The 288,358-nt window shown below is 45.8% G+C and overlaps 1 protein-coding gene and 1 long non-coding RNA gene across 3 annotated transcripts; one reads left to right on the top strand and one right to left on the bottom strand.

Moving 5' to 3' along the window:
* The first annotated feature begins 118,141 nt into the window (after positions 1-118,141).
* Positions 118,142-241,718, top strand: LOC138249267 (uncharacterized). Its single transcript, XR_011194816.1, has 3 exons — positions 118,142-118,313; positions 119,466-119,573; positions 239,338-241,718. It is a non-coding gene; the product is annotated as an uncharacterized lncRNA (long non-coding RNA).
* A 33,411-nt stretch (positions 241,719-275,129) lies between these two features.
* Positions 275,130-281,189, bottom strand: LOC138248810 (cystatin-A1-like). Of its 2 annotated transcripts, XM_069202725.1 has the most exons (4): positions 281,024-281,188; positions 279,939-280,021; positions 277,530-277,631; positions 275,130-275,410 (listed from the first exon to the last, which is right to left on the bottom strand). In XM_069202725.1, exons 2-4 carry the CDS (start codon positions 280,014-280,016, stop codon positions 275,282-275,284), a joined length of 309 nt encoding a protein of 102 aa, XP_069058826.1. In that variant the 5' UTR covers positions 280,017-280,021; positions 281,024-281,188; the 3' UTR covers positions 275,130-275,281. The 2 variants fall into 2 exon arrangements, with proteins under 2 accessions (XP_069058826.1, XP_069058827.1); XM_069202726.1 differs by lacking the exon at positions 279,939-280,021 and having other exon boundaries at positions 281,024-281,189.
* Positions 281,190-288,358: the final 7,169 nt, after the last annotated feature.

The following is a 288,358-nucleotide window of genomic DNA, read 5'->3' as shown; positions in this document are numbered from 1 at the left end:
CCAACATCAGCAGTACACACTACCAATGCTGACATCTGTATCGTGCCATAACAATGCTATACATAGTATATGCTAGGTCTCAGCAACATATAGGTGGATGTGAAAGATCAGAGACCGGGGCAGTTCCAGAATGTTAAGTGTGGTGCTAGTGCCATCAGAACACCCCAGCCAGTGAAAGGCCTCACAATGAGAATGGAAGTAGACGGAGGGTTGAGTAGGACAAGAAAGTGGCAATTCACAATTTGGCCTGAACCAGCACCTTGAGGAGATGATGCCGACAAGTCTAATAACTTACCACAATACATGTGACATGCAGGTGGGGCATAGGCCTGGGAGAATGCCAATATGAAAGACAGGAACAATGAACAGGAACCAAGATCCCAATGTGAAAATAATCAGAAGGCAGGCATGTCACGTTACAAATGCCACAACACAGACACACTAATTGTACCATATCTCATTGCAGAGGACGATGGCTCTCCTGCGGATATGCCTGTCCTGGACTTCCCTGATGACATGGATGACGAGCTGACAGACATCAACCAGCAGACCCTCCAAGATGTCCTTGGAAAACTCCAGACCCCACCTTCAGTCGCAAGGAGGAGCACAGAACTAACAGCCATCACAGAGAACCCACCCACCACCCCAATTGTACGATCTGCCAGCTCCAACACAGCTGAGGACTCTGATGACACTGGCACCAGCTTTGAGAGAACTGTAGTTGGAGTACAGCGGGAGCTGGCCAAGGAGGTGCGAGTGGGGATGCAAAATATGGCAGCCAGCCTAGAGGGTGTGCGTTCGTGCATAATGTCAATTGCAAAACAGGCAGCAGCCATGCAACGGCGAACATCTATCTTGCAGGAACACGAAAAAAGGTTGAAGGAAATCAGCACAGCTGTAAGAGAGTTGACACAACACCTACAACAACAAGCCTGTCAACGCATGCACGAATGCAACATTGAACCCCTCAGGGCCGACCTGGCTGCCTACCACAGTGATGTGGCTGCTATACTTAAGAACCAGAAGCTCCTCCTTGCTGCAGTACTGCCCTTCATAGCCCCACAGTTGGCAACTACTGGGATGTCTGACTCTACGTCTTCAAACACTGAGGTGTGTGTTGCCCCTTTACAACCACCACCACCAAGGGCAGAGGAGACTCCACACACATCAGAAGATGAAGACGTGGAACAGATCACCTTCACCCGTAAGAGTACCCGGTAGCACTAGTTCCTGCCACATGGCCACCTATTGCCAAGGTCCTGTGCTTTGTAACATGCCGGTCTTGCAACAACTGTACTCAAGCATTGTTCTTCAGCCCACTGTTTATCTTGTCACTCTGCCCTGTGATTGTCTCTCACTAACTCATAGGCAAATACTGTCCCTCTGCACTGTCTGGCATTTCACCCAGCATGTCCAATGACGTTCTTCTGCACATGGGTATGATCACAATGGAAGATGTCACACTAATGGACTCACAATCATGGACTATGTACAGATATAGCACTAAAGCACTTTCAAATAAATAGCACTTACACAACAACTTTGTCTCTGTGTAATGTGACACATCAACCGTGAGGGAGATCAGTGATGTTTACCTCTGGTCAGTGATTATTGATTGTCAATACACCTGACCTGAATGAATGTTGGCTGATAACTATGCACTGTGGTCTGGATTGTACCATCATCTGCCCTTCCTGAGGGTTATTTCTGAGGAAAATAGAAACTATACACCAAAATGCTGTGTTGGACAGAATAACGCTTCCTCAAGGGATGTCTAAGCCAGAAAATAGTGCCTTCAATTTTTGCTTCAAGCCAAAACTTACGTATGTGACATTTGCCCCAGTTTTTCCCATACACACACCATACAGCATGAAGGGATGTGTATGAGTTTCCATACAAATAAGTCACCGGGCTAAACATTGTAACAATTGATAGGTGTGAGTTATGTATACCATACTACATGAGAGAATACTACCACTCACCTTATAAGGCTTCACTTGGACATCAGGCTGCAGGCAGACTTAACACAGTGTCCTCAATAATAAATCTGGTAGCAAAGTATGTGAGAATGCAAACATACTTCACAAATCAACAACACTTTGAGATCTATAGTAACCTTGAGTGGTGGGTGCAATGGATGGCAGAATCTTAGCAAAGTAGCTTTGGTGTAGCTGCCAATGTAACAGCTCAGTGGGGATTAGGTTGCAGGATGGGACACAAAAGCTATTACTACAGAGACACTGTTCACTCATGCCAAGGCCCTGATCTACAAGCATTTGACACATAGGCCCTCATTCTGACCTTGGCGGGCGGCGGAGGCCGCCCGCCAAAGTCCCGCCGTCAGGTTACCGTTCCGCGGTCGAAAGACCGCAGCGGTAATTCTGACTTTCCCGCTGGGCTGGCGGGCGGTCGCCTTCAGACCGCCAGCCAGCCCAGCGGGAAAGAGGCTTCCACGATGAAGCCGGCTCGGAATCGAGCCGGCGGAGTGGAAGCTGTGCGACGGGTGCAGTTGCACCCGTCGCGTATTTCACTGTCTGCGCAGCAGACAGTGAAATACATGTAGGGGCCCTCTTACGGGGGCCCCTGCAATGCCCATGCCAGTGGCATGGGCACTGCAGGGGCCCCCAGGGGCCCCGCGATCCCCCCTACCGCCATCCGGATCTCGGCGGTCCGACCGCCGGGATCTGGATGGCGGTAGGGGGGGTCGGAATCCCCGCGGCGGTGCAGCAAGCTGCGCCGCCGCGGAGGATTCAATGGGGCGGCGGTACACTGGCGGGACCCCGCCAGTGGTGCCGGTCCGACCGCGGCTTTACCGCCGCGGTCGGAATCCCCATTGGAGCACCGCCGGCCTGTCGGCGGTGCTCCCGCGGTCCTCCGCCCTGGCGGTCAAAGACCGCCAGGGTCAGAATGACCACCATACTGTAAAGGGCGACTTAATTATTTATTAAACGGTAAAAACAGAAGCTAAAACCAGGGGAAACACCTTACCTAACCTAACCTATCCTAACTACACATTACCAACAACTGGCCCTAACTAACCTAAGCTAAACTTACTTATCACATTTAACGAAACAATCTAAACCTCAACCCCCCACCCCTCTTATAAGACGGGACACATGGAGGACAACATATACTAACCTAAACACATACTATCTTATACTAAACAAATATATATTTTTTTGTATATATATATTTTTTTTTTAAACACCCAAACCCCAACATCGTCCCACCCACCCACACACATAATAAAAAAGCGTAGTAAAAATATGATACCCCCAACCCTCACCCACTACTACTAAGTAAACTAACAACCTATACTAACCTAACACTAAGCCCCCTAAACCCACTAAATTAAAGAACCAGGAAAGAGGAGGGAGGGGAGGGAGGGAATCATGGCTGAGTATTAGCCTACAAGTTGGCCCTTCGCAAGGTCCTTTTGATAGCACGCACCCTCCGATTCACTTGTGCCACCTCCTGCTGCAGCCTAGTCACTCTACGCAACACACGGTCCAAGTTGCGTTGCATCTGGTTAAAAGCTGCAGGGTCTGTGACTGCATCAGGGGTGGTCTGTGTGCCAGTGGAGGAAGTATGGGCCCTTGTCGGTGCCATGTCTGTAGGAGGGGGTGCAGGTGGTGCTGTCACAGGTCCTGGAGCTGTGGATGATGATGGCCCAGCAAAGGTCCCTGCTAATGTCGGTGCCAATTGGGTGCTAGTGGTGGTGCTGGTGGTGGTGGCTGTGGTGGACGCCGAAGGGCCCACTTGGACAAATGCCCTACACACTCCGGAGCTCTTTCATGGCGATAACGCCTTGCCATGTTGAGGAACCCCGACTCCACATCCAGAATGTGGTGATAACGCATTGCCCTGCCCTGAATCTCTCGAAGCTGGATGGGAGTCATATTGGCAGCTGTTAAGACAAATAGAAAACCAAACATAAGGTACTTCATTGTGTGAAATGGCTCAAGTAGTAAATCAGACAATACATCTAATGTACCTGAAACAGCCCATATCATCATACAGATCACTGATTGTCCCTGAGGCAGTACATGCCAAGGCAGCCTACACATGTCCTATCATCAAACAGCACATCAAAACTCTAAAAGATGGGTAACAACTGGAATGACTTTGGCATCATTGTTCAGCCATTTGTCAGGTAAAAATCATGCTGCAAATCCTCCACCACTGACAGGCCAACTAATTACTATGTTCTTGATTACAATCTAGGGCCACTAGATCTGGGAGTTGTAAATGGAATTGCCAGTATAGAATGCAGTTGCTAATCATGAGTGGGTATCCTATGTTTGGACAAGTGATTTACAGATTTACATGTCTGTGTACTAAACTTGGATCATCAGTCCTAGGTACACTATTCACAACCCTACACCTGTGCCTGGGGTGGGGGGGAGGGTGGTGTACAACCAACAAATACTTTCAAACAACAAGGACACCCAGGAATCTTTGGAAAGCTGTACATGGCTTTGGCCAGCACACCACAGGTAAGGAGGAAGTCCAACTAGGATACACCCAAACCTTGGATAATCCCGTCAACACTTATCTTTGGAAATGCAGACCATTGTCAACATCATTTCCTACCATGACTTACAACAAACAGATTGATGCAAGCACACCTCTGGCCATGAGCTGCAAGCACACCTAGGCCATTGTACTCAAGTGCCTCATACTCGTAACACAACACGTGGAGCTACATGCTGATAGGAAGTCAAACATACAGTCAAACATATTCATTACTGAATAGGGAAGCTGAAGTCTGCGGGTAAGACTTTGACATCCCTATTCTGGGAGAATCAGGGTCTGACTTGCTGACTAAATCACTAATTTGGTCCTCTGCTACATTTTCTGAGTTTAAGTTTTATCCACATGACTCACCCCTATTCACATGGCCGTGCCTACAGGACTGACCTACAATCCCAAATTATGACAATACGCTAATGATTGGCCAACTCAAAGAGGTGAAAAAAACAATACTCTACTCAAGGAACATATCCGATCATTGACCAGCGCATCACACCTTACTATGTATCCAACACACAGGAGTCAATCACACATCAACAGCAAATACAACACAGAACTGAAATATCAACACTTACTGAAGATGTTGGGGTCCCCAAATCGAGACACCTCTCCGATAGTGTGGGGTGCAGGTCCACCTGTAAGACATGGAAGGGAGAAATGTGCTCAATGTCTGTGCACTGTACAACACTTCCAAATACAAATACTGTGTGTAAGATTAACTCAGAAAGACAAGCCTCTCAGACATGATGATACTGCATCCTACATACCACTGCAAACATGTACAGAGCCGGGGTCTCCAATGAGTGAGACACATATATCTGCACACATGCAGTGGCCCTGACTGTCATGTGGTGGCAAACATGCTCCTTCATCAGTTAGCAGAAAAATTAATGGTATGTATTCCTCTCATCATGTGGATCCATGTGAGACATGCACAGCCACTTTCCGTGAGGACTGCAATACCAGTCACCCAGACATTGTGACTAAGACCAATTTAAGACACACAGGTACAATGTACAGAGGGCCAGGGACAGTTGTTAGCCCTCAATTTGTATTATTTTCTTCATTTGATGTGGCACATCTATGGTAAGTTGCACCAACCATGGAGATATGAACCCGTGTGCATACCTTTTGCCATCCATCCCTAATTTAAATGTGGCACTACAAACTCAAAATGTCATTCTAAGATGTTACCTGAGGTAAGCTATAACTTGTTACGTATGTGTCAGAATCCAGTTCAGACATATATCCGAAAACAATTGAGGGACACATTATTTATTGAAAGAATCTAGATTTCAAACATATGTTTCCTCATGCATACATGAAACCCAGACAAGGGATAGGCCATAGTGTGGCTATTTGGAGACAAGTTCCCCCCCATGGTACGATAAATAAACAGATTATGCTATACAATGTATTTGAGTATGTATTGTAGACCCACCTGACACAATACCCCAGGAGGAATGTGAGGGTTGGGAAAGCAACTATGATACAAATGTAGCCACAAGGAACCTTTAGGGTGACGCAAAGACAGGAGCCAGTCAGGCTAACAGGATTCAGGGGCAATCAGGATCCCAACATTTGACAAGGTAAATACACAGTGGTCAGACTGAGACTGGTCAAAGGTGGAACAACACTGTGGAAACTGACAACTGTGTTTCTCCTGTGTGTTGGAACGTAACACATTAACCCAAGGGCTGTGTTACACAGCTGATTTTTACGGCAATGCCTAACAGTGTTATAGATAAAATGGCAGCTTCTATGCTGTTCCAGGCAGCTGCAAGGACAGTGCATGTTCAAATGGCTGGTCTCCATGGAGGTGCTCACAAGTGTGTGCAGCATCAGTCTCTCACAAGTCCTGTAGGTGAGATTCAAGTTCAAAGGGCCAACAGTACCTTTCAGATGGCAAGCAATGTGCAGGTGATTACAGGTCCTACAGACTACAAGCCAGTGCATTATTTAACTTGACGTCCATGCAGACAGAAGTACAATGACTATGGCATACCATACTAAAGAGGGAAGCACACTGGATTAACATTGTGAGTCTGGGTGTGTGTAGAGGAGGGATTATCTGGGGACACATATTCCCATTCCAGGGACCTCTGAAGAAAGGTGGGATGAGACAGGGAACATGGGTGTAGCTGGATTTAGGACATGGGCTGCCATGTGCAGGGGATGCCATGTGAGCAATGCTAGTCATACCTGGGGCACTTGTGCTATCTATTTGCTGCTTATATGGAAATCTTGTCACACATAGTCCTTGCAAAGATAGGTGATGTAAAACTTACTGCTGTCAAGGGTCTGGTCATACCTTCTTGTCACCAATGCAATAGCACATCCACTGCGTCATGTATGAGGCATTTTTTCCCTTATTGACTGATGGTGTCTTAGTTGTGTGCCATTTGCTGCGATGAACCATGTAGCCAACATGTATGTGTGAAATAGGTGTGTTCCTCTGGTATTGCATGTGTGAATGTAGCTGTACATTCATACGCATCAAAATAGTTTTGGAATTTTCTGTGTCCTAATCTGTATTTCAGCAATGCTCCATGAGGCTACACTGTGATTCTGATAGTTAGAGATAATGGTATGCAAAAATGATTACCCAGACCATGATATAGTGAATAGAATAGGTGTTTATTGACATATGGTAAGACAGTGGTGATGGTGAGTAGAGTCAAAAGAAATTTTGGACAATATGTTGGCACCAACGCAATCCTGCAGCTGTGTTTGGATGGTCCCCCTCATGTTGATAGACAGCACCCTCCTCTTCAAGCATTTGTGGGTCGGGTTCATATAGGGGAATGTTCCTTCTTACACATATGTTGTGCAGGATGGCACAGGTCAAAATTATTTTGCACACCATTTCTGGTGAGTATAGGAGGCTGCCTCCAGTGATGTTGAGGCACCTGAATCTTGACTTCAGGATGCCAAAGGTCCTCTCGACTATGGTGCGTGTTCTCCTATGTGCCTCATTATAGGCACGCTCTGCTGCAGGGCCTGGGTTTGCAAATGGGGTCATGATCGACGGCTGGATCCCATACCCCTGATCAGCTGAAAGAGAAAATGAGTGAGAACATGTTGATGTACCTTGCACCATGATTATCACTTTGCATGGCAGTTGTTCTCTTGTGTTGTCTGTGACTCATCTGTGTTTGTGTTATTGTGTGGAATCCTAGGCTTCTAGGATGTACCATCAGCATTGGGTTGTTTCCTTATCTGAACGGGTGTTTGGCTGTTGACCGGATGTCAGCAGTATTTTTGTAGAGTTGCAGTACATTGTGTACTCCCTTGCATTGCGCTATGTGAAATAGGTGTCCCTGTGTCCTACCTTGGGGTGAGATGTTACTTCCATACACTGAATCACTTCCACAGTGGTGGTAACACAGTTGCATCTATATAACCTGGACATCCCATCCAATTTCACATATGCAATAGAATTATTTGAACATCAGTGAGACCCTTAGAATTGGCAAAGTGACAACGTGCAACACATCTCCGTACGTTGTCAGCACTGACGTGTTGACAATTGATTATGCACTAATTTCACATGTGTGACAGGTTCACTGCAGACCTAATTCTCTGCCCTTGCCAAGTCGACTCAGGTTGTAACGTGTACCTATACTACTGCACATGTTCTAGTGCAGCTGGCTAACTTGGTTGTGAGGTTGTCGTTTTGAGTTTTAGAAAGTCCGTATGCCTGTACATCTGTTGTGTGTGCGTTAATTTGTCGCACTGTGTATGTGTAGGAATGTGCTCTTTCAATATTGTCCCATGAAGATGTGTTCTTCGCACAGTCCACTTGCTTATTGGTACTGGGCAATGTGAGAGCAGGAGTGATGTGAGATATTTGTACAGCCTCAATGATTGCATGTGACCTTCATTGTAGTCATCATCATGCTATGTGTGTCATGGTGTTTGACCTGCAGCAAAACACACCCCTTACACAGTAGGTATTGTTTGGAAGCGTGTTTGATTGAGTGTTATTGGTGTGATATTGAAAGATTCATCTTCCAAGTTGTACTGCCAGTTGGGGCCATGTCTTTGTCATTGTGTTGTTTTAAATTTTCCCCTTGTGTCTGTGCAGTGGCATCAGTGGTTATTTGGAACTGTCATTTGTCCCTAGGTGTGTATCCCATTGGGTGAGGATATCAAACATGACTAGCAGTGTCACAACCTAAGTGTCTTCCTGGCCACGTGTCAATGTAGTGGTGTATGTGTTGTTTGTCCTAAAGGGTTGTTGTGCAGTGTGTCAGCAAGTCAGACCCTGATTCTCCCAGAATAGTGATGTCAGAGTCTTACCCACAGACTTCAGCTTCCCTATTCAGTAATGAACATGTTTGACTGCATGTCTGACTTCCTAGCAGCATGTAGCTCCACATGTTGTGCTACGAGTATGAGGCACTTGAGTACAATGGCCTAGGTGTGCTTGCAGCTCATGGCCAGAGGTGTGCTTGCATCAATCTGTTTGTTGTAAGTCATGGGTTACTGGTAGGAAATGATGTTGACAATGGCCTGCATTTCCAAAGATAAACGTTGATGGGATTGTCCAAGGTTTGGGTGTATCCTAGTTGGACTTCCTCCTTACATGTGGTGTGCTGGCCAAAGCCATGTACAGCTTTCCAAAGCTTCCTGGGTGTCCTTGTTGTTTTAAAGTGTTTGTTGGTTGTCCCCCCCCCCTCCCCCCCCACCTCAGGCACAGGCGTAGGGTTGTGAATAGTGTACCTAGGACTGATGATCCAAGTTTAGTACACAGACATGTAAATCTGTAAATCACTTGTCCAAACCTAGGATACCCACTCATGATTAGCAACTGCATTCTATACTGGCAATTCCATTTACAACTCCCAGATCTAGTGGCCCTAGATTGTAATCAAGAACATAGTAATTTGTTGGCCTGTCAGTGGTGGAGGATTTGCAGCATGATTTTTACCTGACAAATGGCTGAACAATGATGCCAAAGTCATTCCAGTTGTTACCCATCTTTTAGAGTTTTGATGTGCTGTTTGATGATAGGACATGTGTAGGCTGGCTTGGCATGTACTGCCTCAGGGACAATCATGATGATATGGGCTGTTTCAGGTACATTAGATGTATTGTCTGATTTACTTCTTGAGCCATTTCACACAATGAAGTACCTTCTGTTTGGTTTTCTATTTGTCCTAACAGCTGCCAATATGACTCCCATCCAGCTTCGAGAGTTTCAGCACAGGGCAATGCGTTACCACCACATTCTGGATGTGGAGTCGGGGTTCCTAAACATGGCAAGGCGTTATCGCCATGAAAGAGCCTCTGGAGTGTGGAGGGCATTTGCCGAAGGGGGCCCTTCGGTGTCCACCACAGCCACCAGCACCACCACTACCACCCAGGTGGCACCGACATTAGCAGGGACCTTTGCTGGGTCATCATCATTTACAGCTCCAGGACCTGTCAAAGCACCACCTGCACCCCCTCCTACAGACATGGCACCGACAAGGGCCCATACTTCCTCCACTGGCACACAGACCACCCCTGCTGCTGTCACAGACCTTGCAGCTTTTAACCAGGTGCAACGCAACTTGGACCGTGTGTTACGTAGAGTGACTAGGCTTCAGCAGGAGGTGGCACAAGTGAATCGGAGGGTGCGTGCTATCAAAAGGACCTTGCGGAGGGCCAACTTGTAGGCTTATACTCAGCCATGATCCCCTCCCTCCTCTTTCCTGGTTCTTTAATTTAGTGAGTTTAGGGGGCTTAGTGTTAGGTTAGTGTAGGTTGTTAGTTTAGTTATAGTAGTGGATGGGGGTTGGTGGTATCATATTTATTACTACTGTTTTTTATTATGTGGGTGGGTGGGTGGGTGAGGGACGATGTTGGGGTTTTGTGTTTAAAAAAAAAAATAATAACAAAAAATAAAAAAACATATACAAAAAATATATATTTGTTTAGTATAAGATAGTATGTGTTTATGTTAGTATATGTTGTCCTCCATGTGTCCCGTCTTATAAGAGGGGTGGGGGGTTGAGGTTTAGATTGTTTTGTTAAATGTGATAAGTAAGTTTAGCTTAGGTTAGTTAGGGCCAGTTGTGGGTAATGTGTAGTTAGGATAGGTTAGGTTAGGTAAGGTGTTTCCCCTGGTTTTAGCTTCTGTTTTTACCGTTTAATAAATAATTAAGTCGCCCTTTACAGTATGTGTCAAATGCTTGTAGATCAGGGCCTTGGCATGAGTGAACAGTGTCTCTGTAGTAATAGCTTTTGTGTCCCATCCTGCAACCTAATCCCCACTGAGCTGTTACACTGGCAGCTACACCAAAGCTACTTTGCTAAGATTCTGCCATCCATTGCACCCACCACTCAAGGTTACTATAGATCCCAAAGTGTTGTTGATTTGTGAAGTATGTTTGCATTCTCACATACTTTGCTACCAGATTTGTTATTGAGGACATTGTGTTAAGTCTGCCTGCAGCCTGATGTCCAAGTGAAGCCTTATAAGGTGAGTGGTAGTATTCTCTCATGTAGTATGGTACACATAACTCACACCTATCAAAAATTGGGGCAAATGTCACATACGTAAGTTTTGGCTTGAAGCAAAAATTGAAGGCACTATTTTCTGGCTTAGACATCCCTTGAGGAAGCGTTATTCTGTCCAACACAGCATTATGGTGTATAGTTTCTATTTTCCTCAGAAATAACCCTCAGGAAGGGCAGATGATGGTACAATCCAGACCACAGTGCATAGTTATCAGCCAACATTCGTTCAGGTCAGGTATATTGACAATCAATAATCAATGACCGGAGGTAAACATCACTGATCTCCCTCACGGTTGATGTGTCACATTACACAGAGACAAAGTTGTTGTGTAAGTGCTATTTATTTGAAAGTGCTGTAGTGCTATATCTGTATATAGTCCGTGATTGTGAGTCCAATAGTGTGACATCTTCCACTGTGATCATACCCATGTGCAGAAGGACGTCATTGGACATGCAGGGTGAAGTGTCAGACAGTGCAGAGGGACAATATTTGCCTATGAGTTAGTGAGAGACAATTACAGGGCAGGGTTACAAGATAAACAGTGGGCTGAAGAACAGTGCTTGAGTCCAGTTGTTGCAAGACTGGCATGTTACAAAGCACAGGACCTTGGCAATAGGTGGCCATGTGGCAGGAACTAGTGCTACCGGGTACTCTTACGGGTGAAGGTGATCTGTTCCACGTCTTCATCTTCTGATGTGTGTGGAGTCTCCTCTGCCCTTGGTGGTGGTGGTTGTAAAGGGGCAACACACACCTCAGTGTTTGAAGACGTAGAGTCAGACATCCCAGTAGCTGCCAACTGTGGGGCTATGAAGGGCAGTACTGCAGCAAGGAGGAGCTTCTGGCTCTTAAGTATAGCAGACACATCACTGTGGTAGGCAGCCAGGTCGGCCCTGAGGGGTTCAATGTTGCATTCGTGCACGCGTTGACAGGCTTGTTGTTGTAGGTGTTGTGTCAACTCTCTTACAGCTGTGCTGATTTCCTTCAACCTTTTTTCGTGTTCCTGCAAGATAGATGTTTGCCCTTGCATGGCTGCTGTCTGTTTTGCAATTGACATTATGCACGAACGCACACCCTCTAGGCTGGCTGCCATATTTTGCATCCACTACCGCACCTCCTTGGCCAGCTCCCGCTGTACTCCAACTACAGTTCTCTCAAAGCTGGTGCCAGTGTCATCAGAGTCCTCAGCTGTGTTGGAGCTGGCAGGTCATACAATTGGGGTGGTGGGTGGGTTCTCTGTGATGGCTGTTAGTCCTGTGCTCCTCCTTCGGTTCCAAGGACATCTTGGAGGGTCTGCTGGCTGATGTTTGTCAGCTCGTCATCCATGTCATCAGGGAAGTCCAGGACAGGCATATCCGCAGGAGAGCCATCGTCCTCTGCAATGAGATATGGTACAATTAGTGTGTCTGTGTTGTGGCATTTGTAATGTGACATGCCTGCCTTCCTATTATTTTCACATTGGGATCTTAGTTCCTGTTCTTTGTTCCTGTCTTTCATATTGGCATTCTCCCAGGCCTATGCCCCACCTGCATGTCACATGTATTGTGGTAAGTTATTAGACTTGTCGGCATCATCTCCTCTAGGTGTTGGTTCAGGCCAAATTGTAAATTGCCACCTTCTTGTCCTACTCAACCCTCCATCTACTTCCATTCTCATTGTGAGGCCTTTCACTGGCTGTGGGTGTTCTGATGGCGCTAGCAACACGCTTAACATTCTGGAACTGCCACAGTCTCTGATCTTTCACATCCACCTATATGTTGCTGAGACCTAGCATATACTATGTATAGCATTGGTATGGCACGATACAGATGTCAGCATTGGTAGTGTGTACTGCTGATGTTGGGGAATGTGTGCTACATTGGATTGCACTGATCGTCCTAGCAGTGTTCCATTTCCTCCTCTGACTGTGCGGGTGTATTTCTGTGACCAGTTACATATGTCATCCCCCCTCAATGCTGTTGTCTGAGCAGTATGACATTTGGGATGTTGCATTGTGACCCAGGCACAGGGTGGACCCTGACATGTGCAGCATGGGTATGACATTAGTGCTGTGTACCTCCTAATGTTTATAACAATGGCTGATGTTTGTAGCAACTATGGACAATCACATTTGACAGGATTGGGACATTTGTATTGATTTCAGGGGATTGATAACGTTGTCATCCTGAACCCTCTAATTTGTGTGTGTTTGATCCATGGGGACGTTACTGACATTAGCTACTTGACCTGCACACACAGCAGAGGTGGTAGTGGCAACTGTTGTCAATGTTATATTCCACTTGCAGATATGGCCAGAGGTTGTTAATTGGGCCCTAGTTCATGTAGGGAGAATACTGGCTGATGTGTGACGAGATGCCAGTTTTACGTTGTACCCTACCCTCCTGGCCTGGCTTTACCTTTCCAACATCCTTGGCATGGCAGCATAACCCCATGCAAGGGTTGTTGGTGTAGTGTAGTACTGTGCCCAAGGTTTCCTCTGTACAGCCCATGCCCTCGTGCCGTGCCCCTTTACCCATGCCACACCCTGAATATCATGACTTACATGCATTGTGTAGTAGGTATGTCCCCCCACCTGGTTGCAGTTAACATTTGTGCATTTTAATTCCCCATGCAACTTACCCTGCATGTGTGTTGTCTCCTGGTAGTCTGCGCTGTCCTGTCCTTGAATCCCTGTGACGATCTCCTCAGGGATGACGGCTGTGACCATTTCCTCTATGTGGTCCAGGACCTCCTGCGGTGCTGGACTCCCACCTCCAGTCTGCAGTGCTGCCTTCCTGTTCCTGGCCATCTTTTCCTTGGTCCTGGGCTTGCAGTCATGCCAGCGTTTCTTGCACTGGATGACTGTTCTCCGTACTTCTGCCACACTGTTGATCTTGTCAACACAATTTGTTGCCATATTGCATCTCTCCTACTAATTGGCAACTCTGAGGTGACAAACAGTTGGTGCTGGTGTTCCGTCACCTCTTTCACCAGAATTTCGTGCTCCTCTGCACTGAAGCGACACTTTCTTTTCTTCTTTTCCCTGTCCTGGGTATTCAGTGGGTCCTCCTGGCTGGTTCATGTTCTGTTGTCATCTTCCTGGGGTCTGTGCAAGAATCTGGGATCCATTTTGGCTCTCTCTAGCACATTTTGCTGTGTTTGCGCCACTTTTTGACGCACTTGCGCCAAAAAACTTTGCATATCCGGTTTGCGACATCGTAAACCGGCTCACAGTCATTTTCGCCACGTTAACGTCATTTTTCTGTACGACGTGACGCATTGGTTTGCATAAAAAAAAATTCACACCAGTGGTTTGCGCCACCGTGCGTCAAAGTATAAATTTGACGCCTGCACGGCGCAAGGAAATGGCATTAGCCGGCGGTAAAACTTTTTGCGTCGGCACAGTTTTGCGTCAAAAAGTATAAATATGGCCCTTGATCCTCAAGGTAATGAGGCAACACAGTCTAAATGGGTTGTTTAGAGTTTGCGGAGTGGATGCATCACTGTTACTAGGTGATGCTCCAGTCCAACCAAACTTGCAGTTCCGCTGCTCTAGAGTTGGCAAAGCACTGGGATCACACCAGCAGAACTCTAGCCACTAGAGTAAAATCTTGACCAGTTCACCACTGGGCTGCAAGGTCATGGTTGCACTTGCCCCCACTGTATCCAAGGTGGGGCTATTGACACTTGTTTTTAGGTTGAGCGCGCAAGTGCTTTCACCTGTTGTAAGTCTTGTGGGCTTTTAACCACGGCCAACTCACGCCCATCACATTTGCGCGTTTGTGGGCTTGCCTTTCAAAATTCCTTTGTAATCATTGGTAAATGCTTTATGTTTGTCCCTCCTTGGTGAGGTTTTGTTACCGCCTTTCAGGCTGACCCTGTTAGATGGATAATTGCACGACTGCTGATAAGTTTGACTGAGCAAACTTCTTTTTCCTTTTGTGTGTCTCCTTTGCGCTCATGCTCATGGTGGCTGTGGCGCTTTGAATCGGCTTGCTTATGTCAACTGGTTTACTTTTCATTTTCAGTTTATGTGGCAAGAAAAGTCCAGTTAGGAATTTACAACGTAAATAGCTCTAACTCGAGCAAATACGAGACCCATTGCAATGCAAATGCTTGTCCTACTTGGGACTGCACTATGAGTCTTGCTGGTCCTTTGTAGGAAAAATGCAGAATAGTCTCCATGCGCAGGAAGAAAACTACCTCGGCACCAGGATCATTATTGTTTTGTAGTTAAGAAACAAGCTCCCACTTTGGGATTATGCCTCTTGAAAACAGAAAGGATTTGCCAAGCAGATGCAGCAAACATGGCACCCACTCAGCAAAGTTCCATGTCTTTAATGAAGCTGCCACTGTCAGAAAGGTAATATAGAGATACATGTTTGGAACTTTACAAAGCACACAATAACAATAAACTAATTTTGAATCAGTGTGTTGACTTTTAAAAAGAAGTACCTTAATTAATAACTAAATACTATATATAAATTTACAAATGTACACAATAAAAACCAGACCTTTCCAGCTCCTACTAAAGTAGGGATCTGTGAAATAATGTCTCTCAGTGATACACAAAATAAAGAAACTCCATATGTAGTTTGCCACAGAGTTCACAATGTTCACACTCCCTCAGTAATTTATGTGACAAAGTTCAAAATATAGAAGTCCCTCTCCTATCAAAAGGTTCACGCTTTGAAACCTTTCCTATTACATTTGTCCGCGAGTTCACATTGAAGTCTCTTCCTACTGTTTTTACCAGGGAGTTACACTATACAGTGCCCCTTACTACTGTATTTGACAATGTGTGTCCATCAACATCATCCCTAGCAGCTTTGAGCAATCAGACCAATTCATAGGTGGGATAACTCACTTGCTGCCCAATCAAATGCCTGTAAAGAAGATCAACAAACGGTCAGAGGCAAAGTCCCTCTTTGTAAACTGCTTTTTAATTATTTTTTGTAATTACATGAGATCTGGTAAACAGCTTATGCTACCTCTAGTTCATCCTAAAAAATAACCTGTTAAAATTTGAAGCAGCCTTGACATATGTGTGCATCTTCTTTAGTGTGTGTTTACAGGATTTGCATGGCGGATGTGTTGATGGCTCAGCTCATGTCTTAACTTAGATCCAAGACAGACTGCTGCCTGGCTCCACTCTGCCTGTGAAATTGATGGCTTCCCAACCTCTATTAAGGGAGAAAGTCATGCACTGCACATTGATTTCACCAGTAGCGCTGCTGATTGGTCGGTAAGTAGCAACACATGGGCATAAGTGATAAACTTGCTGCACTGAGATGAAATCTTAGTGTAGGAATGTGCCTTGCAGGTATGTTGCAATGGTGGATGTGTAATACTGGAACTACTGTCCTACTATCCGGAATAATGTACCGCCGGCTGAGGAGGATGAGACAACTACAAGTCACTGGAGAGGTCTATATGTATACAGAAACAGAAGACCACAGGCCAAATAACATTATAAGATCATGGAACTCTAGGATGATGTTCAATAGCCTAGTATTGAATATGATGTAATAAAATCTCAGATTGCCTGTCCCTAATCTGGCATCAGTAAATAATCCAATCCAGCTTTATTTATTTGTATTCTGGGACTTTTAGCATTGCATTTCTGTTTTAAAAAAAACAGTACTACAAGCCCCAGAATTCAGTGCACAACTAAGGCGTGGATGCATAGATCATGACAAATTAGAGACAATTTGCCTCAGGGTATCCTTCACTATCACTTCCAAGACATTTTCTTAGCATAAAGAAGGCTTAGACCCAGCCCATTGCTTAACATTGGTTGGCTTCATTGATACTTTTACTTGGTGGCTCCTTTTAGGTCAACGCATTGGCTTCACTTCCTCTTTATGGGTTGTCCCTCCCCTGAAGCATGGCCCAAGTACTGCTTTCTTGCCAGGTGGGTGTCCTTCCACTGCTTACGCCTTTGTGCCCATGCTACTTTTTTTCTTTTAGTTGCAGTACTCCAAAAGAGGGTATGCAGGTCTTCTCACTTCCATCATTCTACCTCCACTCCCTTTCCATATTGTTGCTTGCCCCTCCCACCCTCCCATCCCTTTCCATGTTGTTGCTTGCCCCTCCCACCCTCCTGTCCCTTTCCATGTTGTTGTTTGCATCCTCATATCCTCCCCCTTTGTTGCTTGCTCCTTCCTTTTTTCCTTGTCCCACCCTCCACTGTTGTTGCTTTCCCCTCCCTCCCAGCCCTTGTTCTGACAGAAAAAACAAGCATTGCCTACATGGAGGAATTGTCAATTTTACACATCCACAAAGTTTGTTTCCAGAAGGCACAGAATCTCATAAAATCTCAGAGAACGTGAACAGCAGCAATCCCTTGGTATCCACCGGCTTTGCTCTGTGAAGAGACCTTCCATGTATGTAAATGGCAGTCTTGGAGGAAGAAGATCTGAATCTTCCAGAGTTTGGTGAGCAGGAGCCAAGGCAATGCTAGAGTCAGGCATGCGCAGTGACAGCGCTTTGTGACATGGTTGACTCAGGCACGAGAGGGCTTTGTCTGTGTGCGTTGAAAAGCAACAACAGGGGTTTGGCAGCGTATCTGATCTCTTGTATTTTGTGTTCCTTTTTTTCTGTCTCTCTCTCTCTCTCTCTCTCTCCTCGTTAGCTGTGGGTGTCTGTATGTGCGCATTAGTGCATGCGTGGCTGTGTACTCATTAAGACCTCAATCACTCCATATATTGAATGTGTCTCTTCTAATGCACACCTTGTGTTTCATTTATCTAAAACAAGTATGGATGTCGATGCGGAGCACTGGGTACTTGTATCATACAATGAATACTGTCATGTCATCAGGGGCATCAGAGTGGGTGCCTCAGTTTAACTTGCCCTGTGTGCTTGGGATTGTTTGTTTGTGAGACAGCATGTGCACTTACAGGTAACAAAAATCATTAGCAATGCCAATAGGTCACTCCTACACAAGAGCTATTGGCATTATCAATTTTTGTTTTAGCCATGTTGTACATTAATGTCACTGCTGTGCGGCACGGGTGAAAGTAAAAAAAAAAAAAAAAGCAAAAAGTGCTTGCTCAGTACTGGTCATGTCATAGTGCTTTTTTTAGGCCTTGTCTGTTGATGGCGCATGCGCTATCAATCCGAAGGGGTATTGTTTACTCTAATCGGCTTGTAGCTTACTCTTTATTGCCATCATTGTCACTGTACTTTGCTGTCTTCTAATTGGCCAGCATGTGCTGGGTGTTACTTCCTTTTCTTTCTATGGAGCATAGATCTAGCACAGATTGATTCATCTTAATTAGTGTCCGTTCGCTGCTCGCAGTGTGATTCAGGTACTATTTCTTCTTTCCCCCCCCAAACCCTCCTTTTCCATGATGTTTCTTCACTCTCACAACAAGATGATTGTTACTCACTATCATTCTCTTATCATTATTTTTTAACACATTTTATTGATTTTGGTTGAAAGTTTCATCAGAAAGGTAAAACAAAACAATAACAGTGCTTTTATCCCCACTTTCTTCCAAAGTACCCACCCCAAGATTCCCCCCCAGCTGAATTCTCTATCATGATTGAGTTCTAAGCACGCCTGCTCAGTCACAGCTTGCAGGGCTTACAAGGGGTAGGGCGGTGCATGTGGGGGGGAGAAATATTAATATAAAAATAATAATAATACTTTTTAAAAAACTTACCTGATCACTGTGCTGCCGCCAGTCCTCTGTCCTCTTAGCAGGCTCAGGCTCCCAGCCTGCCCTGCAGCCAATCCCGATGCTGCTCAGAGCAGCGTTAGGATTGGCTGGAAGGCCCAGCCAGGGCACTCCCAGGCAGACTGGGAGCCTGTACCTTTCCAGCTCGGCAACACAGTGCCAGGCAGGAGACAGCGCAGTGCGCATGTGTGTACGGCTGGCCTGAGACAGCTGGCAAACACACATGCGCATGGAGGGCAGTGCACAGTGCACTCCCCTCATCCCCGTCATCCCCAATGGCCCTGCCCCTTTAACAATGAAAGGATAATAAACATAGGGCCAAATTTATGCTGGCTTTGTGCCATTCCAACACCACATTAGTGTCATTTTTTTACGCTAATGTGGCGTTGGAAGGGGAAATATGCCATGCTTGCATTGCTCCACATTGAAACCCCTTGAGCCACATTGTGCCTGCACCAGGCATAGCGTATGCAAGGGGGCGTTCTGGTGCTGGAGGGGGCGTACAAATTGTGCAAAGGAATCTATAGAATTCATTTGCATCATTTGTATCTGCATTTGTTAATGCCTGCTAAGTTCAGGCGTTAAAAAGAGGCTCCCATTGATTACAATGGGTCTCTGGGTGCTTTGCAGGATTAGCGTCATAATTTTTAATGGTAATCCTGCAAGGCGCTGGACTAGAGTAAAAAATCATGACGCTAGTCACCCTAACTACTGCCATGGTGTGCCGTATTTTAAATACGGCGCTACTATGGTGGTGTTAGGGGGGCGCTAAGGGGCGCAGGAAAGTGGCTCTGCACTAGGTGCAGGGACACTTTTCATAAATCTGCCCCATTGTTTATTATCCTTTTGTTGTTAAAGATTTGCAGCGGCTGCTGCTGGTTTGGGGGGGTGACGCTCCTACGCCACAGCGGAGGAGCCGCTGCTGCGTCTGCTACTCCTGTTTGGAATAATCTTTTAACATTTGTATCTCCGCAACGCTTCTCCCACCTGGCTCCATCACCTTTATCCCCAGTCGGTACGATAAATGTTGCTTTTTCACCCACTAGCCCCTCGTGGTCTAAAACAGTGTTCCCCAACCCCCGGTCTGCGGATCAATCGGCACCGGGCCGCCCGAGGTCTTCAAATCTTGAAGGCATGTTTAAATACAATTAAATTAAAATTATTAAATCAAAACAAGCGGGCCACGGAAAAATGATCAAACATTTACCGGTCCGCGGCGATAAAAAGGTTGGGATTCACTGGTCTAAAACACATTTATTTGTAAACAAACCAGTTCACACAGAAACTTTGTATAAACGAACAAGCTCTTGCATTGGATCAAAGGCACCAGATGTTTGTATAGATTGTAAATTGAGATAATTAGAAAGCTTTCGTATTATAATCGTATTCATATAACACAAGGCTTTTTAGCTCTTTACGGCAATTCAGTGGCAACTCCAGCAACTTTCAATACCACACAATGCCACTCCACACCCCACAACAAAATGCCACTCCAATATCACTCCAGTCCAAGTTACTCAACGCCAGTCCATGCCACACAATGCCACTCCACTCCAAGCCACAGAATGCCACTCCAAGCCACACAATGCCATTCCACGCTGCGCAATACCATCCCACGCAGCACAATACCGCTCCACGCAGCAGAATCCCACTCCACACCACACAATGACACTCCACACCACACAATGACACTCCACACCACATAATGCCACTCTACGCCACACAATACCACTCAACGCCGCATAATGCCATTCCATGCCACACAATGCCTCTCCATGCCTTGCCACTCCACTCCACCCAACGCCACTCCACTCCAGTCCAACAAAGTCAATAGGTCTCACACAGGCGAGAGCTGTTGGCTTTGGCAATGCTTGTTTTGCTGTCCGAGTTCACTGGAGAGCAGAAGACACATGTATCGCCAGCCTCGCTCCTTCCTTTCATTAGGGCTTGGTCGCGTCCAGGAGTTGTCAAGCAGGCAGGCGCTAGAGGAGCTGTCTGGCCGGCAGACAACAGTGTTTATTTACAAGGGGGAAGCGAGTCACAAACAAGCATCAACAAGAAGAGACAGAAGCAGGCGGTAAATGGGACCGGAAGGAATCCCTGGAATAGGACCGCGTTTGTTCACCATATTTGGGGCCGTATTTATACTCTGGTTGCGCCGAATTTGCGTCGTTTTTTTCGACGCAAATTCGACGCTAAACTAACGCCAACTAACGCCATATTTATACTATGGCGTTAGAGGCGAATAGCGCCAAAGTTCCCGGAATGTGCGTCATTTTTTAGCGTGAACCCCTTCCTTGCGTTAATGATATGCAAGGGAGGCGTTCCCGTCTAAAAAATGACTCCCAGGCCTTTACGTGGTATTTATACTCCCGGGCAAAAGAGACGCCCGGGAGTGGGCGTGGCTAAAAACGGCGCATTTGCGCCGCTTTTTAACGCCTGGGTCAGGCATGGCGTTAAGGGACAAGTGGGCTCAAAATGAGCCCACAGTGCCCTCCCCTGCCCCCAGGGACCCCCCCTGCCACCCTTGCCCACCCCAGGAGGACACCCAAGGCTGGAGGGACCCACCCCAGGGACATTCAGGTAAGTATTTTTTTATTTTTTTTTAATAATTTTTTTTGGCATAGGGGGGCCTGATTTGTGCCCCCCTACATGCCACTATGCCCAATGACCATGCCCAGGGGACAGAAGTCCCCTGGGCATGGCCATTGGGCAAGGGGGCATGACTCCTATCTTTACAATGATAGGAGTCATGTTGATGGGGGATGGGCGTCGAAAATAAATGGCGCAAGTCGGGTTACGACGATTTTTTCGACGTAACCTGACTTGCCCCATTTTAAGACGCCCATGCGCCATTTTCCCCCTACGCCGGCGCTGCCTGGTGTACGTGGTTTTTCTCGCGCACACCAGGCAGCGCCGGTCTGCTTGCGCCGGCTAACGCCATTCAATAAATACGGCGCCCGCATGGCGCTTCAGAATGGCGTTAGCCGGCGCAAAACTTTTTGACGCTAAACTGCGTTAGCGCAGTTTAGCGTCAAAAAGTATAAATATGGGCCTTGATGCGTCATAACCTGGTTCACGTGTTATTCCACATTCGGGGCCGAAAAACGTGCACGGTTCAGGAGTGCAATTACCATTCAAAATCAATAAATTCGGACCCTGTAATTTCTGCACCCTTTCATCATACAACTTCTAATCTGGCCTGAAGCGTGGGCTAAATATTTAACTTTCTTTAGTGGGTATATTTGTCAAAATGTGTGCTCTCATTTAAGTGGTTTCTTACATGGCAGATAGTTTCTCTATGAATAGATTATGTTTCTTTTCTTCAGACTCTTCCCTACCTGAAGGGCTCTAGCGCTCTCTCCTGGGGAGGAACAGGACTGCTCTGAGAAGGCTCTAATCCCAGGACACACTCTGGATATCTGTGCAGGGTTAGAGGAAGTGATATCACACACCATTTCATCTCTTCTTTCACTCATACACACACACACACATGCTTACACAACCCCACATTTACTCATACACACGCACCATCTTTTACATAAGCGCACACTCACCCGCAAGCATGCACACAACATATAATTAAAGGTGTTTTTTTACATTACCTCAGTTACCAAGACGGGTTATATTCCAGTTAACTGGACTCTATTTTTTATTACACTAATAGGTATATATTATTCACTATTGGTGTAATAAAAACTGATTAAAAACAAAGGAGTGGAGCCCCCAAACAACGTCCATAAGGACGAGTTGCCTTTGGGACCTTGGCACTGATTTTGCCACCTCTGAGGCCAAGGTTCGCAAAGGCAGTGCCAGGAGTCGCAAGGGGCAACCTGGGGGTCCCAACTGTGACCCTTAAATGACGACCATGCATCTGTGCCTAAGCTCTGTTACACAGTAAGCTATTTATGAAGTGAACTGAGTGCAGTGCTTAATTTGAGCCGGTGGTTTCCGCTGCTGGGCACAACACCTATTTTTGAGGGCCGGCACTTATTTTTCTGCCCCAAGCATTTCCTGTGAGCAAAAGACCCATATACGAAAGACTGTGGAAGAGAAAAACGAACAAGCATCACAAAAGGAAAAAGCAGAAAGCTGCATGAGTGAGCTGAAGGGGCAGGGAGTGGCTGTAAATTAATTAAAGAGGCCCAAGATGGCTTCAGGATTACACTGCTGCAGTATATCGTGTTCGCACAGTTAATTGCTGCAGCCGGGAGTTTTAGAGGAGGGCTTTGGGGACCGGCACGTTTTTATTTACAAATTAAGAACTGTCTGATTGCAGACAGTATCAGAGGTGGTGTGACAGTTAAAAAGAAAATTATTAATATGTTTGTATTCATTCATTCTTTCTTCTGTCATGGTCGGCTGTGGAGCCCTGCAGCACAACATATTCACAAGAAAACCACAGAAGCAGAGAAAAGGGGGAGCCCTGCACCTAATATGCCCTTACAGCCTGAGACGCTTTAAGGCATGGGCAAAGTGGGCTCTTGCCCAGGGCCCAAGCCTTTAAGGCCCCCCACCCTGGTAGAGCCAGTTCTGTTCTGCAGAGTGTCTTGTCCTGATGGCCAGTATAATTCTTAAAAGGATTGTTTTAAATACCATTTTCTTTTTAATTTGTGTGAGAGTCTATTACCGACATTTTGCACAGAAATGTGTTTATGTTTCATGCAACAGCATTAAAAAAAGTGTATTTTAGATCAAAACAGGACCTTACATAAGAGAAATGGGAGGCTATTATATTTGCAGTGATATTAGTGAGCTGCTTCTGGGTTACAGTATTGAAAACACAAGTCACTATCCCTGAACATTAGATATATACACATTTAGAATTTGGACCAGTGCTCTGTGCACTGTTAGTGAGCTGGGCAAAGAGGGCGTCAAACTAGATCATAGATTCAAAGCTGTTGCAAACAGGGGCCCCCAAAATCCTTAAGACATCCTTGCTTACAGCCCCTCATCCTTATCTCTCAAAGGAGACAAGAGGGCGGCGTGGCAGTGTCCGCCTGTGCCACATGCTGCTTGACAGGTTTAGATGCTCTTGAGCCAAGATGGGTTTCAGGTCTCATACACCAAACTTTAGGTTCAGATAGGTTTTTATTACGTTTTCAGGTAACAAGAAGTGCAAAAAAAAAAATCCAACTTCATGATACTTTTCTCTTCACCCCTCATTTTGCTCCTAGCCAGTGACCCTCCCCCCCCACACCACCAACACATATGGTGAAGGTCTTCTAATGCTCAACAAGTGTCCATCAGGTAGCTGTAGTCTCCCAACCCCCGGTTTTCCAGCACATAACCTTATAACCTTGAATGTCCATGTCTGTGTTGATCTTTAGCTCTCTAAATGTTACCTTCTATACAGGTTCGGGCTGAGACACCGGCACCCATCCTGGATGGAGCTGAGATGATACTGGATACCATGACCCTGTGATCAGAGGTTTCCACTGATTCCTTGATTGTAGAACCTGATGGTGGTGGGCATTTTCGCATGTTCTTTCGTAGCTGATCATCACTGAATGTACATTATAAGGCGTGCCAACCCCGAACAGCCACTGTATTGGAAGAAATGTCAATACAGATATATTTAAGGAAAAAAAAACGATGACCATATATTCAGAGTCCTCAACCTTTTGGGCAGTTCGAGTTCTCTAAATTCCATACAAAAACTCTCATTCCTTTCCTTGGGCTTTTATTCAACACATTTTCCATGGTTACGATCCAACATTTCCTCCCCATCCACGTAGGTATTGGTACAGTTCCCGTGCAAAAATGGTTTATATGTAGGGGGTATGTTTCTTCTGACGAAGTCTCCAGTGAAATGCCCTCTGGACACTCTGCTACCCGAGAACCCACCACAGCTTTAATGGTTTGTACACTGTCTGCCAGAAAACATAGTTTGTGGGTCATAGACCCAACATCTCAACAACCTCTCCAACCAGGTGCCCCCCCAGACTGACGCATGGTGCCCAGTCTAGTGCGGGTATAATACCACTGGTGTAACATGTTCAGTATTGTTTACCTCTGATGACGCAGAAATGAAGGTTTTACATTTATTAGCGCTTAAACGTAGTGTAGCAATAATCAAGTGTGACTTTAGCCGAACTAAATAAGATTGTACGGGGAAAAATGTGCCCTCAGAGTAGTTTGCCAACATTTATAAGCGTGCTTTATATAACGTGATGTATTAGAATTGTACTGATCTGACATAATCATAAACGTGTGCCATGATTTGCTTGTTAGAAATGTCTTAGCTTAGCATTACTTTAGTAGAGGCTTTGGCCTAGTTGCCGTGTCTCACGGTTTAGATGCTCGTACTTTTCCAATGTGCTAATAAACATGTATTCTTGCTTGAAGCTGTACTTTTCCAGTGAGATCGGTTCACATGCTTATCTTTAAGGTTTCGTGCCAGCCTGGCATCTTCTTCTTTGCTCCAAGGTCAATCTGCAGGTGCAGACAATGGACGCTCTGAAAGTGAGTTAATTGGTAAAATATGTTGCAACTTACGTTCCCGACTCCAAGGATAATGTATGCCTAGGTAGAAGCTTGTGAACTGTAGTTTTTGATTGGACAATTTAAAGCCAACCTATGAACCCTCCAATGGAAGACCCTACTGGATTTGAACTGTTGTCTATTTAAACCAGGTGCACGAGAGGAAATCGGACATTGCGGCCATTACGAACTTTACCAGCCATTTGTCAGCGATTACGAACATTATTGCCCATTGCAGCCATTATGGCCCATCTTGCTGCGACGCCATTTTGAAAGAGACTTTGATGCTTTCTCTAATCGAGAGAAAGAGACTTTAAGTAATTCTCGCCCTAGAGACTTTAACTTTGATTCGTCCCTTTACATGAAGTAATAGTTGTCCTTTTACCTTGCAGCTGTGAGGCAATTGCCCCGTCCACCCTGCCCCTTTGCCCCGTCCTATGCTGATCGGAACCGGTACCCATGCTGATCGAAACTGGTACCTGTGAGACGAAGACTTCCTTGAATGCTGATTGAAATTGGTAAATATGAAAGAAAATGTACAATTGCATTGTGTTTCTTTTAGGTAACCAACTGCTGATTTTTGATAAGAGCCCTAGTTAGGAGTTTTCCAAATTGATGTTGCTAAATTGTTTTTGCATGAAGTCCCACATGCAGATGCTAATTTGAGGTTAGATGAGGATTCATTTGTTGCACGATGCAATTTGAGACCTTGCTATGCTGACCAATGTATGCAATTAGCCCATTACAGATTATAGTTTTAGTGGTTTGCGTTGCTATCATCGAAGGTATTGTTATTCAAATGCTACATAGATTGCATCTTTTCCGTCGTTATGGACAGCTATTAATGTTCATTTACATATATCATTTGGTGTTGAGACACATCTACATTGTGCTAGCTTTGTTAATATAGGGAAATAAATTCACTAACTTTGCATAAACTGGTGTGGTTATTCATGACCGAAAGGTCATGGTCCGCCGAAATGTATTCTGGATTAATTGTGAAGTGTTATGTTGATCAGGGCATTGCTTATGTTCGTTATTGATTTGATTAAATTGATCACTCACGAATGAAGAGAGTCCCACTTGGTCAAAAGATTCATCGACCCAAGAGCGTCCCAATACAGGTAATTTATTAGGTCGGAACGCTCTATCAGTAGATGGTAGCAGAGGACGGTTACGCCCTTTGGGACCCCTTATTCTCAAAGTACATGGTGTTGAATTAACGGTTTCGCCCTTTGGGACCCCTTACTCTTAAAGTACATGGTGTTGGATTAACGATTTCGCCCTTTGGGACCCCGCTCGAGAAGTATATGGTGTTGAATTAGATTTTTCTTGGGTAAAACAGATTGAGAGAATGATGATGGGCTAAGTCCCCCGCGACTTTCCCGGGATCTCGGAGCTTGCGAATGGAGAGAATGGAGGTGTGAGATCGGCGTTGGCGGTACTAGTGATGGTATGAGTGAAGTTAGGATTTTGCGCTTGCACAGCTTATTGCCGCAGATTGTGTGAAAAGGTTGCGAGGATTTTAGAGAATAGCGGAGGTGCGACTCCAAGTGTAGGAGTAGAGAAGTCGTCGAACTTCATAGAAAATAGCGGAGGTGCGACTCCGAGTGTGAGAGTAGGGAAGTCGTCGAACTTCATGTGCATGTGGCGCTTTGTGCAGAAAAAGGTCCACGTGGTTGTTGTTGTTGAGACGGGCCCTGCGAGGTCAAGAGACTCCGGAGTATGTTGAAAAGTGTATGAGACACTTGTTTTATGTTGTGGTCTGGTCGGTTTAATAGGTTGACCGGGCGTGGTCAACGAGTCGGTACGTGTGTTAAGGGAGTGAAAGAAACTTCGACTTCGGGCTTTGACAAATTCTAAGTGCACTAGAATAGATCATTGACAAGTTGAGAGCAGAGTCTGCGGGTCAGATTTGCTTGCGAAAGTGGGGACCGAGAAAGATGGAATAACTGCCGAGGCTAGTGAAAAATCCCTAAGGTCCTGAAGCGATCGTGTTACCCTTCCTGTAGTAAACCGACAGATCTGTTTTATTATTATTTGGTTGCTCGCGATACATGCTAGAAGTTGTTTCGAGAGGAGCTGAGTGAAGGAGGACTAGCCGCGAGGCTTTGTCAGCCGCAGTGTGTGTGAGTGTGACGTCACTAGGAGCCGCGCTGGGATAGGTTGGTTGCAGAGAAGGGTCGCGCACGGATTGGACGCAGTCCATGGGGCTCGATTGGAAGGGGAAAGGCAAGCGAAGAGTATTCCGGGAATTGAAGTCACTTATTGATTACAAACTTTGTGAAATAAAAGGCGAGAAAATGAAATTTTTTAAAGCATTAAAGAGTGCGATGAAGGGGGAGTCTTACATTAAAGCGAGCGTAGGAGAGGAGACGCCACCCGAAGGTACACCAGCTTACATTGTAATGGAGGAAAAGGGGGTAGCTCCGTGCCTTTGGCTAAAGCAATGGCACAAGTTGACAGAGAAACATGGGAGGGTAGCGTTCCCGATCCATGGGACATTCAATATAAGGATCCTAGAGAATTTGAGATTTGCGATGTACGACATGAAGGTACCTCCAAGGCCAGCACAGTTTGAGGCTCTAGCGATTTGGGAACTAATGGCTAGACAGCAACAGCAAAAGAAGTTCGAGACCAGGATAAGGAAGGTAGAAAAGACACTAGCGGACGCTAGGTGGGATAATGCACAGAAGGTGTGGAGATCAGATGTATTGCAGGGGATAAAATTGTTTCCCGCAATTGCTAAGGAAGAAGAGGCGACAGGTAAGAAAGCTACCTGTAAGACAGACAGGAGGTGTTCCAGAGATAGAGAAGACGAGTCAGAGGATGAGGAGTTCATCACGCAATTGCTGAACGACCGTCCACCACCTTATGCAGAGAGTGGACAAGGTCCAAGTACCAGTTCTGCCCCTCCGGCACCGGTACAGAATAATGAAACTCCGAATTCAGAAACGCCATTGGGATCTAAGGACCCGAGTTTACTGTTCACCCCGCAGATACCGCAGGTTAGGAGAATATATCCAGATGTGCCTGTATTGAAAACAGCAGAAAATTATCAGCCGCAGGTCCCAAGGTACTACAGCAGTGACAACAGTACGGGAATGATTCTAGATCCAACCGTAATGGGAGTACAGAGTGGTCGCAACCCAACATTGGCACAAGCTGAATCAACCCAGTTTTTGATGCCTCAAAAGCAGATGCAGGGGGGAACCGTACATGCTCAGATGACGGGGAGTCAGACGGGCATGCCGGCAATGATGACCCATAGTGTGGGAATGAACATGCTTCAGAACATGGGAAATGGACAGAACCCAGATGCGATATCCCTACCCATTACTGTAGGTCCACCGGTACCTTTGTACAGTCAGCCTAACTCAGGTATGGGAGGTCAAGGATTAGCGGTGCAGAGTGGGATGGAAAGGAGGTGCATAGAAAACACTCCAGAGACAACTCCGATAGTGGCTCAGCCAACTGGATCTGGGTCCTTGATGGAGTTTAGTCCCATATGTGCTCAGTCAACAGTGGTGAGGTCGAGTCCCCCACTGAAGATACCGCTGTCATCAAACACTGAAAAGTTGCCGCAACCATCCATGGCAGTCGATGTGAATGCTACACTGATGGGGTTGAATGCGCAACAGCTGACACAATGGTTCAACAGTCTGAATTCCACACAAAGCTCAGCCAGTGGGAAGGGAGAAGACTATTTGAATAGGGTAAGGTTGAACATGGAAGCAGAAGAATTGGTGGAAGGGACTATGGGTGTGAATAGGTTAGAGTCCTACTCGGAAGAAGAGCTGAGGTATCTATGTCCCAGGATTACGAGAGAAGTGAACAAGGTACATAGAAGGTTGCAAGAAATAGCTGACAAAAACGGGGTTGAAATAGACAAGACAAAACACTTGAGCAGGAGCTATAGATTGGATTTCGGGACCACAGACTTTGAACACATGAGGTCAGCAGGCATGAAAACGCACCTTAGAGAATTGCTGCAGAGTGCACAAGTGTGGAGGTGCCTAGACAAATGGGAGAGCAGGTGGGCAAAGAAAAAGGAAAAGAAGAAAGACAGTGTCTCAGAGCACAACGAGAAAAGACCACAGAGTAGTGATGCAGTAACCATGTTACCAATGAGGGAGACAGCAGGGGGAAAGTTCATACATGTACCGTGGCACAGAAGCGACATTCAGTCTTTTACGGATGATTTTCCCAAACTGAGAGAGAAACCGATTGAATGGTATCAACAGACTGATAGGTTTGTGAAGCTTGCAAAATGTCTTTGGGAAGACCTGAACACTCTCTTTGAGATTGTGGTTCCGGCATATTTGTGGGAAGAATGCAAAAGGGCTGTAGGTTGGCCGACAAGTGAACCAGAGAGAGACAGGGATACGGGTGCACCATCACCTATGGTGATGAGCTTGTACTATAAGGTGATTGAGCATTTGAAGACGAAGGTTGCCGCGAAAAATGTGGATTGGCAGAAGATTGATCGAACTGCCCAAGAGGCTAAAGAGTCGATTCATGGTTACTATGAGAGGTTGTTGAAGGCGTTCAAGAACTACAGTGGCACGGAAACAATAGAGGCGAAGGACATGCCTCATTTTGTGTTTAGATTTGTGGAAGGGCTGAGATCAGAGATAAGTCAGATGATAAAGACGCATTTGATTTGTTGGCAGTCGAAACCGATTGATGAGGTGCTGAATTATGCGAAATACTGTAGTGACGAAATTGAAGTGAAACAGAAAAGGTTGAAAGAGAAAGTGATGATGATGCAACTTAAAGCAGCTCAGACAGGTTTGCAAGGGTTGCAAGGGTTTCAACAGCAGATACCGCAGCCGCAGCCGCAGGGAAATATGGTGTTTCAGCCGCAGGCGAGAGGCAGAGGGAGAGGAGGTTTCGGGAGTAATGGTCCGGATTTGAACACTGTTGTGATTCCGAATGGTGTGCAGGCAATGAAAAGGGTGATGCCGTGTCACGTGTGCGGAATCGTCGGTCATTGGAAACGCGAGTGCCCGATGATGGTGCAGGAAGGTGCAGGTGTTGGTCAGCAAAACAATGATGTCAATGCATTCCAGACAATGAGAGGACCGAAAATGAGAGGTCCAAACCCAAATTTTCAGACCATAAATCAGCTGCAGGGATTACAGCCAATGCAGCCGCAGCAGATGCAGATGCCCCGTATGCAGATGACGCAAATGCAGCCAATGCAACAGCAGTTACCAATGGTACCTAATCAGCAAATGCAAATACCTTTGGCACCAATGAGTCAGCAGCAAGTGATGGTTCCTCCACAGGTCGCGGGTCAGGTGATGAGTACAAATGGCACAGTACAACAGTTCCCATTACACAGTGAGAATAGAATAAACGATGGATGGGAGAGTGAAAGTTCAGATGAGGAGGGAAATTGTGTGCTTGCAGCATCCTTGGAAGTTGATCAAAAGGGTCCGTATGTGGAAGGAAGAGTTATGGGTCATCGTGTTTCATTCTTGGTTGACACAGGAGCCACACGTTCAACTGTTAGGAGCATTGAAGTACCAAATTTGCCCCTCTCAGGGAGAACAGTTCAAGTGGTGGGAGTAGCAAACAGGTACCTGACGAACCCAATCACAGATCCAGTACCAGTCAGAATTGGTAACTATCAATGGTTACATAATTTTGTGGTATGTGACTCAAGCCCGATAGCACTGTTAGGGAGAGACCTATTGTGCAAATTGGGATGTTCGATTATGTGTTCGTACGATGGAATCAGAATTCAGACGAGCAGTGATGGGGAAGAAGAGGACAGTGTAGAAGGGGACGAGATGGAAATTGTCGATTAAAAATATCCTCTGATTAACCTTCTTCCGATGTTAACTGAAGAAGATATTCCAGCTGAATTACGGGAAACAGTCGGAAAGGAAGTGTGGGATATGACAGGAAAAGAGGTGGGATTGGTGAAAGGAGTGGAACCAGTGAAAGTGACCGTAAAACCCAATGTAACCTTTCCCCAGACCCCGCAATACCACATGGCACAAGACACCCTCATGAAAGTCGCCCAACTCATTGACGAGTTTGTAAAACAGGGAGTACTGAAAGAAGTGTTAAGCAGTCCATGTAATTCACCAATCATGGGACTAATAAAGCCGAGTGGAAAGGTCCGAATTGTGCAGGACTTGAGGAAAATAAATGACATCGTAGTCAAATGCTGCCCTGTAGTACCGAATCCAGCTGTGATAATGTTTCAAGTCCCTTGCAATGCCGAGTGGTTCTCAGTCATCGACTTGTCACAAGCATTCTTTTCGGTGCCTCTTCATGAGGACAGCCAATTTCTCTTTTGTTTCAAATTCTTAGACAGAGTTTACAGTTGGTGTCGAATTCCCCAAGGGTTTTCTGAGTCACCGTCAATTTTCAATCAGATTCTAAAGAAAGACTTGGAAGCGTTAGAATTGCCATTCGAGTCAGTCCTAGTACAGTACATTGATGACTTACTGATTGCCTCTAAGACAGAAAGTGGCTGCACAGCCGACACCATTGCCATACTGAACCATTTGGGAAGGAATGGACACAAGGGCCCATATTTATACTTTTTGACGCTAAACTGCGCTAACGCAGTTTAGCGTCAAAAAATTTTGCGCCGTCTAACGCCATTCTGAAGCGCCATGCGGGCGCCGTATTTATGGAATGGCGTTAGACGGCGCAATCAGACCGGCGCTGCCTGGTGTGCGTGGAAAAAAACCACGTAGACCAGGCAGCTCCGGCGTTGGGAAAAAATGACGTTAGGGCGTCTTAAAATGGCGCAAGTCAGGTTGACGCTAAAAAATCGTCTTAACCCGATTTGCGCCATTTTTTCGACGCCCAGACGCCATTTCATGACTCCTGTCTTAGTAAAGACAGGAGTCATGCCCCCTTGCCCAATGGCCATGCCCAGGGGACTTGTGTCCCCTGGGCATGGTCATTGGGCATAGTGGCATGTAGGGGGGCACAAATAAGGCCCCCCTATGCCACCAAAAAAATAAAAATATAAAAAAAATTATACTTACCTGAACTTACCTGTACTTCACTGGGATGGGTCCCTCCATCCTTGGGTGTCCTCCTGGGGTGGGCAGGGGTGGCAGGGGGGGTCCCTGGGGGCAGGGGAGGGCACCTGTGGGCTCATTCTGAGCCCACAGGTCCCTTAACGCCTACCCTGACCCAGGCGTTAAATTCAGGCGCAAATGCGGGTTTTTTTGACCCGCCACCTCCCGGGCGTGATTTTTGCCCAGGAGTATAAATACGACGCATTTGCGTCGCCGTCATTTTTTTAGATGGGAACGCCTTCCTTGCATCTCATTAACGCAAGGAAGGCGTTCACGCTAAAAAATGACGCTCTTTCTTCATACTTTGGCGCTAGACGCGTCTAACGCCAAAGTATAAATATGGCGTTAGTTTTGCGCCGAATTTGCGTCGAAAAAAACGACGCTAATTCGGCGCAAACGGAGTATAAATACGGGCCAAGGTGTCTCCTTCAAAGCTGCAGTTCTGTCAGAAGAAAGTGAAATACTTGGGTCATCAAATAGAGAAAGGGTCACGGAGAATAATGAAGGAAAGGATAACAAGTGTACTTCAAATGAGTCCACCAAAGACGAGGAGGGAGGTGAGGAAGTTTTTGGGGATGGTGAGCTACTGTCGCCAGTGGATTCCCAACTTCTCAACTCTAGCAAAGCCTTTACTGAAACTGACCCAGAAGGATGCATTGGATGAAATTGAGCTGAAAGGAGATGAGATGGATGCTTTTATTGAATTGAAAGAATGCATGTGCAGGGCTCCAGCTTTAGGTATGCCTGATTACACAAAGCCTTTCACATTGTTTTGTCATGAACGTGATGCATGTTCTTTGTCTGTCTTGACCCAAGCCCATGGTGGCATAAACAGACCAGTAGCATATTTTTCAGCTACTTTGGATCCGGTCGCAGCAGCACTTCCAGGGTGTTTGCGCGCCATAGCAGCAGTTGGTATCAGCCTCACTCAGAGTGAAGGAATAGTGATGGGACACCCATTAACAGTCATGGTCCCTCACTCAGTTGAGATACTTTTGACCCGCTCCCGAACGCAACACATGACTGGAGCAAGACTCACAAGGTATGAAACAATAATTCTGGGCTCACCGAATGTGCAGCTGAAAAGGTGCACTACGTTGAATCCAGCAACCTTGCTTCCCGGTGAAAATGCTGAAATTGAGAACGCTGAAGACGTCGAGCATGACTGCCTTCAGGTGACTGAATTTTGCACAAAACCCCGACCTGACATTAAGGATACTAAGCTTGATGAAAATGACCAAATTGTTTTTGTTGATGGGTCATGTTTACGAGATGCATTGGGAATATTGAAAGCAGGATATGCTGTATGTACTGTAACAGGTGTCTTGGAAGCGTCCTGGCTTCAAGGAGTCTACTCCGCACAAGTAGCAGAGCTTGTAGCCCTTACAAGAGCATGCCAACTGTCTACATTGATGAAGGTTACCATTTACACTGATAGTCAGTACGGGTTTGGAATTGTGCACGACTTTGGGCAACTATGGTCACAGAGAGGTTTCCTGACCTCTTCAGGGTCGCCAGTGAAAAACGGGGAAAGAATAAGGGAATTGCTACACGCCATTCAAATGCCAGCCGAAATTGCAGTGGTAAAGTGTAGTGCTCATACAAAAGGACAGGACTATGTTTCCTTGGGAAATGCGTATGCGGATCAAGTCGCAAGATTTTGTGCCTTGAATTGTATATTGCTCAGGGATGAATGGAATTCGATAAATGAGCCAGAGCTCGAACCAGCTGAAGCATTTGCCTTGAAAGTCGTAGATACAATGGATGAACTAAAAGCATTACAGAATAGCGTCAGTGAGGATGAAAGAGCTTCCTGGATTAAATCACAATGTACAAAGAGACCAGATGAGTTATGGGTTTCAAATGAGGGAAAATTTGTCTTACCAAATTGACTCTTATCGCAGCTAGCGCGGTTCTATCATGGGCAGGCTCACCTAGGGAGAGATGCCATGATAAGATTGTTCAAAACAGATTGGTTTAACCCCAGATTCCGTCAAGTTGCAGAAGCAGTTTGTCATCGTTGTGTCATTTGTCAGCAGATGAACCCAGGAAAGGGAACAGTTGTGAACATGAGCCACATTGGTAGGGCAGGAGGCCCGTTCAGCCGAATGCAGATGGACTTTATTGAGATGCCTGTGCATGGAGGTCTGAAGTATGTGTTGGTGATTGTGTGCATTTTTAGTCACTGGATTGAAGCATACCCCACACGTAGAAATGACAGCCTTACAGTCGCAAAACTATTGTTGAGGGAGTTGATACCACGTTTCGGATTCCCGATCTCTTTAGAATCAGATAGGGGAAGTCACTTCAATAACGAGGTTATAAAGTTACTTTGCGAAGCGCTGAACATTGAGCAAAAACTGCATTGTAGCTATCGCCCTGAAGCCTCAGGACTGGTGGAACAAATGAATGGTACACTGAAATCAAGAATGCCGAAAATATGTGCATCGACAAATTTGAAATGGCCTGACGCATTGCCTTTGGTGTTAATGTCAATGAGAAACACCCCTGACAGAAAGACTGGACTGTCCCCGCACGAAATTCTCATGGGCAGGGCCATGAGACTTCCTGCAGTTCCCGCAAACGCGCTTTTGAATATTACAGATGATATGGTGTTAGACTACTGCAAAGGTCTGGCTGACGTGGTTCGCTCTTTCTCTCACCAGGTGGAAGCAACCACCTTGCCACTGATCCAAGGTCCAGGACACACACTGAAAGCAGGTGACTGGGTCGTGATAAAAAAGCACGTGAGGAAGTCGTGTCTGGAACCCCGTTGGAAAGGCCCTTTCCAAGTGATCCTGACGACCACTACCGCTGTGAAGTGTGCGGGAGTTCCCAACTGGATTCACGCCAGTCACACAAAGAAGGTGTTGTGTCCCACAGATGAGGAAGTTGAAGCGCTGAAACTGCCAGTACCTGATAACAAAGTGCCGAGCGCTGAGACAGAGCAAAACAGAACTAGAAGCGACCAGGCAGAAATAGAGGAGAGAGAAATATTTTCTGAGGACGAAGCAACCGATCCACTTGGGGAAGACCAAGGAGAAACCTCAGACAGCGACGAAGCAGCTGAGGGTGACAAAGAGCCTGAAGCAGCTGAGGGTGACAAAGAGCCTGAAGCAGCTGAGGGTGACAAAGAGCCTGAAGCAGCTGAAAGTGATAAAGAGCCTGAAGAAAGTAACGGCGACGAAGGGCTCGAAAGAGGTGAAGAAGCAGGAGAGCCTGATCAGAGGAGGGCTTTCCCAGAAGCAGACGGTACAGAAAAAGAAAAGGAAAACCTGATTGTCTCCCCAGAAGGAGGGGACAAGGCAGAACAGAACGAAACTGTTCAAACTTCTTCAGAAGAGATCGCAGGTCCATCAAGTGGACACAGTGCAAAGAAAAGACCAAGTATATCACCAGTAAAACTAAGAACTAGAGAAACGTTGAACGACAGTGAAGGGCCAAAAGTGAAAGAGAAAAGAAAGGAAGTGTCTGTCGTGGTACCGACATCAAGTGAAGAAAAAGACTTGACCAAAGAGGAAAGTACCAGTGAGGCAGAATCAAAGAGAGATGCAAAACTGAAAAGGAAAAGGATACCAAACAGGAGATACTCCGGTCCAGAATGGGCATATGTAGTCCATGACGATTGGACTGACGAATTTGTATCTCTTAGCCTCGAGAACGAAGAAGAAGAGATACCAATAGAAAAGAAAAGTTTTATGGACACTCTTGATTGAAAAGCTGGTAAATGACATTGCTTGCTATAATCTAACGTGATACAACCAGCTGAGACATTGCTAAACCGGATGAGACATTTGCTAACTTGATAAGACTTTGATAACCTGATTGACTCTTAAACACGATTTGAGACAACGTTGCCTACTGAAAAAAAAAGAGAGTGAGTTATTGAACTTTGAAAAAAAAATTAAAAAAAATAAAAGACTGAGTTATTGCCGAATTGAGACTGAGTTATTGCCGAATTGAGACTGAGTTATTGCCGAATTGAGACTGAGTTATTGCCGAATTGAGACAAATGCTGCTAACCGATAAGTGACTTGGCTCCTGAAGAAAACTGTGTGAACATTGCGCTCGTTCAGCTTTGTAACTAATTGCTAAATCGTTTCTTTTATAGGTGCTTCTAGCTCTCTGATTCTATACAGATCATGACACAAAACAGTAGAGTGAAATATTGTAAATATGTGTGTGTAGGCTTGATAGCTGCATGTGTACTAATAATAATGGCAATAGTGCTTGGAATGCGTGGGAAGGGTGAGAATGAGAAAATTGATGCTTCTACTACTGCTCCTATTGCTGTCACTGAACTAACTGCACTGAAAAGACTAGAATTAGATGAGAGACACTTGCATGATAAGAAGGAGCTTTCGTATAATGTTTTCTATCGCTTGCTAACAGAATATGTTGAGACTATGGATGCGAAAGATTGTTATGTGTGTACACAGATACCGACATCGGTAACGGAAGGGGTGACTTATCACCACATGCCTCTTACATATGGGATTACATGTAGTATAGTAACTTCTAGATTTTATGGTCAAACCAACATACAGTATTTTTACTCAAATTATGATGTTACCTTTGCATATGTTCCTATAATAACGCAGCTAAGCCAGATTGCTAAAGATTGGGATGCTAAAATAATGAGAGAATTTTTCGAGCCAATGCAACCTTTTGAAACGGCTCACGCTCATAGGGAAAACCTTACCTGCTCGCTCTCTGCAGTAGAAATTAGCTTTTTAGATCGCACAGATGATAGAAGGGCACAAATGAATGCGAAATTAGAAAAGGAGCTACATAAGAGGACTTCAGTAGATAATTATGCTTTTGCCGCAATAAAAACACAAGGGAGAATAGCTTTAGATGCCTGGCATGTAGGGAAATTTTGTATATATCGTGGTGAATCTTATTATGACAACATTTTTGTGGGAGCGAGTGAATGCAAACATACGTTTATCTTTAAGGCCAAATGGACATTCATGCTGAACGGACTTGACCCTGTCATACCAGGTGTATATTACATTTGCGGGCATAATGCCTATTATCGTCTTCCAAAGGGATGGTGGGGGAGATGCTATTTGGGTATAGTGTTCCCAAAGGTTTATCAACTGGATGACCTATCGGTGATTCCAAAGACGTCTGGATCTCATCGTATCCAGAAAAGAGAGACCACAGCTGCTGTGGTAGGAGATATATTTGGAGCCATGATTCCTTCATTGGGAGTTGTGTTGAATTCCATCAAAATAAGAAAGTTGTCTACTATAGTGGATAACATGTGCTATAATCCTGATAGATGCTGAACTTGCAGCGGAAAGAGCTATGACTCTTCAAAACAGGCTTGCCCTAGACATTCTTTTAGCAAAGGATGGCGGCGTTTGCAAAATGCTTGGTGCGCGCCACTGTTGCACGTATATTCCAGACAACAGTGTGAAAATTAAAACAATGCTTGCAAATTTAACGAAAGAGAGTGCAGACTTGAAGGAATTGAAAGAACCAGGAGTTTGGGAGAAGGTTGGAAAGGGAATTGCGTCAGTGGGAAATTGGCTTGGTGGCATTTGGAATGGAATATTATTAAAAATAATACAGGGAATATTAATAGTACTGATTTGCATCTTTGGAATTTGGGGAATAAAAAGGGGAATATTAATGATCATGGCAAGAATTAAAAGAAGGAAGGAAGAGAAAATGATGAAAAGAATGGCAGAAGAATACAAAGCAAGAACAAGGGGAACTAAAAGGCAGAGAGAACTGACAGAATTTTAATGGAATAAAATTTGTGGGAATGGTTTTGTGTGATGAAAAGTAGTCATCAGAGGAGGGATTGATGACGCAGAAATGAAGGTTTTACATTTATTAGCGCTTAAACGTAGTGTAGCAATAATCAAGTGTGACTTTAGCCGAACTAAATAAGATTGTACGGGGACAAATGTGCCCTCAGAGTAGTTTGCCAACATTTATAAGCGTGCTTTATATAACGTGATGTATTAGAATTGTACTGATCTGACATAATCATAAACGTGTGCCATGATTTGCTTGTTAGAAATGTCTTAGCTTAGCATTACTTTAGTAGAGGCTTTGGCCTAGTTGCCGTGTCTCACGGTTTAGATGCTCATACTTTTCCAATGTGCTAATAAACGTGTATTCTTGCTTGAAGCTGTACTTTTCCAGTGAGATCGGTTCACATGCTTATCTTTAAGGTTTCGTGCCAGCCTGGCATCTTCTTCTTTGCTCCAAGGTCAATCTGCAGGTGCAGACAATGGACGCTCTGAAAGTGAGTTAATTGGTAAAATATGTTGCAACTTACGTTCCCGACTCCAAGGATAATGTATGCCTAGGTAGAAGCTTGTGAACTGTAGTTTTTGATTGGACAATTTGAAGCCAACCTATGAACCCTCCAATGGAAGACCCTACTGGATTTGAACTGTTGTCTATTTAAACCAGGTGCACGAGAGGAAATCGGACATTGCGGCCATTACGAACTTTACCAGCCATTTGTCAGCGATTACGAACATTATTGCCCATTGCAGCCATTATGGCCCATCTTGCTGCGACGCCATTTTGAAAGAGACTTTGATGCTTTCTCTAATCGAGAGAAAGAGACTTTAAGTAATTCTCGCCCTAGAGACTTTAACTTTGATTCGTCCCTTTACATGAAGTAATAGTTGTCCTTTTACCTTGCAGCTGTGAGGCAATTGCCCCGTCCACCCTGCCCCTTTGCCCCGTCCTATGCTGATCGGAACCGGTACCCATGCTGATCGAAACTGGTACCTGTGAGACGAAGACTTCCTTGAATGCTGATTGAAATTGGTAAATATGAAAGAAAATGTACAATTGCATTGTGTTTCTTTTAGGTAACCAACTGCTGATTTTTGATAAGAGCCCTAGTTAGGAGTTTTCCAAATTGATGTTGCTAAATTGTTTTTGCATGAAGTCCCACATGCAGATGCTAATTTGAGGTTAGATGAGGATTCATTTGTTGCACGATGCAATTTGAGACCTTGCTATGCTGACCAATGTATGCAATTAGCCCATTACAGATTATAGTTTTAGTGGTTTGCGTTGCTATCATCGAAGGTATTGTTATTCAAATGCTACATAGATTGCATCTTTTCCGTCGTTATGGACAGCTATTAATGTTCATTTACATATATCATTTGGTGTTGAGACACATCTACATTGTGCTAGCTTTGTTAATATAGGGAAATAAATTCACTAACTTTGCATAAACTGGTGTGGTTATTCATGACCGAAAGGTCATGGTCCGCCGAAATGTATTCTGGATTAATTGTGAAGTGTTATGTTGATCAGGGCATTGCTTATGTTCGTTATTGATTTGATTAAATTGATCACTCACGAATGAAGAGAGTCCCACTTGGTCAAAAGATTCATCGACCCAAGAGCGTCCCAATACAGGTAATTTATTAGGTCGGAACGCTCTATCACCTCCCTCACTCGTGGCTTGCAGCTGTGTTGGCCATGGCCAAGATATTACAAGAACAACATAAATTGGAAAGCTGTGGTGAAAACATTTGACACAATTGTTTCATTGAGTTTTTTAATAATTATCACTGAGTATTTAATTTTTAATAACAGGAAATACTTGTATATATTACACAATGCCTGCTCCTCTGCAATCATCCCAAAACAAAATCCTGATTAAAGATCACCGACCAAGAAGGTGGAGAAGAAATTAAAAATAACACTGAAGAAAGTTTTTCTATGTTACATATTTAGCGCGTGTCACCAGGGGCAGAAAGAAACGTGAAATCAGTCTGTTCTTTGCTACTTCCTCTCAATTGTAAGAAAAATGAGGTGGTTGTCCAAGCTCTTCCAATAGTCAATCCACCTGACGGTAGTCCTGTCCAGAAGGAGCAATGGGCCAATGACCTTTAACCCCTTCGCTGCCAGGCCTTTTCCCCCTCCTGTGCCGAGCCTTTTTTTGGCTATTTGGAGCAGTTCGCGCTTAGGTCCTCATTGTTCCTTTTGTTCACGTAAGCTACCCACGCCAAATTTGCGTCCTTTTTTTTCCAACATCCTAGGGATTCTAGAGGTACCCAGACTTTGTGGGTTCCCCAGAAGGAGGCCAAGAAATTAGCCAAAAAACAGTGAAAATTTCGTTTTTTTAAAAAAAATTGGAAAAATGGGCTGCAGAAGAAGGCTTGTGGGTTTTTCCCTGAAAAGGGCATCAACAAAGGGTTTGCGGTGATAAAATCACCAGCTTCCCAGCTTTCAGGAACAGGCAGACTTGAATCAGAAAACCCAATTTTTCAAAACAATTTTGGCATTTTACTGGGACATACCCCATTTTTACGATTTTTTGTGCTTTCAGCCTCCTTCCAGTCAGTGACAAAAATGGGCATGAAACCAATGCTGGATCCCAGAAACCGCAACATTTCTGAAAAGTAGACAAAATTCTGAATTCAGCAAGGAGTAATTTGTGTAGATCCTACAAGGGTTTCCTACAGAAAATAACAACTGAAAAAGAAAAATATTGAAATTAAGGTGAAAAAAACATCAATTTTTCTCTAAGTTTTACTCTGTAATTTTTTCCTGCAATGTCAGATTTTCGAAAGCAATATACCGTTACGTCTGCTGGACTCTTCTGGTTGCGGGGATATATAGGGCTTGTAGGTTCATCAAGAACTCTAGGTACCCACAGCCAATAAATGACCTGCACCCTGCAGTGGGTTTTCATTCTAGGCCGGGTATACAGCAATTCATTTGCTGAAATATAAAGAGTAAAAAATAGCTATCAAGAAAACCTTTGTATTTCCAAAATGGGCACAAGATAAGGTGTTGAGAAGCAGTGGTTATTTGCACATCTCTGAATTCCAGGGTGCCCATACTAGCATGTGAATTACAGGGCATTTCTCAAATAGATGTCTTTTTTACACACTGTCTTACATTTGGAAGGGAAAAATGTAGAGAAAGACAAGGGGCAATAACACTTGTTTTGCTATTCTATGTTCCCCCAAGTCTCCCGATAAAAATGATACCTCACTTGTGTGGGTAGGCCTAGCGCCCGCGACAGGATACGCCCCAAAACACAACGTGGACACATCACAGAAAACAGACATGTTTTTAGCAAAGTGCCTACCTGTAGATTTTGGCCTGTAGCTCAGCCGCCACCTAGGGAAACCTACCAAACATGTGCATTTCTGAAAACTAGAGACCTAGGGGAATCCAAGATGGGGTGACTTGTGTGGCTGGGACCAGGTTCTGTTACCCAGATTCCTTTGCAAACCTCAAAATTTGGCTAAAAAAACACATGTTCCTCACATTTCTGTGGCAGAAAGTTCTGGAATCTGAGAGGAGCCACAAATTTCCTTCCACCCAGCGTTCCCCCACGTCTCCTGATAAAAATGATACCTCACTTGTGTGGGTAGGCCTAGCGCCCGCGACAGGAAACGCCCCAAAGCGCAACGTGGACACAGCCAAATTTTTGAAGGAAAACAGAGGTGGTTTTTGCAAAGTGCCTACCTGTAGATTTTGGCCTGTAGCTCAGCAGCCACCTAGGGAAACCTACCAAACCTGTGCATTTCTGAAAACTAGAGACCTAGGGGAATCCAAGATGGGGTGACTTGTGTGGCTGGGACCAGGTTCTGTTACCCAGAATCCTTTGCAAACCTCAAAATGTGGCTAAAAAAACACATGTTCCTCACATTTTTGTGGCAGAAAGTTCTGGAATCTGAGAGGAGCCACAAATTTCCTTCCACCCAGCGTTCCCCCACGTCTCCCGATAAAAATGATACCTCACTTGTGTGGGTAGGCCTAGCGCCCGCGACAGGAAACGCCCCAAAGCGCAACGTGGACACATCACAGAAAACAGACCTGTTTTTAGCAAAGTGCCTACCTGTGGATTTTGGCCTGTAGCTCAGCCGCCACCTAGGGAAACCTACCAAACCTGTGCATTTCTGAAAACTAGAGACCTGGGGGAATCCAAGATGGGGTGACTTGTGTGTCTGGGACCAGGTTCTGTTACCCAGAATCCTTTGCAAACCTCAAAATGTGGCTAAAAAAACACATGTTCCTCACATTTCTGTGGCAGAAAGTTCTGGAATCTGAGAGGAGCCACAAATTTCCTTCCACCCAGCGTTCCCCCACGTCTCCCGATAAAAATGATACCTCACTTGTGTGGGTAGGCCTAGCGCCCGCGACAGGAAATGCCCCCAAAGCGCAACGTGGACACATCACAGAAAATAGACCTGTTTTTAGCAAAGTGCCTACCTGTGGATTTTGGCCTGTAGCTCAGCCGCCACCTAGGGAAACTTACCAAACCTGTGCATTTCTGAAAACTAGAGACCTAGGGGAATCCAAGATGGGGTGACTTGTGTGGCTGGGACCAGGTTCTGTTACCCAGAATCCTTTGCAAACCTCAAAATTTGGCTAAAAAAACAAATGTTCCTCACATTTCTGTGGCAGAAAGTTCTGGAATCTGAGAGGAGCCACAAATTTCCTTCCACCCAGTGTTCCCCCACGTCTCCCGATAAAAATGATACCTCACTTGTGTGGGTAGGCCTAGCGCCCACGACAGGAAACGCCCCAAAGCGCAACGTGGACACAATCAAATTTTTGAAGGAAAACAGAGGTGTTTTTTGCAAAGTGCCTACCTGTAGATTTTGGCCTGTAGCACAGCCGCCACCTAGGGAAACCTATCAAACCTGTGCATTTCTGAAAACTAGAGACCTGGGGGAATCCAAGATGGGGTGACTTGTGTGTCTGGGACCAGGTTCTGTTACCCAGAATCCTTTGCAAACCTCAAAATGTGGCTAAAAAAACACATGTTCCTCACATTTCTGTGGCAGAAAGTTCTGGAATCTGAGAGGAGCCACAAATTTCCTTCCACCCAGCGTTCCCCCACGTCTCCCGATAAAAATGATACCTCACTTGTGTGGGTAGGCCTAGCGCCCGCGACAGGAAATGCCCCAAAGCGCAACGTGGACACATCACAGAAAATAGACCTGTTTTTAGCAAAGTGCCTACCTGTGGATTTTGGCCTGTAGCTCAGCCGCCACCTAGGGAAACTTACCAAACCTGTGCATTTCTGAAAACTAGAGACCTAGGGGAATCCAAGATGGGGTGACTTGTGTGGCTGGGACCAGGTTCTGTTACCCAGAATCCTTTGCAAACCTCAAAATTTGGCTAAAAAAACACATGTTCCTCACATTTCTGTGGCAGAAAGTTCTGGAATCTGAGAGGAGCCACAAATTTCCTTCCACCCAGCGTTCCCCCACGTCTCCCGATAAAAATTGATACCTCACTTGTGTGGGTAGGCCTAGCGCCCACGACAGGAAACGCCCCAAAGCGCAACGTGGACACAACCAAATTTTTGAAGGAAAACAGAGGTGTTTTTTGCAAAGTGCCTACCTGTAGATTTTGGCCTGTAGCTCAGCCGCCACCTAGGGAAACCTACCAAACCTGTGCATTTCTGAAAACTAGAGACCTAGGGGAATCCAAGATGGGGTGACTTGTGTGGCTGGGACCAGGTTCTGTTACCCAGAATCCTTTGCAAACCTCAAAATGTGGCTAAAAAAACACATGTTCCTCACATTTCTGTGGCAGAAAGTTTTGGAATCTGAGAGGAGCCACAAATTTCATTCCACCCAGCGTTCCCCCACGTCTCCCGATAAAAATGATACCTCACTTGTGTGGGTAGGCCTAGCGCCCGCGACAGGAAACGCCCCAAAGCGCAACGTGGACACATCACAGAAAACAGACCTGTTTTTAGCAAAGTGCCTACCTGTGGATTTTGGCCTGTAGCTCAGCCGCCACCTAGGGAAACCTACCAAACCTGTGCATTTCTGAAAACTAGAGACCTAGGGGAATCCAAGATGGGGTGACTTGTGTGGCTGGGACCAGGTTCTGTTACCCAGAATCCTTTGCAAACCTCAAAATTTGGCTAAAAAAACACATGTTCCTCACATTTCTGTGGCAGAAAGTTCTGGAATCTGAGAGGAGCCACAAATTTCCTTCCACCCAGCGTTCCCCCACGTCTCCCGATAAAAATGATACCTCACTTGTGTGGGTAGGCCTAGCGCCCACGACAGGAAACGCCCCAAAGCGCAACGTGGACACAACCAAATTTTTGAAGGAAAACAGAGGTGTTTTTTGCAAAGTTCCTACCTGTAGATTTTGGCCTGTAGCTCAGCCACCACCTAGGGAAACCTACCAAACCTGTGCATTTCTGAAAACTAGAGACCTAGGGGAATCCAGGATGGGGTGACTTGTGTGGCTGGGACCAGGTTCTGTTACCCAGAATCCTTTGCAAACCTCAAAATGTGGCTAAAAAAACACATGTTCCTCACATTTCTGTGGCAGAAAGTTCTGGAATCTAAGAGGAGCCACAAATTTCCTTCCACCCAGCGTTCCCCCACGTCTCCCGATAAAAATGATACCTCACTTGTGTGGGTAGGCCTAGCGCCCGCGACAGGAAACGCCCCAAAGCGCAACGTGGACACATCACAGAAAATAGACCTGTTTTTAGCAAAGTGCCTACCTGTGGATTTTGGCCTGTAGCTCAGCCGCCACCTAGGGAAACCTACCAAACCTGTGCATTTCTGAAAACTAGAGACCTAGGGGAATCCAAGATGGGGTGACTTGTGTGGCTGGGACCAGGTTCTGTTACCCAGAATCCTTTGCAAACCTCAAAATTTGGCTAAAAAAACACATGTTCCTCACATTTCTGTGGCAGAAAGTTCTGGAATCTGAGAGGAGCCACAAATTTCCTTCCACCCAGCGTTCCCCCACGTCTCCCGATAAAAATGATACCTCACTTGTGTGGGTAGGCCTAGCGCCCACGACAGGAAACGCCCCAAAGCGCAACGTGGACACAACCAAATTTTTGAAGGAAAACAGAGGTGTTTTTTGCAAAGTGCCTACCTGTAGATTTTGGCCTGTAGCTCAGCCGCCACCTAGGGAAACCTACCAAACCTGTGCATTTCTGAAAACTAGAGACCTAGGGGAATCCAAGATGGGGTGACTTGTGTGGCTGGGACCAGGTTCTGTTACCCAGAATCCTTTGCAAACCTCAAAATGTGGCTAAAAAAACACATGTTCCTCACATTTCTGTGGCAGAAAGTTCTGGAATCTGAGAGGAGCCACAAATTTCCTTCCACCCAGCGTTCCCCCACGTCTCCCGATAAAAATGATACCTCACTTGTGTGGGTAGGCCTAGCGCCCGCGACAGGAAACGCCCCAAAGCGCAACGTGGACACATCACAGAAAATAGACCTGTTTTTAGCAAAGTGCCTACCTGTGTATTTTGGCCTGTAGCTCAGCCGCCACAAAGGGAAACCTACCAAACCTGTGCATTTCTGAAAACTAGAGACCTATGGGAATCCAAGATGGGGTGACTTGTGTGGCTGGGACCAGGTTCTGTTACCCAGAATCCTTTGCAAACCTCAAAATTTGGCTAAAAAAACACATGTTCCTCACATTTCTGTGGCAGAAAGTTCTGGAATCTGAGAGGAGCCACAAATTTCCTTCCACCCAGCGTTCCCCCACGTCTCCCGATAAAAATGATACCTCACTTGTGTGGGTAGGCCTAGCGCCCACGACAGGAAACGCCCCAAAGCGCAACGTGGACACAACCAAATTTTTGAAGGAAAACAGAGGTGTTTTTTGCAAAGTGCCTACCTGTAGATTTTGGCCTGTAGCTCAGCCGCCACCTAGGGAAACCTACCAAACCTGTGCATTTCTGAAAACTAGAGACCTAGGGGAATCCAAGATGGGGTGACTTGTGTGGCTGGGACCAGGTTCTGTTACCCAGAATCCTTTGCAAACCTCAAAATGTTGCTAAAAAAACACATGTTCCTCACATTTCTGTTGCAGAAAGTTCTGGAATCTGAGAGGAGCCACAAATTTCCTTCCACCCAGCGTTCCGCCACGTCTCCCGATAAAAATGATACCTCACTTGTGTGGGTAGGCCTAGCGCCCGCGACAGGAAACGCCCCAAAGCGCAACGTGGACACATCACAGAAAACAGACCTGTTTTTAGCAAAGTGCCTACCTGTGGATTTTGGCCTGTAGCTCAGCCGCCACCTAGGGAAACCTACCAAACCTGTGCATTTCTGAAAACTAGAGACCTAGGGGAATCCAAGATGGGGTGACTTGTGTGGCTGGGACCAGGTTCTCTTACCCAGAATCCTTTGCAAACCTCAAAATTTGGCTAAAAAAACACATGTTCCTCACATTTCTGTGGCAGAAAGTTCTGGAATCTGAGAGGAGCCACAAATTTCCTTCCACCCAGCGTTCCCCCACGTCTCCCGATAAAAATGATACCTCACATGTGTGGGTAGGCCTAGCGCCCACGACAGGAAACGCCCCAAAGCGCAACGTGGACACAACCAAATTTTTGAAGGAAAACAGAGGTGTTTTTTGCAAAGTGCCTACCTGTAGATTTTGGCCTGTAGCTCAGCCACCACCTAGGGAAACCTACCAAACCTGTGCATTTCTGAAAACTAGAGACCTAGGGGAATCCAGGATGGGGTGACTTGTGTGGCTGGGACCAGGTTCTGTTACCCAGAATCCTTTGCAAACCTCAAAATGTGGCTAAAAAAGCACATGTTCCTCACATTTCTGTGGCAGAAAGTTCTGGAATCTGAGAGGAACCACAAATTTCCTTCCACCCAGCATTCCCCCACGTCTCCCGATAAAAATGATACCTCACTTGTGTGGGTAGGCCTAGCACCCGCGACAGGAAACGCCCCAAAGCGCAACGTGGACACATCACAGAAAACAGACCTGTTTTTAGCAAAGTGCCTACCTGTGGATTTTGGCCTGTAGCTCAGCCGCCACCTAGGGAAACCTACGAAACCTGTGCATTTCTGAAAACTAGAGACCTAGGGGAATCCAAGATGGGGTGACTTGTGTGGCTGGGACCAGGTTCTGTTACCCAGAATCCTTTGCAAACCTCAAAATTTGGCTAAAAAAACACATGTTCCTCACATTTCTGTGGCAGAAAGTTCTGGAATCTGAGAGGAGCCACGAATTTCCTTCCACCCAGCGTTCCCCTACGTCTCCCGATAAAAATGATACCTCACTTGTGTGGGTAGGCCTAGCGCCCGCGACAGGAAACGCCCCAAAGCGCAACGTGGACACATCACAGAAAATAGACCTGTTTTTAGCAAAGTGCCTACCTGTGTATTTTGGCCTGTAGCTCAGCCGCCACAAAGGGAAACCTACCAAACCTGTGCATTTCTGAAAACTAGAGACCTATGGGAATCCAAGATGGGGTGACTTGTGTGGCTGGGACCAGGTTCTGTTACCCAGAATCCTTTGCAAACCTCAAAATTTGGCTAAAAAAACACATGTTCCTCACATTTCTGTGGCAGAAAGTTCTGGAATCTGAGAGGAGCCACAAATTTCCTTCCACCCAGCGTTCCCCCACGTCTCCCGATAAAAATGATACCTCACTTGTGTGGGTAGGCCTAGCGCCCACGACAGGAAACGCCCCAAAGCGCAACGTGGACACAACCAAATTTTTGAAGGAAAACAGAGGTGTTTTTTGCAAAGTGCCTACCTGTAGATTTTGGCCTGTAGCTCAGCCGCCACCTAGGGAAACCTACCAAACCTGTGCATTTCTGAAAACTAGAGACCTAGGGGAATCCAAGATGGGGTGACTTGTGTGGCTGGGACCAGGTTCTGTTACCCAGAATCCTTTGCAAACCTCAAAATGTTGCTAAAAAAACACATGTTCCTCACATTTCTGTTGCAGAAAGTTCTGGAATCTGAGAGGAGCCACAAATTTCCTTCCACCCAGCGTTCCGCCACGTCTCCCGATAAAAATGATACCTCACTTGTGTGGGTAGGCCTAGCGCCCGCGACAGGAAACGCCCCAAAGCGCAACGTGGACACATCACAGAAAACAGACCTGTTTTTAGCAAAGTGCCTACCTGTGGATTTTGGCCTGTAGCTCAGCCGCCACCTAGGGAAACCTACCAAACCTGTGCATTTCTGAAAACTAGAGACCTAGGGGAATCCAAGATGGGGTGACTTGTGTGGCTGGGACCAGGTTCTCTTACCCAGAATCCTTTGCAAACCTCAAAATTTGGCTAAAAAAACACATGTTCCTCACATTTCTGTGGCAGAAAGTTCTGGAATCTGAGAGGAGCCACAAATTTCCTTCCACCCAGCGTTCCCCCACGTCTCCCGATAAAAATGATACCTCACATGTGTGGGTAGGCCTAGCGCCCACGACAGGAAACGCCCCAAAGCGCAACGTGGACACAACCAAATTTTTGAAGGAAAACAGAGGTGTTTTTTGCAAAGTGCCTACCTGTAGATTTTGGCCTGTAGCTCAGCCACCACCTAGGGAAACCTACCAAACCTGTGCATTTCTGAAAACTAGAGACCTAGGGGAATCCAGGATGGGGTGACTTGTGTGGCTGGGACCAGGTTCTGTTACCCAGAATCCTTTGCAAACCTCAAAATGTGGCTAAAAAAGCACATGTTCCTCACATTTCTGTGGCAGAAAGTTCTGGAATCTGAGAGGAACCACAAATTTCCTTCCACCCAGCATTCCCCCACGTCTCCCGATAAAAATGATACCTCACTTGTGTGGGTAGGCCTAGCACCCGCGACAGGAAACGCCCCAAAGCGCAACGTGGACACATCACAGAAAACAGACCTGTTTTTAGCAAAGTGCCTACCTGTGGATTTTGGCCTGTAGCTCAGCCGCCACCTAGGGAAACCTACCAAACCTGTGCATTTCTGAAAACTAGAGACCTAGGGGAATCCAAGATGGGGTGACTTGTGTGGCTGGGACCAGGTTCTGTTACCCAGAATCCTTTGCAAACCTCAAAATTTGGCTAAAAAAACACATGTTCCTCACATTTCTGTGGCAGAAAGTTCTGGAATCTGAGAGGAGCCACGAATTTCCTTCCACCCAGCGTTCCCCTACGTCTCCCGATAAAAATGATACCTCACTTGTGTGGGTAGGCCTAGCGCCCACGACAGGGAACGCCCCAAAGCGCAGCGTGGACACAACCACATTTTTGAAGGAAAACAGAGGTGTTTTTTGCAAAGTGCCTACCTGTAGATTTTGGCCTGTAGCTCAGCCGCCACCTAGGGAAACCTACCAAACCTGTACATTTCTGAAAACTAGAGACCTAGGGGAATCCAAGATGGGGTGACTTGTGTGGCTGGGACCAGGTTCTGTTACCCAGAATCCTTTGCAAACCTCAAAATTTGGCTAAAAAAATACATGTTCCTCACATTTCTGTGGCAGAAAGTTCTACAATCTGAGAGGAGCCACAAATTTCCTTCCACCCAGCGTTCCGCCATGTCTCCCGATAAAAATGATACCTCACTTGTGTGGGTAGGCCTAGCGCCCGCGACAGGAAACGCCCCAAAGCGCAACGTGGACACATCACAGAAAATAGACCTGTTTTTAGCAAAGTGCCTACCTGTAGATTTTGGCCTCTAGCTCAGCCGCCACCTAGGGAAACCTACCAAACCTGTGCATTTCTGAAAACTAGAGACCTGGGGAATCCAAGATGGGGTGATTTGTGTGGCTCGGACCAGGTTCTGTTACCCAGAATCCTTTGCAAACCTCAAAATTTGGCTAAAAAAATACATGTTCCTCACATTTCTGTGGCAGAAAGTTCTGGAATCTGAGAGGAGCCACAAATTTCCTTCCACCCAGCGTTCCCCCACGTCTCCTGATAAAAATGATACCTCACTTGTGTGGGTAGGCCTAGCGCTCGCGACAGGAAATGGCCCAAAACACAACGTGGACACATCACATTTTTTCATAGAAAACAGTGCCTACGTGTGGATTTTGGCCTCTAGCTCAGCCGGCACCTGGGGAAACCTAGCAAACCAGCACAATTTTGAAAACTAGAGACCTAGGGGAATCCAAGATGGGGTGATTTGCGGGGCTCTGACCAGGTTCTGTTACCCAGAATCCTTTGCAAACATCAAAATCTGGCCAAAAAACACTTTTTCCTCTCATTTCGGTGACAGAAAGTTCTGGAATCTGAGAGGAGCCACAAATTTCCTTCCACCCAGCGTTACCCTAAGTCTCTCCATAAAAATGGTACCTCACTTGTGTGGGTAGGCCTAGCGCCCACGAAAGGAAATGGCCCAAAACACAACGTGGACACATCACAGAAAACAGACCTGTTTTTAGCAAAGTGCCTACCTGTGGATTTTGGCCTGTAGCTCAGCCGCCACCTAGGGAAACCTACCAAACCTGTGCATTTCTGAAAACTAGAGACCTAGGGGAATCCAAGATGGGGTGACTTGTGTGGCTGGGACCAGGTTCTGTTACCCAGAATCCTTTGCAAACCTCAAAATTTGGCTAAAAAAACACATGTTCCTCACATTTCTGTGGCAGAAAGTTCTGGAATCTGAGAGGAGCCACACATTTCCTTCCACCCAGCGTTCCCCCACGTCTCCCGATAAAAATGATACCTCACTTGTGTGGGTAGGCCTAGCGCCCACGACAGGAAACGCCCCAAAGCGCAACGTGGACACAACCAAATTTTTGGAGGAAAACAGAGGTGTTTTTTGCAAAGTGCCTACCTGTAGATTTTGGCCTGTAGCTCAGCCACCACCTAGGGAAACCTACCAAACCTGTGCATTTCTGAAAACTAGAGACCTAGGGGAATCCAGGATGGGGTGACTTGTGTGGCTGGGACCAGGTTCTGTTACCCAGAATCCTTTGCAAACCTCAAAATGTGGCTAAAAAAACACATGTTCCTCACATTTCTGTGGCAGAAAGTTCTGGAATCTGAGAGGAGCCACAAATTTCCTTCCACCCAGCATTCCCCCACGTCTCCCGATAAAAATGATACCTCACTTGTGTGGGTAGGCCTAGCACCCCCGACAGGAAACGCCCCAAAGCGCAACGTGGACACATCACAGAAAACAGACCTGTTTTTAGCAAAGTGCCTACCTGTGGATTTTGGCCTGTAGCTCAGCCGCCACCTAGGGAAACCTACCAAACCTGTGCATTTCTGAAAACTAGAGACCTAGGGGAATCCAAGATGGGGTGACTTGTGTGGCTGGGACCAGGTTCTGTTACCCAGAATCCTTTGCAAACCTCAAAATTTGGCTAAAAAAACACATGTTCCTCACATTTCTGTGGCAGAAAGTTCTGGAATCTGAGAGGAGCCACAAATTTCCTTCCACCCAGCGTTCCCCCACGTCTCCCGACAAAAATGATACCTCACATGTGTGGGTAGGCCTAGCACCCCCGACAGGAAACGCCCCAAAGCGCAACGTGGACACATCACAGAAAACAGACCTGTTTTTAGCAAAGTGCCTACCTGTGGATTTTGGCCTGTAGCTCAGCCGTCACCTAGGGAAACCTACCAAACCTGTGCATTTCTGAAAACTAGAGACCTAGGGGAATCCAAGATGGGGTGACTTGTGTGGCTGGGACCAGGTTCTGTTACCCAGAATCCTTTGCAAACCTCAAAATTTGGCTAAAAAAACACATGTTCCTCACATTTCTGTGGCAGAAAGTTCTGGAATCTGAGAGGAGCCACAAATTTCCTTCCACCCAGCGTTCCCCCACGTCTCCCGACAAAAATGATACCTCACATGTGTGGGTAGGCCTAGCGCCCACGACAGGAAACGCCCCAAAGCGCAACATGGACACAACCAAATTTTTGAAGGAAAACAGAGGTGTTTTTTGCAAAGTGCCTACCTGTAGATTTTGGCCTGTAGCTCAGCCACCACCTAGGGAAACCTACCAAACCTGTGCATTTCTGAAAACTAGAGACCTAGGGGAATCCAGGATGGGGTGACTTGTGTGGCTGGGACCAGGTTCTGTTACCCAGAATCCTTTGCAAACCTCAAAATGTGGCTAAAAAAACACATGTTCCTCACATTTCTGTGGCAGAAAGTTCTGGAATCTGAGAGGAGCCACAAATTTCCTTCCACCCAGCATTCCCCCACGTCTCCCGATAAAAATGATACCTCACTTGTGTGGGTAGGCCTAGCACCCGCGACAGGAAACGCCCCAAAGCGCAACGTGGACACATCACAGAAAACAGACCTGTTTTTAGCAAAGTGCCTACCTGTGGATTTTGGCCTGTAGCTCAGCCGCCACCTAGGGAAACCTACGAAACCTGTGCATTTCTGAAAACTAGAGACCTAGGGGAATCCAAGATGGGGTGACTTGTGTGGCTGGGACCAGGTTCTGTTTCCCAGAATCCTTTGCAAACCTCAAAATTTGGCTAAAAAAACACATGTTCCTCACATTTCTGTGGCAGAAAGTTCTGGAATCTGAGAGGAGCCACGAATTTCCTTCCACCCAGCGTTCCCCTACGTCTCCCGATAAAAATGATACCTCACTTGTGTGGGTAGGCCTAGCGCCCACGACAGGGAACGCCCCAAAGCGCAGCGTGGACACAACCAAATTTTTGAAGGAAAACAGAGGCGTTTTTTGCAAAGTGCCTACCTGTAGATTTTGGCCTGTAGCTCAGCCGCCACCTAGGGAAACCTACCAAACCTGTGCATTTCTGAAAACTAGAGACCTAGGGGAATCCAAGATGGGGTGACTTGTGTGGCTCGGACCAGGTTCTGTTACCCAGAATCCTTTGCAAACCTCAAAATTTGGCTAAAAAAAACACATGTTCCTCACATTTCTGTGACAGAAAGTTCTACAATCTGAGAGGAGCCACAAATTTCCTTCCACCCAGCGTTCCCCCATGTCTCCCGATAAAAATGATACCTCACTTGTGTGGGTAGGCCTAGCGCCCGCGACAGGAAACGCCCCAAAGCGCAACGTGGACACATCACAGAAAATAGACCTGTTTTTAGCAAAGTGCCTACCTGTAGATTTTGGCCTCTAGCTCAGCCGCCACCTAGGGAAACCTACCAAACCTGTGCATTTCTGAAAACTCGAGACCTAGGGGAATCCAAGATGGGGTGATTTGTGTGGCTCGGACCAGGTTCTGTTACCCAGAATCCTTTGCAAACCTCAAAATTTGGCTAAAAAAATACATGTTCCTCACATTTCTGTGGCAGAAAGTTCTGGAATCTGAGAGGAGCCACAAATTTCCTTCCACCCAGCGTTCCCCCACGTCTCCTGATAAAAATGATACCTCACTTGTGTGGGTAGGCCTAGCGCTCGCGACAGGAAATGGCCCAAAACACAACGTGGACACATCACATTTTTTCATAGAAAACAGTGCCTATGTGTGGATTTTGGCCTCTAGCTCAGCCGGCACCTGGGGAAACCTAGCAAACCAGCACAATTTTGAAAACTAGAGACCTAGGGGAATCCAAGATGGGGTGATTTGCGGGGCTCTGACCAGGTTCTGTTACCCAGAATCCTTTGCAAACATCAAAATCTGGCCAAAAAACACTTTTTCCTCTCATTTCGGTGACAGAAAGTTCTGGAATCTGAGAGGAGCCACAAATTTCCTTCCACCCAGCGTTCCCCTAAGTCTCTCCATAAAAATGGTACCTCACTTGTGTGGGTAGGCCTAGCGCCCACGAAAGGAAATGGCCCAAAACACAACGTGGACACATCACAGAAAACAGACCTGTTTTTAGCAAAGTGCCTACCTGTGGATTTTGGCCTGTAGCTCAGCCGCCACCTAGGGAAACCTACCAAACCTGTGCATTTCTGAAAACTAGAGACCTAGGGGAATCCAAGATGGGGTGACTTGTGTGGCTGGGACCAGGTTCTGTTACCCAGAATCCTTTGCAAACCTCAAAGTTTGGCTAAAAAAACACATGTTCCTCACATTTCTGTGGCAGAAAGTTCTGGAATCTGAGAGGAGCCACAAATTTCCTTCCACCCAGCGTTCCCCCACGTCTCCCGATAAAAATGATACCTCACTTGTGTGGGTAGGCCTAGCGCCCACGACAGGAAACGCCCCAAAGCGCAACGTGGACACAACCAAATTTTTGGAGGAAAACAGAGGTGTTTTTTGCAAAGTGCCTACCTGTAGATTTTGGCCTGTAGCTCAGCCACCACCTAGGGAAACCTACCAAACCTGTGCATTTCTGAAAACTAGAGACCTAGGGGAATCCAGGATGGGGTGACTTGTGTGGCTGGGACCAGGTTCTGTTACCCAGAATCCTTTGCAAACCTCAAAATGTGGCTAAAAAAACACATGTTCCTCACATTTCTGTGGCAGAAAGTTCTGGAATCTGAGAGGAGCCACAAATTTCCTTCCACCCAGCATTCCCCCACGTCTCCCGATAAAAATGATACCTCACTTGTGTGGGTAGGCCTAGCACCCCCGACAGGAAACGCCCCAAAGCGCAATGTGGACACATCACAGAAAACAGACCTGTTTTTAGCAAAGTGCCTACCTGTGGATTTTGGCCTGTAGCTCAGCCGCCACCTAGGGAAACCTACCAAACCTGTGCATTTCTGAAAACTAGAGACCTAGGGGAATCCAAGATGGGGTGACTTGTGTGGCTGGGACCAGGTTCTGTTACCCAGAATCCTTTGCAAACCTCAAAATTTGGCTACAAAAACACATGTTCCTCACATTTCTGTGGCAGAAAGTTCTGGAATCTGAGAGGAGCCACGAATTTCCTTCCACCCAGCGTTCCCCTACGTCTCCCGATAAAAATGATACCTCACTTGTGTGGGTAGGCCTAGCGCCCACGACAGGAAACGCCCCAAAGCGCAGCGTGGACACAACCAAATTTTTGAAGGAAAACAGAGGTGTTTTTTGCAAAGTGCCTACCTGTAGATTTTGGCCTGTAGCTCAGCCGCCACCTAGGGAAACCTACCAAACTTGTGCATTTCTGAAAACTAGAGACCTAGGGGAATCCAAGATGGGGTGACTTGTGTGGCTCGGACCAGGTTCTGTTACCCAGAATCCTTTGCAAACCTCAAAATTTGGCTAAAAAAAACACATGTTCCTCACATTTCTGTGACAGAAAGTTCTACAATCTGAGAGGAGCCACAAATTTCCTTCCACCCAGCGTTCCCCCATGTCTCCCGATAAAAATGATACCTCACTTGTGTGGGTAGGCCTAGCGCCCGCGACAGGAAACGCCCCAAAGCGCAACGTGGACACATCACAGAAAATAGACCTGTTTTTAGCAAAGTGCCTACCTGTAGATTTTGGCCTCTAGCTCAGCCGCCACCTAGGGAAACCTACCAAACCTGTGCATTTCTGAAAACTAGAGACCTAGGGGAATCCAAGATGGGGTGATTTGTGTGGCTCGGACCAGGTTCTGTTACCCAGAATCATTTGCAAACCTCAAAATTTGGCTAAAAAAATACATGTTCCTCACATTTCTGTGGCAGAAAGTTCTGGAATCTGAGAGGAGCCACAAATTTCCTTCCACCCAGCGTTCCCCCACGTCTCCTGATAAAAATGATACCTCACTTGTGTGGGTAGGCCTAGCGCTCGCGACAGGAAATGGCCCAAAACACAACGTGGACACATCACATTTTTTCATAGAAAACAGTGCCTACGTGTGGATTTTGGCCTCTAGCTCAGGGGAAACCTGGGGAAACCTGGGGAAACCTAGCAAACCAGCGCAATTTTGAAAACTAGAGACCTAGGGGAATCCAAGATGGGGTGATTTGCGGGGCTCTGACCAGGTTCTGTTACCCAGAATCCTTTGCAAACATCAAAATCTGGCCAAAAAACACTTTTTCCTCTCATTTCGGTGACAGAAAGTTTTGGAATCTGAGAGGAGCCACAAATTTCCTTCCACCCAGCGTTCCCCTAAGTCTCTCCATAAAAATGGTACCTCACTTGTGTGGGTAGGCCTAGCGCCCACGAAAGGAAATGGCCCAAAACACAACGTGGACACAACATATTTTTTCACAGAAAACAGAGGTGTTTTTTGCAAAGTGCCTACATGTGGATTTTGGCCTCTAGCTCAGCCGGCCCCAGGGGGGGGGGGAAATGCCCTAAAATAAATTTGACCCCCCACCCCCCCAAACCCCCCCTGCCCAGGTGCGACCCTGGCCTACGGGGTCGCTACCCTGCGTGACATTGGCGCCAAAAAACAAATTCCCGCTGCCAAGTGGTTTCTGCCCCCTTGGGGGCAGATTGACCTAAAATCGACCGATCTGCCCCCAAAGGGGGCAGAAATGCTCTAAATACAGTTTGCCCCCCAGGGAAGCGACCCTTGTCTGATGGGTCGCTCCCCATCTCTAAAAAAACAAACAAACAAAAAACAAAAAAAAACAAAAAAACATTTGCCCTGGCGCCTAGAGGTTTCGGCCCCCCCTGGGGGCAGATCGGCCTAATAATAGGCCGATCTGCCCCCAGGGGGGGGGCAGAAATGGCCTAAAATAAATTTGCCCCCCCAAACCCCCCCACCCCCCCACCTCGGAGCGACCCTTGCCTACTGGGTCGCTCCCCCTGCGTGACATTGGCGCCAAAAAACGAATCCCCGGTGCCTAGTGGTTGCAGATTGACCTAAAATCGACCAATCTGCCCCCAAGGGGGGCAGAAATGGTCTAAACACAGTTTGCCCCCCAGGGGAGCGACCCTTGTCTGATGGGTCGCTCCCCATCTCTAAAAAAACAAACAAACTAAAAAAAAAACACTAAAAAAAAATTTGCCCTGGCAACAAGAGGTTTCTGCCCCCCCTGGGGGCAGATCGGCCTAATAATCGGCCTAATAATAGGCCGATCTGCCCCCAGGGGGGGCAGAAATGGCCTAAAATAAATTTGCCCCCCGAACACCCCCCCTGTCCACCTCCCCCCCCCGGAGCGACCCTTGCCTACGGGGTCGCTCCCCCTGCGTGACATTGGCGCCAAAAAACAAATCCCCGGTGCCTAGTGGTTTCTGCCCCCTTGGGGCAGATTGACCTAAAATCGACCAATCTGCCCCCAAGGGGGGCAGAAATGGTCTAAACACAATTTGCCCCCCAGGGGAGCGACCCTTGTCTGATGGGTCGCTCCCCATCTCTAAAAAAACAAACAAAAAAAAAATTGCCCTGGCGCCTACAGGTTTCTGCCCCCCCCTGGGGGCAGATCGGCCTAATAATAGGCCGATCTGCCCCCAGGGGGGGCAGAAATGGCCTAAAATAAATTTGCCCCCGAACACCCATCCCCCCACCCCCCGGAGCGACCCTTGCCTACGGGGTCGCTCCCCTTGCGTGACATTGGCGCCAAAAAACAAATCCCCGGTGCCTAGTGGTTTCTGCCCCCTTGGGGCAGATTGACCTAAAATCGACCAATCTGCCCCCAAGGGGGGCAGAAATGGTCTAAATACAATTTGCCCCCCAGGGGAGCGACCCTTGCCTGATGGGTCGCTGCCCATCTCTAAAAAAAAAACCAAACCAAAAAAAAAAAAAATTTGCCCTGGCGCCTAGAGGTTTCTGCCCCCCCTGGGGGTAGATCGACCTGATACCAATAGGGCGATCTGCCCCCAGGGGGGGCAGAGATGGCCTAAAATAATTTGCCCCCCCCACCCCCCACCCCCCCGGGGAGCGACCCTTGACTACAAGGTCGCTCCCCTTGTGTGACGGCGCAAAAAAAAGATTCCTGGTGCCTAGTGGTTTCTGCCCCCCTTGGGGGCAGATTGACCTAAAATCGGCCGATCTGCCCCCAAAGCGGGCAGAAATGGCCTAAATACATTTTGCCCCTCCAGGGGAGCGACCCTTGTCCAAGGGGGTCGCTCCCCATCTGTAAAACAGAAAAAGAAAAAAATCCCTGGTGCCTAGTGGTTTCTGCCCCCCTTGGGGGCAGATCAGCTGAATCAAAATAGGCTGATCTACCCCCCCCAGGGGGGCAAAAATGGCCTAAAATAATCCCCCCCCCCAGGGAGCGACCCTTGCCTAAGGGGTCGCTCCCCTTGCGTGAAATTCACGCAAAAAAAAAACTCCCTGGTGTCTAATGGTTTCTGCCCCCCTTGGGGGCAGATTGGCCTCATCAAAATAGGCCAATCTGCCCCCAAGGGGGGCAGAAATGGCCTAAATATAATTTGCCCCCTAGGGGAGCGACCCTTGCCTAAGGGGTCGCTCCCCACCTAAAAAAAAAAGAAAACATAACAAAAAGAAAAAAAAAAAAAAAGATCCCTGGTGCCTAGAGGTTTCTGCCCCCCCTGGGGGCAGATCGGCCTAATAATAGGCCGATCTGTCCCCAGGGGGGGCAGAAAAGGCCTTCCCAAAAAAATGCCCCCCCTGGGAGCGACCCTTGCCAAAGGGGTCGCTCCCGTTGCGTGAAATTCGCGCGCAAAAACAAACTCCCTGGTGTCTAATGGTTTCTGCCCCCCTTGGGGGCAGATTGGCCTCCTCAAAATAGGCCAATCTGCCCCCAAGGGGGGCAGAAATGGCCTAAATATATATTGCCCCATAGGGGAGCGACCCTTGCCTAAGGGATCGCTCCCCACCTAAAAAAAAAAGAAATCATCACAAAAAAAAAAAAAAAAAAAAAAAAAGGTCCCTGGTGCCTAGAGGTTTCTGCCCCCCCCGGGGGCAGATCGGCCTAATAATAGGCCAATCTGCCCCCAGTGGGGGCAGAAAAGGCCTTCCTAAAAAAATGCCCCCCCGGGAGCGACCCTTGCCCAAGGGGTCGCTCCCTTTTGCCAATTTCACTGAAAAAAAAAAAAATCCCTGGTGTCTAGTGGGGTTTCAAAAGCCGGATTGCAAGCAATCCGGCTTTTGAAACCTGTGAGAGACTTCAAAGGGAAGGAAATACATTTCCTTCCCTTTGAAGCCTCTCGGGGCCTCCCCCATGGGATTGAAAAAGAAATGCAAAAGCATTTATTTTTCAATCGCGCTGGAAGCTCTGCTTCCAGCGCGATGTGGGAGACCCTGTGACTAATCAGCGCGCGCTCGCGCGCTGACGTCACAGGGGGGGTTGGGGGGTTCGGGGGTGGGAGGGGAAGGGCTTCCCCTTCCATCCCTGACTTGGGGGGGTGGGGGGGAACCCCACAGAGGGAGCGAGAGCGCTCCCTCTGGGCTCTGTGCACAGGACGTAATGGTTACGTCCTGGGCACAGCAGCACTGTGTCTCAGGACGTAACCATTACGTCCTGGGCACAGAAGGGGTTAATTCCTCCTAATGCTAATCCAATCTAAAAGCATTCTCCTTCATTGGACTCCATCCACTAAGGTTCATGGTCAAGATATTGACCATTGGTCTGTATCCAGTGGTGTGTTGATTTCTCAAACTCTCAGCCTTTTTAGAATGGATATATTTCCCTTTGATCTCGTTTCTTGAAGAGCTGATGTAGCTTAGACATTATGGGTCAAAGAGTTCTCCAACCCCAGCGCCAGCGCCAACGCCGTCACGCCCTCACAGGATTTGTGCGAATCCCTCGCCACTTTCTTCCATCGCAAGATCAGCGACCTCCACGACAGCTTCGGACACCAGACCCAACCATACACCACTGAACCCGCTTCCCCGGACATCACCCTCAACAACTGGACCCACATCAACACGGAAGAAACCAAATCCATCATGAACTCTATCCACTCCGGCGCCCCTTCGGACCCCTGCCCGCACTTCATCTTTAACAAAGCCGACGACATCATCGCCCCGCACCTCCAGACCGTCATCAACTCTTCTTTTTCTTCTGCTACCTTCCCCGAATGCTGGAAGCACGCTGAAGTCAACGCCCTACTAAAGAAACCTACGGCTGACCCAAGCGACCTGAAAAACTTCCGCCCCATCTCTCTTCTACCTTTCCCAGCCAAGGTAATAGAAAAGACCGTCAACAAACAGCTGACCACCTTCCTGGAAGACAACAACCTGCTCGACCCTTCACAAACCGGATTCCGAACCAACCACAGCACGGAAACCGCCCTCATCTCAGTCACAGACGACATCAGAACCCTGATGGACAACGGTGAAACAGTCGCCCTCATTCTCCTCGACCTCTCGGCTGCCTTTGACACCGTCTGTCACCGCACCCTAATCACCCGCCTACGCTCCACCGGGATCCAAGGCCAGGCCCTGGACTGGATCGCCTCCTTCCTCGCTAACCGCTCCCAAAGAGTTTACCTCCCTCCGTTTCGCTCAGAACCCACCAAGATCATCTGCGGCGTACCTCAAGGCTCATCGCTCAGCCCGACACTCTTCAATGTCTACATGAGCCCCCTCGCCGACATCGTACGCAAGCACGACATCATCATCACCTCCTACGCCGACGACACCCAACTTGTACTCTCCCTCACCAAGGACCCCGCCAGCGCCAAGACCAACCTACAAGAGGGTATGAAGGACGTCGCAGATTGGATGAGGCTCAGCCGCCTAAAGCTGAACTCTGAAAAAACGGAAGTCCTCATCCTCGGCAACACCCCGTCCGCCTGGGACGACTCCTGGTGGCCCACGGCCCTCGGCACCGCACCGACCCCCGCAGACCACGCCCGCAACCTCGGCTTCATCTTGGACCCTCTTCTCACCATGACCAAGCAAGTCAACGCCGTGTCCTCCGCCTGCTTCCTCACTCTCCGCATGCTCCGTAAGATCTTCCGCTGGATCCCCGCCGACACCAGAAAAACCGTGACCCACGCCCTCGTCACGAGCCGCCTGGACTACGGCAACACCCTCTACGCCGGGACCACAGCCAAACTCCAAAACCGCCTGCAACGCATCCAAAACGCCTCGGCCCGCCTCATCCTTGACGTACCCCGCAACAGCCACATCTCCGCACACCTGAGACACCTGCATTGGCTCCCAGTCAGCAAAAGGATCACCTTCCGTCTTCTCACCCACGCACACAAAGCCCTCCACAACAAGGGACCGGAATACCTCAACAGACGCCTCAGCTTCTACGTCCCCACCCGCCCCCTCCGCTCCGCTGGCCTCGCACTTGCTGCCGTCCCTTGCACCCGCCGCTCCACGGCGGGTGGGAGATCTTTCTCCTTCCTGGCGGCCAAGACCTGGAACTCCCTCCCCACCAGCCTCAGGACCACCCAGGACCACTCCGCTTTCCGGAGACTCCTAAAGACTTGGCTGTTCGAGCAGCGATAACCCCCCTTTTCCCCCCTAGCGCCTTGAGACCCGCACGGGTGAGTAGCGCGCTTTATAAATGTTAATGATTTGATTTGATTTGATTTGATGTACAAAAATATTTCGCGTTCGCAAACGGCAAATTGGGCCATTTACGAGCGCTAAATGGCCTTTTGCCATGTAGCAACTTTATTTTGCGAGTTAGTAACCTATTACCGACACGCAAAATAGTGTTTACAATTTGGTATTAGAAGGGGCATGTAAAGGATTTACCTTCCTAATAGCGAGTCGCAGGTATGAATGTTTTGCAACCAGAATGCGGCTGCAAAACATTCATACTTTACAGACTCCATGAAAGAGGTGGTAACCCATTTGAAAACGGAAAGGGGTCCCCAAAGGATCACCTCCCCTTTGTGAATTTGGGCACCAACATTTTTTAAGAGTGCATCCCATCTTCTTTTAAGGTAAACGGTCTGCATTACAAACAAAATACTTTATTTAAAAAGCAGTCACAGATATGGTGGTTTGCTGACCCCAGCAGGCCACCATCCCTGTGAGTGTCGGCCATTCCAAATGGGTCGAAAATTGCAACCTGCTTCATGTATATTGATGAGGCAGGTCCCTTGCAGCCCATTTGGGAATGGCTAACAGTGTTAAACACACTCTTGTAGATCACATTTTGTGAGTTCCTAATTGCGAGCCACAAAGATCCCAATTAGGAACTCACAAATTGGTGCGTTCGAACATGTGGCCCATTATGCCCTTCCTTGTCATAGTTACAGACAAGCTTTTCCAATCAAGAGGATGCCTATTCTTATAGTAACCCATAGTCACACTTGACAGTACTGGAACCCTTCTCTCTCCTGTAACCCATATCCTTCTCTTACATGTTTAAAGGATTTAATCTCACTCGCCTCAAACAGGTCTCTGTACATCCCCGCCACCACTAAAGAAAAGTGTGCCTGTCTGTGCATAGTTTCTCCAAAGTAGGGACGTTGAGCGTTTCTGTAATTCTGTGCTGTCCCAGACTCGTTGAGTTGCACCCGTGACCAGGGACATATTAGGAAGTAGGGTATCTGTGTAAGTTAGGTGGAGTGGACAAGGAACGTCATAGAGGTAGCTGTCACTTGGTGTGTAAATCAATCTTCCACCAGTCTTGGTTAGTTTCCGTCCAAGTCCAATCCACTAGGAACCTGAAGGGGACCCTGTAATAGTAGCTATGGAGGAGAGGCATCCACAGGCCTCCCTGTTTGACTCCAAGTGTGCACTGTAGCCAGCGTTTTCCCAAGAGAACTCTATGCAGCAGAGCCTTAACTCCTCAATGAGCACCTTCTTTGTATGTAGGCTCAGTGTCTGAAGTATGTAGAGCAGTATTGTCATCTTAATGGCTGTTACTGGTTCTAACCAGAAGAGTGACTTTTGTTTTGCACCCATTTAGTTCTGTCTGCACCTTACAACTTCCGCTAGTTAGCTGCTTTAGTTATTACTAACTTTTCCCCCAGATCTAGTTCTCAATAATTGTGCTTTAGTCCGTCGCAGTGGGGCTATTGATTTTAACTCTGCGATTTTTTTGTGGGGGTAGAGATATCATACCTGTAGGAGGCTGGACTGGCTTGTAGTGAGTACCAAGGGGTACTTGCACCTTGCACCAGGCCCAGTTATCCCTTATTAGTGTATAGGGTGTCTAGCAGCTTAGGCTGATAGATAATGGTAGCTTAGCAGAGCAGCTTAGGCTGAACTAGGAGACGTGTGAAGCTACTACAGTACCACAAGTGTCACTTGCACAATATCATAAGAAAACACAATACACAGTTATACTAAAAATAAAGGTACTTTATTTTTATGACAATATGCCAAAGTATCTCAGAGTATACCCTCAGAGTGAGGATAGCAAATATACACAAGTTATATGTACACAATACCAAAAATATGCAGTATAGTCTTAGAAAACAGTGCAAACAATGTATAGTTACAATAGGATGCAATGGGAGCACATAGGGATAGGGGCAACACAAACCATATACTCCAAAAGTGGAATGCGAACCACGAATGGACCCCAAACCTATGTGACCTTGTAGAGGGTCGCTGGGACTATTAGAAAATAGTGAGAGTTAGAAAATTAGCCCTCCCCAAGACCCTGAAAAGTGAGTGCAAAGTGCACTGAAGTTCCCCTAAGGACAAAGAAGTCTTGTTAGAGGAATAATGCAGGAAAGACACAAACCAACAATGCAACAACGATGGATTTCCAATCTAGGGTACCTGTGGAACAAGGGGACCAAGTCCAAAAGTCACAAGCAAGTCGGAGATGGGCATATGCCCAGGAAATGCCAGCTGTGGGTGCAAAGAAGCTTCTACTGGACAGAAGAAGCAAAGGTTTCTGCAGGAACAAAAAGGGCTAGAGACTTCCCCTTTGGTGGACGGATCTCTCTCGCCGTGGAGAGTTGTGCAGAAGTATTTTCCCGCCGAAAGAACGCCAACAAGCCTTGCTAGCTGCAAATCGTGCGGTTAGCGTTTTTGGACACTGCTGTGGCCCAGGAGGAACCAGGAGGTCGCAAATTGGACCAGCAGAGAGAGGGGACGTCGAGCAAGACAAGGAGCCCTCTCTGAAGCAGGTAGCACCCGGAGAAGTGCCAGAAACAGGCACTACGAGGATGCGTGAAACAGTGCTCACCCGAAGTTACACAAAGGAGTCCCACGTCGCCGGAGACCAACTTAGAAAGTCGTGCAATGCAGGTTAGAGTGCCGTGGACCCAGGCTTGGCTGTGCACAAAGGATTTCTGCCGGAAGTGCACAGAGGCCGGAGTAGCTGCAAAAGTCGCGGTTCCCAGCAATGCAGCCCAGCGAGGTGAGGCAAGGACTTACCTCCACCAAACTTGGACTGAAGAGTCACTGGACTGTGGGGGTCACTTGGACAGAGTTGCTGGATTCGAGGGACCTCGCTCGTCGTGCTGAGAGGAGACCCAAGGGACCGGTAATGCAGCTTTTTGGTGCCTGCGGTTGCAGGGGGAAGATTCCGTCGACCCACAGGAGATTTCTTCGGAGCTTCTGGTGCAGAGAGGAGGCAGACTACCCCCACAGCATGCACAAGCAGGAAAACAGTCGAGAAGGCGGCAGGATCAGCGTTACAGAGTTGCAGTAGTCGTCTTTGCTACTATGTTGCAGGTTTGCAGGCTTCCAGTGCGGTCAGCAGTCGATTCCTTATCAGAAGGTGAAGAGAGAGATGCAGAGGAACTCGGATGAGCTCTTGCATTCGTTATCTAAAGTTTCCCCAGAGACAGAGACCCTAAATAGCCAGAAAAGAGGGTTTGGCTACCTAGGAGAGAGGATAGGCTACTAACACCTGAAGGAGCCTATCAGAAGGAGTCTCTGACGTCACCTGGTGGCACTGGCCACTCAGAGCAGTCCAGTGTGCCAGCAGCACCTCTGTTTCCAAGATGGCAGAGGTCTGGAGCACACTGGAGGAGCTCTGGACACCTCCCAGGGGAGGTGCAGGTCAGGGGAGTGGTCACTCCCCTTTCCTTTGTCCAGTTTCGCGCCAGAGCAGGGGCTAAGGGGTCCCTGAACCGGTGTAGACTGGCTTATGCAGAATTGGGCACATCTGTGCCCAAGAAAGCATTTCCAGAGGCTGGGGGAGGCTACTCCTCCCCTGCCTTCACACCATTTTCCAAAGGGAGAGGGTGTAACACCCTCTCTCAGAGGAAGTCCTTTGTTCTGCCATCCTGGGACAAGCCTGGCTTGACCCCAGGGGGGCAGAAATCTGTCTGAGGGGTTGGCAGCAGGAGCAGCTGCAGTGAAACCCCAGGAAAGGCAGTTTGGCAGTACCAGGGTCTGTGCTACAGACCACTGGGATCATCGAATTGTGCCAACAATGCCAGGATGGCATAGAGGGGGCAATTCCATGATCTTAGACATGTTACATGGCCATATTCGGAGTTACCATTGTGAAGCTACATATAGGTATTGACCTATATGTAGTGCACACGTGTAATGGTGTCCCCGCACTCACAAAGTTCAGGGAATTGGCTCTGAACAATGTGGGGGCACCTTGGCTAGTGCCAGGGTGCCCTCACACTAAGTAACTTTGGACCTAACCTTTACCAGGTAAAGGTTAGACATATAGGTGACTTATAAGTTACTTAAGTGCAGTGTAAAATGGCTGTGAAATAACGTGGTCGTTATTTCACTCAGGCTGCAGTGGCAGGCCTGTGTAAGAATTGTCAGAGCTCCCTATGGGTGGCAAAAGAAATGCTGCAGCCCATAGGGATCTCCTGGAACCCCAATACCCTGGGTACCTCAGTACCATATACTAGGGAATTATAAGGGTGTTCCAGTAAGCCAATGTAAATTGGTAAAATTGGTCACTAGCCTGTTAGTGACAATTTAGAAAGAAATGAGAGAGCATAACCACTGAGGTTCTGATTAGCAGAGCCTCAGTGAGACAGTTAGTCACTACACAGGTAACACAATCAGGCACACTTATGAGCACTGGGGCCCTGGTGAACAGGGTCCCAGTGACACATACAACTAAAACAACATATATACAGCGAAAAATGGGGGTAACATGCCAGGCAAGATGGTACTTTCCTACAATACCCTCTGACTTACTTCAACTTAATTTGAACCTGGACACCTTGTAGTTAAAATACAAGGTGTCCGGGCTCCTTCATGGGTGGTGGTGGGAAGTTGATGGAGATCATCAAGGATATCTAGATGTCTTTGGTGAACATAGTGAATTTAAACCCATCTCCTGCTAAATGCACCCCTTTGATTGATGTATTGGCCCTGATTCCTTGCCCCAGTGGTTCTTATGTAATTGAAAATAAAGTAGGGATAGGGAGTACCCCTGCCTGGGTCCCCCTTCTCATGCGCAGCCACTGTGACAACCTGGCGTTGACTCTGATCCTTACTTTGTGCTTGGAATCCTGCCATTATCCATCCCCGGATGTTTCCTCCCAGCCCTATTTCGCCTCGGGTGTCGTCCATGAATCCCAATCTATTCTGCAAAACACCTTTTTGGCGTCCAGGGAGGTTTGGGTTGCATCCTTGCCTCTATAAGGTGTAGGACGTTTTTGGTGTGGTCACTAGCCTCTCTTCAAAGTATGAAGCCTGACTGATTGGGGTGTATCGGAGACTTAATGTTCTGATGGTGAAACGTCATGATTTTGTCCAGGATTTTCACATCATTGTTGGATAAGGAAATTGGCAGGGGCTTAGTTTCAGAAGGGGTGTTTTACACCCCCCGAAAAGTGTGTTATGTTCTAAATATTTGGGTACAGGTGATTACTGACCAAGCTACAGCCCTGGAGATTGACTTGGAAGAGGTACAGCCATCTGGTGATTTGTTCAATTTCAGAATCGATTATATTGTGGACTCGGTCGTCACCTGATTCTCTGTGATAATATCTTGGTAAGTTTTTGTTAGTAGCATCGGTACATATATGTTCCAAATTTTTCATAGAATGAAGCTTGGTTTACCTCTTGAACTTCTGGTGGTAATCGCCTGTCCAGGAGGATGTAGTCAATCCGTGCATAACACTTGGCAGTCGCTGAGTTATGAGAGTTTTACTCCCCTAATGGGTCTCTGTATCTCCAACCTATCACCCAAGCTCAAGTCTTCTAGGTCGGCTCTCCCCTGGCACAGATCTTACTGCAGTCCCCCCTCCATGTTTATTTTTAGTTTTGTCCACCTCTTCGCTCATGACCATATTACTACCCCCACATCAGTATGCCACCCTCTGTCCCGTCTGTTAGGAGTATGTAGTGCCTGGAAAATCCCTGGTTGGGGTGGTGGAGCAACACAAGTGGGATGCCCCTCTGCTACCCATCTAACTTTTTAATGTTGCAAAGAAATGTTCACCTTCATGCCAAAGCTACGCTAATAAGGATACCTACTCATGCAGTTTTCTTTCTGGAGGAGGTAAAAAGTGGTGGGGCAAGGCTTTAGCTGTAAGGTGGGTTTATTTAGGTTGCAGGAGGTGGCTCTCCTGCAAAGACCTGTGCCTGTATTTAGCAATACAAGCTCACAGACAGACTTATTCCCTTTGCTGGACTATTTAAGCCTCTAACATTATAAATTGTAATCAGCAATGTGACATTTATATACTGATCAGCATGGTGGTATTGCTGCCAAGTGTAAGCATATACAATGGTTAACGGGAGGTCTTGTATATGGGTGTGTAGCCCCCCAGCAACCCTTCCCCTTTGTGGCTACCCTCAACATTAACAAAATTAATATTTTCCCTAACACAAACAACCAGTCATTAATGGAAAGTAAAAGCCCAGAATAGTGAGCCTTTTCATAACAATTACTAACTAGTGTTGTCTTCTGCATTGTGGTAGTGTCTGTACCTAGATTACCTGTTAGAAATGGTGTTAGTAGGGGAGGCATCTGTTGATGTCCTGCCCTCCACAGGATGACGTTTGTTACCGCTCAATGCTAAACCTAGTGGTGGTTACCCTCTTTTACCTCTGCCTATACCCCTAGCGCTCTTACCATGTCCATGTGGTCATGAAGGTGTGTTGAGTGGCTCTCAACTCTTCTGTTTAATGGAGTGCTTCTGTCAGTGATTAATTTGTAAAAAACATATATATGTAGGAGGCTGGCTCTGTATATACTATATCAAAATGATATATAGTGTGCAGAGAGTCCAGGGGTTCCCCAGAGGGTTTACCAAGGCTAAAGCAGACAGTACTAATGCTCTCTTTTGTGGTAGTGTGGTTGAGCAGTTAGGCTTATCAGAGGGCAGTGGAAAGCATTTGGTATACACACACAGGCAATAAATGGAGCAATGACTCAAACTCCAGGCCAATGGTTTTTATATAGCAAAAATATATTTTGTTACTTTATTTCAAGAACCACAAGATTCAAGTTGCATGTAAGTACATTTGCAAGTAAGTATCCAACATATGTATAAATACCACTTTGTTTCAATTTGGCAACTAAACGGTTTTCAGGAAAATAACAAATATCTGTTTTAAAAATTGATAGGACAATTTTCAGAAACAGTTCTGGGGGGAAGAAAAGTTAGCACAGATTCAAGCTAAGTACAAGGCTTACAGTTCCAGTCTCTGGGGGTTATGATGTCCACAGGTTGGGGTTCAAGTTAACCCCAAACACCCACCACCAGCAACATAGGGCAGGCCGAGTGCAGAGGTCAAAGTTAAAGTCGATTTAACATGGGCTCCTATGGAGACTGGGGGCACTCGGAATCAAGTCTGCTTCCAAGTAAGTACCCGCATCTTCAGAGGGCAGGGTTTAGAGGTAACGGGGGGGCCATAGGTCAGTGCCAAACACATACCCTCCGTGGCACAGGGGTGGCCGGGTGCAGGGTGCAAACACTGCATTGGGTGCAAGGGGTCACTAAAGATGCTGCAGGCAAGAAGGTTAGTTCCGGAAAACCAAAGGTTGGAGAAGGTGGAGGGCTGCCTTTTGGACTTCACTGGTGCAGTGGTTGGATTCCTCTGGGGTGCAGGCAGTCCTCTTGAGGCTTTTAAGAGGTCGCTGGTCCTGCAGGATGCGTCGCTTTCTTGTAGCAGGGCTTCAGAAGCTGGAGCCAGGCCTGTAGCGCTGGGGGCCATGCCAGTTGGTATCTCCAGTATTCTCTGCTGGGGGTCAGCTTAGCAGTCCTCCTTCTTTCTTCTTGTCTTCTTCTTGAGGTCTCCTGGAATCAGGTGTGCTGGGTTAAGGTAGGCCCTTAAATCCTGGATTTAGGGGCATTACAGGGTGACTACATCCTTCCAGGGGCCACTCTCTTTGAGGAGGGGGGCACAGACCCAACCCTATAGGCCTCTGTCCTCCAAAGCAAGATGGAGGATTCTGCACGGAGGGGATCACTTCAGCTCTGGAAACCTTAGGGGTGGTCCCAGCTGAAGTGGTCACTTCTTGTTTTTAAGTTTCTCGCCAAAATTGCTGCCAAAAGTAGGGCTTTGTCTGGAGGGCAGGCATCTCCACTAGCTGGAGTGCTCTGGGGCACTTTAACAAGAGGCCTGAACCTGTGAGGCTCACCGCCAGGTGTTACACTTCCTTTTTGGGGGCGGGGGTGAGGTGTGAAGCACCTCCACCAAGTGCAGGGTTTGTTTCTGGCCTCAGTGAGCACACAGGCTCTCACCCCATGGGGTCAGAGACTTGTCTCCTAATGGCAAAATGACACAGACTGGTCAGTTCTACACTAAAGGATTGGTTAAAATGCAGGGGGCCTCTCTAAGATGCCCCCTGTGTGCATTTTACAATAAATCCAACACTGGTATCAGTGTGGGTTTATTGTGCTGAGAAGTTTGATACCAAACTTCCCAGACTTCACTGTAGCCATTATGGAGCTGTGGAATTTGTGATGACAAACTCCCAGCCCATGTACTTAAAATGGCCACATGGCACTTACAATGTCTAAGAATGACCTTCAACACTATAGGGGAATCATGCAGCTGTGCCCTCACCTGTGGGATAATGCACCTTGCCTTAGGGGTGTAAGGCCTGCGAGACGGGTGACTTACCTATGCCACAGGCAGTGGTTTGTGGGCATGGCACCATGAGGGGGATGACATGTCGACTTTATCTTTTTCTCCCCACCAGCACACACAATCTGCATGTGTTTGGTGAGGGATCCCTTAGGGTGGCACAATATATGCTGTAGCCCTTAGGGACCCTCCCTGGTCACAGGGCCCTTGGTACTACTGGTACCTTTTACAAGGGACTTATCTGTGTGCCAGGGGTGGGCCAAGTGTGGAAACAATGGTAAATTTTTAGTGAAAGAACACTGGTGCTGGGGCCTGGTTAGAGCCATTTTCCTACAATATAAGTGCAAGAACCCAAGGTATTTTATTACATTGCAGAACACCCACAGCTCCTGCTACTGCAAGGCACTGCCAGCATTACCTACTAACCATCACACTTAAAGAAGTGCAACATTTTGAACTATTGCAGGTGTCTCCAAGCTGCAGGGATACACAGGCCTGGGAGTTTTATCATTTTTCTTAATACATTGAATTGCTAAAAGAATGTGATATGCTTAAAAATATTCTGAGAGTGTAAACTCACAAACAAGTGCCAGTGTTTAAATATAAGTGCTGGTGCAGAGCACCTGCAAAGTCCAGCATAAATTGAGCACTAGGGCTTCCTGTGGTACCTTTTCAGCTGTACTATTGGTGCCCTACGGCCTTCTGTGTTCCTGCCTCTTGTCGGGGTTCACAGGTAACATCTCAATGGCACTTCTGTCATTTAGGGCTCCTTGGCTGGGAGAATCTACAATATACAGAGCTCTGTAGCGCCCTATGTTGGTTTGCACACAAAAATACTGGTACATACAAGCCTAACTGGGCCCAGTATTCAACACTGGCACACCGATTACAAAACGAGGCATTAATCAGATCAAACATAGAGACAAGTGTTTACATTTCATACATCTGAAGAAGCATTGTTCAGAGGGCATTTTTAAGTAGAGCCTACACAGAGCTGGCACTGTCACTTAGCTACCTGTTGTATATGCTTTGTGAGGTTCAAGTCCACCCATTGCTTTTCATTAGTCTATGTGAGTGCCCTGAAAAATTCCTTTCTTGTTGATGGGCAATCCTTCGTCTTTGTCTCTCCTTTTTGCCTTTTGTTTCCTCCCACAGAGCACCGACCAAGTAGTGGATCATTATGCTCTACTTGGTTATCTGATGGTTTAGGGGACTATTTTTTCCCCCTTTCCTGTCAGGTGCCTAACTTGTATATACACGGGCACCGCACTTCATGTTTCCACACAGCGCCCACTTTGTCTAAGAGCGCGGGATGTGTTCAGTGACTCTGAGCAACAGATGCCATTTCATTAAACAGGGCCATAATTCAGGTTATCTCCTCATTTATTCTTTCCGACATTTTATTTGTGATCTTCTAACCTACAATAGCCGACAGACTTCCAGGTTGATGAAGGCTCTGACAGAGCTCATCCGATGTACTTTCTTATAGTTATATAGTGATATATAGTGCTGTACCTGTTCTGTGTGTGATGGCAGCAGTGGTTACAAAAGGTAAGTGGCAGAAGCGCACAGTGACCTAGTGCCTCCTCCCCTCCATCCCTCCCCCACACCCCTCAAGCTGACCAGTGGGGCCACACTTGAGATTTGCTAAGAGTGGGTTTAGCATTACATTCCAAACTCACTGGGTTTGTCCGTACGTTCTTTCTAAGAACTTCCAGTTTACCCATAGAATGTAGTTCTTTCCAGTACACAATGCCAGAAAGTGCAGTACCGTAATTACTGTAGCAGTGTCCCAATTGTGTAAATCGCTGCTCACGAATGCCCAGGATGGGTTAGACCATCTGCGCCAATGATGGACGCACTGGGTAGGGGAGCTGTACGAGGACGATTGGCAGGAGGCATTGTTGGCCCTGAGAGTTAGCTATATCAGCTAGGCTGCGAATGGTACAGTTCAACAAGCTAGCCTGACTGATAAAGGGTGATACCCTGAAACCAGTCCCAGGATGCTGGTTTCCGGTCCAGGGAGGACCTGGTTTGGCAGTTCAGGTGGCACTATTCTCATGGGGAACAGGGTCAAGACTGATTTGCATATGGCTGGGTCCAAACTGGGGTGGCGTGGTGAGCAAAAAAAAAAAAAAAAACAATGGATTAAACCCAGATCTTTGTGACTGGGGAGTGAATGTTTGCATTGTTCAGCATTCTGTCCATCATCTGTTCTTTTTGCAGTTCAACTATCTCCACACTTCTTATCTGTCCCCTGCAATAATGTCGAGGATGTCTAATGGGGCGGGGGCAGCTTGTGCTAAGTGTGGTCTCCCGGGGGGAGATTTTCTCCATGTAACTTGGAATTGTCCCCGAATACGACCCTTTTGGGAGGGGATTGGTAAGAAATTGGCAGAAGTCCTGGGGCGTCCTACTGACTTAAGTGCCAAGATTGCGCTGCTGGGGCTCTTGGAAGAATTAGGGTGCCCACGGGCTGACCAGACATTTATAACGGTTGCGTGACCGATTGCCAAGAGAGATATTGCTTGTGGGGGGAAGCTTCCCAGGGCTCCTTCGCTGGCAGGGTGGAGAATCTATGGGGCTTGAGGGTGACTGGGAAAACATGACAAATTATGGGGGAAATGGTAGGCCTATCATGGTGTTTTGTTGTGATGTACCGCCGAGCTGTGGGTGTCCAGTTATGAACTATGTCCTATGCCTTGTACTCATATTATTGTTGTGTCGGAGCTTACTGTATGTGCACTGTTTTCAACTTTTTGAAAATATAAAAAATTTGGTTCTCAAAAAAAAAAAAAAAAAGTTACTGTCCTGTGTAATCAGAGAGTTCCAGCAGTATCTGGATACCACCTGCTCAAGTTTTAGCCTGTTTTCCTATCCAGTGAACACATGGGCACTGAGTGGAGTTGACATGCACCTTGGTGATAACACAACTAGACTAGTCAACGTTGTCTATGCTGGAATCCCACATAAGATCAATAGACTGCAAAGGCTTCAAATCGAAGCTGTTAGGCAGTGGTGTATCAAGGGTGCCAAGGCCCCTGGTGCAAGCAAGGAAAATGGTCCCAATTACAGTGAGTGACTGCACCCACCTACATGGGGTTGTCGGGGGGGGGGAAGATCCGTAGGACCCTATTTACCCACTCCAAAGGACTGCCCGCAGGGTTGCACTGACTGTGCACCACCTTTTTTTTGTGGCCCACAGTCAGTTTGCCCCCTGATACCTCTTTGCCTCTACACCCTCCTCTACAGTATGGTGAGGGTGCAGGCCACACCACGATGCAAATGAGGGGAAGCCCTCTTAAGACAGCAGTGCACTCATGCGCCCGTGCAATCAGTTTTGCTACAGGGGTCGCACAAACATCTCTGCCCCTTCTGTAATACAACCATGGCTTGGGGAGCAGAAAACAGGCATACACGCAGCTGCACCACTGGAGCATGGTCCCCAAAAAGAAGTGCCAGAGCTCACCACCTGAAACTGCAGGCACCAACTAGGCACCAACACCACAGTGTTCGTTTCAGTGCCAGGATATCCTTTAAGAGATAACGGAGCATTTTATAAATATTTCAATAGTAATTTAACAGTGCAAAATATCTGTAAGATGCTTATGAGGATACCACAGTTGAGATATATATATATATATATATATATATATATATATATATATATATATATTTTTTTTTTTTTTACAATGAAATGAGGAATAATTGTGGCAATCACATTTAGCCTGTCTCAGTCTACACGCATCTTAACTCATTTCCTCTTTTACCTTCTCATTTTAGCCTAGTTTTCTGGATTTATGTATGAAGGAGTCACTACCAACCTTCAGTTGACGATAACTTGTTTAAGCAAAATGTCCGTGCGCGCAATGCGGCATTACCACATCTTGGTGCTGAGGTAATGCTGAATTATTCCATGTCATCCAAATGAAGTACAATGGTAACAGATGCATATGCTGTCTGTGGGAGCCAGATCTTCAGCACTGGGACACTTCATTTGAAGTAGCTATGTGCTCTATAAATCACATTATTATTAGTGATAGTGCAATTGCTACACATTTATTGCTCCAACCACTCGCATTTAAGGACAACTATGATTTCTTCTTTCGCTGGTGAGCAGCTGCGAGAAGAAAAAATAAATAAATAATAAAATAAAATTCTCCAAGCTGCTTTGTGCACTGCTAAAAAATGTAGAAATTATAATTAATAGGAAAGAAGAATGACCCAAAGACTTTCATAGATTATACAGCAGAGTAGCAAGGGTGGCAGGGGCCTGGGTGCAAAAAAATTATAAATAAATAAATAAATAAATAAATAAGGAAGGAAGGAAAATGAGTCCAACTTTCCCTGGAGTAAGGTAGGGAAAGACAGCCACAACCGAGAAGCAGAGCCCCGGCCCCCCTCCCAGATTACTGGGCCGCACTGCAAATGTACCAATCCTAGTTACACCTCCTGCCATAGAGCATGTATTTTTGTGTGTGTGTGTTTATATATATATATATATGTGTGTGTGTGTGTGTGTGTGTGTGTGTTTGTATATATATATATGTGTGTGTGTGTGTGTATATATATATGGAAAATGTCACTTATCCAGTGTACATCTGTTCGTGGCATGAGACGCTGCAGATTCACATGCTGTGCATATCCCGCCATCTAGTGTTGGGCTCAGAGTGTTACAAGTTGTTTTTCTTCGAAGAAGTCTTTTCGAGTCACGAGATCGAGGGACTCCTACCCTTTCGGCTCCATTGCGCATGGGCGTCGACTTCATCTTAGATTGTTTTCCCCGCAGAGGGTGAGGTAGGAGTTGTGTATATAGTAATAGTGCCCATGCAATTGAGTAAGTATGTATGTACATAATGTGATTAAAAGTGTTATATTTACAAGTTTACAAATGTACAAGTTTAGTTTTATCAACTTATAACGGCTACAGGCTCCCGGGGAGGTGGGAGGGTGCAGGTGAATCTGCAGCATCTCATGCCACGAACAGATATACACTGGGTAAGTGAAATTTTCCATTCAATGGCATGTGTAGCTGCAGATACACATGCTGTGCATAGACTAGTAAGCAGTTTTCTCCCCAAAAGTGGTGGTTTAGCCTGTAGGAGTTGAAGTTGTTTGAAATAATGTTCGTAATACTGCCTGTCCTACTGTGGCTTGTTGTGTTGTTAGCACATCCACACAGTAGTGTTTAGTGAATGTATGAGGCGTAGACAATGTGGCTGCCTTACAGATTTCTGTCATTGGTATATTTCCTAGAAAGGCCATGGTGGCACCTTTCTTCCTAGTGGAGTGTGCCTTTGGTGTATTAGGCAGTTCTCTTTGCTTTAACATAACAGGTTTGAATACACTTAACTATCCATCTGGCAATACCTTGTTTGGATATTGAATTTCCTGCATGAGGTTTTTGGAAAGCTACAAACAATTGTTTTGTTTTGCGAATTTGTTTGGTTCTATCAATGTAATACATTAGTGCTCTTTTTATGTCTAATGTATGTAATGCTCTTTCAGCTACAGAGTCTGGTTCTGGAAAGAACACTGGGAGTTCCACCGTTTGATTTAAGTGGAACGGTGATATAACCTTTGGTAAAAATTTGGGATTTGTGCGCAGAACCACTTAATGTTTGTGTATTTGTATAAAGGGTTCCTGTATGGTAAAGGCTTGCATTTCACTTACTCTTCTGAGAGATGTGATAGCTATTAGGAAGGCTACTTTCCAGGGTAAGTATTGCATCTCACAAGAGTGCATGGGTTCAAATGGTGGACCCATGAGTCGTGCTAATACAATATTGAGGTTCCACGAAGGGACTGGTGGTGTTCTTGGTGGAATGATCCTTTTTAGATCTTCCATAAATGCTTTTATGACTGGGATTCTAAATAGTGAAGTTGAATGTGTAATTTGCAGAGAGGCAGAAATTGCTGTGAGATGTATTTTAATGGATGAAAAAGCTAACTTAGACTTTTGTAAGTGTAGTAAGTAGCTTACAATGTTTTTTGCGGACGCGTGTAATGGTTGAATTTGATTATTATGACAGTAGTAAACAAATCGTTTCCATTTATTTGCGTAGCAATGTCTTGTAGTAGGTTTTCTAGCCTGTTTGATGACCTCCATACATTCTTGTGTAAGGTCTAGATGTCTGAAATCTAAGACCTCAGGAGCCAGATTGCTAGATTGAGCGATGCTGGATTTGGGTGTCTGATCTGTTGTTTGTGTTGAGTTAACAGATCTGGTCTGTTTGGCAGTTTGATATGAGGCACTACTGACAGGTCTAGTAGTGTTGTGTACCAAGGTTGTCGTGCCCAAGTTGGTGCTATTAGTATTAGTTTGAGTTTGTTTTGACTCAGTTTGTTTACTAGATACGGAAGGAGTGGGAGAGGGAGAAAAGCGTAAGCAAATATCCCTGACCAACTCATCCATAACGCATTGCCCTTGGAGTGAGGTTGTGGGTACCTGGATGCGAAGTTTTGGCATTTTGCGTTTTCTTTTGTTGCGAATAGGTCTATTTGCGGTGTTCCCCAGTTTTGGAAGTAGGTTTGTAGTATCTGGGGATGAATTTCCCATTATTGGATCTGTTGGTGATCTCGACTGAGATTGTCGGCTAACTGGTTTTGAATTCCTGGCATGTATTGCGCTATTAGGCAAATGTGACTGTGAATCCCCCAATGCCAAATCTTTTGAGCTAAGAGACACAACTGTGTTGAGTGTGTCCCTCCCTGTTTGTTTAGGTAATACATTGTTGTCATGTTGTCTGTTTTGACAAGAATGTGTTTGTGGGCTATAAGTGGTTGAAAAGCTTTTAATGCTAGAAACACTGCTAGTAGTTCTAGATGATTTATATGAAGTTGTTTTTGCTGAGTGTCCCAATGTCCCTGGATGCTGTGTTGGTTGAGGTGTGCTCCCCACCCTACTATGGAAGCATCTGTTGTGATCACGTATTGAGGCACTGGGTCTTGGAAGGGCCGCCCTTGGTTAAATTTATAGGATTCCACCATTGAAGCGAGGTGTGTGTTTGGCGGTCTATCAACACTACATCCTGAAGTTGACCCTGTGCTTGTGTCCATTGTGTTGCTAGGCACTGTTGTAAGGGCCGCATGTGTAATATTGCATTTGGGACAATGCCTATGCATGAAGACATCATGCCTAGAAGTTTAATCACTAATTTTACTTGATATTGTTGGTTTGGGTGCATGCTTTGTATTACATTTTGGAATGCTTGTACCCTTTGTGGACTTGGTGTGGCAATCCCTTTCTTTGTGTCGATTGTCGCTCCTAAGTATTGTTGTATTTGACACGGTTGTAAGTGTGATTTTAGGTAGTTTATTGCGAACCCTAATTTGTGAAGGGTTTCTATGACGTATTTTGTGTGTTGAAGACACTGTTTCTGAGTGTTGGTCTTTATTAACCAATCGTCTAGATACGTGAATAGGTGTATGTGTTGTCTTCTGATATTTGCCGCTACTACTGCAAGGCATTTTGTAAATACCCTTGGTGCAGTTGTTATCCCGAATGGTAACACTTTCAATTGGTAATGTACTCCTTGGATTACAAACCTCAAGGATTTTCTGTGTGATGGATGTATGGGTATATGGAAGTACGCATCCTTTAGATCTAATGTTGCCATGTAGTCTTGTTGTTTGAGCAAGGGGATCACGTCTTGAAGTGTTACCATGTGAAAGTGATCTGATTTGATTTAAAGATTTAGGGGGTCATTACAACCCTGGCGGACGGTGTTAAAGCTGCAGTAATACCGCCAACAGGCCGGCAGACAAAAAAAGGGAATTATGACCGTGGCAGAAACCGCCAACATAGACAGCCACTTTAACACTCCGACCGCCACGGCAGTACAGACAAGCAGCGCGGCGGTCACCGCCAACAGACAGGCGGGAAACAATGTACCGCCCACAGTATCACAACCCGCCAATCCGCCACCTTTTCCGGGGCGGATTCACCGTGGATAAAAACACGGCGGAAACAGCTTTTGCAATGGGAAAGCGCTCACCTTAACACACGCCACGAGGTAGGAGGGCACCATGGAGCCCGAACTCCAAATACTCCCTGCGCTTGTCTACCTGCTCTTCTACGAACATCAGCAACGTAGGCGCCGAAGACAATGGTGAGTACTGCACCTACGACATAGGGGATGGGGGAGGCAAAAGTCAGGGGGACACACACGCAACACCCCCACCCCCACCCCCAACCCGACCCACACCCACTACAACACACACACCAATGAATTTCCAAACATCACAGTAACAACCCACAACCCCCCCCGGAAGAATGCAAAGACAAAAGGAAATCAGTCCAAACATTGTAATGTATTAAAACAGAGTAACCAAATATATACAGATATATATAAACAATCGAAAATCATACATCACGAGTAGTACTGCTGGTATGCACATATCAATGTCCGTGGACCACTGGGCCCAAAATGCATGGGCAAGGCCCACACTGGACCTGTCCACAAACGGAGAGAACACTGCAGGGGCATCAGATAGAAATACAACAGGCACCTCAGGGGGAAGGGAAAAGGGGGGCACCTCAGCTGGATTACAGCACCACGCCAGATCCACGACGGGGCTCCATGCCCATTGATGTATCCTGGGGAGTGCAATACCACAGTCTCTCACGTCTCTACAGTGGGTGGGTTGCCCACTGTACCATCCTGGGGAGTGCAAAGCCACATACTCTCAAGTCTCTACAGTGGGTGGCTTGCCCACTGTACCATCCTGGGGAGTGCAAAGCCACAGTCTCTCAAGTCTCTACAGTGGGTGGGTTGCCCACTGTTCCATCCTGGGGAGTGCAAAGCCACAGTCTCTCAAGTCTCTCCAGTGGGTGGGTTGCCCACTGTACCATCCTGGGGAGTGCAAAGCCACAGTCTCTCAAGTCTCTACAGTGGGTGGTTTGCCCACTGTTCCATCCTGGGGAGTGCAAAGCCACAGTCTCTCAAGTCTCTCCAGTGGGTGGGTTGCCCACTGTACCATCCTGGGGAGTGCAAAGCCACAGTCTCTCAAGTCTCTCCAGTGGGTGGGTTGCTCACTGTTCCATCCTGGGGAGTGCAAAGCCACAGTCTCTCAAGTCTCTACAGTGGGTGGGTTCCCACTGTTCCATCCTGGGGAGTGCAAAGCCACAGTCTCTCAAGTGGATGCAGCTCACCACTGGTTCTGGAGGGGGACTTGTCTCCAGAGTGCTTCATCCTCTGAAGGACAGACACAGTGGATGCAGGTCTCCACTGGTTCTGGAGGGGGACTGGTGCCCAGAGTGCATCACGCTCCCCGTGACGGTCCCAGTTCCGTCACTGTCCCAGCTGCACATGGGCTAACGATACTTGATTTGGCGGTCTTTGCCCTGTTCAGCGGTCTTCACCATGGCGTGCTTTGCCCTGTTCAGCGGTGCTTTGCCATGGCGGTCTTTGGCCTGTTCAGTGGTGCTTTGCCCTGTTCAGCGGTCTTCACCATGGCGGTCTTTGTCCTGTTCAGCGGTGCTTGCCTCTGCTGTCTCTGACCTGTTCAGCAGTGCTTTGCCCTGTTCAGCGGTGCTTTGCCATGGCGGTCTTTGGCCTGTTCAGTGGTGCTTTGCCCTGTTCAGAGGTCTTCACCATGGCGGTCTTTGCCCTGTTCAGCGGTGCTTGCCTCTGCTGTCTCTGACCTGTTCAGCGGTGTGTGGCATTAAAGTTCCTCAGAGCCCAGCGGGGCTGTGGCTGCCGGGGCCCTCCAGGTCACTGACGCTGGCGGTGGTCTCCTGACCAGTGACGATACTGCTGCCCTCCAGGGCGCTGACTCTGGCGGTGGTCTCCTGACCAGTGACGATACTGCTGCCCTCCAGGGCGCTGACTCTGGCGGTGGTCTCCGGACCAGTGACGATACTGCTGCCCTCCAGGGCGCTGACTCTGGCGGTGGTCTCCGGACCAGTGACGATACTGGTGCCCTCCAGGGCACTGACTCTGGTGGTGGTCTCCGGACCAGTGACGATACTGCTGCCCTCCAGGGCACTAGCTCTGGCGGTGGTCTCCGGACCAGTGACGATACTGCTGCCCTCCAGGGCACTGACTCTGGCGGTGGTCTCCGGACGAGTGACAACAGTGCTGGCGTTGGCGTCCCGGCCGGCGGGGAGGATGGCGGCCTTCTCCGCCGTGCTGCTCTTCCCAGACTTTGGAGACTTCTTCTGCCCCTTCACCACCTTCTGAGGAGTCACAGCTGACTCTGCACTCCCCCCGGGACCCTTGTGAGCTGTTTTGCCGGCAGGAGTCTTCACCCTCTTCCGTCGGCCACTTTCCAACTTAAGGTGCTTTATAAGGGGTGGACTGGCAATGCTTTGGCTCCGTGTCACACTGGTTGCCCTGGTGGCCGGTGCACTCTGCACGCCTTTAACACGCACCACTGGTACCGGACTTTTTTTGGCTGAGGTGCTACTACGGGATGTATGAATTGGAGGGGGGGTGGTGAGAAAGAGGTCAACGTTGCTGAGGAAGAGTTTCTGACGAACACTGGGATGGGTAGCTGGAGGGGGTCTGGGAGTGGAGGAAGTGGAGGTGGTTGTAGGAGGTGTAACTTTAGGTGATTTGGGTGCAGGTGCAGGTACTGGAGGCTGTCGTGAGGTGGATGGATGTTGGGTGTGTGGGTGCCCGCGTTTGTGTACTTTGGGAGGGGGCGTCACAGACACACTGGGAGTGGACACAGGGGACGTGTAAATGGTAGTGGGGGTGATGAGTGCAGGTGAGCGGGGTGTGGTGCTGGGTGTTCTGGAGCGAGTCCTAGTGCCTGTAGATGTAGTGCATGCAGGTGAGAGTGTAGACGACACTGGGAGGGAGGAGGGAGACGACGAGGAGGGGGACACAGTGGAGGCAGTGGATGTTGCTGTGTCTGTATGTGGGTGATGCTTGTGTGAGTGCCTGTGAGTTGTGTGGTGCTTATATTTGCCTGAGCTACTTTTGGGTGTTGAGGTGTGTGCATGCTTGTCTGATGGTGTGCTTGGGATAGGCTGGGGTACAGGGGACTGGGTCTGGGTGGAGGAAGTTGGAGGGGGGAGGCTAGACACAGGGACAATGGCTGCCATCAGTGCTGAGGCCAGAGATTGCAGGGTTCGATGAAGGGCAGCCTGACCAGAATGAATGCCCTCCAGGAATGCATTACCGTGTCGCAACTCCCTTTCTACACCCTGGATGGCATTCACAATGGTAGACTGCCCAACAGTGAGTGACCTGAGGAGGTCAATGGCCTCCTCACTGAGGGCAGCAGGGGTGACTGGGGCAGGGACTAAGGTGCCTGGGGCGAAGGTGATGCCCACCCTCCTGGGTGAGCGGGCACGGAGCGAAGGCTGAGGGTCTGCTGGGAGGGCGGTGCTGGTAGGGGGGGTGGCGGCTGTACCTGTAGAAGTGGGAGGCACAGATGGTGCCGCCACCACCACAAGGGAGCTCCCATCGGCAGACGAGTCCGTGTCGCTGTTTGGTGATCCGGTGACCATTGTGAAGCTCCCCTCGCCCTCCGTCCCACTGGTGTATTCAGAGTCTGTGATGTGGCCCTCCATGGCCATGTGGGATGCAGCTCCCTCGTGTTCCGGTGCCACTGTACCTCCGCCTGATGATGCTGATGCACAAAAGAACAGGGAGAGCACAAAAAGGGGGGGGGGGGGCGACAGAAGAAAGACAGGTTGAGTGCATGGCTTACCGCTACCGTTGGCGGACAATACAGACACAACAGCCCCCTGCACTACTCCGTGCTCTTGGCCTCTACAGATGCAATTCCTGGGATCTGGCCTACATGGCTATGGTGGACATCTGCACACATAGATGACACAGGGGCATGTATACCTGTACTTGCCACTCTACAGAGGTGGGGTGGAGTGCCACATGGCCTGCATTACGGAGGGGCCTAGCCTACAGAACTCGCCCTGGTCTACGGAAACCCACAGCCCTCCTACCCCACCCAGACCCCTCCACTGCGCGCAAAGTCCGCTGAATGATGTTGTACTCCCCTTGTGTCTGCTGTGATGCCCTCAAGCGCCCATCCAACTACGGGTAGGCCACCGCCAGGATCCGGAACATCAGGGGGGTCATGGTGCGACGGGCACCCCTCCCACGTTGGGAGGCCATCCCCAGCTGAGCCTCCGCTGTCTTCTTGCTCCAGCGGTGAATGTCCTCCCATCTTTTCCGGCAGTGGGTGCCCCGTCACTGGTGGACCCCCAGGGTCCAGACGTCCTTGGCGATGGCACGCCAAATGTCCTTCTTCTGGTGGGCGCTGACCTACATGACATGTACAGGGGAAGAAGAGAAGTCATTACCAACTGCACCGTCGATGTGAGTGGCCCCCATCCCTACCCTTGCCATGTGGCACATGCATTCACAGTCCTTCATGGTCGCTGAACTCTGACCCCTTCCTAATGACATCCAGCCCTCTCCACCCAGCATAGCCCATACAACGTGCTCCCTGTGTACTTACCTGTTGGTCTGGAGGACGTAGAGTAGAGTGTACTGGGGAAGGACCCCGTCCACGAGCTTTTCCAACTCCTGAGCAGTGAAGGCAGGGGCCCTTTCCCCAGATGCAGCAGCCATTGTTTTCTTCCAGACCGAGGTCACAGCAGCACTTGCATTGTAGGTCTTCTCCTGACGAAGATCAGGTATCGAGTGATTGAACAGATAGAAAATGGCGGTCACGTTCGCGGCGGTGCGTATCATCACCGCTGGCGCACTTCATCATTGGCTCCTGGGACCCATAGGGTCCAGTGTTAACCAATGCAGCATTGCGCCGCGGTCTACGACCGCCTACCGCGACGGTGTACAACTCCAGCGCAGATACCTCACATCCCATTGTCCCACTTTAGAGGTCAGGCAGCCGCCATTTCAGGGGCCCACATGGCTTCATTTACTACTGCGTCACACATACCTAGGCCTACACTCCACACACATACAGGAAGAGTTTTGTATTTGGTGTCGTGTTCTGTGTAGCTGTGGGTACATACCTGGAAATTTGTTGACTCTGTGGTCGCTGTTGTCCTTCTTAGGCACCGTCAGCTGGGACATTTGAGGAGATGGCGGAATCCTCCGGTGTACAGACCACTGGTGGACCTGTTAACAATGGAGGAGCGACATTTGATCATCACCTACAGGTTTGACCGTGCCACAATCCAGGAACTGTGTACCCAGTTGGAGCCAGACCTGATCTCACCAATCCGCCATCCCACAGGAATACCCCCTGAAGTGTAGGTGCTATCAGTGCTCCATTTTCTTGCAAGTGGATCATTTCAAACAACAGTGGCCATGGCATCAGGGATGTCCCAGCCTATGTTTTCCAACGTGTTGTCCAGAGTGTTGTCTGCCCTGCAGAAACACATTAGGAGCTACATTGTTTTCCCTCAGGTGGAGGATTTGGCTTCTGTTAAAGGTGACTTCTATGCCCTGGGACATATCCCCAACATCACAGGTGCTATTGATGGCACCCATGTAGCTCTGTTCCCCCCCCCCTACAGGAGTGAACAGGTGTACAGGAACCAGAAGAGTTATCATTCCATGAATGTACGGATGGTATGTTTGGCAGACCAGTACATCTCCCAGGTAAATGCTATGTTCCCTGGCTCAGTGCATGACGCCTACATCCTGCGGAATAGCAGCATCCCGTATGTGATGGGTCAACTCCAGAGGCACCGTGTGTGGCTATTAGGGGACTCTGGTTACCCCAACCTGTCCTGGCTATTGACCACAGTGAGGAATCCCAGGACCAGGGCAGAGGAACGCTACAGTGAGGCCCATGGGCGGACTAGAAGGGTGATCGAACGCACCTTTGGCCTCCTGAAGGCCAGGTTCAGGTGCCTCCATATGACAGGTGGTTCCCTATTCTACTCGCCAAGGAAGGTGTGCCAGATCATCATCGCCTGCTCGATGCTACACAATCTTGCTTTGCGACGCCAGGTGCCTTTTCTGCAGGAGGATGGTCCAGATGACGGTGTTGTGGCAGCTGTGGAGCCTGTGGAGACTGTGGACAGTGATGAGGAGGAATCTGAGGAAGAAGACATAGACAACAGGGAGTCAGTCATACAGCAATATTTCCAGTGACACACAGGTGAGAAAAATGTTTTTAGTATTACGTTCACTTTCACACTTCTACCTCTATCCTGTCTGTCAATTAGTAGCAGTATTTGGTAACCGAGTTGTACATTTTCATTACGGTTTCACAGGTGTGGTTACCAACGTGTGTCATCTGCTTGCATCCTTCATGGACTTGTGATGTGTGACATAGGTATGTTGGCATTACATTAGAAAACGCATTTTGTCACTGTCATTGCTAACACACATTTTCAAAATCACAGACTGACTCCAGATTGTTTTGTGGTTCAAGGGTGTTTATTGAAGTGCTAATTATTGGAGGGGGTGGCAATATGGTGATGGGTGATGGTGGAGGAGTGTCCATGGCAGAGTCCATTCTATTAGTCTCACAGGTGCACTGCCCATATGGGCATAGGAAGTGGAGCTGGGGTAGTTCCAATCTGGACAGGATAACAAAGTGAGACAGTGGGAGGACAATCAGGGTGGTCTCATTTCCTGGCGGGGTCTTGCCATCTTGCTCTGTCCTGTTCCTGGATCTCAGGGACCGCTTGCGGGGTGGTTCTCCGTCTGCAGGGGGTGGGGTGCTGGTGTGGTGGTCCTGTGGCGGGGCGTCCTGTCCACTAGCGCCGGCGGTGGGCAGTTCATCGTCCATGCTAGTGTCAGGGGCCCCTTGGAGTGCCACGGTGTCCCTCATGGTCTTTTGTATGTCCTTCAGCACCCCTACGATGGTGCCTAGGGCGGAGCTGATGGTTCTGAGCTCCTCCCTGAACCCCAAATACTGTTTGTCCTGCAGGCGCTGGGTCTCCTGAAACTTGGCCAGGACCGTAGCCATCGTCTCCTGGGAGTGGTGGTATGCTCCCATGATGGAGGAGAGGGCCTCGTGGAGGGTGGGTTCCCTTGGCCTGTCCGCCCACTGTCGCACAACAGCCCTCCCAGTTCCCCTGTGTTCCTGTGCCTCCGTCCCCTGGACCGTGTGCCCACTACCACTGCCCCCAGGCCCCTGTTGTTGGGGTGGTGGGTTACCCTGGGTTCCCTGTAGTGGTGGACACACCGCTGATTGACGTGTCCTGGGTACGGAGGTATGGGCCCGCTGGGTGGGTGCGGTGCTGGTGTTACCAGAGGGTGGAAGGTCAGTGTTGGGCTGTGCCTGTGCAAGGGGAACCGACTGTCCCGAGGCCCACGATGGTCCGGGCTGGTCATCTTGATCCAGTTGGCCAGAGCTGCTGTTGTCACTGTGGATCTCTTCTGTGGGTGGAGTGGAGATGTCTGGACCCTCCTGTGTAGTGACGTTACGTAGTGGTCCTGCAGGGGTATAAGAGCATGATTATTGCATGTGTGTGTGTCATGGTGTGCAATGGGTGGGTGTGCGTGCACCCCAGTGCAAGCATTCCTGTGTGGGGGCTTGTGTGATGATGGTTGGGGGGTTGTTATGGGTATGTGCAGTGAGCATGCTTTAGTGCTGGGTGTCCATGCTTAGTTGTGTCATGCAGGGCTTGGTGTTGGGATGTGTGGTCTGTGTTATTAGTACATTAGTGAGGAGTTGGAGTGATAGGGGAGGGGGTGAGGGTGGGGGGGGTGATAGCATGCAGGTAGGGTGGGGGATATGATAGTTAAGATTTGACTTACCAGTGTCCATTCCTCCACCGACTCCTCCGAGGCCCTCTGGATGCATGATGATCAAGACCTGCTCCTCCCATGTTGTTAGGTGTGGGGGAGGAGGTGGGGGTCCGCCGCCAGTCCGCTGAATCGCGATGTGGTGCCTGGAGACCACTAAATGCACCTTCCCCCGTAGGTCGTTCCACCTTTTCCGGATGTCCTCCCGATTTCTTGGATGCTGTCCCACAGCGTTGACCCTGTTGACGATTCTTCACCATACCTCCATCTTCCTGGCTATGGAGGTGTGCTGCACCTGTGCTCCAAATAGCTGTGGCTCTACCCGTAGGATTTCCTCCACCATGACCCTGAGCCGCTCCTCGGAAAACCTGGGGTGTCTTGGGCGTGACATGGGGTGGTGTAGGTGATGAATGGGGTGGTGTATGTGTTGATGAGTGTGGTGATCTGTGGTGGTGTGGGGTGTTTTGAGCATGGATGTTGTATGGGTGATGGTGTTGTGGGCCTCTGTGTGGTGGGGTTGTCTATTGCTGTAGTCTCTCTCTGGCCTTTGTCTCTAATTTGTGGTCGTAGGGGTTTGTGGGTGATGTGGGTGTGTGTTTTATATTGTATTGGGTGTGTGGTAGTGGTGTTTGTATGTGTCTCAGGTGTGTGTATTTTGAATTGTCCAATGTGGCGGTGTTTTGGAGATTTGTGTGTATTTTGAGTGCGGCGGTGTGTACCGCCAATGGAATACCGCGGTTGAAAGACCGCTGCGTGGATTCGTGGGTCGTAATAGCATGGGCGTGTTTCTGTTGGCGTGACGGTGGAGGTTTTGTTTTCGCCAGTTTATCGCCCTTTGGTGTGGCGGACTTGTGTGGGTGTCTGAATTTCGGCGGATTCCGAGATGTGGGTCATAATAGCTGTGGTGGAATTCTGCAGCCGCGGCGGTGTATTGGCGGTCTTCTGCACGGCGGTAAGCGCCTTTTACCGCCAATGTTGTAATGATCCCCTTAGTGTTCTGAGATCTAAGATGGGTCTCAGAGTTTCGTCCTTTTTGGGTTTTAGAAAATACAGGGAATAAACCCCTGTTCCTTTTTGATGGTTGGGTACGAGTTCTATTGCCTCTTTTTGTAACAACGCTTGGACTTCTAGTTGTAATAGATCCAAGTGCTGTTTGGACATGTTGTGTGTTTTTGAAGGCCCCTTTGGTGGTAATTGTAGGAATTCTATGCAATAACCATGTTGGATAATGGCTAGGACCCACGAGTCTGTAGTTATTTCTTCCCAATTTTTGTAATAATCTGTGAGTCGCCCCGCACTGGTGTTATGTGTTGGGGATTTGTGACATTGAAGTCACTGTTTAGTTTGTGGGGTCTTTGGGCTTTGGAATTTCCCTCTGGTTTTAGGGAACTGTCCACCTCTATATTGTCCCCGAAAGCCTCCTCTTTGATACTGGCCCTGGTATGTGGGTCTGGCTTGTGAGGTTGAGGGTTCTGTGCTTTGGGCTCGAAACCCCCCTCTAAAGTGTGGCTTTCTAAAGGTGCCTCTGCTCTGTGGGGAGTAGAGCGCGCCCATGGCTTTGGCCGTGTCAGTGTCCTTTTTCAGCTTCTCTATAGCTGTATCTACTTCCGGCCCAAACAACTGTTGTCCATTAAAAGGCATATTAAGCACAGACTGTTGGATCTCTGGATTAAATCCGGAGGTGCGGAGCCATGCGTGTCTCCGAATAGTGACCGCTGTATTCACAGTTCTGGCGGCTGTGTCCGCTGCGTTCATTGCCGATCGTATCTGGTTGCTGGAGATACTTTGGCCCTCCTCCACTACTTGCTGTGCCCGCTTTTGAAACTCCTTGGGAAGATGTTCAATAGAATGCTGCATTTCATCCCAATGAGCCCTGTCATATCTTGCCAATAAAGCCTGTGAATTGGCAATGCGCCATTGATTGGCTGCCTGTGCTGCAACTCTTTTCCCTGCTGCATCAAACTTTCGACTTTCTTTGTCGGGTGGTGGTGCATCTCCAGAAGTCTGTGAGTTTGCCCTTTTGCGTGCTGTGCCTACTTCCACTGAGTCAGGTGTTAGTTGTTGCGTGATGTACACAGGGTCCGTAGGGGGAGGCTTGTACTTTTTTTCCACCCTAGATGTAATGGCTCTGCATTTGACAGGGTCTTGAAACACTTGTTTTGCGTGTTTTAACATCCCTGGTAACATCGGCAGACTCTGGTACTGGCTGTGTGTTGACGACAAAGTATTAAATAAAAAGTCATCCTCAATAGGTTCAGCATGCAGTGCTACATTGTGAAAAGTAGCTGCTCTGGACACCACCTGCATGTAAGCAGTACTGTCTTTAGGTGGTGACGGTCTTGCCGGGTAGCAGTCTGGACTATTGTCAGATACTGGTGTATCATATAGATCCCATGCATCTGGGTCATCCTGGGTCATCTGTGTGTGTGTTGGAGATTGCATCATAGGGGGTGTTGCAATTGGTGACAGTTGCGGTGAGTGCTGTGGCGACGGTTGTGGCGAAAAACGTGGTGGAGTTTTTTCTTTCGCCACCTTTGCTTTTGGCTGTTTCTCTGTGTCTTGGAAAGCAAGTTTCCTTTTCATTTTAATAGGGGGAAGAGTTCTTATTTTCCCTGTATCTTTTTGAATATGGAGCCTTCTTTGTGTATAGTCTGGCTCCCTCATCTCTAATTCTTGTCCAAATGTATGGCCTTGTAGTTGTGCTGAAAGGCCTTGTTCTTCAGAATAAGAACTTTGTTTTGGCTCCGATGCTGGGTGTTTCGGCACCAAAACTTTTTCCACAGTCTTTTTCGGCTCCGAAGCCACCTTTTTTGGTTTCGGGGGGTCGATCTCTCGGTGCCGACTTTGCTCGGAGCCGGTATCTCGTGTCGAGTTTGGTCGGAGCCAGTATCTCGGTGCCGAGTATACTCTGTGCCGGTATCTTGACCGGAGTCGGATGTCTTGACACGTGTGTTCCCTTTTTCGGTGCCGATGGTTGGTCACCGAGTTTACGGGTTAAGCCATGGCCTGCCGGCGGTGGCATCCCCTGGGCCTTCATGATTTTGGCGTGAGTTTTGGCTGGGGCAGGTTTACTCACGGTTTTCACCGGCTGCTCACTTTCGGCCTCGTCCGAGTCTGCAATGGAGAAAGTCTCCTCTTCCTCGACGTCGTGGTGTCCTGACGGCGCCGATGCCATTTGAAGTCTTTGAGCTCTCCGGTCCCGTAGCGTCTTCTTTGACCGAAATGCCCGACAGGCCTCGCAAGTATCCTCTTTGTGTTCGGGGGACAAACACAAATTACAGACCAAATGCTGATCTGTGGAAGGATACTTATTGTGGCATTCGGGGCAGAAGCGGAATGGGGTCCGTTCCATGAGCTTTGAAGACGCACGCGGTCGGGCCGACCAGGCCCCGCCGGGGGATAGAAGCCCCCAAAGGCTACCGGAGCTCTTCTTTTATTCGGTGTCGATCTGCTATAACTAACCCTATACTGAACGCAAACAATACCGTCAAATTTTCTGAGTTTTAACTAACTTTCCGAACCGAAACACGGAGCAAAGAGGAACACGTCTGAACCCGATGGCGGAAAGAAAACAATCTAAGATGGAGTCGACGCCCATGCGCCATGGAGCCGAAAGGGAGGAGTCCCTCGATCTCGTGACTCAAAAAGACTTCTTCGAAGAAAAACAACTTGTAACACTCCGAGCCCAACACTAGATGGCGGGATATGCACAGCATGTGTATCTGCAGCTACACATGCCATCGAACATATATATATATATATATATATACACACACACACATACACACACACACACACACACACACACACTTATATACATACATAGACATTACTTACTTTAAAGTTCAATCAAACTTAGCATCACCTTCACACACAGACCTGGCTCTTCCAGTCTCAACCATCAGGCTGTTCTTGCTTGATAATCAAGGCACTTTCCATCTCATGCTTCTTTCTTCCATACTCAGCAAACCCTGCTTTGGTTTGTCACTCACATTTCCCATCCGTCTCTGCCCTGAACTCCTCTTTACCTATTGCTCCATCGCATTCATACTTGAATCTGACAGACACTAGGCATGGGGCTGGTCTGGGTCAACGACAGCCCCGCCATCTTCCTCTCTCAATATAATAATGCTTCTCGTTGCAGCTCTTCGCCAAGTTTATTGATGGTACACTGCTCTCCTAGCCCCTCGTAGGACAGAAGATCACATCACTAGAGCCAGACCTGAGCAGAATACTGCATGTGCGCCTCCATGGCACTGCTGAGCTGCTTTGCGATTGGATGAATGGATGACTGAAGCTCCAGCCATCCAAAACAAAACTGTCCCTTCCATGTCATGGACTACAGCCTTTAAAGTGTAAGCGCTACTCCGCTTCCCTGCCTGCTTCACCCAAACAGAGTAAACATCAATCTAGGCCCCAAGCAGGAGGACACACAAAAAACAAGAATTGGCAAAGCCAACAGGTTTCACCTACGGGAGAGTTATTGACCATGCCAGTGCCTTTTGGCCATGTTGTACAGCAGCGTGGAGTAGAACAGAGAGGCATGGCATAGAGTGGTGAGAGTAGAGTGGCATGGAGTTGCGTAGAGTGGAGTAGGGTGGCATACCGTGGATTACCTTGTTGTGGAGTTGTATGGAGTACAGTGGCATGACAGAGTGGACTGGTGTAGAGTACTGGCATAGAGTTGAGTGGTATAGAGTACACTAATGTATGGTGGATTGGCATGCAATAGGATGGTATAAAGTGGAGTGGGGTAGACTAGAGTGGTGTGGAGTGGCATGACGTGGAGCAGCGTAGACTGGACTAAAGTGGCACAGGGTGGGGTAGAGTAAAGTGGTGTAAACTGGAGCTGTGTGGAATGGCAGTGAGTAGAGTGGTGTGGAGTGGTGTGGAGTGGCACAGAGTAGAGTGGTGTGAAGTGGCAGAGTGGAATAGAGTGGCATAGAGTAGACTAAAATGGTGTAGACAAGCGTAATGTGGCGTAGAGTTTAGTGGCATGGTGTAGAGTGGAGTGACGTAGAGTGGAATGGAATGGAATGGAATGGAGTAGACTAGAATAAGAGTGAAGAAGGGTAGAGAATCAGAAACCAAATTCTTTGCATTGGTATTGACACTTTATGGAGAATTTCCTTGTTTCGGAAGAGAATCCTCCAAAGTCAAGGGTATTGCCCATCAGCTCTTGGAGTGAAGTATAGTATAACTCACTTACCTGTCTATTCTCTAAAGAGATAAGAAAACCGGTTATTCTCCCAATTTTTAAGAACTATGGAGCTCTGTTAAAGATGGACGCACTTAGCAGTTTATTTGAAATGATGAGTTTCGATGTTGAGATTGCAGTAGCTATTCAGAAAAGCACAGCTCTACACAGAAAAAATATATACACTGTGGCATATGCTGTCTAAAGCTTCAGCTATCGTCCTCTGTACAGACTGATGAGAAGCATGAAGATTACTTTTACCTTCAAAGATTACTACATGCGTGTTTTTTTTTTTTTTTTTTCACCACAGGATCCTCTCTCAGATGTTAGGCAGAGTGAATGTAGGTGTCATTTTTGTTTTCTTAAACTAAATTTGATCTGCAAGAGCTTTATAGGGAAGCATGGATTGCTGAATTATTTAATAGTCTTATATGCTGTGTTCTAGCCCAGTATCGAGACACGTTGCACTCTCCCTTTCGTAATGACTAGGATCATGACGAGTAAAGTTTGGCACTTGCATTGGCTCTTTTAATTTTAATTTCATGCATAAAGATCTTCTACGCTTTTGTGTGGTTTTAAAAATGCTATTTTGTTTTGTATAATATACATTCTTGGAAATAAATCAACTTGACCAGCCAATATTGGTCTTACATCATTAATTGGAATATATCCCAGAGGAATAGGATGCTCTTCTTACCAAAAAGATGCTCTCAGTGTATGTCCCAAAATATTCTTGGTGCCAGCTATACTCAAGAACATTGGCAGAAGCCCCAGGGCTCCACAGCACCAATGACCTTGAATGGTAACCTGGGCATCAAGCAAACTCCTGAGGGCCAGAGGGAAGGGAGACAGAATGCTGCAGAGGAATGCCCCAAGCTTTAGTCCGAACACACAAGGAGCACTGATTTCTCAATCACCTCTCATTCAAATACTGTTAATATTTTATTCACACAACTTAATTGGTTAGTAAAACTATATCTTAAATAAAAAGCACTTTGCTTTAGCACAATGACCGCGCTAAAGAACAAGGTGTTAATGTATTTATAATAGCCTCAACATGCTATAATGCCAATAATGTCATCATGTTACCAGGAACTAAAGCAGAATATTCCTTCCCCCTATCAGTTAATCAGGCATGTCCATCCAAATACCCCTCTGCAAAGGGAATCTACCCTCCAGCACCCTGCACATCATTGCACTCAGCTGCCATCTTGGCCTCCTCCATCCATACCACCTTCTGTAAGCTGTTCCCCATGAGGGCGAACATGAGGAGACCTTCAAACTGGAGTTGGTTGAGATCTAGGAATGTAATGATGTGGCCTGTGTGAATGTAGATGCGGGTGCACAGTACCACCGCTGCCACTGTCTTCCACACCTCAGTTGGTGCACCATCATCAAGAAGGTCAGACAATGATTCAGGGCGAGCTGGGTCTTAGTCCATCAATGCAGTTGGAAGCTCTCACTGTCTTGTGAGGGATATTCTTAGTTCAGTGGTGACCACAGCCTCAGAATCCTGAAGATGATGGTCAAATTCCTTCTCCTTCTCGAGTCTGCAGAGACACCAAGAGGGATGGATGTTGAGAGGCAAGGGATCTGTAGGTACTCTGAAAAACATACATCCAGCCAGATGTAGGTGAATATTTAGGATATATATATTCATATATATATATATATATATATATATATATATATATACATATACACATACACCCCCCCAAAAAAAAACTCTCTTTGACAAGAAAGCTAGATGGTAAGATAGTTATCTTAGAACTATTCAAAACAAGGAAGGAAGAGAGAGTAATATATCTAAAAACCCGAAATCAAAACGGAAACTTGGAGAAGACTATAAGGGCGTAGGACCCACCAATGGCACATGTCATCATAAGTCCCTTTCCTCATTCAAGACAGTTACCATGCCTGAGTGGGCTCACTATGCAAGAAACATTTATAGAAAAGTTTATTTATAGAGATATCAATTGGTGGGAAAACAGGATCCAATATCAGCTAAAATTATCTGTCACCAGCAAAATTTTATTAAGAGTTCGACTCACAAGGTAAGTGGCTGGGGTGGCTGCTTAGTATGTGGAAGGGAGGGGTTGGTATACACGCAGATGTATATATGACTCCGAGCCAACACGAACATGAAGGAGGAAGAAGGATGATAAAAGTTAGAGCAAGTACAGGAAGAGAAAATAAATCACAAACTCCTACTTGTCCTAAGCTGTCCACCTGTCCATGAGAGAGAGGTAGCTAGGTAAGGCTTAGACTGGGCGCTGTCTTCATGGTGAACCAATGAAGGATCTGCTCAGCATCTGGATTTTTCATGGGACCCCAGTTAGGTCATGTCCTTCCCTGGATGCTGAGGAATGGAGGGTGTGGGAGTGCATGAACTACCAAGGTTTTGTGAGGGCACAGAAAGGCAGGCTAGAACACCCACCCACACTTAAAATACTCAGCTCCGCACTTCACAATTTATCTATGATATGAAGAGACAGATATAAAAGTACTGTACTTTATCAAACTATGTGAAAAGACCAAATGTAGCCTTGGGAAATGCAGCAATCAGGTCTTGAAGTTATACCTATATTCTAGTGACAGCTGGTAATTTGCCGGGGCAGGAAGGTGGGCCGCATATGTGACAAACACACCACCCCCCCCCAACATTTAAAAAAAAAGAAAGAGGAAAAAGTAAAAGGGAAAAGAAAGCGGGGAAAAAAAAACCACTCTACTGGGAGGTAACATTGGTGGCGGAAGGGAAGCATTGGTGGTTCTTGGAGGCATCAGGCAAGGGACTGCCAGAAAATTCTGCCACCACCTCACTGGCTGACTGCATCCCACAGTGAGATTTGCTGACCCGACCCCACTTTGCGACGAGAAGTCCCTGATAGACAGTCTGCTTCAGGGCTTAACTGAAGTGCCGAAGTCCATCAGTGACACACCTCCAAGCGATGAGGGGCACTGTGTCGGGCTGGGGAGGGCATGCCCCCCCCCCCCCCCCGGCTGTGAAATCTTCAGCCAGGCAAATTTCATCTTAGGCCGCCAGGCGCCTACACATTTAGAGCATGCACAGCACCCTGGTGTCTGATCCGAACAGGACCAGTGTCTGTCAGGCTGTGTTCTGCTCAGCCTGACCCTGACAGACACTCATCCTGCTTTAAAAAAAAAAAAAAAGCAGACAGGCTAGGCCCCTCTACTCTTTACGACGGCTGCTATATTCATATATCACCTATAAAGTACATTGAATGGCATCTCCCTTGCCCAAGTGTATAACTAAAGATGTTTACCATTCACAGACACCACCCCAAGCTTAACTGTTCCTTCGCAATTATTAAAAATGTACTGATTATTATTTGACATGGCACTGTAAAAGGATTCACATAACATAGCATAGCATTTATTTATTTGCTGTGGGGGGGGGGGTAGAGTGCAGAAAATGTTTTTTTTTTACTCAAGTAATGGCTTAGTATGACAGTAAGCAGCAGATAATCAAGCCTCAGTGGCAACCTTCCCTGCACCACTGGGATGCCTTTGTCTCTTCCCCAATACCGGGGGGGGGGGAGATGTGTTGTGACTGGGTGCGCCATATCTGACCAGTTCAAACCTCTCAGTATCTCTTACGGATCCACAGATCTCTTTCCTAGCCCTGGCTGGTTCAGCCCTTTGGATCCAGTTACCTGTGGTCCACAGGATTTCCACCTCCCCATCTGTAAATTACCAGGTTTGCAGATATGGGAGCCTACAAATAAGGTACTGCTAGGGAAACCACAGTGGTTGCTCACCTAATGCCTACTCTGCCTCTATCGCCATCCCTTAATGAAAACAGTGCACTTGGTTGTGATCTGGACTGAGTAAAGCAAGAACCTTACCCTGCTCATGCACTAGTAACTGATTCATGTCAGTTGTGACTTGGGTTTGCAGAGATTTAAAACCCCCGAACTGCATAACTGATTACATTCGGTGGACTCCTTGTCTGGATTTGTAGTTTTTGGAAGAAGGTATTTTTGTTCCACTTTTTAGTGGCTGGAGCTCAGCTACGGGATATTCGGACCACTGGTTTGTCCAGTCTTTCAACTAAAGCCACTGAATAAGAGCAGACATCCCAAAGTTGCTAGATTGCATAACTTGTCCAGTTTCTAAACATCACTGTACAAAACACCAGAAGTGCTCAAGCTTCAAGCAAAGCCGACAGCAGCTCTGTACAATAACCGTGGCCATCAGGCCAATGCTCTAGAACAGTGGTTCCCAACCTTTTGACTTGTGTGGACCCCCACTTTATGATTATTGTAATCCGGCCCCCTTTCCCCCTGAATCATTACTAAAAGCTGGGGACCTAATCTGTTGATGTTATTTACTTTTCTAAGCTGTCACGGATCCACTGAAGAGGCTTCACGGACCCCCCAGGGGTCCCTGGACCACAGGTTGGGAACCACTGTTGTAGACAATTTAGCACCTTGTGTTTGTGTGTGCCGCAAGCGCTATAAAAAGGTCTTGCCTTGTACCTCAGTCACAGAAGGAGCTAGCATTTTCAAGTTTTCTGTGTAAATCATATTTTTAACTTTAATCTTTTTATTTGCCTGCAAGCATAATTTCTATTCTGCTCGGTAGCTATAGCCCTGGCTGTACACAGTTTAATTAATGTTACTTTCCAGATCATTGATGTAGGAGTTCCCAACCGTTACAGTTGATCCTTAGCTGCTCAACTTTATTCCCCACCTTACCTAACTTGGTTATCTAGTTAACAGCAGTGGTATTGGTGGTTCAAGGGCACTAGAGGTAAATAGAACCCACATAAATGAAGGCACGGGGAACGTAAGGAAAGGACTCACAGGCGAGAATACATAGGGGGCCAGAGTGCAAGCTAATTCTGGACAGGAACCATATGTGTTCCAAGAGCACTGATTAAGCAGATTTAAAATCAGAATTACTGCCACTCTAAGCCAAGGGGAAATCATTACAAGCAGTGATGTTCTCCAATGTCAGTTTGGCATGGGCTTGGAGGACCATATAGTTTGGTACTTGCCTAGAAAAAGAATGTCTGGATTTTTTTCCACTAAATAGATTTGTACCAAGCTTCCCTGGATTAATTTCTTCCTGGGTTCTAGTCTTGGTGGATTCCATATTCATGAGCTAACATGTTCAGAGCGGGTTCTGGATGCTGGTATCGGCTTAGCTTGGAATACTGGCAATGAGTGTTTGGTACAGTTTTGAAGTCATTTTGTCCAACACGGTGACGGACAATGGATTTTTTTGAAGGATTAACAATAGCCGAAAAACACTCAAATTATCTTTGGCAGAAAAAGTGATACAGGTCTTGCTTACAAGGAACCCAGGCTGCCATTTCGAAGTAGTTCTATCCCATTCTTTAAATGTGCAGTGTCAAGGCCCAGTATATAAGTATAATAATTGGTTGCTTCTGTACCTTTTAAAACACTATGGACATAACTACTCCAGTTAATAGTCTCATTTAGGAGCATTGTTCTGAATACACAACACCTCGTTTACCAGTTCTTTAGAAGTCACATGCCGAGGTAGGGAAATTTGAAAAGAAACCATAAACACCACCACAGGGAAACTTCAACCGCTATTCTGTTAACCTTTAGATCCAACAGCCCGGAAGGAGCAGACATATATGGCCCGATTACGGTCTTGGCAGATGGGGTACGCCGTCACAAACGTGATGGATATCCCGTCCGCAATATTACAAGTTCCATTATATCCCATGGTCGTAATTTGTGCTCCGAGCCCTCTCCACCCCAGTTTAAGGGATTAGCTGGTTCACACTTTACATGGGATGTCCTTTTGGCTTGGCAGCAAATATCAGACTCAACATCTCCACTGAGTTTCGTGACTTCTACATTAATGAGCCGCTCCCTCACTACATTAGGGAGCTGTCTCGCCATCTACAGTGGGCTCACTCACTACATTAGGGCACTAGCCCGCCGTCTACATTAGATTCAGTGGCCTCTACATTAATGAGCTGGCCTTCAGTACATTAGAGCGCTGGATGACCGTCTACATTGGGGTTCTGTGGCTTCTACATTAATAAGCCACTCCCTGACTACATTAGGGAGCTGACTCGCTGTCTCGGGATTGGGCTTTGCTCCTCCTCTAGACTAACGGGTCAGCTAACATGGTCATGTGGTCACTGCAAGAATCTCCATTAATACCAATGTAACTCCGCGACCTACCATAAAAACCCACTGAAGTCCACTTACCCGGGCCTCGGAAAATCATAAAATTGTTACTAGATCTGCAGGTCTAGCAACATCAATAATTTACTCAACCTAAACGTAATGTACTTGACCCGTAAACTGGTCTCAAATTGTGTGATCCTAGGCAATGTTTTATGAAGCCGCCTTTTTCTTCATTAACACATACAAGAGCAACTTCAAATATGCGAGTTCCCCACTTCTGTTGTATAAAATACTTTTTTATTTACTAGACTAAACGCTTGCTCCATGTTTAATAAGATCAAACTCACTTATAGGGCACACATGACCCCTAGCTTGCCTCGTATTTCACCAATAACATTGTCATCAGGGCAGGAATATTTCCCAGTTCACATTTTAAAAACTCACTTTTAATACATGTATGACTAAAGCATGATGTGGTAGTGCACTGTCATTTACTGAAAGCACACTTTCTATTTAAATGGCCCCAAACGTTGCCACTAACATGCAGTTTTACGATACAGCACATAAACAATGTTTGGAAATTGGATTTCAGCAAAAATACTTAACCTTTGCACATCATTAAGTAAAGTGTTCCGATTTGTTTTCACCCAATAAAAATATTTTGTTCTTTTTCACCACACAGAATCACAAAAATGTGCCAGAACTACTGAAATATATTTTGAAATATTTGTACAGTTCATTTATCTATTTCAATGTTGTGTTTGAAAAACAACTGAAATCTTGCAGCCTTTCATTTTACAAGCTTTGCACAACACAATTGTCACACAGTTCACTTTGCTAAATCCTCTAACCTCAGAGAAAGAACAGTGAAGATAGAAAGACAAAGCCAAGCAGCTGTGACAAGATAAGATGTCTTTAAATGTTATCTCCAATTGCTCATTCAGCTTTGAGTGAACAGAACATCTAGTATTTGTCAGCTCAGCAGAAAGGTCAAGTAGGTCAAAATAGCTTGTTCTGAGTAAATATGACTGGCCAGAGAGAGTGGGCGAGTAGATTTTGAGGTCTGCACTTACCTTAATGAAATAATTTGTTCCAGCAACAACCTGAGTCTTGTACTCAAGGGCGACAAATTCATCGTAGTTCTCCCCAGAATGCTTTTCCGCATCTGCCTTTAGCTACAGGAGAGACAAAAAAAATCCTAATGAGACCGAAAGCTTAGAATGACACAAGGAAGGATGAAATAGAACGATGGTGGTTGAACTAAAGTGGGGGAGGAGGGACATTTGAAGGAGACATACGTAGTGAATATTAATGTGGTAGATACGAAAACTGCAATTCACAGTGATTAGCAGCCTGCTAAGGTCTGGAGACAAATAGGTCTACAATGGCTTTTTAATAAAGTTGATTAAAAAAAAAAGCCACTCTTCTTTAAAGGAAAAGGAGCTGTGTTTAAACAAAATGCTTTTTTTTCCAAACGTGAGAGTTGGTACTGGCCTCCTGGACAGCTGCCTACACCACTTTGTTGTTTTAAACATTCGGAAAGGGTAATGGGCTCCAAGGAGACTTACCACCCCCAACTCAAGACTTAGCAGTTTTTCAATGTTTTGCACCTGGATTCTGATCGCAAAATATTGATACCTGTTACATCTATTAGGTATTTGGAAGGGACACCTACAGCAGGGCCCTTTCAAATACTGAATCGCTTTGGGGAGGTTCACAATCCCATCATAGCAGTCTGTCTGTAAAACTCTGACTCCTATAATAGGACTGAAAAGAGCATTTTTACAGTCAAACTCCAAATGGGAGTGTTTGTGATCGCAAAAACGCTTTGCTTACATCTAGGCCTAGATGCCTATAAGGAGATTTAAGAAATAGAAGATGTAAGAAATGGATGGAGGGCGTGGATGAACAAATAGAGAATATTCAAGGGGCACATGTGACAGTTCATTGGGTAAATACATTGCCAAAAAGCCTTTTGACCAGCAGTAGTTGTTCAACAACATTTGATGGACTTGGGAGGTTAATAAGGCACCAGTAAACCATGACATGGTCAGGAAATGGGAATAAAAACAGCATTTTAATAAGGAGTACTCTCTGATCATAGGGCATACTACACATTAGACCATATAGTCGTCTCGGTAAAGCATTATCAAAAAACGTCCATTTCAGTTCCATGCATCACTTGTAACTAAGTCCACCACTTGCAAGTAAAGTCGGGTTACACAAGGTGCAGAGAAGGTCTTAACCACGTTTAATCTGCATGAACACTGTGCCAATTATGAAGCATCGACTACTTAGCAGGAGCAACATACAGCTGTATATTGATGGGGAACTGACAGTTCAAGATTGAGCAGATCAAGTGGGGTTTCAAAAAGCTTACATTAAACTTCATTTATTTCTGTCTGGCTGAAATCGTAAAATGTGACTTGCCTTATTCTCCCACTTGTTTCCCATTTGCTCTGTTACCTATGACATGGCCATTGACATTACCACATGATTGCAGATCTTGTTACAAGCTGTTCATCTGTATGGAGACGAGGGATGCCTTTAGTGCCAATGGCGTTACCATGGAGATGTGGAGTAGGTCGAAGTCTGTTTATCTGATTTTATTTCATTACCCAACACTGTGTGAAAATGCATGCTTGACCTGCTGCGCCTGCCTCAGTCCTGGTTCTCCAGTCATTGTGAGCTCTGATGCCACCTGACTCACTGTGTGCCCAGAAGAGGGACTTGGCACCAGCGAGGACCATCAGCACTGTCCCCAGGTAGCCGCCCAGAAGCTCTTGCATCCAGGCCTGGACCCGGAGTGCCCTGCACTCCCAGCCAGTGTGAGGTTCTCCAGAAGAATGAGGAGAGACCAGGTGTGCAGCAGATCCAACCGCTTCCGGAGGAATGCAAAATAAATGACTTGTATTGCTGATATGGATGTTGAGAATAGAAACTATATAACTGACTGAGTGCACAAACTCTAAAGGCAGGAGGGGGCAGATCTACGCCTGTGCCTGAAATCTGTCACACTGCCCCTGCACAGAGGACAAGTGAAAGTGGGGCGGTGAAGCGGGACCTTAAAGTCAGCGTCCAGAGGTTCTGCGCCATTGGATTTGTACCTATAGTCAGTGCTTGACATGGAAAAATAGAACCTGCTTGTTTCTGAGAAGTGCCAGTACTCTCCAATGAAAAGTATTACGTTTTTCTTGAGAAGTGCAGGTACTCTGCCTCGTAGAATAAAAAAATTCCAGGACTCAGTACCGGACAGTACCGGCCCATTTAAAGCACTACCTATAGTGTGTATCATCTCGGTTATGAGTACTTTCTTTACTAAAAAGACAAGCACTGGGTTGGATTATCGGTTATTGAGCTGCTGGGTGACGCGAGTTTTTAGCTTGGTGGATCCCACCCTACCTTCCTGAGAAGCCTGTGACTGCTCGACATCACTACCATGGAGAGTCAAGTTCTGAAGGGGTTGCACTTGGCCCAGTTTGCAGAATCACAGTAAGGTGGGTCTGCCTAATTCTCAGAAAGCATTTGGGAGTTAGGGTTGCAACCTGGTGTTCCAGGACCATGATTAGGCAACCTGCCTTTAATCAAGTTGGTGAACGAGCCACTTCTGAATTTACTCAGGTGATGTAGTGCCTTGAGACCCTCACGGGTGACTAGTACACTTTACAAATTCCTGATTGATTGATGTAGAACATAAGGAGATAAAGCACTCTAAAAATAGACTGCAAGAGTAACAGGGTTTGGAACACACATTCAACAGGGGGTTATGTTCTACTTGCCTCAGATAGGGTGCATGGAAGAGCGTGCAGGCACAGGAACGCAGATGCATGCGGTTCTGTAACGGGAAGCAGGAGGGTTGGCACAGAGAGTAAGTTGGTGCACTGGGGGGGGGGGGCGATGTTTATGAATTAAGAAGCCTCTGACACATGCACTTGAAGATGCCTTTGTCACACAACAACTAGGGTGGGTTACAGATGCCGCAGAGAAGATCTTAAACCCTATTATATATATATATATAAAAAAAAACACACTATATATATATACATATATGTATATATATATATAGACACATATATCTAGTGCAATCATCAAAGGTGCCTCTGTGAATTTAACAAATCTGTAAACTGGTCCTCCGCTGCATCAGGCAGACTTCAGTCAGTTGTACTTATTCACACAGTGGCACAAAGTGTGTTGGGACTACAAAATCCAAAACTTCAAACCTCACCATGTTCATGTCTGCTGGCTGGTGATGTCGGATATACTAGGCCAGAAGCAGTTTTTTTTTAAATATAATGACAAAAAAGGGAGGGGTGCCTAAAGTCTTTTCCTGCCTTGTCAGAAATCCAAAAGCAAGGGTGGTGTGGCAATAATGCCAAGTAAAACTTTGGTCACTGAACCAGGTTTACAACAGATCACAAACTTCTGAGAACTTCAGCATGAGGAAGAGGTTAAACAGCAACAAAGCATTTAACAAAGAACATACTAAGAAGAGGGTAGTGACTTGAAGCGTACTAATGAAGGTTTGAGACACCATCAGACTCTACGCCCTCAAAGTACACAGCCCACCCATAATACACTGTAACACTTTGCAAAAACGTAAATAAATATCTGCAGGATAGATTCACTTTCTGCACATCTTGGAGGATCGGGAATTAGACTTCAGCTGCACTCTGCCCTTCTAATCAAGGGTGCAGTCCTAGTGCAGACTGCAGCATTCCTGTAGTCCAAGGCCCAGCAGTTCTCAGGAACCAAGATGAGCGATTCCTCTGCGCTATTGGCAGCTGCAAAACAACTTTTGGTGTCCCTTTTTCTTTTCAGGCACAGAGCTTTAAAAACTTCTAGGAATGTCTTCAACAGGCAGCACTCAAGTATGTTCCAGTCAGTCTGGCCAGGGTAAGTATAGGCCATAACTGCACGTGGGCATCGCAGGTTTGCCCAATGTCTAGCCTACTTCAACCACTATGCTTTGTTTCAGGAATAATGTCTCCAAGTATGAAAGAATTGTAAGTATATGCCAAGATGGGAACAGTCATCTTTCCCGAATGAAGAGCTGCTAGAGCAATGCTCTGCTTGTCCAGGCGGACAAAGAAATAGGACATCCCTATCGTAACCCAGTCCAGAAAGTGGTGCTGCAACAGATGGAAGCATGTGAAAAAAATAAATGGCCATACAGACCAGATGTAAAACTCCCCATGCAAAAAATGTTGATGCACCATAATCCATCGAGCGCTTTTAACTCACTCACTAGTCTAACTCAAGTCCTGTATGTTTGTGGACAAGAGCAAGCTGGATTTTACCAATATACAAGCTAAAAGGACTTGAACCAGGCAAGGAGAAATTCAAAAAGGGACCTTAGGTTAAGAGCACAGGCAATGCGTTTGTAATTTGGATCTCTGTCCATCTGAAGTCCTGCTCCTCTTCGCATGTCTTGACCCCTGTGTTACCAGGAGACTAGAGTTAGGTGGGGAAGTGGAGATAAGAACCCAACTGAACAAAATCTCCTTTGCACAACTGAGGTGGTTTGGATCGGAGCTAAACATTGATATTAGGAGACAATAGAAAGACTTGCATTTACATTGGGTCACAGCTCCTTGAACAGGACTGTGGAGCAATAAATACAAACAATAGTTTCTCCTAAGAATAGAGGTGATTCAGGAAGCCACGTAGATTAAATGTGTCCCAAGTTTCATAAGCAACTAACGTTTAAAAAAGCAGCACTGTAAGATTGAATAAATGTGTAGTTGAGTACAATGTATGAACAGATGGATCAATAAATGTCTGCAAGCTGTAGAAATGGGAACAGCGTTGAATTAATGTCAGCTGAGGAAGCTTTTGCATATTAATCAATATTGGGCATTATTAATAGTTTGCTGAACAGATGACCTACACTGAAATTCACATTTGTACATTGATACAATGCTACTTCCTGTTATATGGATAGTTATTTCTTTAATGTGTGCTCGTGCTTCCATGGTTTCATCGGAGCGCGGGCCTGTAATTCTATGTCAGGACCGGAGGCTCAGATTATGCTTTTCTTTCCATGCTTTATTTTTAACAGCAGCCAATGAAAACCATGGAAAGTAAAAAACTACATTTCCCAACATTAGTAATATCACGTGATGAACCATAGAGGAGGAAGTCTATAAAGTGTTGCATCACACCCAGCCACTCAGTTAAGTGGTTTTCCATTATTTTTCATGTTTACATATCTTTAATTAAATTGTGGTAGGAGCGGTATATTCCCTCCTTATAAAGCGTCCTTTGGATCGCTTTTGCCTCGGTGGAGTGGGAGCAGAGGAGCGAGGACTCGCGCGTTCCGCGCAGTCCTCTGTTTATAGCCGGTGTGGTGCCAAATTTTATTGCCTTTATTTGATTTATGACTCGCTCTCTACGCGAGCGCGTGGTCCAGAGCTGTGCAGCACATGTGCACGCCTCCCGAAGTGTTATTCTGCCTCTGGGCTTGCCGCGTGTTGCACAGCTCTGCCCCGGGGGCCTAATTTCACTCGCGTCCCGAGCGCTTCCAGCTGGGCCGAGTTTGAAGTGTTTACTTTGCCCCATGGGGCCCCCCTTCAATATCGATCGCGCCGGAGCAGGTTTTCAGGCATAATTAAGCACTTTTTCAAGGCGTTTTTTCGCTCGCATGAGCGTTTGCCCTCCAGGAGTCCCTCCTTTCATTTTATTTAAGCACGGGAGCGCTATTTATTACTATATTCCTTATTTTCAGCGGCTCAGCTCCCCACCTACACCCCAGTGCCTGGACACTGGGGTTGAAATAAATTATTATTCAGGCTGGGCCTGCTTACAAGGGTATAATTAATTCTTTACAGGGCAGCTCCCTCCACGTCTTATTTGTTTTGTGTTTTTCTGCCCTGTTTTTTGCCTCACTAGTCTATACTGCTCCTTTGGAGCCCCTTCTGCTGTTCAACAGTATGGCTGGCTATGATGACCAAGCCAAGGAATTGTATTATCTTGAGGACAATTCTGGTCCTTTTAACCAAGATTTAGTGTATGCTCTTGACCCAGGAGTGCGCCATTCAGTCAATCAGGCTTTAGCTCAAGCCATTCAACCCATCAAGCACCATCTTTTGGGGTTGGTAGAGCAACAGGGCTGGGTTGCCCCACCGGGCCCCCAACGCATAGGGGAATCTTCCCTTCCAACTAACACCCAGGCTGCTAAGCAGGTTTCTAACCTGCATGCTGCGGACTTTGAATCCCTTCTAAGAAATATGGCAAGGGAGCATGACTATAATGCGGGATTGCATAAGAAAGCTGTTAGTGACCCAGTTTCCTCTTCTTCTGAGCATTCGTCCAAGCTGGGTGATGACCCCCCTTGTAGGCGCAAAAAGAAAGTTCATCACCAAGAGGCACCTGCTCCTAAGGTTCTGACATTCGAACCGGAGGATATTATCCACCCCAGATCTTCGCTTTGGCTACCACCCCCAGAGGTGGGGGATTATGTGGAAGCCCACATTAGACACAGCTTCGATAAGGATATTCGCTCTAGGCTAAGGTCTGAGTGCCCCAGGACAGATTTTCCCTCCAAGGTTACCGAAACCCCCGAATTAGATCCTACTCTGGTCACTTTCCTCAAGAAATCTGCAAAGGACCCAAAGAAGGGTATTGATCGTGCCTGGCGCGGATGCCAGGATAAACTGTTGGACATTTCCAGTCCCTTAACAAAAATTTTAGAGTTGGCCTTTTAGGCCAAGGAGTCGGGTGAACCGATCAACCCGGACATTTTAGTGGGTTGGGCTCAGAGAGCTCTTTGCTTCTTGGGCAATGCCAATTGCGCCATATCTTCAGAACGTCGCAAGTTTGTACTGATGAAGCTAGACCCCAAGTTGGCGGACCTCGCTGCATCTGAATCTGGTCCTGTGACTCAGGGTTTACTGTTTGGATCCCCCTTTATGAAGGAACTGTCCAAGTTCGTTTCCACCTACGCCAGTTTGGACAAGGCACAAGGATCCATCAGGAGAGTGCTATGTCCACTTTTTAGAGGGGCCAGACGCTACAGAGGGTGTGCCTTCGGCCGCTTCAACCAACAAGGCCCTCAACGTGGCTTCTACCAGCAAGGAAGAGGAGTACGATTCCTCCTCTTCTACCTTCTACCCGTTGAGACCAAGATCTGGTCGAGGCAGATTCTGCAGGGGGAGATCCAAAGGTCATCAATGTTTCTCCCAAGAGTCGGGAGGCACAGGTGAGCTTGATTGTAAGTTCAGAGGTAATGTTGGGGGGCAGAACTCAGTGTTTTTTGGAGGCTTGGCGTCTGATTTCTTCAGATGTTTGGGTCTTAGAGACCGTGCAGGGGTTCAAGTTAGAATTTTACGAGTCCCCACATCAACACGGCCTTCCCAGGCAAGTATATTTTTCCCTTCAAGAGCACAGTCACATTTCTGCAGAAATTTCAGCTCTAGTAAAGAAGGGCGCCGTTGTCAAAGTTCCACGTCACCCTTCAGGTTTTGTCAGCCCAGTATTCCTAGTGGACAAGAAAGGTGGCGGTTCTCGCCTGGTTCTAAACTTAAAAGACTTCAACGTTTTTTTGCTATATCGCCATTTCAAGATGGAGGGTATCCATTTGCTGAGGGACGTTCGCCAAGAGGGAGACTGGCTGGTCCGCTTAGATCTAAAGGACGCTTACCTGACCATTCCTATTTTTCCTCCACACCGGAGATTTCTCCAGTTCTATTGGGAAACCGAGTACTACGAGTACAAAGTTCTCCCCTTTGGTCTGTCTTCTGCCCCTTGGTGTTTCACAAAGGTAATGCGCCCAGTCGTGGAATTCCTTCGCTCTCAAAGGGTCCGGTTAATAATTTATCTAGACGACATTCTGATCATGGCTCAAGACCGAGACCTCCTGTTGTCCCATCTGGAATGTTCAGTGTCTCTACTTCAGAGTCTGGGTTTCATTATCAATGCCCAGAAATCCATTCTGGTTCCCTCTCAACGGATAGACTTTCTGGTTTTCCAGATAGACTCGATACAATCTCTATTGATTCTCCCCCCATGAAGATTCATTCAATCAAGAGAGAGTTGAGGCCTCTATTATCCAAACAGACTGTATCATTGAGGGCGATTGCCCGCATAGTGGGCCTTCTTTCTTCTTCGATTCAGGCGATTTTTCCGGGTCCCTTGCATTACCGAGCCCTTCAACGTTTGAAGATATCTCATCTTCAGAAAGGTCTCAGTTATGCGGATCAGGTTCCCCTATCCGACGAGTCTCGTGCAGGGATGAATTGGTGTTGGATCATATGAAAGCCTGGAACGGCAGGGCCATCTTCAGCTCTTATCCAGACGTAGTGATAGAGTCCGACGCCAGTCGTTGGGGCTTGGGAGCCCGGTGCGGATCAGTGTCCACGGGAGGCAGATGGTCCAGCACGGAGTTGGATCTACACATCAATTGTTTGGAACTCCTAGCCGGCTCATTTGCAATCAAGAGTCTTTCTCCCATCAGAGCGAACTGCTGTATTCTCCTTCGCATGGACAATATCTCAGCGGTGAGATATGTCAGCAAGTTGGGGGGAACTCGTTCCCGCATTTTAGCGGAGATAGCCAAGGAGTTTTGTCACTTTTGCCTTCAGCACAGGATTTCAGTTGTGGCAGAGTACCTTCCGGGGCCAACAATTTGGTGGCGGACTGGAACTCTCGTCACCTGAGAGACTTCAGCGATTGGAGGTTACATCCCAGAGTTTTCAGAGCTCTTTCTGCACGGTGGGGTCCTTTCTCAATAGACCGGTTTGCGTCTCGCCTCAACCGACAGATAAAATGCTTTTTCAGTTGGAGACCAGATCCAGAAGCATTAAAGACGGATGCCTTTCTTCAGGACTGGTCTCAGGAGCAGAGTTATGCTTTTCCTCCATTCTTAATGATTCCCAGGGTCTTGGCTCAAATCAGACGTCAGCAAGCCGAGTTGGTCCTGGTGACTCCTCTTTGGAGATCCCAAGCTTGGTTCCCGTTGGCAATTGAGTTGAGTTGCAATCATCCGATCCTTCTTCCCTTCCGGGAGAATCTTCTCCAGGACCCTCAGGGTCTGTGGCATCCATTAATCTTGTCGGGCCAGCTATCCCTCCTGGCTTGGCGTCTTTCAGGGAAAGATGGAGCATCCCAGGGCTTTCGCAAGAGTCTTCCGAGTTCATTGCAGGTTCCTGGTCCTCCAGTACTCACAAGAGATACGCTTCGGCTTGGAAGCGATGGAGCTCTTGGCGTAGTTCTCGGAGTGCGGATCCTTCTTCAGCAGGTTGCTGTCTGGTCTTAAATTTCCTTTCTTCTCTAGCGGCATCAGGTCTGGCTTATCGCTCTATCAATAACTATCGGTCTGCTATTTCAGCAGGCCACTCTCCTGTGGAGGGTAAACCCATTGGCGAGTCCCCAGTTGTGTGCAAATGAATGAGGGGTATCAGATTGCCCAACACCCCTCGCCCTCGTTATTCCTCCCTTTGGGATGTTAATGTTGTACTTCGTTTTTTAGATTCTTGGCCATCTAATAGATTTTTGTCTAGAAAACAGTTATCTGCTAAACTCACTATGTTATTATGTTTAATCTCCTGCAAGAGAATCTCAGATGTCAAGGCTCTGGATTTGGCTGGGAGAGTTTTTTCCCCAGATGGGGTCTCCTTTTCTATTTCGCGTAGAACTAAATGCAATCTGAAGACTGTTTCTTATCCCAGTTTTGTGGGCAACTCCAACCTTTGTGTGGTGCAGTGCCTCAAGGCTTACGAGGTGAGTACAGAAGAGTTTTGTTCTGATATGGGAGGGCAATTGCTTATTTCTTTAGTTAAACCTTATCATCCTGTTTCGTCAGCCACCCTCGCTAGGTGGGTACGTTGGGTGCTGAGTGAAGCAGGCATTAATATTTCTAGATTTGGTGCTCATTCTGCCAGAGGAGCTATGGCTTCGAAGTCTTTGGCTTTGGGTTCTCGTTTAGAGGACATTTTAAAGGCAGCAGACTGGTCTTCCCCTTCGACTTTTAAAACGTTTTATTATAAACCTATTGTTGACATTGCATCTGTGGTGGTGAATCAGCTTTGAACAAGCATAATCTGAGCCTCTGGTCCTGACATAGAACAAAAAAAATTCTAGCATTCACGCTAAGAATTTTTCAGTTCTATTAAGGACACGGAGGCGAGGATTATCCTGCCGCACTGTTATATATGTGTATTGTGGTACATATTATTTTTCATTAAGTTCATGTACAAGTTACTGTATTTCAGTGCTATCCCACCCTGTTTAGTAATTGTTATAAGTATCTAGTATGATATTCAGTTTTTATGGCCTGAATTGTTTCCTTTTTCCTAGGAAATGATGAGAAATAGTTTGACCATTCCAATATCGCTCTACTTCCAGTCAAGTGGGATTCCAGTTCTTCTGTTTTCAGGATTTTTGTTTTCAAATTCATGTTAAGACTTTGGTTTTTTCTGTTGCGACTTTTGGACAAAGAAAGAGGAGTGGCTGGGTGTGATGCAACACTTTATAGGCTTCCTCCTCTATGGTTCATCACGTGATATTACTAATGTTGGGAAATGTAGTTTTTTACTTTCCATAGTTTTCATTGGCTGCTGTTAAAAATAAAGCATGGAAAGAGAAGCATAATCCTCGCCTCCGTGTCCTTAATAGAATTGAAAAATTCTTAGCGCGAATGCTAGAAACTTTTTTATTTACGGTTGTTTGAATTTGAAGCCAGCGTTCCAAGCGGAATGCCATTCACCGATGGACACTGTTGGTGTTGGATGGCATTCCTGACCTGGCTGTGGGCTCCATATTTTCCTGTGAAAGAATAAACAATTTTAAGAAACTCAGATTTTCGTGTGCGGTGGAGATTTAATACCTACCACATATTGGCGACGAGCTGAAGTATTAGTTTGGACGTCGGAGCCCATGTTGCCGGTGTTGGAAAGCATCATGTCCAAAATGGATGTCATATTTACTGTTTCTGCTGCAGGAGCCAAGCAAGTCATGTTTGTTCATTTCTGAACGTGCTCTCGAAGATTCTCTAGCGTAGGCTCAGTGATGTAAGATTTCTTCAAGCAGCTTCTGCTTGCACGCGGGTATTACACTCATTCACAATGGTTCCCCGCTGTTTATGTAACTAGTTTGTTCTGACGTCACCAGAGGATGTTAGGTCGGAGGGGTCTGGGTCAGTATTCAAGTAGTGCATTCGTGCTTAGATGGTAGGGCTATAGGACTAAAAAGGTTTATTCTGATTTGTTGAACATGTACATCTCTGCTCAGACCAAGATGATTCTGCACTTTTCATATAATTCTATGGGGACATTTCCTGTAAAAACCCTCGAATTTGGGGGGGGGGGCTAGAACTCTTTCCTATGGAACTAGGGATGCAGTCAAATTTCTTACTGATGTTGCTGCAAATATGGGACAGTTTATTTTTGATTTTGCCCATTGTTCTGTATTGATCTGTATCGTCCTGGCAATGATTGTATGTCTTTGACCTGGGCTCGCTGCAGCAACACGGTCTTCTCTGTTTTGTACTTATTTCATTTTTCAATTAAATCTTCATAAATGTTCTAATTCCCCATAGAATACACATATTGATTCTGCCCTTTCTTATTTGTTTGTACTCTCGACGTACTGATGTTGTACTATCTTAGGGAGACACTGGCTGATGGAATTGAGGTTAACACCATCCACGATCCATCCAACACTTGGGAGTGCTTTTGAGATGTAGAGTTTAGGGGTACTGCACGCCTACATAGCTGAGCTCTGAAAAGCATCATGAGTTGCTGCTGCCCACACCTCTGAGCTCAAGCACGTAAATACCGTCTGCCCCAGCACCTTGCATCAGTGATGGGTCTGAAACTATTGTGCAAAGTGCAGCAGCCCGTTTTAAAGGCGAGCCATGTCTTGTTTTGTCTTTTTTAGGGTCGAGCCTGCGTTGCATGCGCTCGCACATGCATATCGCAGCGAGACGCTTTAGTGTTTAGAAAAGGGGTCGGAGCCCTGTCAACGTCACGTCAGTGTTTTGTATTGGTTCGTAGGCTTGCCTAATAAAATCTGCTTGCTTTTATTAGTCAAAGGCACGCATACGTCATGCCTTTTCCGGTGGCTAGCCCTCCTCGAGCGCAGCGACCAAGTACAGAATACATGCGATTTTCCATCGGGCTCGTGGACTTCTTTTTCTCTAATTTACTAGCGCGATCTCGCTTGGCAGAAGTCGAGCGCTTTACATAGTTGATTTCACTTTTTCGGGTTTTGTACATAAATGCACTTTTGCCCGATAGGTGAAAAGTCAGGTTAGGAGTTTACAACGCGATCAGCTCTAACATGAGCAAACACGAGACCCGTTGCATTGCAAATGCTTGTTTAAAGCATGATGTTAGCAATTTGATGTATGTTCAAGAAACATTAGGACCAATTGCCTAAAAATGACAAAAACAATCATTGACAAATCTAGTGGGTTTGATTTTTCAAGTGTTTTCATGGGGGGGGAGGTGGGGACACTACAGCAAGCAACAGATTACAGAGGCCTGAGGGGGGAAATACAAATGTATTTTAATTCCACATGCTGGTCAGACTTCTAGACCCAGAGTTGATAGATGTAGCTAGAGACTGGGTCTGGCTACAACTCAGACGTTATTTAGGTCCAGAATCCTGCCTGGCCGGAATTAAAGTATCTCCGTCCCTACATCTCGACATTACTGTTGGGGGGGGGTTCCCTTTTTAGTCGTCAGTAAGTGTGTCCTTCGTAACTGATCTAGAAATATTAAGAAGGCCAAGTAAAATGTTTGGAAGACACGTACAACTCAGCCTCACCGGTACCTTTTTCAGGTCTGGAGATGGCGAAGGAAAAAAAAAAAAATCAATGAGGCCAGCTCAAGAGGCTGGTGCCCACCTTAACTCAATGACCCCATTCACCACAGCCGCCTTCAAGGCGTAAGCATTTACCAAATGTGACATCACACAGACCAGCATCAGGGGCATCAGACCATCATAAACATAGGTGTAATGAAAGGGACAACATGCCCTTGGAGACGTCACAAGAAGTGACATCATATGCTCTCTGACCAACCCTTGTCTTTAAGCAATATTTATTAACAAACTTTAGTCTACCATATCCAACATTCTTGAAATGTTAACTGTCAGACACTTGGCGAGGAGAATGAAGATGCACTCACTTTTAAAACGAAACTAGTAAGGTGGCACTTAAAATCCCTGGTGTTACAAATAGAAAGGCAGTGAGTGACACTCCCAGATGATGTCTGCATCTCCCATCTTCTAGAGCTCCGCCCCCCGCATCCCAACCGTGAACGTCAATTCAACACAATGCCAGGGTAGCGGAAGTGACATCACACGCTCTCCGACCTTCAATTTCATTCACACACACATTCATACTTTCTCTCTAACGCAAACACACACCCTCAAGCACACATACAACATGCATTTAAAAGCACTTTTTACTTACCTCGGCTGCCAGCGAAGGACATAATCCAGCTAACTGTATTTGTATTACACTACTAGAGAACAATTAACCATTATTTACCATTAGTGTAACAAAAAAAATGAGAAAACAACGAAAAATTAGCCTGAACTTACGTCCGTAAACACGCGCTGCCACAGTGCTCCTGGCACTGATTTTGTTACCTGTGAAGCCAGGGGTCGCATGGGCAGTGTCCGGGGTCGCAGGGGGCAAGCCAGGGGTCGCACCTGCGACCCCTAAATGACGTCTATGAACCCCCAACCATGCCTTAAAACACTGCAGGTACTGCATTCACCGGCAGGTTATCTTATCTCGCAGGCAGAAGTCCCTCAGGAGAGAGCTGACAAGGCCCCCAGGTAACTGTGAAGTTTCAGAGTGTGCTCGACAAAGTTTATATTGTGTGTGGTTTTTTTTTCGGGGTGGGGGGCGGCGGGAGGTGTCAGCATGCCAACAGAGGTTCAGCGTCTCTTGGTAGGTGGTCATACCTTGAATTACGCAACGTTACTGTTTACCCATAACTCTATATTGCCTGCCTAACATTAGTCGGTATAAAGGTATTCAGCAAGCATTAGCAAAACCAATAGATCTGGTTCGCATTTTGTATCCCAGCTAGAATATAAAGGAAAGACCCACAGCAGTGGAAAAACGAAAAAAAAAGGCTGAGCGTGCATACATATTTATCCATGAGACACAATGTGTAACGATTCAGTGCTCTGTAAGGATGTAATATAGTCCCTCATGCATGACAATGCAAGTACTCTAGGAGGCAGAATGATACAACCACTGAACAGCATGGGGGGTGAGTGCTGTGCTTAATTTGTAAATGACAATGCTCTGTGCCCAAAGCTCTCTGACAGACGCGGCTGCTGCAATTAAATGTGCGAGCGCGTAATATTGAGGCAGCGAAATCCAGAAGCCATCTCGGGCCTTTTTAATACATTTACAGCTGCTCCCTGCCCCTTCAGCTCACTCTTGCAGCTTTCCGAGTTCTCCCTTTGTGACGCTTGTCCGTTTCTCTCTTCCTGCGTCTTTCTCATGCGTGTCTTTTGCTCGCTGTAAATGCTTGAGGCAGAAAAATAAGTGCCGGACCTCAAAAATAATTTCCGTGCCCCGCACCGGAAAACCACCTTCACAAATTAAGCACTGAGGGTAGCTCTTCCTTAGGTGGAGCCAACGTCTGCAATGTATATTTTCAAGAATTCATGTACAGGTAAACAAACAGCTGTGATGAGAAGCCAGACGTAAAAAAAGAGAATACAATAAAAAAAATAAAAAACACACAGGGCCATATTTATACTCCGTTTGCGCCGAAATTGCGTCGTTTTTTTTGACGCAATTTCGACGCAAAACTAACGCCAACTAACGCCATATTTATACTATGGCGTTAGAGGCGAATAGCGCCAAAGTTCCCGGAATGTGCGTCATTTTTTAGCGTGAACCCCTTCCTTGCGTTAATGATATGCAAGGGAGGCGTTCCCGTCTAAAAAATGACTCCCAGGCCTTTACGTGGTATTTATACTCCCGGGCAAAAGAGACGCCCGGGAGTTGGCGTGGCTAAAAACGGCGCATTTGCGCCACTTTTTAACGCCTGCTCAGGGCAGGCGTTAAGGGGCCTGTGGGCTCAAAATGAGCCCACAGGTGCCCTCCCATGCCCCCAGGGACCCCCCCTGCCACCCTTGCCCACCCCAGGAGGACCCCCAAGGATGGAGGGACCCACCCCAGGGACATTCAGGTAAGTTCAGGTAAGTTTTATTTTTTATTTTTTATATTTTATTTTGGTGGCATAGGGGGGCCTTATTTGTGCCCCCCTACATGCCACTATGCCCAATGACCATGCCCAGGGGACAGAAGTCCCCTGGGCATGGCCATTGGGCAAGGGGGCATGACTCCTATCTTTCCAATGATAGGAGTCATGTTGATGGGGGATGGGCGTCGAAAATAAATGGCGCAAGTCGGGTTAAGACGATTTTTTCGACGTAACCTGACTTGCCCCATTTTAAGACGCCCATGCGCCATTTTCCCCCTACGCCGGCGCTGTCTGGTCTACGTGGTTTTTTCCCACGCAAACCAGGCAGCGCCGGTCTGATTGCGCCGTCTAACGCCATTCCATAAATACGGCGCCCGCATGGCGCTTCAGAATGGCGTTAGACGGCGTAAAACTTTTTGACGCTAAACTGCGTTAGCGCAGTTTAGCGTCAAAAAGTATAAATATGGCCCACAGAGTCACCGATGATTGCGAAAGTCAAACCCTCAATAGGACCTCACCATTTACGTGAGCACACATTGTGTAATTTTAACAGCTCAGCAGGAAACAAACAGTTTCACATCCAAGTTGCCTGGCCATGCAGAAAAACAAAGCCAATTCCATAGTTTTAATATGTCAAGGAGGGTTCTATACAGCATAAAGTAAGCTACGGGTTTTAAAAACACAACTCCGTATTAGGGAAATATGTTCTAGCCGGTTTCTGCCTGTTACCGCCGTTTACAAATACAGGTTTGGATGCGATTATGGGCGCTACTTACCGAGGAACACACGTGGAAACGTAGTAAGTGAACTGGATCACATCTCCGACATGAAAAGCACTTTAGGTCAAAAGATAGCTTATCGAGTTTAAGTCTAAATTCCCAGCAAAGCTAATTCGGCCTTCAATCCTCAAGAGGTCAGTAAATGGACTATCATTAAATTCAGTAATAGTAACACTTGTGCTAAAGAGCGCTTAGATTTAACAGAAGTGTGGTACAAAGCGCTATATAAAACAATTTAATACTTTGGTTAAGAAAGGCTCTTCCTTACAGCACATTTGGAGCATGTCATACATAGACAGAGTCAGGCTGGGACCAAAGTTAGGCCTGGCACCCATAGAAAAAGTGGCCACACTTGTGGAGAAAGGCCTTTCATGAAACATTGCTTAGTCACTAAGCATGTATGGCCAGTAGCTCTGGCCAAGGCTAGAAACACCTTTATTCCACTGCAAGTCACTCAAAAGGTCTCCTCGACTTACCTTCAGGCTTCTACATTTCTCCAACTCGGGTCCCTAAATTTACAAGGCGACCTTTGGTCCCTCAGTCTGGGCTCCCTCTCAGAACCCTGAACTCCCTGTCTGCCATCAGGCAATCAGTAAGATGACCATGCACATCCTGGTGCCAGGAGGCTTCTGTTCAACCTCAAGGACCGAGGGGGTCCTGCACATCCTACGGCCTTGGGACACTTGCTCACCATTAGTTAGTGTTGCTGCCCCACACACACCAACAGGGATCTTAAACTCATTCCCATTCTCAGTCCCCTGATGCACCTGCTCACCTAGGTCTGGATGGGCTCCTTCTCACTTTCAAATGCCGGTGGAGTTCAGTTCACCTGATTTCCCTGTTCATCCTTGGGCCATGTAGCTCTTGTTGACTCTTACCCAGAGGCTCCAGCTCACTCTCAGGTTACTGAGAACCTTGTCCACCTGAGATGCTCCGATTCCTGTATTTAACCTCAGGTCAAATGAGCAGGTGCTGTGCTTACCCAAAGCACCCCAGGCTGCCTCCCAGTTCCCACAGAGGACGATGGGGCGAGCAGGAGCTTCAAGGGTACTGCTCAGTTTTGATCCCCAAGGCTCCATTTTACCTTAATTTCCTGAAACAATTGCTAACTTATGTCCATGTCCATGATGTCTCAGTCCTTTGCTCATCCTCTTTTGCCTCGGACTACTGGTCACACAAGGTTCCTCCTCACTTTCATTTATTTAAGGCTCTTGGCCACGCTCAGGGGCTCCTGCTCAGGACATACCTCCTTGAAGCACCTGTTGACATTAGGTGCTGGAGACACTTGATAATCCGGAGGTCCTTGAAGTTCTTCCTCACTTCACTTTCATGCCCCTAGAGGTCCTGCTAAACATTGTACCACATTCTTCTGGTCACCTTTGTATCCTGATTTGCTGCCACCCACCCTTAGATGGGTGCCAAACTCTCAGGGGAACTTGTAGCAGGGATCCACGTCTGTTGACATCGGAGATGAACAAGGCTTCCTCTCTTGGTTGTCATTCAGGAGCCTCTCTGCAAGTGACGTCTTTGGGGCCTGCACACAATTCGGTACTTGATGTCTTTGGTATTGTTGTGGAGACATGAATCAAATCAGGAAAAGCTTAAGGAATTCACTCAAAATGCAACCTTTTAATTTATCTCCTAGATATTATCTGCCTCATCACCTTCTCTCACAGAAACAAATGTACATCACTTCTCCCTCACCTCTTTACCTATTCCCTCATTTCACCTCCGCTATCACCAGTTGCAACTATTTGCCTGGTTTTCTAGCTCTCTGTATTTCTGTATATTCATCTAACACAAAAGGATGATGGGTGGAGTGCTGAAACTGTTCAAAGACTTCTCCTCCACCCCACCCCCCCAAGTCACAGATCTGGGTTGATCCATTATTCTTTTTCTCACCGTGCCACCAGAGTTTGGAACCAGCCACATGCAAATCAGTCTTGACCCTGTTCCCCATGGGAACAGTCTAGCCCAAACTGCCAGGCCAGTTCCTCCAATGACTGGAAACAACCATCCTGGGCTGGTTTCGGCCTCAGGCTTCTTGTGCACCGGCCTGTCCAGGCAGCAAAAGAAAACTGCTGTTTCAGGCCTCTTGTGCACCAGTGTACACTGGACAGACTGGGCCTGGCTGACCTGACCAGACCCGACCCTGCTTACCGCTTTTGAGATCGGGTGCATTCAGGACTCTACGAGTCAAGGAGCTCCACAGAGTTTCCCCCCCCCCCCAACTCCGCAGAATACCGTGGAGTTTGACTCTGTGAACTCATCCCAGGCGCAGTGCACACTTGCGTTGATATGCGATGCGCCAGGCAAACAAAGCCATTGAGAAAGAGATATCCTGGTCTCCATACAGCAGACATGATCATGCAACGGAGCCAAAGGGTTTTACCGTCTTGACTTGAACAAACTATACCATCAACTTGAACTAGAGGAGAACTGCAGGTCCATCACTGCCTTTTCAACTCATGTCGGTTTATTGCAGAATAAGAGACTGAGTTTTAGAGCATCTTTGGCTGTTGAAGTATTACCCAATGTTCTTCACTGAGTACTCCAACTGGTTATGCATGCTTGCAACTACTGCCACGACAAACTCTTTTTTGGGAAAACACAGAAAGAACATGATAATGCCCTTACCCAAGTGTGTCAGTTACTTGTGGAAGCAGGTCTCAAGCTGAAAAAGCAAAGTGTGAATTTCATAAAACCAAACTCTAGTTTTTTGGGCAAATATTCTCTGATGGAGGAATGACTCCGGACCTATGTTCCCTGTAGGGTGCGCACACCCTACTGTTTCCAGGCATCCAGGGCCTCTGCTGGAGTGGGCAGCAAGAGAAAGATTTCCCAAGCTTTTTAAATGATTAGTGCTAAAGAAAGACTTCTCCTGGTGCACATGGTTATAAGAGCAGTGCACCGGCTCTTCTTTATCTGTTCTAATGAGGGCCTCTGAAAGGGGAACGTATGACTTCCGGAGCAGGTGGTTATTATCAATGCTGTCTGCTCCCCTACTGGTGTTAAGTGCATTTTTATGAAGATGGACCTAAGTCCTTTACAAGCCCTTTCTAAGGATTCCTTGTGAGCAAGCGTTCACGTGGCTTCTGCAGCATTATGTCCAGAGCTGCTGACTTTGGAGCTGGTGAACCCAGTTGATTCTCAGCAGCTCAACATCCTGTGATTCTGGGCAAATCACTTAATTTCCCCAGCGCTTAAAAAAAAAAAAATAATAATGTGACTGTGTGATGTAACTGGTGCTTATGTAAAATGTTCCAATCCCCTGCACTAAATAAAAACAGCAGAAACATTTACAAGGGTGAAAACAGAGCATCAGCATAAAGTAAAGATAAACCGAGGCACATTCCAAAGTGAAACCATAAAACCTGGTAAAGTCACAGCTTCACTGCTTAACTTGTGTGATCTTATGCAAATATTTTATTTTACCAAAACTCCACTCCTTTTCCTTCATTATTACATATGAAAGCACTGTGCGAGTTCAAAATATCAGTTGTACAAAAACCTATTGAGTTTGACTGAATATACTATAATGTTCCTCTATACCAATCTGGGCCACCTACAGGGTTTATAGGACAACTGTAGTGCCTCTTAGTTCACTATTGGTTCATGTTTAAAAACAATCATTTTTAATAAGTACTCCTCAATGCATTTCTATATTGTGACATATTCATGTCAAAGCTTCCACAGGTTAAAGATGTTTATTGTATGATGTGCATAACAGACATTTTCAGGGCTTGGCTAATGAACTGGCTTTAAAAGCCAACTCAGCCAGACCCCTGGCTCAGCTCTGCTTTGACTCTCCCTGTTAATATGTTGGCTCAGCCAACTTTACCTTAAATAGTGTGAAAGACAGAGCGTCCTTGTAGCCTGAGATGAGAGTTTCTGGCATTAAAATCTACAAATACAAATTATCCTCTCATTTTTTTAATCTGATGTTAGACTAGACCCTCCTAAGAACATAAAAACCCACCATGTTTGTGTTGTGAGATGGAACTTTATTATCACTAGTCTACAACTTGATCTGAGTTTGTGCTTTACTAATATGCAGGGTGCTTTGACTTTGGCTAAGAAAACTGAAGGGTGATGAATTTCTTGGGACCCAATGACTTTGTAAAGCTGCTTCTCCATTCTATTATTAATAATTTTAAAAAAAGCAGATGCTGGTTGGAGTTTTTAAATTTGTAGGTATGTGTACCATGTTAAAAAATATGTCTGGCGGGTGTAATTTTTAAAATGATGTAATCTGGAAAGCTGCTGAAGTTTGTTTCTCCACATACAAGTGGTGTCGTGCAGCCCTGCCAATAATCACCTCATGCACAAGTGAAAACAGTATGTCCCAAAGAGCTCCGTTTAATGTGTCAGTTGTGTGAAAGTTGCTCAGGGTTGTTTTACAGCCTGATGAGCAGGAGTAACTTAAGGAAGTTCTTGGCAGGAGGGTTGGTAACAGAGTCGTTGCCTCTCCCCTCACAGTGCACAGGTTCATCTAAATGATTTCCCTCCCAGGAGTTGAAATGAAATCTTCCCACCAAATCGCATTCCTTGTCCTCTATATGCATGGCTTGTTTCCCTACACGAGTCACGTGCTAGACTGGGACTTCTAATATCTTACTCAGGCACTTGAGAAACATTCTTTGTACAAAGCAGTTTCTCTCACAACAGGATGCACTGGGTCTTTCCCAAAGCTGAAGCACCCAAGACATGGACACAAGGAAGTACGAGCTCTCAGCACCCAATTGTCATCCTTCCTGAAGAAGCAGTCTGGGACCGAAAGAGACAGATACTTGACCTAGAAACTTCCAAATTTCTTCTTCTTGCCATTCGCCAAACTGCAGTGCTCAGGTAGACTAATCTGCACTTCCTTGTTAAATGAAAAGTGTAATTGATTTTTTAACGTACAGCGCCCTCTTCCTCCCCACTTCAGTATCATGGTTTCTTTCCTCCAGCTACAGGAATGCAGGCAAAGCACTTCCACTATCTGGGAAGCTGTTCTCACCTCAAAGCATTGCTAAACCAGTAGCATCCAAATGTTTTCCTTTTTGTACTTAGGCAAAGCATCTGTTAGGCAAATTTTAAGGGTAAAAACCAAAAGACATGGCTCCCGCATTTACAGAATTTCCTTTCTATGTTTGCATTATTTACCCTGTATATTCTCTCATGTTTTGATCATGAAGGTAATGCATCATTCTAGTGTAAACTAAAGTGCTTGACAGATCCCTATATATCCTTCCAGCCATTACTTTATGCTTCCAACCCCTCAGCTGTCCATGCTGAAGCAGTGGTCTAACAATAGCCTAGAAGTGGTCTTACTGTTCACCTGACTCTAGGGCCCATCAAAGGTGCCAAACATAGAACTATCTCACATGCAAATAATGTTTCTTTTTACAGTTTAGCACCCTTGGAGTGTATGTTATGTTAGACATCTACTCTATATGACTAAAATCCTCTATGAAAATGTTGACCTTGACTTAAAACTTCCATATGTCACCTCTCCATTTTTTCTTTGAATGGCCCGGTTCTTCCTGTCCATCTTCTGCGTGCCTTCCCTCCGAGTCACATGCATGTGTGCCTTTAGCCCCATTATTGTATTTGTGCAAATTGACCACGCCTCGTTTCAAAGCTTGCAACCTGTTCTTCTTGTTAATTAGACCATGCAACCTAGCAATACCTAACCTGTTCCAGCTCATCCACTAATCCCACTGACCATCTGCATGAACTCGTATACCTGCCCTCGCTAATGATCATACTAACTGATACGAATTTTAATCCACCTCAAAGACACAAGAGTGAACATACAGGCATGGAATATCTCCTTGAGAAAACTAGACTGAACCCTTTACAAAAAACAGTCACTGAATTAACCAGTTACATTGGTTCCCTGGACAAAGTGCTGATTGGCATAAAGCACTTCACCACCTTGTTAGGGCTAATAGGCGCTTTATAAAATGTAACTGCAATACAATACTTAATAAACAATCTGTTAACTTTCTGTAGGGTCCACTCCTGGTCCTACCATCCCCTATCGATTCATGAACAAATGGCAGCTGAAGGTCAACGAGTCAGACAAGAGTTCAGCTCTGAGATGTCTTCTTGGGTTTAAAGGTGAGTGATCTCACTTCTGGCAAATACCACTAATTCTGGTAGTTCATTCGCTTGCTTAGTAAGTTGGCACATCCTTTCTGCACATGGCCTTGGTTGCAGTGCACTGACACCAGTCACTGCTGTACACAGGGAAAACAAATTAGAGGGAACATTGCTCCAAACCCTGACAACATGCAAGCACTGCCATCTATTTGCCACCCCACCCCAGGATGTCACAATGTTGCGATCTTTTCTAGGCATGGTCAGTTATTGCTCAAGATACTGTAGCAAAATTGCTACAGTGAGCACTACATTGAGAGACCTGACAAAGTGAATTCAATGGTCTCAAGAATGTGACCAGAGTTTCACAGACATTAAGCATGTGATTGAGAATGCAATAGATTTGGCCTAGTTTGACTCAACTTACATACCAAAATCACAGTCGATGCGAGCCGGTAGGGCTACAGGCTATTCTTGCTCCAAGACAATGGCCATCCGAATGCTCAGAGACGCATTGTGGCCTATGCCAGTCGAAGCATGTCTGTGTAATAATCACTTCCTTATAATTCCTTTTTCATCTTGTAAGTTTTATTTTCTTCAATAAAAGATTAGGAATCACGACACCTTCAGCTTAGTCACAATCCAACCTCCCTTCTCTCCGTACTACCCACTGTCTCCCACATTCCATCCTTGACCTCAACATTACCTCTTCACATTCCATATTCCAAAGGAAACATGTCCCAAGGAATAATGGAAGATGAGACCATTACACACCTCCCCCCTTTAATATAACAAAAATGTTGAACTTTGTTTTACATAACTAAACAATCCTACGCAATAACATTTAACGTTATAAGCATACTAACGATTAACTTTACAAATGCGTCCCATACTCCACGTAGAGCCATTTTCTAATATCACAACATTTTTTCTAACATCCTTCACAAGTTGCGGAGGAGAATATTTGCTTTCTCCTTTCACAATAATCCCACTCTTTCTTACTGCCACCCAATCTCCCTTCTGTATATGACAACGTTTAGTACACATTCTTTTGTTATATTGTAAGGCACTTTTCTCCTGGAATTTCTCAACCCTGGATTTTATAGATTCCCTGTCAACCATCACTTTTTGATTTCCTTTTAACCATATTGGACATTCCAATACTCCAGGCTCTCTACCCTTCAATGATACAAAAGGTGACACTCCTGTTGTAGAATGGGGAGTGGTGCGATACGTCCACATCATTTTGTTTAATTCTCTTTTCCAAGGAAGTTGGTTGGCCAAGGATAATTGGATGTTATCCATGATCAATCGATTTATTCTTTCCACTAAACCATTGGCTTGTGGATGGAAAAGAGCTACTTTCTCATGCCTGATTCCAACTCTTCGTAAGTAGTCAACCATTTCAGATGATGTAAACTGCACACCATTATCAGACACTATGGACTTAGGAACTCCTTCTTCCAAGAACACCTCTTCAAAGAACTCAATAACCTCCTTAGTTCTCACATGATCCACCAGTTTGGTGACAAACCACTTGGAGTGGTAATCAATTAGCACAAGTATGTACCTATACTTCACACCTAACTTAAACACTGGTCCAATGAAATCCACTGTCAATTTCTCCCAAGGTCCACTTGGAAACTTTACAGGTGCTAGAGGAGCCTGTCTTAGAACCTTGGTCTTATCACTATTGGCACATGCAAAACAATCCTTTACCACTTCTTCAACTTGTCTGTCCATCTCTGGCCACCAAAACGATTGTCTTACCTTTCTCTTCACCATTCCCCTTCCAAGATGTCCCTGGTGCGTGATTTCTATAATGTGTTTCCTTATACCAGCAGGAGGAACAAGCTGATTCCTCCTCTGCAACCTCCCATTAACTATACTTAACTGATCTTTGACTTTAAGATATTCAACCAAGTCACCACAATTGTTCACACGGTCATCCCTCCATCCATTTACAACCCTTTCCTTCACAATCTTTAGCACAGGATCAGTTGTCACAGCATCTTCCCATTCCTGAGCCGTTATAGCCAATTCACCCAAAACAGTTCCTATCATATCTCCCATTCCATCCTCTACAAGCTCCCCATCATTTTCGGGTATTCTGGAAAGATAATCTGCCACAACATTCTTACTCCCTTTCACAAATTCCATCACAAAATTATAACTCAACACAGATAATAACCATTTTGAAATTCGTGGCGTGACGCTACCTTCAAGTCCACGTCCTCCCTTAAAAATATACGTCAATGGTTTGTGATCTGTTCTCAATTTAAAGGGTAAGCCCCATAAGTAAAATTTGAAATGGTTAATTCCCCAACAACATGCCAGGGCCTCCCTTTCAATTACAGAATATGAGATCTCAGCACCTTGTAACCTTCTAGATGCAAAACCAATTATAAGTTCCTCACCCTCTTTAACCTGTGACAATACAGCTCCAATACCCACATTACTAGCATCAGTGGTTAAAAAAGTCTTGGCATTTACATCGAATATACCCAGAGTGGGAACCTTCAAGATACAATCTTTCAATTCTTGGAAGGAATTTTTACAACTCTCATCCCACTTGTATGTTACACCTTTTTTCATGAGCATTCTTAGTGGTTCAACAATCTCAGTAAAGTTTTTCACAAATTTTGAACAATATTCTGCGAGTCCCAGGAATGACCTCAACTCATCTCTTGAACTGGGTTCTGGTGCATGTTCAATTGCCGATACTATGCTCTTTTTGGGCCTGATACCATCCTTACTTATGATGTGTCCCAAATACGTCACCTCCTGTTTCCGAATTTGGCATTTTTCTTTCTTGATTGTCAATCCATTGTCTTTTAACCTGTGCATCACTTCCAGAAACAAAAGATCATGATGGGATTCACTTTCACCCACAATCAGTATGTCATCCTGAAAACATAATATTTGAGTCATGTTACCAAAGATTCGCTCCATCATCCTTTGAAATACTGCGGAAGCAGAGGCAAGCCCAAATGGCATCCTCTTATACCGAAAGGCCCCCAACGGAGTTACAAAGGATGTTAAATGTCGCGAATCTGCATGTAGGTTTATCTGGTGGTACGCAGAAGACATATCTAAAACAGTGAATACACTCCCATTTGCTCTTACTGACAACATTTCAGCAATGTTAGGCAATGGTTGCCGGTCGACCCATATGCATCTGTTGAGATCCCTAAGGTCTATACATAAGCGGATTTTTCCGCCCTCCATCGGTGCTACAACCACCGGAGCTAACCACTCAGAAGATTCTATGGGTTCGATGATATCTTCACTCAACAGTTTTTCCAATTCTTGCCTCAAAGGTTCCCTCATTAAATTCGGAATATTTCTCACTTTATGCACCACAGGTGTAACGTACTTCTTCAATATGATTTTATGAGAAAATCCTTTTAGAAAACCTAATTTTCCGGAAAAAACCTCTGGAAACTTATCAATCAAGCTATGTTGCAATGACTCCGATACCACTTCAATGTCCACATCGCTGGTAAGTAATACCGGTTCCTTTGCGTTGGGATTTAAAATTATGCCAAGGTCTTTTTGATGACGCCAACCCAGCAGATTTGTTCCATAGTCCGTGATATATACTTTTCCACTAACGGTCCTTCCTTTAAAAGAGATTGACATCCAGCGCATTCCAACAATATCTATTCTCTTTCCCGCATAACCCACAGCTTTTATGTCGGGAACTGATAGGTTTTTATCCGCTGATTCCATCCATTTAGAATCATATACTTCTTTGGATATGAGAGTAAACAAACTCCCGGAATCCACTAGAAGCTTGACCCATACATTGTCTAACAATATTTTTGCATGAGGCTTTTCTAGTACATCTGTACTCTCCTTTCTTACCACTTGAACAGATGTTCCATTACATTCGCCAGGCAACACTCTTTCATTTACAGTCAAAATGATATCTTCCAACGTCTCACACACATCTTGAACTTCCTGTATGGTTTTGTTTCCTGCATTGCTCTTTAACCTACAAACTTTGGCAAAATGTCCCCTCTTACCACATGTACGACAAATTGCATTCCTAGCCGCACATGTTCTACTTGACGCTATGTGCCCAGGTGCATCACAACGGTAACACTTTATTTCTCTCCATTCCTGTGCTTTACGTTTCTCCTCAGTATTTGCTTTTATCGTTTCAGAATTCTTAGTCGGCTTGTTCCACTCCACTTTAACCCGTGGATCATCTTTCTTTCTGATCTCTGTTATGATTCCTGGTTCTGTCTCTTTAGGAACCTCCTCCATTTCTTTTAACCACACAGCTGCATGTTCCATCCCTTTAGCAATTCGTATAGCTTCCTCCAAATTCGGATCTTTTACTAGTAATTTCTCCCTTATCCTTTTATCATATGCACACCTCACTATCTGGTCTCGTATCAGAGAATCTAATAATTGATGAAACTCACAAGACAATGCTAGACCTCTCAAACTTGCTACATACGATGCAATATCTTCATCCTTTCGTTGTACCCTTGAAAAGAATTTATGGCGTTGCAATACAAGATTCGTTTTTGGTGTGAATTGTTCATCGAGCATTTGTACAGACATGTCAAAGATATTAGTAGGTTGTCCATCTCCCATTCCCAGAGATACTTCTGGTAAATTTTCATATATTCTTCTGCCCTCAATCCCAAGATGATGTAACAAGATAGCCTGTCGCCTTGGGGGAGCATATCGGTCACTACCTATGGCTAACATATAAGTATTAAAAATCTTTTTCCACTGCTTCCAGGGAATAGGCGGGTCTCCAGGAGTTGCCAGAAACGGTGGTGGTGCAGATATCCCTTGGTCTCCCATTTCTCTACTATTATTATATATAATAAATATATATATATATATATATATATATATATATACATATATATATATATTTTTTTTAAACTTATATTTAATTTATGCTGTAGTATATATTACTGTAATTACTTATTTACACGTCTTTATGTTTACTTCTTTTCTTTTTCTTATGTTTCACCACAACTTAAAATTTTAACCTTCTTCATTATTCCTTATCATCCAGTCCTTTGTTAGTTTCTTATGTTGCAAAATATAGTCCTTCTTCAGTGTCTACAATCTGCTTGCATCCGGTTTTAGAAGGATTGCTTTAATTGCGTACCCATTGGGAGTTTCGGAAGGTTTCTTTATAAGGTACTTGTTTAAAATCGATTTATTCACTTGTTCATAACACGCGCTTAGTTAAACGCGCTGAATTCACTCGATTCGAGCGTAGACACGTGACACCTCACTATCTGTGTCTGGTTTTAAAAGGATCGCTTTAATTGCGTTCACATTTGGCAGCTTCGGAAAGTTTCTTTACAATTGATTTGTTTATTCGTTCATAACACAGACTTAGTTGAATGCGCTGAATGCACTGGACTCGAGCGTAGACACGCGATGCTTCACTCCCAGAAAACCTGGCACGAGAGGTGCACGCAATGAAATACTGTTGATGAGTTTAAAATGCTCAGGGTTCCACGCACTTTAAAACGTTCAGGTTTTCTCCGTAAATACTCCTTAACATTTTCAATTAATAGCTTTTAAAAAGTCATAAATCATTACTATTAGTTGAAGTTCAGTTTGTTACCGATTCCTACATAACTGTTACCTTTGGTTTTCCGTCTACCCAATAAATCCAGGAGTGAAGGTGTCTTCCTTGACCTGTCTCCTGCACAGGTTGCCTGCACACTGCAGTACCTCGTCGCCAATGTAATAATCACTTCCTTATAATTCCTTTTTCATCTTGTAAGTTTTATTTTCTTCAATAAAAGATTAGGAATCACGACACCTTCAGCTTAGTCACAATCCAACCTCCCTTCTCTCCGTACTACCCACTGTCTCCCACATTCCATCCTTGACCTCAAAATTACCTCATCACATTCCATATTCCAAAGGAAACATGTCCCAAGGAATAATGGAAGATGAGACCATTACAGTCTGATACCAAACATGCTTACTCTCAGCCAGAGAAAGAGTCTGGCTGTGGGCCTACAAACATTTCCATGTATTCCTCTATGGAAAACAATTTACCATCAACACAGATCACCAAGCATTGCTTCCAACTTTTGGAAACCTGAAAGCTAAGATGCCCCCTCGCATCAAGAGGTGGGAGTTAAGACTGCAAGAGTATGACAACGAGATTGTACACAAACCAGTGGAGGACCAAAACCTGGCAGATTACTTTTCAAGAGTGCTGTTATCTTGTCATAGTTCAATCTCAAAGATAGTTGAAGCATATCTCAACTTTACTGTGAGGTCCAGCACACCAGCGGCTCAGTCTGTGGAACAAATAATTGCTGCAACCAATGCAGATAAAGACAAGACCATATTCAAATAACTCATTACCACACACTCCTGGAGGAGAAATACATGGCCCCTTGCCAACAATGTTGAATTCTAAAAGTTCAAAAATGTATAGGACGAGTTAGCAGTCACACAAGAAGGCATAATACTGAGAGGCTCAGGAATTGGCATATCTGGAAGCCTAAAACAGCAAATCATTGAGCTGGCTCATAAATGACACCATGGTATCGTAGCCATCAATATTGCCTTAAGAGATTGCATTTGCTTCCCTCGAATCACAACTGGTGAGAGTCCAGCCACCTTGCCATTTGGGAGAGCCATCAGAACAAAGCGACTTCAATGGACCCCGGATCGATAAACTCTGACAAGATTCGAGACATTGATGCGACTCAGAAAAGGAAAATGAAAACTTATGCAGACCAACTATCCTACGCCCAGGACACTGTCTATGACAAGGAGACTGGGTACTGTTTAAGCAGAAACGATGACAAAAAGCAGACAATCCTTTTGCTGCTGATTCGTTACAGGTTGTGGTGTGCAAGGGACATATGTTGAGAGCACATAGTCCTGGATAATCTATCACTCGAGACTCATCACATTTTAAGCACCTACCATGACACTTGTTGAGTCCTGACACCATGTGTGAGGCAACCATGTGTCAGGCAGTCACAATCGTTGCCTCAATTCAGGAAGGACATTAGGGCCTGGCTCTTTGACTTAAGACCGACCCCCTCAGTGCCTTGAGACCCGTACGGGTGAGTAGTTGCGCTATATAAATATGATTGATTGATTGACTGAATACTGCTAGCAGATCGGGCACAAGCAGCTGAGCCTATATCGCCATTGCTTGATCAGGATAAACCTCAATCACTGCGGATCACCCGACCTGGCAGACAAGTGACAGCAACTCGTTGACTAATCAAGGAAATGTGCTCTCCAATGATGTCTGCCACTTTTCATCTAACAAAGGGGAAGATGTAGCATATTGATGTTATGTGCTCTAGGACCCTCGCGGTTCTGGGCTGACTCTGAAGAGGAAACAAGTAACATGCGGGGAAGTGTAAGGGTGTGATTTAACATGAAGTATGATGTAGCGCGCAGTGTGTGAGTGTATGCTGAGGAATAAAGACTATCTGACTGCAGCTCCAGTGTGGCGAATTTCATTTGCATTCTTCAGGGTTGGGGAAGACGCTACACTAAGGTTACCATGTGACTGTTTGTCACCTATGACACTATGTTCCAAATCTGGAGTTTCTTTTAACAAATAGGTACGGTTAGTTCAGTTTGATGGAGTTAAGTGAACAAGGACTACAACTCCCAAAATGCATTGAGCTGTTAAAAGAAACCCCAAGATTGAACCACTGCTTCACTAGAGAAATGGAGTAATCGGAGAACTTTATGCACCACCGTTTATGTAGTTTTTACTGCACAGAGGGCAGAGCTATCAGGTCTCGAGTGCTCCATTAACTCCAATGTAGTCTCACGCCCGGAAATATTAACTAATGCACGAAAACACGATCTGTGTCTGCCTCACCTGATTGCACAACTCCTGCACCTCAGGGGTGGCTGGCTTAACCTCTCCTATTCCTCCGCGGAGCATGGTTGAAATCTAATAGCTCCTAGTGCAGAGATGATTCTTCAAAGTGATCTGCAGGTAGCCAGAGAGCAATCAAGGTATTTTAAATTGTAGCTAACAACATAAAGAAAGGACGTGATTACCAGCTTCTGCAAATAAAGCGCACGCGGCGGCCATCTTAGAACAGAAAGAAGTTCTAGGACCCCATACGGTTCTTTTCGACACAACAGAAAAACATCTTCATTAACCAATCATAGTGCAAAAGCCTATTGTGCTGATACACAGAAAATACATTGTACATAACTTTTCAGACCAAACGTTAATTTTATTATAAAGAGAAAAGCAAGAGAAACATACAACATAAACTGTGACATTAATACTATGGTATATTTCTCCGTTAATATCATGAAGTCTCTTTTCCAAGTGTTAGAGGGAAATCTGTTAATAAAATAAAACAAATCATTTTGACACAATAATATAGGTTTAATCGATTTTCAGCTGGGAACAACAGGCAGTCTCACATAGAGGCCATGACTGAAGTTCAAAGTTCTGGTTCAAACACCAGTAGCATTTATACTGTAAAAACCACAAAAAACTGTGGTCAAGAGTTCAGCATTTACGTAAGCAACTACAAGCAGTACAGATAAGGTAATGAGGTGCCTCTGGAAAGAAGCACTTGCACTTGTTGGCCTCATGGGTGGGCAAGTTACAATGACGTCATTCACCATATCTATCTTTCTGCACAACAAGAGATTATGGGCCTGATTCTAACTTTGGAGGACGGTGTTAAACCGTCCCAAAAGTGGCGGATATACCACCTACCGTATTACGAGTCCATTATATCCTATGGAACTCGTAATACGGTAGGTGGTATATCCGCCACTTTTGGGACGGTTTAACACCGTCCTCCAAAGTTAGAATCAGGCCCTATATGTTGCGTGCTGCTCATGGTAGCCCTCCCTTGCAAATACTTATCTGACCCTTTACACAGTTCCCCTTAACACGATATGAATGACTTGTGGTTTTTAGGACCCCTGTGCTAAGGAAGGATACGCCCTTCTGTTTCACCCTGTTCATGCTAAGTGAACATTTTGAAAGCAACAGTTGGTGCAGCTTTAAAGAAAAACTCTCATTCTAATGTGGCTTGGGCCTCTTCTGTGTTTCAGCACAACTAACTTAACAATGCAGCATGTGTATAAGTTTCCTAAGTAATAAGTGTTTGTTTGTCCTAAATATGACCTGCCTATTCTATTGATCCCACAGTCTGTCTTTTTTAACATGTCATGTATTAAGCCTTTCACTACTTACATTGGTTTACAACTATCAAGCCTAAAATGTTTGTATTGGGATTTGGGAACTTATGTTTGTTTGTATGTGATGTATTCCTATTCTTCCTACATTATTCCTCCCTCTAGTTGATTATTCAACTACTTTTCCTACCTTCCCATCTACTAATGAAACTAGGGGAATCATCACATACCCACTACTCTGTCCCTCCCAATTTAGCTGTCAACCTTTTGCAACATGCTATTATTACCTGAAAAATAAGACACATCAAAAGCAACAACACAATCAAAGGCAACAAGGCCTTGAACAACCCCGACATCCAGGACGGCACCCATTCGATCCAGCCCTCGAACCCCCCATCAGGGGCACCCCCCTCATCGATCATTTTCTTTTGTAGATCATGCAATGTCTGAATGGCCTGAGTTAATGTCCCATTGTCCACATCAATGGCTGGCACATAAAGATCCAATCTTCTTACACACCCCTCCTTCCATGGCCATCATTAAATCAAATACATATCTGTGTTGCATTAACATCAGCCTAAGGGCTCGAAGTTCTTCCTTGATAGCATTGAACCCATCTTCAGTTGCATTTATGGTCTTCATCAATTCAAAGCGCGTGATCTGCAGCCAGCGTGCAGTTGCCTTCGCCTGAATGAATGGTAGGATGCTACCAAAAAATATTTGGGCATCATTAAATAGTCTATGTTCCTGTGGAACGTCTTTCCACACTTCAGTACCAAGAAACTCAGCAGCTCGTTTTGTCCGATAATGGTGAAGCAAGATTGTTGGATGGCTCATGGGATGGTCATGTAACTGAGAGATGTCCACACCTGGTATCACCAGGGAGGGGATGTGCAAAGTTACTAGGGAGCAGAGGCCATTCCAGTTTGGGGGTAGTTGCATGTGGAGCCGGGCCCCACACATCCAGTAGTGATCCATCAGGCTGGAGGTGCCGCCCTGCATATCAGCGTTGTAGGTGGTGATGTTGCAGTTGAGGTTACTCCCCACCTTCATTGTCTCATTCCCTCTGAAACAAAGAGAAAACTGTGTTAATTTCATTGCTATTCTAGGGTGTATGGTAGTCCCTGTCCATGTATATCTCTGTATGTTCGCATCCCATATTTCCTGACACTGGCCTATTATCTTATTAAAGCTTAGTGGACCTTTTGTCTTGGTACCATTTGTCATGGGCAAATACTGGTCCTGTGATAATAAGAACTGGCCTGCCTGCGCAATCAGGTGGCAGGGGTTTAGCACGTGCAGTAACAGGACTAACGTGAGTTGGCTGTAGCTGTGCTCTCATTCTGCATAAAAATAGGTGCAGGAGACAATGTGTAATGTTTGGGGATACCTCTTTAGGGAGATGCAAGTTATCTACTCCAGCAGCATGGGGGATGAGAGAGCATACATAACAACTAGTGTTGGATGTGGATGTGCCTATACTGTGCATGTGCTGATACCACACATTGTCAAACAAAGCAATATGGAGAGGGTGATGGTCAGTATCATTATCAACAGTTCTACGCATGCGTGTAGTAATTGATATAGGATCAAAAAAAAATATATATCCAAGGGCTAAAAGCAGCAATATCAGTGCAACGAGGAGGAAAAACAAACATAAAATACATAACTGAAAAGAAGAATTGTCTAAGATTGAAGCTTTAGAGGGAGGCTTTACTCCGGTTGCTTCTCCTGTTCTCCCCCCTCTTTTTCCTGCTCGTTGTCCAAAGGGATGGATGGCACTGGGAAGGGTCCATTAAATTTGCAGTTCTTCCACTGTCTTGCAAAATTGCTAAAGTTCCCAAAGGTAATGGTGTTTGTTGATCCTTTACAGGAGATGCGTTGGCGCGCTTCTTGGCTGCACGTGTAACCTGTTTAGAGAAGAACTTTGCAACTTTGGTTAGCTCAGACATGTATTCATTCATTTCAGTTTGTACAACTTCATGTGCACTCTCAGTCTCCAACTTATGTCTGGTTGGTGGCACAAATGTGCTCATTGTTCTACCTGTCACTATTTGATGAGGAGTCAAATAGTGCTCTGATCCTGGGGTATTTCTCAAAGCAAAGAGGGTTAACAGACTTGGCATTATGGTGAACACAAGGTCCTGCTTCAATCCACCTTGAGAATGGGCAGACTACAACTATAAGATAGCGATAATGATTGCATCTGTCAGTCATATCAATGTAGTCAATGTGCAGTTCCTTAAAGGGACCTTGTGGGCGAGGTATTGTGGAAGCTATTACCTTAGAGGTGGGATTTGGTGAATACTGCTGGCACACTGTGCAGGTGTGTGTGTACATTATAATCATCTCATGTAAGTAAGGGACAAACCAATCCTGACATATTTGGAGGGACATATTGTCTCTAGCAGTATGTGAAGGAAGATGTAGCTGGTTTAGAGCTATCACTAGCAATGCTTAGGACATGACAGGCTTCCCTGTTGATATTTTTCTGTATATTAAATCTGTTCCTGTCTGTGTGCATACTCTGGCTTCCCACAACTGTTTCTCATGCTCTGGTGCATTTTCTTGTATCTCTCTTATATGCAGATGAGCTGTCTCTGTGTAATGTCTGGATGCGTTCAAAGGGTCTGAAGATGTCAATGTTTCACTAGCTAACAAAACTGTGGTATGTGTATCACTAAGAGGGCGTGTTGCTGCATCTTTGGCTGCCCAATCAGCCAGGGCATTTCCACTGGACACAACATCTGAGCATTAGTGTGGGCTGCACATTTCACTACTGCAACTGCATGTGGCAGTGTTAAAGCTTGTATCAAGTCCTCTAAAAGGGGACGGTGCATGACAGGGCTTCCATCAGACTTATCCCCGTCTATTCCACCGCATAATGCTGGAATGCACTGTTATAGTGACATAAGCTGAATCAGAATATACTGTTATTGTTTCTCCTTCCCCTTGCTTGAGAGCTGCCCCTAAAGCTACTAATTCAGCAGCCTGGGCTGAATATTGAGATGGCAAAGTTATCTGTTCAGTTATCTGCAGTGTGTCTGAAGAGTTGTGCTGCATCGCTCTGACCACTGCAGCACTTGTATGTCTTACTCCTGTGTCCTGATCTATTGTGGAAGTTTCATCCACAAAATATACAACACTACCTGGAATGGGGTCTTCTGTTGCTTGGCTACACTCATCTGGAGAATATGTGGCACAATCATGGGCATCATCATCAGTGTCTGAAATGGGGTGTGCAAAGAAGGTAGCAGGATTGATTTGTGTGGCATTTAACCACCTTAAAGGATGTTAGTGATAATATTATCTCATAGCCTGATACTTTCCGTGTTGTTAGTGTTGTTTTAGCTTTCTGAATTATTGTAAACACAGCATGTTCAGCATACAGGGTCAAGGGTGCACCCATGACAATGGGAGCACTTTTCTCTACTACAAAGGCTGCTGTGGCTAGTGCTTGTTCACAAGGGTAATTACTTTTCATGACAGAATCAAGTAGGCCACTAAAATATGCAACTGGTTTGTGGCCTAAAGGATACTTTTGGGTGAGGACAGCCGTCATCACCTGGCCATTACAGTGGCAATTCTTTCCTCTGTTTTCTTGGCTAGTTTCTGCTGGACCAATTTAGCTGCTGCTTTCTCTATTTTATCTTTCTCTCTCTTTTCCTTTTCTTGTCTCTTCTTACAAAAATGTATTATGTGTGCTTGTATCTCTGTCCATGGTTTGGCCTCCAAGGCAACTATATTATCTAATTTATCCTGTACTTCAGCTGGCAGATGCTTTTTCACTACATTGAAAAATAGTATTGCATTCTGTCCAGTGACATCCCAACTCTCCCCCACTTCCTGTGTCCATTTGTCCTTCATTCTGCTAGGGAATTGGGCTGGGTCCTCATTTGGCTGCATTGCTTGTGCCATAAGGGACCCAATGTCTGGCCTGTCTGGATACATTTTCCTCAGTTGTTTCCAAACAATTCCCCTTACTCTATTAAAGGGTGCCCCATCACATTTTGGGTTGGTCAATGTCAAATCCTTTACTCCTGCCTTTGTGAACAGTGTGTCTGTGTCATCTCCTATAAGGGAACTTAGTAAACTCTTAATGTCCCCTATTGCAAGAGTAATCCCTGCAGTATGTTTCTCCAGAGCTGCTATCCATTTCCCAGCACCCTCAGAATGTTGTGCCAATTGTTTTAAAGATTTTCTTTGTCCATCTGGAGCCATGGTATATATTGAGGCACCCCTTGGCCCTTGAATATCAAGGGCAGTTGTGACAGGACTGAAGTCCTATTGCCAGTAGGGTGACGTGAGTCATACTTACAAGCATATCTCGAACACACTCTTAAACTTTTCTGCATATAGGGATAATCCCAGTAAGGATCCACTGTGGCCTAAAAAATGCACATTTCTGCATTAGCCATGTCTCAGGGTTCAAAGGAACCCTTTTGCGGCCATGGTGTCATCTGTGATGCCAATCCTTCTGTCCAACCTACTAGGTTGTCAATAAAAGGGACAACATTATACCAACTATTTTCATACTCAGCTACTATTTAAGTGGGCGTCAAATTATTGCCAGGGCATACAGGGAATGCATGTGCCATGTCTTTCCTCAGTGTCATTTTTGCTGCCTTATCAAATGTTCCCTTTCTCTCATATGGGCATGCATTCACCCCATCAAATACTAATCTCTGTAATTCTCTTGGCTTCTTTTATAAAGTCTGTCCTGTCTTATTGTTTTCTTCTCCCTCACAGGCATATTGTGACTGTTCCTTGTTATGGTCCTCAAAAAGGGACATTCTTTTAACATGTTCAGTGATGTCATCTAATGCCCCCTCTGATCCTTTGTAAGATTTTTCTAAATCCAGATCTTTTTCACCTAAGCTGCTGTGTGTGGAGACTGTGTCATCTAGTCCTTCTTGTTCAATCATTTGTGGCCTAGTGAGGGCCCTTGACTGCCTCAGGGGCCCTTCCTCCTTTTCCCAAGTCGCTCTTTTGTCTACCCGTCCATCTTCCTGCTCTGTGATCCACTTGCCTACACTATTCTCTTCTGCTCCTGGGTACATGAACCTCCAGTACTCTGTGGGAGAACTTTCTGGTGTGAAAGCTAACCTTCTTGTCTTATTTTTAATATTAGTACTCGTTTTTTTTTTTCAAAACACCTTCCTTTTTTCTAGCCCCATCCATTCTCTGTGCCTCTCTTGATCCCTCATTAGGTATACCTTCATTCTTTCTAGTGGGGGACATCTCATCCTCTAAATAAAGTGTAAATGTGGCATCTAGTGTCCCTATGTATTTAGTACTGTCCCCACCTAACATTTCCTGTGGTGTACTGGCCATTTGAGGACATGGAGATGGGTGAACATATTCTCTATGTTTAGAAAAAGATTCTAATGGTGGGCTATACTCTGGGTCTGCATATCCCACAGCAGGGGGATGTGAAGAGGTGGGTAATGAGTGTGGGGCACCAGGTTGCAACGTATACATGCCCTGTACCTTTGCACTGCCTAACCTTAATTGCACATCTTGATAGGGGGGTGGAGGAGCCGAAGGGAGGGTCTGAGGCTTTGTATTTGACTCATTCATATTTGTTTCACAAAAGATCCTCCATAGGTCTAGTGTGATCTTCCTTTTCTCTAGTTTATTTCCCTTTGATTTACTCTGTAGGAAGGTGGCCATGTGTTCTATTATTGTATTATCAAATGTGCCCACTTTGGGCCACACATGTGCACGTTTTAATGTTGCTTTGTGCCATTCCTTACAGTATTTTCCTATCCTTTCCCTGTCTCAGGAGAACACTTTAACCATGTATTCTAAAGGAGACTCCATGTCTGTTTAGTGAACTTAATCTTTTGTACTATATGGTTTACACTCTAAATGGACTTCTATTTGCTTCCTATGGTATTTCCAGACTTCACATACACTATTATTAGGCTGTGAAGGTGAACATCAGATATTGAGGAAATTCGATTTTTAATACGATCGTATCGACCCGCCATTTTGTGGCCCGCCGCCATTTTATGTTGCCTTCACTCAGGCAGCACAGCGAACGAAGTCCATTCTGCCTTTTCTGCTTATTCTGCAACATGGTGTTCAAAACAGCCTTCTGCCTCTATCTTTACAAGGCTGGTATTAAGGTCTGACCGAGTACACTAATCCCTGTCTGGTTTTCTAATCCTTGTTTCAACTATCTGTAGGCTCACACTATTCTCCGCCGATCTTATCTTATCGTCTGGCCTTCGCTGTCCTTTGCTAGTATTCTCTCATTTCACAACTGTCCTCCAAACGCACACAAACTTATCACACCACATGCAACTTCGTTGTGGATCGGTTAATGAATTAGTTCAAGGGAGGGGTGACAAACACAGCTGGAGGGGAGGCAACCTTAAGTCACTTGATACTTTGTTCTGTCTTGTTTTCCGACATTTCTATTGACTCTGTTCTATCTTTACATCATTCTTACTGGCTCCTTTCTATGTGTTCTGGGAGTGTATGTAGTTAATAAATGGTTTTTATACGGTATATAAGATTGTGCGCCACAAAGTAAAGTGGCAGTCTCCTGAGAACATACCTTGTGTACTTCTTGGACAACTGTACTAGCTGCAGCTAATAAAATCTGATCTTTTACGCCTGACAGAGTGTCCCGTGTCTCTGTTAGTTGAGGCAGGTGAATCCAAGGAGATTTCAGGCGTACCCTGCGCCGCCAGGCCCATAAGGTTCTGGTTCTTCAACTGGCGCCCAACGTGGGGCGGCTTCAGCGGTACCGGTTCTGCCTGAAGGTCGTGAGGAACCCCGCAAGAAAATTCTGGAGGAATCGCGAGCCACGTCAAGCGACCCCTGTATGTCGAAGTGGTCCGAAGGTCTTTTTCAGCGTGGTTACTCCTTCCTGACGGCTACTGACGACTGCTGCCCTGACTGCCGCCCTGCCTTGGCCCTTTCTTTGATGATGTATGGTAAAGCGAGACGATAGACGGGCCTCTGTTGGTGTAAGAAGACATCCTTAGTTAAGTATTTGGTGGGTCGCGCCCACAAATTTTGGTCTTTGTTTTGTCCTTAGGTCCTTAGATTTGGCCATTGCAGTGGCCAAAGCCGAGGGGTAAGTGCATTTGTGCTGTGTAAACTGAAAGTTTTACCCCCTTGATGTTTGTGAACAGCCAGTAAAAATCGTGAGATGTCTGGTCTGACTAAGTTTGGAAAACTTTGTTGCTTTGGTTGTAATAGGGACTCCCAGCTTGAGGACTCCTGTCCGATTCCTTCGGTTGGAACTCCCACATATGAGCTCTATTCTAAACATGGTGTTGGTCCTATTGCCTTTAATAAGACATGGACCCGATATACAAAGAAAGATGGTGTTTTAAAATGGCCAGAAAATGGTAGTTTCGAAACTGATGTGCTAGATAATTTAGAAGCAACGTTATTTAAAAGAAAAGCCCGGCCGGCAATGTTTGACTCTTTTCGCCTTTGGCGTAAGGAAGCCAAACAGAGAGAAATTAAACAAGCGAAACGAGATAGGAAAACACAGGGAATGACGATTATACAGGCTGCTCAGCAATTCAAAGATGATGAAATAGATAATGCAATGGAAATTTCAGACAGACAGCATCGAATGGCAATAGATAAATGCTATCCGACGTTGCCTATCTCTTCCCTTGATAAGAGAAAAGATTTTGAGGAAGATTCCTTAATGTCCCACTTATTGAAATTGCCTCCGCCCTATGTACAAGGTGCTAATGCACCCCCGATGTTACAGCCTGTTCAGCCGCCAGTTGTGCTTCCGCCTGCTCCAGCTTTTCCACATTTGCCTCCTCAAGTATTGCCTATGCCAGCTTTGCCTTTAACTCCTTTGCCTTCTGCTCCTTTGGCAATTCCTAATGCTCCTTTAGTTAATTCACCTAATACCTTGTCCCCTATCCTTATGTCAAATTCTCCATCTATGCGTAAGCGATTTACCGATACTGTCTCTGGTCTCTTATCACCTTTCTTTGAAGCCTTAAATGTGTCTCCAGCTTTTTCTCGAAGACAGTCTCGTAGTCAATTCCCAGACTCCGAAGAGCGAGAAAAATTGGACTCACTTGCTTGTAGATGGATCAAGAAGGGTCCCCAATATAGTACGTCTGATATTATGTCCACCTTTCTGCAATGGAATGCACCTACGCAGAGATATGTTTTTAAAGTTATGTGCGATACTCTCGCTAAAGAATGGGAGGATATGAATTTGGGTTCGGTCCCACAGGATCTGTTAGATGTTCAGGCTGACTTTGACAAAGGACTTATTGTGGGTCCTAAGGTTGAAAACGCTGTCAGAACACTTATTTCTTTCAGATCCCTATTGTTCTCACAGACTTTTCCTGATTCTGATCCTTCAGTTAGGACAGCACTGAAAAACTATCCCATGAGAGAGGTTTCTCCAATATGGAAGGAAGAAGTTGCAGCAGCAGGTGCTAATCCAGCTATTCCTGCGCATTTTCAGCGCATATGGATACATGTCCCCTGGAAAAGGTCTGAAGTTTTAGCACTTAAACAGTCACTACCAGATTCACGCAAAAATCCTGCTGGTTACTATAAAGAGTTGTCGCAAACAGTTGATGCATGTACTATGAATCTAGCAGATATTGACATGTTGATGGGAAATGTAGTTCCACAGACAATATGGGCTAAAATTCGTAGAGAGGATCACGCTCAAGAATTAGGCGGCGATTGGAACGCTATTATTGCCGCAGATAGAGGTCAAGTAGGTGGTGCAAAGCCTGATGCTTTGATCTCAGAACTCCCAGGTAGGATTATTACATTAATGAAAACAATGATGCCTGCTTTGAGAGTTAATTGGGATAAGCTAGCAGCATGTAAACAAAAGAAAGATGAAAGTGTTTCCGATTTCTTTACCCGATTCGAGGAGACATTCATTGATCACAGTGGTCAAGATATGGCTACAGAAGGGGGACAGCGATTATTTGTGGATAAGTTCGTATATAACTTGCTTCCTGAACTATCACACAAGCTAAAAGACTCCGAGAGTTCATGGGCAGTTTCTTCTTCCGCCCAGATATTGGCTACTGCACAATATTATGAAAATAGAGACAAAGAAGAAAGGGAAAAACAAGAGAAAAAGACGAAAGAATTAAAAACTAAAGTTCTCTTGCAACAGGCTTATCCTCCTCGTCATGTTCAGCCTCAGTTTCAACAGCCTCCGCAGTTTCAGAGGTTGTATCAAAAGCCTGAACCATTCATTCCAAGACCTTTGCTAGGTCCCAATCAATGTGCTTATTGTAGGGAGGAAGGTCATTTTAAGAACAGTTGTCCGGCATTGTTGCAACGTAATGGAGCAACATCTGCTTCACGAGGTCGTGGTGGTCTTCAGTCAGCAAATAGAGGTAGAGGTCGAGGTGTGTTAACCCGAGAGCAGCGTTCTTTTGTTCCTCCAAATTCCGGAAATTACTTTGACCAGCAAAATGTTAGGTCTACACAGTATTACAGTGAGGATCAGTATATTGAAGGAGGGAATGAAAGTCTTCATTTTGAATAGGACAGCCATGGACAAAGTAAGGGGGTTACGTCAATTCCAGTGGATCAGAATGGACCTTATGTTAATGTCACTACAATGGGTGTTTCAGAGCCATTTCTTTTAGATACTGGTGCCATGAGAAGCTCTATCATTCATTCTCAACTCCCTGGCGCACCTTTGTCTGGCTTAACGAATGTATCTGTAGGATTTTCTGGCGCCCCTGTTCGCAATCCAGTTTCTTGCCCTTTGCCTGTTTCAATAGGCCCTTATGATTTAGAAGCTTCGCTTCTTCTGACGAATGGTTGTGGTGAAAATCTGTTGGGTTTAGATCTATTAAAAAGAATGCATGCTACTATATATTGTTCACCTTCTGGTGTATACCTCACTCTAGGACAGAAAATGACTAGTCCAATGTACTTATCAAAAGATCAATTCCCACCTGAATTGCTTTCTCTTCCCAAAACGCTTTGGGCTACGGGTCCGAATGACGTTGGTTGTCTTGAGATCCCACCTTATGTTGTTACTCTTAAGCCCAATGCTGAAATGCCACGTATTCCGCAATACAGAATCTCTACTGAAGGTGAGAAAGCACTTCTGGAAATTGTCCATGATTTGATTCAGAAGGGTGTGGTTGAGGAAACGAGAGGAAATACATGTAACAGTCCTGTTCTTCCGGTTCTTAAACGCACTGATCCTTCTCAGCCTCCTGTTTATCGTTTTGTAATTGATCTTCGGGAGGTAAACAAGATTGTCGTACCGCAGTTTCCTGTAGTCCCAGATATCACTGCTCTGTTGACGATGATACCTTCTACAGCGACTTGGTTTTCAGTTGTTGATTTAAAGAATGCTTTCTTTAGTATTCCCATCGCCGAAGAGAGTAGAGATATTTTTGGTTTTTCCCTCGGAGGCCGAAGCTTCCGGTTTAAACGCGCACCTCAAGGTTATTGTGAAAGTCCCTCTATTTACAGTCAAGCTCTAAAATGTCATCTTGATGCCTTTTCCTTACCGTCCGGTGCCGCTCTCATTCAGTACATGGATGACTTATTAGTTGCCGCTGATTCAGAGGAGATTTGCAAAAACGTGACCGTTGCACTGTTGCGTCATTTGTTTGATCTGAATCACAAGGTTTCTCCTTCTAAATTACAATATGTCTGTCGCGAGGTGACTTATTTGGGTCATCTCTTGTCAAAGGAGGGACGACGATTGACCCCCGAACGAATTCAGGCAATTGCACAAATGTCAGTGCCATCCACACAAAGAGAGGTACGTGCCTTTTTGGGCATTACTTCTTATTGTAGACAGTGGATTCCGAGTTTCTCTTTATTGGCTAAACCGCTGTTGGCGCTAACTTTAAAAGATACGCCTCAGCCTCTTCCGTGGACTGACGAGTGTCAGAAGAGTTTTACTGATTTGCGTATTGCTTTGTGTTCTGCTCCTGTATTGGGTACTCCTGATTACAGTAAGCCCTTTACGCTCTATGTCCACGAAAGAGAGGGTTGTGCATTGTCAGTCTTAACGCAGCGTTTTGGAGATCAACAGCGACCATGCGCATATTTCTCAGCTACGTTAGATCCAGTAGCTAAAGCATTGCCTAGTTGTCTTAGGGCGACAGCGGCAGCAGCAATTTCTATTCGACAGTCTGCTGGAGTAGTGCTAGATAATACTCTCATTGTTATGGTGCCACATGCAGTGGATACTTTACTAAATAGGACAAAAACGCAGCATCTTACGAGTGCTCGGTTGTCCGGATATGAGCTGACGCTTTTGGCTAGTCACATACACATCAAACAATGTAATACCCTGAATCCAGCTACTTTGTTGCCTCTTCCAGAAGAGAGAGATGTCTCTGAACAGCATGATTGTTTTCTCCGTACTGAAGAAGAGACTAAGGGTAGAATTGACCTAAAAGACACGCCATTAGTGAATCCAGATGGAACACTATGGGTAGATGGTTCTTGTTTCAAGCTCCCGAATGGAGATACAGTTTCAGCCTACGCTATTACTACTTTGCATACGATTGTGGAGACAGCACGCATTAGACATAATTCAGCTCAGGCAGCTGAATTGATAGCCTTAACTAGAGCGTGTGTGTTATCCAAAGGAAAAAGAGTAAACGTGTACACTGATAGCCAATACGCTTTTGGTGTAGCGTTTAACTTTGGGCGCTTATGGAAGGAAAGAGGATTCTTTACTTCCCATGGTACTAAGATACAACATGGTCAATTAGTGACTGAACTTCTTGAGTCACTTACAATGCCTACTCAGATAGCGATCGTGAAGTGTAGTGCACACAAAAAGATTGTGGACGATGTTGGTCGAGGAAATGCATTTGCAGATGAGGTAGCGAAAAAGACAGCCAGAGACAACACAAGTCGAATGTATGTTGCAAGTCCCGCAAACTGCGTAAGAGAAAAGGGAATGTGTGAAGATACAGTAGAGAGTGTGAAATCAATTCAAGGAGAGGCTACGGAGAATGAGTTGAGAAAGTGGAAGGAAAGTACAGGAATGTTAGATGAGATGGGATGTTGGGTTGAATTATCAGAACATCAACGTTGGCTGTTACCAGATGCTTATGTACTACCTGTAGTTACTATGGCACATGGTCCAGCTCACCTAAGTGCAAAAGGAATATGTAAACTTCTGGCTCCAGTGTGGCAAAATGAGGGGATCCCAAAGTGTGCAAATAATGTAGTAAAACATTGTATTGTTTGCTTGATGTACAATCCGGGAAAGGGAACCCCAACTCCAGCAGGTCATTTTGCTCCTCCAACATATCCATTTGAGGTGTTGCAGATCGATTATATTCACATGGAACGATGCAACAACCTCAAATATGTTCTGGTGGTAGTATGTGCTTTTTCTAGATGGGTAGAAGCCTACCCTCTGAAGGACAATACTGCTTTATCAACTGCCAAAATACTTTTGAAAGAATTCTTCCCTAGGTTTGGTTTGCCGCGCATTGTCTGGAGTGACAATGGGAGCGAATTTGTGGGTCAAGTCATGCAAAAAGTTTGTGCAGGTCTTGGCATAAAACAGAAGTTCCACGCGGCGAATCACCCACAGTCGGCTGGTTTAGTAGAATGCTACAATGGAACCTTGAAGCTTAAAATTGCTAAGGTGCAAGCTAGCACAGGACTTAATTGGCCTGATGCTTTACCATTGGCTCTTCTGTCCACCAGAACAGCAGTACACTCTCGTTTGGGGCTTAGCCCTTACGAAGTGATATTTGGTCGCCCAGCTAATGTATGGGGAGTTCCTCGCCCTAAGAAATACTCAGACTTGCCATACCCGATGTTGATTGACTACTTGCATGACCTTACAACTAAATTGCGTGTTCTTCATCAACAGGTTCAGAGTGCTCTACCAGAGGCTTCCACAGACCCAGGTCATTCCATCCGACCAGGTGACTGGGTCTGCACGAAAAATTTCCAACGACAGAGAAATTTGGAGCCCAGATGGAGAGAGCCACGCCTGGTTCTTTTGACCACAAGAACAGCAGTTAAAGTCGAAGGAAAGAAAAACTGGGTGCATGCCGTGCACTGCAAGAAAGTGCCTTTCCCCTTGCCTTTCGATCAGTGGGTCCGTAGAGGCATCAGTGACTCTGAAAGTGAGAAAGTTCCGCAATTTGTACCATTCAGTGATGCGCGTCTAATTGGAACACTTTCTGAGAAAGAGGACGACGACATCCTTCAAGAAGCAATACCATCGCATCGTCGCTTGAACACGACAAATCCAGGAACATTGTTTCAAAACCAGACTGCCTCTGGACAGGAACGCTATAATTTTAGACCAAGACCAAAGAACTTGTAAATTTCTCTCCTATGTAGTACTCTATCCCGGTTGCAGGGTCACGGTAGGAGTCTTAGTTACGACCTGAGTAAGTGGCAATAGGCTTGCAGGACCTCACAGTGTCATAGGACGGTAGATAATCGTGACTACAGTGATTGAGGAAGATTGCCGTGAGCATCCACTTAGAAAGATGGAGGCTACATTAGATAAAAGAGAAAGTAAAAATGTAAAGAATAATTGTAAAGAAATATATAGTCGTTGTAGTATTGCTCTATGCGTCATTATATTGTCGTGTATTCTTTTGGCATCTGTAAACTGGATCATTATTACTCTGCAGCAAAAAGTTGTCTCTTCTCCTACCTCTACATCTTCTTCTACTATCTCTCCGCACCTATTTCACACTCTTCCCCAGCATGAACTCATCAGAAGAACTGAATACTTTAACAATTCCTTCGTCCAGTTGTTACATCAACATCAGTTAGTGATCAATACAACTGACTGTTGGGTGTGTGGACTCATACCACATACGGTAGAAAAAGGAATGCCATATTTAGTTCTTCCATTCTCCTATGAAGGTTCCGCTTGGGCTTATTTTGTCATTTTCAATAATGCATATCAAAGTAAAATTAAACAACCTGTCAGTTCACATAGTGTTGGTTCAGATTTCAGTCATAGTTTATTGATAAAGGGAATGGTAGCTATGGCTAAAATCATGGAAAAAAGTGAAGCTTCCATAGATGAAAGAAAAGCATATACCAATTGGAACATAACTAATTACATTTCCAGCCTCAATGATAAGGTTAAGCAAGGAAAATCTCCTCCGATACGGGTCATACCCCAACAAGGAAATTTCTGTCTGCAAATAAATGGTAGAACTCCAAACACCGGACAAAGAGAAAGTTTATGTTCCCATACATATGTTTATTCAGCCCTGAATTCACCGCCGTTAGTACCATCTCAAGGTACATACTTCGTTTGCCACGATAGGGCTTATACATGGTTGCCAGCTGATTTCTCTGGTACTTGTTATATAGCCTTTCTTCTTCCCCCTACATACACCGCTCCTGCGAACCATCATAAAAATAGATATGGCAGAGGGATTGTGGATTCGAAAGACACAGCAGGACAAGAGGGAGGAGATTTCCTCAAAGGATTTCTTCCCTTCTGGGGTCCAATGGCCAACAGCAGAAATATAAGGCAATTGGTTCGTGTCGTAGAAACCACCATAGACATCACTGTAGGAGCTTTAAGTAACATTACAGCTGAACTACAGGCTGATCGTCTTATGACCTTGCAGAACCGTGTTGCCTTAGACTTTGTTCTTGCGGACCGTGGTGGAGTATGCAAATTGATCGGATCAAGTTGCTGTATTTTCATACCTAATGACGCTCCGACAGTATACCAAGCTATCTCTAAGTTACACATAATCTCCGAGTCGATTCATCAGGACGAAGGAGATTGGTCCTTTTCAGAGTGGTTTTGGGGATTACTGTCCAAATGGGGTTGGAAGGTATTGACATTCTTTGGAGTAATTTTAGCTTTTATATTCTCTTGTTGTCTTTGTATGCACTGCGGTCCTGCCATCTGCAACCTATGTGCTACTGCATGTATTCCCAAACCCAAGTCACAAAGAGCAGAGAATATCAAAATGATGGTACAGCAACAGCTTGATGACCTCATGGCCATAGACATCGACTCAGATTAACATGAGTTTGTGTATCTTGCCTGAGTTCTGGCAAAAGGAGGGTCTGAGGAAATTCGATTTTTAATACGATCGTATCGACCCGCCATTTTGTGGCCCGCCGCCATTTTATGTTGCCTTCACTCAGGCAGCACAGCGAACGAAGTCCATTCTGCCTTTTCTGCTTATTCTGCAACATGGTGTTCAAAACAGCCTTCTGCCTCTATCTTTACAAGGCTGGTATTAAGGTCTGACCGAGTACACTAATCCCTGTCTGGTTTTCTAATCCTTGTTTCAACTATCTGTAGGCTCACACTATTCTCCGCCGATCTTATCTTATCGTCTGGCCTTCGCTGTCCTTTGCTAGTATTCTCTCATTTCACAACTGTCCTCCAAACGCACACAAACTTATCACACCACATGCAACTTCGTTGTGGATCGGTTAATGAATTAGTTCAAGGGAGGGGTGACAAACACAGCTGGAGGGGAGGCAACCTTAAGTCACTTGATACTTTGTTCTGTCTTGTTTTCCGACATTTCTATTGACTCTGTTCTATCTTTACATCATTCTTACTGGCTCCTTTCTATGTGTTCTGGGAGTGTATGTAGTTAATAAATGGTTTTTATACGGTATATAAGATTGTGCGCCACAAAGTAAAGTGGCAGTCTCCTGAGAACATACCTTGTGTACTTCTTGGACAACTGTACTAGCTGCAGCTAATAAAATCTGATCTTTTACGCCTGACAGAGTGTCCCGTGTCTCTGTTAGTTGAGGCAGGTGAATCCAAGGAGATTTCAGGCGTACCCTGCGCCGCCAGGCCCATAAGGTTCTGGTTCTTCAACATATATATCCCTAATCTCTGAAAGACTTTGTTCATTTATATATATATTGGGTAGGTGCTTTAATGTGTGGCCTAAGTGGTTTGTTTGCCTGACACAACAAACAATAATGTTATTGTGATCTATATACATGTTTATTAATTACTCATATCCTAAATTCCACCCTGGGAGGTCCCTAATAAATGCATACAGTAGGAGGTCTAATACTAAATATGAGTCTGTTGTTATTGCAGGGAATTCACGTGACTGTTGCCCATGGTTCCACTGAAAAATTGCAGTAACTTCAATATATTCACTTTCTGGCCACAATGTGGCTCCAGTGTCACACATGAAAAACTTAAAACAAAATGTATTTATTTTTAGAGGCCTTCAAATGAGTGCCTTTCTCTTGGAAAGACAACTGCAACAGGTTTTGTACATTTCAAAATAAACTCTTTTATTCTAATGATGTGAAGATCCTGTTCACATCTATATGAAAGGTAGTTAAATATATTTGTATGTACAGTATAGTAGCTGATTATTCTCCTTCTGTTTGTATACCTTCAATATATATGTGTATGTCCCAGTCTATACTATTTGATCATTCATCTAGCCTCCAATCTTAAGGCTCTATAGTTTCATAATGGGGATAATAGTAGTGTCAATATTTGTTATGGGGTTCATGAGGCTACTACACTACTTTTAACTTGGAGAATAATGTCCTTGTATTAGTTCTTTTAATAATTATTTATAATTGTCAAACAGGCATTTCTCTTATGTCAATGTAGGTTGTTTTAAGGCCTAGTGGTTATATACTATAAATACCTAGGCATTCATAAACTTCTGACTTAAAAAATGATTCTATGGTATTGATATTGCTAATCTACTAAGGTCAGTTCTGCTGCAGAGGGCGACAGCCTGACTGTTATAAACATTTATAATTAATTCAGGGATGTGGAATTAATTAGTTGACTTTTTGGGACCTGCCCAATCCAGTCAATTACTTTACTTTTGAGTATACTATTATAACTTAACCTTCATAAGAATAGGAGGTCTGATACTTATTCCTAAATTCTACACTAAATAACAAACTTATATATTGACAATATGTGGCCACATTTCTGTCTATACATGCATATACATACACAGTACATTTTAATATACATACACAGTAATTCTTAATTTCATACTAGGGCAAACAAAATACTACTGGTCACTTCCCTCTGGATTCATAGAGGGGACAACTTTTCACTATTTTCAACAAAAAAATGACTTCCAGATTTAATATCTGGGTTAGGTTGACATGGGTGTTCTTTAAAACATACACTGATTGCTCAGCCCCCAAGTCCAACACTACTCCTGACCACTTTTGACTTATTTAGTCAAGCTCCCTGTATCTTCCGGACTTACCACCGGGATCCCTTAATATTATCTCAATTCATACACAATCTTGCATGCAAACACAAAAATTACATACATTACAGTGTCAAAATTGTAAATGTCTTTATAAAATAAAAGGAACAGACCTCGTACTTTGTCCACCGCACTACCTTTCACTGAGACCCATCTGTCCCCACGAAATCAGAGATTTTTACATAAATGTAGGCATCTCCCTTACCTCTCTAAAATGTGCACAAATCACCTCGTGGAGACAGGCAGGCCCCCCAGTCCAGCAGTTGGTGAGATCAAAGTAGAGCTCCTGGCTGGCTCGCCAATATGTTAGAGGGAAATCTGTTAATAAAATAAAACAAATCATTTTGACACAATAATATAGGTTTAATCGATTTTCAGCTGGGAACAACAGGCAGTCTCACATAGAGGCCATGACTGAAGTTCAAAGTTTTGATTCAAACACCAGTAGCATTTATACTGTAAAAACCACAAAAAACTGTGGTCAAGAGTTCAGCATTTACGTAAGCAACTACAAGCAGTACAGATAAGGTAATGAGGGGCCTCTGGAAAGAAGCACTTGCACTTGTTGGCCTCATGGGTGGGCAAGTTACACTGACGTCATTCACCATATCTATCTTTCTGCACAACAAGAGATTATGGGGGTCATTCTGACCCTGGCGGCCGGTGGCCGCCAGGGCCACCGATCACGGGAGCACCGCCAACAGGCTGGCGGTGCTCCAACGAGCATTCTGACCGCGGCGGTTCAGCCGCGGTCAGAAGCGGAAAGTCAGCGTTCTCCCGCTGACTTTCCGCTGCTCGTTTGAATCCTCCATGGCTGCGGAGCGCGCTCTGCAGCCATGAGGATTCTGACCCCGCCTACCGCCATCCTGTTCATGGCGGGAAAGCCGCCATGAACAGGATGGCGGTAGGGGGGGTCGCGGGGCCCCTGGGGGCCCCTGCCGTGCCCATGCCAATGGCATGGGCACGGCAGGGGCCCCCGTAAGAGGGCCCCGCAAAGTATTTCAGTGTCTGCCTTGCAGACACTGAAATACGCGACGGGTGCCACTGCACCCGTCGCACCTTCCCACTCCGCCGGCTCGATTACGAGCCGGCATCCTCGTGGGAAGGGAGTTTTTCCCTGGGCTGGCGGGCGGTCTTTTGGAGACCGCCCGCCAGCCCAGGGAAAAACTCATAATACCCTCCGCGGTCTTCTGACCGCGGAGCGGTATAATGGGGGTGGAATTCTGGCGGGCGGCCTCCGCCGCCCGCCAGAATCAGAATCACCCCCTATATGTTGCGTGCTGCTCATGGTAGCCCTTCCTTGCAAATACTTATCTGACCTTTACACAGTTCCCCTTAACACAATATGAGTGACTTGTGGTTTTTAGGACCCCTGTGCTAAGGAAGGATACGCCCTTCTGTTTCACCCTGTTCATGCTAAGTGAACATTTTGAAAGCAACAGTTGGTGCAGCTTTAAAGAAAAACTCTCATTCTAATGTGGCTTGGGCCTCTTGTGTGTTTCAGCACAACTAACTTAACAATGCAGCATGTGTATAAGTTTCCTAAGTAATAAGTGTTTGTTTGTCCTAAATATGACCTGCCTTTTCTATTGATCCCACAGTCTGTCTTTTCTAACATGTCATGTATTAAGCCTTTCACTACTTACATTGGTTTACAACTATCTAGCCTAAAATGTTTGTATTGGGATTTGGGAACTTATGTTTGTTTGTATGTGATGTATTCCTATTCTTCCTACATTACAAGGTAGCCGCCGGTTTCAATCATTGATGAGATCTCCGCAGTAGACACGTATCTTTCGTACTTCGCAGTTTCCGATGTTCCAATCACTTTGAATATACCATTAGGGGATTTGAACTATGAATAGAGTCCACTGCGGCACTAGCGCGTCCACCGAGAAATAAGCAGTTTACAATCATAATACTTACTGGCTTGCTTAACCCCTTCGCTGCCAGGCCTTTTCCCCCTCCTGTGCCGAGCCTTTTTTTGGCTATTTGGAGCAGTTCGCGCTTAGGCCCTCATAACTTTTTGTTCACATAAGCTACCCTCGCCAAATTTGCGTCCTTTTTTTCCAACATCCTAGGGATTCTAGAGGTACCCAGACTTTGTGGGTTCCCCAGAAGGAGGCCAAGAAATTAGCCAAAAAACAGTGAAAATTTCGTTTTTTTAAAAAAAATGGGAAAAATGGGCTGCAGAAGAAGGCTTGTGGTTTTTTCCCTGAAAAGGGCATCAACAAAGGGTTTGCGGTGATAAAATCACCACCTTCCAAGCTTTCAGGAACAGGCAGACTTGAATCAGAAAACCCAATTTTTCAACACAATTTTGGCATTTTACTGGGACATACCCCATTTTTACGATTTTTTGTGCTTTCAGCCTCCTTCCAGTCAGTGACAGAAATGGGCATGAAACCAACGCTGGATCCCAGAAACCGCAACATTTTTGAAAAGTAGACAAAAATCTGAATTCAGCATGGGGTAATTTGTGTAGATCCTACAAGGGTTTCCTACAGAAAATAACAACTGAAAAAGAAAAATATTGAAATTGAGGTGAAAAATACATCAATTTTACTCTACGTTTTACTCTGTAACTTTTTCCAGCAATGTCAGAGTTTCGAAAGCAATATACCGTTACGTCTGCTGGACTCTTTTGGTTGCGGCGATATATAGGGCTTATAGGTTCATAAAGAACTCTAGGTACCCAGAGCCAATAAATGACCTGCACCCTGCAGTGGGTTTTCAATCTATGCCGGTTATACAGCAATTCATTTGCTGAAATATAAAGAGTAAAAAATAGCTATCAAGAAAACCTTTGTATTTCCAAAATGGGCACAAGATAAGGTGTTGAGAAGCAGTGGTTATTTGCACATCTCTGAATTCCGGGGGGGCCATACTAGCATGTGAATTACAGGGCATTTCTCAAATAGATGTCTTTTTTACACACTGTCTTACATTTGGAAGGAAAAAATGTAGAGAAAGACAAGGGGCAATAACACTTGTTTTGCTATTCTATGTTCCCCCAAGTCTCCCGATAAAAATTATACCTCACTTGTGTGGGTAGGCCTAGCGCCCGCGACAGGATATGCCCCAAAACACAACGTGGACACATCACAGAAAACAGAGCTGTTTTTAGCAAAGTGCCTACCTGTAGATTTTGGCCTCTAGCTCAGCCGCCACCTAGGGAAACCTACCAAACCTGTGCATTTCTGAAAACTAGAGACCTAGGGGAATCCAAGATGGGGTGACTTGTGTGGCTCAGACCAGGTTCTGTTACCCAGAATCTTTTGCAAACCTCAAAATTTGGCTAAAAAAACACATGTTCCTCACATTTCTGTGGCAGAAAGTTCTGGAATCTGAGAGGAGCCACGAATTTCCTTCCACCCAGCGTTCCCCCACGTCTCCCGATAAAAATGATACCTCACTTGTGTGGGTAGGCCTAGCGCCCGCGACAGAAAACGCCCCAAAGCGCAACGTGGACACATCCAAATTTGTGAAGGAAAACAGAGGTGTTTTTTGCAAAGTGCCTACCTGTAGATTTTGGCTTGTAGCTCAGCCGCCACCTAGGGAAACCTACCAAACCTGTGCATTTCTGAAAACTAGAGACCTAGGGGAATCCAAGATGGGGTGACTTGTGTGGCTCGGACCAGGTTCTGTTACCCAGAATCCTTTGCAAACCTCAAAATGTGGCTAAAAAAACACATGTTCCTCACATTTCTGTGGCAGAAAGTTCTGGAATCTGAGAGGAGCCACAAATTTCCTTCCACCCAGAATTCCCCCACGTCTCCCGATAAAAATGATACCTCACTTGTGTGGGTAGGCCTAGCGCCCGCGACAGGAAACGCCCCAAAGCGCAACGTGGACACATCCAAATTTGTGAAGGAAAACAGAGGTGTTTTTTGCAAAGTGCCTACCTGTAGATTTTGGCTTGTAGCTCAGCCGCCACCTAGGGAAACCTACCAAACCTGTGCATTTCTGAAAACTAGACACCTAGGGGAATCCAAGATGGGGTGAATTGTGTGGCTCGGACCAGGTTCTGTTACCCAGAATCCTTTGCAAACCTCAAAATTTGGCTAAAAAAACACATGTTCCTAATATTTCTGTGGCAGAAAGTTCTGGAATCTGAGAGGAGCCACAAATTTCCTTCCACCCAGCGTTCCCCCACGTCTCCCGATAAAAATGATACCTCACTTGTGTGGGTAGGCCTAGCGCCCGCGACAGGAAAAACCCCAAAGCGCAACGTGGACAAATCCAAATTTGTGAAGGAAAACAGAGGTGTTTTTTGCAAAGTGCATACCTGTAGATTTTTGCTTGTAGCTCAGCCGCCACCTAGGGAAACCTACCAAACCTGTGCATTTCTGAAAACTAGAGACCTAGGGGAATCCAAGATGGGGTGACTTTTGTGGCTCGGACCAGGTTCTGTTACCCAGAATCCTTTGCAAACCTCAAATTCTGTCTAAAAAAACACATTTTCCACACATTTCGGTGACAGAAAGTTATGGAATCTGAGTGGAGCCACAAATTTCCTTCCACCCAGCGTTCCCCCAAGTCTCCCGATAGAAATGATACCTCACTTGTGTGGGTAGGCCTAGCGCCCGCGACAGGAAACGCCCCAAAGCACAACGTGGACCCATCCAAATTTGTGAAGGAAAACAGAGGTGTTTTTTGCAAAGTGCCTACCTGTAGATTTTGGCCTGTAGCTCAGCCGCCACCTAGGGAAACCTACCAAACCTGTGCATTTCTGAAAACTAGAGACCTAGGGGAATCCAAGATGGGGTGACTTGTGTGGCTCGGACCAGGTTCTGTTACCCAGAATCCTTTGCAAACCTCAAAATTTGGCTAAAAAAACACATGTTCCTCACATTTCTGATGCAGAAAGTTCTGGAATCTGAGAGGAGCCACGTATTTCCTTCCACCCAGCGTTCCCCCACGTCTCCCGATAAAAATGATACCTCACTTGTGTGGGTAGGCCTAGCGCCCGTGACAGGAAATGCCCCAAAGCGCAACGTGGACACAGCCAAATTTTTGAAGGAAAACAGAGGTGTTTTTTGCAAAGTGCCTACCTGTAGATTTTGGCATGTAGCTCAGCCGCCACCTAGGGAAACCTACCAAACCTGTGCATTTCTAAAAACTAGAGACCTAGGGGAATCCAAGATGGGGTGACTTGTGTGGCTCGGACCAGGTTCTGTTACCCAGAATCCTTTGCAAACCTCAAAATTTGGCTAACAAAACACGTTCCTCACATTTCTGTGGCAGAAAGTTCTGGAATCTGAGAGGAGCCACGAATTTCCTTCCACCCAGCGTTCCCCCACGTCTCCCGATAAAAATGATACCTCACTTGTGTGGGTAGGCCTAGCGCCCGTGACAGGAAATGCCCCAAAGCGCAACGTGGACACAGCCAAATTTTTGAAGGAAAACAGAGGTGTTTTTTGCAAAGTGCCTACCTGTAGATTTTGGCCTGTAGCTCAGCCGCCACCTAGGGAAACCTACCAAACCTGTGCCTTTCTGAAAACTAGAGACCTAGGGGAATCCAAGATGGGGTGACTTGTGTGGCTCAGACCAGGTTCTGTTACCCAGAATCCTTTGCAAACCTCAAAATTTGGCTAAAAAAACACATGTTCCTAACATTTCTGTGGCAGAAAGTTCTGGAATCTGAGAGGAGCCACAAATTTCCTTCCACCCAGCGTTCCCCCACGTCTCCCGATAAAAATGATACCTCACTTGTGTGGGTAGGCCTAGCGCCCGCGACAGAAAACGCCCCAAACCGCAACGTGGACACATCCAAATTTGTGAAGGAAAACAGAGGTGTTTTTTGCAAAGTGCCTACCTGTAGATTTTGGCCTGTAGCTCAGCCGCCACCTAGGGAAACCTACCAAACCTGTGCATTTCTGAAAACTAGAGACCTAGGGGAATCCAAGATGGGGTGACTTGTGTGGCTCGGACCAGGTTCTGTTACCCAGAATCCTTTGCAAACCTCAAAATGTGGCTAAAAAAACACATATTCCTCACATTTCTGTGGCAGAAAGTTCTGGAATCTGAGAGGAGCCACGAATTTCCTTCCACCCAGCGTTCCCCCACGTCTCCCGATAAAAATGATACCTCACTTGTGTGGGTAGGCCTAGCGCCCGTGACAGGAAATGCCCCAAAGCGCAACGTGGACAAAGCCAAATTTTTGAAGGAAAACAGAGGTGTTTTTTGCAAAGTGCCTACCTGTAGATTTTGGCCTGTAGCTCAGCCGCCACCTAGGGAAACCTACCAAACCTGTGCATTTCTGAAAACTAGAGACCTAGGGGAATCCAAGATGGGGTGACTTGTGTGGCTCGGACCAGGTTCTGTTACCCAGAATCCTTTGCAAACCTCAAGATTTGGCTAAAAAAACACATGTTCCTCACATTTCTGTGGCAGAAAGTTCTGGAATCTGAGAGGAGCCACGAATTTCCTTCCACCCAGCGTTCCCCCACGTCTCCCGATAAAAATGATACCTCACTTGTGTGGGTAGGCCTAGCGCCCGTGACAGGAAATGCCCCAAAGCGCAACGTGGACACAGCCAAATTTTTGAAGGAAAACAGAGGTGTTTTTTGCAAAGTGCCTACCTGTAGATTTTGGCCTGTAGCTCAGCCGCCACCTAGGGAAACCTACCAAACCTGTGCATTTCTGAAAACTAAAGACCTAGGGGAATCCAAGATGGGGTGACTTGTGTGGCTCGGACCAGGTTCTGTTACCCAGAATCCTTTGCAAACCTCAAAATTTGGCTAAAAAAACACATGTTCCTAACATTTCTGTGGCAGAAAGTTCTGGAATCTGAGAGGAGCCACGAATTTCCTTCCACCCAGCGTTCCCCCACGTCTCCCGATAAAAATGATACCTCACTTGTGTGGGTAGGCCTAGCGCCCGTGACAGGAGACACCCCAAAACGCAACGTGGACACATCACATTTTTTCATTGAAAACAGTGCCTACCTGTAGATTCTGGCCTCTAGCTCAGCCGGCACCTAAGGAAACCTACCAAACCTGTGCATTTCTGAAAACTAGAGACCTAGGGGAATCCAAAATGGGGTGACTTGTGTGGCTCGGACCAGGTTCTGTTACCCAGAATCCTTTGCAAACCTCAAATTCTGTCTAAAAAAACACATTTTCCACACATTTCGGTGACAGAAAGTTCTGGAATCTGAGTGGAGACACAAATTTCCTTCCACCCAGCGTTCCCCCAAGTCTCCCGATAAAAATGATACCTCACTTGTGTGGGTGGGCCAGGTGCCTGCAACAGAATAAGGCCCAAAACTTGTAGAGATAGAGGGGATAGCACAGCAAGTTTATAAGGACATATTCTTTTATACATCTTTAGACTGACTCTGCTTTGGGGACCCACATAAGTGAGGTGTCATTTTACTTGGGAGGCTGAGGGGAACACTGGGGAGTAGGAATTTTGTGCTGGAGTGGTGATCCTATGAAGAAAAGTAAGGAAAATATGCTTTTTTCAGCACATTTTGAGGTTTACAGAGGAGTCTGGGTAAGAAAATGTTGGGGGATCCACGCAAGCCACACCTCCCTGGACTCCTTGGGGTGTCTAGTTTAAAAAAATGTCTGGGTTTGGTAGGTTTCCCTAGATGAAGGCCGCACACAGGACCAAAAACATAGGTGCCCTCTCCCCCCCAAACACAGGTAGTTTTGTAATATATCGTTTTGATGTGCCCACATACGTCCGTGATGTGCCAAACACTAAAATTTTGAAAAGAAACACAGTTAGGTTATGTGAAAAAGACCCCTCACCCACCAACCAAGTTGGTGGCATGCTTCATCATCGGGGTCCCACCTGAGGCACCTAGCGTGTCACAGGTGTGCTGCGACGCCTGATTACAGCGGAGCAGGTTTTGACATTTTTACCACACATACTGGTTGGATTTGGCACGAGGGTGAGTGATGGTTCAGTGGATCAAATTTTACTAACAAGAGCTTTCACAAAAATGAAATGCACTGTTAGTAACTGAAAGGCAAAAAACTGAACCAATGACTCACAGCTCGTGAGCTGTAAAGCTGCGACAAGGCACCAACCGCTTTACAGTCCATTCACACAACTTTCATACATGACACACACAAGGCCATTCACACCGCCAGCCACGGGCCCAGCACATTACAACACTCACATCGACAGACAGCGCCACTCAAGGGCCCATCACTTACATACACCCACATGCCTGATACAACAATCACACCAGCTGATGGGAGTTTGTGGACTGGTGTTTGGCTGGCAGTGTGTTGCAGTAGCCAACAGCAAGTCAATATGTACACTCTCAGCCAAGCCCCACTCCACCCACAATGGCATCATTTTTTTTTTTTTTTTAACAGAGGAACCCCTAACTAAGTAGAAAGAATTACAAAACTACAAACACAAAAGCTCTAACTAAGAACATGACAGAAATGCTAACCAAGAAACTAAACACATGAAAATACAAAACAGACATGAGTTTACATTCATGGTTGTTCCCAGAAATTCTTCTGGGTGTGGTAATTCTTAAAACAAGCACCGACACACAGCCCAGGCTTTGAAGGACAATCTGGGCAGTACATTCGAGTCTCCCTCCGGATACCTCTTCGAAAACACACTCTACATTTCTTAGCTGGAAAGTCTTTTTTGGGTGTGGGAGGAATGTGCTCAGCAAAGTGGCGATCTTTCAATCTAGCCACATCCTCCACCACTGCTTCTCTAGGAACTCTGGCCTGTTCCACCACAATAAGGCTCTCTATCACTGACTCCTGAAATTGCACAAATGTCATCTTTGACTCTGGAGACCTATCCCTAAACACAATAAAAGCATTGAAGGTTGCTAAGTGGAAGAGGTGAAGTGCTAACTTCTTATACCAAACGTAAGACTTACGAATAGCAGTATAAGGTTCCAACCTCTGGTCAACTTTATCTACACCTCCCATGTGCTTATTATAATCTAAAATGCACACAGGTTTGCGCACTTCAGCAACCTGGCCCCAAACAGTCACAGGGGAAGTACTCTCATCATGGATGGTACTTAGCATGTAGACATCCCTCTTGTCTGAAAATTTCAAAGCTGGCAGCTCCTCGTTCCGCAAGGCACAGCACTGTCCTCTCTCAAGTTTTTTACAGACAAGCTCCCTTGGATAGCCTTTCCGGTTAGAACGGATTGCGCCACAAGCCACTGTGTCCACTCTAAACAATTCCTTGAACAATTGCACACCAGTGTAGAAGTTATCTACATACAAATGGTGACCTTTGTTGAACAGTCGTCTACCAAGATCCCACACAATTTTCTCAGTAACTCCAAAAGTGGGAGGATAACCAGGGGGGTCAATATTGGAATCCCTACCAGTGTACACACGGAAACTATACACATATCCTGTCCTACTTTCCGACAGCATATACAATTTAATTCCATATCGTGCCCTTTTGCTAGGAATGTACTGCCTAAAAACCAACGACCCTTGAAGAGGACCAAAGACTCGTCCACACTTAACTCTTTGCCTGGAACATAGACCTCCGAAAACCGATCTACAAAATGATCAAGGACAGGCCTAATCTTAAAAAGACGGTCAGAATCTGGGTGATCTCGTGGCAAGGCTAATGCATTGTCAACAAAATGCAGCATCCTAAGAAGAAGCAAATACCGATTACGACTCATGGTCGCTGGAAATATAGCTGTTGCCAATAAGAAGCCAGTGACGGCTTCCTTATCAACCCCATCAAAAAAGTCAAACCCCAAAACTTTTTTAACTCCTCCAAATTTGTGGGAATCCACTGGGCAGCTCTAGAGTGTGGCCTAAGTCTAGCAGCGTTGTCCCTCAAATGCTGCTCCGCATACAAATTAGTCTGCTCAACAATCTCTTCCAAAAACACATCATCCATGAATAACTCAAAGAAATTGATAGGCATAAAGTTATCTGTATTGGCGTTACACCCCGGGAGACCAGTAAAGGCAGGCAACTCTGGCTGCTCCATGTTTGGGGCAACCCAGACATCAGGTCTTATAACGGGAAACCTTTCAGCCCCAGGTTGCTGCACTATTGGCACAACAATGTCCTCCTCTAAAACAGGCCCTTCATCTGCACTGAGTGTGGCTTCATCATCAGAAGATTCCCCTCCAACAGAAACATCACTGCCAGAATCTCTGACTTCCTCCTCTGCCTCAGATGCGGAGTCCGTCTCATAGTCATGATCAGACTGTGACTCAAAAAGCATACCAACCACCTGCTGAACGGTCATCCTGCGGCTAGCCATGATCTCTCCTGCTAAAATGAACTGGACAAATTCACCACCAACAACCAGCACTGTGTAAGACAAGTAACAAAGTGTAGCTTTGTTAGTAAGAGTTATAAACTCAAAAACTATACCGCTCACTTGCCTGAAAAAGCTTGATTCACCAGCAACTACACAGCAATCACCAATGATATCCCACTAAAAATAAAGAAAGAAAGGCAAATTAGAAATAAGACAAAACAAATATCATTGTGCACAAACGTAAGGACAATTTCACACACAATCCTGCATTTAGTACACCCCCTACAAACATGTCATTCATGCATGGCAACAATACTCCTTTGGAGTAAATTGTTTTTACTTACCTAAAACATGCAACTGTGCAAACTGCAGGTCAACCACCGCCAAAACCGCAAGGAGCCACAGCAAATAAAGCAAAAGCTTTGAACTAGAACAAAAAGGAGGAAAACATTTTTTTATCACAAATGCAAAGACTTCTTCAGTTGACAAACACCCCACCATCAAACATTTAGAAATTGGTGCCTAAGTGGATTCTGCCATAGGGGCAGATGGGCCTACTAATAAAATAGGCCTGTCTACCCCAAGGAAGCCAGAAAATACCTTTAGTAGTGTGTCCCCATGGAGAGCGACCCTTGCCAAAGGGGTCAGCCCTCAAACAAACAAAAAAAAAAAAAAACACACAACACTATCCCTGGTGCCTAAGTGGCTTCTACCCCCCTTGGGGGCAGGTGGGCCTAAGAAAATAGGCCCATCTGCCCCCAGGGGGTGTAGAAATGGGCAACAGGTCAATGCCCCCCTGGGGGGGGGGGGCGCCCCGTGACCAAGGGGACGCCCCCCCACAAAAAAAAACAAATAAAAAAAAAAACCTGGCGTTCTAGTGGTTTCTGCCCCCCTTGGGGGCAGACCAGCCTAAAAATAATAGGCTGATTTGTCTCCAAGGGGTGCAGAAATGGCCTGGGTACATGTGCCCCCAAAGTGGGGGGCGACCCTTGCCCAAGGCCCCCCCATCCACTAACACACACACTATCCCTGGTGTCTAAGTGGCTTCTGCCCCCCTTGGGGGCAGGTGGGCCTAACAAAATAGGCCCATCTGCCCCCAGGGGGTGTAGAAATGGCCAACAGGTCAATGCCCCCCTTGTGGGGCGCCCCGTGACCAAGGGGACGCCCCCCCACAAAAATAAACAAATACAAAAAAATCCCTGGCGTTCTAGTGGTTTCTGCCTCCCTTGGGGGCAGACCAGCCTAAAAATAATAGGCGGATCTGTCTCCAAGGGGTGCAGAAATGGCCTGGGTACATGTGCCCCCAAAGTGGGGGGCGACCCTTGCCCAAGGCCCCCCCCATCCACTAACACACACACACACTATCCCTGGTGTCTAAGTGGCTTCTGCCCCCCTTGGGGGCAGGTGGGCCTAACAAAATAGGCCCATCTGCCCCCAGGGGGTGTAGAAATGGCCAACAGGTCAATGCCTCCCTTGGGGGGGTGCCCTGTGACCAAGGGGACACCCCCCACAAAAATAAACAAATAAAAAAAAATCCCTGGCGTTTTAGTGGTTTCTGCCCCCCTTGGGGCCAGACCAGCCTAAAAATAATAGGCTGATCTGTCTCCAAGGGGTGCAGAAATGGCCTGGGTACATGTGCCCCCAAAGTGGGGGGCGACCCTTGCCCAAGGCCCCCCCCATCCACTAACACACACACACACACTATCTCTGGTGTCTAAGTGGCTTCTGCCCCCCTTGGGGGCAGGTGGGCCTAACAAAATAGGCCCATCTGCCCCCAGGGGGTGTAGAAATGGCCAACAGGTCAATGCCTCCCTTGGGGGGGCGCCCCGTGACCAAGGGGACGCCCCCCCCACAAAAATAAACAAATAAAAAAAAATCCCTGGCGTTCTAGTGGTTTCTGCCCCCCTTGGGGGCAGACCAGCCTAAAAATAATAGGCTGATCTGTCTCCAAGGGGTGCAGAAATGGCCTGGGTACATGTGCCCCCAAAGTGGGGGGCGACCCTTGCCCAAGGCCCCCCCCATCCACTAACGCACACACACACACACTATCCCTGGTGTCTAAGTGGCTTCTGCCCCCCTTGGGGGCAGGTGGGCCTAACAAACTAGGCCCATCTGCCCCCAGGGGGTGTAGAAATGGGCAACAGGTCAATGCCCCCCTTGGGGGGGCGCCCCGTGACCAAGGGGACGCCCCCCCACAAAAATAAACAAATAAAAAAAAAACCCTGGCGTTCTAGTGGTTTCTGCCCCCCTTGGGGGCAGACCAGCCTAAAAATAATAGGCTGATCTGTCTCCAAGGGGTGCAGAAATGGCCTGGGTACATGTGCCCCCAAAGTGGGGGGGCGACCCTTGCCCAAGGCCCCCCCCCCATCCACTAACACACACACACACACACTAACCCTGGTGTCTAAGTGGCTTCTGCCCCCCTTGGGGGCAGGTGGGCCTAACAAAATAGGCCCATCTGCCCCCAGGGGGTGTAGAAATGGGCAACAGGTCAATGTCCCCTTTGGGGGGGCGCCCCGTGACCAAGGGGACGCCCCCCACAAAAATAAACACATTAAAAAAAAATCCCTGGCGTTCTAGTGGTTTCTGCCCCCCTTGGGGCAGATCAGCCTAAAAATAATAGGCTGATCTGCCCTCAAGGGGGGCAGAAATGGCCCTAAAAGACATGCCCCCCAAAGGGGAGCGACCCTTGCCCAAGGGGGCGCCCCCCCATCCACTACACACACAATCCCTGGTGCCTAAGTGGCTTCTGCCCCCCTTGGGGGCAGATGGACCTAAAAGAAATAGGCCGATTTGCCCCCAAGGGGGGCAGAAAAGGTCAACAGTTCTCTGCCCCCTTGGGGGGGGGCGCCCCTTGCCCAAGGGGGCACCCCCCCACATAAATACACATAAAAATAAAAAACCCTGGTGATCTAGTGTTTTCTGCACCCTTGGGGGCAGATCTGGCTAAAAAGTAGCCAATCTGCCCTCAAGGGGGGCAGAAATGGCCGTAATAATTGCCCCCTAAAGGGGAGCGACCCTTGCCCAAGGGGGCGCTCCCCGCAAGCCAAAAACACGAAAGTACAACAAAAAAAACAAATCCCTGGTGTCTAGTGGCCATTCCTGCTGCAGGAATGCTCAAAGAGACACTGGGGAAAAGGAAAAGCCTTTCCTTTTCCCCGGTGCCTCTTTAGCCCCAACCCCCCACCCACCGGGAAGAGGAACTCACCTCTTCACTCGTCGCCGCACAGGAAGCAAATGGCTTCCTGTGCGGCGAGAATCCCATAATGAAGTCAGCGCGCGATTGCGCGCTGACGTCATTATGGGGGGGTGGGGGGGTCGGTGGTGGAAGGGGAAGGGCTTCCCCTTCCATCCCTGACTTTGGGGGGTGGGGGGGAAGCACACAGAGGGAGCGAGAGCGCTCCCTCTGGGCTGTGTGCCGAGGACGTAGTGGTTACGTCCTCGGCACAGCAGCACTGTGCCGCAGGACGTAACCACTACATCCGCGGCACAGAAGGGGTTAACAAGGGGCAGTATAACAACAGAAAACAAGCAACAACACTGACAACGTGCAGGGCAGGCAACAACATGGACGGAGGGTGGGCACAAGCAGCAATACTGACAGCCAGAGGAGGGCAGGCAAGCAACAACAGGGAGGGGGACAAAAGCCAACAGGTACGAAAGAGCGAAACGGAGGTCAGGGAGAGAAGCACTTCAAGGGAAGGACCTGGAAACACGTCATCCGATAGAGTGCTTCAACAAAAAACACATACCACAAAGTGTCATGGATTTTTTTCAGAAAAATAAAGCTTTGTGTATTAATAGGAAGAGGAATGGTGTGTACCTAAAGGGGCCCAAACCAAAAAGTGCAATGCAAAGGACAGGAGCGTGAAGGCAGTTGCTGTCATTGCACGAATTGGACTGTATGTGTAAGTAAAATAGCCATCTTTCAAGCATTCACAGTGAAAACTGAAGAAAAAGGGCAAACGTCGTCCCTTATCAGTAATTTAGTATGCAAACTGTAGTACCATCCTCTGCATTTTATGACAAGACCAGAGGCTCTATTATGCGTTCTTTCCTTACTTTAATTTCAATAGCAGCAGTCAAGAAACTACAACTCCCAAGAGGATTAGCTGTTGGCTAACCAATGGGAGTAAAACAGGAACTAGAAGTGAACCAATCGGAAGAGGACATAAACCATAGAGAGTACCCTTGACTGCAAGCAGCCCTCTCTTTTCTTGCTGCTCGCAGTCAAGATAAGTACTCTCCTTCGTCCTTCTACGCATTTACTGTTTCATTAGATGTTATATTACATGTTTTTTATCTATTGGCGTCGCTCTATCTGTTATTTAAATTACCGCTGTTAATATTACTGCTTTTGCCGCTCCGCGGCTTTTATTATTATTCTCACCCCCCCCCACTTTTGCTAAGCCGCCGTTTGCTGCTCGCGCTCTTCCGAGCGTTCTATTGCGCACTTCGTCTTTCCCCGTTCTTCAGCGCGCGCTGTATGGTATGCGCGTCTGATGGGGAATCGCTTACCGGCCTTTGGGACTGCCACATTTCTCTTTTTCTCTCAGCCTGACAGCTTTCCGCATCTACACAGAGGACAGCGCTTGCGTTGCTGCCTCCTCCTACGTCTCCTCGTCCCGAACTGTCTCCAGGACTCCGCCTCGGGGAGGAGCTCTTTTACTGTTCTGGGAGCGTGTTGCTCCAGTTAACCCTTCACTCTCCACATTTGAAATTTCTCCTTACAGCACATTCCCAGAGCTTATTTCTTGGTTTTTCGTCTCTCTTTAATATATATATATATTTTTTTATTACTATGAAATTGGGGAGTTCTCCCTCAAGGTCTGCCTCTGAAGAGGAGGACGAATCTTTCAGACAAGATTTAAATAAATGTATCCAGTCCTCAGTGAAACATGCTATGAAAGCATCAATGGACAAAATGTCGAAAAATATTGAAAATTCAGTTATGTCCATGGTGTCCAAGTCTATGGCCCATTCTGCGGGGGAAAGCAGAAAACGGAAATTACTTTCCTTTAAGACACGTAAAGGCGCTCAGGCAGAAAGTGAGCTTGCCTCACACCAGACTGAGGACTTGGTTCCTCCCAGGCCTCCTGCTAAGGAGGGGAATTTCACCAAAAATACGGCATCTCAATCAAAATGTAAATCAAAATCAAAACATATAAATGCGCCAAAAAAGATTGTAATTTCAAAAATATTGGACACGGATGACGAGGACATGGACGATTTATCTCAATCCGACACTCCTGACGATACGTTTGCCCCATCCTCTCCTTCTCCCAAACGTATCAAACTGGCGTCAGGTGGCCCCTCTACCAACGTGGTCGATTCTGAGGGTGTTCCCATGTTCGACCCATCCCTAATCCATCATCCTATTTCTACAGAGTGGCTTCCCCTGGAGCACGTAGGCGATTATATTGCTTCCCGCTTACGCCTTCCTTTAGACAAACAGACGAGATCCAAATTAAAATCGGAATGTCCCAGGCCGTTGTTGAACTCCAATATTACAGTAACGCCAACCATTGATGACTCACTAATCACTTTCTTTACCAAATTTGGTAAGGATCCCCGCAAGGGAGTTGACAAAGCCTGGACCACATGTCAGGATAAACTCCTGGATGTGGTAGGTCCTCTGGCAAGGATTTTTGATATAGCCGAATCAGCCAGACTAGATGAATCGCCGATTGACCCCTTAGATCTTTCACTTTGGACCCAGAGAGCCTTTTGTCTATTGGGCAACGCAAACTCTGCTATTATCCACGAGACACGCAAGGGCCTTCTGCTCAGAATGGACCCTAAGTTGGCTAACTTGGCCACTCGGGACCCCGGCATCCAGGCCGACGGCAAACTCTTTGGCGACAATTTTATCAAAGACCTTAGCCGATTTGTCTCAACATTTTCGTCTCTAGACAAGGCCCAGCAAAACCTGAAGAAAGTCTTCAACCAACGTGTTTTTTCCAGGGCCGGTAGAGGTAGGAGCCGCTTTACCGGCCGCGCATACAGAAATCAAGGCTCAAGAGATTATTCCAACTCCTTCAATGCCTATTCCCAAGAATTCAAACCCCACTTCTATCCACAAAGAGCAAGGGGTTTCTGCAACCGTGGCCAGCGTTTCTCCAGACCGCCCAATAATCAAGGTAAGCCAACTTTCTGGCCCTCCCGTGGGAGGTCGCCTTCGTTTCTTTCTACAAAAATGGAAGTCAATCTCAACAGACCCTTGGGTCCTCTCCACTGTTCAGGGATATCATATCGAACTTCTTTCTGCTCCCCACCAATACTGTCTTCCTCCTCTTCCAAAGTTTTCCCTCGAAATTTCCTCTCTAATTTCTTTAGAGGTTCAATCCCTCTTAGAAAAAAATGCCATCCATCTTTGCACTCCAGACCCTTCCGGATTCATCAGCTCTATCTTCCTCGTCCACAAAAAGAACAAAAAGCTCAGACCGGTAATCGACCTGAAATCTTTCAACCAATTTGTCATCTATCGCCACTTCAAGATGGAAACCATCATCCATCTCAGGGATATTTTGCTCCAATTCGATTGGCTAGTCAGACTAGACTTACAGGACGCATACCTGACCGTTCCCATTCATCAGGCTCACAGAAAGTTTTTACAATTTCATTGGGACTCAAAAACGTATCACTTTTCTTCCCTTCCCTTCGGCTTATCCTCCGCACCCTGGTGCTTCACAAAACTGTTGAGACCAGTCGTCACCTACCTTCGATCATTAGGCATCAGACTAATTATCTACCTCGACGATATTCTGATCATGCACCAGAACAAATCCTCCTTGCTGTCTCACCTACACATAACATCCTCTCTCCTCTCAGATCTCGGTTTCCTGATAAATCACGAAAAGTCTGCTCTTTCGCCCTCTCAACAAATAGAATTTCTAGGTTTCCAAATAGATTCCGTTTCGGCTACTTTATTTCTTCCCCGTTCCAAGGTTTCCGCAATCAAAAAGGAACTAATCCAATCCCTTCAAAAAGACACTATCTCCCTCAGAACGCTCGAAAGGGTGGTCGGCCTTCTCTCCTCCTCTATTCAGGCCATCTTCCCAGGACCCCTTCACTACCGCGCCCTCCAACGACTCAAGATCCTTCATCTTCGTCGGGGGTTAGCTTTTTCTGACCTCGTCTCCTTGGACCAGGAATCCCTAATGGAAATCCAATGGTGGATATCCCATTTAGAGGCTTGGAACGGCAGATCCATCTTCCCCTCTGTGCCCGATCTTGTGTTAGAATCAGATGCAAGTCTCACGGGCTGGGGCGCCCGCTGTGGTTCAATATCGACTGGCGTTACATGGTCCGCAGAGGAGTCCAGATTGCACATAAATTGTTTAGAGCTTCTTGCAGGCTCCTTTGCGATCAGAAGCTTCACAAAAAACAGAGCGCGATGCTCCATTCTGCTTCGTATGGACAATATTTCAGCAGTGCGTTACATCAACCATTTAGGAGGCACCAGATCCAGACCTCTAGCCCTGCTGGCCAAGAGTCTCTGGGACTTTTGCCTATCCCACAAATTCTCCCTCATAGCCGAATACCTACCAGGATCATTAAACTCCAATGCAGACTGGTATTCACGCCACCTCTCAGACTCCAGCGATTAGAAATTACACCAGTCAGTCTTTTGTCAGATAGAAAGGGAGTGGGGTCCGTTTCAAATAGACCTTTTTGCGTCCAGGCTCAACACTCAGCTTCCCAATTTCTTCAGCTGGCGTCCGGATCCGCTAGCCCTAGCTACAGACGCTTTCCTACACGATTGGTCCAAATCCCTCAATTATGCCTTCCCTCCCTTTATCCTAATCAACAGGGTTCTAAACCAAGTCAGACGTCAGAAGGCGTCTCTCGTCCTATTGACTCCCTTCTGGCAATCTCAAGTTTGGTTTCCACCCCTCCTCGAGCTAGCAGTGGATTTCCTTTTCTTACTCCCGATCTTTCCATCCCTCATTCTGGATACCCTGGGTCGCCCCCACAATCTGATTCTCGACCAATCTTTAACCCTCTCAGCCTGGCTCATTTCCGGTCTTCCCAACAGCCCTTCGCTATTTCGTCAGAAGCTTCAGAACTCATTAATAACGCTTGGGCACCCGGCACAAGGCGAGCCTACAAATCAGCTTGGGCTCTCTGGTCAAGCTGGTGTCTGGGAAAATGTTCCAATCCCTTTTCAGCAGATCTAAATTTAATTATTAATTTCCTAGCCGCCCAGGCGGGCTTAGGTAAGTCTTATCACACAATAAATCTTTACAGACCCGCTATATCCATGAATCACTCAAACGTTGATGGCAATCCTATTGGGTCTCATCCCTTGATTTGCCGTCTCCTGAAAGGCGTCAAGCTTTCCAGACCCCCCGCCGCCAAATATTCACATATCTGGGACGTTTCTCTTGCTCTGAATCTTTTCCTTTCCTGGCCAGATAATTCATGTCTTTCCTTCAAAATGCTTTCTGCCAAGCTCACTATGTTACTATGCTTAATTTCTATTAAAAGGACTTCGGACGTTAAGTCCTTAGATGTCTCTGCACGGCAGTTCTTACCTTCAGGTGTTTTATTCCACGTTTCCAAACGCACCAAAACTAACTTACATTCCGTCTTCTACCCTTTCTTTTCTGACAGGCCAAAGCTATGTGTGGGTCTTTGTTTAAAAGAATATGAAAAGAGAAGTGTTAACCTGAGAACGTCCTCTTTGTAGTGCTTTCCTCTTATCTAGTTTCTAAGCACTAACATAACACACCAGAAATGCACTTCTGAGGTCAAAGAAGACTTTTATTGTTGTTAATTCTTCCCCAACCCCAATTTTTATGTATGACGAATTAGTAGCTTTCAAGTCCGCGTTAATCAAACAAAATATATCAGTTTGCAATATACACAGCAGGTTATATTTATAAGATATTGAATGCAAAGCAAAACAAATACTTCACCGTGTGGGAACTATCTACAGCTTCATCTTTCTAAGGTCTGCAAGCTGATGACCCCTGTCAGCCGCGAGAAAGAGAGATTCATCTACCCACACGGGATTGCTGGCAGCCTGCGCCAAGCTCCAGCACGAGGTCCGGCAGATTCGAATCTGACCCTCTGCAGCCTGTTACATTCGTTACAAAGGTGTGCCCCCTCCTCTCAGACCTGGGAAACTGAGCAAGCCTTTTGGAGACTGGCCAGGTCTCCAAGACTACTCCTGTTCCCAAGCTCAAGCGAAGAAAAAACAACACCCATGTACTCTCTCTTATCATGTCTAGTCTACTGTGAGAAAAACATCTTGGTTCTCTGGTGCAAAAACACAGCTTGGAAAAATACAGCTTGGATTCTCAACTGCAATGTCTAACTCCACGTTAAAGGCAATAGGCAGCTAACCTAAATATCAAATGCAATGTCATGTTAAAGGCAATAGGCAGCTAACCTAAATATCCAATGCAATGTCTAGTGTCATGTCAAAGCCAATAGGCAGCTGAGCTGAATACAAAATGCAATGTATAAGATCATGTCAAAGCCAATAGGCAGTTAAGCTGAATATATGATATCATGTCAAAGCCAATAGGCAGCGGAGCTGAATATATGATATCATGTCAAAGCCAATAGGCAGAATATCTAATAGCATGTCAAAGTCAATAGGCAGCTAAACTGAATACATCATGTCAAAGTCAATAGGCATGCAATGTCAAAGCCAATAGGCGGCTAGACTGGATACAGCATGTCAAAGCCAATAGGCAGAATACAGAATGTAATGGCTAATGCAATGTCAAAGCCCATAGGCGGCTAAACTGAACAAAACATACCATGTGCTACTGGTGAACATTGAGCAACTAATATGCGCAGTGGTGAAACACAAAGTCATGGGTCAAAACAAACTTTATCAAATGGCAGTACATTCCGCCCTTTGACCAATGAATTTTTGTTTCACATATCTCTTGTTTCAAACAAAAACAAAAAACATCAGCACAAACAAAAAAAACATTATGATCAAAGCAATCCCTGTAAAGCAATAGAAGTGAATTAACACATTGATTTCATAACCTTTCACATCAGATACATCTACATAGAAAAGACTGGGCAATTTTTATACTCTGAATGAGTCTCTAATTCAACAGTGTTAGCAATTTGATGTGGCATGAGTTCTGCTCATGTAAAGGTGCACGGTCCACCTGAAAGGTTTGCTGGAAGATAAGCAAAAGTCAGAGTTCCATACGAGAGGGAAAGAAAAAAAAAAAAAAAAACACAGCTTAGTTCCAGTGGAAGAATGCAATCAAACAAGTTGAACTTGAACTGAAGGCGCAGTTTGCGCAAAATGGATCCATGGTGCTGGCACTTTACTCAGCCAGGTTCAGGTTGGGGGTTCGGTCCCTTCCCCGACCCCACATGCACACACTGGAAGGGGGACCACACAGCACACTCAGGGACAGTGGCGAAACGTGGTAGGATCTGCAAAAGAAACAAGTGTGACTTTTCTTGCAAATAACATTTTTCATTTAAACTGCACCCTTCCTCTTTCTTTCCCTGTATTATAATCAGCAGGACGTTTTTGAGGCCCTTTGTTATATTTTCTGCAGGTTCTGGAGGATCACTTGGGGCTTCAGCCCACACATCAGCACTGAGGTTTTTATCTGCTGCGCCACAGCTTCCCTTTTCTTGCACTGTCAGAAGGGCTGGGGCAGACTCCTTCTTTACCAAACCTCCATTCACTGCATTTTTGCCAAGTTGGGCCATTCTGTCTCCAATTTGTATGAATGAATCAGATTCTTTTCTAGGTATCAGCATAATTTCGATTTTTCCTTGGTAATTTGCAGCAATCACTTTCCCTAAAACCTGATCAATTTGCCATTTCTGTTCTGGTAACTTTCCTCTCCCCAACTGCTCTGTGACTGCTTGCATGACAGATTGCTTTTGTGCGTGCTGCACAGTTTTTATCAAATCTAGGGGAATGTGCATCTCTCTCATCTCTGCCCACCTGTAAGTGGCTTTTTCTCTCAGCTGTTCACATTTCTGGGGCACCCACTTAGCCATCCCCACTAAGGCAGAATTCTGGGTGTACACTTCTCTCTCTGAATTTTTCTCATTAACATCTGCAAGGTAATTGAACCAGTTAGGTGCTAAAACATTAGCAATGAACCAAAAATCAGCGTAAAAATGACACATCTCACGTAGCTCTTGCTTTAAAATCTGACACACATTATACAACTCCATTCCTTCTACTGTGCCAGAAAGCAACATTTCAGTCAATGAATCATTAGTAAAACAAACATGCTTTTTATCTTCAGTAGACACGAATTCAAATGGTGCACACAATTTCACCGGTAATTCTTTTACCTGTGGTACTCTAGCCCTGTCTTGCAAGTACCAGATCCATTGTATGATTCTAGCTAGGGGCACTATTTTCTTTCCTTGTTCTTGATTTAAATGTACATAAGTATTTCCTTCTTGCACTGCGCAAAAACCTAAAGTCTGCATTATTTCATTTGCCAAATCACAAGCGCGCAGCTGCATATAATTTTTCACAGTGACCATATACAAAAGTGTTAGGATTTCACTCAAATGAGGGCTATTCTTTTTCCAAAAATCAAACAAGCTAATGAAACTCGGTGTCTCTTGCTCTAAAATCCTTCGTTTTACTTGTGCATTTTGCAACGGTAACTCGTAAATCACATTCTGGTCTCTCTCGTCCGTGTTATCAGTTAAGGAATGCATTTTGTCTGCCAAAAACCCTGGCTCACACAAAAGCTCAGTGCAGCTCGGAGCTGTCTTAACCCCCTCATTACTGGAATGGGACAAGAAAGATTCTTCAAAAACAGCCTTTTTATAACTTTCAGTCGGGCTAATTTGCTCACGTAAATTCCTATTTTCATGTTCCAACTTCCTACATTTCTCCTGCATTTCTCTGTAAGCAGATAAAGGTATCCAGACCTTTCTATCATCATTACTTCCAAAACACACGTTTTCTACATATGTACAACAGAAATTATTTCTCAAAGCATTATCAGGCCTTTTAGCTACACATGCATTTTCTTCTGTAATTCCCCAAACAGAAAACAATTCACAGTTTTTCGTAGCACCATCAGGCAGTTTATCAACACATGTATTCTCAGACATGGTCTGCCGTGCTACTGTGATTCTCCAAAAAAAACAATTTCTGTAATTCTCCAAACAACAGAAACAATTACACTTTTAAAGTGTGCACTTAGAAATCTACCAACTCGTCAACACCCTCTTAATCACCTCTTAATGACCGAACCCCACGACTCCTGGTACCAATTGTAGTGCTTTCCTATTATCTAGTTTCTAAGCACTAACATAACACACCAGAAATGCACTTCTGAGGTCAAAGAAGACTTTTATTGTTGTTAATTCTTCTCCAACCCCAATTTTTATGTATGACGAATTAGTAGCTTTCAAGTCCGCGTTAATCAAACAAAATATATCAGTTTGCAATATACACAGCAGGTTATATTTATAAGATATTGAATGCAAAGCAAAACAAATACTTCACCGTGTGGGAACTATCTACAGCTTCATCTTTCTAAGGTCTGCAAGCTGATGACCCCTGTCAGCCGCGAGAAAGAGAGATTCATCTACCCACACGGGATTGCTGGCAGCCTGCGCCAAGCTCCAGCACGAGGTCCGGCAGATTCGAATCTGACCCTCTGCAGCCTGTTACATTCATTACAAAGGTGTGCCCCCTCCTCTCAGACCTGGGAAACTGAGCAAGCCTTTTGGAGACTGGCCAGGTCTCCAAGACTACTCCTGTTCCCAAGCTCAAGCGAAGAAAAAACAACACCCATGTACTCTCTCTTATCATGTCTAGTCTACTGTGAGAAAAACATCTTGGTTCTCTGGTGCAAAAACACAGCTTGGAAAAATACAGCTTGGATTCTCAACTGCAATGTCTAACTCCACGTTAAAGGCAATAGGCAGCTAACCTAAATATCAAATGCAATGTCATGTTAAAGGCAATAGGCAGCTAACCTAAATATCCAATGCAATGTCGAGTGTCATGTCAAAGCCAATAGGCAGCTGAGCTGAATACAAAATGCAATGTATAAGATCATGTCAAAGCCAATAGGCAGTTAAGCTGAATATATGATATCATGTCAAAGCCAATAGGCAGCGGAGCTGAATATATGATATCATGTCAAAGCCAATAGGCAGAATATCTAATAGCATGTCAAAGTCAATAGGCAGCTAAACTGAATACATCATGTCAAAGTCAATAGGCATGCAATGTCAAAGCCAATAGGCGGCTAGACTGGATACAGCATGTCAAAGCCAATAGGCAGAATACAGAATGTAATGGCTAATGCAATGTCAAAGCCCATAGGCGGCTAAACTGAACAAAACATACCATGTGCTACTGGTGAACATTGAGCAACTAATATGCGCAGTGGTGAAACACAAAGTCATTGGTCAAAACAAACTTTATCAAATGGCAGTACACTCTTCCAATCAATTGTTGATCTCGTTTCGCAAACCCCACAAGCCAGTGACTTCAGCAACTTTGGCCCGCTGGATTAAATGGATTATGTCCCTAGTGGGAATAGATACTTCTGTTTTTGGAGCACATTCTTCCAGGGGGGCCATGGCCTCTAAGGCTTTTGCCCTTTGGTCCAGTTTAGAGGACATTCTCAGGTCGGCAGATTGGTCAAACGACAATGTTTTTAAAACCTTTTATTGTAAACCTGTTAGAACTGCTTCTTCTTTAGTTATTGACAAGCTTTGAACGCGCATAATAGAGCCTCCGGTCTTGTCATAAAATGTAGATTTTCCTAGTAATTTATGACGGAAAGTCTTAATTTTATTAAAGACACGGAGGCGAATATTATCCCACCTCAGTACTTTTATTAATATGTACTTTCTCTTTCCCTCCCAGCGACTCCAGCACTGCCTCCAGCTTCCGGATAACGCCGTTGGCTCAATCAGTTCCTTCTTCAAGAAGAGTCCTTTGGAAGCGTCATCACAACCCGTTCCGGATCACCTTTCGCGGCCATCGCCATCTCGGCTCTTCGCTGTTGTTCAAGAATTGTGTGCCATTTCTTTGTCTTTGGCAATTGTTGGACTTATTTACCCTTTGTTTTATGATTCTATTTGACTGGCTCGTTCAAGAAAAGAGGGCTGCTTGCAGTCAAGGGTACTCTCTATGGTTTATGTCCTCTTCCGATTGGTTCACTTCTAGTTCCTGTTTTACTCCCATTGGTTAGCCAACAGCTAATCCTCTTGGGAGTTGTAGTTTCTTGACTGCTGCTATTGAAATTAAAGTAAGAAAAGAACACATAATATTCGCCTCCGTGTCTTTAATAAAATTAAGACTTTCCGTCATAAATTACTAGGGAAATCTACATTGTTGTGTGTTGATACGGGTGGAGCTGTCCACTTTGGAGCTGTGGAACCATGTTCAAGCCCCTGCGCCGGTTCAAAATCCTGTGATTCTGAGGGAGTCACTTGATCTGCCCGAGCCTAAAACATCAGTTTGACCCCTTGTACAACATTTACACGTGAGCATGTACCCCTTGTACATAGAGGAGACTAATGGTACAAAAATCAAGCGTAAAAAACACGAACATGAAGGCAATTGGCATTGTATGCACACATTTAAGTGCAGGCGGTGATACAAGCTTACATTTTCCCGAGCAATACCAAAGGTTCATACAAGCACTTAATGTATGTTGAAAAAATAAATGAAGTAATTCGTCACTGTGACGTAAAAGAGCAACATCCTTAATGAACCATAATCCAGAGTACGGTGCATTTTCGAGCTGGAGAACGGGTGCTATCTCAGTTCAGGGAATGCAAGAGACACCCAAGTTATCTTAATGGCAAAACTGTTATCTTGTAGCTGTTTAGTCAATATTCTGTCTAATTTTTTGGTCTTCGATTGGTGTGTATAGGTTTGGCCATGCAACGATGAGATCATCTCCGCTTTACAAGTTAAACCTCTGGTGCCACCCAGTGGTCAGAGCTGCGAATGTGGCATTCTCAAGTGTTTTTCCTCTTGAGAAAATATCAGTATTACTGTAATAGCTGTGGGGCAGAGCCGTGATGGCTTTGGGAAATAAGATAATAGACAATCTCATACAAGGCAATGAGACGTTTCTGTGACAAGCGCAAGAAAACCGTCTGCCTTCCCACTTACGGCTGTAATCAACACAAAATAACCACATTCCCCGGAATTAAAAAGAACCAATAACAGTAGGTCAAGGACGTAATAGGTATTTATTCGTGATTAAGCTCTGCTTTACTTTATCTTTTTCTACGCTTTGATCCTGCCAGCGTGTGCAGATGCAATTATCTGGTCGCAGAAGACAACCAATGCTTGAGAGACAACAGCCTACTTAAACATGCCCAATAAGCGGCCAAAATGCCTATCCCCAACCCTCTTGTAAAGCAACCTTTCAGAGGAAGTTAAAAACGGTTAAAGCTCCCCCCCCCCAACAAAAAATAAAAACACTTAAACATAGCAGTATGGGTTTTTTTTTTTAGCAGGAGAATCAGTAGAAAATATGGCAAGTGTGCTTTCCACCACTTACCATGCTCGCACGGCTTTCTCAACCAGAAAATGCAAAGTAAAACATTTGATTCAATTCAAAGTGCCATTGCCGCCATGAGCAAGAAAGAGAGGCACAATGCAACGGGTCTCGCGTTTGCTCATGTTAGAGCTGATCGCGTTGTAAACTCCTAACCCGACTTTTCACCTATCGGGCAAAAGTGCATTTATATAAATAACCCTAAAAAGTGAAATCAACTATGTAAAGCGCTCGACATCCGCCAAGTAAGATCGCGCTCGTAAATTAGAGAAAAAGAAGTCCACGAGCCCAATGGAAAACAGCGAGCCTCGCATGTTTTCTGTACTTGGTCGCTGCGCTCGAGGAGGGTTAGCCACCGGAAAAGGCATGATGTATGCCTGCCTTCGACCAATGAAAGCAAGCAGATTTTATTAGGGAAGCCCACGAACCAATAAAAAACACTGATGTGAAGTTGACAGGGCTTCGAGCCCTTTTCTAAATACAAAAGAGTCTTGCTGCGATACGCATGCGCGAGCGCATGCAACGCAGGCTCGACCCTAAAAATAGATTGTAAAAAAGTATCATTTGATCTTAACAGAACTATTAGTCCAATTTGTGGTAGGCTCATGCCTGAGGAATTGTAATGCTTTCTCCATGGACTTTTCTGAAAACATCATTAGTAAGCTGCAGCTAGGAACACACCAGGCTTGTAGCACCCTTACTGCACCCGCACCACCAGGGATTTAATTTGCTCATTTGTGAAGCCTGGTTAATCTTTAGGGTGAAGCTTACAGTGTGGGCAAGGGCAGAGTGGTTTAACATAATCCGGAAAGACTTGCCTCATAAATCGAAGAGTATTTGGGCAAAATATTGAGTCCAAAATATCAAGTCGACAAAATATTGTGTCAAGAATATAGAGGACAAGAATATTGCAAAGTTAAGTTTCTGTGGTCATGCAAAGGGACCGGAATACCTCAACAGACGCCTCAGCTTCTACGTCCCCACCCGCCCCCTCCGCTCCGCTGGCCTCGCACTTGCTGCCGTCCCTCGCACCCGCCGCTCCACGGCGGGTGGGAGATCTTTCTCCTTCCTGGCGGCCAAGACCTGGAACTCCCTCCCCACCAGCCTCAGGACCACCCAGGACCACTCCGCTTTCCGGAGACTCCTAAAGACTTGGCTGTTCGAGCAGCGATAACCCCCCCTTTCCCCCCTAGCGCCTTGAGACCCGCACGGGTGAGTAGCGCGCTTTACAAATGCTAATGATTTGATTTGATTATATTTAACTCCACACAGATGTACCTTGAAGATATATATATATATATATATATATATATATATATATATATATGAAGATATTACCAACCATCGTCCTGTTGCATGCAGAGAGTTCCCGGACACCAAGTGGAGGTCCAAAAAACTTTATTCACCAATGCTTCCTCCCAGAACAACGTGTTTCAGCCGTAGCCTTGATCACGTAACAATTGAGAGTGTCTCACAGACCAACTATATACCACACCCAACATGCACATAAGGACAAAAATAAAAGAAGGACTATCAGATCACCCAGCTATCACATAATGTGCAAATGTCAGCACCATCTTGGAATGTCTAGAATAGCCATAAGCTGTACCAAAATTGATCCTACAGTTACAAAATTATCCACATCATTTACTCAGGCAGTTGGTTCACATCCAGTCTGCTACTGTGGTAATGCAGTTGGTGAAGTTGGTTCTGGTGGTGGTTTTCTTGTCTACCAGGGAGAGGATGAGTTGGGTGTCATCAGCATAGAAAATGACAGTGATGTTTTCTTATTGGATGATGTTGGCTTATCTATTGCTCAATGAAACAGGATTCCAGCAATGCTGCACATATGCACTAGCGTTCTTCTTAAGGTGCCAGCTTGTCATTTTCCACTTGCCAGTATTGCATTGATCTGCTTGCAGGTGCATTTCCATATCTGTATTATAGCACCCCAGTTTGGTACATATTTTCCTGACATGTTTGAATTTGAGCAACCTAAGTATAGTATAATCTGTAGTGTCAGGTCCATATTTGCATCACTTTGGTACATATTCAAATATTTCAAAAATGCCAACTGGCTACTCCAAGCTTCAAAAAATCTGAGAACTCTAAAGCAATTCTTCTCTGGTGCTGCATACAAAATGTGCAATGCCATCCCACCTATCATCAGGAGAACCCTCTTTAATACCTCTTTCAAAAAAGAAATGAAAACCCTACACCAGCAACAGTATCTCTCTACCTGATTGCCTGTTTATGAATCTGCCTACTTACAATGCATGCCTCTCAATCAATTTAGACTTTAATCACATATTGTTTGCTAATAGTCCATTGTAAGTTTGTTAATGTACTATTCCTTTAACCTGTGTAAAGTGCTCTGGTACCTCTCAGGGTCTGGTTCATGCTATATAAGACTGCAAATAAATAAATAAATAAATAAATAAATAAATAAGCCACTATCACAGTGCGGCAGTCAGGGTCATCTTACTATGTCACCCAGTCTGTTGTCCTAATTAAGTGCATATTGTGTTGCCATGTTCACAAATGCCCACGTTTTTTACACCATTGCCATGGCAAGTTCATAGTAGCGCAGTCAGATTACAGTACTCATTCCATTTTCACATTTGCCTTATTTATGATTTCATATCTGTGCAACACGCATACTTGGTTCGGAGAGAGAACAAATCTAGACCCTTCAATGTTGTAGTGATGTGACTGAACATCTTCAAGATTTTGAAGAGATGAGCTGCAGCACGCCCAGTCCATGCCCAACAGGAGTGCCAGAAGGCTGGCGGGGAAAAAGGTTGAACAAGTTGTTGTGTCCATATAAGAGTGAAAGGAATAATGATGCTCTAAATCATTCTTAAACCCAGGGAGACAGTATCTTGTTGTTTTATTTTTTTAACAATGTGTAATTGAAAGGTAAGGTCAGAGTTGAGGATACATTTGGGGAGTTTTTGAGTGACTGTCAGCTGGGACTGAAGCTGTCCAGGTTCATGTCAGATAGCTAAGCTTGAACTCAGTCTTGGTGGCTTAAGTTTTAAGTAGGTACTTGATATCCAATTCTAGATAAGAACAGAGAGATGTGCAAGTTGTAGGCATGTGATGGATACATTATTGTGTTGCAATACTCAACATGTCAAAAGATTTCAAGACTGCATTACAGGGCGAGACAAAAAATACACAATTGCCTGCACTATGCATCTTATGATGAAATTTACATATCCCCATGTGTGGTACCTCCTGCCAAGGGGTCCTGATTTGTGAGAGACCCTGGAAAGAATATGTTGCAGATATCATCAGCAGCAAACAATAGAATTGTTAAGTGCAAAAGGTGTGCAGCGGGCCCAAGTCAACAAAAAACATTCACTGCATGTTTTCACCCAATGCAATGCTGATGCATGGTAATTTATGCCTTATTCCAAGCAGGACCAGAGATGTACTTTCAACCTACCACGCACCTTAAATAGACAAGCCATCTAATTAAGAAAGTTAAGTCCTTGGCGATTCCAGTAGATATAATCATTGGGCCAAAGCAATCTGAGAGCCTCTGTAACAAATTGGCTCTTTTTTAACAAATGTTAATGATATATGTGCTTAGTTCTTGGACAAGGATATAGGATGGAAGGGTTCGACATCCTACAATCAAGATATCTTGCACTGAAATCAGTTGAATCAGGCTCACCGTGGGACCCTGACCCTCCATGTATTCTTTTACAAGGTGCAGAATGAGTTTCCCCCGCACTGGTAGAGCTAGAATCTTTCTCTACAGAACGGTGCACTGCCTCCTCCTTGGAAACATGTGGTGGTGAGGCCTTTACTAAAGAAACACTGCTAGACCCTACTTTAACGGATAGCCACAAGCATATGACACTAGTTTCTGCCTACGATAAGCAAAATATTAGAAAAATATATTAATTACCACCTATCAGTATTTCTGGAAAATAAAGACTGGTTTCATTGTTCTCAGGCAAATTTCAGGAGGGGACATGGCCCAGTCCGCAGTGAAAAACTGAGAATAATTCTTGATGGTGGCGGGTCAGGTGCATTAATACTGCTGGGTCTGGGTGCTGCATTTGATGCTGTATCACATCCACTCTTACTGCAGAGACTGAAGCAGGCAGTAGTAAAGTGGAGTACTTTTAATCAAATTCAAAAGTAGGCATGGTTTGCATAATGTGACAGGTAGCTATGCCCCTAAAGGCCCTCCCCAGTGGTGACTTTACTTCTGCCACAAGTGACCAGGACATGATTTCACCTGTGACAACTGACCCAGAAGTTCAACATAATAGGAGCATTTTCCAGCTGGGTATGCCTTGTTAACTCTGAAATAATCTTCTGGTGGTTGATGTTTGTTGTATTTATTGTGATACATATTTAATGTTTCTGGTAAGAAACGTTATTTGACTAACTTTAGTAAATCAGTCAATCAATAAGTGTTTATAATGAGCAGCTACTCACAGATTAGGGTCTCAAGGCGCTAGGGGGGAGGGGAGTGTAGCGTGTACCGGTAAGGTGGATTAAAAAAGCTGTGTCTTCAGTTCCTTCGTCATGCTGAGGAGGGAGCTGGTTTGTCTGATGTGCAGGGGGAGGGCGTTCCAGGCGGTGGCTGCGAGGTAGGAGAAGGAGCGTCCTCCTGGTCTCGTTCTCCGTATCCGGGGTACTTCTGCGAGAGAGAGCTGGGTTGAGCGTATGGCCCTGTGGGGTACGTGGAAGTTGAGTCGCTGGTTAAGGTAGGCTGGTCCGGTGTTGTGGAGGGCTTTGTGTGCGGGGGTGAGGATCTTGAAAGTGATTCTTTTCTTAATGGGGAGCCAGTGCAGTGTACATAGGTGTTGCGAGATGTGGCAGTGTCGGGGTAGGTCGAGGATCAGTCTGGCGGCGGCGTTCTGGATGTTTTGCAATTTGCGGGTACGTTTTTTGTTGATTCTGGCGTAGAGTGCGTTGCCGTAGTCCAGTCTGCTGGTGATGAGGGCCTGTGTGACGGTCTTTCTATATTCGAGGGGGATCCATTTGAAGGTTTTGTGTAGGAGGCAGAGGGTTGCGGAAGCAGGTGGAGGTGACTGAGTTGATCTGATGATTCATGCTGAGGTTGGGGTCCAATATGATTCCACGGTTGTGGGCTTGGCTGGTGGCGGTGGGTCAGTTTCCGAGGGTGGGTGACAACCAGGAGTCACTCTATGCGTTGGGTTGAGGGCCCATGATGAGTACTTCTGTCTTGTTTGTGTTGAGTTGATAGGCAGCTGTCTCTCATCCAGTTGGCTACTGCTTTCATGCCTTCGTGGAAGTTGTGTCTGGACTTGTCGGGTTTGTTGGAGAGAGAGAAGATGAGTTGGGTGTCGTCGGCATAGGAGATAATGTTTATTCTGTAGCTTCTCAGGATGGTGGCTAGTGGGGCCATGTAGACATTGAACAGCGTGGAGCAAAGGGAGGATCCCTGGGGCACTACGCAGGTGGTGGGTGTGGGATCTGTGAGGAAGGGGGCGAGTCTCACTTGTTTTCTGCCAGAGAGGAAGGATTGGATCCAGTCGAGGGCCTTGTCAGGGTGTGATGGGAGACTGTGTCGAAAGCTGCTGAGAGGTCAAGTAGGATGAGTGCCGCTGTCTCTCCCTTGTCCAGTAGGGAGCGTGTAGGAGGCTGGCCTGGCTTGTTGTGGGTACCAGAGGTACTTACACCTTGTGCCAGGTCCGGTTATCCCTTATTAGTGTAGAAGAGGTGTTTCTAGCAGCTTAGGCTGATAGAAGGTAACTATAGCAGAGCTGCTTAGGCTGAACTAGGAGCCATGCAAAGCTCCTACTATACCACTGGTGTCATATGCACAATATCATAAGAAAACACAATACACAGATATACAAAAAATAAAGGTACTTTATTTTTATGACAATATGCCAAAAGTATCTCAGTGAGTACCCTCAGTATGAGGATGCCAAATATACATAAGAGATATGTACACAATACCAAAAATATGCAGTAATAGAAAAAGAGGGAGGGATAATGGGTAAGGATTTACCCTTGCTTACCCCTAGCTTTAGGGAGCACTTGGTCCATTGTTCCAGGATCCAAGTCACCCTGTCCTTTTTGCTTTTTGGCCTGAGCCCTGGTTAAAGCACAAATATGCCCAGGAATGCCCAGCATTGCTGCATGAGCCTCCAACTCCACTTCTGCCAAAGCTGATGTCTCTAAATCATTCCCTAGTAGACAGTCTACAGGTAAATCTGAGGCAACCACAACTTTCTTTGGACCAGTAACCCCTCCTTCCTCCCCCCCCCCCAGTTGAGATTCACAACAGCCATGGGGTGGCTAAGAGTGTTGTTATGAGTGTCTGTCACTTGGTACTGGTGACCAAGTAGGTATTGTTCAGGGCGTACCAGTTTCTCTATTACCATGGTAACACTGGCACCTGTAGGCCTGAACCTCAACACCATTTATTAGGGGAAGTTGCTTGTACTTATCCATATTAAGGGGACAAGCAACTAAGGTGGCCAAATCAATGGCACCTTCAGAGACTAACACAGCCTCTGTGGTCTCCCTAACAAGACCAACCCCAACTAAATTACCAAAAGTGAGCCCAGCTACTCCCTTGGATTGGCTACTAGTAGGTTTGCTCCCACAACCACTGCTATTACTAGGGGCACTAGAGGTTGCAGTAGGGGTTGTGGTAGTGGGAGGTTTGGTGTTTTTCTTTGGACAACTGGCATCAGTTGTCCCATGGCCTTTTACTTTACATAAATAACACCAAGGCTTTTTGATTTGATTTGAAGAGGATTTGGACCGAACACCCCCACCAGAGTGTTTTTGTGGGCCTGATGAAGACTCTGTTTTACTTTTGTCCCCACCCTTTGTCAGAAGACTTACCATCCTTCTTCTTGCCATCCTTGTCACCCCCTGTATGAACTTTTCTGTTCACTCTTGTTCTGACCCATTTGTCTGCCTTCTTTCCCAATTCTTGGGGAGAGGTCAGATCTGAGTCCACTAGATATTGGTGTAACAAGTTAGACACACAGTTATTCAGAATATGCTCTCTCAGAATTAGATTGTACAGGCTTTCATAGTCAGAAACTTTACTGCCATGTAACCACCCCTCCAAGGCCTTCACTGAACAGTCAACAAAGTCTATCCAGGCTTGTGAGGACTCTTTTCTGGTGTCTCTGAACTTAATCCTGTATTGTTCAGTGGTTAAGCCAAATCCATCCAAGAGTGGATCCTTCAAAACTGCAAAATTATTGGCATCACTTTCTCTCACAGTAAGGAGCCTATCCCTACCCTTTCCATTGAAAGATAGCCATAGAATAGCAGCCCACTGCCTTTGAGGGACCCCCTGTACCATATAGGCCCTCTCAAGTGCAGCAAACCACTTGTTAATGTCATCCCCCTCCTTGTAAGGGGGAACTATCTTGTGCAGATTCCTGGAATCATGCTCTCTCACAGGATTGCTATCAGGAATACTGCTGCTGCGACCATGGGGTCCAAACCCCAACCTCTGTCTCTCCTTCTCCAGGTTTAGGGATTCCCTGTCTAGAGCCAGCTGTTGTTGTTTAAGCTTCAGCCTGGTCTCTTCCACTCTCAACTTTTTGAGTTCCCTTTCTAACATGTTGTCTTCAGGGTGGGTGGGTTGGGAATGTTTAGACACTGAGGATATATTGGAACCAACAGAGGGAGACCTGTCCCTAACAGCTTGCACTCTAACAACCTGGCCTCCAGGAACAAAAGCATCCCTACTATGATTAGAGCTTCTATTACTACCAACATTGCTAGGTGGTCTGCTAAGGGGCAGATTTGGAAGAGAACCCTGTACACCTCCCTCAAGGGGTTCCCCTGAGTCAGAGTGTGAGCTATCTACTAACTTCTCAGATGAAATGCCAGCTAGGGACTTATCATTCTCAATGAGCATGTTAAACAGAAATTCTCTAGAAGGGTTCTTTCCTACCACTAAACCTCTATCAATGCAGAGACTCCTTAGGCTCTTAAAGTTGAGATTGTCATATGTTGTATTGACCATTTTAAGAGAAGTACCTACATCAGACATTATAGAAGAAGATTTAGGGACAGTGAGAAGAGAGAAAAAGTTTCAGGACTTTTTTTAAAGAACAGGAAAAAAACTTTTTTAAACTTTTTGAAACTTTTAGAAAGTTTAGGAGTACTTTTCAGCACTTAGCAGAAAGTGTAAGAGAAGAAAAGCAAAACATTTTGGTTAGGTGTACATACACTGAACTTGTTTTGTATATTTTTCTCTTATGAAAAGTACAATACAATATGACAAAGTGGTAAGTAGTTACAAGTACTTATCCCACCGCTGCACAACCAAGGTAGGAGGCTGGCCTGGCTTGTAGTAGATACCAGAGGTACTTAGACCTTGTGCCAGGTCCAGTTATCCCTTATTAGTGTAGAAGAGGTGTTTCTAGCAGCTTAGGCTGATAGAAGGTAGCTATAGCAGAGCAGCTTAGGCTGAACTAGGAGACATGCAAAGCTCCTACTATACCACTGGTGTCATATGCACAATATCATAAGAAAACACAATACACAGATATACTAAAAATAAAGGTACTTTATTTTTATGACAATATGCCAAAAGTATCTCAGTGAGTACCCTCAGTATGAGGATGCCAAATATACACAAGATATATGTACACAATACCAAAAATATGCAGTAATAGCAAAAGGAAGTAATGCAAGCAGTGTAAAGTTACAATATATTGCAATAGGAGCACATAGGTATAGGGGCAACACAAACCATATATTCCAAAAGTGGAATGTGAACCACGAATGGACCCCAAACCTATGTGAGCTTGTAGAGGGTCGCTGGGACTGTAAGAAAACAGCGAGGGTTAGAAAAATAGCCCACCCCAAGACCCTGTAAGGTAGGTGTAAAGTGCACCTACAACCCCCAGAGAGCACAGAAGTTGTGATAGGGGGATTCTGCAAGGAAAACCAACACCAGCAATGCAAAAACAGTGGATTTCTGGACTGTGGGAGTTACTTGGACAGAGTTGCTGAGTTCCAGGGACCACGCTCGTCGTGCTGAGAGGGGACCCAGAGGACCGGTGATGCAGTCTTTTGTTGCCTGCGATTGCAGGGGGAAGATTCCGTCGACCCACAGGAGATTTCTTCAGAGCTCCTGGTGCAAGAAGGAGGCAGGCTACCCCCGGAGCATGCACTACCAGGAAACAGGCGAGAAAGCCGGCAGGATGAAGCGATACAAGGTTGCAGTGGTCGTCTTTGCTACTTTGCTGCGGTTTTGCAGGCGTCCTGAGCAGTCAGCGGTCGCTCCTTTGGCAGAAGGTGAAGAGGGAGATGCAGAGGAACTCTGGTGAGCTCTTGCATTCGGTATCTGAAGAATTCCCCAAAGCAGAGACCATAAATAGCCAGAAAAGGAGGTTTGGCTACCTAGGATGGAGGATAGGCTAGTAAGAAAGGTAAGAGCCTATCAGAAGGAGTCTCTGACGTCAACTGCTGGCCCTGGCCACTCAGAGCAGTCCAGTGTGCCAGCACACCTCTGAATCCAAGATGGCAGAGGTCTGGGACACACTGGAGGAGCTCTGGGCACCTCCCCTGGGAGGTGCAGGTCAGGGGAGTGGTCACTCCCCTTTCCTTTGTCCAGTTTCTCTCCAGAGCAGGGCTGAGGGATCCCTGAACCAGTGTAGACTGGCTTATGCAGAGATGGGCACCATCTGTGCCCATCAAAGCATTTCCAGAGGCTGGGGGAGGCTACTCCTCCCCAGCCCTGACACCTATTTCCAAAGGGAGAGGGTGTAACACCCTCTCTCAGAGGAAGTCCTTTGTTCTGCCTTCTTGGGCCAGGCCTGCCTGGACCCCAGGAGGGCAGAAACCTGTCTGAGGGGTTGGCAGCAGCAGCAGCTGCAGTGGAGACCCCGGAAAGGCAGTTTGGCAGTACCCGGGTTCTGTGCTAGAGACCCGGGGGATCATGGAATTGTCTCCCCGGGGGTGACAATTCCATGATCTTAGACATGTTACATGGCCATGTTCGGAGTTACCATTGTGACGCTGTACATAGGTAGTGACCTATGTACAGTGCACGCGTGTAATGGTGTCCCCGCACTCACAAAGTCCGGGGAATTTGCCCTGAACGATGTGGGGGCACCTTGGCTAGTGCCAGGATGCCCACACACTAAGTAACTTTGCACCCTACCTTCACCAGGTGAATGTTAGACATATAGGTGACTTATAAGTTACTTAAGTGCAGTGGTAAATGGCTGTGAAATAACATGGACGTTATTTCACTCAGGCTGCACTGGCAGGCCTGTGTAAGAATAGTCAGATCTCCCTATGGGTGGCAAAAGAAATGCTGCAGTCGATAGGGATCTCCTGGAACCCCAACACCCTGGGTACCTCAGTACCATATACTAGGGAATTATAAGGGTGTTCCAGCATGCCAATGTGAATTGGTGAAATTGGTCACTAGCCTGTTAGTGACAATTTGGAAAGCAGAGAGAGCATAACCACTGAGGTTCTGGTTAGCAGAGCCTCAGTGAGACAGTTAGCCATCACACAGGGAACACATACAGGGCACACTTATGAGTACTGGGGCCCTGCCTGGCAGGGTCCCAGTGACACATAGACTAAAACAACATATATACAGTGAAATATGGGGGTAACATGCCAGGGAAGATGGTACTTTCCTACAGAGCGGATGTCGTCTGTTGCAGCCAGGAGGGCTGTTTCGGTGCTGTGGTTTGACCTGAATCTGGATTGGGAGATGTCGAGGATGTTGTGGTCTACCAAAAACATGGTGAGTTTGCTGTTGACTGCTTTTTTAATTAGTTTCACAGGAAATGGAAGTAGAGAGATGAGCCTGAGGTTTTTGAAGTCAGTGGAGTCTGCCAAGGAGTTCTTGGGGAGAGGGTTGAACTTGGCGTGTTTCCAGTCGTCGGGGAAGGTGGCGGCAGCTAGTGAGCAGCCGATGGTGAGGCGGAGCTTGGGGGCAATGGTGTCTGCATCTCTGTTGAAGACGTGATGGGGGCATGGGTTTGTGGGGGCCCTGGAGTGTATGGACTTCATTGTTTTCAGTGCATGTTCGGTGGAGAGGGGTGTCCAGGTGGAGACTGTTGGTTTGTTGGTATCAGGGTTTGGAAGGGGGGTTCTGTGTGTGGGTTGTCCTTGTTGAAACTGTCATAGATGGTCCTGATTTTATGGTGGAAGTAGGTGTTGAGTCTGTCGCATAGGTCCTGTGAGGGTAGGATGTCCATTGTTTCACTGTTGGGTTGGGCAAACTCCTTGATGATGTTGAAGTGTTCCTTGCTGTTGTGTGCTTGTGAGGAGATCCTGTCTTGGATAGCCTTCTTTCTGGTGTTTCTGATGAGTTGGTGGTGTGCGGTGGTGGAGATTTGGTATTTCTCCAGATTTTCTTGAGGCGTTGACAGGTGCGTCTCAATTCCCAGAGATCGGGGGTCAACCAGCTGGCTCTCTTTGTATCTGTGTTGTTGTTCTTTTTCGGGGGCTATGGTGTTGGCGCAGTCGGTGATCCAGTTGTGGAAGGTGCGTGCTGCGGTGTTTGGGTCCTCGTTGCGTGCGATGGTGGGGGCGGCGATGGGGGCGGTGAGCTGATGATCGGTTATTCTTGTCCAGTTTCTATGCGATGGCTGGAGCTGGGGTCTAGTGATGGTGGGTGTGTTGAAGGTGAAGTGGATGCATCGGTGATCTGTCCATGGGCGTTCCGTGGTGTGGCTGAAGGTAGCGGAGGTTCCTGTAGTGAGGATGGGATCAAGGGTGTGTCCTGCAGAGTACGTTGGCTCTGTCAAGTTCTGTCGGAGTCCTATGTTGTGGAGGTTGTCTAGGAGGGATGCGGTGTTGGTGTTTTGTAGATTCTCAAGGTGGAAGTTGAGGTCTCCCAGCAGGGTGTAGTTGGTGGCTGAAATGGCTTGTGCGGAGATGCAGTACATGATGGAGTCGGCTAAAGGTGTGCGAGGTCCGAGGTGGGGTAGAAGATGCTGCCCCTGATGGCGGATGGCGGGCTGGTGTGTAGCTTGAAGTGGAAGTGTTCCATCAGGTTTGTGGCTTCTTTGGAGTCTTCGGAGTGTGTGTTCAGGCAGAGGTGGACCTGTGGATGATGGCAATTCCCTCCCCCTACCCCCAGGGAGGCTGAGGCGGTCTTTCTGGGCGATCTTGTATCCCTGGGGATATCTGGGCCTGAGGTGTTGTTGGTCCAGGTCTCAGTGAGGAATGCGACGTCTGGGGTGCTGCTGTCGAGGAGGTCTCAGATTTCAGTGGCGTATTTATAGAGGGAGCGGATGTTGAGGAGGATGCACTTCAGGGGTTCGGAGAGTTGCTGCGGGTCGGTTGTGCTGGGTCCCAGCTCTTGGAGGTGGTGCAGGTTTGACGGCAGCGGAGGGAGCTTAAGGGATCGTGTGTGTTGCCTGGAGATGCTTGCTTGCAGTTGTTGCGTCCTGGGTTGAGTATGATGAGTTTTGCTGCTGTGTAGAGGCAGCAGGTGGCAGGACCAGGGGTCCTGGCTCTGGTCGCGTTCGGGTCACGGACGGGTGCAGATGGGCCTGCCTTAGGCTCGTCCGCTGTACGGCCGCACAGTGGGCACCTTTGATGTAGGGGGGTTGAGGACACCTGGGAGGTGGGAGTGGGAGCGGAAAACTGCACAAAAAAAGGGGGTGGGGCCACAGGGGCAGCAGTGGCGGGGATAGAGCGCGAGAGAAAGGAGGGGGGCTGGGCCGTAGGGGCGGCAGAGGGTGAGAGAGGGGGGAGAGTGAGAGTGTAGAGAGCAAGAGCAGAGTGAGGGGAGAAAAACGAGGAAGAGAAAGTAAATGCAGAAAGTGAAAGACACAAAAGGAACACAAAAGGAACAGCACACAGATGAAAAAGAGGCAAAAGAGGAAAAAATAGAAAAGAGGCAGAGGGCGGCCTAGCAGAAGAGCAGAGCTCTCCCACTAGACACCAGGGATGAGGCGCAGGCAGAAGCCTGCGGGTGGAGGAGGGCCTCAAACTCCTGACATACGTCAGAGTTCGGAGGACAGAAGGGCTTCACTTGCTGGTGGAGCTATGAGGTGGCAGAGCAGTTCACTGACTAGGTCAGTAAATGACCCTTTACCCCTTCAACCACACAATATAGGTGGCTACTAACAGTCACTCCTTATTTTTTGCCTAGGTTGATGGACTGCATTTCATTCAGGTTTTTTTGGCATTGGGAATGAAATTCAAACTAATATGAAAGTAGAGTGCGGAGTGAAAATCCATATTTATGAAAATACTTTCTGAGTCAGTCCTTCTTGTTTTTATACTAGTTATTTTTGTTGGCATGCCAAGAGTTTTCCAATTGCCTCCTCCCCTCCCACGCCGCCTCCAAGATGGGATCTGAGGGCAGTGAGCTGCCTGGCACCATTTTGTAGGATGTCCTCTTAACATGAGTTGTCTATTCCTGGCTGTGATGCCTCTCTGCGCTAGGTACACCTGTGCATGAGGACCTGTTTAGATGTAAATGGGCTGGGCACTAGGGCAGCACACTCTTGGAGCTTAAACAAGTGTCATTAGCACAGGATCATGATTTAGGAAGAACAAGTTGGTTGATGCTCTCTTGGACATGTACATGTGATCTATATGTGGATCTCAGCAGTAGGCCCTCAGCTGACTTAGCTATATGACATGCATGACCAGTGAAAGGGAAAAGGAAGATTTTTAAATAAGTATAAACGCAAATTCTTAAGTCCTTTCCTTGAAGGGCTTTATTCAGTATTTATTCATATTTGCTTGTCTGGCACATGCATTCACGTTAATAACATTGCTTAATTTTAGTAAGCATATTCCGGTCCTCAGCGTTGGCTCTAAAGTCACAACACCAGCATGTGAGAAAAGGCCTCTTTTTTAGATGGTTAGGCCCCACTTTTTGCCTAGTGTATGAGTAGCCTAGAAGTTGTTAGTGCCCAGGGTCCCTGCTAACCAGACTCCCTGTGCCAGAGCTCTTTCCCTAAATTGTTGTGATGCATTAGCACAATTGGAGACACCTCTGGCTGCCACTACAAGCCCCTAGCAAATGGTACTTAGGTGCTCAGGGAAGGAGGTACTATGGGTAGGCCCCGGAGGGCAGCAGCACTAATTGTGCCACCCTTAAGGGCCCTGCAGCTAGGTACACCCAGCACTGCCATTGCAGGCTCAGTTCCCTGATGGAAACGTAAAGTGAAAATTCAACATGGCACACTGCGTGTGTGAACTGTCCATTACATACTGCGTGCAATATAGGTAAGTCACCCCTCTGGCAGGCCTTCCAGCCCTAAGGTAGGGTGCGCTATACTGTATGTGAGGGCATAATCGCATGAGCAATATGCCCCCACTGTGTCCTTTCCAAACCTGAGACACAGTGTGTGAACAGAGCAGTCATTTTAAAAGGCATGTGCTGGACACTTGTCAGTATGAGTTTCACAGCAACAGGAGGGCCACTCTGAATCCTGGGTTCTTTGGTCTCAAACAACTCAGAATGATAAATCAACAATGGTACTATGGGGGTCATTACAACATTGGCGGTAAAAGCCGCTTACCGCCGTGCAGAAGACCGCCAACACACCGCCGCGGCCGCGGAATTCCACCACAGCAATTATGACCCACATCTCGGAATTCGACAAAATTCAGACACCCACACAAGTCCGCCACACCAAAGGTCAGTGATAAACTGACGAAAACAAAACCGACACCGTCACGCCAACAGAAATACGCCCATACTATCACGACACACGAATCCACTTGGCGGTCTTTCAACCGCAGTATTCCATTGGCGGTACACACCGCCGCGCTCAAAATACACGCACTACTACAAAACACAGCCACATTGGACAAATCGATATACACACACCTGATACACATACACACACCACTCCCACACACCCAATACAATATAAAACACACACCCACATCACCCACAACCCCCTACGACCACTATTACAGAGAGAAGGCCAGAGAGAGACACCACCATCCACAAACTAGCATCCACAGGCACACAACACCATCACCCACACAACTTCCACGCACAAAACACCACGAACCACTACATATCACCACACTTATCACCACACACACCACCCCACACATCACCTACACCACCCCATGGCATGGCAAAGACAGCCCAGGTTCTCGGAGGAGGAGCTCAGGGTCATGGTGGAGTAAATCGTCCAGGTAGAGCCACAGCTATTTGGAGCACAGGTGCAGCACACATCCATTGCAAGGAAGATGGAGCTATGGCGAAGAATAGTCGACAGGGTCAACGCAGTGGGACAACACCCAAGAAATCGGGAGGGCAACAGGAAGAGGTGGAACGACCTACGGTGGAAGGTGCGTTCCGTGGTCTCAAGACACCACCAGGCGGTACAGCGGACTGGCGGCGGACCCCCACCTCCTCCCACACAACTAACAACATGGGAGGAGCAGGTCTTGGTGATTCTGCATCCTGAGGGCCTCGCAGGAGTCGGTGGAGGAATGGACTCTGGTAAGTCAAACCTTTAACTACCATATCCCCCACCCTACCTGCATGCTATCACATACCCCCACCCTCGCCCCCACCCCTCTCACTCCAACTCCTCACAAATGTACCAATATCACAAACCACACATCCCAACACCAAGCCCTGCATGCAACACCAACGCATCGACACCCATCACTAAAGTATGCCCACTGCACATACCCATACACCCCCCTAAATCATCATCACACAAGCCCCCACACAGGAATGTCAGCACTGGGGTACACGGTCACCCACCCATTGCACACCCTGACACACACAGATGCAATAATCATGCCTTTACACCCCTGCAGGACCACTACCCAACGTCACCAGACAGGAGGGTCCAGACATGTTCACTCCACCCACAGAAGAGGCCCACAGTGATGACAGCAGCTCTGTCCACCTGGATCTAGATGACCAGCCCGGACCATCGTGGGCCTCAGGACAGTCGGTTCCCCTCACACAGGCACAGGCCAGCACAGACCTTCCCCCCCTCTGGAAACACCAGCACAGCACCCACCCAGCGGGCCCATACCTCCGTCCCCAGGACACGTCAATCAACTGTGTGTCCACCACTACAGGGCACCCAGGCTAACCCACCACCCCAACAACAACAGTGACCTGGGGGCAGTGGCAGTGGGCACACGGTCCAGGGGACGGAGGCCCAGGAACACAGGGGAACTGGGAGGGCTGCTGTGTGACAAGGGGCGGACAGGCCAAGGGAACCCACTCTCCACGAGGCCCTCTCCTCCATCATGGGAGCATACCACCACTCCCAGGAGACGATGGCAACGGTACTGGCCAAGTTTCAGGAGACCCAGCGCATGCAGGAGGAACAGTATTTGGGGTTCAGGGAGGAATTCAGAACCATCAGCTCTGCCCTGGGCACCATCGTAGGGGTGCTGAAGGGAGTACTCAACACCAGAAGGGACACTGTGGCACTACAAGGGGCCCCTGACACTAGCATGGACGATGAACTGCCCACCACCTCCGCCGGCGCTAGTGGACAGGAGGCACCGCCACAGGACCACCACACTAGCACCCCACCCCCTGCAGATGGAGAACCACCTGCAACCGGTCCCTGAGATCCAGGAACAAGACAGAGCACGATGCCAAGACCCCCGCCAAGAAATGAGACCACCCTGATTGTCATCCCACTGTCCCACTTTGTCACCCTGTCCATATTGAAACTGCCCCAGCTCCACTTCCTATGCCCATATGGGCAATGCACCTGTGAGACTAATAGACTGGACTCTGCCATGGACACTCCTTCGCCATCACCCCTCACCATTTAATTTCCCCCTCCAATATATTGTATTCAAATAAACACACCTAAAGCACCAAAAGATCTGGAGTCTGTCTTCGATTTCGAAATAGTGTATTTGCAATTACAGTGACAAAATGTTCATTAAATGGTAATGTCAACATACCTATGTCACACAGCTCTAGTCCATGAGGAATCTAAGCAGATGACACACTTTGGGACCCACACCTGTTAAACCGTAAGGGAAAGTGACAACTCAGTGACCATACACTGGGTGAAATCGACAGACAGGATAGAGGTAGAAGTGTAAAAGTACATGTAATAGGCAGGAATGTATTCTCACCTGTGTTTCACTGGAAATATTGCTGGATGACTGAGTCCCTGTTCTGCATGTCTTCTTCCTCTGCTTCCTCCTCATCACAGGCTCCACAGCTGCCACAACACCGCCATCCGGACCATCCTCCTGCAGAAAAAGCACCTGTCGTCGCAAAGCCAAGTTGTGAAGCATACAGCAGGCCACGATGATCTGGCACACCTTCTTTGGTGAGTAGAATAGGGATCCACCTGTCATGTGGAGGCACCTGAACCTGGCCTTCAGGAGGCCGAAGGTCCGCTCGATCACCCTACTAGTTCGCCCATGGTCCTCATTGTAGCGTTCCTCTGCCCTGGTCCTGGGATTCCTCACTGGGGTCAGTAGCCATGACAGGTTGGGGTAACCAGAGTCACCAAATAGCCACACACGGTGCCTCTGGAGTTGACCCATCACATAAGGGATGCTGCTATTCCGCATGATGTATGCGTCATGCACTGAGCCAGGGAACATGGCATTCACATGGGAGATGTACTGATCTGCCAAACATACCATCTGTACATTAATGGAATGATAACTCTTCAGGTTCCTGTACACCTGTTCACTCCTGTGGGGGGGACCAAGGCCACATGGGTTCCATCAATGGCACCTATGATGTTGGGGATATGTCCAAGGGCATAGAAGTCACCTTTCACTGTAGGCAAATCCTCCACCTGAGGGAAAACGATGTAGCTCCGCATGTGTTTCAGCAGGGCAGACAACACTCTGGACAATACGTTGGAAAACATAGGCTGGGACATCCCTGATGCCATGGCCACAGTTGTTTGAAAAGACCCACTTGCAAGGAAATGGAGCACTGATAGCACCTGCACTTGAGGGGGGATTCCTGTGGGATGGCGGATTGCTGACATCAGGTCAGGCCCCAACTTTGTACCCAGTTCCTGCATTGTGGCACAGTCAAACCTGTAGGTGATAATCAAAATTATTTCCTCCATTGTCGACAGGTCCACCAGCGGTCGGTACACCGGAGGATTCCGCCATCTCCTCACATGTCCCAGCGGACGGTGCCTATGAAGGACAACAGCGAGCACAGAGTCAAACAACTCAGAGGTATGTACCCACAGTCTACACATAACACCATTCATACACAAAATGTAGCCTGTATGTGTGTTGAGACTAGGCCTAGGTATGTGTGATACAGTTGATAATTAGGCCATGTGGGCCGCTGAAATGGCGGCTGCCTGACCTGTAAAGTGGGACAATGGGATGTGAGGTAACTGCGCTGGCGTCGTTCACCGGCGCGGTAGGCGGTCGAAGACCGCGGCGCAATGCTGCATTGGTTAACATTGGACCCTATAGGTCCCAGGAGCCAACGACGATGTACGCCGGCGGTGACGGTACGCACCGCCGCGGACGTGACCTCCATTTTCTATCTGTTGAATCGCACGATACCTGATCTTCGACAGGATAGGACCTACACTGCAAGTGCTGCTGTGACCTCGGTCTGGAAGAGACTATGGCTCGTGCGTCTGGGGAAAGGGCCCCTCCCTTCACATCGGAGGAGTTGAAGAAGCTTGTCAATGGGTTCCTCCCCCAGTACACGCTACTCTACGGTCCTCCAGACCGACAGGTAAGTACACAGGGAGCATGTTGTATGGGCTATGCCTGTGTGGGGAGGGCTGGTTGTAAGAAGGAAGGGGGCAGAGTTCTACGTGCATGAAAGACGGTGGGTGCATGTGCCACATGGCAAGGGTAGGGATGGGGGACTACCTTTGGCGGCGCAGTTGGTAATGACTTCTCTTCTTCCCCTGTACATTTCATGTAGGTCAGAACCCACCAGAAGAAGGTTATTTGGTGTGCCATCGCCATGGACGTCCGGACCTTGGGGGTCCGCCACAGACGGAGCACCCACTGCCGGAAAAGATGGGAGGACATTCGCCGCTGGAGCAAGAAGACGGCGGAGGCTCAGCTGGGGATGGCCTCCCAACGTGGGAGGGGTGCCCGTCGAACCATGACCCCCCTGATGTTCCGGATCCTGGCGGTGGCCTACCCGGAGTTGGATGGGCACTTGAGGGCATCACAGCAGACACAAGGGGGTGAGTACACTCTCATTCAGCTGACTTTGCGCGCAGTGGAGGTGTCTGGGTGGGGGAGGAAGGCTGTGGGTTTCCCTAGGCCAGAGCGAGATCCGTAGGCTAGGCCCCTTCGTAAGGCATGGCCATGTGGCCCCCCCACCCCACCTCTGTAGAGTGCCAAGTATAGCTATTCATGCACCTGTGTCATCTATGTGTGCATATGTCGTCCATAGCCTTGTAGGCCATTTCCCAGGAATTGCACTGTAGAGCCCAACAGCGCGACGTAGTGCAGGGGGCTTCTGTGTCTGTCATGTCCGCCAACGGTAGCGGTAAGCCATGCACTCAACATGTCTTTCTTCTGTTCCCCCCCCCCCCCTTTTTTGCGGTCTCCCTGTTCTTGTGTGCATTAGCATCATCAGGTGGAGGAGCAGTGGCACCGGAGCACGAGGGAGCTGCATCCCACATGGCCGTGGAGGGCCACACTACGGACTCTGAATACATCAGTGGGACGGAGGGCGAGGGGAGCACCACGGCGTGGACAGGAGCTGAAACCAGCGACACGGACTCATCCTCCGATGGGAGCTCCCTTGTGGTGGTGGCAACATCTGTGTGCCTGACTTCTACAGGTACAGCCGCCACCCCCCCCTACCAGCACCGCCCTCCCAGCAGCCCCTCAGCCTTCACCCCATGCCCGCTCTCCCAGGAGGGTGGGCATCTCCTTCGCCCCAGGCACCTCAACCCCTGCCCGTGTCACCTCTGCTGCCCTCAGTGAGGAGGCCATTGACCTCCTCAGGGCACTCACTGTTGGGCAGTCTACTATTTTGAATGCCATCCAGGGTGTAGAAAGGGAGTTGCAACAAACCAATGCATTCCTGGAGGGCATTCATTCTGGTCAGGCGGCCCTTCACCGAACCTTTCAAACTCTGGCCTCAGCACTGATGGCAGCCATTGTCCCTGTGTCTAACCTCCACCCTCCAACTCCCTCCACCCAGACCCAATCCCCTGTACCTCTGCCTATCCCAAGCACACAATCACACCAGCCTGCACACACCTCACCACACAAGGGAAGCTCAGGAAAACATAAGCACCACACATCCAACAGGCACTCACGCAAGCATCACACACATACAGACACACCAACATCCACTGCCTCCACTGTGTCCCCCTCCTCGTGGTCTCCCTCCTCCCTCCCAGTTTCGTCCACACTCACACCTGCATGCACTACCTCTACAGCCACTACGTCCCGCACCAGCACACCCACCACCACACCCCGCTCACGTGCAGTCCCCACCCCCACTACCATTCACATGTCCCCTGTGTCCTCTCCCAGTGTGTCTGTGATGCCTCCTCCCAAGATACACAAACGCAGGCACACACCCACCCAACATACATCCACCTCACAACAGCCTCCAGCGCATGCACCTGCACCCAACGCCACAAAACGTACACCTCCTACAACCACCACCTCTTCCTCCACTCCCAAACCCCCTCCAGCTACCCGTCCCAGTGTCTCCAAACAACTTTTCCTGTCCAGCCTTAACCTATTTCCCACCACCCCCTCCGTCCAACTCATAGGTCCCGAACTAGCACCTCAGCCACAAAATCTCCGGGACCAGTGGTGCCTGTTGTCACAGGTATGTGGAGTGCACTGGCCACCAGGACCGCCAGTGTGTCACGGAGCCACAGCACAGCCAGTCCCCCCCCCCTGTGAAGCACCAGAAGTTGGCCAGTGCCCGGCGGGATAGGGGGAAGACTCCAGCCACCCAAGCCGCTCCCAGGGGTCCCGGTGAGAGTGTGGCCTCAGATGTGACTCCTCCCAAGGTGGGGAAGGGCCAGAAGAAACCCGGCAAGTCTGGGAGGAGCAGCACGGCGGAGAAGACCGCCATCATCCCCGCTGGCCAGGAGGGCCCCGCCAGCCCCATCATCGCTGCCCAGGAGGGCCCCGGCAGCCCCATCGTCGCTGCCCAGTAGGGCCCCGGCAGCCCGATCGTCGCTGCCCAGGAGGGCCCCGCCAGCCCCATCGTCGCTGCCCAGGAGGGCCCCGCCAGCCCATCGTCGCTGCCCAGGAGGCCGTCGCCAGCTCCATCGTCGCTGCCCAGGAGGCCGCCGCCAGCCCCATCGTCGCTGCCCAGGAGGGCCCCGCCAGCCACAGCCCAGCTGCCCAGGAGGGCCCCTCCAGCCACAGCCCAGCTGCCCAATGAAGGACCGCCATCCCAGCTGGGCAATGAAGGACCGCCAAGTCAAGCACCGCTGAACAGGGCAAGCACCGCTGAACAGGGCAAGGACAGCCAAGTCAAGCACTGCTGAACAGGGCAAGGACCGCCAAGTCAAGCACCGCTGAACAGGGCAAGGACCGCAGAACAGGGCAAGGACCGCCAAGTCAAGCACCGCTGAACAGGGCAAGCACCACTGAACAGGGCAAGGACCGCCAAGTCAAGCACCGCTGAACAGGGCAAGGACCGCCAAGTCAAGCACCGCTGACCAGGGCAAGCACCGCTGAACAGGACAAGCACCGCTGAACAGGGCAAGGACTGCCAAGTCAAGCACCGCTGAACAGGGCAAGCACCGCTAAACAGGGCAAGGACCGCTGAACAGGGCAAGGACCGCCAAGTCAAGCACCGCTGAACAGGGCAAGGACCGCCAAGTCAAGCACCGCTGAACAGGGCAAGGACCGCCAAGTCAAGCACCGCTGAACAGGGCAAGTACCGCTGAACAGGGCAAGGACCGCCAAGTTAAGCAACGCTGAACAGGGCAAGCACCGCTGAACAGGGCAAGGACCGCCAAGTCAAGCACCGCTAGCCCATGACCGCCAGGGGCACTGACGCAACAGGGACTGTCACGGGGTGAGTGATGCACTCTGGGCACCAGTCCCCCTCCAGAACCAGTGGAGAAAGACATCCACTACCTCTGTCCTTGGCAGGATGAAGCACTCTGGGCACCAAGCCCCCTCCAGAACCAGTGGAGAAAGACATCCACTACCTCTGTCCTTGCCAGGATGAAGCACTCTGGGCACCAGTCCCCCTCCAGAACCAGTGGAGAAAGACATCCACTACCTCGGTCCTTGCCAGGATGAAGCACTCTGGGCACCAGTCCCCTTCCAGAACCAGTGGAGAAAGACATCCACTACCTCTGTCGTTGCCAGCATGAAGCACTCTGGGCACCAAGCCCCCTCCAGAACCAGTGGAGACAGGCATCCACTTGAGGGACTGTGGCTTTGCACTCCCCAGGATATGGCAGTGGGCATCCCACCCACTGTAGAGACTTGAGAGACTGTGGCTTTGCACGCCCCAGGATGCAGCAGTGGGCAAACCACCCACTGTAGAGACTTGAGAGACTGTGGCTTTGCAGTCCCCAGAATTGAACAGTGGGCAAACCACCCACTTGAGAGACTTGAGAGACTGTGGCTTTGCACTCCCCAGGATGCAGCAGTGGGCAAACCACCCACTGTAGAGACTTGAGATACTGTGGCTTTGCACTCCCCAGGATTGAACAGTGGGCAAACCAAGACTTGAGAGACTGTGGCTTTGCACTCCCCAGGATTGAACAGTGGGCAAACCACCCACTTGTTAGACTTGAGAGACTGTGGCTTTGCACTCCCCAGGATTGAACAGTGGGAAAACCACCCACTTGAGAGACTGTGGCTTTGCACTCCCCAGGATGCAGCAGTGGGCAAACCACCCACTGTAGAGACTTGAGAGACTGTGGCTTTGCACTCCCCAGGATTGAACAGTGGGCAAACCACCCACTGTAGAGACTTGAGAGACTGTGGCTTTGCACTCCCCAGGACTGAACAGTGGGCAAACGACCCACTTGTTAGACTGTAGAGACTATGGCTTTGCACTCCGCAGGATTGAACAGTGGGCAAACCACCCACTGTAGAGCCTTGAGAGACTGTGGCTTTGCACTCCCCAGGATACATCAATGGGCATGGAGCCCCCTCGTGGATCTGGCGTGGTGCACTCATCCGGCTGAGGTGCCCACCCTTCCCTTCCCCCTGAGGTGCCTGTTGTATTTCTATCTGATGCCCCTGCAGTGTTCTCTCTGTTTTGATCTAGTATCGTGTGTGGGCCTCGCCCATGCATTTTGGGCACAGTGGTCCACGGACTATAAATGGTGCAATACATGGACTACTAATCTTGGTGTATATTTTGTTAATAATGTATACTGTATATGTATATATTTGCTTACTGATTTTTGATATATTCCAATGGTTACACTCATTTCCTTTTGTCTTTGCATTCTTCCGGGTGGGTTGTGGGGTGTGACTGTAATGTATAAATATGCATTGGTGTGTGTGTTGTAGTGGGTGGGGGTGGGGGTGTTGCGTGTGTGTGTCCCTGTTTTTTGCCTCCCCCCTCCCCTGTGTCATAGGTGCAGTACTCACCGTGGTCTTCGCCGCCGCATTGGTGCTCCTGGTACAGGAGCAGGAAGACTATCGCAGGGAGAATATGGAGTTCCGGCTCCATGGTGCGCTCCTTCCTCGTGGAGTGTGTAGAGGTGAACATTTTCCCTTCGAAATTCCTGTTTCCGCTGTGTTTTTATCCGCCCCGGAAAAGGTGGCGGATTGGTCTGATGTAATACTGTGGGCGGTACATTGTCCTCCGCCTGTCTGTTGGCGGTGTCCGTCGAGCTGTTTGTTTGTATCGCCACGGTCGTAATTCCAAAACTTTTACCGCCGGCCTGTTGGCGGTCTTACCCCCGCTTTAACACCGTCCGCCAGGGTTGTAATGACCACCTATTAGATTTATTATAAAATGTACCCAGGGGTTGCCTTAGAGTTGCCCCTGCTAAAGCTAACTACACTGGCATGGTTGCTGTCTGGTTCTATCCAGCCTGCCACTGCCAGATATCCAATCTACAAGCTTGGGGTGAGGGGATATTCTCTCTGGGTTGCAGAACAAAGCTCTTCCTGGGTGGAGATGCCAACACCCCCTCCCTCAGGAATGTACATTGCCTTGGCGGCGAGCTTCGAAGGGCTTACCGCCTTTGAAACTTGACCCCCTGGCCTGCTGCTAGCAACTGATGGCAACCCCCATTCCAACCCCCCACTTTTGGTGGAAGCAGCAGCAGAAAATGTAAACAAAGGGTAGAAGGAGTGGCCCCACCTGGCATGCACCTCCCCTAAGGTGTTGCCTGTGAGGTGGACACTCCATTTCATTTTCCACCAACTTGGATGGAAGGAAAATAGCCAAACAGGTATAGGGAACTGACCTCTCCCCACAGGAAGTGGTCACTTAGTGGGTGTAGCCGCCCTAAGGTAGATGACCCATTGGTCACTCCCAGGTTCCCCCTAAAATGCCCACTGAATACAGTATTTAGTGGGCTCCCAAGACCACAAAATCAAATTTGACTGACAGAGGAAGACCAGCACCAAGAAGATCTGAAGCTCAAGAACTGTGGACCTTCTGCATCAAAGAAAATGCGCCAAACCCTGCGTGTTGCATCCAGGACCTGACAATCGCCCCTAAGGACCTGCTGGACAAGTGGACAACTCTACAAAAAGCCCAAAGGACCTCCAGGCTTTGCAAATCACCAGAGAACTCCCTCCAGAGTGGATGTATCCTCTAAAACAACAAGAAACCAACAAGCCAGTGAGGGTGACTTCACTTGACCAGCTGCTAACTCCCCATCTGGATGTTGCAGCCAGCGGCCAAACTGTACCAGTACCCTGGGTATTGGTCAGCCAGTGTCGGACACCAAGAAAAGGAGCTGCAAAAGGAGCAGGAGGAAGCCCCAGTCAAGGGACTTCAGAAACAATCTGGAACTCCCGCCAGAGTGCCCCCATTGTCCTTTAAGCGACCCTGGAACCAACCTACCTCCTGCTTCTGAGGGCTTCCTTGCACACAGCTCCTGGATCACCAATTCGCTCTTCACCTGGCTTCCCTGTGTCCTGTATCCAAAGAATCTGCTGTTCCCTAAGGGTCCCCCACCCCTTGCAACCTTGACATTCCAAGGGGACCCCAAGGATCCATCTTTAAACTTACCTGTGCAGTGCTTTCCCAAGTGGTCCCTCGCAGTGGCCCTGCACCAGCTCCAGAGACCTTTTCCCATTGCTAGCACCAGAACCAGGAGCCACCCAAGCTTCTCCAGCTGGCACTGTGTGCCCACCGATGACCTCGACCAACCAGCAAAAGAAGAACTTGGTAAACCAACTGTACGATTGTATATGTATTTTGAAAGGTGATCCTCCATTGATTACTCTGGTGCGTAATTACGCATGAAAAATACTATTTTTACTAAATTTCAAAAATTCATTTCTCAAAAAGCACTTAACCAATCTTGATAGTCTTGGTCTTAAAAATTACATAAAAATCTGAAGTATTTTTATAAATTGGTCTCGAGTTATTCCTTTGAGTGTGTGATTTGTAAGATTGAAGCTGTGAGCACAACAAATGCCTTGCACTTCTGCAAGATTGGCCTAACTGCTCGACCAAGTTACCTTGAAAATTAGAGCAGTAGGTGATCCAGCTTTTACCGCTGTAAACCAACGTGAGGCTGCCTGGATCCCCTGCACAGCGTGCCTAGCTTTGCACACTACATAGAGGGCCAGCCTCCTACACAGCACTTACGACAGTCTGACACATGGTGGCATTATTTATCTTGAGATGGGCACAACAACGCAGTGTTTAATAATTCAATAAAAAATAAAAATTAGTAATACCCGCCTCACATGCCATTCTTGCAGCTTTGAGTGGCCTTGAATAGTCTGAATAGTCTCACTGGTGATTGTTGGTACTGGTGATTGTTGGTACTGGTGGTTGTTGGTATTTGTGATTGTTGGTACTGGTGATTGTTGGTGCTTGTGGTACTTGAGTTGATGCTGTCATTGGCAGGACTGGCAGGGGTAATGGGTGGTGCAAGCTGCGGTGGTCTCCTGAGAAGGGGCCTGGCATTTACCTTTGTACAAGTTAAGCGCTGAATAATTACCAGTGCAACCATTTATATAGGCTCCATGTTTTACCCTCCTCCTGAGGATGAAAGGCAGTGTTGCACCAGGGCTGTGACTCGTTGTAATGGGGTGTACTAGGAGCTCACATTGAGTCGAAAACCAAGCAGGCGCTCGCAGAAGCGGGTGCTCCGTGCAGCAGCAGAAGAGAGAGGAAACCGACTGCGCAAAAGGCATACACCCACACGCACAATGGGGCGGCCACCCCTAATGTCATTCCTTATTAACTTTCCATTGCACCAGATGTGTTTCTTTCTCTCTGCATTGCAGTTTGAACTTTGTAATCAGTTTTACAAAAAGCCCACACATGTCCAGTCATAATTACTCCAGCCACATAATTCCACTAACTAGGAGTTTTCTCGTGCTTCAGCATAAAGCCATTCATTCAGTGTGAAAACAGAGTTTATACTTGACTCAAACTGCAAGTGCAACCAGTGCCTCATGCTTCAGAATGGGTTTGGGATGATCCTCCTTTCAAATGCCTTTTCCAGGACTGCTTCCTGGCACAGCCTTTGTGTAGTGATGCCCCTCACAGCAGGGCAGGCTCCAGCCTGGAACAACCACAACAGAGGCACAAAGCAATGTGGGGGCTCTGCACCAAACTGTGACCAAGGTAGACAAAAGGCTTGGCATCACTTAAGGGCCCCCCATCAGCCTGTAGGTCCACCCTCCTCACCCACAGCATTTACAAAAGGGTAGTGCTTCAGGAAGTTTAATTGGTGGCCATTTGCTAACAAAGGCTTCTTTGAATTTGCTAAGGGAGCCCTTTCACCATCCCACACTCACACCTATGTTTGCATCTCCACCCTCCAGCCAATGGCATGCAGGTAATACACTTCCACTGTCTGGGATGCTGTCCTCCCTTTCTATCTTCATCAATGCAAACCAGCACCATTCAAACAGATCCCACTCTGCTGTATATTTAATACTGTGAGCAAAACCTGAGGATGAAACCCAGAAGAAATCCTCTCCAGCATCTGCAGAATCTGCTTGTCAATGTTTACACTCTTTCCCATGTAATGTCTGACACTACTGTGGTCTAGAAGTTACTGCTTCCTTTGAGTCCAGCCTAAAGCGTGACACATTTGTCAACATATGTGTACAGCCATTTTTTTTCACTTTCACCTCTTGAGCTGATCAATCGACCATTCTGGATCGGTGGCCTAGCAATAGCCTAGCAGGGGAGAGATAGTTTACCTGATGTTAGCGCCTATCAAAAATCCCTAAAGCAGTCCAGTCTTCACAAGTAAATAATGTTGTTTCTTTCTACATTCTTGCGTGCCTCAAATATATTCTCTACATCCCTTGAATCCTGCAAGGAACACTGACCTTTAATTAAAACTTCTGATTGTTGCCTCTCCTTTTTTCCTTCTCTCTTTCAAATGTCCCCCTCCTTCCGTCCTCTACATGCACCTCTCTCTCAGCACAACCTACTCTGTCTCAGACGTGTTTGCCTTATTCTCTACTGGTTTGTTCTACTGTTTTATTTATGAGAATTGCCCACATCTCAGTTACAAGATCACAATCTCTTCTCCTCCCTCTGAAAGTCATATCTATGTAACTAACAATACCTAATCTCCTCTAACTCATCTAGTAATCCCACTACCCGTGTGCATGAGCTCACATACCCCCATTAATGATCGCAACTTACCCCATTTGACTTAGTCCACCATAAAGAAACTGGAACAACTGCACTGAATGGTTTGCTTGAGGGCAGAAGACTAATTCCAATAGCTAACTAACCAATACCACTGGACTAACCACTAACCTTGGGTTCCCGAGAAGCATACTGCCCAGCATAAAGCACTTCAGTGCCTCGTCAGGGGTAGTAAGCACTACATAAATGCAATTTCAATCTCAGTCCCCGACATGTCTCTAGCTGCCAGGCTGCATCTCACTGTCAGGAGCGCGCCTCACTTTCTGACATCTCTCTCTCTGTCAGTGTATAGCTGGCACCCTGGAATGTGTCTCGGCCCAGTGAATATCGCCAAGTCCTACCTTTCTGTGATTATTTGGCACATATCTGACTGCCTGTGTTTTTCCCTAAGTGCCTGAGGTGGACCTCGCTGCCGTGTGTGAATCTCCTAACGTGTATCTCCCATGCCTTGCAAAATACCCATACAGCATGTTTTTACAAGTTCAAGACCCCTGATTTGCAAATATGGCCATGTTTTAACAAACTGATTCACTTATTGGGGCAGTCCCAAAATGTCCCAGTCCCATCCTGCCTGCAGCTAAGCTCACCCTGCCTTGTCGAGGCTGAAGCCTGAACTGCTCCTGCCAGTCAGGGGTGGCTCCTCCTCCCGTGTCTGTTCATTTTCTCCAGGCTGTCCCACCCATCTCTATTAACCAGACAGGAGGCTGGAGCGGCGACTCTTGTGAGGCACTTGGCAACTCTCTAAAGCAGTGGTTCCCAACCTATGGTCCGGGGACCATTGGGTGTCCACAAAGCCTCCTCAGGGGGTCCGCGACTGCTTAGAAAATGAAATAATATTAACAGATTAGGTCCCGTGCTTTTAGTAATTACTCAGTGGGGGGTCCGCGGATTTCGATAATGATTCAGAGGCGGTTCCCGGGTACCAGTAATGGTAAAGTGGGGGTCCACAGAAGTCAAAGGTTTGGGAACCGCTGCTCTGAAGTGACCTGGGGGAAACCAATGTCAGGCCTGCGCCACGCCCCCAGATCCAAACAGCTCTCTTTAGGGCTGTACCCTGTTTTCTGAAAACCAAGGCCTGTGCTCTGCCGCTCTGATAACTGTAAATTGAAGCCAAACAAACTTTACTTCCTCGACAACATATAGAAAAAAGTTATTAAAAGTTATAAAAGTTGTAAAATACATACAGTAAGATGCAAAATGCAGAACCCTGTTCTCCTCCTAATGTTTATATGCCACAAATGCAGCAGTGTGGTCACTAAACGCACACGTCTCTCCTTGTATTGTGTTCTCTCGTGTTGTAGCCCATGTTTGTCACCTGCTCACACTGTTTTATACCACGCTCGGACTTATTTCTTGCTGTGACTGCCTCACTCCTTGCTGGGAGCCTATTGCTGTCTGGTAGTCCCAGATACCCTCTGCCATTTCAAACAGTCCCATCTTTTCCGACAAAAGCACCATCGCAGATGGTTGAAAAGCCAAGAGCTGTTGGAGTTGTCACTCATGGTGTGGAGTTTTCTTGGCACCTATGTCATCTACCTAGTCTAGCTGCCCGCCCCTCTTCTGTCCTTTATCTTCTCTGTCCCTCTCCAGTCCCTCTCCCTCTCTCTAACCTTCTCTCCTCCCTAATCTATCCCAGTCATTCTGCTCCCATACGTTCCTCCCCATCTATTCCCTTCATTGTCATGTTCTCATGCTCCTCTCAGGGTCAGACTGGGACAGAAAATAGTCCCGGGCACCAAAATAAAAGTGGCCACTGCCTGGGTTGTAGCTCACCCCCCGTCCTAGCAGTAGCTATTTCCCAGTTTGTTTTCCCTATATGCTGCTACTGCTTCTTGCACCACAGCCTTCTACGTGTAGAGCAGTGCTTAATTTGTAAATAAAAACGTGCCGGTGGCCAGAGCTTTCCTCTTAAACACGAAGCTGCTGCAATTAAATGTGCAAACATGGAATACTAAGGCAGTTTACTCCTGAAGCCATCCCGGGCCCCTTCAATCCACTTACAGCCACTCCCTGCCCTTCAGCTCACTCTTGCAGCCTTCTGCTTTCTCCCTTTGTGACGCTTTTCCGTTTTTCCCTTCCTCTGTCTTTCCCATGGGTGTTTTTTGCTCGCAGTAAATGCTTGGGGCAGAAAAATAAGCGCCGCCCTCAAAAATAAGTGCTGATGCTCCGCACCAGAAACAACAAGCACAAATTAAGCATTGGTGTAGAGACTCCTCCCTCCAACCATGTAGTTTTGTTCCCCTTACGTTTCCCTGAGACCCTCGAGCTTTCTATCACAGGCTTGAGGCCTCTACAACCTTTGCCACACGCCTGCCACCTTTAACACTCTGTCACACATCTGGTGCCACCCTAGCTCACATCCTTTGCCATGTGTCTGGAGCCCTCACACTATTTTCAATCACACATTTACAATGACAGGCCATACCATACCACGTACCTTAAAAACGATGACAAAGCTAATAGATCTCACACAGGCAAAACCTATAGGGTTTGCCAATTCTTGTTATCATGTGCATGCCGTTCGAACCCTGGACAGCTGTCCACTACATTGCACGACTCTGAAGGCTATGCTCTTGGTTGAAGTGACTTTGGCTCCTCATGTGAGCGAGCTCCTAGCTTTCTTTGTGCAGCCACCTTTCACCACCTTTTTCTTAGACAAAGTTGCACTGCAGATCAAAGAGGCTTTTATACCAAATATTTTTGCTGCTTTAATGTTGGACATTCCATCACTCTTCCGATTTTCATTACCCCACCTCATCCCTTGAAAGAGGAGGAGAGACTCATTTTACTGCCCCTAAACATGCTTTAAGCTTTTACATCAATCGCACCAGAATCCATAGGATGGTCAATCAGAATTTTGTGGAGTTCTCTGGGGAACAGAAAGGCAAGGCAGTGCAAAAGATGACCTTGTCAAGGTGGATAGTCCTCTGCATCAAGATCGGCTATGCACTGGCTAAGAAGCATCCTCTGAAGGGGTTGAGGGCCCATTCCACCAGGGTCAAGGCTACTACCACTGCTCTGGCCTTTACTTGACATTTGTCAGGTTGTGACGTGAAATCCAAGTAAACAGAAAACGCATTTCGCTTCTTCGTACCTGTCGGAGTATTTGATCTTAACCATTCCTCAGATCCACCACTTTCCGGGGCACTGCTTTGATATCTATTCTAAAAGTGAGATCCTGTGGTTTGAATTATTCACCAGAAGAACAAGTTAACTACCTTTGCTAATGCTGTTTCTAGTGGATGCTCTAGCTTACCAATTCCTCACTGCGCTCCTCATTCTGTGGAATGGTCTCCTTACCAATCCATAAAGGTCCAAATCTAATGTACACTGGGATCCCTGATTATTGTTGGGCGTCACGGACAAAGTCATCAAAGAAAGCGATGTCCTTCCATGCACTTCTGCTCGTCACTTTCTGGAGTTGAACGAAATGGGCGTGGAGCCACGAGACCCCACCACAAGGAACGCATAGACAACAACTCCCAAAACAGCAAAGAACTCTTTACCATCATCAAAGAGCTCTCCAAACCCAAAGCCAGCAACCTAAACCCCACGCACACACAAACCCTCTGCAACTCCCTCTCAAACCACTTCTACCGCAAAATCCTGGACATGCACAACAGCTTCACACCACACACCCCCCCCACCCATCCAACACAGACCCCCCTCAGACCCCTCCCATCCTACTCACCACCTGGGCCCCAACCACCGACGAAGAAACGGAAAAAACAATGAATTCCATCCACTCTGGCTCACCCTCTGTCCTGCCCCCATCGGATCTACAACAAAGCTAGCCCAACCATCGCCCCCAAGCTCCAAGACATAATCAACAGCTCATTCGACACCGCCACCTTCTCTGACCCCTGGAAGCACGCGGAAGTCACTGCACTCCTAAAAAAGCCCAAAGCTGACCCAGATGACCTCTCCAACTACCGCCCCATCTCTCTCCTCCCTTTCCCTGCTAAGGTCACTGAGAAACTAGTGAACGCCCGTCTTTCCCACTTCCTTGAGAAAAACCACACACTCGACCATTCCCAATCTGGGTTCCGCAAGAACCACAGCATGGAAACCACCCTCATCGCATGCACTGACGACATCAGAACCAGAGTCGACAAGGGAGAGACTGTCGCACTCATACTCCTAGACCTCTCCACAGCCTTTGACACTGTCTGCCGCCACACACTCCGCACACGCCTCCACAACTCTGGGATTCAACACAAAGCCCTAGACTGGTTCACCTCCTTCCTCACCGATAGAACCCAAAAAGTCCACCTCCCACCCTTCCAATCCACTGCCACTAAAATCATCTGCGGAGTCCCCCAAGGATCCTCCATCAGCCCCACACTCTTCAACATTTACATGATCCCACTATCCAACATCCTCTAACCACACAGAATCACCATCCTCTCCTACGCAGGTGACACCCAACTCATCTTCTCCCTCACCCGCAACCCTACTACCGCCAAAACCAACATCCACGCTGCACTCCTTGACACAGCCGCCTGGATGACAGCTAACCACCTCAAGCTCAACTCCAACAAAACCAAGATCATCATCTTCGACCCCCACAAAACCATATGGGATGCCTCCGGGTGGCTCTCCCCCCTCGGCCCGCACCTACCCCCGCAAACCACGCACGCAACCTTGGCATCATCCTAGACCCCTCCCTCTCCATGACCCAGCAAATCAACGCCGTCACTTCCTCCTGTTTCAACACACTCCGCATGCTGAAAAAATCCTTCAAATGGATTCCCACAGAGACCAGAAAGACCGTCACTCACACACTCATCAGCAGCAGGCTAGACTACGGTAACGCCCTCTACGCCGGCACCACACTCAAACTCGATCGCAAACTCTAGAGAATCCAGAACACAGCCGCACACCTCATCCTGGACCTCCCCCGCCATGAACACATCTCACCACACCTCAAATCCCTTCACTAGCTCCCCATAGACAAAAGGATCACCTTCAAAATCCTCATCCATGCACACAAATCCCTCCACAACACCGCCCAACCTACCTCAACAAAAGAGTGAACTTCCACACTCCCAACCCGCCACCTCCGATCCGCCGACCTCGCACTCGCCACAGACCCCGCATCCAACGCACAACCACAGGAGGTATTTAATTCTCCTATCTCGCCCCCAAGGCCTGGAACTCCCTCCCCACCAACCTCCACAAGACCTCCTGCTTTTCAGAAAAAACCTCAAGACATGGCTGTTCGAACAGTGATCTCCGCCCCCCCACCCCCCACCAGCGCCTTGAGACCCTCACGGGTGACTAGTGCGCTCTATACATTTCTTGATTGACTGATTGATTGACCTGTTGGCACACGGGAACAGGACTATTTAAAAAGTCTGGATTTAGTCTGGCACCTGGGGATATTCTAAAGGTGTGGGATCTGTGGTTAGATAGAGTATCCAACATAAAGAGTGAAGCAACTTGTTTCTTAATTTATAACTCAGGGTGGTGTTTTTTCTATCTCCGCCTCTTCGTTGGTCTACCTCTTTTCTTTTTAGTTCTGGTTTTGTTGTTACCCTCCACAATGACAGGGAACTGCAGTGTACAGGTGCTCTACAAATGCCTAACACAACGTAACATGATGGACGCTTTGAGTGTTTGTGAGAACTGTAGGTGTGGATAGGTACTTGTTCTTACCTGTGGTTTGTGTCCAGTGATGTTTAGGAGCACATGATTGTGGTCACTGTGGCACTCTTATGGGCGATGGTGTTATTGTTAACCATTAATTTACTATAGTATTTTTATTTTTGCACTGCGTTTAGTTCTTAGTCTGATATGCATATTGTAATGTTCATGCCTAGGTACTGTCATTGGTTAGTTACTTCTTTTGTTGATTTATCACTGGAGGGTGCTCTTAGGAGTAAATTGACTATTTGCCTTCTTGTCATCCGTCTTGTAGCAGTTGTGATTTTCCATTATGATGAAACATTGTGGTCACTAAAACTGTATGCAATAAAATTATCTCTGCTGCACACTGTAGAACCACATGCATCTAAACTTCCTAATCATTTGGAGTGTGATTGAGCACTGTTAGCGAAAATCAGTAAGTAACAAGAGACATTCCTTTACCATGCCCTAAAAGGGGTACTGTCCTACAAGAAATAAGACATAAGTGACCATACATCAGCACTGTGTTTGGTGAAAATATGCATTGAAGTTTTTGTTAACTTAGGACCTGCTGCACCCACTTTGCATTTAACAATTCTATTGATTGGGGCCAATGCAATCTGCAACATGTTCTTGTCAGGGTGTCCTACTAATCAGGCTGGGGGTAGCACACAAGGGGACATACACATTTTCTCATGAGATGCATATTGCATGCAACTGTTATTTTTGTCTCCCCTGTAATCTTTAATTATTTTGCTATTTTGAGTATTGCAACATAATAAAATATCCACCAACATGCTGACAACTCACAACTCTCCCTCAAACTATCTTCATCCCACGATACCTAAAAACCATTCATGTTCTGATCCAGAACTGGATGTCAAGAACCTATCTAAAACATAGGCCACCAAGACTGAGTTCAACTTAGCTATCTCACATGAGCCTGGACAGCTTCAGTCCCAGCTGACAGCCACTGCCAAATCACTCAAATGTATCCTCCACTCTCACCTCCCCTTTTCAATTACACCTTTCAATTACACATTGCCAAAAACAGCAAGATACCAGCTCCACAGGCTCTAAAATTGACTTTAGAGCAACAGTCCAAACATTAGTCCTTTCACTTCTTTGTGGAGGCAACATCTTGCTCAACTGTTTTCCCCGACAGCACCCCTGTTACGCATGGTCTGGCCGTGCTGCACCTCATCTCCTCAAAAGCTTGAAGACATTGGAGCACATTGCCCCAGCACTGAAGGATCCAGATTCTTTCTCCCTCCGAGCCAAAGTGAGCCATGACAGATATTTAAACATAAGTAAGGCAAATGTGGATATGGAATGAGTAGTGTAATGTGACTGGGCAACTGTGAACTTGGCATGGCAATGGTGTAACAAACAGGGGCAATTGTGAACATGGCAATGCAATATGCACTTAACTAGGGCAACTGTCTGCGTGGCATAGTGAGATGACCCTGACTGGAAATGTGTACCAAAGTAATGCAAGTATGAACCTGGCATTACAGATTGTATTACTCCTGGGTTGCGCAAATTGAAAACATGTCAGGACAATGTGTACCAACCTATGACGGATTTGGAAAAACACTCCTGAGTAGGTCAACGTGATACTGGCAAGTGGAAAATACCACACTGGCACATCCAGCACCCCCAGAGAAGGATTGCTTCAGAGTTCTCAATTTTTTAGGTCCAGCATTCGAGGCCTCTTGTATATACTTTAGTATATACTTCTATACGTCTTTGTGGGGTCTCTGCTTTTTCTCTGGTTTGTTTCAGTGTCCTTAAAAAATCCTTGCTTGCTAGTGGTCAATCCTTGCTCTTTGTCCCATCTTTTCCACAGTTGTACACTCCCCTGGAGCATGGCCCAAGTGCTTGTACCCTTCCACTTGCGCCTATGTAGCATGTGCTTAGGGATTACTTTGTTCAAAGGCTAATAGCATTTGACCAGAGCGCTGGATGCTTCAGTGGCCCCAGTCTGTTTCTGTTAATGGGGCTCTAGTCTATTACTTACTTTTCATCTGCAGTGATGTGTGACTTTGTTTATTCCATTCATTACTCTCCCTCACACATTTTCTGTTCTTGCATTACAAATGATTGTTCCTTTTGTCTGTCTCTCCGGCTGCTTATGTCAACTGTTTTACTTTTTTATTTTCAGTTTGTGGCAAGAAAACGCTAATAGCTGAAACTGGAGCAAACACCAAACTATTGCAGTTCAAATGCTTGTTATTTTGTTAGTTTCAGTCTGTCTGGCAATAAAAATCGAGTCAGTAGTTTACAACACTATGAGCTCTAACTCGAGCAAACACGATGCTTGCTTTATTTTTGTTTGGCATCCAGGGACATGTCTTCCTGCTTTTATGACCTAAAACATGTCCCGGAATTCAAAAACAAATCCTCGCTGCGTCTCGCAAATGGACCGAGAGGCACAGCAGAATCACTGGGAGGGCTGGACAGATGGAGCACATTCCAACCCTTCGCCGATCAGTGCTGCGCTGAGCTATAACTCCAGCAACCACGAGAATATTGCATTCCAAATGCTTGTTATCCAAGGGCTTGTTTGTTAAAAACAAAGATGAAGTAGCCGAAACACTTGCAAATGTGTGGAGTTTTACACTTAGGTAGCAGAAAAGCGTGAGGTAACTCTGTCCTCTGAAGCCCAGACCACAAATGATACGTGTCAGTGGGTTCTTTGATAGGGCTTCTCGCCACGGTGTTTTTGTGCTGTCAAACTACAGTGTCGAGCAAACACCTCCTCTGGGCCAGAGAGATAAATGCACAGACAGGCCGGCTTCAGCCAGTCTCAGCAATCTCCCCCCCCCCCCCCCCTCCCTGTGCTCTCGCCCCCCCCCCCCCTCACTTCCTGAGACAGATGTTTGTGCAGAACCACCCAGGGGTTGCAACACTGTCAGCTCTGAGCAATTATTGATACTCCCTAAATGTTAGAAAACAGGATGACCAAACTGCAGAGTTTAGGCAGAGCTCTTGCTGCCTTTCAGGCTCGCGAACTGTCCTTAAGAAATGTCGCCAGCCTACTCACTTTTCTGTATTGTCTTGCTTAATGCTTCCAAGACGTTTATCTAATCACAACCGCAAGTTATGTTATTTATTTTTTTTCAAAATGGGTACAGACTGATGCCCAATGGTTTAACCTTTTTAAACAGTAGCTACCTCAGAAATCTGTTTTGATTACCCTCACTGCATCTCAACGAGAACTGAGCGCGACTTTACGTTCCGGAATATTGCTAATAGATGTTATTGCCCTCAACTCTCCCCCGCACTCCCAGACTCGTGTGTTGAAACAGGGACACCAACAGCTTGTCGCTTTTGCGCTTTGCAGAATTTTTAGATAAGAAAGTTTCACTTCCGGAATCATTCGGCTTCATTTGCAATCTTCCTTTTTACTTTTAAGGTTGACCTCAAGAGTATGCTTAGAGATTAGTTAGCTAATGTCCATTGAGAAGGTCGTCACGGGAAGCAGCTCATTGCTAAAAGGAATGCAAACTGGGTCAGGGTAAGAAGATAGCGGGAGCTGCAGATACTAGATCTGTAGTTCAGGTATTTTCTTCCTTTGTGCCCTATAGAAAAAAAACACTGCTTCTACTATCACTGGAACAACCTGTAACCTCAGCCCTTTTACTGCCATGTTTTGTTTCTGGATTAAAGATTGTTTGCATTTCCAGCACTCTTTCTTAGCACTCTAGCCAGCCCGTATTTGCCACTCGTGTTCTTCAGATGTTGTCTGGCTCATTCATAAAAACATGTCTTCTGGAGCACAGTTACACGTGACAGCCAAACTCAGCTTAGAGAAGTGTCATATGCAAAGATGTTAGGCCTAAACTGGAATATGAGGGTCATAAATGTTCTTCCAGAAGTAACTGTTGCACCAACATCAATACTTTGGCCACGTTCTGCAGTCCCTTTTTGTATTTAAGCAAAGCTTTTAAACGAGATAAGGCAAATCACCTGTAAGTGAGAAATAATAGATATTTTTCAGTATATTTGCAAGTCCGTGTTCAGTCCTGCAAAAAGATTATATTTAGGTCCGTCACTTATACATGGTCTTGATGCTCACTTATTAGACAAATATTAATGTGTGGATGGAGGAAAATCATCTAGGCTTGCTGGTCAAAGCATGTTCCTCCACTTGGCTGTTTTTCACCAAAATACTTCACAGTATATTTCACATTATATTTCAGATTGGTTAACATTAGGCTGTTCCGTAGACACCCGTGATGATGCAGATCACAGATGATGTTCATAAAGAATTGCACATTTCAGTTCAATTATTGCACTAATTTATCACTCAATTGTGAATTAATTAATTTATAAATGTCACAGGCATCTCTCATTTTAATAATTGATAGGGACTATGAACTTCAGATTTAGAAACACAAGGATCTTCCTTTTACACTTTTGTATCCCCAGGACCACCCCAGACATATTATATTTATCACATATTGTGTCAAAATATTTCCTCCTTTTTAATGCTGAGTATTAACAGCACAGTTGTCAAAAAGACTCATTGTCAATTATATACCCTTTCAGCAAATTACTTTCTTCAACCAGCCTCTTTCAACCATTAGTTTGAGACTTTGTCACCAACACCTTTGCTCAGTCCACTGGAGTTTTCTTCTGTCTTCTGACGCTATTGGTGGTTTTGGTGTATACTTCGTCAACCACTCAAGGGTCTCATTGAACTGCATAAGGGACTACCTTATAACGATAGCCTCCACTACCTTCCTGCTCCGACCTGTCTTTCTTGTTCATATATGTACAGCCTCTGTTAACCCCTTTAGCTCGCAGTGCTTAATTTGTAAACAACCATGTTCTGGTGCCTAAAGCTTTCCTTTGCAACGTGTGGCTGCTCCATTTCAATTTGAATACTGACGTAGTGTTATTCTAAAGCAATCTTGGGTATGTTTAACCACCTTTAACCCCCTTAGCTCACTCATGCTTAATTTGTAAATAACAACATGCCAGTGCCTAAAGCTTTCCTTTGCAACGCGCAGCTGTTGCTGTTCATTGTGAATACTGAGGCAGCATTATTCTAATGCCATCTCGGGCCTTTTTTAATATATGTACAGCCACTTTTAACCCCTTTTGCGAGGTGCTTAATTTGTAAATAATCACATGCCGGTGCCTAAAGCTTTCCTTTGCAACGTGTGGCTGCTGCAGTCCAATGTGAATACTTGGACTTTTTTAATTTATATGCAGCCACTTTTAACCCCTTGAGTGAAGTGGATAATTTCAGGCATTTCTAATACATATACAGCCACTTTTAACCCCTTTAGCTCACTCTTACAGTGCTTAATTTGTTTGTAAATAACCATGTGCAGGTGCTTAAAGCTTTCCTTTGCAAAGTGCGGCTGGTGTAGTTCAATGTGAGTACTGAGGCAGCATTATTCTAAAGCCATTTCGGGCATTTTTAATATATGTACAGCCACTTTTAACCCCTTTAGCGCACTGCTTAATTTGTAAATAATCTTGTGCCGGTGCCTAAAGCTTTCCTTTAGAACGCACGGCTATTGCAGTTCAATTGAATACAGAGGCACCGTTATTCTAAAACCATCTCAGGCTTTTTAAATATATGTACAGCCACTTTTAACCCATTTAGCTTGAGGTGCTTAATTTGTAAACCATCACGTGCCGGTGCCTAAATCTTTTCTTTGCTACACACGGCTGGTGCAGTTCAATGGGAATACAGAGGTACCATTATTCTAAAGCCTTATCGGGCATTTTTAATATATGTACAGCCACTTTTAAACCCTTTAGCTCGCAGTGCTTGATTTGTAATTACAGTCTAATGCCAAAAGTTTATTTCTGAAAAAGTTTTTACTGGGGTTATATGATGATTGTATATGTTTTATTACTCTCTCCTTATTACAATTATGACCATGAGTCAGGCCAACTTAACATCCTTATTACACTATGTTTGAACACTCTTGATATGTTAGGGTGACCCTTCTAGTTTATTTCTCTTGTTACTCCTCTGTGGCTGTCTTGTGTCTTTTTGGGGGGAATTGTGTTAGCCAGCCAGCAGCTCTGATGGTGGGGTAGTGAAAGTGGTAGTCTATTAAAATTAGCATGGCAGATTTAAATTAGGATGCTAAATGGCAAAATTTTCATTTTTTGATGCAGATAGAGGAAGAAGGTAAATAGAAGTGCTTTAGTTATTTGCAGGACCACTGGAATTATGTTGCAGGAAAATACCAAATTATGAGGCAGGGTTGACCAATTTATGTGACAAGAAAAGTCCAGTAATGAATTTACAACGCCAATAGTTCTAACTCAAGCACATGCAAGACCTATTGCATTGCAAATGCTTGTTTAAGCTTGGAGTTGCCAGGTGCATTGAGATGGAACTTTTGAAATAGCTGAATATGCGCCAAACTAAGGCAAATGTGGTGAAATTGCATTTTATCTTGTTTCCATTTTGGGCCTGCTAGGACTTGTGCTACTCAATTAGAACAGGGCCTGTTTGTTAAACAGCTCATAACTTAGCTGAACTCTGTTTTCTGTTCTTTTCTGTTTTTTCGGAACACATAATAATGCAAGGCTTGCTATAAAGACAGCCCCCATAAACTTTAATTGCATGCCAGCTGAATCAATATACATATGATGAAATGTACTATCCTGTGTACTTGTCGTCTGTATTAGGTGGAAAGTCCCATCCTGCAATGTGAGGCATGCAAACCCTATTCTGTAATGTCCTTTTCTGTACTGTACCTTACCTTATTTGGTTCGATAGAAAGGATTAATAGTAGTGCTTTGTGAAATGTCCAAGAAACGATCACATGCTTATGTTAAGAATTAATGAGATGCATGAACACACCTTGTCGTTTTTAGAAATAAAAGATCATGTATGACTTCCTTAATTCGGACTGCTTGGACTTGACCTCTCAAGCCATCAGTTCCTGTGCATGTATTAAAATTATCCTTCTTTATACATTGAATACTGTCTGGTCTCTGGTTTTGTTCCTGAGCTAAAGGAAGCTTCAACAAACCTGACATTGCAGATTGCACTATACCTAGTCTGCACAAACTAGAACATGTCAGCACAAGATGTGCCACACTGGGGCACTATCATGGCACGCAGATGCGCCCCCAAGCAGGACAATGCAATCCTGTCAAAGTGGAAAATGGTAAGCAGGTACATTAAGCAGAACGCTAGTGCACATCAGCAGCATTGCTGGCACACTGAGCATCAGAGAGCTATTAGCTGCACCGTGCAGTGTTTGAGAACCACCCAGATATTATTGGCATCACCACAGAATATTTATGCATCACTAATGCATATAATGATGAAGCTAACCGCACACCTGGCGAGAGGTATACATCAGCATATTGCAAGTGAAAATGTATTCCCCAGCCAAGAATTTCAGCTCTTTGGGCCTACGTCAGACTGAAAGTCCAGGGTTAGCAGTAGTGTAGAAACAGGAAGCGAAAATTTGGGAATGCTACTGAAGCAGAGTAGAGAAGAGTGTTGGGTTGAAGAAGGTCCCCAAAAACACAACAGAAAGCCAGTGTTCTGAACAAAGGTTAAAAACTTCAGGCAGAGCCTTGTGTAGCAGGTTGAAGGGCAAGAGGAATGTTGCTGAGGCATTTATAAAGTCTCCTTGCAACTAGCACACCTATTTGGAATCACTTTGTGTTGGAAGGAGTAATGACTGCAGAGACAGAACAGGTATCCCTCCTATTTCCTACGTTATAAGGCTGTCTTCATAGAATTGGCTGGTTTTGGTTCCGAGGCATGCCAGTTGTGGTGTTGGCACTGCCCTGAGTGCATGCAAAAAGAGTTCCCTTGGCTGGAGTGTTGTGATTATGGATGGCACACAGGGTGGAAGTACCGATTCCACTGATGTGCATGGGGGAATGATCAACAAACCCACTCACACTGAGATTATTTTAGGGAAGGAAATGTTGATGGGCCTTGCGGAGTATTGGTGCTGCCTTGAGTGAGGGCTCACGTGGTTGGAAGGGTGCGCTATGCATTGGCGCGCCCAACGATGAAATGCATTTCCCAGCAGGCTGTGACCTGTCACTTAGTAAGGAGACAAGTTGGCCATCTTGGATAGCTAGGATCAGGGTACGACTACACTCGTGAACTACGGTGTCTTTGCTAGGCAGTCATGATACTCTGCTGCTGAAGTAAGCAGTTGCCATGTGGAATTCGGATTTCCTTTGTAAACTACTGTTGCTTCCATTTGAAGTCATATAAAGGATATTGTGAATACAGAGAAGTATTATGAGAGTCGGGTCATGTAATGAAAACAAACTTTGAACTGTTTGATCTTTTCTAAAACTGTAGCAATAGTACTATAATGTAAGGTTGTTCTGTGATGGGACAGGAAGAATTCTTAAGTCAGAACTATGTTCCAAATGTTATGCATTTACGATTTCTGCCTAAGGTGTGAGAAAACACCCCATTTGAGTTGTCACACCTCTTTTTGCTGCAATTTTTTGCTGGGTTTTAGACTCTGCACACTGGGGAACTTCTGCCCAGTGCCAAATATATGTGCTCTTCCCCTTTATAACATGTAGAAACTGGCTATTCCCAGATTGACATATTTAACTCTCCTATTAGGCAGTGGTATAAGGTGTAGAAACTATACTGATGGCATGGAAAGTTTAATTTTACCTATAGATTGCAGCACTTAAGGTGTCATCCACACCTGAAAACATGGCCATAGGCCTACCATTGATTGTGGTCTAACTGATGCAGTTTAAACCTGCTCTCTGTAAAGGCAAAATACTATTTTTTGACAGAGAAAAAATTATGTTTTAAATATTAATAAGTAGACCTCTGCACCTAATGTGCCATCTAAACTAGTGGCAGTGCAAACATTGACTCCAGACCCAGCGCTGTAGCCTCTCTGTCCCAGTACAAAACATGCACTGGTACCTGTCTGAATAAACCCTTCTTAAAAGGTTAAATACCTTCCTTTTTAATATCAACAAGTCACGCCTATGTAGACCTTGTAGTCCACAAGGTAGGGTGCATGGTATTTAAAAGTTGGACATGTAGAAATGTAATATCATCGTGTCCATACAGAGATATGGCCCTAAATGTTGTTTTCACTGTGGAAGGCTCTTGCTGTCATATGAAGAAAACTAGAGTACCGATGAATGTATTAATTCTAAGATATTTGGTTTGGGACCAGCTAGAAAAATGATTCAACCACTATTTGTAGTATTTATTGAAAACTTCTCCAATTGTGAGGTTGGATTTTTTATAAATATGTAGGAAAAGCAACTTTTAGAAATAAATGTTTTTTCCTGCCAGAAGCTCCGGGGAAGTACACTTATTACAAATCTACTAACTAGTAACTCTAATCTTGGGTTACAGTATAGCATGCTACTCACCGAAAAGCGATTCAATGCCTCACCAGGAGTAGTAAGCACTATATAAATGTGGTTTACTATTACAATTATAGCATTTTCTCGTATGTTATCTGCCACATTCACTTTGATAGATTATTAAGCAGTAGTCTGTCCCATGCAATGTTATGGCATTACATCCCATCTTTCTTACTGGCATAGAGATGAGGAATGACACCTGTGTGTGTGGAAGCTGTGTCATAACACTCATAACACACTGTTTCAGTGATACTGGAAGAGAACGGCTCTGTTATTCTTCCTGAGCATCTGTTGAGGGCACTTTTCTGATGAGCACATAAATGACTTACCATTTAAGAGGTCTAATGTGCCTTTGTGCTGTTGTAAGCCCAGAGGTATTGACATTTCTCACAACCTCCTCTTCTGAAGTGTCTGTTGAAACTCCCTACATCTTAAATAACCGTGCTGTAAAGTACACGGTTTTAACCCATTTTAGGTCAGATACCCCAAATAACTTTTAAAAACCAATTCATCATAATAAACATAATGAGAATACATAGGCTCTGAATGTGAATGGGTCAGTATTTTCTGACCTATGTCAAACTCAGGTTTGCACAGCACGGGGGTCGGTGCACCGAGTTGGGTGGTATTACCTGTACCTGGTAGTTATCAGGTGTGTTTCATATTTTACCCTTCGTTAAATTTAGACAGATCAAACCTGCCAGAATGTAACAGGGGAAGAGCATTGACCATAGCATGCAGACTTGGATGCTTTATGCACCACAATCTGCATTTCATTCCTCCATAACTCAGGATAGGCACTGTGTATGGCACCCAATAAATTCCGGATCCCCACGGTGAATTCAATGTTACCTGGTGTGCTGATCTACCTGTGTGTTCTCCTCCAACACACCCTCGGAACCAGGGCTTTTGAGGGACTTTTAGGAAGCCCCATCAGCCATTTGTTGCTTGAAGTGCCTTTACCACTTCAGATCACCCACCATTAGCACACATGTGGTCTCAGTAACTCAGCCCTTATTAGTCATTGGCTTTTTTGGAAGCTTCAGTCACCTATTTAACCAGCCCACAGGACAGTCGCTGAGTGTTTAATTTACGTTGCAGTGAGTGGCAGCACTTTACCCATTTCCAAGCAGTTCTTGTTCAGAAGGGCAAGCTCCAAGAAGCAAAGGAGGATGTCTCCAACCACCACTGCACACAAGCACTTCGGAGAGCAGGGAGCTAACTGTGTTTGGCACAACCAGCGAGGTTGTAGATAGCACTTTCACGTACATGGAACCTCAATCCTGGCACCATGTGTGGTATTTGGTGGTAGAGCAGCATCTGTGTGCCCTCCAGTGTCACAACATATGTACGTTTTAGCAGGTGTACTCTCCTTTGAGCCCCCAAGGCAGGGCTATCTTTGGCATGGGCACACTGGATCCAGGTGCAGGGCACCAATCTTCAGAGGGCCGTACAGAGATATTTGTATGAAGGCCATGCAAACAGCAGTATCCCTCTCACCTGTCTCCATCGATTCAGTTTAAAGTGTTTTTAATCATTTTTAGGTCAAGCCTACTAAACAGTGTGTGCGATATGTGTTGCGAGGCATATTGTGGCTTAACAAGAACATAGCGAGGGTTGGACCACACCCATTGCTTACCATCAATTCATCTTTCCTGCCACTCCCATTCGCCTGCTTCTTATTTGCACCCGACCTTGTCAGTCTTGTGCTTGTCCCTCCTATGGAGAATTGCCTCTTTACCATCTCGTTGTTTGACTGTCATCTCTGCTTCCTCTGGTTGCAGTTTGAGCACTGCTTTTTCTTTCGCGTTAAGCATAACATGAGAGTGCATGTGTTTTTGAGCGGTCTCCACAGTGTTCCACTCTCTGCCTGCACTCTGTGTTAATCTGTCTCCTGGGTACTTCTCCCCGCTACCTCTGTGTTGCACTTACTTGTGTGCTTCTACTCATTTTCTCCCAAACAAGTACCCTCCATTCTGGGCCGGCTTTAGAGCAGTGCGAGCGGTGCGGCCGCACCGGGTGCCGACCTGAATTAGGGGGCGCTGACCTCAGGGGAAACTTGCGATTCAAAAGCACCTGCTGTGAAGGTCCCAATGCTTCAGCCTTCAGGAAGCAATTAAAATGTCAAAAAACCTCTTGTAATTAATGTTCCTACTAAGGAGAGAAATGGGAGGTTTGTCCAGCTGCAGTTTTGACTCACCATAAAATAGCGCAGGGGGTTAATATGCCTGCTGCAAAGAACAGAACTATATTTTATGTGGATAGCTGAGTGGATTAGTAAAGCCAGCTGTTACAAGCGCTTTGAAACAAGCGAATGTATGTGAGAGACAGGGGGCTACGGAGAGAGGAGGGGCACATTTTCCGGGTGGTAGTAAGGGAATCTGAGGAGGTGGTCATGTGGTGGGGGGGCAGGATCAGCGCTAAAGCCGGCCCTGCTTCCATTTTTGTACCAGTTGTTTATTTTCCCCATTTGCACCCTAAATGCTGCTTCCCCCAACTCCGTTTTAATACTCTGTACTTCCCCCTTGTTGCTTTCCTCCCATCCTCCCCCATGTTGCTTCTCCGTGTATGTGTTACTTTGGCGTACCCATGTTTCTTTGGGGTCCACCAGCCCTCATTCATGTAGCTTCCGCATTCCACCATTCTCCCCCTGTCATTTCCTCCCCCTTGTTGTTTTGTTCCCCACCCAATGCTTGGTTAAAAAAAAAAAAAACTTTTGCACTTTCTATTTTCTTTTTAGTTACCGACCCAATTTGTATCGGTAACTAAAAAGATAAAAAAACATCTTTCTCCTTTTGTAGGCATGTCCAGACAAAATGAAATGGCTTCAGCCTCAAAGACTTTTTTTTAAAACTTTAGCCACGTTGCACAACATCAGAGATGCTGTGCAGCATGGCTAAAAACCTTTGCCAGTGCTAATGTGTCCCAGAGACGAGACCTACTGACTCTTCGCCAATGCTTATTTAACATGTCTCAAGCAGTAGGTTAACATGCCATCAGCCCATTACTTCTCTTCCAAAACCCCGTCTCCCGTAACAAATAACTTGGCAATAGCCTGACATGGTTGTTTTTGGGTATTTTGGGGTAGTCCAGAGGTGTTTTTCACAGGCCAGTCACCGCTGTGATGTAATCAGCTGAGGATTGACCTGTTAACACAAAAGGGCTCTATGCGCTAGACTGGCGAGGAAAACATCTGCTTTCCAAAAGTCTCAAGACATTTAGACACTATCAAGAGGGGTAATTGGAAAGAAATGGGGTCACCATACTAATGGAAGTTTGAACCACCAAACTCTCTGGTGTAGGGTGCTGTGTCAAAAAATCAGGGCTGCCAGGCTCCAGCTGTGGCATCTGGCAACCTGCCTTTTTACCAGAGGACAGAAACAGGGCTTAGACCAGGTGCCCGTACGGGTGTCAATCAGGACCTTATCAAATGGAATAAATAGCTCTGATGAAGTATGTCTTGGTTGCAAAATGTCTGCTAGGATATTGATTTTGACTTCCATAATGCGCAGTTGTAAGTCTAAAACCTCCCCCTTCTGGTTCACTATGGCCATGGAGGCACTCTCTTCGGTTGGAACACAACCCAGTGTCTGATGAAGTGTCCAAGCCATTGGCACCCTGCAAATCCAGATATAAATTGCCATCGGCATGACGTGGGGGATACTACTCCCCTCGTTACTATTGTCATCCAGAATAGGCAGGTTGGCTCGGATCAGAGTCTGAACTGAAAAGTTGTTGGAGCGCTGGTGTGCGGCCCTGAGATAAAGGAATCGTCCTCTCCGAGTCAGAATGAACTGGGGGTGGGTGAATTGTATGGCATTGAGACACGATCTCGGTTGAGGCTGAGAGATTCAGCATCGAGTCTGAGAGGACAATAGGAGCAGAGTTGTCCTCTGACACCGTAGGTGTCAGGATGATGTTGCAGGGTCCGGCATTGATTTTGGGGCTGGGATGGAAGTCAGCTCCAGGGTCACAGAGTCATCTGAGGTGGGTTTTGGAGGCGCACGCAGTGCAGAGGGTGGACACAGCACTGGTTTTATGAGTGGAGGCCTCAGTAGATCCTTGGGAGTCACTTGTGTGCCAGAGAAAACCAACAAGGTTCTGAAAATTTGCAACATGGCCTCTCTCAAGGCCTCAATCTGATGCAATGTTGTCGTTGGACCCGGAAACTCAGGGTGCCCCAAAATCAGTTGTGGAATTGGCTCTTCGGAGGGGATCTGAGAGGAAAACAGCAAGGCGCCCTGACATCTGGACAGGACTGGGACAAATGCTGCTTGATCTAGTGATAGGATTTCACTCTTAACAATGATCTGTCAGAAGAAGGTCCTTGAGAGAGGGAAGAGGTCCTTACCATTGACTTCTAGTGGGAGTGGGACTTTCAAGGCTACTTTGGTTGTCTGTGTACAGCTTCACTTTGCATTCCAGGATCGACTTTGGGTTAAAAAGTGTCCGCTCCTCGCAGGACTTGAAATCGTGCACCAACCCCAAGCCCCAGAGGCCGAACAAGTGGGGATCTGACACAGACACCTGTTTGCAACAGTCCCTACAAGGCTCAAACCCTGTAGTTTTAGGAGGGTTCATAGTTCCATTGCTCACTGGAAAAATTATTTTTGAGAAAAACTTGTCAACTGATGAGGAAAATGTTGGGAGCGAGCTCCAGATCAGCATACAAAAGCACAGAAAATAAGGAACTGACATACGCACGCAGGGATGGCGCTTACATGTGGCGCTGTTTGTAATTTCTAGAGTTGAATAAAGTTGCCATGGAGCTACATGACGCCACGAACAAGCATGTGGAGGCAATGCTGGATAGATTTTCTGGATCTAGTCTTGCGTCTGGGGATATTCTAAAGGTGAGGAATCTGAGGTTAGGGGTATTTATCAGAAAGTAAAGTTTTCACTACTGGAAGGATTTAAAAGATGTCAGGGAGAGGGCCTATGCGAGAGAAGCTTGTTCTAATCCCTAGCTGTGCTGTGTACAAGGATTTTTTTAGATAAAAAAAATCAGAGGCAGAATGAAGGAATGCCTTATGTACAAGTACCAAAGATTTAAATAGAACACGTTTTTCGCAAGGAAGCCACTGGAGATTTATAAAGATAGGGTTGATGTAGTCCCTGTGCTTGCTCCCAGTTAGAAGCTGAGCTGCAGTATTTTGGGAAGCTGAAGCCAGTAGATGATTTTGTGAGGAAGTCCTATGTAGATGGAAGTTCTGTAGTCAAGGCTGGACTGAATCAGGGACATGGCAACGGTATTATAGGGTGCCGAGGCAATACACTGTAGGATTTTTCTCAGTCCCTTAATGTGCCAAGAATGCGAGCTAACCAGTATGGAAGTTTGTGGTTCTAGAGAAAGACTGAGGTCTATACAGATTCCCACATTTTTGACAGCTGGGGCAGTAGTGGGAAGTGAACACTTAAAGTGTGTCTAGTAGATAGTATTGGAATTGGTAGAGATTAATCTAGAGAAGAGAAGCTCACTCTTGTTTCGGTTGAACCCTAGAAATTGTGAAGCCACCCAATATAGGAATCCTTTGAGGGTGTTGGCTAAGTTGTCAGATGAGCCAACAAAAGTTTCAAAATTTGTTATATCGAGCTGAACCTGTGTACCGTCTGCATATATGTAGAGGTTTGTGCCCATGGAACCGAGCCGAAGAGCCAGCGGTCACATAAATATATTAAAGAGTAAGGGTGAGAAGGTGGATCCCTGGGGGACCCCACAGGAGACTTTGCGCAACGATTTATGGAGGAAGACTCCATGATGTAAGACCAATAGGACAGATAAAATCAGGTGATCTACTTCAAAGCAAGGTCGTCAACACCAACGTTTTTCAGGTCCTCTAACAGCCGGGCATGGTCGGTGGTGTTAAAGGCCGCCAATAGATCCAGGAGGATGAGAGCACCTAAAGGCTCCTAAGTGATGTGGAATTGATGTAACCAACATATTGTGGTCTGAAACAGCCTGGAAAGAGTGGATTATATTGTTAGATTCTATGAAAGAGGTTAATTCGGTAAAAACTAACCTTTGGAGACCCTTTCCAAGGGAGGGCATTGGTAAGATAGCCCAGTAGTTGTTGAAGTCACCAGGAGCGATTGGGGGCTTTTTCGGTCATGGCTTAGCCAGTGCAAATTTCCACTGAAACGCCCCTTCTTAAGAGATGGATTGAATAGGAAAACAATCTTGTGAGTAATCCACAGACCCTCATGTTTCATAGTGTCCGATAACCTCTGTAGAGCTCCGCATGAGTGATTCTGGTGAAGAAAGGGCAGTTTATGTGGTTAATGAAAAAGGTGACAGTGACCAAATCAGAAACTATCTGAGAGCAGATTTGTGGGATCTTTAAACGAACAAGTTAGATAGTTTGTCAAAGAGCACGTGTGAGGCCTCCAGCTGAGCATGGCTGCAGCCATTTCCTTATATACCGACAGAACCTTTTGACAAATCTACACTAAACTTTCTAAAAGCAACTTTGGGTTCATCCTGGCAACTTTCATGCTGCTCTGTCAAGCAGAGACCAAATAAGGGAGAGGTGGTTCCAAAAGTGAAATTTCCCATTTCAACTCCCATAACATTTCTCATTCGAAAATACAGGGAAAAAAACTGCTGAAATGACTTACTGCAAATTTGTAATTTAAGGAGAACTTTACTCAAGAAAGTGCTTTGGTTAGTTTGGTGTAAATCCATTCAGTAGTTTTCAAGAACTTAGCATTTTACTCTGTGTATGAAAAATATACATTATAGAGACATTTGGACTGGATTCTGGTCTTGAATATCAAGTACAAGAATATTATGACACTAACATGGACAACATTTTGAGGGACAAAATATGAAAAAGTAAGAGCACAGAGGGAAGTATACATTCACTATTGTTAATACCACATGTATGTACCTTGAGGAGATATATATATATATATATATATATATATATATATATATATATATATATATATATATATATATATATATATATATTAAACACACTTAGATGTGGAGCGAGGTATAGAAAATCTATACATACTTAACTTTCGAAACTTTCCCTCGATATAAGTGTCCCACAATATCCTTGACTCAATATTCAGGAGCCACACTCATGTGCATACGTTCTGTGACATCTGGCTGTGCATAAGTTCTGTGAGATCAACATTAAAAAAAATATACAGACCTGGTTGGACAAGCCAGCTTTTTTCTCCTAATGGTGTTTTGGTTCGGTAAAACTGAAAAGCCCAGTTTGCGGACCTGAACCTCTCTGATTGACTGGCCACACACAGAAAAATCTGTTACTTTCATCATTTAGGTGTTGCCGTTTAGGGCCCCCCACATCATGAAAAATAGATTGTAAAAAAGCATCATTTGATCTTAACAGAACTATTAGTCCAACTTGTGGTAGGCTCATGTCTGAGGAATTGTGATGCTTTCTCCATGGACTATTCTGAAAACATCATTAGTAAGCTGCAGCTAGGAACACACCAGGCTTGTAGCACCCTTACTGCACCCGCACCACCAGGGATTTAATCTGCTCATTTGTGAAGCCTGGTTAATCTTTAGGGTGAAGCTTACAGTGTGGGCAAGGGCAGAGCGGTTTAACATAATCTGGAAAGACTTGCCTCATAAATCGAAGAGTATTTGGGCAAAATATTGAGTCCAAAATATCAAGTCGACAAAATATTGTGTCAAGAATATAGAGGACAAGAATATTGCAAAGTTCAGTTTCTGTTGTCATGCAAAGTTTGACTATATTTAACTCCACATAGATGTACCTTGAAGATATATATATATACCTTGAAGGTATATATATATATATATATATATATATATATATATATATATATATATATATATATATATCTTCCAGGTACGTAGACATGGAGTTAAGAATAGTGAATCTATACTTACCTATTTGACTTACCTTCTTGATATTTTGATATTCTGCCCACACAATATTTTTGCCCTCAATATTCTGTCGGTAATCCATTTTTTTTTTTTTTTTACAAATCTTTTTATTGTAGTTATGGCACAGCCAAAAACAGAAAAAATTTAGAATCAGCAGACTGCCCATCAAATGCGATTTCCCATGGATGTCTGGATTCTCCTCCCCCCAACCCCCCACTACCCCGCTTATACTTTGGATACATTAAATGGGCGTGCGCCTCCTGTGTCGGTCGTTACTAGTGGTGTTCTCCAGTGGGGCACAAAGCACTCCCCTATATTGAATACTCTTCCCCCAAACCTTTGACCATTTGCAGGGACAGCCCCTGCCTTCATAAACTGTGTCCCGCCGACATACAGCAATCCATACCCCTTTCCCAGTCGCCCAGCTGCGGCACCTGCTACGCCCTCCAAAAACGAGCTATGTTTCGATTGGTAACCATCAGGCCTAGTGTAAGCCAGATCTGATCCATTCTTGGAAGGTCAGATCCATCCCATACATTCAATAGACACCATTCAGCAGACTTAAGACGAGCAACCACCTGGTAATCCAAACATCAGCGGTCCAACTGAGAGTGTTGCCTCTTCCTGGCAGTAGCAAACCTTTCATGGTAGTTGACACCTCTTGTGCTCTCTGGCCCAACGCTGCTGTGTCTTTGTGGCAGTGTGTATGGTGTGCCTGTGTGTATATATACACAGCACCACCATTGCCCTGCTAGTAGATTCCAATAATATGGTTCTTGGATTGGCGTGCTGACATGCCTTGAGTTACTCTTACATGCAGTTGACCAACCAGGCGCTAAGGGATTGGCACCCTGGAGTTAAGGAGCCCTCATCCCATCACAGCTTTGTTTGTGTTTCCGTTCACCGTGTGGAATTGCTCGATTAAGGTAAAGTGTGGGCATGTGACCACCGATCTTGTCAGTCATGGTCAGGGAATCCATTTTGGGCTGAAGAGGAAACAGACAATGTTTGGTTTGTGGTTTAAACACATGACTAGTGCTGTTTTTCACATCTATATAGGTCTGTTTAAAATTTGAATGTACTGCCAGAAGGGCTAGTTCAGACATTACGTAACCAACTATTGTGAAAGGACGCCTCTACTTTGAAAATCCATTCCAGCTGGCACCATTCCATCTGGCACACCCTACTGAGCAGCTTTCTTTGTACGCAGAACAGGTGCTACAGTAGCAAGTCAACCTCCCTCTTCCCCCACATCAGAGGATATACAGAGCACAGGCAGCAACAGTGCAAGCTTTATTTGTTTCTATAACAACTGTAGAACAGACAGCAGCAGTGAAAGCTTCATTGGTACATAGAAAACGTGTAGCACAGGCAGCAGCAGTGCAAGCTTCCTTTATATGTAGAACAACTGTTGAACAGGCAGCAGAAGTGCAAGCTTCCTTTATATGTAGAACAACTGTTGAACAGGCAGCAGCAGTGCAAGCTTCCTTTGTACAAAGAACAAGTGTAGGACAGGCAGCAGCAGTGCAAGCTTCCTTTGTACATAGAACTAGTGTAGCACAGGCAGCAGCAGTGCAAGCTTCCTTTGTACATAGAACTAGTGTAGCACAGGCAGCAGCAGTGCAAGCTTCCTTTGTACATAGAACAAGTGTAGCACAGGCAGCAGCAGGCAGTGGAAGCTCCCGTCATACATAGAACAGGTGTGGCACAGGGAGTAGCAGTGCAAACGTCCTTTATACGGAGAACAGCTGTAACACAGGCAGCAGTGCAAGCTTCCTTTGTACATAGAACAAATGTAGCACAGGTATCAGCAACGCAAGCTTCCTTTATACATAGAACAAGTATAGCACATGCAGCAGCTGTGCAAACTTCCTTCCTACATAGAACAGGTGTGGCACAGGGAGCAGCAGTGCAAGCTTTCTTCGTATGCAGAACAAGAGCTACAACAGCAAGTCAACCTTCGTCTTCCCACACATACACCAGACATACAGAGCACAGGCAGCAGCAGAGTAAGCTTAAACTGTACATAGAATAAGTGTAGCACTGGCAGTAGCAGTGCAAGCTTTCTTTGTACATAGAACAGCTGTCAAACAGGCATCAGCAGTGCAAGCTTCCTTTGTACGTAGATCAGCTGTCAAACAGGCAGCAGCAGTGCAAGCTTCCTTTGTACATAGAACAAGTGTAGCACAGGCAGCAGCAGTGCAAGCTTCCTTTGTACATAGAACTAGTGTAGCACAGGCAGCAGCAGTGCAAGCTTCCATTGTACATAGAACAAGTGTAGCACAGGGAATAGCAGTGCAAGCTTCCTTCATACATAGAACAAGTGGAGCATAGGCTGCATCAGTGCAAGCTTCCTTCGTTCATAGAACAAGTGTAGCACACGAAGCAGAAGTGCAAGCCTCCTTCGTACATAGAACACGTGCAGCACAGGCAGCAGCAGTGCAAGCTTCCTTTGTACATAGAACAAGTGTAGCACAGGGAATAGCAGTGCAAGCTTCCTTCATACATAGTGCTACAGTAGCAATTCAGCCTCCTTAAATATACAATACAGGTTACATTTGGGTAGAAGTAGTTAATGTCACTGCACATTGACGCCACATACATTGCTGCTGAAGTGTTGTTTGTTAGAAGAAGTCAGTGAAGTGAGATAAATTATGACTGCACAAACATGGCACTAGACATAATAAGATAGGCCTATCCAAGTACTGTGAGCTATACAACTGGAAAAATAAATGCAGACACTTTCATTCTCTCATGCAGACGGCTAAATAGGCAGAAAAAGAATGTCCTCTTTTAGCTACTATCGACTGCAGACCACCATTTCACCCACTATGCCACTGTAGACAGAAAATAGCCATATGCAAATCAGTCTTGGTTGTGCTCCAATAGGAACAGTCTAACCAATCTCTCAGGTGAGGTACTGTCCATGATGGAACACAAAAAATCCTGTTCTGAAACTTAGGTCTTGTCTCCATTATATAGCTTGAGCCCTGTGGCACACTAAACACTTTGTTGTGGAGCCATTTTAGTGATGCTTGTGGGCACGTAACTTTAACAACTAGGCTTGTTGCCTGTGCCCTTTAGCCAAGTTACATTTCATTTTATTCTTTTAGAAACAATCACATTTGTGGTGATCTTTAATTTTCCTTTATCTTGCTGTTCTTTTGCTTAGGCAAGTGTTTACATTTCTTAGCACAACATTCTTTCACTCTGTGCTTTCCAACGCTGGGACACGATAGGGTTGCCAGCACAAGTGGTTTACCGCATTTCTAACATTTTACATCGGGACACTTTTCTCACAACACCAGCTGTTTTATTATAAAACATCTCTCCGTCCCGTGCATGTTAGAGGGAGATTCCAGCCAGAAGGCTGTCACCATATGCTGTCTGTCGTCACGACAGCTGCTTGCTGAAATTACCGGTTCCCTTGCCTATATGGGGAAGGTGTCTCACTAGACAGCAGGCTTTTTTACTGCTGTCATCCTCAGGGGTGGGGGATAATGTCTTCCCTGGGGATCCAGAGGGGAAAATTAGGGCCTATCCTGCTGAGCTCTAGCATAGAACGTTAGTGGCATAGGTAGGAATCACAGATCTTGTCTAGTGACAGTATGGCAGGACTTTTTTTTATGTTTCACTTTTCTTGTCACCATTTTCTTTCTAGCATGTTTTATCATCCTAATTATTGCAATTCATACTATTTTATCTAAGACGCAGTTCATTCCATAAATCGTATTGAACCATTCTCTGCTTCTTGTCTTTGCATGTGTGAGAGATTTGTATCTGAGAGAAACGTATGAGATCTGATCCACCACGATTTCCATGAGAAGGCACAATGTCATGCGCCTGGTTGCCACGAACCACCCTTGCTCTTGGGCATAGATGGGCACTGCTAGCTGGCCGGAAACAGATGAGTCAGACAGTTGTCACATGATGTGGTATCAAATTCAGTTCCCTGCAATTCAGGTGAAGCTACTGCCCAAATCCAGCAGCGTCATTGGTACAATGAGAGCCGACGAGGCAACTTCACCTACATCAGGGCATATCCGTCACACTTAGTGGACGGGGTTTGGTATTTTTAATCTTGCGCCCCATTTTGCAATTTGAGTATTTTGAATTATTTGCTAAATTGAGCCACGTAGTGTGCCTGGACCTTAACTGGCTAAAAAGCAATAGGTTCTGAATGGGATCTCATTTCATTTCTCAAAACTTTACTTGTATGCACTGTGGTCCTAACCTACCCCAGGATGGGGAAGGTAAGGACAATCCAGCAGATTCTATATTGATTCAGAAAATCATGAATGCACCAAAGAGCAGGAATCATTCTGGAGAAATCATTTTTAACCTGTAACTACAGTTCTCCGTCCTTGTTCTTGTGTAGATTCACATGTTTGAATTATCCTTCCTGAGCCTTTGAACACTCTGCATAAATGTTAAATTAGCGGTAACAACATGCAGTCATTTAACTTGATACTAACCAAAAAGTTTATTTCGGGAACAACCCATGAATCACGTAAAAAGACCACTGAAATAATGAAAAACACAAAGTTTAAAAGGATAACACTGTAATATTAATCGGTACAATATTGACGTCAAAAATATTGTGTGTAAGTGCAGGTAGATAAGTATAGATTCAATATTCTTAACTCCACATCTACAAACCTTGAAGATATATATATATATTGTCAAGGTACATATATCTGGAATTAAGTATAGTAACATTTTGCTTACTTTTAGAAACTTACCTTCATGATAATTTTGTCCTCTAAATTCTTGGCACAATATTGTGTCCACACAATCTTTTTTCTATTATATTTTGCCCAAATACCATAATTATCACAAGACAAACCCACTTGCCTGGTAAGCCAAGCAGTGAAATGGTAACTGGCCACAAGACCACCATTTCACTATGTGTGGGAAAATTGAGTGTCTGCAGCGTAATTTTCAACTTTTGGATACCTGTGGCTCTTAACTGGGACAGCAACCATGTACATCTTGGGGCAATATATGCTGCATAAAAGAATAAAAGGTATGCCTTGTCTACAAATACACCAGTGCAAATTTGAAAACAAGGGAACTAGGAACAAGATGTGCACCATATTGAGATAAATAGTTTAGTGGAAAGATAACAGCCATAAATTTCAAATAAAGAGATTTTGCTAAAATCATAGTTTGATTGTCTAAAAAAGGCTCAAATTGGGCACTTGTTTGTGCATTACAAAGGTCTTGGCCAAGCTGACATAATGTGCATTGGACAAATATCTTCCCATGGACCACCAATTTTATGTTAATTTTGCATCTAAGGTGCTGTTAGAGATGATCGTGTTAGGTTGCTTCCAAATCTGTGAAAGCTCAATTTCCCCCAATGTATTCTTGACATACCTAAAACCACCCAAGGGTTGCACTGTATCGGAAACCCAGATCATCTCTGAAAGCAGCCCTAAGGTGGGGAAGCTCCTTTGTGCCTCATGATCCTAGTCAATACAGAATGGGCCTGGGTTTAGCCTGGGAATCAATATCCGTGATCCCCATACCTAAGTACAAAGGAGAGATGGAGTACAGGGTGGAAGTCTCAAGACTCTTCAAAGATCCTTTCCCACAAATAGCCAAGACTGCCAAACCTTGCATTTTACAGAGCAGCTCTCTGACACTTTGGGGTTCATTATGAGTTTTGCGGACGGAAAAGGCCGTCCGCCAAATTCCTGCGGTCAGGTTGCGACCAGTGCATCCGCCTTCCTACGGGTCCCATTTCGAGTTCCCCGCTGGGCCAGTGGGTGGAAACTGTGTTTCTGCCCGCTGGCCCAGCAGGGAACACCCTACAACATTGACGCCGGCTCATAATTGAACCATCGGCAATGTTGCAGTGTGTCAGGTACACCAGCAACCATCACGCTGTTCGCAGCGCAACTGGGCTGGCCATGGGGGTGCCTGCTCTGCCCATGCCAAGTGCATGGGCAGTGCAGGAGCACCCTGGGGCCCCCTGCACCCCATCTCCCCTAGCCTTTACATGCAGTGCTACCGCCATGTAGAAGCTGGCGGAGAGGGGGGTCATAATCCCCAGGGCAGCGCTGCCCTGGAGGATTAGGACCGTGGGCACTGCCAGTCCCTCCTGTGGACGTAAACTGGCGGTGCTGGCGGTCCGACCGTGGTGCAACCGCCACAGTCGTAATGTGGAGGTCAGACCGCCGTCAAAGCGGTTGGACCACCGCTCTGGCGGCAGTCAGACCACCACCACGATCCTGGCGGTCGTAATGAGGCCCTATGTCTTGTACACTTCCACGGTTGGTGATACAAAGTATCTCCCACTTTCTGAAGCAAAGTGGGCCGTGGTTGCCCCCCTTTGCTCCAGAATATTTCTCATTATAGGGACATGTAGCATTGACAAAGTACTTTTGGAAAGGTTAATCCCTAAATAATGATACATGTCCACTTGTTCCAACCTAGAATTATTGATTGGGAAACGGTTTCTCGCACCCCCATGTGCTGTAAAAAATTCACCAATTTTGTATTGCCTGTATTAGTTATTGGCCCCTTTTTGTTGCAAAAATCCTATTTGTTTCAAAGGGATTGTAGACATATAGGAGATTTTGAGACTAGAAGGGTTTCACCAGCAAAGAATAATGTAACAGTCTTGGTGCCATTTAGGCAAGTAGCATCAGTGATGTCTTCCTCAATCACCTGATTTATATGCAAGGTGAGAATGATGGGGGCCTAAGGGTAGCCTTGCCAGACACTTTTGTTCACTGGAAAAGGTTGTGTACTGTCCCCTGCAGGGTCGCATGTGACGCTTTGAGCGACGGAGAAGGGGCCAGGCCCGACGCCATCTTGAAGGCCTCAACTCTAAACTGGGGAATACATAGGATAAGATTCTACCTTTACAGGCAAAATACACAAAAACAGCTAATTTTGCCCAGTGAGACAATCCTTGTTTTTCTCAATAGCTGGTGCTCGGCCTATATCCTGGATGCAAGCTCGAAATACTCTTTAGCAATGGTGATCAGAGCAGCCAAACGCAAATATTACTCCTCTACAATTCGTGTGGTGGGTAACATGACATGGGAACTGCTCAGAATTGTTAAGCAGCTACCTGCTCCATCACTTGATGAGGAGCAAGGTATCTCTGCAAGCTTTATGTGACATGTTTGGAGAAGTGTGGGACAATGGTTAGAGTAGCAGACCCTGATGCAGAGATCTGGCCTGGGACCAGGGTTCAATTCCTGCCTCTGTGGGTCTTGGGCTCAATTCCCTTGGACCAGATAATTCCTGCCTCAGTGCCTAATCTAATTAATGGGTCCCACTCTGTAACTCTGGGCAATAGCTTGCATAATCTCCACGACAGCACTTGGATGCCTGGCTTCACCCTGGGGGTTGCCCAGGAGTGGGCGCCTCACAGGGAAAAGCCAGGAGGGGTTCCACAGCGGTATGCGTACACCACCTTGAGACCCTAACGGGTGAGTAGTGTGCCATACAAGTGCAAAGTTTACATTTACATTTACATGTGGAGAGAATGACAGATGCTCAGAGAGGATGAGAGATGCTCAGAAGTGTTGTCAGCAGCAGCTTTATTCCACTGAAGTTTAAGGGCTCCAACAGGGACATCCAATCAAGTCCACAACACTGGAGTAACTGACCAGCAGCAGACCTGAACATTCTAAGCTTTACATTCTGCACCATTATATGTAAACAAGGGAGAGAATGTGTGATAGAAGAGAACAGGCTACCACGTGACACGCAGACTTTTTGTAAAAAAAATGAAAAGATGAGAGAAGCAAAAGCTCTCGAATCCTTTGCTGACATTTCATTGAGGCTTGGTAACTCCCCCGCAAGTGTGTAAAGGGCGCTGGCCATCAATGGCACAAGTTTTTTCTCCTATAAAACTTCAAGCGAGGCAGTAGAAATCACCACCCAAGCTAAACCCTCTCAGTCCTCCTCTGATATGTGCCTGGCAACAATTCTGAAAGAGATTTCGATCTGCGTGCCAGAGGAGATTACTGAAATTTGAATTTTTCAGTACATAGTGGAATCTTGATTCCTAGGAAGTGGCTGAAATTAAGCAATTGCTTGAAAAACTTATGTTGCTTTCTCTAGACCCCTATAATTACTTTCCTCTCTTCTGCTCTGTCAAGGAAATGTTTTTTTGAAAAGCCATTATTCATCCAGCTGCAGGCCTTTGTTGGAGCAAATAAATTACCACAATCTTCCCAACCCAGGTTCAAATGAATTACTACATCCTTTACAAGCAATATGCAGACCCTGGCACATCACCAAGCTTGTGGTCCTCTCTGTTCTGGATAAACTTTGACTTCTGGAGGACAGGGCAGATATAGCCACCATTGTCCTGTTGACCGGTTGGCTGCACTTGACACCATTGATCATGACACCTTGCTCCGAACACCTAAGAATTTAGGCCCATATTTATACTTTTTGCGCCGCATTTGCCTCATTTTTTGATGCAAAAGTGGCGCACACGTTCAAAATTCAATTGTATTTTGTAAGTTTGCACTATTTTTGCATCAAAAAGCAGCGCAAATGCGGCGCTAAAAAAGTATAAATATGGGCCTTAGGATGTGACTCATAGAGAGTAAACTGTTTCATTAAGTTTTTCTTCTTTCTGGATGAACCCATATTTATTCATTCCACCTGGATTGGCGAAACTCAAGTGTGTTCCTTGTAGGGTTGCCCAGGGGTCTCCCTTATCACTGCTTCTTGTCAACATCTACTTGACACAGGTGGTAGACCTGTTTGTCAAATTAGGAGTGTAGTTTTATGTGTATGCTGAAGGTACGCAACTTATTCAACACGCTCCGGAAGAAGTCACCGGGCATGCCTGGCTCAGTCTCACAATCAATTTAGCAAACATTCTAATGGGATTACAGCAGTAGATGTCATCCCTCTTTATAAAGCTGAACCTTGCTAAAACTGAACTGCTCGTTACTAAAGTAACATTGCACAACTGGACTGCGTGGCTTGGTCAGAGGTCATCGGTCTATGACCACTCCTCGTCATTTATGTATACAATCCGGGGATTTATGTAGATCTGAGTTATTTGTGGAGCTGCAGGTGGCTTAAGTGGCAAAAACCTATTTCTGGAATATAAAGTTAATTTAACAGATTCTCCCTTTTGTAGACCACACCTACTGGTGTCGATAATCCAGGCTTTGGTTCTATCTCATCTTGACTACGGAAATGCTTGTTGGCTACTGATATCCCTTTGAAATCCTCCTTATGATCCAAAACGCAGTGGCCCATGTGTTGACTACCATCGTGCAATGGAAAAATGTACCTCATCAATTTTGCACCAGCCACATTGGTTTCCAGTAAGAAAGTATGTTATCTTTAAGGCTATGGTGACAAATCATCTCACCCTGCGTGGCACAGCCCCAGACTTTCTAAAATCTAGATCCAACCTACACAGAACATCCAGAACTATGAGATCAAGAGGCCCCTTGGCGATTGCTATCCGTGAAACCCAAAGTACAGTCATGGCTGTAAGAGACAGAACAAAATTCCCAAAGTAGTTCCACTGTTTTCCTTCCATTGTTCAAGCAACCCTAATCACCCCCCAGCCCATTAGCATAGGTCTTGTGTCTCATTTCTCTGATTTTATGGTTTTTTTTTCTTAGTTTTCTCTTGGCACCATGAAGCACCGATGTACGTGCACTCAATAACTTTTCATTAAAATACAAACACAGTACAGTGTTGGAGAAGTGTAGTTACAGGTCTGTAATGCTTACTTCCACAGACCTGGATCTTTCATAGATGAACATGTTTGAATTTTGACCAGGAAGCAGTATGAATAAACAGCAAAGGAAGGTTGGAAAGAGGCTCACCTTTGAGAAAAGAACTCTTCGACTCCACCTACACCACCGTGGTCTTTGATATCGAGTGGACACCAATGCCGTAATGAGTGAATGTACGATAGGGTGTCCAAACAGCATCAACGTAGATATCATTCACTGGAACAAAGAGTGCCACTAGTGTAGTCATTCCTCTCAATGAATGTGCCACCACCATCTGTTGCAAGGGCTATTACTGCCACATGGCTGCCGCTGCCACCTTCCACTGACCAGTTCCATGCTTCGAAAATGGCCGAGCTTTGTTGGAATTTGGGAAAGGTCTCAGAATTGCTGAAAGACTTAGGGCCTGGTTTAGAGTTTGGTGGATGAGTTACTCCGTCACAAATGTGACGGATATTTTGTCTGCGGTATTTCCATTTCCATAGGATATAATGGAATAGTAATACGGCAGACTGGATATCTATCACGTTTGTGATGGTGTAACCCCATCTGCCAAACTGTAAATCAGGCCCTTGGTTCTTTTGAGATAGACGCCCAAAGCAAACAGCAATCTCCCAGCTGAGGATTTTTTTAGATTAGTGTTTGGGTGAAAAGACCCCCTAAACTTAATATTTATCCTCAGAACAGCCTTGTCTGAGTAGAACTCGAGAAACACCTCCTTCAATGAAAATGCTTGATTTTCCCAAATCATCTACTCAAAACTTTTGCTAGAAGGAGAGCGATCTCCCAAGAAATACATTTTAGTTTCATCTTGTAAAATTTCTCAAAATGCATTGATTTCTTACTCCACAGTTAAGATTGGATGGAATGCTTTAAACATGCCCCCCTCAAACTGCACAATTCCTCAATGCGAGAAAGTGGATGGGACATCTGGTCGCCATCTGTATGATGATATCACCGCTAGGTGGACTCTGAGGGAGGAGTGCTTGTGAGTGGCTTGTGCCAACAAAGCAGACAAAGAAGAAAAAAAGTGTGATTTTTACAGTCAGCCAATACAAATTGTTCCTGACACATGCAAGATCTTTTCCATTTTTCAAAGTATGGACCATATTTATAGAAGAGTGGTGCAGTGCCGCGCAGGAAGCCGCCTTGCTGCGCTGCGCTCCGTCACTGGGAAAGGGCAAGAATGTGGCATATTTAAGGCGTACAGCACATTTCTGTCCTTTGCCCCTGCGCTGGCGTACAATGGGCTGCGTAGCACCAACACAGGCACCCTTGCACATTGGTGCATGCAATATTGTTTATATGCGGGAAGGGGTACCTTTCTGCACAAAAACAATCCTGAGAGGCTGTTTCCTCATTCTGTGTGTGCTGCAGAACACAGCACACATGGAAAGAGGAATAAACTATGAGAATCCTCGTTGCTCCTCCCCTGGGGAGGCGTAAGATTTTGACTCATTCCCAGGTTTACAGGAATGCGTCAAAACCTGTGGGTGTTGTGTGGGAACATCCACCGCAGTGCCCATGTACACCTCCCTGATGCAGTGTAAGACAATGCATAGACTTGTGCTGAGTTTCCTTACACCACATCAACATGGCCATGAAAAGCCATGCGAAGCGGCTTTGTGTGCCCCTGTAGATATGGGCCTGCACAATGCGCCACTAATGCGCCACAAAAAAGTGAAGCACCCGCGGCTGAGGGGGCTTGTAAATAAGCCTCTAAGTTTTTATGTCAGCCCTGGTCGCCTGAAGAAGAATATGAAGTCCTCCAAGATGTTTGATGAGATGAATTTTAAGTCTTCAGCTGCCAAGCTGTGCCTTGGAGTGAGGTTGGATGAGAGTGCAGGTTATGACCATCATGCCCCATCAGACATCAAAGCTCCATCCAGGTATGCAAATGAGTTGATACTGGCAATCTTCCACGGATCTGTGACCTGGAACTGTCTGGCTCAATATGCGGGTAATGGTGCAATCCTCTTTCTTCACCCTAAGTAGTAGTTAAGGGATCAGGAGGAATGAGTGTGATTCACGGGCAAATTTCCTGCACAAGAACATCAGCATTGCCTCCTCCAAACTTTTGAGATACCATCTCTTACCGGGAAAGAGCCAGCAGTTGGAGTCCAGTATGGGATTGCCAATCAACTTAAAGTCAACCCTCTGTGCTTGGCCTTCAGCTCTTGGTCATGACATTTAAGCTTGTCTCTGCATACCAAGTCTGCTTCTTTGATTTCTTAGCTTGGCATGTCCTCGATGGCCAAGGAGTTGCCCTGCCAGACCACTCAGTGCCAAAGGATCTGGGCTTTCAGTACCTCTGACAGCAGCCTCTGCCAAGAGCTGCAAGGCAGAAGAAACACTGGGACATGGGTGCATGCAAACCTAATGCACGCGGGTGGCAGTGCTTAATTTGAACAGGTAGTTTAGTTTAGTTTATAGATTTGTAGAGCGCATGGCTACCCGGGGGCATCCCAGTGCTAAAGTACACCATGAATGTCGGAAGAGCCAGGGGAAGCAGATTAACTGGGAAAGAGAATGGTTTTCAACTTCCTCCTAGAGAGAAGTTCAGAGGATTCCTGACGGCATTCAAAGGGCAGGGCATTCCAGAGGCGAGCAGCCCTGATGGAGAACGAATTACCTCCCCATGATATCTTGACCAAAGGGATGTAAACCTGTCGAGAAGAACGAGATCTAAGAGGTCTAAGGGGCGAGTTAAGAAAGATCCGTTTTCTAACGGAAAGGGGACCCTTATTGTGTAAGGCTCTGTGAACAAGACACAGAGCTTTAAACTGAATGCGCTGCTTAATCGGAAGCCAATGAAGAGCTGCAAGTGCTGGTTTAGCGGAAAGATGCCTTGGGGTATTCATGAGAAGTCTAGCTGCCGCGTTCTGCGTAACCTGCAGCCTCTTTATTACATAATCTGGAGAACTAAGATATAGAGAGTTCCCGTAGTCCAGGCGGGAGAGGACTAGGGCTTGTACAAGAATTCTTCTGGCAGCGAATGGCAGAAGTCCAAGAATCTTCCTGACACTTCTAATTAAGGCGAAGCAGATTGAGGAGATTCTTTTAGCTTGTGGCTCCATAGTTAAGCGTGGGTTCAGCAGAAAGCCGAGGCTTTTTACTTGTGTTATTGGAGGAGGCAGGCTGTTAAACGCCTCAGAGTACATAGCCAGAGGGGCAGTAGGGGCGCCATTACCTATAATCATCACCTCTGATTTGCTGTCATAAAATTTCTAGTAGTTTCCAATGCTCAGCACCGGTACTTAATTCTCAACACCAGCACTAATGACAGTCCACCACATGGTGGCATTGTCTGTCTATTTTTTAGATGAGCACAACAGCAATGTTTAATAATCTAATATACAGTAATAAAATTACAATTCAGACTAATCCAGTACATTCTTGTAGCTTTGGGTGACCTGTAATACAGTAGTGTGATTTGTAGGAGTGCAACGTTTTGTGATTGTATTGGTATTGTTATTGGCAGCACTGGTGGGGCAATGAGTGGCACAGGCTGCAGAGGTCTCCTAAGAAGACTCCTGGTACTTATTCAAGCACTGGCAGGGGGTGACCTGGGGATTCAGACTGTGCCACTGCAGGAGATTCCTGACAAGCATCTCCTCGGCCACACCATATAAAGATTTAAAATAGCAGTTTATAGCAATTTAGTGATTAAAATAACGCCTCAGATCCTTCACCTGGACCATATAAAGTCTCTAAAAGTCATTTTTCTCAACTGATGCAGTGACCCAGTCACCACTCTAAGATCCAGGAACTGACTGTGCCTGCGGTATTAGAGCACACATTGTTCGTGTTACTTTTCCACACCAGCTTGTCAATGTTCTCTACTACTGTCTTGTGCAGCTTGACAGCTTCTAACTTTCTGCTCTAACCTTGTGTAGACACTGCTGCAGGCATGTTATAAGCATGCACATGTTTGGTCTCTAGAGGTCAAAAGGGCCTGCACTTGCAATATGGCACAGTCAGGCTAGAGGGAGAGAAGAGGGTCTCCAAGCTAGGGCTCCACACCAAACTCCTTTACTGATGATATGATGTCAGGATGATATTCATGTGTCTGGGAGGGCACAGTGGGAGTGAGAGGGAGCATGGGCAAGGTAGTGGGAGCCCTACTCTCTGGCCATCTTCACTCTGGCACCATTCGACAGCCACAGATGAGGAAGCTGGAAGGTGACGTCTGTATATGCAGAGTTAAATCCACCGGCTGAATTTACACCACTATAGGGATAGTATTGTGGATTGAATTATGATGGTGTATTCTATTCCTGTTTTGAGGTCTACTCTGGCAATTGGAGGATTTCTGGTTCCCTCCAAACTCTAAATGAACCCAAAAGTCACACAGGACTAATGAGCATTTAAAGAGGCAATGAATACTCAGAACAATCAACATACCCATCAAAACAGCAAAATGAGGGCTGTTTTGTGCGGTAATCCAAACAATATTTATGATATTTATCAGTTTGCTGATTACCCCTCAAAGGATCTTTGGGCCAGATGTACAAAGGCCTTTTGCATTTCTTAACGGGCCCAATCGCAATTTCGGCCTGTTAAAAAAAAAAGCAAAACAGCCTTTTCCTATGTACAAAGGCCTTTAGGGAATAGTTAAATGTGATTTCTACATAGCGATTTCTACCCTGTAGAAATCGCATTTTGCGATTCCCTAAATAGTAAATTGCACATAGGGATTTGTATTTGCGATTTCTTGGCACATGTACAACGCATATCCTAAATGCAAAATGAGCATTTAGGAAAGGCAGTTGCCATTGACTTTAAGTCAATGGTAACCATGTGCAATTAAATAAATAAATAAAAAAAATTGTACAGTGCAATAGAGCACACACATGCCTCTTGGGCATATGTGTTGCTCTACATGTGCACCACTACTTTTTCCCATAGCCCTCCTTGGTTTTGCATTTCCCAAACAGTGTTCCCTATTAGGAAATTGCTATTTGGGAAATGCAAAACCAGCCATTGTCACAAATGGCATGGGGTTCCTTATTTGCGATTTCCTAATAGTGATTCCTACAAAGTAGGAATCGCATAGCATTTTGCATTTCCTAAATAGCAATTTCTATGAAGTCACTATTTAGGGAATGCAAAATTGCTTCTACCTACATCTGGCCTTGAATGCTGTCAACAGATTTCTATTACAGATGGTTAGGCTTTACTAGAACCAAGCTATTGACAAACTGAGGATACAACTGTATCCTTTCTTTCCTTTTTTTGTTTTTTAATTATTTTATTTCTACTTTCACTTCTTAAGACAAATGCACATTAACCAATTGTGGGCACTTCCAACCACCTTTTACATAAACTACAAACTTTAATAAATCCTGAGAATCTTATTCAGAGTTTTGTCTCAGAATTTGTTTGTAGTTTACCAAATCCGAGCAAAAAGAAGTCCACAAAAACAACCAATGTACTTGTCAGAATGTCAAAAGCGTGAACAAAGAAGACCAGTATTTAGAGCAATCTAAACAAAGTTTATTCAGTTCAAATCACAAAATAAATCTACATTTTGTGGCAGGAAAAAGCAAATCATGCTGTGCAATTCAGCACATTTTGTGACAGTTGTATTGAATTATTTCGTCATTTTATGCATATTAGCAGTATCTGGGAAAAGTTTGTGCCTCGTTTGAACCAACTTAGCGCCCAAATACAGCAATAAGCAACAGAAAATGTACCAATCACCAGCGGCGGCTCCTCCGCTATGGCGAAGCGGCGTCGCTCCCCGATAGCAGCAGCTGCTGCAAACCTTGAACAATGAAAGGATAATAAACTACGGGGCATTTGTATACTCTGTTTGCACCAAATTTGCCTCATATTTTACGCAAATTTGGCACAAACTTAACTCCATATTTTTTTTTGATGCTAGACACATCTAGCGTCAAAATCTGGGAGTTGCACCATTGTTTGGATGCATGAACCTACTTTGCGTCAATGAGATGCAAGGTAGGTGTTCCCATCCAAAAAATGTTGCAATCCCCATAGTGCCATATTTATCCATTGTGCAAAAATGATGCACAGGTGTGGTGCGGCCCCAAATAATGGTGCTAAGCTTGCTTAGCACCATTATTTAACGCCTTGGTCAGACCAGGCGTTAGAGGACCTGTGGACCCATTGCCATGATCAAACACCATGGAATGGGCCCACAGGTGCCCACCCCAAGCCCCAGAAACACCCCTACCCCACCAGTGGGATACCAGAGGATGGAGGACGCCCTTCCCAGGTAAGTAGGGTAAGTATGGGTAAGTCTTTTTTGTTTAAGTGCCTTAGGGGGCCCTAACAAGGGGCCCACTGCATGGCACTGAGGGCAATGGCCATGCCAACGGGACACTTGTCCCCTGTGCTGGCCATTGGGGTGGTGGGCATGACTCCTGTCTTTCCTAAGACAGGAGTCATGTTTTTGGATGGTTGTAAGTCTGGAAATGAGGCAAGGCTGGTTAACGTCATTGTTTTTGCCTCTAACCTGCCTAGGTTCATTGTTAGATGCAAAACCCCCTTCACCCCACCCGGCTAGCGTCTTTTTTTTAGATGCTAGCCCAAACTTAGCGCCTGCTTGCACCATTCTGTAAATACGGTGCCCTGCTGGCATTTTAAAGTGACACAAGTAGGTGATAAACATTTTGCGGCAAAACTGCGTTAGTGCAGTTTTGCGGCAAAAAGTATAAATCTGGGCCTACGTTTATTATACCTTCACTGTTAAAGGATGATGGGGGAGTGCACTGTGCAATCCCCTCAGTGCGCATGTGTGCTTGGCCGGCCGTCTCGGGCCGGCCAAACCTACGTGCACTGTGCTTTCTCCAGCCCCACACTGTGTTGCTGTGCTGGAGAGAGCAGGCGCAGGTTCCTAGTCTGCCTGGGAGCACCCTGGCTGGGTACTCCCAGCCAATCCTAACGCTGCTCTGAGCAGCATCAGGATTGGCCGCAGGGCAGGCCTGGAGCATATGCCTTGTAAGAGGATGGAGGAGCGGTGATGCGCAGGGAAGTTTTTAAAACAAATATGTATTTCTTTTTCATTAATATTCCCCTCCCCCTCCCGCTGCTGCACGCTGCCCTGCCCCTTGTAAACCCTGCGAGCCGCGGATGGACTTCAGTGGTCTTCTGTATAATTCTCTCCACTTTGAGGTAATGATCACACAGCTCAGGATACCGGCTCATACCCAGGGTGCAAGCCCACTACACTGGTTCTTTCTGTCTATGAGCCACTTGCACTACAAAGGAATCAATATTTGGCCTGTTCATTCCTTCCCATGGACGGACTGTCTGTAATCATGAGTGATTTGTGACTTTTTTGGAAATATTGAAATGGAAACATTAACTCCCATATTGAAAGAAGAGCTGAATTTCTTTTTTTTTTCCTCCCACAGGTAAAGCCTGAAGTACAAAAGCAGACCGGGTCAAACTACAGTGTCTTTCAGGCCGAACGCTACATCAGTCAAGTTGTGTCAGGAATGAATTATGTTGTGAAGGTAAAATCTGAGAAAGGGGCATCACAGAGAAAGCAATTGGACGGTGAAACTGTTTCGATCTGACCGTACCCTAAAGTGACACATAGGATCATCAAATATAAATTCCCAGAGGATCAGATGAATCCCAGATTTCAGGATCACCACTATGTGAAGATTTCCATTTAAATTTGTTTTGTGAAAATGTATTTCATGTGGATGTCCTGAAAGTCTGGCATGGATCTCCCGGTTGAATACTCGACCCCTTTGCCTAATGCATCAGCCATGGATTTGTGTCTCTTATTCTGCTTAAAATTTATCCGTGCCCATAAGCAAGAGTCTCTCACAAGTTTAGATTTCTGCTCTATGTTGATGACTTTCAACTAAAGGTTCATGGCTCCATCATCACCAGCTTGTTGCAACTTCATTGGTCAAATCAGGAATGTTACTCATTGTTGAGATATTGTATGATTTCTTTTCACAATGTTTCTGGAAATGGTAAATTAAAATGAATAAATACAAATAAGAGAAAAATGTAATAACCAATCCACAACGCCCTTACAGTTTCACGAACCTAGTTCAAATTGGCAGTGCTATTTCACCTTTCAACAAGTTTGTGTGTCTGAGTCACATGTGTTCAATTGTATTGCACAGCTTAGACTTTAAAGAAGCTTTTGCTGTTTCCAAAGATCAAGCACAAAGCTCCTGTAAGACTTATAACATTTGTCTCTCACTCTAATTAGAGCAAGACACAGTATCTTATCCCAATAATTTGTAATATCAAATGAATGAATGAAAATTTGTACAGCAGCCCTACGTAAGTAGAGCACAATTTAAAGAAGACACAGTGGTATTTAAATGGTTTTAAGTAGGCAGGTTCTCAGGTGTCATTTAAAAAAGTTCAGAAGGAATGCCTCAAGAAGAATATAGTAGCTCATTTCACAGAACTTTAGAAATTTTAAGAAGGAGTGATGACGCAGAAATGAAGGTTTTACATTTATTAGCGCATAAACGTAGTACTGCAATAATCAAGTGTGACTTTAACCGAACTAATGAAGATTGTACGGGGACAAATGTGCCCTCAGAGTAGTTTGCCAACATTTATAAGCGTGCTTTATATAACGTGGTGTATTAGAATTGCACTAATCTGACATAATCGTAAACGTGTGCTATGATTTGCTTATGTGAAAATGTTTTAGCTTAGCATAACTTTAGCGAAGGCTTCGGCCTAGTTGCTTGTCTCACGGTCTAGATGCTCGTATTTTTCCACTGTGCAAATAAATGCGTATTTTTGCCTGAAGCTGTACTTTTCCAGTGAGACCGGCTCACATGCTTATCTTTAAGGTTTCGTGCCAGCCTGGCATCTTTTTCGTTGCTCCAAGGTCAATCTGCAGGTGCAGACAATGGACGCTCTGAAAGTGAGTTAATTGGTAAAATATGTTGCAACTTACGTACCCGCCTTCAAGGATAATGTATGCTTAAGTAAAAGCTTGTAAACTGTTGTTTTAATTGGACAATTTGAAGCTAACCTATGAACCCTCCAATGGAAGACCCTACTGGATTTGAACTGTTGTCTATAAAAACCAGGTGCACAAAGAGGAAGCAGCCATTATAGCCATTGCAGCCATTATAGCCATTGCAGCCATTATTGCCATTTTGCAGCCATTTTGGTCAGCTGATGATCGACGCCATTTTGAACGAGACCCTGATGCTTTCTCTAATCGAGAGAAAGAGACTTTAAATAATTCTGGCCCTAGAGACTTTAAACTTTGATTTGCCCTTTGTATGAAGTAGTAGTTTATCTTGCCGCTGTGAGGCAATTGCCCCGTTCACCCTACCCCTTTGCCCCCGTCCCATGCTGATCGTATCCGGTACCTGTGAGACGAAGACTTCCTTGAATGCTGATTGAATTTGGTAAATATGAAAGATAAAATGTACAATTGCATTGTGTTTTCTTTTTAGGTAACCAACTGCTGATTTTGACGAGATCCCTAGTTAGGAGTTTTCCAAATTAATATTGCTAAATTGTTTTGCATGAAGTCCCACATGCTGATGCTAATTTGAGGTTAGGTGAGGATTCATTCGTTGCACGGTGCAATTTGAGACCTTGTTATGCTGATCAATGTATGCAATTAGTTCATTACAGATTATTGTTTTAGTAGTTTGTGTTGCCATTATAGAAGGCATTATTATTCAAATGCTGCATAGATTGCATCTTTTCCGCCGATATGGACAGCTATTAGTGTTCATTTACATATATCATTTGGTGTTGAGACACATTTACATTGTGCTAGCTTTGTTAATATAGGGAAATAAATTCACTAACTTTACATAATTTGGTGTGGTTATTTATGACCGAAAGGTCATGGTTTCGCCGAAATGTATTCTGGATTAATTGTGAAGTGTTATGTTGACCATGGTATTGCTTATGTTCGTTATTGATTATTGATTTGATTAAAATTAGATTTTCTCTCGGGTAAGGAGAGTCCCACTTGGTCAAAAGATTCGTCGACCCAGGAGCGTCCAAAATACAGGTAAATTATATGGTCGGAACGCTCTATCAGTAGATGGTAGCAGAGGACGGTTATGCCCTTTGGGACCCCTACTCGAGAAGTATATGGTGTTGAGTTAACGGTTTCGTCCTTTGAGACCCCGTTCGAGAGGTTGAATTAGATTTTCTTGGGTAAAACAGATTGAGAGAATGATGATGGGCTAAGTAACCCCGCGACTTTCCCGGGATCTCGGAGCTTGCGAATGGAGAGAAGGGAGATGTGGAATCGGCGTTGGTGGTACTAGTGACGGTATGAGTGAAGTTAGGGTTTTGCGTTTGCACAGCTTATTGCCGCAGATTGTGTGAGGTTGCGAGGATTTTAGAGAATAGCGGAGGTGCGACTCCGAGTGTAGAAATAGCGAAGTCGTCGAACTTCATAGAGAATAGCGGAGGTGCGACTCCGAGTGTGAGAGTAGGGAAGTCGTCGAACTTCATGTGCATGTGGCGCTTTGTGCAGGAAAAAGGTCCACATGGTTGTTGTTGTTGAGGCGGGCCCTGCGAGGTCAAGAGACTCCGGAGTATGTTGAAAAGTGTATGAGACACTTGTTTTATGTTGTGGTCTGGTCGGTTTAGTAGGTTGATCGGGCGTGGTCAACGAGTCGGTACGTGTGTTAAGGAAGTGAAAGAAAACTTCGACTTCGGGCTTTGACAAATTCTAAGTGCACTAGAATAGATCATTGACAAGTTGAGAGCAGAGTCTGCGGGTCAGATTTGCTTGCGAAAGTGGGGACCGAGAAAGATGGAATAACTGCCGAGGCTAGTGAAAAATCCCTAAGGTCCTGAAGCGATTGTGTTACCCTTCCTGTAGTAAACCGACAGATCTGTTTTATATATTTATTTATTTTTGGTTGCTCGCGATACATGCCAAGTTGTTACGAGAGGAGGTGAGTGAAGGAGGACAAGCCGCGAGGCTTTGTCAGCCGCAGTGTGTGTGAGTGTGACGTCACTAGGAGCCGCGCTGGGATAGGTTGGTTGCAAAGACGGGTCGCGCACGGATTGGACGCAGTCCGTGGGGCTCGATTGGAAGGGGAAAGGCAAGCAAAGAGTATTCCGGGAATTATAGTCACCCATTGATTACAAATTTTGCGAAATAAAAGACGAGAAAATGAAATTTTTGAAAGCATTAAAGAGTGCGATGAAGGGGGAGTCTTACATTAAAGCGAGCGTAGGAGAGGAGACGCCACCCGAAGGTACACCAGCTTATATTGTAATGGAAGAAAAGGGGGTAGCTCCGTGCCTTTGGCTAAAGCAATGGCACAAACTGACAGAGAAACATGGGAGCGTAGCGTTCCCGATCCATGGGACATTCAATATAAGGATCCTAGAGAATTTGAGATTCGCGATGTACGACATGAAGGTACCTCCAAGGCCAGCACAGTTTGAGGCTCTAGCGATTTGGGAACTAATGGCTAGACAGCAACAGCAAAAGAAGTTTGAGACCAGGATAAGAAAAGTAGAAAAGACACTAGCGGACGCTAGGTGGGATAATGCACAGAAGGTGTGGAGGTCAGATGTATTGCAGGGGATAAAAATGTTTCCAGCAATCGTTGAGGAAGAAAAGGCGACAGGCAAGAAAGCCACCTGTAAGACAAACGGGAGGTGTTCCAAAGATAGAGAAGACGAATCAGAGGATGAGGAGTTCATCACTCAGTTGCTGAACGACCATCCACCGCCTTATGCAGAAAATGAACAAGGTCTAGGTACCAGTTCTGCCCCTCCGGCACCGGTACAGAATAATGAAACCCCGAATTCAGAGATGCTATCGGGATCTAAAGACCCGAGTTTACTGTTCACTCCGCAGATACCACAGATTAGGAGAATATATCCAGATGTGCCTGTGTTGAAACCAGCAGAGAGTTATCAGCCGCAGGTCCCAAGGTACTACAGCAGTGACAACAGTACGGGAATGATTATAGAACCAACCGTAATGGGAGTGCCTCAAAAGCAGATGCACGGGGAAATTGCACATGCTCAGATGACAGGGAGTCAGATGGGCATGCCGGCAATGATGACCCATGGTGTGGGGATGAACATGCCTCAGAACCTGGGAAATGGACAGAACCCAGATGCGATATCCCTACCTATTACTGTAGGTCCACCGGTACCTTTGTACAGTCAGCCTAAATCAGTTATGAGCGGTCAAGGATCAGTGGTGCAGAATGGGATAGAAAGAAGGTACATAGAAAACACTCCAGAGACAACTCCGATAGTGGCTCAGCCAACTGGACCTGGGTCCTTGATGGAGTTTAGTCCCATATGTGCTCAGTCAACAGTGGTGAAGTCGAGTCCCCCACTGGTGATACCGCTATCATCGAATACTGAAAAGTTGCCGCAACCATCAATGGCAGTCGATGTGAATGCTACACTGATGGGGTTGAATGCGCAACAGCTGACGCAATGGTTCAACAGTTTGAATTCCACACAAAGCTCAGCCAGTGGGAAGGGAGAAGACTATTTGAATAAGGTCAGGTTGGGCATGGAAGCAGAAGAATTGGTGGAAGGGACTATGGGTGTGAATAGGCTAGAGTCCTACACAGAAGAAGAGCTGAGGTATCTATGTCCCAGGATTACGAGAGAAGTGAACAAGGTACATAGGAGGTTGCAAGAAATAGCTGACAAAAACGGGGTTGAGATAGACAAGACAAAACACTTGAGCAGGAGCTATAGATTGGATTTCGGGACCACAGATTTTGAACACATGAGGTCAGCAGGCATGAAAACGCACCTTAGAGAATTGCTGCAGAGTGCACAAGTGTGGAGGTGCTTAGACAAATGGGAGAGCAGATGGGTGAAGAAAAAGGAAAAGAAGAAAGACAGTGTCCCAGAGCACAACGAGAAGATGCCGCAGAGTAGTGATGCAGTAACTAAGTTACCAATGAGGGAGACAGCAGGGGGAAAATTAATACATGTACCGTGGCACAGAAGCGACATCCAGTCTTTTACGGATGATTTTCCCAAACTGAGAGAGAAGCCGATTGAATGGTATCAACAGACTGATAGGTTTGTGGAGCTTGCGAAATGTCTTTGGGAGGACCTGAACACCCTCTTTGAGATTGTGGTTCCGGCAGATTTGTGGGAAGACTGCAAAAGGGCTGTAGGTTGGCCGACAAGTGAACCAGAGAGAGACAGGGATACAGGTGCACCATCACCTATGGTAATGAGTTTGTACTATAAGGTGATTGAGCACTTGAAGACGAAGGTCGCCGTGAAAAATGTGGATTGGCAGAAGATTGATCGAACCGCCCAAGAGGCTAAGGAGTCGATTCACAGTTACTATGAGAGGTTGTTGAAGGCGTTCAAGAACTACAGTGGCACGGAAACAATAGAGGCGAAGGACATGCTTCATTTTGTGTTTAGATTTGTGGAAGGGCTGAGACCAGAGATAAGTCAGATGATAAAGACGCATTTGATTTGTTGGCAGTCGAAGCCGATTGATGAGGTGTTGACGTACGCGAAATACTGTAGCGACGAAATTGAAGTGAAACAGAAAAAGTTGAAAGAGAAGGTGATGGTGATGCAACTCAAGGCAGCTCAGACAGGTTTGCAAGGGTTGCAAGGTTTCTCACAGCAGATACCGCAGATGCAGCCGCAGGGAAATATGGTGTTTCAGCCACAGGCGAGAGGCAGAGGAATAGGAGGCTTTGGGAGTAATGGTCCGGATTTGAACACTGTTGTGATTCCGAATGGTGTGCAGGGATTGAAAAAGGTGATGCCGTGTCACGTGTGCGGAATCGTCGGACATTGGAAACGCGAGTGCCCGATGTTGGTGCAGGAAGGTGCAGGTGTTGGTCAGCAAAACAATGATGTCAATGCATTCCAAACAATGAGGGGACCGAAAATGAGAGGTCCAAACCCAAATTTTCAGACCGTAAATCAGCTGCAGGGATTACAGCCTATGCAGCCGCAGCAGATGCAGATGCCCCGTATGCAGATGACGCAAATGCAGCCAATGCAACAGCAGTTTCCCATGGTACCTAATCAGCCAATGCAAATACCCTTGGCACCAATGAATCAGCAGCAAGCGATGGTTCCTCCACAGGTCTCGGGTCAGGTGATGAATACAAATAGCACAGTACAACAGTTCCCATTACACTGTGAGAATGGAATAAACAATGTGTGGGAGAGTGAAAGTTCAGAAGAGGAAGGAGATTGTGTGCTTGCAGCATCCTTGGAAATTGATCAAAAGGGTCCGTATGTGGAGGGAAGAGTAATGGGTCATCGTGTCACATTCTTGGTTGACACAGGAGCCACACGTTCAACTGTTAGGAGCATTGAAGTACCAGATTTGCCCCTCTCAGGGAGAACAGTTCAAGTAGTGGGAGTAGCAAACAGGCACCTGACGAACCCAATCACAGACCCAGTACCAGTCAGAATTGGTAATTATCAAGGGTTACACAGTTTTGTGGTATGTGACACAAGCCCGATAGCACTGCTAGGGAGAGACCTATTGTGCAAATTGGGATGTTCGATTATGTGTTCGAACGATGGAATTAAGATTCAGACGAGCAGTGATGGGGAAGAGGAGGACAGTGTAGAAGGGGACGAGATGGAAACTGTCAATGAAGAATATCCTCTGATTAGCCTTTTCCCGATTATAACTGAAGAGGATATTCCAGCTGAGTTACGGGAAACAGTCGGAAAAGAAGTGTGGGATATGACAGGAAAAGAGGTGGGATTGGTGAAAGGAGTGGAACCAGTGAAAGTGATGGTGAAACCCAATGCAACCTTTCCCCAGACCCCACAATACCACATGGCACAAGACACCCTCATGAAAGTCGCCCAACTAATTGACGAATTTGTAAAACAGGGAGTACTGAAAGAAGTGTTGAGCAGTCCATGTAATTCACCAATCATGGGACTAATAAAGCCAAGTGGAAAGGTCCGAATCGTGCAGGACTTGAGAAAAATAAATGACATCGTAGTAAAGTGCTGCCCCGTAGTACCAAATCCAGCTGTGATAATGTTTCAAATTCCTTGCGAGGCCGAGTGGTTTTCAGTCATTGATTTGTCACAAGCATTCTTTTCGGTGCCTCTTCATGAGGATAGCCAATTTCTCTTCTGTTTTAAATTCCTAGACAGAGTTTACAGTTGGTGTCGAATTCCTCAAGGGTTTTCTGAGTCACCGTCAATTTTCAATCAGATTCTAAAGAAAGACTTGGAAGCGTTAGAATTGCCATTCGAGTCAACCCTGGTACAGTACATTGATGACTTACTGGTCGCATCAAAGACAGAAAGCGACTGCACAGCCGACACCATTGCTTTACTGAACCATTTGGGAAGGAATGGACACAAGGTGTCTCCTTCGAAACTGCAGTTCTGTCAGAAGAAAGTGAAATACTTGGGTCATCAAATAGAGAAAGGGTCACGGAGAATAATGAAGGAAAGAATAACAAGTGTACTTCAAATGAGTCCACCTAAGACGAGGAGGGAGGTGAGGAAGTTTTTGGGAATGGTGAGCTACTGTCGCCAGTGGATTCCCAACTTCTCAGCTCTAGCAAAGCCTTTACTGAAACTGACCCAGAAGGATGCATTGGATGCGATTGAGCTGAAAGGAGATGAGATGGATGCTTTTATTGAATTAAAGGAGTGTATGTGCAGGGCTCCAGCTTTAGGTATGCCTGACTACACAAAGCCTTTCACATTGTTTTGCCATGAACGTGATGCATGTTCTTTGTCTGTCTTGACCCAAGCCCATGGTGGCATAAACAGACCAGTAGCATATTTTTCAGCTACTTTGGATCCGGTAGCAGCAGCACTTCCAGGGTGTTTGCACGCCGTAGCAGCAGTTGGTATCAGCCTCACTCAGAGTGAAGGAATAGTGATGGGACATCCAGTAACAGTCATGGTCCCTCACTCAGTTGAAATACTTTTGACTCGCTCCCGAACGCAACACATGACTGGAGCAAGACTCACAAGGTATGAGACAATAATTCTGGGCTCACCAAATGTGCAGCTGAAAAGGTGCACTACGTTGAATCCAGCAACTTTGCTTCCCGGTGAAAATGCTGAAATTGAGAACGCTGAAGACGTCGAGCACGATTGTCTTCAGGTGACTGAATTTTGCACAAAACCTCGACCTGACATCAAGGATACTAAGCTTGATGAAAATGACCAAATTGTTTTTGTTGATGGTTCATGTTTAAGAGATGCAATGGGAGTGTTGAAAGCAGGGTATGCTGTATGTACTGTCGCAGGTGTTTTGGAAGCGTCCTGGCTTCAAGGAGTCTATTCCGCACAAGTAGCAGAGCTTGTAGCACTTACAAGAGCATGCCAGCTGTCTACATTGATGAAGGTTACCATTTACACTGATAGTCAGTACGGGTTTGGAATTGTGCACGACTTTGGGCAACTATGGTCACAGAGAGGTTTCCTGACTTCTTCAGGGTCCCCAGTGAAAAACGGGGAGAGAATAAGGGAATTGTTACATGCCATTCAAATGCCAGCCGAAATTGCAGTGGTAAAGTGTAGTGCTCATACAAAAGGACAGGACTACGTTTCTCTGGGAAATGCATATGCGGATCAAGTCGCAAGATTTTGCGCCTTGAACTGTATATTGCTCAAAGATGAATGGAATTCAATAAGTGAGACAGAGCTTGAACCAGCCGAAGCATTTGCTTTGAAGGTCGTAGACACAATGGATGAGCTAAAAGCATTACAGAATAGTGTTAAGGAGGAGGAAAGGGTTTCCTGGATTAAGGCACAATGTATAAAAAGACCAGATGAGCTATGGGTTTCAAATGAGGGAAAATTTGTTTTACCAAATAGTTTCTTATCGCAGCTAGCGCGGTTCTATCATGGGCAAGCTCACCTAGGGAGAGATGCCATGATAAGATTGTTCAAAACTGATTGGTTTAACCCCAGATTCCGACAAGTTGCAGAAGCAGTCTGCCACCGTTGTGTCACTTGTCAGCAGATGAACCCAGGAAAGGGAACAGTTGTGAACATGGGACACATTGGCAGAGCGGCAGGCCCGTTCAGTCGAATGCAGATGGACTTCATTGAGATGCCTGTGCATGGAGGTCTGAAGTATGTGTTGGTGATTGTGTGCATTTTTAGTCACTGGATTGAAGCATACCCCACACGTAGAAATGACAGCCTTACAGTTGCAAAACTATTGTTGAGGGAGTTGATACCACGTTTCGGATTCCCGATCTCTTTAGAATCAGATGGGGGAAGTCACTTCAATAACGAGGTGATAAAGTTACTTTGCGAAGCGCTGAACATTGAGCAGAAACTGCATTGCAGCTATCGCCCTGAAGCCTCAGGACTGGTGGAACAAATGAATGGTACACTGAAATAGAGGATGGCGAAAATATGTGCATCGACAAATTTGAAATGGCCTGACGCGTTGCCTTTGGTGTTAATGTCAATGAGAAACACCCCTGACAGAAAGAGTGGATTGTCCCCGCACGAGATTCTTATGGGCAGGGCTATGAGACTTCCTGCAGTTCCCGCAAACGTGCTTTTGAATATTACAGATGATATGGTGTTAGACTACTGCAAAGGTCTGGCTGACGTGGTTCGCTCTTTCTCTCACCAGGTGGAAGCAACCACCTTGCCACCGATCCAAGGTCCAGGACACACACTGAAAGCAGGTGACTGGGTCGTGGTAAAGAAGCACGTGAGGAAGTCGTGTCTGGAACCCCGTTGGAAAGGCCCTTTCCAAGTGATCCTGACGACAACTACCGCTGTGAAGTGTGCGGGAGTTCCCAACTGGATTCACGCCTGTCACACAAAGAAAGTGTTGTGTCCCACAGAAGAGGAAGTTGAAGCGCTGAAACTGCCAGTACCCGCTAAAGTGCCGAGCACTGAGACAGAGCAAAATAAAACTGGAAGAGAACAAACAGAAACAGAGGAGAGAGAGACATTCTCTGAGGACGAAGCAACCGATTCACTTGGGGAAGACCAAGGAGAAATTTCGGACAGCGACGACGCAGCTGAAGGTAGCAAAGAGCCTGAAGCAGCTGAAAGTGATACAGAGCCTGAAGAAAGTAACGGTGAAAAGGGGCTCGAAAAAGGTGAAAAAGCAGGAGAGCCTGATAAGAGGAGGGCTTTCCCAGAAACAGACGGTACAGAGAGAGGTGAAAAAGAAGGAGAGCCTGATCAGAGGAGGGCTTTCCCAGAAGCAGGCGGCACAGAGAAAGAAAAAGTAAACGTGACTGACTCCCCAGAAGAAGGGGACAAGGAAAAACAGAACGAAAGTGTTCAATCTTCTTCAGAAGAGAGCGCAGGTCCATCGGGTGGACACAGTGCAAGGAAAAGACCGAGCATATCACCAGCAAAACTAAGAACTAGAGAAAAGTCGAATGACAGTGAAGGGCCAAAAGTGAAGGAGAAAAGAAAGGAAGTGTCTGTCGTGGTGCCGACGTCAAGTGAAGGAAAGGACTTGACCAAAGAGGAAAGTACCAGTGAGGCAGAATCGAAGAGAGAGGCAAAATTGAAAAGGAAAAGAATACCAAACAGGAGGTATTCCGGTCCAGAATGGGCATATGCAGTCAATGACGATTGGACGGACGAATTTGTGACTCTTAGCCTCGAGAACGAAGAAGAAGAGATACCAATAGAAAAGAAAAGTTTTATGGACACTGTTGATTGAAAAGCTGGTAAATGACATTGCTTGCTATAATCTAACGTGATACAACCAGCTGAGACATTGCTAAATCGGATGAGACATTTGTTAACTGGATAAGACTTTGATAACCTGATTGACTCTTAAACCTGAATAGAGACTTTGCTGCTAATAGATAAGTGACTGGCCTCCTGAAGAAGACTGTGTGAACATTGCGCTTGTTCAGCTTTGTAACTAATTGCTACATCGTTTTCTTTATAAGTGCTTCTAGCTCTCTGATTCTATACAGATCATGACTAGGTACGCTACACAAAACAGTAGAATGAAATATTGTAAATATGCGTGTATAGGCTTGATAACTGCATGTATAATCATAATAATGGCAATAGTGCTTGGAATGCATGGTAAGGGTGAGAATGAGAAAATTGATGCTTCTACTTTTGCTCCTGTTACTGTCACTGAACTAACTGCATTGAAAAGACTAGAATTAGATGAGAGACACTTGCATGAGAAGAAGGAACTTTCCTATAATGTTTTCTATCGCTTGCTAACAGAATATGTGGAGACTATGGATGCGAAAGATTGTTACGTGTGTACACAGATACCGACATCGGTAACGGAAGGGGTGACTTATCATCACATGCCTCTTACATATGGGATTACATGTAGTATAGTAACTTCTAGATTTTATGGTCAAACTAACATACAGTATTTTTATTCAAATTATGATGTTACCTTTGCATATGTATCTATAGTAGCGCAGCTAAGCCAGACTGCTAAAGATTGGGATGCTAAAATAATGAGGGAATTTTTCGAGCCAATGCTACCTTTTGAAACGGCTCACGCTCATAGGGAGAACCTTACTTGCTCACTCACTGCAGTAGAAATAAGCTTTTTAGATCGCACAGATGATAGAAGGGCACAAATGAATGCGAAATTAGAAAAGGAGCTACATAAGAGGACTTCAGTAGATAATTATGCTTTTGCTGCAATAAGAACACAAGGGAAAATATCTTGAGATGCTTGGCATGTAGGGAAATTTTTTATATATCGTGGTGAGTCTTATTATGATAATATTTTTGTAGGTGCGAGTGAATGTAAACACACGTTTATCTTTAAGGCCAAATGGACATTCATGCTGAACGGACTTGACCCTGTCATACCTGGTGTATATTACATTTGTGGGCATAATGCCTATTATCGTCTTCCAAAGGGATGGTGGGGGAGATGTTATTTGGGTATAGTGTTCCCAAAGGTTTATCAACTGGATGACCTATCGGTGATTCCAAAGACGTCTGGATCTCATCGTATCCAGAAAAGAGAGACCGCAGCTGCTGTGGTAGGAGATATATTTGGAGCCATGATACCTTCATTGGGAGTTGTGTTGAATTCCATCAAAATAAGAAAGTTGTCTACTATCGTGGATAACATGTTGACAAAGTTTTCAGGTGCTATAATCCTGATGGATGCTGAACTTGCAGCGGAAAGAGCTATGACTCTTCAAAACAGGCTTGCTTTAGACATTCTTTTAGCAAAGGATGGCGGCGTTTGCAAAATGCTTGGTGCGCGTCACTGTTGCACGTATATTCCTGATAATAGTGTGAAGATTAAAACAATGCTTGCAAATCTAACAAAAGAGAGTGCAGACTTGAAGGAATTGAAAGAACCAGGAGTTTGGGAGAAGATTGGAAAGGGAATTGCGTCAGTGGGAAGTTGGCTAGGTGGAATTTGGAATGGAATATTACTGAAGATAATACAGGGAATTCTAATAGTGCTAATTTGCATCTTTGGAATTTGGGGAATAAAGAGAGGAATAATAATGATAATGGAAAGAATAAAGAGAAGGAAAGAAGAGAAAATTATGAAAAGAATGGCAGAAGAATACAAAGCAAAAACAAGGGGAACTAAAAGGCAGAGAGAACTGACAGAATTTTAATGGAATAAAATTTGTGGAAATAGTTTTGTGTGATGACTGATAGTCATCAGAGGAGGGATTGATGACGCAGAAATGAAGGTTTTACATTTATTAGCGCATAAACGTAGTACTGCAATAATCAAGTGTGACTTTAACCGAACTAATGAAGATTGTACGGGGACAAATGTGCCCTCAGAGTAGTTTGCCAACATTTATAAGCGTGCTTTATATAACGTGGTGTATTAGAATTGCACTAATCTGACATAATCGTAAACATGTGCTATGATTTGCTTATGTGAAAATGTTTTAGCTTAGCATAACTTTAGCGAAGGCTTCGGCCTAGTTGCTTGTCTCACGGTCTAGATGCTCGTATTTTTCCACTGTGCAAATAAACGCGTATTTTTGCCTGAAGCTGTACTTTTCCAGTGAGACCGGCTCACATGCTTATCTTTAAGGTTTCGTGCCAGCCTGGCATCTTTTTCGTTGCTCCAAGGTCAATCTGCAGGTGCAGACAATGGACGCTCTGAAAGTGAGTTAATTGGTAAAATATGTTGCAACTTACGTACCCGCCTTCAAGGATAATGTAAGCTTAAGTAAAAGCTTGTAAACTGTTGTTTTAATTGGACAATTTGAAGCTAACCTATGAACCCTCCAATGGAAGACCCTACTGGATTTGAACTGTTGTCTATAAAAACCAGGTGCACAAAGAGGAAGCAGCCATTATAGCCATTGCAGCCATTATAGCCATTGCAGCCATTATTGCCATTTTGCAGCCATTTTGGTCAGCTGATGATCAACGCCATTTTGAACGAGACCCTGATGCTTTCTCTAATCGAGAGAAAGAGACTTTAAATAATTCTGGCCCTAGAGACTTTAAACTTTGATTTGCCCTTTGTATGAAGTAGTAGTTTATCTTGCCGCTGTGAGGCAATTGCCCCGTTCACCCTACCCCTTTGCCCCCGTCCCATGCTGATCGTATCCGGTACCTGTGAGACGAAGACTTCCTTGAATGCTGATTGAATTTGGTAAATATGAAAGATAAAATGTACAATTGCATTGTGTTTTCTTTTTAGGTAACCAACTGCTGATTTTGATGAGATCCCTAGTTAGGAGTTTTCCAAATTAATATTGCTAAATTGTTTTGCATGAAGTCCCACATGCTGATGCTAATTTGAGGTTAGGTGAGGATTCATTCGTTGCACGGTGCAATTTGAGACCTTGTTATGCTGATCAATGTATGCAATTAGTTCATTACAGATTATTGTTTTAGTAGTTTGTGTTGCCATTATAGAAGGCATTATTATTCAAATGCTGCATAGATTGTATCTTTTCCGCCGATATGGACAGCTATTAATGTTCATTTACATATATCATTTGGTGTTGAGACACATTTACATTGTGCTAGCTTTGTTAATATAGGGAAATAAATTCACTAACTTTACATAATTTGGTGTGGTTATTTATGACCGAAAGGTCATGGTTTCGCCGAAATGTATTCTGGATTAATTTTGAAGTGTTATGTTGACCATGGTATTGCTTATGTTCGTTATTGATTATTGATTTGATTAAAATTAGATTTTCTCTCGGGTAAGGAGAGTCCCACTTGGTCAAAAGATTCGTCAACCCAGGAGCGTCCAAAATACAGGTAAATTATATGGTCGGAACGCTCTATCAGGAGCTAATTACAGGATTTGAGTAATCTGTTTGGGTGATAGTGATTTAATCTATCCATCAGATCTTTAAGGACTTTCTTATAGAAGGTTCTCTGTCTCAGCAGCAGGCATTTCAAATGGATCCAGTTCTGCACTGGATGCCAGTGCTGCATCTTTAGATAAGGAGGGTCTGGTTGCTGATGGGGAATGTTAAGTAAGAACCTGGCTATGGCATTTTGTACCACCTGGAGCTGCCAGGCCAGGAAGTGAGCTAGAGCATTTGCATAATGTAGCCTATTAGCATTTAGCGAATTGGCGATAGTCTTACAAGTGTTATCTGGAACGGCTTTCAGGATTTTCTTAAAAGACATTAGGAGAAAAAATCAATTGGCAGACACGTCACAGCTGGTGGGCAAAAACAGAGATTGCTATCAAATTAAACTCTCAGATTCCTCCCAGATTTAGCTGGAGTAGGTGGCTCTTCTAGTTCATGCGGCTGCCAAGCGGGCCACCATAATGACTGGGAGCTTCAGAAGAACAAAATCTTGATTTTATCCCTAGTTCAGCTTCAAGCAGCTATTCTTCATCCATTTCACCACTCTGATGGGACGGGCTTTAGAGCCCTCTTGTAGCTCATCATTGGATTTTTAAAAAAAAACCATGAGTTGTGTGTCATAAGCATATGACGCGGCCTTGATGCTGAATGACTGGACGATTGCACTGAGTGGTCATATAAACATTGAACAATGTAGGGCTGAAAGAGAAGAGCTGTGGAACATCACACCTCAACAGCTTAGTGTAAGAAGAAAAAATGGAGGTGAGCCATCTGGCATCTGTCAGATAAAAAAGACTGAAGCCACTGCAGTGCCAGGCCGCATGCTCCTATGTAGGCTAAGTGTTCCAGCAGAATTGAATGAGATAAGGTGTCAAATGCTATTGAGAGGTCAAGCAACATCGAGATGGTAGATGGACCCTGGTCTAAAATCATCTGAATAAATTCAGACAAGTTACAACTTCATGCGCCCAGTTATAGCTTCAAATGACAAAGTTAGACTGCTTCTGGTGGTGCAAAAGACTAATGCATCCACTTCAGTAATCTGTGTTTGGCTTCATGAACACAGGTTAAAATCCTGGTGTGTCCACTCAGCCTTTCATCCTCCTGAGGTTGATAAAACGAGTATCAATTAGATGGCTACTATTAACATCAGTTTTTCAGCACCAAGATGCCCAGGGGGTGAATATGTGCTCTACAAACACATATAATATACAGGATCAAACATTCAGTGACTACATCAAATGCACAGGTATATTACTAAATAGGGTGCCATGGAACCACTACATTCTCTTTTCAGCCTGAACTACTTAACACAAGCATCATTCACAAAAGCATAGCAGCAAGTACCTAGGTATGGCTCCTAATGCCTAGGAACAGCACCAAATAAACAGACAGTAGTCTAGCTTTCTACAGGAACAGCAATAAATACTCGGGTATAGCGTCAGGAAGCTCAGAGCGAAAGATCAAGGCACACACAATATATGGCTGGACACCGCCTCATAGTCTTAGTCACAGTTGTCATATGCCCATGCCAGTCAAGACGGGCACAGGCAGAGGTTTATCGTCACTGTGCCTTCCATTGCACAGCTGTATCCTCAAATGTACGTCCAGATTCCCCTTGCTAGAAGTGCATCCTCAGATTATCCTTCCGCGCTTTCCCTTCATGGCGCTTACATTTACAAATCTGTCATCAGAAACATCTTAGAAAGCTAAAAAGGCATTTTGGGGTACCTTTGTGTTGTACTCACGTGCCATTGATTTCACAGAAGTAAGGCGGCTTTTATGATCAGAAGTCATGTTTGAAATGACCCTGTCTGCTGTCTTTAGTCAATGCAAAAAAATATATAATTGGGGGGTAATGTACTTTGGAAATGTAAGGTCATCAGTGTCTGATTGAGCACTAACAAGCCATGGGTGCAGTTGCTGGGCAGCAGAGTGGTTATTGATTCTGCCATGCTAGCTTTGCTACACTTCATGTATGATGACTACCAAACATTTGGCTTTGTGGAGAAAGGACACTGGTGGGCCTTTTTTTCCAGCATGTGCTTTGCAAAGACTGAACTCGCTCTTTTCTAGGGCTCATTGTGGGTAGGGGTGAGAGCTCTAAGCTCAGGCCACTCTTGGCCAAGCCCCAACCGTGTTGTCCCTACTGCAGCAGGAGTGATTTCTTAAGGGAGATGGTGGTTGTCGATCAGACATGTCCTTGAAGAGCACCCATTACAGCCATCTTGTTACAAATGCACTCCAGTAAGTTCCTGATGGTTAAAGTGAGGGGAGGGGATACATTTCAACTGTTTGTAATGGCTGGGTTATAGGTCCTGAGAATAGAATCTACCTTGTCCCTTGGCCACCTCCTGTTGTTTCATTCCTAGCAGTTAAAGTCTTTGGTATTGTGATGAGGTGAATAGATATATTCCAAGTTTGCAGATAGACACTGACTAATCCTTTTACCCATCTCTCCTCTCTTGACCTTGCAGGTACACTGTGGTGGAACTGAATACATGCATATTAAGATATATGTACCCCTGTCTATGAGCAACCAACCACCCAAACTGGAAGGCTACCAGCAGTGCAAGACCAAGGAGGACCCCATTATGCCCTTCTGAGCCACTGTGTCTGCTGTGCCCACCTGGCATGAGATGGTACCCGAACCCACAGAAATCCACACATCTCTGGATCTAAAGACAGAGGGATATGTTTCTTGATTTAATCATTGCACCTTGAACAGTAAATAAAGAAATGTACCTTCAAAGACTCTTAACTCGTGTGTTTGTTATTTCTGCTGCTTTCGGTTATTCTGATTTACATGTGTGTTTGGAAATTTCCAATATCCCTTTTGATAACATTTTTTGCTACATATTTTAAGGTAAAGGACATACAGGTAGATGTACTGATGGTTCTAATTTCATGAGACACCTCTTAATGGCAACAGGCAGCCAATGGCCGAACTTTCAGGAAGTTGGTGACATCTGACAACTTCCCTATTCGAATCCAACCTGACATTAAATGGGATGGGAGGAAGCATGAGGCGAGAGGACACTATGTCATTGGGGAATGAGAGAATGTGGGTTCAGGTGACAGGAAAGGCCAGTTAACTGGAATAGAGTGCAATTAAAACAGCAGTGTTACAATGAACAAACCACATCAGGCTTCTCCAACTAGTAAGTCGTGATCTACTGGTAGCTCTCCAGCTACCTGTGAGTAGCTCTCCTGTTTACAGCCAGACTATTAAATTAGAAGATTTTGTTTGGCTGGATTAAAATGTCTGTAAATACAAAAGTGCATTTTTGAGATGAAAATGTGCATATTTTAAGACCTCATAATTTCCTAAATATATTTCTCCAACATTGGAGACTAATTATTAAACATATTATCTTGATGTCATTGAAATTGCAGTTATTGCTGTTATGTATTATCCATGTAGAGGCATCTCAAATTTACAAATCCTTTTTTGCATCACTGCTAGCAACTCTGCATTGAGGGGTTCACTGCTGCTAATCTTGCATATGTTGACCACTAATCTATTCTTATCTCATGGAGTCAACACTAATAATATTAGTAGCTCGGGGTGATTTCCATTGAATAGAAGTAGCTCTGATTACTTAAAAGGTTTGAGATCCCTGATCTATATTCAGCAGTAGACAAGTCACATTCCTGCCTGTCAGTGTATCAACCAGATTCAGGGGTTGGTGACTAGGTCTTTGCCAACCTGGTAAAGAGAGGAATTACCAGGATAAGCCACAACCAAGCCATCTGGGTCACCAGCAGGTGTAGAAAACATAAGCAAATACCCTAGTGAGGAACCCCTTGAGCCTTCAGTCGTTTGTATATCACTAAGGGCTTGATTTAGATCTTTGCTGATGCGTGATGGTGCTGGATATCCTGTCCGCCGAAATATATATCCGATAGGACATGATGGGATTTATATTTGGCCTGACAGGATAGCCTTCACTGTATTGATGGAGTAACTCAACTGCCAAGATCTAAATCAGGCCCTAAATCGGGGTCAACAACTATGACCTACAAAAATATCAAATCCACCACATCTCCTCCCACTTCATCATCATGAGCAGAATAGTAAAGTCCTTTATAAAAGATGGAAAATACTTCTGAGATGTCCATACAATGTATTCAGATTTTTTCCCATCCATCATGGACTCCACTGTGGATACTAGTGCTTCCGTTTGTCTAGCTTGCAAGTCAGAACCACAACTAGCTTCCTTGTTAGTCACTTCATGTACATAGTTGAAATTCTCATTTTCTAAACTGCAAGCATTCAAGGCGTGGGGTCCTATTGAAGATGTTTTCAGTTCTTTAATTGATTCTTCCAGATGGGAACCTACATCTTTACAGTCTTCCTTGCTATAGCTGAGTCTCACATCAACAGGTCCCTCAAATGTGCCCATAACATTTGGTCTGAGGACGCGCAGTTCTCTTATTTACCTCAATTTGTTCTGAAGTGAGATCTCTCTGTTGATTGGGGGTTTTTGTTTGCAATCATTCCTATTCCACAAATACAATGGTGGTGGCACACGGCTAACATCCAGGCCTAGTGGAATTGAGAGGGGAATATGTAACTTTTGAGAACTTTCCAAAACTAAATATCAGTAATCGGGAGGCTTCTAGTCAGAAATGAATTGATCTGTAAACAAGTTCCATGGGCTCTTGAGAAACCTGAATTTCTTCTCTTTTGCATGAGTCCAACATCATATATTAATTGAGTTAGGATCTACCATGACATTGTGTTGAAAAACCCTACAAAAAACTAATAGTAATTTAGATAACAGGAAAAGGAAGCTCAGTTTAGGGGCATCTACAGATCCAAGGTTAGTTTAGAATCCAGCATCTTCAATTTAGCTAGGTGAGTGGATGTGGGAATGATTTAGGGGAGGGCGGAAATAGGGCATCTGTGGAAGAGTGACAGTTGCCCCGCCCACTACCCTCCTCATGGTTCTATAATCTACTTTAGAGTTATCAAAGCAGCTTTGGTCCCAACACTGGAGCTGGCCACTGAATGTAGATCTTTTATTATTAACTTTAATGAGGTGATATTTTTTAAAACAATATTTGGCACACAATATTTATGTCATATGATATCGTAGACCCACACAGAGACCCTGGTTTGAAGGACTACTGATCTGAAAAGTACTCCAAGAAGGGACAACAATAATGTCTGCGCCTGTTTTCCGACCAAAAACTGACTCTGGTCATGCAGAGCAACCACAGCCACGTGACAGCTCTCACGCGTCACTTTCCAGAGCGAAACAAAGTGAGGAGGAGAGGCACATAGCTGCCAAGGTTCCCAGGTCCATGCGTGATGTGCTGCTCCTCTCCAGTTTTTCTCTATGCATTCTGGGAGTTGTAGCCCTGTGTTATAATGGAAAAACACAACCACAAATGCCACAATTCAAAGAAAAAACCTGGAATGGAGCAGCACATCACACATGGACCTGGGAAAGTTGGCAGGGCTGCACAGGTCTACCCAATGTGGAACTATTGATATTTTTCCTATAAATGCAGCACTGACATCAACTGGAGTGCTTTCATTCTGGCTTGACACCAATGATTTACAATTTACATAGACTGGGCTCCGGCTCCACCCAGAGGAATATCTCTCTCACCTCGTGCCATTGGCTGTTTGGTGTATCAGTTCTCCCTTTAGGAACTGCCTTCATTGCAATGCACGTGGGGCTATTTTACTTTTGAAAAGCACACTCAATAGTTGCTCTGTTTTCTACCTGCAATTATTTATATTTTATAAGTATTCTGTACAGCAAACCATGTGTTTTGCTAATTAATCCCTCAGCATTGGCCACAGCACTAGATCTAACTTCATTGTGATAGACAGCAGCCGTGCAGGCAGCGCAGGCAAGCAATATTTGTGCAGCCTGTATGCGCATTGGTTTTCATGTAAAATCCAGCCAAATCTTGGCTTAGCCATTACTTATTTCAAGACCAAAGTTGCTGGGCCACTTGTAGCTGTGGTAAGGGGCAGCGCCCTCCTATGCTGTGATCCAATCCACCATCATCCTGCACCAACACCAAGAAGCTCATCAGCAGACAAAACTAGGCCCTCATTACAAGTGTGGCGGTCTTGTGACCGCCACACTCGCGGTGGCAGTCTGGACCACTACCAATGTGGCGGTCCGACCGCCTCATTAATACCATGGGGGTTGGAACGCCAGCTCTGCCAGGATCTTGGATCCTGGCGGTCTGGAGGTGGCTGAGATCCTAATCCTGGGGATTACGACCTCGTTCTCAGCCAGCGTTTTCATAGTAACACCGCCATGAAAAGGCTGGCAGAGCACAGATGCAGAGGGGCCGGGGGGGTGGGGGCTTCACTGCCCATGCACTTGGCATGGGAAGTGGAGCTCCCCCCCAGCCAGCACCATTTTAATGTTCACTGTCGGCTTTCCAGACAGTGAACATTGCAAGGGTGCTCATGCACCCTCCGGGCTACAGCATTGCCGTCGGCTCAATTACGAGCCAGGGATAATGATGTAGCCTGTTTCCTGCCAGCCTTGTGGGAAACTCCTAATGGGGTCGGTGGAGAGGTAGCCTGTGTGGCGGCAACCAACCCGTCAGAAGTTCGGTGGACAGTGAAAACCGTCCGCCGAATTCGTAACTAGCCCTAATTATTGAAATATTTATTCAGGATTTTGCAAAGCTCCTCAAAGATTCTTAAATACAAAGGGCCAGATGTACGACCATTTCATTTTGCAAGCCTCTAATTGCGATTCATTGTGAATCACATTTAGAGACCCATTAAATGAAATGTGCAAATGTATCCCAGACAAATTTAGCGATTCACAATGTTGTCGCAAATTACCTACCTCATTAATATTCATGAGTTAGGCTGCAAATTGAGACCCCATTGGGAATGGCCTCACTCACAGGGATGGTGGCCTGCTGGGGATGCAGGAAAACAGGATGCTTTTCAAAAAAGAAAACTGAAACGTTTTCTTTTCATTTTTTCAGAGTAGGCCGTGGTCCGTGGGACCATTGCCTGCTCTAAAAAAATATTTTTGCATGCATTCACAAAGGGTAAGGGCACCCTTGGGGACCCCTTCATGTTTGCGAATGGGTTAACACCAATTTGAAATTGCTTTCACGGTCACAAAAGAATCATACATACCATTCAGATTCGGTATTAAGAAGGGACGTCCTGAACACGGCCCTTCCTAATACCAAATCGCAAAACCCACATTGCGATTAGGGAACAAGTTACCTATTTGCAGTTTGGGCTTTGTACATCCCAAAATGCATTTTTCTAGTTTCAAATGGGCCGATTCTGTGAATCCGCCCATTTGCGACTAGAAAAATGCTTTGTACATGTGGCCCAAAATACCTAACCTTTTGGAGAAACTAAGGCCCGTATTTATGGGGAAGTGACACAGCGCAGCAAGCCTCCTTGCTGTACTCACTGCATCACCAAGAAAGGGCAGGAATGTGCTATATTTAAGGCATATGGTACATTCCTGACCTTTCTCCGTGCGCTAGTGCACAATGGGCTACTCATCACAAATGCAAACACCCTTGCACCATGGTGCAGGATTGTTTTTGTACACAAAGGGGCACCTTCCTGCATAAAAACAATCCTGAGAGACATAGGTGGTCATTCCGACCCTGGCGGTAAAATCCGCCAGGGCCGGGGACCGCGGATGCACCTCCAACAGGCTGGCGGTGCATCCAGGCCAATTCTGACGCCGCGGTCAGAAAAGGAAAACCGGCGGTTTCCCGCCAGTTTTCCCCTGGCCTGAGGAATCCTCCATGGCGGCGCTGCAGGCAGCGCCGCCATGGGGATTCCGACCCCCTTACCGCCAGCCTGGTTCTGGCGGTTTTGACCGCCAGAACCTGGCTGGTGGTAACAGGTGTCGTGGGGCCCCTGGGGGCCCCTGCAGTGCCCATGCCAATGGCATGGGCACTGCAGGGGCCCCCTAACAGGGCCCCACCAAGATTTTCAGTGTCTGCATAGCAGACACTGAAAATCGCGATGGGTGCAACTGCACCCGTCGCACCCTTTCCACTCCGCCGGCTCCATTCGGAGCCGGCATCCTCATGGAAGGGGGTTTCCCGCTGGGCGGGCAGCCTTCTGGCGGTCGCCTGCCCGCCCAGCGGGAAACTCAGAATAACCGCGGCGGTCTTCTGACTGCGCAGTGGTATTCTGGCGGCTCCCGCCGGCCCTGCGGTTACCGCGGCCGGCGGGAGTCAGAATGACCCCCATATTCTTTTATCTATGTCTGCTGCAGAATGGAAGATATTGCTCCTCGTTACACCACTCCTGGGGAGGCGTGTCCTTTAGGTGCATTCCCAGGTTTACCAAGTTTAGTAAATGTGGAAATGCGTCAGGTATGGAGCCACTCAAAGCCCCGCAAAATGGTTTTGCATGTTTTAAAAAATATGACTTAGAGGTTTGCATCACTCATTTGCCATTATACGTGGTGCAAGCATGACGAAACTCTCTTGTAAATATCCCCTTAAATTCCTGACAATACCTACTGAGCTAGGACGGAACTCCACTTCGACAATATTGGGGTCAAGCGATCTCATGTATTCCATCTAAGGAGAAGTTTCCTACTGAGCACTCCATATTCAGAGGAAGGATACCATCAACTGATTTTGGCACATTCACAAAATACACCTCATTCACACAGCACTTTTATACTTGCCTGAATAGCTCTAAATGTTTCCATTGGCTTATCAGTTGATGGTGTGAGTGATCCACTGCTCTTTCTGCTCTACAGTCCACTGTGTAAGTTGAAGTACCTTGTGATGTATGCACATAAATATTTACCATACACTGGCTTATTTGTGCTCCGATGTGTAAGCACCTAGGTCTGCTTAATTAGTAAGTGGCTTCATAGATAGGAAACTAAGCATGCAAGGTTAATCATGTGGTCAACTGCAGGGCCACAGATGACTGAAGGTACAATGGAATAAAATATTAATAATCCAGGGTTTGTAAAGCATGGCAAATCACTTGTGAGGGTCTCGAGGAGCTGAATTGAAGGCACGGGTAGATTAAGTGATTTGCCCAGAATCACTGGATGTTGAACCGACGCCAAGACTCCAACCTGGTTTCCTAGCTCTAAAGTCGGCAACTCAGGCCGTTACACCACACACCACTCTCCAAGACTTACTGCCTGAATAAAGAAAGAGGCACTCACACCATCTTTCATGATTAAAGAAAGGTCGTACAAATATGCCAGTGTGGAAGTGATCACGAAAATACTGAATCCTACGATGGTTGTCATTCAATCGACAAAGACTGTATCATACAGAATTAGCTGTTGTAATGAAAGTCATGACTAAGCTTACAGTAACAATTATGGAGACCAAAACTTGTTTCAGTAATTTGGAGATTCCAGTGTAACCCATGATGGTGTAAAGAAGGCCAAGATGCCTGCAAGAGAAATGACAGAGGTGAGGAATAGAAACAGGCATGGGTACTTACACATTGTGGTCTGATGGAGAACAGTGAGACAGAGGCAACCTTGTGTGTCAGGTTTCTAGAATCATGGACACCTACAATCATGAAAATTAGAATGCTGCGTGAATTGAAAAACGAGACAGCATACAAGATTCCATCATGGCCCATCAAAAATTGTCAACTTCTTTTGCCCACTAAGCTTTCTTCATAAAATACTGATTTTGGACTATGCTAAGAAAAATCCACAGGTAGTATGGGGAGGTTGGAGAGTCTCTTTCATGTAAAACTGGGTGAGACTAAATACTGATATAGTTCTTTTGCAAGAGGTCCAAATTTACACCTTTATAAACAAGAAATTGCAACAAAATTGGATTTGTGAACAGTGCCAGAATCTTTATTTACATCATAAAGAGACAAATCCAGAAAATATTTATATCAGCAAGGTTAGGAATTGTGAATATAAATTGACCTATACCCAATACAATAGTTAGAAGTTGATTTTCTGGCTATATTTTTGTAAGTCTATATTTGAAACACAAAGGTTTGGTAGAATTCCGATGGAACACAGGTGTATTAGAAGATACAATACATGGTCCTGTGGCTGCCCCTATTTTTGGCATATACAGAAAGTGCTACATTAAATTCACCTAATACTAGATTGGTCATAAAAGGAAACTTCAATCTACCTTTTATTCAGGTTAATGGTTAAAAGAATAGCAAGTTATAGCCATCAAGGACTATAAATCGCTCTTATTCAACTACCAAGATCGTTGTGGATTTCATCACTCAGCAGTGCAAAAAAACACTTTCTTTTCCTTCCCTACGAATCCTGGTCGTGTAGTGATTATTTATTGGTTGCTTCAAATTCAAATCACCTAGGAAGGTTTAATTCCTGGTAATCAAACCTAGATGTTTGTGGCATCACACTCATGTAGGAAAATCACGGGAATTCAATGAGAGATTGAATAAGGATCCACAAAATATACTAAAGTTTTGAGATAGGTGTCAGTCCTTATTTGGTCTTTTTGTTAATAGATAAGGGGACGCGTTATAGGTCGATGGACCTTACGACTACGATTGGGATAACTCCAACATAAGTCCTTAACTTCATAGTAATCACATTAACATAAACAGTAGACATCAATGAATAGCTCAGGAATCAATAATCTTCACACACCATGACCTATTTGGTCATGAATAACCACACCATTTAGTAAAGTTAGAAAGTTTATTTCCCTAAATTAACAATGCTGAAATCATGTAAATCAATCTCAGAATCAGCTGATAAACATCCACAAACAACACTGGTTGACCAAATCTTCTAAAGAATCTCAGCTTAGCTAAGGCATTGATAGTTAAACCTTCCCGAATCACAGTACAAATCAACAACAAGAATAACTGTGCATTAGATATAGCATACATTACGTTTCAGCAAATGAACAGATGCAAATTCTTCCAGTTAGTAAATTGTCAGCATCTCCAGTGTGTCCTTATCTAACATCCTGATTAGAATAGCATGTTTGTGCCTCATGCAAAACAGTTTTAGTCAAAAGTTAATTTGAAATACATATAACTATAGCTCTAACAAAAATTACCAGTTGGTACATAGAATAACTAGGATTATCTACAACAAGACAATTACATTTTTATACCTCTCCTCAATATGGATCAGGAAGCTGCAATTCTCTTCGGCAGTTGGACATCCGTCTGGTCTGCATCAGCAAGGGGCAATGGAAGGGGATGGTTCAGACACAGGAGTCTCTACGCAATCTGAACCATAAAGCAAATCTTTAAAGGCAGCATCAAATTATTTAGCCATCAAGCCATGGAGAAGTGAAGTAGTGGAGTGACCCTTTCTCCTCTGTGCAGTCGGGGTAAGTCAAAACCACCTAAGGTACTTCCCACATTACCATTGGTCAGAAAATCGTACGTTTATAGTTAGTCCAATTAAAGCTTAAGTTGAAATCTATGATATAACTAAACTAACTTTCAAAGTTGATGATTGATTCTTCTTCTTCCATTCCCATCGTCCGACTCATCAGATAACCTTCTTGTATGCATCCTTACTCTAGTCAGTGCGTCCACTGTTAGTTCCTGGGAACAACGCTGTCTCACGCATCGTTAACAATTGTAACCGTTTTAGATACAGCATGATTCTACAAGCAGTTCTCATGAGAAAGTTAAAGGCTGCTGCTACATGTTTGGTCAACCTTCAGTTAGAACAATACACCTTTATTTTTTAAACATGAATTCACGGTTTCATTCAGACATTGCATTTTAATATGAGGCTGTGCAATACTTAGGCTCAAACCTCGTTAACTTAAGGCCTACAATCAATAAGTACAGAGCATTAAATCATGAATATGACACACTACTGTAAAATTATTATTCATATATGTTTCTGAATAAACATTAGCTTGTATTTAGTAAAACATTACATATTTATGACCGCCACTCAAGTGGGCACATTTTCCAAATCGCCTACTATTTTCTATGTGAAATAATTTTTATGCAAAATCATAACTCGTAATACATAATGTTTATTAGTAATACGTTCAGCGTTCACATGGGTCAACTGTTACACATTCCGATACTTTATCACAAAAAGTAATTAAAGGAAAGGAGTGTATGAGAAACATATAAAAACAAAAGGCACCACAAGTTGGTATGACTATTCAGAGAATAGTTTGAACATTTAGATCTCTCAAATACGTACATAAGAATTCTCTCAGGAAAAAGTCTTACAAAGAGTTTAATCAGAGGAACTAAAGAAATCTGCAGTGTGAATAAAAAAGGATGCCTTCTAGCAAATTGCCTCAAGAATAAAGAAATCTATATAGTTTATTACAGCTTGAAAATCTACAAAGGTTGTGGTATCTACCAAGGACACAGTAGTGATCCAGATGCTTAAGGATTTCTATGAGGGCTTTTATTTTCTTGAGTGAAACAAAGTCTTGGATCAAAAATGATGACCAGAATGGACTTTGCCTCCCTGACTTGTCACCTTTGCATAGGGACATCCTAGAGGAGTCGTTGAAGGAGGGAGAATTCAGAAGACAAATGAAGAATTACTGGTCAGGGCTAGTGACTGGATAAGAGATATCTGAAAATACGGCTTTTCAGGTGCATCTGGAATCTTATTGTTAGAGTTTTGAATTTTAGGGCCAGTGGTAAGGAGTTCGCAACGGGGAGAAATATCTTTATTTCTCCCTGTTTTATCCTCTTTCTATGTGTGCTGCAGGATGCAGCACACATAGGAGGAAACGCCTTCATTGATTGTTTTTGTGCAGGAAGGTGTCCCTTCCTGCAGAAAAACAATCATTCCCACAATGCAGGCACCCTTGCACCAAGGTGCAAGGGTTACTTGCGCTGGCCATTGGCAGTAATTTGTGCACCAATGCAGGGGAGAGGACAGGAATGTGCTGTATCTTGCAGATACGGCACATTTCTGCCCTTACCCTGTGGCGTAGGGCAGCGCAGCAAGGTACTTGCTATGCCTTCCTGCACCACGGGCCTTGTAAATATGGCCCTGAATGTAGATTGGCTTTGAGAGGGTTGAGAACAGAGGGACATATTTGCAATCTTTTGATGAAGAGCAGCACCGCAGGACTTCTTTCAGCACTGCCCTGCATCAAAAGAAAAGGGCAGGAATGCACCATATCTACAGGGTAGGATGCATTCTTGTCCTTTTCCCCTGCCTGGCGCACTATGGGCTGCTATGCACCAATGCAGGCCCCCTTTCAACTTGGTGCAAGCACCTTCCTGCACAAAAACCATCACAAAAGCCGTTTTCCTCTTTTTATGTGTGCTGCAGAATGCAGCGCACATAGAAAAAAAAGTGAGGAGAAAAAATATATTTCTCCTTGTTGCAACCCCTTACACCTCCTCAGGGGAGGCGTAGGCTTTTGATGCATTCCCAGGTTTACAAATCCTTATAAATCTGGGAATGTGTCAAAATCTATGGGTGATGTGCCTTTGACGCAGATTAAGGAAACGCAGCGACTTGCACTGTATTCCCGTACTCTATGTATACAATGGCATGTAAACTCACGCAAAGTGGCTTTGCATGGCCTTGTAGATATGGACCTGCAGCCTACACCCTCGGTGACGTCGGCACCGTTGGTGATGCACCAGAGGCGCAACAACTTGTAAATATGGCCCAGAGTGAGGTAGTTCAGCAAGAATAGCATTTAGAAAGTCTAAGCATGGCATTAGAAGGGCATGGGCTGCACAATCACAATGAAGAGTGGGCACAAATGGCTTAATTTTTGTTTAGATCCTGTAGATGGATAAAGGTTGCTTTAGTGACATTATTCATATATTGATATCGCAACCAAGGACAAACGTATATCAATCACCACCTGACCTTCCATAGACCCTCCAGACTCTGGAGCTCTGTCTCCCTCTCCATCGCTCACACCCCTGCATCCGCCACAGCAACAGTGGAGTTCATTCCTTCTCCGACCTCGCCTGAAATCATGGAACAGTTGATCCATTCACCTGAGGACCTATTCCTCCCTCTACGAAGGGGACTCAGGACCTGGCTCTTCCACTGAAGCCCCAGAGCAGCCTGAAACTAGCGCCTGGATGCCCTCACAGGTGATTAGTACGCTCTATAAATCCTGATTGATTGATTGATGTGTAGGGAGGGAGAGGGCCCATTTAAAACCAGGTATGGTTATTGTAGATGGAACTGAAGGTGAAGAATTAGAGATTTTAGGCTTGATTACGACCTTGGTAGAGGGGATTACTCCGTCTCAAATGGGACGGCTATCCCGCCCGCCGCATTACAAGTTCCATTACATCCTATGTTACTTGTAACATGGCGGACTGTATATCTGTCACATTTGGGACGAAGTAATCACCTCTGCCAAGGACGTAATCAGGGCCTCCATGAATACTTTATTGAGAGTCATATGAATTCAGTCTTTAGTTGTAAAGTTTGAGGACATTTTTGGCCCTTGAGGACTGCATGTCTATGAGACCACAGCAAAGAGTGAAAATGGTCTACGAAGTGGAGTTTTTCAGATAGACTTGGGTTCTGTAGGCATATTAGTGGGTTGTGGCATCTGTCCACTTGAACAGTTCGCTCAGTGATCCCTTACACTGGTTGAAGCATGTTGAGGCTAAAATGGAAGCTTGTGAGATCTCACGGGTGTGTGAAATGGGATCCCAGGTTTTGTGGCTTATCTACACTGCTTGACATTGATTAGATAGAAAGGAGGAGATCGAATCAAGAGCTGATCCTCTGATTTCCATGTGACGTACAAGTAAGATGATAAGGGCCCCTGTGTGGTATTGAATGCCGTTGTGTGGTTGAGAACAATCAGAAGCCACGAGTCCATCAAGATTTCAATGCCATCAACTAGGATTTTTGAGCAATCAATTCAATATTGCAGCCTGCACAGAATTCTAATTGGTGGGATGTGAGGAGGTTCTCTGAGGGTACCAAAATGTCACAAATAAAGTTAAAGGTAGTTGCAAGGGGACAGAGGTTGAGGCTTCTGTAGTCTTGAGCCGTGAAAAAGGGATGGACCAAGTTGAATCCTTGTTTTAAAGGCCTGTTTCTGCTAGTCTTAGCACAGGAACACTTGGTGAGTAGGTGTGTGCTTCAAGAAAACACCCATCCATTCATTCATTCATTCATAGGGAATTAGATTGCATTATGTGGGCAAATGGCACACAGAAATGTTAGTTATATAGGGTAATGCTACCACTACGAAACTTAACAATTTGAAACTTAATTATCATATCAGTACATATGAACTCAATATGAGAACTTGGATCCCTGCCCGAAGCTGAGGCTGTTTTTGCTGTCATCCAGAATGTCTGTGTCACCTGTAATTTACCTCTTAATCTAAGTTATTTTGTAAGAATTCATGTTAGCACAATCAGACGAGGGGGATGCTGAAGTGGTGAGTGCAATTTGATATCTACTCTCATGTTTCAATGAAATATTCAATTAAAAGATTTGAAGAAAAGAAGGATTATATCTCTTCAGTAACAGAGCTTTTGTTCTGATCATTGCAGTATTCCAATTTTCTTCAATACAAATTTGCAACAAAACACATAGGGCCAGATTTAAGAAAAGTGGTGTTACATTACATGTAGCACCACCTTTCTGACAGCCGCCTCGCCCCCCCTACAGCCACCATGCGTGCGCTGCATTTAATATGCGGCGCACCATGGCGCAGGGTAGGGGCAATGACGTAAAAATGTTTCATGCTATTGTTGTACTTTGCAGGATTAGCACCAAAGATGTTGGTGCTAATCCCAAAAAGTACATAGAGGCCCATTATAAATAATGGTGTGCCTCCTTTTAATGTCTGCTTTATGCAGGTGTTAAAAATGACACTAAAACTTATGCAGTGGAATCTCACAGTTTCCACTGCACCATTTTTGTGGGCCCCCTAGTGGGGGAAAGCCCCCCTTGCATTCATTATGCCTGGCGCAGGAATAATGTGGCGCAAGGGGTTACAAAGTGGCACAATGCATGCATTACACCACTTTGTAAATCTGGCGCAGCAAATTTGGCCTCATTGAGCCACATTAGTGTAAATAAAATGACGCTAAAGTGGTGCAAAGAGGCGCAGGCCCTCTAAAATCTGGGCCATAATTTATTGCCGGTCATTCAGGGCACTTAATAGATATGGGAAAGGGAGAGAATCTTTCTACAAATACACATCAAAAGAGTGAAGGACAAGAGACATATTACAAGAAAGTGGTGTATCGGTCCCGATGCTCCACTTTTCTAGCGTGCCCCTTACCCCACCTAATGACACCCTGGTAGCGCCATATTTAAAATGTGGTGCACCATGCCGATCGCTAGCACAATAGCGTCAACATTTTGATGCTATTGTGGCGCGTTGCTGCATTAGCATCAAAAATGTTGACGCTAGTGCAGCAAAGCACAGGGAGGCCCATTGATTTCAATGGGTGCGTCATTTTATCGCCTGCTCTCAGCAAAAATGGCACAGTGAAATGCTGTAAATTCACTGCACTATGGACCTCTCTGCTTTGGAACGCCCCCCTTGCATATATTATGCCTGACGCAGGTATTATGTGGCACAAGGGGTCACAAAGTGGTGCAATGCAAGCATTGCACCACTTTGTAAATATGGCATGGGGATAAATGCCACCTCAGTGCCGCCTTAGCTTAAAAAACAAATAACTCTATGGCGGCGCTAAGATGGCACTAGGGGCTTGTAAATGTGCCCCTAAATCTTTTGATAGTGATGAGTAAGAAACGTGGCCAGGTAGGCACAAGCAGTGTTGCGCTACGGTGTTTCAGCATCTGCCCAATGTCCTCATCATTGGTGCCATTTTAAGAAGAGATCAGACAGGGCAGAGGTACATTCTACCTACCCCTAGTGCTACCTCGCGTTTGCTGGCTCTACTCAGGTGTAATCGGATGAGCCATTTCCATAGTGCACACATCAACCGCTCTCTTTCCTTAGATGGTCCTGTGCAGATGGTGCCACCTATGGTTTGTTGAGTAAGAAACCATAGTAAAGTTAAAATTATGTACAGTTGTAAAACATAATTTTATGTTTGGTTTCTGAATACATTCCTACAAAATTAAAAGCCAAGGGTCAATGTTGCTTACCCTTTCAAAGAAAAGTAGGGTCACCATGTTTCAGCACCATTCGCCTTAGGGGAAAAGGGGATCCATACTAGCATGGGTTTTAAGTCGATGTGTGACATCAGATAGGTCCGCTTAAATACAGATGGTACTTTAGAATAGTGGCTGCTGCTACTGAACAGGGGTGGCGGGATGGGGGCGAGATAAAATAATAATAAAAAAAAATGAATACATAAAAAAAAATCACTCTTTCTTCTGGAGACACGTCCCCTCCGTCCTCGTCCCGGCAGCACACAGGTTCCCAGCCAATCACGACGTTGCTGTCACCAGCATGACAGCAGCGTCGTGATTGGTGTGAGCAGCCTTGTTCGGCGCTAACACAGGGACTGGGGCCCGGTGCACTTTCTCCTCCAGGCTGTTCAATACAGCGGGGTGGAGAAGGGCAAAGTGCGCATGTCTGTCTGGCTGGCCAAACAAAGATGCTCACTTATTGTGCACATAAAACTCCCCCTCCACCCCAGCCCAGCCCGTCCCGGCTCCCAGGAAAATAAAATGATAATAACGCTTTGCTATGGTCATTTTATTTTTCCTTTCCCTTCTCCTTGAAAGCAGCGGGCGACGTTCCTCTGCCTTAGTGGAGGAGCCGCCCCTGCTTTAGAATGGACTTGCACACTTGGGTCTTGCAGCTGGATGAAACATTTCTGTAGCCATTAGTGACCTAGATGCATATGAGCCTGTGGTTAGTTGCATTTGGGCCAAGTGTCATTGCCAAACTAACATCTGAATGACTCATGCTCCGTGGGGTCCAAATACATGTATAAACTTTACCGCATTCACGTGTTTAAATTAATGTGCAGTCCCATTTTAGTGCTAAAATTAGTGTGTTCCAAAGGTCTTATAAATCAGTTTTAAGAAGTAAAAAATATGTTCTTTTCTCCAGCATGGACCATTTCTGGGCCATTGGAACATGTTCATTGCATGATCTCATCAACATAGCATGTGGCTACTTACGAAACCAGCCTATTACTTTTGTGATATGCCTGCATCCGCGATGCCACTATTGCCATGGTCGCATGGGTAACTTATCACATTAGTAGAACAACAAGCGTGGTGTCACAACTACCATAGGCTCACTTGATGATATAAAATGTTTACCTCTTGCAATTGCTACAGGGGGTGACACCGCCCCCGCTTACCCCAACCCACCAGGCCACCATGGTGTCTGCTATGGGGTCAATCCTTCAACTATTATCAAAGTTTGTGTATTTCTTCTTTCAGGGACAGGTTCTTTACATGATGTTATGGGGTATATTTATGAGAGGCTTGCCCTGCTGCTGTGTCACTTTTGGTGATGCACCGGCAGCAGAAACCTTTACACCATCTCTATGAGACCACACAAAAACACTTTCGGCCAGATTTACAATATTTTAGCACAGGGTAGTGCCGCAAGCCTTCTTGCTGCACTGCCCTGCATAAAAGAAGAGGGCAGGAATGCTCTGTATCTAAGAGATGCAATGCATTCCTATGTTTTTCCCCTACGCTGGTGCACAAATTGCACCTTTCTGCACAAAAACAATCCCAAGAGGAGTTGTCCTCTTTCTATGTGTGCTGCAAAATGCAGCACACATAGAAGGAGGAAAAAACAGGGAGAAAAAAAGATATTTCTCCCCTTTGCGTCACTTCTACTCCACGGGTGTTGCGTGGGAACACCCACACAACACCCATGGAAACGCCTCCCCGACACAAAGTAAGGCAACAGAGCAACTTGCGCTGCGTAGCCTTACTTCATATCTACAAGGCCATGTACAGCCACTCAAAGTGGCTTTGCGTGGCCTTGTAAATATGGGTCAGCAGCCTGCGCCGCAAATGCATCAAACAAAGTGACGCATGGGTGACACAGGCCACTTGGAAATCTGGGCCTTTGCGTTGCTTTGTATGGCCTCATAGATACGGAGTAAGTCAAGGTAGCGCAATCTGCTGTGTTGCCTTACTCTGCATTAGGGAGGCGTTCTATGGACGTTGCAGTGGGTTTCCCACGCAACACCTATGTTTTTGGATGCATCCCCAGATTTACAAGGTCATGTAAACCTGGGGATGCGTCAAAACCTTACGCCTTGCCAGGGGAGGCGCAACAAGGAGAAATATCTTAATTTCTCCTTTTTTTCCTCTTTCTATGTGCGCTGCATCCTGCAGCGTACATAGAAAGAGGAAAGCGTCTCCCAGGATTGTTTTTGTGCAGAAAGGTGTCCCTTCCTGCACGAAAATAATCCTGCGTACAACACAGGCTCCCGTGCACCATGGTGCAAGGGTGCCTGCGATAGCGCTAGGCTGCCGAAACTGCACCAGTGCAGGGAGAAGGGACAGGAATGCGCCGTATTGCATAAATACAGTGCATTGCTGCCCTTTCCTTTTGACGTAGTGCAGCGCAGCAAGGTGACTTGCTGAGCTGCCCTGTATCAAAGGGCTGTAAATGTGGGCCAAAGTCTATAGAATTCAGCACAGGGTCTTATTAAACTGTTAAACAATCTATGTGATCAACCATATGATCTGGAGACCCTCATAACAAACATCCCACAGGCTGTCCCCTGATGACTTGTCCATGCAACTTCAAGCACATGTTGTTTCCTGCAGCAGACTGTGGCCATAACACAATCCCCAGTGCCACCCAACCTTTTAGGCATCACACTCTATAGAGGACGAAAGGCAGCAAGTTAGTGCAATTTGAATGAAAAGACATAAATTCCTATATAAGAAGAACAACTGTGCCCTACCCTCAACAGCTCCAAACCCACTTTGACCTCCTCTATTTCACACTGTCCCCAGAGCTCCTCTGCTTGATCAGGACAGAGGAAGATCTCTCTTGTTTTTTTGGGTGGAGCAGACCTCACTCCTAGCTGAAGCATAGATCGTATCATCACAGGAGACCGTGCCAATCAGGTCCCTGGCAGCCTGCATCAAAGACACTGAGTAGGAGCTGTGCCAGTCAGGACCCTGGCAGCCTGCATCAAAGACACTGAGTAGGAGACAGTGCCAGTCAGCACCCTGGCAGCCTGCATCGAGGACTCGGAGCAGGAGACCGTGCCAGTCAGCACCCTGGCAGCCTGCATCAAAGACACTGAGTAGGAGACTGTGCCAATCAGGACCCTGGCAGCCTGCATCGAGGACTCGGAGCAGGAGACCGTGCCAGTCAGCACCCTGGCAGCCTGCATCAAAGACACTGAGTAGGAGACTGTGCCAGTCAGGACCCTGGCAGCCTGCATCAAGGGCACTGAGTAGGAGACCGTGCCAGTCAGCACCCTGGCAGCCTGCATCGAGGACTCGGAGCAGGAGACCGTGCCAGTCAGGACCCTGGCAGCCTGCATCAAAGACACTGAGTAGTGCCCTGTGGCTCTCGTCATTCACCAGAGGTTCTCTTCACCAGATCATCAACCTGGATCCCAACGTGCACTGAAGCACGCACCCCTGTCGCATGTGGGGCACCACACAAAAACTATTACATGCATGTGCACATACCGTACGGACCTTACACACTTTGAGGCACAGGGAGATTTTTGAGTTGCCCAAAAGCACAGAATCATGGTCAATACTAGAGCCCAGATGTGTTCACGTTACCACCAGTGAGGTCATCTCCGCTTCGCTCAGCAGCTTCCTGTCCAAGCTTGTGTGTGTGTGTGGGGGTGGGGGAGGGGGGGTGGCTGCAGAACTCTGCAACAAGAAGGCGCTGTCAGCCAGAGCTCTGGGGTCCCGGCTTTTGAAGGGTTATTCCTCATTTGCAGCAATAGGTGGCTATCGCGTCCTGACAGGTCTCTGACAGAGGCCACGTGCATGCATTCACGTTTTGAAACTTTAACAGTGGGGATCTTTAAAATTATCCATTGCAGATTTCAATGAAAGTAAATAATTGTGACAGGCATGAGAATCACAGTGGGTGTTGCACATACGAAACATTCTTGCTTGGAGTGGCTGTGAAAGTTAATTTCTTTATTTATTGTTTAAAGTACAAATACCAGGTGAAGAAAGTAAACGAATTCACCCCCCTCTGTGCGCATGTGCAGATGTGGATCACTCGGTGCGCGGGTGTCACGCCGGGAAGGCGGAGCAGAGATGATGCTTCAGAAGTCTTTGATGGGGTCAGTCAGGGTTTTGGAAGGCTGATAGCCATTCAGCTGGGGTCCTTCATTCGTGTGCGGTAGGGGTACAAAAATCTTTATGTGTACGCAGGAGCCACCTCCAATATTAACCTACAGAATAAGAGAGAATCGACAAAACCGAGTTATTCAAAGACCGGCAAACTGCTGGAAACGTGTCTGTTCACCTGTATAACACCAAGTCCTCAGGGTCAGACTGGGTTACCAAAAGCAGCCCTGGAAAAAAATGCTTAAACCAGCCCAGCTCCCTTCCTTTCCTCGCAAGCATTCTCTTCACCCATCCATCCATTCATCCATCCTCTCTCCCTCGCTTCTTCTCCCCTTTATTTCTGCCTCTCTGGTTGCTTTCTCCCTATCTCCTCTCTCCCTGCGCCTGCTTCTCTCTCCTCTGGAGCCTCCCTGTGCCTGCTGCAATTCACCTTGGGCGCAGAGGCGTTTTAAGGCATGGGCAAAGTGGGTGATTATCCAGGGCCCCCACCTTCCAAGGGCCCACCCTAGACAAGTGAACTTTCTCTTTAACTCACCTCAGGATATCTCTGAGGTTCTCTTTCTTTGCCCAGTGTCATGTTAAGGATTTTTAGAACCACTAAAAAGGCCTACTTCGACTGTATTTGATCACATTTCTGGAAATTTGTTTGGTATCATGCCAGCTTGAACAAGCAGAAAATGGGTAAAAAAAATTAAAACTTGTTCCGAATAGGGGCTCCCAAAATTTGTGTTGCCCTCGGCCCAAAAATCCTTAAAATGACACAGCTTGGGGAGCTGCAGAAAGGGCCAGTAGTCCTGGCCTGTAGCCCGCCACCGAAATGCCGGGTGGAATGAAGGGCCTTTACGGCCCTGCAAGTCCTAGTTCTTATGTACTCCGCCGCTGGGAATGATACACCCTGTGGGTTGGGACCAGTAGCTTCAGTGGGGTCAACCCAAAATTTGCTATTAGAGCCTACTGCCCAGTCCTTCCATAAACTGAAAGTTACTCCATCACAAAATAAGCTACGGTTCACTTACTGGTGTGCGTTTTTAGGATGAGGCCTGGAATGGGGATTCTTGGCTGACATATCTGACCAGCAGCCACTACAGGTTCAATCCCAGTGAAGTAGCAACAACCAGGTTGGAACGGGAGTGACCTGACCATGGACAGCTTGACCCTACAGCATGGAGCGCTGACGCGGAGCAACCCTACTATCGCCACAGCTCCTGCCCTAGAGACAGCACACCAATGGGATTGGCTCATAAAGCCATAAAAGCCTGCATTCTCCCATGAGACACTTACCTTGTATATCAGACGTATGTATTCTGTAAGAAATGGGGATTTTAATGCAGGTTATTGAACACTCGCCTCACAAAAATATCTTATGGATGTGATATGTGAGGGGATGAGTTAAAACATTTGAGTTGGGAATTAATGGCGCTGGAGTGTTTACGTGACTATATAGGAAAGTTCAACAAACTGATGACTACCACTTTGGAATAAAAGGGAGATACAATGGCCCAGCATGTCATGCATGGGAACTGGTTTCCTTAAGGCTGCACCAATAACAAGTGACAAGGTGTCTACCAGGGGAATTTTCTTATATTTCCAGGTGGGTATGCCGGGTAATTCGCGAGTGATCAGTGGAAGGGCACGCAACAAGCGAAAGAGTAGGTTTGGAAACAGTGTCATGAGTGGGTCGTGTCAGGAGTGAGGATCACCTAAACAGGGTTGCACATAGTGTTGGCAGCAGTAAAGGGATCCACTTGGTCCTGATGAAATCCGCGTGACCCAATGGCCAGAGAGAGAACTGACTGAAACACGTTGACCTGAATAGACACAGGAGTAATAAATATCTCCATATGTGTCATTTAGCCCTGGTTTCCTTAGGAATAAAGGAAATTGAAGGGATTAGTAGGCTATTTTAAGTGTTTTCATAGGATCCCTAAAAAATAAATAGTAATAAGAGCCCCCCTCTCTTTTGGCCCACGGTTGGGTTCAGCCCAGCCGGGAGCATTAGGCCTACTGGATGTGGACCTGATGATGAAGCATGCCACACCAGTTTGATGTAGATGGGGTCCTTTTCAAACATCAAGGTCTTGCCTCATTGATTTGGTACATTTAGGGATAATCTAGTCATATGGTTGTTCTCCTTTTTAGTGGTTTGACAGACGTGATTATCCTGGAATCTCTCAAGGATCCTCCCCATCCAATGGATCCATCTGTCTCTTTCTCTAACTTTACCTTCACAATGCAATTCAATCCTGCAACAACTTGACTGATGTAAGATTCGGCTTTAAAAGTCCCAAAGTTTGTCCCCATCTTGTTCTCTAATTCAGGCTTCACCTGTAGGAATAAAAAAGGAGGAACATCTTTTCAGTTGAATATATGACTAAGTTTCCATCTCAATAGTTCTAGGACGTCACAGATAGCGCATGATTAAAAAGGTACCTCCAGGATAAGGAACGGACAGGTAATTCTGTGGCATCTTAGTAGTGCCATTAGTAAGGGAAATAAACACAGATACAGTGGGTTCGGTGTCTTCCCAGCTTGGTGGGTCAGCCATGGTGGTTCCCTTGTAGGAAGGGACCCGTCATGCACCTCAGTATGGAGAAGTCTTGCAGCCGAGTAGAGCAACACATCATGCCTGCAAGACATATCTTAAGTAACTTAATTTCACACTAGGAAGAATAAACTTGTATTAACTGCCAGTACAGAACTAAAACCTTTTTTAAAGTAACATGTTTTAACCATAACATAATTCAGTATCCAACTGGCCTACCATGGTCTGTAGAGTAACCTTGGGTGTCCAAAGCAGGGCTTTAAGGGTAACTAACCAATAACAGCATGAGGCTTCCCAAATATAGAACATTCCCACAAAAGTCACTAGTCTTCTGCTTTTAAGAACAACACTGTCTCATACTGCCTCTCTCCTGCTTGCCCAATTCCCCTGGAAGATATTTCTACAGCAGATTCATTATTTAAATCTGGGCACTCGTACACTCCTCCAGGGCGACAGCGATTGCATGTATGCATGCGGTGTCGCTTGCCAGGCTTCCACCGCTTTCTATGGCAATGATCTTCCGTCAAGGTGGACATTGTGGAAACCTCTAGCGACAGCTCCACGAATCAGGGCCACTGAGAGCCCGCAAGGGCACATGGACAACTAAATAAACACAGATGGGAAGATTTATCAAGACTTTGCTGTGCCGCAAAGTCAGGCAAAGTGGCGTAAAGCTACACAAAGTCTTGAAATGGTATTTACATTCCAATGCAAAACTTCTTAGTTGCTCGTTTTTGTAGTGAAAACAGCCCATTGTGCTAGATTTCATGAAGAACCTTTCCATGGGTGGTTCTGGAGTGTTCCAAAGTGGACCTACAAATATTTTCAGACCAGGGTTGCATCAAGAAATAATGCCTAGTTCAAGCAGGCGAAAAGAAGGAGAAATGTTTTAATTCCTCCTAAGATTTCCAAAATTTCATGTGTGCTGCACCACATAGTAAGTATCCAATGTGGTAAATGTTAAAAAGAATATCTAAACTTACACATTAGGGGCACCCAATCAATCCCAAATACTGTCGTAAAAAAACCTGCAACATCATGCTCATAAACATCCTCAAGCAAAGATCACATCTGAACACGAGGGCAGCACACATGTGCAACCTGGGTCAAGCCAATGGGTGCCACCTTGCGCAACATTAAATAGCTTGTGAAATGGCTTAATTCACAAGTAAGGGCTCTGTAGCCAATCTGCGCATCACCCAATAGTGACACTCGGTTTAGATGCTATTGCTAACCAAGTGAAAAACACAGGCCAAGTGTCTGTTTTACCACTACATGGTTTATGGGGAATACCTACCTAGAAGTGTATTTTCAAGTAGTGCATTCCAAGTGATGAGCGTGTTTCCAAGTGCTGAGTGTGTAAGGATAGTGCAAGTGCAACGCCGGTAAGAATTCTGCTTTTCAGAAACCGCCACTCAAGCCTTCGTCACCGGCAGGCTGGACTACAGTAACACTCTTTACAGAGGAATCCCTGCACGCCTCCTGAAGAGACTACAAACAATACAAAACTCAGGGGCAACACTCATCCTTGACGTCCCTAGATGGACTCACATCACCCGCACCTCTAGGAGCTACACATAAAGGATCCGAAGTGACGCCTGGCCTGCACTGGCTAATTAATGAAGCTGCAAAGAAGAGTGGCACTGTGGCCAACAAACGTTAAGCAATGGGCGGGCTCCAAGCCCTTTTTGTAAACAAAAGTGTCTTGCAAGCGAGACGCATGAGCTAGTGCATGCTCTTGCAGGCTTGAGCCTAAAAACGGCGCTGTGTGCCATTCGATGAAAATGAAAGTGGCCCAATGAGTATGTGTTTTGAAAAAGTGCACAAATAAACATGCTTACACTCATTTGCTGTACAGTGGAAAAGTCATATCCCATGTTATCGTCATAGAACATTAAAAGCAATGCAATAAAAGGTTCTGCTTGAACCCTCACAACCTGCACCACTCTACTCACAGTAACTATCTGCAGGCTCTGAGGCGTGACGGCCCTGCTGTGTACACCTCATGGCTTACCCTTTACCAGCTCATCCCCCCACCGCCTCCTCACCACAGTGAATTTTTCCCTTTGTTTCTTGAGATAATACATTACCCAGAATGGGACCTGTGTTTCTTTTCTGCTGGAACATATGGCAGCAATGAACATAAACATATTTATTTTCTCCAGCATAATACCTGTGTGCATAGAAAAATTCAGCAAAAGATAGAAATGTATAAACAAATTCAGCATATGTTTTCCATTCTGCAGAAAAATGCTCCTCAAAAGATTATCTTGCAGAGAAGAATATCATGCACAGTGCTTAATTTGTTAAAAAAAAAGGAGGTACCCAAATTTTTTCTTAGGAAGCCACCACCCACTTCCCCTCACTTCCCCACACTGGCACTGCCCACTGTCTGCATAGAGAATGCCAGACTAGATTGCACTGAGCAAAGCAGCTTCCAACAACAGGTGCTCGGTGCGTATCACAAACCTATTTTGCGATTCAGTAAATAGATTACCGATTGGCAAAATAGCCTCTGTACATACCAAAATGTTTTTTTTTTCTGCGAATCGGGCCGTTTGCAACAGGAAAAATGGTATGTACATGTGCCCCTAAATGTGCCTGAGACACATGAATACATCACTGGTTGCGACTTCCTAATTGTGAATCGCAAAGATTTGCAATTAGCGAGCTGCAAACAGGATTCTTTTTACATGTGGTCCCTGAATCGTAATTACCATTAGCACATATGTGATCATTGTTTTGTGCGCTATGCAGAGAGTCCAAAGATTGGATGGGCAAGTAAGGGCACCTTTATGGCATAGTGACAGGCACTGAGGAACTCGCATTGCCATCAGCTATCAGCCATCCGATCCTGAACTCACCCGACGCCTGGAGGCGGCCGTAGGCGCTAGATGAAACTCATGCATTACATGGACAATAAAACTTTCAGCAAGACAATTTGAGGGAAAAAAAGCACTCTTAATGAGCAGAGATACATAAAGCATGCAGCCTGTAGTAAATACATCCTATTTGCTTGTAAAGTTAGGAGTTGAAACCTTTACAAGTTTCACGAGCGATGAAGATCAGAAATCAAGAACTTTGCACAACTTTAGCTGGGAAACACATCTTTGCAGATCCCTGGTTTCAGTGCAGCGAGTTAAAGGTCATGTGCACTCTGCAGCTTGTTGCTTACCTTTTCGCAGTACTCTTGGATGTCAGGGGTGGCATCTTTCTTTTCAGAGAAGCCTCCTACCCTTTGTGACATGATCGCAGGTCTCTAGATACAAGGACAGGGACTGGGAACCTGGGAACCTGGGAGAAGGTCCTCTGAGGGTGCAACTGATGCTGGAGTGCAGATGGTGCCTGCTTTTGTACGGCAGGACCAAACCCATCCGTGGGAGAAAGGGGAGGGGAAGGCGGGACTGATAATCTGTGAAACCTCCAAATATTGCACTCGGGGAAGGATGGAAGGATCATCACAAAAGAAGAGATTGCAAGTTAGTACATGGAGCGTGAACTCTTTCCAGCGTCCCTGGGGCTGGCTGGCAGCCCTTTCCGCAGGTCCTCTCCAGAGTGACTCACTAATGGGTTTAATTTGAAAGTGAGGTCACACGGGTGTCTTAGGTTCTGGGAAACGTCTACCCACGCCCCGGGCGGACTTGTTGGGTTGTAGCTTGAAAGTTGCCAGTTGACATCTAATAGCGCTTAGAAAGCGGCTCTGTGCTGCGTTTTCTGGCCTCACCGGTCGAGCAAACCCAGTGGCAGTGCTGTGTGGATGATCTAAAGAGGGTGTGAGTTTGAACAGGACTGTAACAATCACTACAGTCTATGGCCTCTCAGCGGCGGGGACGCGGGGTGGGGTTGGTGGTCGCAGAGTTCCTCTTGTATGATGGAGGGGCCCACAACTGCTTCCTGATTTGGGTGTAAGTGGTTTTCACTGCTGCTGCCCAATTTTCAGAAAGACAAACTTTCACGACCCACCTAGCTTTAATCAGGGCCGGCGTTAGTGCTGGTGGCACTCTGTGCCGCAGGCTTTTTTGACGCCCTCCCACTCCATGACCACCTCCTCGGATTCCCTCACTACCACCCGGCAAATGTGCCCCTCATCTCTCCCTCCCTCACTATCCACATAAAATATAGTTCTGTTCTTTGCAGCAGGCATACAAAGCCTCTGCGCTACTTTATGGTGAGTCAAAGCTGCCGCTAGACAAAACTCTCTCTCTCTCCCTAGCAGGAACATTAATCACAAGAGGTATCCTTTGATTTTAATTGCTTCCTGAAGGATGGATGCAAATGGAACTTTTCAGCAGGTGCTTTTGTTGGAGTGTAGTTATTATCATCAAAATTAACATGAAATGTTTGCAAAATAATGCCTAATGATGCCGCATAGAAAATGTATTGATGTGCTTTTACTAAACGCATGTTTGAAATGTGTCCACGGGGAGTGGCCACCAATGTATACGATGATTAAATGAAATTGAATAATAATGAATAATTGATGTACTAATGTATGATTTTGTATTAGTGTTAAGAGTTATATGTTAAGATGTTGCTAAAATAAATTACTAGGCCTTAGTTAGCATGAGTCGGGGCCTAGCTGCCGATCTCATATTAAATGTGTTTCTCTAACGTGCAATGTGCTGACTTGCTGAAGGACATGTAGTTGTACTTTTCCAGAAGCTAGAAGATGTATAAATTCTTTCTCATGAGACTCGACTTGCTCAAGGAGACATTCTTGCCAAATGCAACAGTGTAAACTTGCAACAGGTACAAGGTCGCCTGAACTGGTAAAGACAATGAAACTACTGACTGGGACCGCAAGAATAAAGGTTTGTACCTGACATTCTACCCGTTGGAGACGTCAATTACAGGAGCCAATAAACTACGTGAGAACTGTTCTAAAGTGACAATCCTAATGAGGTGACTACCTGATTATTGGTTGGAGATAATGATGCACCAAAATTTGCCCAATTGGAAATTAGGAGACTGTACAACATAATTGATATAATCCCGTATCACAAAGAGAAAGCAGCCATTCCTAGCCACTTTCGCCATTGCCATTACGTGCCATTCTTTGCTATTACCTAGCCACTTTGTCACTCTGTCTTAAAGACTTTTGCTATTTGATTCTTCAATCCGTCCTTACCCTTGCCTTGCCCGTTCTTTACTTTTCCTCCTTATGAGGGAAGTGTCCCGTATTGCCTATCTTGCTGAACTTTGCTGCGTTTCCTGAATGATGGCGAATCAACTGATGTCCCGAGGATGAAGACTGACTCTGTATGCTGACCCATTACGGCGGGGTAACTATGTGATGATGAGATTGTAATTGTCTGTTTGCCTTTCCTTCCTAGGTACCAACTGCTTCCTTTTGATAGAGACCTTAGTTAGATGTTTTCTAAATTTGTGTTGCTAAATTGTTTTGCACGAAGCCCAACATGCTTATGCTAATTCAAGGTTAGTTAAGGGGTTCACTAAAACGAACGCAAATAGACAAACGACTGAATCTGTGCTTTGTTGAATAATGCGCAAATGATACTCTGCTAAAGTTAATCCATGTTGACGTTGTGTTTTGTTCTAATGTTTATGATCTTTGCCTTGATGAAATCTTATTCGAGTTGCCATATTGTGACATTGTTGATGTGTTTTCTGGTTTTGAGACTAATAAACTTGCTGGTAGAGTGTAATCAATAGGGAATAAATATCATAAATCTTGCTAAAGTTTGTGTGGTTATTCATGACTGAATGGTCATGGGGTGTTCCGGGTTTTCATTAATGTCATTAACCAACTTGATTGATTTGCTATTGTGAATATTGATGAGGGTATTGATCCATTGATTGACATGCTGATTAGTTATCTCGTCTTAAGGTGTCTCCAATCAGGGTCAAAAAGATTCATTGACCTAAAACAAGTCCCAGAATAAGTAAATTACCTAGGAAGGGACGCGTTATCACTTTTAAATCACAAGTTTCTAAGTTATTGCTAAACACAGCGCCCCCTGAGGTCGGCACCCCCTAATTCAGGTCAGAACCCGTGCGGCTGCACCATACACTGGCCTAAAGCTGGCTCTGGTAAGCAGCAAAAGCTTCAGTTTCAGGTCTCTTGTGCCAACGCAGCCCACTGCCCTGGAGGCTGCTGCTCTTAACCACACCTGCACACTTCCCTTCACCAATTGTCCTCCTTCACAAATTTGCTACAGAGGGCCAAGCACACCCCCTGTCTTGCACCAGCTTTGCAATCGCTTCATCTGCACTTACACTCAGCCTCAGACCGGCCTTTCTTTAGGGCCCAGCACTAGCAGCAGCAAACCAGCTCACCACCAGCAGCCTGGTATTTTCGCAACGTGCCTAGCTTTGCTTGCCACTGGGCTGTAAGGCACTCTCTCAGGCTGTTCAGTGATATGGGGTAAAAAACTCAGCAAATCTGAAAAACACACAGTAACACTTAATAAAGCAATGTAAAGCCAGTGCTTTCTGAAAACAAAAAGGGTACTTTATTTCACACACAGCTAAACTTTAAGCATAAAATTAGAAATGTACACAATGAGAACCAGACCTCACTGGCCCCTCCTGATATAGAGACCTGGGTAAGAAGTTTTTAACAGAGTTTACAATGTAAAACCATCTCTCATGCATTTGTCCGAGAGTTCACAACTTAAAGCCTGCTTCTATTGCATTTGTCAGATGGGTCACAATGTAAAACCCTTGCTACTATATTTGTCACTGGGCTACACCATGCAAAGCCCCTTCATACTGTAGGTGACATAGGGTACATAGTAACAAGGTTTCGATCAGTTATGTGCAAAGGAACTACTTTGTAGGTGGGCTAGCACTGCTGCTGCCCAATCAAAAGCCTGTGAAGAAGATAACCAAATAGAGACAGATCCTGTAGCTGCAATAGTATTGTGCACAAACTGAGGGGCTCTTTAGCACTTGACCCTCACTGTAGAGAGCCAAAGTAGTCCAAGGCTACTCAGGGAGGTGGCATGAGCCACAAGATTAGAACTCCTCAAAGGACACACTACACTTAATAAATGAATGTGCAGTCAGTACTTTTACTTCTGAAAAAGAAAATACTTTAATTCGCATACAACTAAATACTGAGTATAAAATCACAAATGTGCACAATGTAATGACATATCCTTAGCCTCTCCGAAAGTTTCGGGGTGATATGTCCGGGGGGGCCAGCACTTGGTTACTGTAATGCCCCTGGGTGGGCCAAGTCCTAGGGGCTTTTAAAAAAAAAAAAAAGCAAGGGGGCTTCCTGGCCCTCTCCCGATACCCTGGGGACCGCCACCTCCCCAAGGCTTTCATGTAATATGCAGGGGGGGGTGGCGTCTGGCCCTCTCCCGCTGCCCCAGGGACCACCACCCACTGGGGCAACACTGTAGATGGAGTGGAGGGGGCGTGCGGCCTCCTCACCTCGGGGACCACCACCCTATGGGGCAAAATATAATTTATTTGTGGGGAGACACATGCCCCCCAACTCCGTTGCCCCGGGGACCATCACCCTCAGGGCAAATGTTTTAAAAAAAAAAGTAGGGGCTCCCTATGGGACCCCCGCGCCCTGGGGACCACACCGACCCAGAGCACAGGACCAAAAACAGCAGCTTCCACAACACCAGCAGGGACCCCAAAGGCAACGCAGAAGGCAGGAGAGGATATTCCGCACCAGGACAACCCTTCTGGGACTCCGCCAACAAGACATCATTCAAAGGTACAGGCTCAACTGGCAATCCATTCAGCAGCTGCTGCGCAACATTGAGCCACAGTTGGCACCCAGCTTGCAGACACCCCAACAGAAACCAAGCTGCTAGCTGTACTACACATGTTGGCAAGTGGCTCCTTTCAAACCACTGGTGCCCTGGTTGCTGGGATCTCACAGCCATCATTCTCCGCCTTCCTACCCAAGGTACTGGATTCTATCATCTCCCTCACACCCGCCACATCTGCTTCCCCAACACCCTGCAGAAGCAGCAGGAGACAAAACAGGTTTTTTTTCCAAATTAACAGCTTCCCACACGTCCTTGGTGCCATTGACTGCACACATGTACGCCTTGTGCCTCCTGCTGCAACCGAACATCTATACCGCAACAGGAAGCACACACACTCCATCAATGTGCAGGCCATTGTCGATCACCGGGGTTTGATCACCAACATTGTGTCAAAGTATCCTGGGAGTGTACATGATTCATTCATCTTCCGTCACTGCACCATCAATCAACACTTCCAGGGTGGACGATATGGAAATGTCCTACTTGTTGGTAAGTACAGAAACCTACTTATATACACACTGCACAACAACCCTTTAGGACAAACAACACATACACAATTACATTGACACGTGGCCAGGAAGACACTTAGGTTGTGACACTGCTAGTCATGTTTGATATCCTCACCCAATGGGATACACACCTAGGGACAAATGAAAGTTCCAAATAACAACTGATGCCACTCCACAGACACAAGGGGACAATTTAAAACAACACAATGACAAAGACATGGCCCCAACTAGCAGTACAATTTGGAAGATTAATCTTTCAATATCACATCAATAACACTAAATCAAACACCCTTTCAAACAATACGTACTGTGTAAGGGGTGTGTAATGTGTTTTGCTGCAGGTCAAACACCATGACACATATAGCATGATGATGACTACAATGAAGGTCACATGCAATCATTGAGGATGTACCAATATCTCACATCACTCCTGCTCTCACATTGCCCACTACCAATAAGCAAGTGAACTGTGCGAAGAACACATCTTCATGGGACAATATTGAAAGAGCACATTCCTACACATACACATTGCAACAAATTAACACACACACAACAGATGTACGTGCATACGGACTCTCTGAAACTCAAAACGACAACCTCACAACCAAGTTAGCCAGCTGAACTAGAACATGGGCAGTAGTATCGGTATACGTTACAACCTGAGTCGACTTGGCAAGGGCAGAGAATTAGGTCTGCAGTGAACCTGTCACACATGTGAAATTAGTGCATAGTCAATTGTCAACACATCAGTGCTGGCAACGTACGGAGATGTGTTGCACATTGTCACTTTGCCAATTCTAAGGGTCTCACTGATGTTCAAATAATTCTATTGCATATTTGAAATTGGATGGGATGTCCAGGTTATATAGATGCAACTGTGTTACCAGCACTGTGGAAGTGATTCAGTGTATGGAAGTAACATCTCACCCCAAGGTAGGAAACAGGGACACCTATTTCACATAGCGCAATGCAAGGGAGTACACAATGTACTGCAACTCTACAAAAATACTGCTGACATCCGGTCAACAGCCAAACACCTGTTCAGATAAGGAAACAACCCAATGCTGATGGTACATCCTAGAAGCCTAGGATTCCACACAATAACACAAACACAGATGAGTCACAGACAACACAAGAGAACAACTGCCATGCAAATTGATAATCATGGTGCAAGGTACATCAACATGTTCTCACTCATTTTCTCTTTCAGCTGATCAGGGGTATGGGATCCAGCCGTCGATCATGACCCCATTTGCAAACCCAGGCACTGCAGCAGAGCGTGCCTATAATGAGGCACATAGGAGAACACGCTCCATAGTCGAGAGGACCTTTGGCATCCTGAAGCCAAGATTCAGGTGCCTCGTCATCACTGGAGGCAGCCTCCTATACTCACCAGAAATGGTGTGCAAAATAATTTTGACCTGTGCCATCCTGAACAACATATGTGTAAGAAGGAGCATACCCCTATATGAACTCAACCCACAAATACTTGAAGAGGAGGAAGAGGAGGATGCTGTCCATCAACATGAGGGGGGCCATCCAAACACAGCTGCAGGATTGCGTCGGAGCCAACATATTGTCCAAAATTTCTTTTGACGCTACTCACCATCACCACGGTCTTACCATATGTCAATAAACACCTATTCACTATATCATGGTCTGGGTAATCATTTTTGCATAACATTATCTCTAACTATGAGAATCACAGTGTAGCCTCATGGAGCATTGTTTAAATACAGATTAGGACACAGAAAATTCCCAAACTATTTTGATGCGTATGAATGTACAGCCACATTCACACACACTGTAAATTACATATATCCTGTACATTTCACATTTGAAGGGCAATACCAGAGGAACACACCTATTTCACAAATACATGTTGGCTACATGGTTCATCGCAGCAAATGGCACACAACTAAGACACCATCAGTCAATAAGGGTAAAAAATGCCTCATACATGAGGCAGTGGATGTGCTATTGCATTGGTGACAAGAAGGTATGACCAGACCCTTGACAGCAGTAAGTTTTACATCACCTATCTTTGCAAGGACTACGTGTGACAAGATTTCCATATAAGCAGCAAATAGATAGCACAAGTGTCCCAGGTATGACTAGCATTGCTCACATGACATCCCCTGCACATGGCAGCCCATGTCGTAAGTCCAGCTACACCCATGTTCCCTGTCTCATCCCACCCTTCTTCAGAGGTCCCTGGAATGGGAATATGTGTCCCCAGATAATCCC

Source organism: Pleurodeles waltl, chromosome 8 (assembly GCF_031143425.1).
Source record: "Pleurodeles waltl isolate 20211129_DDA chromosome 8, aPleWal1.hap1.20221129, whole genome shotgun sequence".
NCBI classification, from domain to species: domain Eukaryota; kingdom Metazoa; phylum Chordata; class Amphibia; order Caudata; family Salamandridae; genus Pleurodeles; species Pleurodeles waltl.
Note: the sequence above shows the minus strand (reverse complement) of the source record. Positions and strands in the feature narration are given on the sequence as shown.

Excerpts from the sequence above, each read along its gene's own strand:
- LOC138248810 (XM_069202725.1), bottom strand. The coding sequence starts at position 280,016 with ATGCTGGAGAAAATAAATATGTTTATGTTCATTGCTGCCATATGTTCC. Across the intron at positions 277,632-279,938 it reads AAACACAGGTCCCATTCTGG|GTGAAGCCTGAATTAGAGAA; the intron begins GTAATGTATTAT and ends TTATTCCTACAG. Across the intron at positions 275,411-277,529 it reads GATTGAATTGCATTGTGAAG|GTTAATATTGGAGGTGGCTC; the intron begins GTAAAGTTAGAG and ends CTTATTCTGTAG.